This window comes from Lynx canadensis, chromosome A2 (assembly GCF_007474595.2).
Source record: "Lynx canadensis isolate LIC74 chromosome A2, mLynCan4.pri.v2, whole genome shotgun sequence".
In the NCBI taxonomy this organism is placed as follows: Eukaryota; Metazoa; Chordata; class Mammalia; order Carnivora; family Felidae; genus Lynx; species Lynx canadensis.
The window spans coordinates 20723475-20978517 of NC_044304.2; the positions used below are offsets into that span (position 1 = coordinate 20723475).

General features: G+C 53.8%; 10 protein-coding genes across 25 annotated transcripts; 6 read left to right on the top strand and 4 right to left on the bottom strand.

The window, feature by feature from the left end:
- The first annotated feature begins 19233 nt into the window (after window positions 1-19233).
- GLYCTK (glycerate kinase) lies at window positions 19234-25859 on the top strand. The gene is given in 7 exon segments (XM_030306937.1): window positions 19234-20744; window positions 20944-21359; window positions 21583-21734; window positions 22365-22535; window positions 22869-23127; window positions 23129-23451; window positions 23454-25859. Coding segments are annotated over 6 exon segments (1575 nt in total). The 5' UTR covers window positions 19234-20744; window positions 20944-20982; the 3' UTR covers window positions 23747-25859.
- Window positions 25860-50574: 24715 nt separating this feature from the next.
- On the top strand, window positions 50575-123384 carry DNAH1 (dynein axonemal heavy chain 1). Its single transcript, XM_032592222.1, has 77 exons — window positions 50575-50915; window positions 51946-52018; window positions 53191-53365; window positions 54222-54378; window positions 55327-55459; window positions 57812-57973; window positions 58561-58813; window positions 72888-73045; window positions 73809-74020; window positions 74636-74934; window positions 76318-76468; window positions 77256-77449; window positions 77547-77772; window positions 78266-78385; window positions 78935-79017; window positions 80157-80298; window positions 80781-80936; window positions 81320-81518; window positions 81598-81851; window positions 82358-82570; window positions 84077-84241; window positions 84950-85071; window positions 85172-85277; window positions 85751-85930; window positions 86578-86718; window positions 87340-87503; window positions 87693-87806; window positions 88564-88752; window positions 89046-89151; window positions 89863-89976; window positions 90394-90543; window positions 92159-92245; window positions 92355-92541; window positions 94853-94944; window positions 95140-95294; window positions 96422-96599; window positions 97403-97597; window positions 97687-97806; window positions 98076-98234; window positions 98404-98511; window positions 99585-99725; window positions 99869-100029; window positions 100464-100621; window positions 101192-101365; window positions 102171-102209; window positions 104352-104530; window positions 105494-105724; window positions 106396-106592; window positions 107074-107209; window positions 108123-108331; window positions 108422-108593; window positions 109332-109523; window positions 110065-110175; window positions 110971-111156; window positions 111573-111764; window positions 112949-113116; window positions 113209-113400; window positions 113526-113657; window positions 114176-114301; window positions 114936-115055; window positions 115175-115324; window positions 115452-115612; window positions 116425-116650; window positions 116786-116981; window positions 117313-117464; window positions 118134-118330; window positions 118578-118722; window positions 118979-119137; window positions 119218-119349; window positions 119733-119903; window positions 119988-120167; window positions 120244-120420; window positions 121007-121177; window positions 121340-121470; window positions 121826-122177; window positions 122469-122703; window positions 123218-123384. Exons 1-77 carry the CDS (start codon window positions 50580-50582, stop codon window positions 123337-123339), a joined length of 12801 nt encoding a protein of 4266 aa, XP_032448113.1. The 5' UTR covers window positions 50575-50579; the 3' UTR covers window positions 123340-123384.
- Window positions 123385-123890: 506 nt separating this feature from the next.
- Window positions 123891-132729, bottom strand: BAP1 (BRCA1 associated protein 1). 3 transcript variants are annotated; one of them, XM_030306940.1, is made up of 17 exons: window positions 132548-132729; window positions 132419-132448; window positions 132249-132303; window positions 131138-131270; window positions 130642-130761; window positions 130133-130194; window positions 129907-130049; window positions 129572-129650; window positions 128990-129059; window positions 128563-128710; window positions 127876-128060; window positions 127263-127396; window positions 126269-126747; window positions 126000-126160; window positions 125651-125743; window positions 125455-125527; window positions 123891-125268 (listed from the first exon to the last, which is right to left on the bottom strand). In XM_030306940.1, exons 1-17 carry the CDS (start codon window positions 132582-132584, stop codon window positions 125135-125137), a joined length of 2136 nt encoding a protein of 711 aa, XP_030162800.1. In that variant the 5' UTR covers window positions 132585-132729; the 3' UTR covers window positions 123891-125134. The 3 variants fall into 3 exon arrangements, with proteins under 3 accessions (XP_030162800.1, XP_030162799.1, XP_030162801.1); XM_030306939.1 differs by having other exon boundaries at window positions 128990-129113; window positions 132548-132725; XM_030306941.1 differs by lacking the exons at window positions 131138-131270; window positions 132548-132729 and having other exon boundaries at window positions 128990-129113; window positions 132419-132454.
- A 535-nt stretch (window positions 132730-133264) lies between these two features.
- On the top strand, window positions 133265-149333 carry PHF7 (PHD finger protein 7). Of its 5 annotated transcripts, none has more exons than XM_032592232.1 (11): window positions 133265-133682; window positions 134901-135013; window positions 135729-135781; window positions 136156-136247; window positions 141181-141282; window positions 141668-141792; window positions 142256-142415; window positions 142979-143085; window positions 143565-143681; window positions 144099-144223; window positions 147563-149333. In XM_032592232.1, exons 2-11 carry the CDS (start codon window positions 134970-134972, stop codon window positions 147625-147627), a joined length of 990 nt encoding a protein of 329 aa, XP_032448123.1. In that variant the 5' UTR covers window positions 133265-133682; window positions 134901-134969; the 3' UTR covers window positions 147628-149333. The 5 variants fall into 5 exon arrangements, with proteins under 5 accessions (XP_032448123.1, XP_030162804.1, XP_030162807.1 ...); XM_030306944.1 differs by lacking the exon at window positions 147563-149333 and adding an exon at window positions 144433-144958; XM_030306947.1 differs by lacking the exons at window positions 143565-143681; window positions 147563-149333 and adding an exon at window positions 144433-144958.
- A 4045-nt stretch (window positions 149334-153378) lies between these two features.
- Window positions 153379-165067, bottom strand: SEMA3G (semaphorin 3G). 2 transcript variants are annotated; one of them, XM_030306942.1, is made up of 16 exons: window positions 164915-165067; window positions 162973-163133; window positions 162810-162872; window positions 162429-162548; window positions 162063-162153; window positions 161823-161939; window positions 161444-161589; window positions 161129-161243; window positions 160966-161035; window positions 160518-160662; window positions 160012-160243; window positions 159810-159901; window positions 159098-159139; window positions 157864-158092; window positions 157459-157598; window positions 153379-156112 (listed from the first exon to the last, which is right to left on the bottom strand). In XM_030306942.1, exons 1-16 carry the CDS (start codon window positions 165021-165023, stop codon window positions 155672-155674), a joined length of 2313 nt encoding a protein of 770 aa, XP_030162802.1. In that variant the 5' UTR covers window positions 165024-165067; the 3' UTR covers window positions 153379-155671. The 2 variants fall into 2 exon arrangements, with proteins under 2 accessions (XP_030162802.1, XP_030162803.1); XM_030306943.1 differs by lacking the exons at window positions 162063-162153; window positions 164915-165067 and having other exon boundaries at window positions 162973-163064.
- Window positions 165068-170222: 5155 nt separating this feature from the next.
- On the bottom strand, window positions 170223-173247 carry TNNC1 (troponin C1, slow skeletal and cardiac type). The gene is made up of 6 exons (XM_030294358.1): window positions 173189-173247; window positions 171647-171677; window positions 171295-171441; window positions 170904-171018; window positions 170524-170660; window positions 170223-170438 (listed from the first exon to the last, which is right to left on the bottom strand). The coding sequence occupies exons 1-6, from the start codon at window positions 173210-173212 to the stop codon at window positions 170407-170409; spliced, it is 486 nt and encodes a 161-aa protein (XP_030150218.1). The 5' UTR covers window positions 173213-173247; the 3' UTR covers window positions 170223-170406.
- A 1968-nt stretch (window positions 173248-175215) lies between these two features.
- On the top strand, window positions 175216-208156 carry NISCH (nischarin). 3 transcript variants are annotated; one of them, XM_030306954.1, is made up of 21 exons: window positions 175225-175349; window positions 177543-177626; window positions 178220-178402; window positions 186302-186350; window positions 187326-187489; window positions 187855-187950; window positions 189322-189417; window positions 190845-190997; window positions 191646-191714; window positions 192218-192403; window positions 192809-192937; window positions 194058-194171; window positions 194526-194637; window positions 198847-198971; window positions 200087-200136; window positions 201011-202417; window positions 204144-204561; window positions 205080-205236; window positions 205750-205878; window positions 206358-206519; window positions 206935-208156. In XM_030306954.1, exons 1-21 carry the CDS (start codon window positions 175254-175256, stop codon window positions 207543-207545), a joined length of 4590 nt encoding a protein of 1529 aa, XP_030162814.1. In that variant the 5' UTR covers window positions 175225-175253; the 3' UTR covers window positions 207546-208156. The 3 variants fall into 3 exon arrangements, with proteins under 3 accessions (XP_030162816.1, XP_030162814.1, XP_030162815.1); XM_030306955.1 differs by lacking the exon at window positions 206358-206519; XM_030306956.2 differs by lacking the exons at window positions 198847-198971; window positions 200087-200136; window positions 201011-202417; ... (3 more) ...; window positions 206358-206519; window positions 206935-208156 and adding an exon at window positions 195225-197206 and having other exon boundaries at window positions 175216-175349.
- A 2178-nt stretch (window positions 208157-210334) lies between these two features.
- Window positions 210335-237106, top strand: STAB1 (stabilin 1). Of its 6 annotated transcripts, none has more exons than XM_030306948.2 (69): window positions 210340-210482; window positions 214431-214567; window positions 214912-215027; window positions 215255-215340; window positions 215410-215479; window positions 215838-215933; window positions 216285-216395; window positions 216873-217069; window positions 217318-217448; window positions 217629-217756; window positions 218044-218132; window positions 218331-218468; window positions 218608-218751; window positions 218931-218993; window positions 219275-219388; window positions 219473-219526; window positions 219768-219848; window positions 220296-220454; window positions 220821-220883; window positions 221116-221211; window positions 221401-221487; window positions 221977-222088; window positions 222557-222743; window positions 222854-222947; window positions 223046-223204; window positions 224488-224583; window positions 225197-225292; window positions 225446-225493; window positions 225672-225802; window positions 225958-226069; window positions 226465-226542; window positions 226625-226723; window positions 226857-226955; window positions 227101-227232; window positions 227373-227501; window positions 227674-227730; window positions 228096-228179; window positions 228704-228899; window positions 228999-229094; window positions 229184-229229; window positions 229331-229407; window positions 229628-229753; window positions 229936-230009; window positions 230156-230230; window positions 230479-230601; window positions 230904-230951; window positions 231166-231243; window positions 231361-231507; window positions 231860-232000; window positions 232104-232163; window positions 232562-232738; window positions 232822-232908; window positions 233018-233167; window positions 233273-233329; window positions 233406-233607; window positions 233931-234080; window positions 234172-234276; window positions 234450-234557; window positions 234637-234830; window positions 234939-235083; window positions 235163-235296; window positions 235386-235551; window positions 235631-235740; window positions 235832-235951; window positions 236038-236187; window positions 236266-236370; window positions 236456-236602; window positions 236698-236814; window positions 236901-237106. In XM_030306948.2, the coding sequence occupies exons 1-69, from the start codon at window positions 210402-210404 to the stop codon at window positions 236955-236957; spliced, it is 7722 nt and encodes a 2573-aa protein (XP_030162808.1). In that variant the 5' UTR covers window positions 210340-210401; the 3' UTR covers window positions 236958-237106. The 6 variants fall into 6 exon arrangements, with proteins under 6 accessions (XP_030162812.1, XP_030162808.1, XP_030162810.1 ...); XM_030306950.2 differs by having other exon boundaries at window positions 236459-236602; XM_030306949.2 differs by having other exon boundaries at window positions 218611-218751.
- On the bottom strand, window positions 236986-246001 carry NT5DC2 (5'-nucleotidase domain containing 2). 2 transcript variants are annotated; one of them, XM_030306957.1, is made up of 14 exons: window positions 245770-246001; window positions 241476-241660; window positions 241266-241340; window positions 240971-241026; window positions 240760-240853; window positions 240439-240567; window positions 240268-240328; window positions 240086-240188; window positions 239874-239975; window positions 239597-239678; window positions 237781-237867; window positions 237567-237707; window positions 237421-237485; window positions 236986-237342 (listed from the first exon to the last, which is right to left on the bottom strand). In XM_030306957.1, exons 1-14 carry the CDS (start codon window positions 245999-246001, stop codon window positions 237081-237083), a joined length of 1674 nt encoding a protein of 557 aa, XP_030162817.1. In that variant the 3' UTR covers window positions 236986-237080. The 2 variants fall into 2 exon arrangements, with proteins under 2 accessions (XP_030162817.1, XP_030162818.1); XM_030306958.1 differs by lacking the exon at window positions 245770-246001 and adding an exon at window positions 243718-243800.
- A 2496-nt stretch (window positions 246002-248497) lies between these two features.
- On the top strand, window positions 248498-252126 carry SMIM4 (small integral membrane protein 4). The gene is made up of 2 exons (XM_030306959.1): window positions 248498-248757; window positions 252022-252126. The coding sequence occupies exons 1-2, from the start codon at window positions 248607-248609 to the stop codon at window positions 252111-252113; spliced, it is 243 nt and encodes an 80-aa protein (XP_030162819.1). The 5' UTR covers window positions 248498-248606; the 3' UTR covers window positions 252114-252126.
- The last annotated feature ends 2917 nt before the right edge of the window (window positions 252127-255043 follow it).

Here is a 255043-nt window from a genome sequence, read left to right on the forward strand (position 1 = left end):
ATATTAAGAAGATGTGAGGGGCGCCTGGGTGGCTCAGTCGGTTGAGCGTCCGACTTCGGCTCAGGTCATGATCTCACGGTTTGTGAGTTCAAGCCCCGCATCAGGCTCTGTGCTGATGGCTCAGAGTCTGGAGCCTGTTTCAGAAACTGTGTCTCCCTCTCTCTGACCCTCCCCCATTCATGCTCTGTCTCTCTCTGTCTCAAAAATAAATGTTAAAAAAATTAAAAAAAAAAAAAAGAAGATGTGATATCCAGAGATCCAGATATAACCTGGACAATGGTAAAAAGAAAGCAGAAACCCTGGGATTGTTGAATCTTTCTAGAAAGAACTAAGGGACGTCCCTGGGTAAAAGGAAAGCCAGGATCCCTACAGATAAAAAGAAGTTGTTCTTTGAAGGGAGAGGGCAAGATCCTGGCTAAGTCTGAACTGCAATTGCCTTCACACAAAGAGCAGAACTTCTGGCTACAATTTGTTCTGGGATCTGGCAAAAGCCTGTCTGAGTGAAACCTGAATGGATGGCAACTTTCCAAACTGCGAAGCAATAGAAGAAAAGTCCTCTGTGCCCTGGAGCTCTCACTTCCCAGCAATTCCTCCTTTATTTCACAGGCTGGAAAGGCTGATGTAGAGTTTGCTTTGAATGGTTAAATGGCAATAAGGACAGATTTGGTGCCATGTCCTGGAACTTCCAAGAAGTTGAATACACCAAGTGAGATACCATTTGTTTGAATTCTTTTAACCCACGGAAAACAAAAACAACCAGAGATAGAAACAACTGAACGTTGTCAGCTGTAAGAAAGTCTTTTCTAGTTTTGTACTCCCTATACCTTTCCCAGATTTCACTGTTAAGACTGAAGTTTCCTCCCAAGACTTGACTCCCTGAATTATTTTTGGGATGGAAAAGTCATTTTTTCATATTTTAAGAGTGTCCTGAAATGGTTCAGCCTGTTTCACATTCCTCTTCTGGCTTCCTGCCCTGTTAGAGTGGGGCTCTCCTAGCTTCCAGTCCAACAGTGCCTTAAAGGCTGGACATTAAAAGGTGACCCAGAAAGGCTGGCTCCAGTGGGGGATGGGTAGACGGGACTGCTGCAGTCAGAAGTGCATCAAACGTCTTGAAGAGCGTCAGACTTAATTTTTTATTTTTCCTTTTCTTTTAAATCATTATTTCATTTGGGGCACCTGGCTGGGTCAGTCAGTAGAGTGTGTGACTCTCAATCTCAGGGTTGTGAGTTCCAGCCCCACATTGGGCATGGAGCCTACTTTAAAAAAAAGAAATCGGGACACCTGGGTGGCTCAGTCCATTAAGCATCCGACTCTTGACTTCGGCTCAGGTCGTGATCTTGTGGTTTGTGAAGTCAGGCTCTGCGGAACCTGCTTGGGAATCTCCCTCTCTGCCCTCCCCCGCTTGATCTCCTCCCCCTTTCTTTCCCTCTCCCCCTCCCTCAAAATAAAGAAATAAACTTAAGACAAAATCATTATTTTATTTATTTACTTAGTTTTCACACAAGCAAATACATATTCATTGCAGAGACACTAAAAAATACAAATTAGTAACAAGAAAAACAAACCTAGCATCCAGAAGTAACTGCTGTTACATTGGTTTTTGTTAGGGTAAAATATACATGACATAAATTTTACCATTTTGATGTAGAACTTTTCAGATTTTTCCTTGAAATATATTTTTAATGGGCTCATAATTTAATATTTATAACCTACTCTTTTCATCCAATAGTATGAACATCTATCTTCTAGGTCAATGAGTACAGAACATCTTGAGTGGCTACATATGATTCCATCATGTGTTTGTGAAGTAATTTTGCTTCCCAATTTATCTAGGGTCTGGCCAGGGTCTGACTCAATTTTTTTTTTTTTTTTTTTTTTTTTTGAGAGAGAGAGAGAGTGAGCAGGGGAGAGGGCCAGCGAGAAGAGAGAGAGAATCCCAAGCAGGCTCCACACCCATCTCGGAATCTAACAAGGGGCTTGATCCCATGACCCTGAGATCATGACCTGAGCTGAAATCAAGAGTCAGACACTCAACCGACTAGGCCACCCAGCACCCCTGGCTCAATTTGTATTTTTAATTGAATAGATGAATTTAGCCAAAGGATTTCAGATATTTGATTGGCCCATTTACCTTTTTTCCATTTTCTCTCTTTTTCTTCTAACACTTAATTTTTTTTAGAGCAGTTGTAAGTTCACATCAAAAGAGGAAGATACAGAAATGTCGGGTATACTCCCTGTCCCCACACATTCATAGCAGCCCCCATTATCGACAACACCCACTAGAGTGATACATTTGTTACAAAGGATGAACCTACATTGATACATCAAAATCTCCCTAACTATAATTTACATTAGGGCTCACTCTTGGTTTTATACATTGTATGGGTTTGGACAAACGTATAATGACAAGTATCCATCATTATGATATCCTACAGAGTATTTTCACAGCCCTAAAAATCCTCTGTGCTCCACCGATTCATCCCTACCACCCCCACCATAACTCCTGGCAAACCCTGATCATTATAGAGCCTTCATAGTTTTCCTTCTTCCAGAATGTAACATGGTTGGAATCAGTATAAATATATTTTAAAAACCGTAGCCATCCAACACTTGGAAATCAGTCGTAGCTGACAATGTTACATGTGGAGAAAGTAGAGGGTGTGTAGCCATAATAACGATTGCCTTGCATACATATGCAGTTTTATTTATACACGTGATCTCTCACCTAATCCTCACAACTCTATAAGAGATGCAATTATCTACATTTTATAGATGTGAAAATGGAGGCCAAGAGAGGTATTCCAGTAGCAAGTGGCAGAACCTGGATTTGTCTGTAGATACCTATGTATATATGTGAAGCTTGACAATAAATGTGCATAGAGAGGAGTAGGTGGGAGTTGATTAGTAGACATATCTGAACATATGCAGAGACAGATGTGTGGACAAAGAGATGAGGTAAATAGATGAGGATATGCAAACCATTCCCCACAATCATGACCTTTCGTCTAACTTAGGACTCAGGATGTGGCTATGTTTGAACTTGAGCTCAGAATACTGAGTTCTGTCTCAGTAAACTTATTTTATTGTTTAGCAGTAAATCCAAACTCCATGGTCTCTTATTAATCACCTAGTTACCTGGATTCCAGAAAAACCAATCCCAGCCCTAGAAATTAGTGCTACCACTTGGCATCAGTAGCAGATGATGATATGTAAATATTTTGCATTTTGTATAACTGTTCCTACGTGTTGTCTTCAAAATAAAATTGCTTTTTCTGACATCAATAAAGATATTTTAGTGGTCCAATCCAATGGTCACTGTTCAGTGCTTACCTTCCTGTTCCTATCTGTGACATTAATGGTGTTGACCAGTCCCTAATCTCTTCTCCATGGCTCCATTGACATCTTCCTGTTCTGACTCTTTTCACCTGACTGGACACACTCCTTGTCTCTTCCTAGCTGTTCTTTGGCCGCTGTGTGGTTGCCTGCTCAATAGCTTCCTCCTCTTGGCTCTTTTCTTTTTTCTTTTCTTTTTATTTTTTTTCTTTTTATTTTTTTATTTTTGAGACAGGGAGAGACAGCATGAACAGGGGAGGGTCAGAGAGAGGGAGACACAGAATCCGAAACGGGCTCCAGGCTCTGAGCTGTCAGCACAGCTCGAACTCACGGGGCTCCAACTCACGGAGCGCGAGATCATGACCTGAGCAGAAGTCGGCCACTCAACCGACTGAGCCACCCAGGTGCCCCTCTTGGCTCTTTTCTGATGGAATCTTGATTTTGTTCAGGTATTCCTCCCTCCTCTGGATAGCAATGCCTTTTCCAAGAGTTGACCCTAGTCCTCTGAGATAAATCCTCAGTCTAAACCACTGGTTCTCAAAGTGTGGTCTTGGGACCAGTAGCCATCAGCCTTGCCTGAGAACTTGTCAAAAAGTCAAATTCTTGGGGCGCCTGGGTGGCTCAGTTGGTTAAGCGGCCGACTTCGGCTCAGGTCATGATCTCACAGTCCGTGAGTTCGAGCCCTGCGTCGGGCTCTGTGCTGACAGCTCGGAGCCTGGAGCCTGTTTCGGATTCTGTGTCTCCCTCTCTCGGACCCTCCCCTGTTCATGCTCTGTCTCTCCCTGTCTCAAAAATAAATAAAACGTTTAAAAAAATTTAAAAAAAAAAAGTCAAATTCTTGGGGCACCCAGGTGGTTCAGTCGGTAAAGCATCCGACTCTTGATTTCTGCTCAGGTCATGCTGTCACAGTTTGTGAGCTAGAGCCCCACATCAGGCTCTGAGCTAACCTCACGGAGCCTGCTTCAGATTCTCTGTCTCTTCCTCTTTCTGCCCCTCCCCCACTTGCTCTCTCTCACAAGTAAGCATTAAAAAAAATTAAGGGGCACCGGGGTGGCTCAGTGAGTTTAGCGTCCGACTTCAGCTCAGGTCATGATCTCGTGGTTTGTGAGTTCGAGCCCCGCATCGGGCTCTGTGGTGACAGCTCAGAGCCTGGAGCCTGCTTCGGATTCTGTGTCCCTCTCTCACTCAGCCCCTCCCTCGCTTATGCTCTGTCTCTCTCTCTCAAGGATAAATAAAACATTAAAAAAATTTTATTAAATGTTTTATTTAAAAAAAATTTTAACGTTTATCCTTGAGAGAGAAATAAAGGATAAATAAAACATTAAAAATTTTTTTTATTTAAAAAAATTTTTTAACGTTTATTTATTATTGAAAGAGCGAGAGACAGAGCGTGAGCAGGGGAGGGGCAGAGAGAGAGGGAGACACAGAATCCGAAGCAGGCTCCGGGCTCAGAGCTGTCACCACAGAGCCTGACACGGGGCTCGAACTCACAAACCGCGAGACCATGACCTGAGCCGAAGTCGGGTGCTCAACCGACTGAGCCACCCAGGTGCCCCAACATTAAATTTTTAAAAAAATAATAAAAGTTTTTAAAAAGTCAAATTCTCAGATCTTGTGCCACACCTACTGAACTAGAAGCTCTGGGGGTGGAGCCCAGCAATTTGTTTTAACAAGCCCTCTAGGTGATACTGATACATACTGGAATTTGAGAACCCTTCATCCAAACCAATCATGATGGGTGGTCTTGTTTCCCTTCCAGTGATGGGATTAGGCTTGCCAGTGTGATGGTATTTTTGCTAATGAGAAATGAGAGGAAGTCTGCTGGGGAAGGGGTCTTGGAAGATTTCTTTGCCTCTTTTTTTTTTTTAAATGCTTATCTATTTTTTAAATGCTTATTTATTTTGAGAGAGAGAGAGAGTGCACATTTGTGGGATGGGGGGGAGAGGGAGTGGGGCAGAGAGAGAATCTCAAGCAGGCCCCCGAGCCCGATGAGGGGCTTGAACCCACGAACCGTGAGATCCTGACCTAAGCTGAAACCAAGAGTCAAATGTTTAACCGACTGAGTCACCCAGGCACCTCACAGTTTCTTTGCTTCTAAAAGAAATACAAGGAAGAAATGATCCCTCTTCATCCGTTGGACACTGTTGTGCCGGATGTGATGCCTGTAGCCAAGTCTGATCATGAGGAAAGCAGCCTAAAGGCAAGCCAGCAGGATGAGAATGGCAGAGCAGAAAGATGAAAAAGGTCCGTTATGGATTGAATTGTGTCCCCCCCCCCCCAAAAGATATATTGAAGTCCCCACCCCCAGCACCCCAAAATGTGACCAAATTTGGAAACAGGGTTGCAGCAGATGTAATTAGTAAAGATGACGTCATACTGGAGTAGGCTGGGCCCTGAATCCCATATGACTGGTGTCCTTATGAGAAGAGGAGAGGGGCTCCTGCGTGGCTCAGTCAGTTAAGCATCTGACTTCAGCTCGGGTTGTGATCTCACGGTGTGTGAGTTCAAGTCCCACATCAGGCTCTCCGCTGTCAACACAGAGTCTGCTTGGGATCCTCTGTATGCACCCCACTCCTCCCCTGCCTGCACTCTCTGTCTCTCTCAAAATAAACTTAAAAAAGAGAGAAGAGGGGAGAGACAGAAGGTGGCCCTGTGAAGTTGGAAGTAGAGATGGGAGTGTCTCCTATAGGTTTCAGAGAAACATGACCCTGGTGACAAATTGATTTTGGACTACTGGCCTCCAGAACTGAGACAATAAAACCCTATTGTTTTAGGCCACCCACTTTGTGTGAGTGTTAGAGCAGCTCTAGGACACTGACCCAGGGTCTTTGTGACCTGCACACCAACTCTACAGCGTCCTACCTTGAAATCCCTTGTTACATGAAATAACAATTATTCCTTATTGTTTAAGCTAGTTAGAAAGTTGCCCCCCCCAGCTGTATTGAGATATAACTAACATATAACATTAAATAACATGTACAACCTGATGACTTGATACACTTACATTTTGTGAAATTAATACCACAATAGGGTTAAGATTGGCCCGTTTATTAAATTTTATTTTTTTTATTTATTTATTTTTAAAAATTTTTTTTTTCAACATTTATTTATTTTTGAGACAGAGAGAGACAGAGCATGAACGGGGGAGGGGCAGACAGAGAGGGAGACACAGAGTCGGAAACAGGCTTCAGGCTCTGAGCCATCAGCCCAGAGCCCGACGCGGGGCTCGAACTCCCGGACCGCGAGATCGTGACCTGGCTGAAGTCGGACGCTTAACCGACTGCGCCACCCAGGCGCCCCCGTTTATTAAATTTTAAATTTCATGCTATACAGTTTAAAGTGGAACCTCTCCTAAACAATATAGCTTCTAAAACTGAGGGCTCCTTATGAATTCCAATTCTTGGAGATAAATTTCTGAGTTAGAATGACCTATGGAGGGGCGCCTGGGTAGCTGCATCGGTTAAGCCTCTGACTTTTGATTTCAGTTCAGGTCATGAGGTCATGGTAGGTGGGTTCAAGCCCCACATGGAGCCCCATGCCAAGCCCCTTGTCATGCTGTTTATTAGCCTGGAGACTGCTTGGGATTCTCTTTCTCTCTCTCTCAAAAATAAACAAATATACTTAAAAAACGAAGAATTTCAATGAATGGCTCTTAAGTCCTAGAGAAGATGGGGGTAGAAAATTTACAGAGAAAGTATCCATGTTTTCTCTAAGGTGGGTATTTGGAGCATATCAGAGGTGCCATTAAAAGAGCCCTTTTAGCAGCTTGTATTTTAAAAGGTCTACTCCCCACCCTCCTTTTTTCCCTTTATTGTTAGGCAGTTGTGGGCTATGTCATTTCAAGGACAGAAGATTAATAACTTTAAGGGGCAGAGAAAGAGCACAAGTTTGTTTGTTGTTGTTGTTGTTTTTCTAAGTATAGGACAATTTTGTTCCAGTAGCTTGATCTTTTATCCATAAACAGGGGTGCCTGGCTGGCTCAGCTGGCAGAGCATGTGACTCTTGATCTCAGGGTTGTTCAAACCCTATGTTGGGTATAGAACCTACGTAGGGGCGCCTGGGTGGCGCAGTCGGTTAAGCGTCCGACTTCAGCCAGGTCACGATCTTGCGGTCCGTGAGTTCGAGCCCCGCGTCGGGCTCTGGGCTGATGGCTCGGAGCCTGGAGCCTGTTTCCGATTCTGTGTCTCCCTCTCTCTCTGCCCCTCCCCCGTTCATGCTCTGTCTCTCTCTGTCCCAAAAATAAATAAATGTTAAAAAAAAATTAAAAAAAAAAAGTACGATATCCATCAACATTTTAAGAGAAATAGGTGAGGTTTGTAAAGATAGGTCGGCTGTGACTTGTTTCTAGGCTGAATTTCTCATTTTATATATATATTTGTAAAACAGAGGCGTTTTTAATTCCCCAAAGAACTGGATTATAGCCTGAATATTAAGGGATTAGCCCACCTTTTAAACTAAATTTGTTTCTTTATATCACAGAGATTTTTAACTAAAATGAGAATCAAAAGATTTATGCCTTTGTAAAGTTTGCATAAAGCATTTTAACAAAAGCCTTCTTTCTGAGTACTGAGTACACAGTTTAACCTAGGCTTCTATTTGACTCTGAATACTGGCCTTTTGCAGATCATTTATAGGAGGGCCTATGAGAAATGTGGATCACCTGTTTCTTTTGTGGAAGGGGTTTTCTCAGGGGCTAGTCTGGCCTGTCTAATAACCGGTTTAATCTTGGGTCAGAAGAACTCCCCTTAGCAGCCAGTCAAGGTCTCTGTGAGTAGGGTTGTGAATAGCAATTAATCTTTCTAATTCTTCTCTAAATTTGGTAGGATCTTTTGAAAGTGGAGGAAAAAGGGCTTTATAATTCAAAAGATCCGCTGCTGTTCAAGGGATATGAATTCTTTGAAGTGGGGGGCATGGTTTGGGGGGGGTGTCTAGGATACATCTGCGAAGGTTATTGCATAGAAATGCCTGAAGCTGGCAGACCTGATTACAGCAAAGTGAGCCCTACTGCCTGTCCCAGTTGCTTCTGCTAAATTCACTTTTTGGCCTTCAGCATTTACAAGAGTAGCCTGTATACTTTGAACCTAGAGATAAAGCTGGAATGCTCTCTGCAAATCTTGTAGGGGAAGGGAAGTTAAAATAGGCAGATTTGAGATCTGGATTTTAAGAAAGGAAACTTAGTTTAGATGTGGTCATTTGTCTTAAGTCTAATTTTTATCTTGTCAAGGCAGTCCTTAAGCCTAGCTATTATTCCAATAAGACAACTGAGAGTCCTTTATACAGGATTTTTTTTTTCAAATATAGTCAATTTATATTTTTTTTTAATTTTTTTTTCTTTCCACGTTTTCATTTATTTTTGGGACAGAGAGAGACAGAGCATGAACGGGAGAGGGTCAGAGAGAGAGGGAGACACAGAATCGGAAACAGGCTCCAGGCTCTGAGCCATCAGCCCAGAGCCTGACGCGGGGCTCGAACTCACGGACCGCGAGATCGTGACCTGGCTGAAGTCGGACGCTTAACCGACTGCGCCACCCAGGCGCCCCCTATATTTTTTCAAATATAGTCAATGTCTGGCCATTGATGAATAGGATCTATTAATAGGGACTCAAACCAATAAGCCTTTTAATGGTTTAACCAAAGATACAAGGGATGTCCAGAGAGGGCATATATGATATAACCCCCATGATCCAAAAGTTCACTCCCAAAATTAGTCTTAGAACAAAGACCTCTGTTGCACAGGAGATAAGGATGTCTCTGGTCTCTCATGAAATGGTGAGATGCCTCCAGTCACAGACCCTCTAATTTGTGACACTGGGTGGGTGCTACTGGGATGGGATTTTTCTAGCACTGCCAAGCAACAAAGCTTGGACAACAAAGGCCCCTTATGGTCTGGGACCTTTTATGACAAATTCCCCTGCAAGCTGGCCTGGCCAGACAGAGTGCAAATTGTAACTATGCGTCTCTATTTGACAGGCCACCAAAGTGGACCTCAGTAAGTGTACCCTCCTGAAGGCAGAAATCAGAGAAAATGTTCTCATGGGTCACAAAGCCAAACTCTTAGGACACAGAACAAAAGGAAAAACCTCATTCTGTTTTTACATAGAGGATCCACAGCAAAGTTTGTTTAAATGGATGGCCAGTCTCTTTAACTCAACAGTCTCTGAGGTCAGCTTGAGAGTTGCCCAAGGAGCTAGTTCCACAATATTTTCTCCTGCTAATCTAAATTTACAGGAAGAAAAAAAGATTCTCACCACTCTGTCTCCATTGGACTCTGTAGAGCTTCCAGGAGGCTGACATGGTAAGAGATCTTACCTTTTGCCAGTTGGATGTTGGATGTTGGATGTCCAGGATCTCTCAGCTGCTACAGTGTCTGGAGCGAGCGATGTCCAGTGAATTAAAGTATCCTGCCAACTACACCAACTGAAGAGAAGAAAAAATTCTTCTCTACTCTCAACATCTTCCAACTGGACTAGGAATTAAATTGACATGACACAGATTAACGAACAGGAAAAAATACCAGAGTTTCATTACGCGTGTACAGAAGTCCAGTTATGGAATTGAGACTTCAAGAAATGATGAAGGCAGGCAGTTTTCATACTCTTTAGACAAAGAGACAGTAAATCTGTGAGGAATTGACGGAACAAAGAAAACTTAACTTTGGGAGCCTCAATTAGTAAGAAATTCTAAACAGAATTTGGGCTGGGGTCATAAATTAGTAAAAAGTAACAAGAGTTATTTATACAGCCTTCTGGGCTCTGAATTTCCCATCTCTGGTGAGAAGGGTATCTCTTTAGCTCCTGGTACAGGGAGGGTACCTTTCACCTGGGAGATTTATTTTCTGCTTTCAGGGGGACAGAGGAGGGTCTGAGTGTCCTTCTTGCATAGGCTGTTTCTTCAGTAAATTTTACTTAAAATAATCAATATACCAAAGTGGCACGTTTTGGGGGTAGCCTGCCCTTGGCCCCTTCGGGCAGTCAGGCAACTGAGGGGTTTTTTTGTTTTGTTTTTAAGTTTTTATTTATTCATTTAAAGTAATCTCTACACCCAATGTGGGAATCAAACTCACCATCCTGAGATCAAGAGTCATGCTCTTGGGGCACCTGGGTGACTCAGTAGATTAAGTGTCTGACTCTTGATTTCGGCTCAGGTCATCATCACATGAACCGTGAGATCAAGCCCTGAGTCGTGCTTGGTGCTGACAGCGCAGAATCCCTGCTTAGGACTCTCTCTGTCCCTTTCTCTCTGCCCTTCCCCCACTCACATGGGAGCTTGCTAGCTCTCTCTCAAAATAAATAAATAAATATTAAAAAAAAAAAAAAAAGAGTCATATGCTCTTCTGACTGAGCCAGCCAGGTGCCCTGGCAATTGAGGTTTGTATACCATATGCTGAGTCATGGAGAAAAGGGTGGGGGGCTAGGGCTTCAATGGGGAGAAAGACAATTCATAAGAAGATGAGAAGAGCAAATGTTTGGTAAACAAATGTTTGTCATGCGAGGCAGATAAGTTTTGTTTTTTTAAACAGCATTTTTAAAAAGCTTGTTTGTTTGTTTGGAGAGAGAGAATCCCAAGAAGGGTCTGCACAGTCAACGTGAGGCTCAACACGGGGGCTTACCCCCACGAACTGTGAGATCACGACAGCTGGGATCAAGAGTTGGACGGGCAAGGGACTAAGCTACCCAGGCGCCCCACAGATAAGTCTTTCTGATGTAAACAGTTATCTCTGGTAACAGCTCTCTTCCTGTTACAGGCCCTCTATCTGAATTCCTTGGGCGGTTTTCCTGAGTCAGCTTAATTTCCTTCAGTTCAAAACAATCTACATGCCCAAGTGGCACACTCTGGGGTTGTGTTTTCTACTCCCCCTCAACTTCTTAAACAAGCCCTCACAATAACTACAGTTGTGTGACTCTTCTTTGGGAAGGCTGTGTGTGTGTGTGTGTGTGTGTGTGTGTGTGTGTGAACATAATCACCACAGAGAAAAGCAGAATGTTGGAACACAATTGCAACCCACGGTGACTCCGTATAGCACATTTCAGCTGTCACACTCAGTTCACATAGAACACTTCTCACCTGACAAATTGCCTGCTTTTGCTAAATGAATGCTTCATTTCACGTACCACCAATAGGAAATAATGATGGCCATGCATGGAGGTAACTACATTCCTTTTCCAAGGAACCCGGGGCTGATTTCATATAATTCATGTGGCTTGTACCACGCCTGAATTACATGCAGTGTTCAGTTTCCCCCAAGGGATCAGCCTGTGGACGACTCCCAAGTGTGGCCTTCAGCTACTGAGTGAGGGAGGGTTTCTAGGTCTCTTGCCTAAAGAGCTCTCCTGGACCCAGTGGCCAGGACATGCCTGTCATAGCGGGGGAGTTCAGATGTTCTCATTACAGCCTCAGTACTGCCCAGGAACCACAGTGCCACCCCTGCTCCCCCCCCTCCCCCGCCCCGCCCCCAGTTTGGACACTGGTCCTCCTAACATGTGACCACCTACTGGAATTCCTCAGAGAGGTCCTGAGCCCTAGGACCAGGGGGTCTGAAAAGAGGAGGTCTGAAATCGACTACATAATTTTCAGGGCCGAGTACAAAATACAAATATGGGCCCCTCCTCAAAAAATCATTAAGAAATGCTAGACAGCAACGGTAGAATATTTGACAATATTCAATCTTCGAGTGCAGGACCCTTCTGACCTTGGTTCCCTGTGTGACTACACAGGTCCCACACCCACAAAGCTGGCCCAGCCACAACTTTGAGCCTTTCTACATGCACTAGAAACATATTGTTTATTTAATGCTCTTAACCCCATTTTAATGATGAAGACTGAGAGGTTAAATAACTTTCCTAAAGTCACACAGCCAATAAGCCTTGAGTCTGGATTCATACTCTGCTTCTGACTGGAAAGTTCCAGCCCAGTTTCTAGGGCAAAGGGTAGGTAGTCATTCACATTTAACAAAGTCCATTGTTGGTAAACAATGCCTTTTTGTTCTGGAAGGAAGGGATGGGTTCTTCCCAGATAAACCTAGACTGCTCAGATCCAGGAAGAATTGCCTAGAGGCCCAGGGCCTCTGCCTCTAAACATACAGAACTATTTCAAAAGGCTTAAAAATCCTTTCTGACAATTCAACCTGCAGTGCTTTGGCAACCCCGGATCTGTCACAGCAGTGCTGCTTCTGGGAGCGTTATTTATACCCCCCACCCTTCCTTGCAAGAAAAATAGCCTATGGTGTTTCACAGCTTTCACCTAAGAAAGCTCCACTGCTGGGGTGCCTGGGTGGCTCAGTCAGTTAAGCATCGACTCTTGATTTCAGCCCAGGTCATGATCTGAGTTCCTGAGTTTGAACCCCGGGTGGTTCTCCCTCTCTCTCTGCCTCTGCCCGCTCATGCTCTCTCTCTCTCAAAATAAATAAAATTTAAAAACTTAAAGAAAAAGAAAACGCCACTCCTTCCGGCCTCAGGACCCTATCCATCCCCACATCGGAGCTCTGGTGTCTCTGGGGTCTCCCAGAGCACCCACCTTGGGCCTGACCTGGAGAAGGGTCTAGCGCTGCAGAGACAAAAGCAGGGGTGGAGGGTGGAAGAGGAGGCTCCTGAAAACTGACTGTAGAGCTGGCCCTGGAAGCCCCCAAAAGGGATCTCTTTACCCCTTGGTGCCACCTCCATGAGGCATTAGGGGCTGAATGCTAAGGAAGAGGTCCAGGATGCCAAGGATAAGTGGAAGGGAGGCCATGGAAACCAGGAGTGCCTCCCTGAGAAGGCAGCTGCCTCCAGTTTGGAATTGATGATGGAGAGCCTGATTTATCCCAGGTTTTGCATAAATTAAAAAAAAAATCACTGTTTTATTTTCACAGTGGATTTTAAGGTTTCTCTTATGGATGCAGTATAATAATTCACAATAGTTTTTACATTGAATAACCAAGCTGAGTATATCTTATTGGAGAAAAGACGGAACATGTTCATGTTCACTATTTTTATTTTTGGTTCTACATCAATCTTACATTTCTTGCTGGTCCTGAATTCTTGCAATCATTTACCTTTGTCCAGTCACAATTAAAATGCAGTAAAGGAAGAGAACCCCAGAGGCCACATGAACTGATGGAATAAAAATCTGCCCCACCACAGAATCCCAAGACTGATGCAAAGAATTTCTCCTCATGAAAGTTGCTTTCTGCTTTGTGCTCCTGCCTTGTGGTATTGATTAGTGTACAAGACTCTCCTGAATTTGAATATACAGCAAGATGTTCTTGATATCTTGGTGCATCTAGCAAGATGAATGCCAGTGAGAACCAACATTTTCCAGATGATCTGATATCAAAAGTAGATCAAGATTCCAAAATGCAGGTCTTGATTTCTGAAACTAACTTGCAACAGGATAAAGTGTACATATCAACCAGCATAGGCTAGGTTATGGTGCAATAACACAAACTCCCACATCTTAGTAGCTTTTTTAAAATAAAAAAAATTTTTTTAAAATTTTTTAGACACAGAGAGCATGAGTCGGGCTGGAACAGAGAGAGAGGGAGACACAGAATCCAAAGCAGGCTTCACCCTGTCAGCACAGAGCCCGACGCGGGGCTCGAACCCACAAACTGTGAGGTCATGACCTGAGCCAATGTCGGATGGTCAAATGACTGAACCATCCAGGTGCCCCAACATCTTAGTAGCTTTAAACATCAAAGGTTCACTTTCTATTTTCAATACCTGTCCTTTGTGGGTTAGCAGGATGGCTCTTCCCATCTGTCACTCAGGTTTTAGGTTGGCAAAAAAGCCACCATCTTGAAGGTTGTCAGTTGCTAAGCCCAAGGGGAAAATGCTCAGGAAGGTTTCACCTGGGCAGTTAACTGCCCAGAAATGAACCACACCACTTCTACTCGCTATGCCACCGGTTGGCCATAACTAGCTGAATGACTCTTCTCAACCACAAGAGGGCCAGGAAGTGCTAGAAGGGGAGAGAACTGGACTTAGGTGGTAAATAGCACTAGCACACACCACCATGGTTTGAGGTTGGAGGATAACAGGGTGAATGTCGATAGAGGGACAGGGACTTGAGGGGGACGGCTGCTGACTCTGCCGGACTGGCAATGTGCACTAACACTCCAAACCTCCACGGGCATCTGAAACCTCAAACGGCTGCAATCATTTGTGATCAGCTTTCTCAACAAGCAGGGCTTATTTACAGCAAATTTCCAAGGTCAGAAAGCCCAAGACTGAGCACTGATCTCACAAATTTGTACCATTCACTACCCTGATGACCTCTTTGAGCTTGTGTGCGGGGAGCGGGGCGGGGGGTGGTGGTGGTGTGCAGATTTCAGAGTTACAGGGACCAAGTACTTCACCCATGTTGAATTCCTGAGATTCAGCACTGTTAGTGGAGATGGGTACCATTACTGCCATCTTCCCCTGGTCACTGATGACCTAACCTCACCCAGGAACAACCTCTTCCTTTGCTCTAAAAGGGGATGTTTTAGAGCCACCTGGGTGCCTCAGTTGGTTAAGCGTCTGACTTAGGCTCAGGTCATGATCTCACGGTTCGTGAGTTTGAGCCCTGAGTCGGGCACTGTGCTGACAGCCCGGAGCCTAGAGCCTGCTTCAGATTCAGTTTCTCCCCCTCTCTTTCTGCCCTTCCCCCACTCGTGTTCTGTCTCTCTCTCTCTCTCTCTCTCTCTCTCAAAAATAAATAAACATTAAAAAAAAAAAACTTTAAAAGGGAACATTCAAATTAAAGCTTAATCCGGGGCACCTGGGTGGTTCAGTTGGTTAATTATCCGACTCTTGATGTTGGCTCAGGTCATGATCTCACAGTTCTTGAGTTCGAGCCCCACGTTGGGCTCTGTACTGACAGTGGGGAGCCTACCTGGGATTCTCTCTCTCCTCTCTCTCTCAAGACTAATAAACTTAAAAAATTTTTAATTAAAGCTTAATCTGATGAATAAATTCAGTAAATTCTCCCTCAATAGGGTATAAGTAATGTACCCCAGTACATGCCTTCTTTCCTTCAGCTTGCTCTAATAATGCAGAAGGCTTATATATTTGACTTAAATGGTTGTTTTTCTTTTTTTAAAGTAAGCTATATGCCTAATGTGGGGCTTAAACTCACAACCCCGAGATCAAAAGTCACATGCTCTACCGATGGAGCCACCCAATCGGTAAATTATCTTTTCAACAGTTTTTTTTAAACATAGAATAGCATTTCAAAAAGTAACACATATGTAAGCCTTAATAATATTAGAATACCATTTTAAATACCTGTTTAGAAGTACTATAACTTATTTGTATAAATTATCTTCTCAATGGATATTTAGATTGCTCTATACTCACAACAACTCTGGGCTGGATATCTCATGTCCATTTAAAGGGGATCAGAATATGCCATCCCAAAATATGCCACTTTGGCATAAGGATTACTTTGAATTGAAGAAATTTCAGGACAGATGCAGAAAAGGCTCCCTGCCCTCCTCCTTCCTACATAAAAGCAGGATATAAATTTCCAATGAGAAAGAGTCCTCCCTGTACCAGGAGAGGGAGAGCCAATGCCAAAGGTGAATCTGTACAAACAAATCTTACTAACAGCAATCCTTATCTTCTATTAGTTCCATATATATAATATATATATATATTTTATATATATATCTTCCATATATATATAATATATATAATATATATATTATATATACATATACATATATTATATATAATATATATATATACTTTCCCACAATTTATTACCCGCACAAGTCTGAACCCCTTTTGTCTCGTCACATCTTTCAAATTTATTGCTTTTTGTTTAAACTGGTATATATATATATATATATATATATATATATATATGAGCTCTCAGGCCTATTGGCCTCTTTGTGGTTTTTACTTCATTTCTCTGAGCCCCTCATATACATATGAAATAAACTTTTCCCTCTGTTGATCTGTCTTCTGTCAATTTAGTTCCTAGGGCCTCAACCACTGAAACTAAGAGAATAGAGGACAAAGTCTTTTTCCTTCCCTACATCATCTTTGTCTACACAACCAGTTATTTCCTTGTACTGAAGTTGCCTGTCACATTTTTTAATTTAAAAAAATTTTTAATGTATATTTTTGAGAGAGAGAGCGCGCGCGAGCAAGTGGGGGAGGGGCAGAAGGAGAGGAAGACACAGAATCTGAAGCAAGCTCCAGGCTCTGTCTGAGCTGTCAGCACAGAGCCGGATGCAGGGCTCACACGTGACCTGAGCCGAAGCCAGACACTTAACCAACTGAGCCACCCAGGCGCCCCCTCATTTTTGACATCGATACTTACTGTCAAAGTGCACTTAAAAAGACTATAGGCATATTCATGCCTACTATCAAGGTATGTGTATGCATTCTGATGAGCCCAATTGTTTTCTTAGATCTAAATCCCACTGCTTCATGAAGGCTTCTACTTGTTATTACCATTATTTCTTTTCCTTTAAAAAAATTTTTTTTAATGTTTATTATTTTTGAGAGAGAGAGAGAGAGACAGACCGTGAGCGTGGGAGGGGTAGAGAGAGAGGGAGACACAGAACCTGAAGCAGGCTCCAGGCTCTGAGCTGTCAGCACAGAGCCCGACACGGGGCTTGAACTCACGAGCTGTGAGATCATGACCTGAGCCGAAATCAGTCGCCCAACCGACTGAGCCACCCAGGAGCCCCATTTTTTTTTCCTTTTGTGAAATATTTTCTACTTTGGGTCTGCAGCACTTTGTAGCTGAGTACTTACTTCACTGTTCTCTTGTTAATTCGTTAAAAAAATAAGGAAAGGAAGAAAGTGGGGGTGGGAGATAAAAAATATAGAAATTCCAGCTTTTATTAGTGCCTGGTCCTATGCAAGGCAGTAGAGATGCAAATATAAATTAGACCAAGTCACCACCTTCCAAGAACTCAGAGTCCAGTGGGCATTTAAACCTTGCTGTTAAATACATCTTGTGAGTAGTGGGGTGGGAGAAGGATTTAAAACATGGGTATAATTAGTCTTCCTGCTTACAGTCTGACAGAACAGCATTGGCATGGTAAATGGTATTTGTTCATGAGTCTCTGGCACTAAATAATGAGAGAGGTGCTCAAATATACATTCCTTCTAGTAATGGGGGTCTGCAATTACGAAAGCAGAGTAAAATTCTCAACTCAAAGTACCACTTCTTACTCATCCCAGTAGCTGTAGTATTTGACCTACATAGAAAGTCAGGGAATGTCTGCTGAATGCTGGAGGAATGAATAAATGCAAGCTGAACCAAGACTACTTACTATCAGCAAGGAAAAACTGAAATTTTAAGTATTGACAATCTCCCCACATCTAAGGAGGGCAGATTCTCCTGAAGGTGCCTTTGTTTTGATGATGGAGAGGGGAAGTTTGGGAGAGGGTGACAGGGAATAAAAGGTCCTCTGTTATAATTGGAAAGAAAAATCCAGGGAGACAGCTGGGAAGGGGTTAGGAGGAGTTCATGAGAACAGAGCATGGTTTGGAGACCTATGGAGAGATGTGGCAGCTGCAAATGGAAACTGGTGGTGGTGGTGGTGGTGGTGGGGATATGTTTTAAGATTTTTAGAAAGTCTGCTGTGTGATTTGTGATGTAACTCCCTCCCCCCATCTCCCCAGGAGAATATCAGTTTAAAAAAAAAAAACAACCAACAACTCTTTTGTGTCTTTGGAGTCTGGTCAGGACTTGTCTTTTGAATGCGGGAAGGCATCAAGTCAGGCTCAAGGGTGGACACAGGCTGAGAATGGAGAGAGTAAGGGAGACCCAGGGTCATTCATGTTTACAGGCAGCTTGTGTGCTCGAGGTTCATGCAATTGGTTGGCCACGGAGGAGAGGGGTGAACACAAAAGAGTTGTGGGATTACAGAGGTGGAGAGGAGCCGGGATGATTTAATCTGGCTCCAGAAAGGGTGAATTGTGGGGAAATCGTAATTCTCAGTCCCTTTGCTCAGTCTATTGCCGGGCACCTAACAGGAGGAAGGAATGTATTTGCTGACTGATGGGATCCTACGGGATAGAGGGGACGCTTACGGCAATTGGGTGAGTCAGAGATTATTGCCACCGTTGCAGAGATGAAAGCAATACAGCCTGAAGGTGGCTCCACCCAAGCCTCCCAAAAGTCCGAGCGGAGGAAACGCCTTAGTTCCCACTCGCACAAACCTCACATCCCCCTCCCACGGCAGCTTGCGCCCGGCAGCACCCCAACCCCGCCCCCTCTCACCCCACACTTCCTGATTCCGCTCCGCCCTACCCGCGAGTACTTCCGGTCTCCGGCACCGGAAGCCGCGACCCAGAGCGGTGGGGCGGTAAGTCCACGGCGCGAGGGCCCATGGAAGAAGTCCTTGGGCCGGGCAGTGGCGGGTCCAGGTGGTGGCGGGCCATTATTTCTCGGGTCACTACCGGACATCACGCGGCAGCGAAGTTCCCTCGGAAAGGTCTAAGGCGCCGGTAGAGGATGACATTACTTCCGGAGCATGTGCGGGCAGGAAAAGGCCGGAAGTGGCTCCAGCCCCACTTGGTGGCGAGGAGGAGTCAAGGAGGGTCTTCTCGGTGTTTCCGGATTTATCTCTGGAGTACCTGGGAGTTTTAGGGAGAGAGGGTGTGTGAATAAAGAGTAGCAAGTAAAAATACAGGACGTGCAGTTAAAATTTAATTTCAGATAGGTAACATTTTTTTTTAGTGTAGGTGTGCCTCAAATATTGTATGGAACATACTTGTATTTTAAAAATCTCTAATTGAGGGGCACCTGGGTGACTCCGTCAGTTAAGCGTAGGACTCTTGATTTCAGCTCAGGTCATGATCTCAGGATGGTGAGATTGAGCTCCCTGGTCGGGCTCTGCTGATAGGGCAGAGCCTGCTTGGGATTCTCCATCTCTCTGCCCCTCCCCTGCTCTTTCTTTCTCTCTTTTTCTCAAAAAAAAAAAAAAAAAAAAAAGAAAAAAGAAAAGAAAGAAAGAAAGGAAAGAAGAAAAGATCTGATTTATTTGAAATTCAAATACATCTTATATTTTAACTGCAACCTTTGCCTTGAACACCCCTCTCCCCCTCCCTCCCCCGAGCTCTGGTGTACTGTGGCAAGGCCTGTGTCCATCTGGGAAAGAGGTACAAAGTTCATGCAGACTGTCAGGCTATTGCTAGATTCTAAGCCGCTTTTGGTTCCTAGCCTAATGGGCCATCCCCAGGGGCTTCCTGGCAAAAGTTGAGCCCATTTTTCAGAGTCCATATGTCAGCACCCTCTGTGTTCCTTTTAATGCTGGAGTCAGGCAGCATTGGTCTTACGGGAAAGCTGAGAACCATGCTGGCTAAGTGGCTGAGGACTACACATTGTTAGGTTTTTTGAGTGTGGGATAAAGTGGGGCTCAGGTTTTCTGTGTTAACAGTGGGCAGCTTCAGAGAGACCAAGGATGTCAAGTGGAAAGCGTTAATCTTCTCATCCCACCTCTCATTTTGTATGTGAGGTCCAGTGAGAGAAAAGGAATTGTCTCTTTGGTAGAGCGGAAGCCTGATTCCCAGCCTCCTTCCCCTGCTCTGTGCATACTTGTGCAGTCAGCTGGCAGCATTTATGGTGGGCATTGTTAAAGCAGATGCCTTTTTTAGAGATGAGCTCTTTGGGGCTTTATTGTCCCTGAATTCCTTTACAGCCTCCTGACCTTCACCCTGAGGCTACTTTAGCCTTTACCTTGGCCAGTGGGGAAAATGACTGGCCTCAGTTCTGGAAGCCTGGTCTTTCCTGCTCCAGACACTTGGCTCTCACTCCTGTGGGTGGTGTGACCCAAGACTTGTCTTGTTAGGTCAGAGTGAAAGGCATGTTCTTAGCAGAGGTGGGTCTAGCTAGCCAAGTAGGTGGAAGGGTGTCCTTTTTTGTCCTGCAGTGTGGGCCCCAAGGTATATGGCCTTATTGTGGGGTCTAGGGACTTATCTGCGGTTCCATCATGAGCCAGTCTTTGCTGCCATTTCTTGCTTGAACCCAAACCTTTTGCTGGACTGGCCTTGAGCACTGGGATTCCTCAGGGTGTGTGTCCTGAGGATGTGCTCTGGGTCTGCCTGTCAGTGCTCCTGTGAGCCTACAGCCTCCCCACACAGACCTAGGCTTCCCAGACCAGATCCATGAGCTAATGAAATTGAGCAGGCTACAGGTCATCGGGCTCAGGGTCAGTTGGTGGGACAGCCGGCAGCCTCTTGGCAACAGAAGTGGTAAACAGGCAAGGAAGGAGTGCCAGAAAGGGGTGTTGCTCCTGGACGAGGGCTTAGAAGTGAAGGGGGTGGAAAAGGGGTGGGGCGGGAGCCCAATGAGAGGAATTGCTCCCTCTATGAATGATTAACTCTCAGCCGAAGCGGGTGGCCTAGGGGAGGGCTCAGCTAACAGGACCTTTGGACCCGGGGCAGAGTGTCCAGAGGGCCAGAACAGAGCCTACAGAAGAGAAGGACATGGTAGGTGGTGGGCTTGGGCTCCGAGAACTGGAGTTAGATGAGGCAGCTGAGGGCCTCAGAAAGTCTTGGACTGGCAGATGGCCCATTGCAGCAGCCACGTGGGGTCCAGCGGCTCCAAGCCCTCAGAGAGGTAGCTGTGGTGGTGGTGGTGGGGGTGACTCTGGTCTTGCAGCGGCCTTACTGGTGCTTCTTCCCCTAGGCAGCCATGGGTGCCAGGTGGTGCTGAGAACAGTGGGGCATGGCTGCAGTCCTGCAGGTCCTGCCCTGCTTGGCCCGAGCCCCCTTGCGCCCACTCCTCTTGGGTGGCGCAGTGGTCCGGCTGGCCAGTGGCATGGCCCTCGCGGAGCAGGCACGGCAGCTGTTTGAGAGCGCTGTGGGTGCCGTGCTTCCAGGCCCCATGCTGCACCGGGCACTGTCCTTGGATCCTGGTGGTGGGCAGCTGAAGGTGCGGGACCGGAGCTTTCAGCTGCGGCAAAACCTCTACCTGGTGGGCTTTGGCAAGGCTGTGCTGGGCATGGCAGCTGCAGCTGAGGAGCTACTGGGCCAGCATCTCGTGCAGGGTGTGATCAGCGTTCCCAAGGGGATCCGTGCTGCCATGGAGCATGCTGGCAAACAGTAAGGAGCCTTGGGGGGCTGCTGCCCACTGTCCATCGGGCAGGGAAGCTAAGCCAAACTCAAGCCCCATCGGGCCTCCCTTCCTCACCAGCATCCCTTTCCTTCTGGGTCTAGATTGGCTCCAGGATGGGTGCCAATTGGCATCCTTCACCTGTACAGCTGGGAAATCAGGTGGAAGGAGAGGAGCTCACCCCATCTCTTGCTGTCTGTTCTGTCTCTTCAGGGAGATGCTGCTGAAGCCACACAGCTGTGTCCAGGTATTTGAGGGTGCAGAGGACAACCTCCCAGACCGTGATGCACTCCGGGCCGCACTGGCCATCCGGCAGCTGGCTGAAAGCCTCACGGCTGACGATCTACTGCTTGTGCTCATCTCAGGTATGGGTGCCAGATTGGCTCATTCAGGACAGTTTGGGGGATGGTGGTGGTGGTTCCAAATACCAGTCTGTGAGAGATGGTTGGTCTGAGCCCGGGGTCACAAGAGCAAGGGAGGCAGTAAGGAACCTGGATGGCTGACCCCCAGGTGGCCCGGGTATTGTATCTGGCCTCCCTGGAGCTGTGGGGTCCTCCCCTGACTGACCCTGTTGGGTGACCATGAGGGGGGGTAATAGGGAACATCTAACTCAGGGTGTTGCAGGGAAAATGTCCCTGCTGTTGCTGCTCTCTTACCAATGTGATCTGGGGCTAGAACCCAGGTCTCTAGCTCCCACGGAGCCCCTCCTTGGTCTCACTGTCTCCTCCTGGATGAGGGGCAGCCCCTATTCCAAGTCTTACGGAATAGTTCTTTTAGTGCCTGCTGGGACCTAGGCTACCCTAAGGCAGGGCACAGCCTCAGGGGCCCAGGGTGTGGTGACTGTACACATGGTCACTGCATGTCCACACGGGGCACCCTAACCCCACCTTTCCAGCTCCCCTTCCCTAATGTGGGCACTGCCTGCCTGCTTCCCTGAGTGGGGAGGTTCCTTTGCAGTTCTGTCCCATCTGCCAACTTCTTCACTGTCTCTGCAGGTGGGGGCTCAGCCTTGCTGCCAGCCCCTATCCCCACCCGTCACACTGGAGGAAAAGCAGACACTCACCAAACTGCTGGCGGCCCGTGGAGCCAACATCCAGGAGCTGAACACAATCCGGAAGGCCTTGTCCCAGCTCAAGGGTGGGGGCTGGCTCGGGCTGCCTACCCTGCCAGGTACATGGGTTGCTTCTACCCCAGGCAGCCCTGGGCTGGAGGAGCCCACATGCACCAGGGAGATGAAAGCTAGAACAGCAGACAGATTGCAGGGGCCTGGTGTGGGAGTCCACAGGGCTAGCTGAGAGGGGCCTCAGAGAGGAATGGGGGGGGGTCCAAGTGGCCACACGTTCTACAAACCCCCTTGAGAGGGGTTAGAAGTGGGTAAGAAAATGCACTGGGCAGTGTGAGGGTGTGTGAATTACATGGTAGGGGGCGTGTGGTGGTTTATCCTCAGTGGCTGTAGGGTGAGGGCCAGGAGGGACTGAGCCTTGCTTCTGCGACCCCACCCCAGGTGGTGAGCCTGATTCTGTCAGACGTGGTGGGGGACCCTGTGGAGGTGATCGCCAGCGGCCCCACTGTGGCTAGCGTCCACAACGTGCAAGATTGCCTGCACATCCTCAATCGCTACGGCCTTCGTGCTGCCCTGCCACGTTCCGTGAAGACTGTGCTGGCTCGGGCTGACTCTGACCCTCATGGGCCACACACCTGTGGTCACGTACTCAACGTGATCATTGGCTCCAACGCGCTGGCGCTGGCGAGGCCACGCGCAGGCTGAGGCGCTGGGGTACCAGGCTGTGGTGCTGAGCGCAGCCATGCAGGGCGATGTGGAAAGTATAGCCCGGTTCTACGGGTTGCTCGCCCAGGTGGCTGGAACCCGCCTCACTCTGGCTGGGGCTGGAGCCTCTGCGGAGGAGGCTGAACAACTCCATGAGCTGGCAGCTGAGCTCCAGCTCCCAGACCTGCAGCTGAAGGAGGCTCTGGAGGCTGTGGTGAGGGCCAGGGGCCCCGTCTGCTTGCTGGCTGGTGGTGAGCCCACAGTGCAATTGCAGGGCTCAGGAAAGGGTGGCCGGAACCAGGAACTGGCCCTGCGTGTGGAGTAGAGCTGGGACGACGGCCACTGGGGCCTGTAGATGTGCTGTTTTTAAGTGGCGGCACCGATGGGCAGGATGGCCCCACAGAGGCCGCTGGGGCCTGGGTCATGCCTGAGCTGGCCAGCCAGGCTGCCGCTGAGGGCCTGGACGTGGCCACCTTCCTATCTCACAATGACTCACATACCTTCTTCCGTTGTTTCGTTGGTGGGGTGCACCTGCTGCACACATGGCTGACTGGTACCAATGTCATGGACGCCCACATCCTGTTCCTGCGGCACGGTGATGGTATGTAGGTTGTGTTTAGGAGTACAGAGGAGGCCTACAGGAAGCATCCTGGGGCCGACCAGGGTTGGTCACCAAGGCCTCACCAGGCCTTAGGGTTCCTTCTTTCCTTGGCCCAGGCTGCTTGGTTGGCCCCTTATACCTCACACCCATGGCTTCTGCTCTGTGTTCATTCCGCCAACCGGAATGGCACGATGGGGGCTCTCTTCTCCCTACTTCTGCTTGGACAGATAGCAGGATCTCTGAGGACTGGGATGAGCCCCTTAGCAGTTTGTTGTTCCCAGTCTTCTCACCGCCCCACCCCAGGCAGCCCTCTGCTGAGCTCTGAGTGTCCTTTCTGTGGGGTAAAGCAAGGACTGCAAATAAAAAGAACCACACTATGGGTTCTCCATGTGTTTTCCCTCTGAGCGAAGACTCACCCAGAACTGCTGGGAAGGGGAGTGGGATCAGCCTGCAGCCCCAGCGCTAAGACCCTACAGGAGTTCCCCACACCCCGCTCTGCAGGGTATACTCAGCACTTGCTTCACTTAAACAGGAGCCTAGGAAGGTTGAGCCTGGCTTCTGACACATTCAATGGGGACAAGCAGAGAGGGAGGACAGGCCTAAGGACTGCAGACTGTGGGGTCTGAAAGCAACTGGCCACCTATCCAACTGTGACTCCCCTGTGGCCTCCCTGTTGCAATCTCCAGCTTCTGCTTGCTTTGTGCCTTGCTGGGTGAATGCTTACTACTCACTAAGTCTGTCCTTCCCTTCTGTGTTTGGAAAACCCTTAGGCACAGACCACACCTTCTTTGGTTGATCTGCCCTTTGTTTGCCCACGGGCTACTCTCAGCCACATAGGATTCTGGACCTTGTTTTCTTGTGTCAGGCCCGTTTTTCCAGGTGGAACATCCCAGTTCCTTTAGCTGCTCCTCTGGGACACAGTCCAGTTCCCAGTGCCAGCCTTGCAGTGGTGGTCTCCAGCGCTGAGATAGTGGGTCAGAGTACTGATGGGATCAAGCAGCCCACCTGCCCATTCTCCTGTTACAGTTGGCCAGGGAAGAGGTCAGTGGGGGTGGGGGTAGGGAGAGCAACAGAGGAAAGGTTCCCTTGGCTAGGCTAGCAGCTACCTCTCTTTGGGCCCCCTTGCTCAGGATCCGAGCCCTCGCTGGCCGCCCCCGCCGTGCGCCACGGCTCCAATCCCTATATGAGTGAGCAGTAGAATCACATAGGAATAAAAAGCCATAGAGAACAGCGAGGCCTGGGGCTGCTCCTGCTGGCCCCCTCGTCCACCCCAGCTATCCCTTCCTCTCTGAGGGTGTGAGGGGCTCTGGGCCAAGGCTGGCATGCTCTCCCCCTGGGAAGAGCCTCCCTTACCCACTTGGGCTCTGGACAGCCCAGCTTGCAGACTGTTCATGACCTGGGGACAAGGTGAAGTCAACAATGTGAGCCAGGCTCTGGAGGCCAGGGAGGCTTAGGGAAGAGGGGAGTTTGCACCCCTCTGTGATGCAGGGCACCGTTTCCTTTCTTTCTGTATTGGCATGGAGTTCCCACTGACTCGGTGGGGGGGGGGGGGGGGGGTGTCATAGTCTAGGGAATGTTGCCCCCACGTGGCAATGCCTGTGCCTTGTTGCTCCTCTGGTAACCTCTAGATATGCCCTGTCTGTGTCAATCCTTGCCTATGCGGACATGACTGTTGGTGCTGGTGTCAAGTTCCAGGCAAGAGCAGGATAGGAGGGCAGGGCCTTGTCTGCCTTGTCTACGGCATGTGTGTGTGTGTGTGTGTGTGTGTGTGTGTGTGTGTGTGTTGGCATGTGAGCACACAGATGTGGGTGGCCGGGGATAGGGATGTGCTGCTTTGTACACTAGGTCTGTTGCATGCCTGCTGAGGGGTTTGGGTGTGGGTGGGGTCTCACCGGAGGTCTCTCCTGTGCTGCTTTGGCCCTTGCCCTACACCTATGTTTGTGGGGGCTGGGAGGCCAGGGGCTGGATTGGGCCTGGCCCATTAGATTTGCTCATTTGGTATCCCCAAGATGAGAAAAGATGTACTTGGCCTCAATCTAGATGCAAATACGAGATAAACGCTGTATGGTGACTGTTCAATAGGACTTAACTATTTGCTCCATAAATTTCAGTTATGGGTCATAATTGCTCCCATCCTGTGGTTCTTTGCTTCTGTCTGTCCTGGCTCAGGTTCCTCTTGCCCTTGTGCCCACCTCATTTCCATTCCCAGCTGGAGGCACTTGCTATGTAGGGTGCCCCCCTCCCCCACTGCTGCCACCTTTATAGGCCCTTTCATTCCCTGTACTTGGCATGAACTGAAAACAGCTGGGCAGTGTACCTGGACAGCCCTTAGGTATCAGCTAGCCCAAATCCCTTTGTTTTGTAGCTGGAGAAACAGAGAGGGAAGGTGGCTTGTCTGGGGCTGCACAGCAAGTCTGCCACAGAACCAGAAGGAAAGCCTGGTCAGGACCTGCTTGCCCACTCACAGGGGCTCAGAGAGCCTGGGACCCAGAGAGAGCTCAGCCAGAGTCAGGGATCCACTCTTGCTTCCCTGCTGCTTCTCAAGGGCTTGCAGATGGTGACATGACTACCCTTGGGAACCATAAAACAGATTCGTCAGTCCCTTCCTGGTGCAGATTCCACATTCCACTGCGGGTACAATTTGGTAGAAAACCACGTGCAGTTGGGTGATGGGCTTCTACACAGGTGTGCGTGTGCATTCATATGCATATCCATATGGGTGTGTGGGGGGGGACACGTGTGGGCACGTGTGTGTCCAGCTCAACCCACAGCCAGTTCCTGAACGGGCCTCTGAGTCATGCTCTGCTCCACCCTAGGGTGAGGACACAGTTTGGTGTGGTTACCTACTGGAGATCTGGTCAAGCAAGGAGGCCATAAAGGCTGGCAGAGGCCAATTGGCAAAGGGCCTTGTGTGCCTGGCTGGCTGAAAGGTTGGACTTCACATTGACAGTGGTGGCAAGCCTCATGGGGATTTTGGCAAGGAGCGATGCTGGGAGGCTGTTTCATGACAGATGCTGAGGCCTTCCTTACTGCAGGGGTGGGGGATGCCTGGGGATGTGCAGGGAGGTGGAGGAGGTGCCACAGGTGAGGGAGAGGTGCATCCTTTCAGTAAGGCCTTGGTGCTCACTGACTGAGGCCCTCTGGCACTGGGCTGGCACTCACAGGGGCTGGTATTTGAGTTTTAAATGGCTTCTGGGGTGCACAGTGTCCTGAGAGGTCACAGAACCAATGTATGGTGGCGGGGGGTGGGGCGGTCAGCTGAGGCTAGAGTAAGCTGACCCAGCCTGGGAGAGCCCCCTCGTGACTCAGAAAAAAAATGGAGAGGGCAGTCTGATCCCTCTGGATCTGGAGCACATGTGAGGGACATGATGAGGCCCAGATTGCAGTGGGGGAGACCTGGCTTCACTGCAGGCTAGGAGTCCCTAGCTGAGTGAGAGAATTTGGGGTGTGCTAGGGGAGAGCAGGGGGTGTGTAGGGGTGGGGGGATACTGACAGACCACTCAGGGTAAAGCCAGTGGCTTAGGCAGGCCACTGCATGAGAGTGGGGTCACAGAGCTGTGGTCAGCTGAGTCCAGGCCAGGAAGAGTGGCCTTTCTTCCTGAGACAGGGATGACTGCTCTCTGGGTAATCACTGGGACCAGTCCTGGGGCTTTGTTCTCCTACTTCCCCTGGCTTGGGTTGCCCTTGAGACTGTAGAGGCTGGATGGGTTGGGCTATGGAGGACCACCTGGGCCCTTGATACTTGATGGCCATAGTTCTGATTCCACCTCTCTGTACATGTTGGTCCATCTGGGGTTGTTGCCTGCTCAGATGAGAAGGCTCTGGCTAGGGAAGAGGGCAAGGGAGAGTTAGCTCCTGGAAACAAGTACCCCATCTGACCAGTCCTAGGGGCACAAATACCACTGGCAGCTCTGCCTTATGGGTCACTACCCCCCACAATCTTGTCCACTGCTGACTCCTTGAGGGTTCAGGCAGCTGTAGGACCTGGCTCTGCCCTGGCCAGATAGCCAGAGGCTGGACCCCCAGGATGCATCCCACTGCGGAGATCTACCCCCTGGCCCCTGCATACTCCCAGCCTTTCCTGTCTCTCCTCTGGCAGCCAGCAGAGCCACCCTGCTGGCCTCTCTGGAGAAGTGTGAGCAACACACTCTGTCCCCGTGTAGCTCTGCCTTTCCATCCCTAGCTCCAGCTGAGAAGGGGGCGGGGCCCCGGCAGTGGCTTCTGCCCCCTCCATCCACTCCCACCCACCTGCCCAGCTTCAGGGTCTCTGGATCTCCTGGTAGCCCTGGGTCATCTCCAGTAATTGCACTTGTAGTCTCACGAAAGAGCCAGGGCTCTGTCTCCACCTATTCTCTTCCTCCCCCTGCCCCCCACTTTCCTCCCTGTCCAGTTCAGGAAGCTGACCGCAGGAACATCTCTGGGCTCTGGCCTGAATCCCTACTGCTCGCTACGGTGGGTGAAGCCATCCTGGGGTTCCTATTTTGAGGGAGTTGGTCAGAGACCCCTAGCAGAGGGAGAAGTGCCCCTCCCCGCATGTACCTCTGTGGGTCTGGTGGTCAGGAGCATGGGGTGAAAACAGCCAGACTGTGGCAGGGGCCAGATCTCTCCTTCTCTGCCCACACCCCCCACCTGGGCAGTGGGAGCAGCCCAGCACGTCCCTGACCAGCAACCAAAACCCCAGCAGGGACAGACACTTCAAGGGTCACAGCCCTGTGGGCAACCTCACAGCCACAGCCCTGCCAGAGGCAGGGTTCAGAGCCCTGGACTCCAGGACTGGGCATACACTCGAACCTTCAGGAGTGGCTACTCCGGGCAGACCAGCCCCCGCCCACCCAATCAGGCCCCTCTGCGGGTCCCCCTCAGCCCAAGGCCACCAGCAGAAGCCAGACACCAGGTCAGGGAAAGAGCCTGCCAGCTCCCGAGCAGCTTTGCCCCTGGCAGCCAACTGGCTGCCCCTCTGCCCTCGGGTCCTGCTGACCGCCAGGGCATCAGGCACTCCAACTGCTGTGCCTGCTGCCCCTGGCCGGGAGGCGCCACACCGGACTGCCGGCGTCCCCACCTGCCCGCCCCCCAAAGCTCTGGCTGCCGCGCCCGGCGTCCCGGCTCCCCGCTCACCTCGGTGGCGGTGGCGCTGTCTCCGCACCAGAGGCACTGCAGTGTGGGAACTGTCCCGAGGAGCCAGTTCTCCGCTGAAACAAAGAGGTGGGGGAGAGAGAGGGGGGCAGCGGGAGAGGGAGAGGGTGAGTGAGCGGGAAGGAGCGGAGGCTGGAGGGGAAGAGGAGAGAAGGGAGAGGGTGAGGGAGGAGTCGGGAGGGAGGGGAACGCAGGGAGATCGCGCCTGACTCCCGGGACTGTAGGGCCGGCGCGGAGGGGAGAGGAAGTGGGGAGGGGACCCGAAGGGGAGAGATTGTTCGAGGGGCCGCGCAGTGAGGGGCGTGGGCCAGAGAGGGAGCCGGGTGACAGGCAGGACTGCGGGCGGCTGCGGGCTGGGGGCTGGGCCGGGTGGGGTGGGCAGGGGGCCCCACCCGTCCTCTGCCTGCTCTGGCACTTGGGTGGGCAAAGGCCACGAAGAGGAATGGGAGGGAGAGGTGGGCCGACAGGCGAGGGCTAAGGGGCTGGGCTGGTGGGTGGGCTGGCTGGGAGGACCGGGCCTGGGGACAAAGGCGGGAGAAGAACAAAGGTGTCCGAGTGGAGGAATCAGCCCCTGCTGACCTCTGGGTGCCGCAGTCCTGAGCGTCCTGGACAGAGTCTCCTGAATGGAGGGCAGGTCCACTCTGGGGCGGTCCAGGCTCTGAAGTGGCAGCCTGAGGTCAAGGGAAGAGGGGATGGGCTATGAGAGTGGGCAGGGCCCCTTCCTTCTGAGAGAGTTCGGAACACAGCGGCTGCAGGGACTGACCAAATATCAGGATGACCGCGTTGCTGTCTCTTTGCGGGAGGGGATGGTTGGGGTCTGAAGCTTGGCCCGAGAGCTGGGGGGGCAAGTCCCCTTTTAGGGAAAAGCATTTGGGATTTGGGGATGCAGGGGAGGTGGAGGGGTGGTGGGCACCGTGGGGGAAGGGGAGGGATGGAGATGAAGGGTGTGGGGAGCTGGGGACATTTCGGGGATGAGGCCGGGCAGGTCCAGAGCTCTGCCCCTCAACAGGCCCATCAGCAGCAAAGGCCTCCCTCTGCACACCCCACAGTTCTGCCAGGGACGGGAGAGGATAATGAGCCACTTCCCTTCTAAGCACTGCTGTGACAGCCAAGGGCACCAGGGAGGCTAGTATGGGCTGCTCAGGCACAAGTCTGTGATAGTGCTGCAGCGGGGCAGGGAAGGCCGGCTGGCCTTAACCAGAGCCGTCCCATCCCTCTCTGGTCCTGGGTACGGTGCCCTGGGCTGGCCCAGTCTCCTTTCATGCCCAGAGGCACAGAATGCCCTCCTAAGCCTTCTGACCAAAAGAAGTTCCTCTTCTTGTCCCACTGGAGACTCCTTATAGAAATTCCAGAGCACTTTCATTCTCTGGAGAGCAGGAGAAGGGGAGGGAGCCGTGGGCTGGCCTGATGCTATGACTGGAAGAGAGGAAGACACTCAGCACCCCCCCCCATCCCACCCTGCACGGAAAGGGTGAGAGCTACATGCCCCTTAGTCTCTGCATAGCCCTACTCCCTACCACCGCCTCAGGGAAGCCCACCTAGCCCCACCAAGCAGGGCCGCATCAACCCAGCTGCCTCTGGTCTAGCTACACCTTCCAGTAGCCTGGAATCTAGAGAAAGGAAAGAATCTTCCTCCCCCCTTTTCCTCTCTCCCTCCCTTCCTTCCATCCTTTGTTCCCTCCTTCCACTTTTTATTTAGAAATAATTTCAAACTTACAGAAAAGTTGTCAAAATAAGAATAGTCTAAGACGCATATACCCTTTTTGACCATATGCAACTATTGTTAATATTTTGCTTCACTTGCTTTCTGTATGTATTTGCCCTCTCTCTCTCTCTCTCTTTCTCTCTCTCTCTCTCTCTGTGTGTGTGTGTGTGTGTGTGTGTGTGTGTATCTGTGTGTGTATAAGAAAGAGATCATAATTTTTTTCTTGACCATTTGAGAGTAAAGTTACAGGCGTGATGGCTGAAAGGATGGTTTCCTATCTATTTCTGGCTCCTGGAGCCAGTCTGAGGAAGCCCAGACCACATTGTGTGGAGTGAATGAAGGTCTGGAACAGGCAAGGAATGAGCGGACATCACCTACTAGGAGCTCGAGGCCTGGAGAACTGGAGGCCCTTCGCCAAGGCCACCTGAGAGTCTGGCTGGTCCAGGGCTAGGCACCACTCATTTTCTGCTCCTTCGGCCTGAGAAGCAGGAAGCCATTGCCCACCAGAGCAAGCCTGTGGTGTCTGCTGGGTGTGGAGCTGCAGCATATGTCTGTGGAGCTGGCAGGAGGCGGGTGGGGTAAAGCTGGGAGAGCAGGGATGCCCACGCTGTGGCAGCTGGGCACACTCAGGAGATGGGCTTGAGAAGCCCATCCTGGCTCTCAGGGAGCGGAGAAGCCACTCCCTGGCTTGAGAAGCCTCAGCTGCTGGAGGCCCTAGCCCCAGGCCCAGTGCCACGGCTTTGAATTCTTGCCTTTGGACCCTCTCCACAGCCCCATGAGGGACAGGGCAGGGATAGGGGCCCCCACTTGTAGGCTGATCCATGCTAATTGGCTTAGATAGGGCAGAATGGGGGCCCTGGTCATGCGATGGTCTCTGACACAGGGCTGGCATTCCTTCTGTCCCCCAGTGCCCTCACATGAGTTGGAGTTCCATGTGGAGCTGTCCTTCAGATGACTTCTCTCTTATCCCTCCTAACCCCCATCTGAAGGTTATGGTTAAGTGTGGCATTTAAAAATCACATGGTGAGGGGCGCCTGGGTGGCTCAGTCAGTTAAGCATCTGACAGTTGATTTCGGCTCAGGTCATGATCTTAAGGTTTGGTTCATGAGTTCGAGCCCTGCGTCGTGTTCTATACTCATGGAGCCCGCTTGGGATTGGCTCTCTCCCTCCTTCTCTGCCCCTCCTCCACTTGTTCTCTTGTTCTTTCTCTCTTTCTCTCTCTCTCAAAATAAATAAGTAAACTTAAAAAAAAAATCACATGGTGAGGACACCTGGCTGGCCTCAGTTGGTGGAGCATGTGACTCTTGATCTCGGGGTCATGAGTTCAAGCCTCATGTTGGGGTGTAGAGCTTACTTAAAAAAAAAAAAAAACACACAACAACAACTAAAACCTCTTGTATCAAGTACAATAAATGAAATGAAATGAATGTCATAATAATAAACTTATAAATTTTGGTTGGGGGGGAAATCACATGGTGAAAGATGATCTGAGCTCTGAAGCCCTGATTTCCTCTCCCTTATAGGTGAATTCCTCTTCCTCCATGAAGCCCTCCAGACTTCCTTAGATCTTCCCACATCACACGACTTCTGGGGAATGCCAGCCCTGTTTGTTCCTTTACTGGTTCACACTGGTGCTGTATCAGGGCCTAGGGCTTTGCTCTGTCATCAGCCTCTCTCCTTCCTGCTGCCCCAGGCTAGGCATATAACTGATGCCCCATAGATGGATGGCAGTGGCATGGTTAGTCCTGCCAGGATATTGATTCTCTCTGATGCCCCTGTGCCCACCGTCTGAGAGTCCACAGGCTCTGGGCTGGCTGAGGTGGTGGTGGGCTGGGCAAGGGGATCTACCCGAGAGAGGGAAAAGGCTTGTTTAAGGCTAAGCCTGTTAGGGCAACGGCAGGCCTCGGCTTGGGTCTCCGACCACCTATTTCGCACCTTGTGCTTCTTCCCCTGGAGCACGGGCAAGCCTGTCCGGGGTGGAGGCTAAGGGCGCTCCCCAAACCCTTGGGTGATTGCAGGACCTGTAGAACCAAGGGAAGAAATGCATCCCCTACCTCTGTTACCCCCAGCCCACCCATGTGAAAGCCCAGGGTATACCGGCCTCCTCTCCCCCTGCCCATCCCCCAAAGAGATTTTCTGCCAATTAGCACATACACTATTACTTAATTAGGGTAATGACATAATTAGTGTAAGTTGGGCTCCATCACATGGCTTCAACATGCAATTAGGAGCCGTCAGCGGGAGGCGACATTGTGGAAAAAACTCATTCAATTTTGGTTCCAGCATGGAGGCCGGAGCAGCTGCCTCTGCTTGGGAGGCAGGCAGGCAGCAGCCACTGTGTGTGTGGGGTGACTGTAGGCAGCCCACAGACAGCATAGGACAGGAGAGTCAGTGGGGGTGGGGGGGGCAGAATGGCAGTTGCCAGGGCTGAGGGTTTGTCCCTGGCCAACCCTGCCTCTCCCATCGCTTACAGATGCTATCACCCCCCAGAACCCCAGGGCAGGGCAGGGGCTCTGGCTTGGTGGGGTGACTGAGACTGGGAGCCTGAGCACTCCAGGCCCCTCTGCCCCTAAGATGCCACCCCTTAGCAGGATGTGTCTTCTCTCTTCAGGGCTTTGCTGCTCACAGGAGCCACCGTCTCATATCCACTGGCCTGGTGGCTGCTCATGGTTGGCCCTATGAGGCCACAGACTGAAGGACTGGAATGACTACTATTATCCTCATTGGACTAGTAGGGAAACTGAGGCTCAGAGCAAGCGAGGTGGTAGAGCCCATCATGGCAGCGCTGACCCTAAGAGGCAGCCCAGCATGGCTGGAGACTTTCTCAAGCCCAGCAGATCACCCTCAGCCTCAGGGAGGTCTCCTGCTCCATAGGCTCCTTTTTCTGAGAGGGGGCAGAGAATCATAGGGGTCCCCAGACTGCTGCTCCCTCAGCCTCCCCTCCCTTGCACAAGGCTGGGAGGCAGGGAGACCATCCATGGCTTTCCCTTCCCCTTAGTGAGCCTCCCAGCTTCCTGGGCAGTGGGAGCAGGGAAGTGAGGGAAGATGGGAGGCAGTGCCACCATTGTGCCAGTAGGGAAACTGAGGCTCTGGGGGCCACCCAAGAGGACCTAAATCAGGCCTCAGCAATCCTCCTCCCTGCCTGGCTCAGTCACCTGGGCTATCCTCTCCCCCAGGCATCACTTTCCCTGTGTGAAAGGAGAGAGTCTATGACCATGGTCTCACACATCCTGGGACTGTCCAGAACCCCCCGGGAAGGTGGGGCCCACCTTGACATCTGTTTAACCTCCTTCTAAATCATGTCATCATAGCTGTCCCTCCCCTTTATGTCCCACCTGGGCCCTGCCTAGTGGTCGGGGCCCCTGGGGAGACAGCTCTGACTGGCAATTCTGCCTGTTCCAGGCTGGGCTTCCTGCCCTTCTGAACTGGGGAATCCCTGGGCTCTGGGGGCCATCTTAGACTCTCCCAATCAGTGGTGCCCCATCTTATAGGTGATACCCCCAGATGGCTGGATTCTGCTCTTATCTGACCTCCTCCCTAGGTCTACAGCAGTGTGGTCAGAGTGGGGCTGACTTGTTTGCTAATTGCTGACTATGGACCAAACACCTCGGGCCTGGCTACTGGGGCAGGGATGGGAAGGGATGGGCAGACAGAGGTGAGGGTAACTACCTCCAGGGGATTATGACCTCAGAGTTCAGACAGACTCAGGCCTAAGGAGTGTCCTCCAAAGGGTAGGCAAAGATAAGTGCCAGGAAGAGCCAAGACTAAGGGCCACACTGAGTAGAGATCTGACCCTCTCCTTCTGGTCAGGAAGAGCAGCACCTGCCAGTCCTGGGGGAGGCAAGGCTTTCAGTCCACAGAAGATGTACTTCGGGTACCAGTGTGAGTAGAGTCTGGGAGGCCAGAGTAGGTGAGGGGATGCCATCCTCAGGCATGAGGTATTCGGGTAGGCTCTGGGGAGCTGGAGGAAGGGGCTGGGGACTCTGGCTGTTTGTGGGAGGGTCAAGGAATTCTCTTAACATCCATTCAACGAAAAGTCCCCTTCACGTGTTAGGCATATGGTGTTCTAGGCTGGGAATTCAGTAGGGACCAAGACAGATGCAATCCCTGCCCTCTGGAGCCTATACTTCAGTTGTGAGAGACAGGAACAGTATCATGCAAGTGTGATGCAGAAGATCCTACTGCTCAGAGTGTGGTGCTAGGGCTGGGGGACACGTTAGGCTATAGGGCCAGGGAAGGCTACGGTGACATTTAAGCCAAGATCTTAGGGATCCAGAGATTTGGGGAAGAGCATTCTAGGCAGACGAGCAGCAAGTGCAAAGTCCCTGAGGCATTGAAGAATAATTCACATAACTGGGGCAAGGAAAAGAGAAGAAAGGAGGTGGATGAGATCAGGAGGCAGGCAGGCCCCTACAGCTCAGGCTGAGGCCCATGGACTTATTCTGTGCGTGATGGGAAGTCGTTAAAGGGTTTAAACTGGGAACTGATTTTTAAAAATCACCGTGGCAGCAGTGTGAAGGCTGGAAGACAGGGCACGGCTGGTCCAGATGGTAGAGGATGACGGCCGGGACTGGGGTGCTTGCTGGGAGGGGCAGGAAGATGGCACCTGGGATATGGTTTGGAAGCAGGGCCAACAGGACTCCTGATGGTTGGCTGTGGGTGCCAAGGTTTGTCAGGGCAGCTCTTCGGTTCCTGGCTTGAGCACATGAGCCAATGGCGTGGCCATTTTCCGAAGAGGGGAATAGTGGGAAGAACTGGTTAGCGAGAGGTAGATCGAGTGCTGGATAGGGCTGGAGGCACCAAGGAGATAGTTGTCAGGTTTAAGTCTGGAGTTCCAGAGACAAAGGGAGCTGACTCATCTTTAGCAGAGACACAAGAACCAAGGTTCCCATCCAGCCCCAGGAGCCCAGAGATTCAAATGAGCCAACCATCTGGAAGCCCCCAGAAGGACCAAAGCAGGGGCCAGCTGGGAAGGACCCTGCTTTCAATGCCTCCTTCATATCTGCCGGGTGAGCCAAGACCACCTCAGCTCACCCCAAGGCTGCAGAAGTAAGCCGATTCCACAAAGTTGGCTTTTCTGAGCCAAGGTCCAAATGGGCTGGATGGTGTTGCCTTGGAAACCCTGGAGGCCAGCTGTCCAGGTGATCCTCTGCCCTCCCCTACCAGGCCTGGTGTGGGAGGGTCTAGAGCCCACCCTTACAGGACCCCACCATGGCTTAAAATGCTCCTCAGAGTGTCTGGGACTACTCACTTCTATCACCACGAGTTAGCTGTGTGTCCTCAAGTAAGGCCACTGACGTCTCTGGGCATCGGCTCCCCACTGGAGGCAGTTGGAGGAGTAATCCCTTCAGCCTCAGCTGAGGCAGGACAGCCAGAATGATGGGGCTGGGGGAGGGGCACTGTCCCTACACCATGTGGCCCATGGCCCCTGCCTCACTCCCCTGTCAGACTCTCAGTTCCTTGGGGCCCACTCATGGCAGACGGGCATTACTCCTGGGTATCCCTTCTGCAGGGAGAGGAGGTGGCTGCTACCACCAAAGCCGTCCTCCAGGTCCCTCACTCCTCCATGCCAAGCACATTAGGGGATAATTAAGTAAAATAGGCCTTCAGACAGTGTAGCTCATTAAGGCCTAATTAAGTTAATTAGTTCAGGTGTGGATGGCGAGGCCTCAAGTGAGGGCGACGGCTGTTTGCTGTAATTGCATTTTCGCTAGCAGCGGTGGCGGTGGTAACTGTGGTGGGCAAAGGCGGTGGCTTCTCTGCGGCTGGAAGCCCCGCACAGGGAGGTCGGGGAGGGGGCTGGAGCCAAGCAGGCCTGGACCACCCACAGAGAGCTGTATAGCCGAGGTTCCAGGTCAGCAGGGCCCAGGAAACCTGCACTCTCTGCAGGGGTGGTGGGAGGCTGGGGAGCCAGGGGGATGGGGGGAGTACAAGGCCACCAACAGGCATCCTCCCTCGTGGCTGAGAGAGTGGCGGGTGCAGGTGCATCGTGGCTTGTCCTTTGGATTCCCTCACACCCATGGTCTGGTCCCCAGGAACGACTGGCAAATGGCTTTGCTAAAGGGGAATGTGTGACTCCGAGGGCGGTGGTGAGACCTATAGGAATCCACCTAAATCCACCCCCTCCATTTGCCTCGAGTCCTCTAACTCCTGTTCCTTTCTGCTGCAGGTGCGTGGCTCTGAGACCCTCTCTTTGCGATTCAAGGCAGGAGTGGGGCCACACAAGTCTGGGGTCTCTGCAGGGGACCTGCTTGGCCTCATCAGTCTCCTGCCCGAGACGTCTCCCCAAACCCACTTCCCTGCCGCAGCTTCAGGACTCACCTGTGTAGGACAGCCCTCCCAGCCTTGGTGATGAGGGAGCATGGGGCAAGCTGAGGGCAAATACAGGCTGACAGCACGCTGCTCCCCACCCCAGCCCCTCCACCGGGGGGAATATGTGTGATATTCCTCGGACGCTCCTGGCTACCCAAGAACAAAGGAAAGGGGTTTAGGTGTTTGCCATGGTGATGTGGGAAACTAAGGCAAATGAAAAATTAAATTCCCTTATGCCTACAGCCCATTGACAGGTCCTTGAAACCAGCAGAGTGACTCCCTCTAGGAGCTCAGCTGCCTCAAGGATGACACTTGCTGGGGGCAAAAAGAGCATCTTAGCTTAACATTATCCCAACCTCGAGGATCCTGTAAGTCTACTGTATCTCAACTGCCCCAAGATATATGCTGGCAATCATACTCCAAGCTTATGGCCCCCAATATACATCTGAAGGGTCTCATGACTGAGGTTTTATTAAACGGTAATAAATGGTGTTTCCCTAGCAACAGCTAGCCCCTCAAAATCCCGGAAACCTTGCTTCCAAAATTCCTTGGAGACTTACTCTATCCCTGACTGACCCCCTCCCAACCTGAGGGTATAATGATGAGTTACCCATCATGACCCCAGTGCAGCTCTCCCTGTCCTGTCCCCATGCTTTAATAAAATTACCTTTTTGCACCAAGGGCGTTTTCAAGAATTCCAAACCCCACGAATCCCCGATCACCCCAAAACTTCATCATTGGTCACATCCCCTTCACTCATCCGTTTGTCGCTCACTAGGTATCTCCTCTGTGCCAGCCAGCAGAGCCAGGGCTAGAGACACAAGGCTGGGTGGGCTAGATTGGACCCTGCCCCACGGCACCTTTGGTCTCTCTGAGGAGGCAGACATACTAATCGCCCTGGCCACATGGTTTTGTGACGGCTAGTGGAGCACAGGTGTGCTTACTCCCAACCCAGGAGGAAAGATGTCTGAGCTGCAATGAATATGATCCAGGAGAGGCGGGGGTCAGGTACCTGGGGTGTGCCGGAAGCTAAAAGGGCCTCCTTTTGGTGGGAGGGAGTGTAGAGAGTGAGGGGCCAGATCTGGGGGGGCCATGGAAGGGTCTGAGCAGGGCTCCGGGGTAGGAAAGGAACTGGTAACTCTTAGCTGGTGGCTGGGAGGCCAGGGAGGAGTGGCTGGACTTGAGGGATGTTTGGGGATGGAAAGGGTTGGTCGTGGTGCACTGGTTGGCTGTAGGGGTGGGGAAAGAAGAGCCCGGACCCCCTGAGGAGGGGCTTTGGGAGTGGGCTTGGGTTCTGAGACCCCACAGGGTTGGGACTAGGGTGAGGCAAGTGAAGTGCCTAGGATGCAAAATTGGGGGTATTCACTCCCGGCCTTGTGTCCCCATCTGTGCCCCGTCCCTCTGAAATTTCTCACTAAGAATGTGGAAGCCACCTCTAGGGAGGAGCAAGGAGGATAATTCTGGACAGGGTGTCTCCTTTTGTCCTTAATTTTTTTTTTAAAGTATATAAACATTTTTTTAAATGTTTGTTTATTTTTGAGAGGGGGAGAGGCAGAGAGAGAGAGAGAGGGACAGAGGATAAGAAGCAAGTCCTGTGCTGACAGCAGACAGCCTGATGTGGGGCTGGAAACCATGAACCGCAAGAGAGAGATCATGACCTGAGCCTAAGTCGAAGCTTAACCAACTGAGCCACCCAGGCGCCCCTCCCCCCTTTAACCCCTACTTGGGAGATGCTGCCTTCTCTGCACCCTCCAGGGCTGGGGTGGGGCTGGGATTGACCCCTTAAGATATTATATCCTCTGGACAGCTACTCCATTTCCATTCTGATGCAGGATGACAAGTGCCCCATCCGGCTTCTTCCTGCATGCCACTTATGACAGGGAGCTCCCTGCCACCTGGGCACCCAGTCCTCTGGCTCCAGCCATTATAAAAAATGTTTCACCCTGAGCCCCCAAACCTGGAGATTTGCGGTGTCTTCTACCCAGTAGTGGCCTCAGCTCTGCCTCTGACTCTTTCCCACCCCTCTGGTGGGTCTGCTGATCCCCTTTCCCAAGACAGCTTAACATCTCTGAGCTTCAGTATCCCTGTAAAAGGGGAAACAATACTAGTCAGCACCTTCTAGGGCTGGTGTGAGGATTCATGGCCTGATGTGCATAAACCTCACGACACACACCAATTCCTCAATAATGGGTCACTAACTGATAACAACCGTGAATAACTACATGGGTGGACACTGTCCTCCTCCTGGTGTGGGCTGCCCAGCGATGTAGCCTCAGCCTAGGCCCCAGAACTCACCTGTTGGCCTCAGGTAGCAGGCTCTACTGTGTCCCTCTCACATCCAACACAGACACAGGGCTAATCCCAGAGGACGATGTTCATGGGGAAGAGGGAGTAACACTTTCACGAGATGACCAAGTGGTGCTGAGTTATGGGCCTGCCCTGCTGGTGTGAATTGGTTCTCTGCTCAGTGTTCACTCCAGCTGCAGGAGCAGCCTTGGTGCCTCCTCTCCTGCCCCCTTCTCCTCAAGTCTCTCAGGGGGACGGGTGGTGGCTGAGAAGGAGGGACGCAGACCTACCCTGTCCGCCAATAGGCATCTCTGGGACACATCACTAGACCCTGTCGTGTCTTTGGGGCTGTCCTGGTGGAGGGGGTCTCTCCTCAGCCTGAGGCGCCTGCATAGCCCGGGGTCCCACAGAGGGGGCAGTCCCAGCAGAAGCTCATTCCTAATAGGCGCAGTTGTGTGGATCATCACCAGACTCCTGCCATGAGACTGCCGTGTGGGGAGCCTGGGGCAGGAATCCCTGACTCCCCTGAAGAATCAGAAAAGCCAGCCCGGGACAGAAGGACAAGTGGTGCTGTAGCCTAGTCCCTAAAGCCATCCTGTGACCCTCCTTCTGTGCTGTCTCATTCCAGGAGCTGTGTCCACAGCCGGCTCCTGCCCCCAGGCTCTCTGCTTCTGCTCCAGGGTTGGTTCCCGGTTCAAAGTCAGAGCTTGTCAGACCGCAGTGATCGTGCTCACCAGCTCTTGGTGACCCAGGAGCTCTGGATTCCTGTCTGAGGGGCAAGAGCACCACTGAGGAGGATCGAAGGGTGCAAAGGTCCAGAGCAGCGAGGGTGGATGCAGGGATGCCAAGTCCTGGGTAGGCCGGGGGTGATTCTGGGGGAGCAGGGGATGTGGGGTATGTGTGGGGCTGGCGAGGAGCCGGCTTTGTGCTGAGGGGGCCTTGTTCATTTTCACCCCGGCTTCAGGAGGGAGGGTTCGCTGAAGGTTCGTAGACCTCGCTTGTTTTTACAGACTGGGGGCTCAAAGAAAAGAAGGGATGTGCCCAAAGTCACATAGCAGGTGGGACCTGGGCCACCACGGCCTGCTCCCACCCCTGCCAAATCCTGGTGACTAGGTTCCTCTCTATGGGGTATGTCAGAGGAGGGACTGCCTAACCTCTGGGGTTCAATTTTATTTGGTTTAGGGGCCTGCCTTGGGGTCCTGCATCCCCAGGAGGTCTTGCTTATTGTGGCCTGATCTAGGCCAAGGCCCAGGTTTGCTCTGTGCCTTAGTTTCCCAAGTCATACAGGGGAGTTCACAAAGTGAGATTTGGCCTGTACTCTTTGCCTCTTCTCACAGTGCACAGGGGAGACGGGTGGTCCACAGCTCCGGGCAGAGAGGGGACAGGAGTGCCTGGGGCCCAGGTCACCTCCAGGCCTGTAGATCCAGCTCTGAGGGTGTGGTCAGCAGCCAGGAGAGGAGGCTGCAGGGGCTGGTGGCCAGAAAAGTCCAGGGTTTCTGGTATCTGGTGTTCTTTAATCTGCCCTCCAGCCCCCTCTGCCTTGGGTTCACGGCTTCACCCCAGCTGAGTGCATCCTGAGGCAAGGCTCTCCCCACCCCTGCTAATTATGGCTGGTCACAAAAGCTGGACCGTGACCAGACAAAGGGATAGGGATGAAAGTGCTGGTTGTCATGGTAACCTGGAGGGTTGCTGAGACCCAGGGGAGGGGCTTGGCTGTGTGCCTGAGCCCAGGCATCTGGATGACCTCTGAGCATAAGCCAGGGTGGCCCAGGGGCTCATAGGGATTCCCCCTCCTGTTCTGGGCCTACCAGAACTGAACGTACAATGGCAACTTCACCCCCTCCATGGCAACACCTGCTCCCTGGGCCTCTCCCAGTGGCCCCATTATCCTGCACCTGCTGCCCCCCGTCCCACACCTGCTCCCCAGTCCAGGCGCCCTTCCCAAGGTCCCCTCTGCCCATCCCCAGGCCCAGCTGCCTGCTCTGAGGGCCAGCCAAGAGGGGCTGTGGAATCAGGAAGGGTCCCAGGGAGGGCCCTGGGCAAGGGCAGAGGGTCCAGCTGCCAAGCCAGCTCTGCCTGATCAGCAGTGCACGTGCTCATGACAAGACGTCCTTCAGGGCCTCAGTCTTCTCACCCGTAAAATGGGAACAGCCATTCTTGCCCTCAGGGCCTACCGAGAGTAAGTTTATTTCTGCTTGGAAGGAGATCTGAGACCAGGATGTCACCAGAGCTGGGTCAGGGTAGACAGTGAGGTTGGAAAGAGAAGAGAGAAAGGGTCGTCTTGGGTCATATTCTCAGGGCCATCTCTGTTAGACCACTTGGAGACCTGAATGTCTTCCTGTCACAGCTTGGAGGGTCACAGCTTGGAGCCGGAGAGGACATTTTCCAGGGGACCTTCAGGGTAGAGTGGATCTGGGCAGGAACCCCATCAGTACCAGGTTCTTGAGTGGCCTGTCAGGAGTACTAAGGGACACCCCTCCGCATCAGGGAGAGTGCATACTCCCAGAGAATGGCCTGAGGGGTCTCTGGTGATCCAGTAGTTCAATTCAGGTCAGGAAACTGAAATCCTAGGAGCTGTAGTTTCTGGCTGTCTGGTATCCCACCACCAGAGAGTGGAATGGAGGGACAAGAGAGCAGGAGGCGTGGCTCGCCAATGCCCCAACTGCTCCTGGAAAGGGATGGGGATTCCCATGGTGACTGGTTTTTGTCCTGTGGCTCACATTCTAGAGGTTCCCTACACCCTATGGGACAGCCCCAGTTTCTCCTCATACTTGGCTGTAACCTTGGGTGAGGCCCTTCCCTTCTTGCCACCTCGGTTTGCCCACCTGGAGTGTGGGAGCAGATTGTCAAGGAGGCGGTCAGCTCCAGCTGCTGCCCCAGCTGTTTGAAGGCTCCCTAGCCATCCTGGCCACTGATGGCCGCCCCATCTCTCTAGTGAGGAATTTCCTCCCTTGAACAAAGTATCCTTACTGACCTGTCTGGAATTTCTTTCTTTCTTTCTTTCTTTCTTTCTTCTTTCTTTCTTTCTTTCTTTCTTTCTTTCTTTCTTTCTTTCTTTCTTTCTTCTTTCCTTCCTTCCTTCCTTCCTTCCTTCCTTCCTTCCTTCCTTCCTTCCTCTCTCTCTCTCTCCCTCCCTCCCTCCTTCCTGCCTTCCTTTCTCTCTCTCTTCTTTCTTTCTTTCTTTCTTTCTTTCTTTCTTTCTTTCTTATTTACTTATTTTGAGAGAGAGAGCACACGTGCAGGGGAGGGGTAGAGAAAGAGAGAATACAAAGTAGGCTCTGCATGGTCAGTGCAGATCCCGACATGGAGCTTGAACTCTCGAACCATGAGATCAGGAGTCAGATGCTTAACTGCTTAATCAACTAAGCACCAGGCACCCCGACCTGTCTGGGATTTCTTACATATTCCCTCCCAGAGGTGTGGCAGGGACAAAGCTTTTGCCAGGAATGGGGGCATCTGGGGCAGGGCAACAGTCCTGGTGTCCCTCAGACCATTCTGTATAGGTGGTTCTGGTGCAGGCCTCAGCAAGTTTTGTGGACTCCACTGTGCAGATGGAAAAACTGAGGCCTAGCAAGGGAAGAGACTTGCCCAGTGAGTCAGCAGCAGAACCCAGGCCTCCTGCCCTGTTCATAGAACTTTCTAGGGGTGGGTCAGAATGGTTGTCTGGTCCCCAGACTCAATAAACTCAGGCTCCCTGGAGAAGGGAGGTGGGGGCACTTGGTGGGTCATGGAACCATGATGATGAGGCCAACCCCAGTCTGCCAAGAGATCATTCAGTCAGTGTTCAGTGCTCAGTGAGTTCCTTGGGGCCAAGGGGAAATCAGAGGCACTCAGAGCCTAATTATGACAAACAGCTTCCTGTGTAGGGGTCTATCACTGGGACCCCCTCTTGGCCCCTGCTCCTGGAGAGTGGAAACTCAACATCCTGGACCCTGTTCTGGGATGGTCTGGAATTTCAGGTCAGAGGGAGGTAGGCTGGGGAAGAGGGTGTAAAGGTGAGACTGTGTACAGCTGGTCGATGGTCACCATCTCCGGGGTGGTGGCTCTCATGTGTATTATTGTTTCCTAGTTATCTCCCTAAGGGTTCTTCTAGGACTCATTGATCGGCAGGGCTGCTGGGAAAAGCAGCACCCCCACCCCCATCCCCCACCATTCCTGCTGTTCAAGCCCACCCTCCAGTTGGGTGACACAGCAGTGACCAATGTATAGTTGCCTACCAAGGTGTACTGACCATGGTCCTTTGGGCCCCCGAAGAGAGTATAAGCGTGTTCTGTGGGCTGAGGCAATCAGGGAGGGCTTCCTGAGGAGGTGTGGCCTGGGATGGGATGGGAAGTTGTAGAAAAACTGAGAGGGAGGAAATTCTCACTAGGAAGCTCCACGTGAGTACAGGTGGCAATGGGTTTGGGCTGGGGGCTAGGATGAGGCCTCAGCATTCACGGGCCAGGGGTCCTCAATCTTCCAGTCTCCCAGGAACTCCTACTCCTCCCTGAGCGCTGGGCTTTTAAGGTCTTATCTGTCAAGCTGATAAAAGAAAGTTCTGGTCAGAGCTGCTGAAGCCAGCTGGCCAATGACAGAGAAGGGAGAAGGTCAGAGGCAGCCGAGGGAGAGCGGTGAACCCCAGACCTCGCCTAGGTCTCTGACAGCCCCCATGTCTGTGACTCAGTTTCTTTTAGCAGCTCAGAGCCCCTGGCTTAGAAAACCAGAGGGAGATCTTGGGGGCCCAAGAGGCTGGCTGGGGGCTGGTGGGGAGTGGATAGCTCCAGCCATCCTGTCTGGATGCCTGTCGCCCTCTGTTCCGGCTGGCCAGCCACATGAAGGGCTCATTCTGCTGTCTATTCACATGGGACTTTCATCTCCGCCACATTGCTCCCAGCTTCAGCACTGCCAGCAGGAAGGCACAGGGGAGGGGGAGCCTAGGATTGCCATGCCCTCAGACCTGTTGCCCAAAAGGCATGAGCCTAGGTGCCCTAAACAGTCTGCTTGCCCAAGCTCTAAGTTTCCAGGCTACCAGAGATGGGTACAGGACCCCCACTCACAAGCTCTTGCAGGAACCCAGTCTTTCCTATTTCAACAAGAGCAAGGCTGGCTTCCCTTCCAGCCCCCAGAGAACAGAGCAAAAGACTGCCCTCCCACCACAGGGTAGGTGGGATCCCTGGGCAGGGGGGAGTTCATGGCTCAGCCCCTTGTTCCTCCCTCAGGGAACAAGTAAGTATGGTGGCCTCCAGGGCAGGGCAGGAAAAGCAAAGCCTAAACCCATGCTCAACCACTGGAGAAGATGGAGGCATTAGAGGGTGGACACTTGAGACCCAAGAGAGCAGGGACTGACCCCAGTGTCCTGCCAGGGAGGGAGGGAGGCAGTCATACCCACTGCCCACACTTACAGAGGGGCAGAGTCGAGGTGGCAGGACTGCTGGGAGAAGCAGACCCCCTGGCCCCCATGCCCCAGGTAAGGGACACAGCAGTGACTATCTCATGGTGGGGAGTGGGGGATCTGTGGGCTGGACCTTCTGAGAGTAGACCCTTCCTGCAGTGGCCTATCCATCTGTCTGGCAGCCATGGCCCCTGTGACATCATCAACCCACTGCGTTGCTTGGCAACTTTCCAGGATTAGCACTCTGCCCCTGTCATCCCTGACGTCCCACCATGGGCTGATGTTGCCCTGGCAACCCGGATGGGTACTGCAGCTTTTTGGACAGCTGTACCCAGTGTGGGAAGTGCCAGGAAAAATCCAGGAAGCAGGTGCCTCTTTCTAGGTCGAACAGGGTACACAGCCTATCCCCAGACCCACAAAGGAGCCAGGCTGTCCTAAGCAGGGCTTTGAGGGTTTTTGTCTCCTCAAAGAGCTTTGGTCAGCTTTGCCTCCAATCCCCCTTATACCCTTTCCTTCCTCCCACAATGATCACTAAGCACCTACTGTGTGAATGCCAACAAGAAAAGCAAATAACACTACAGTTTGAGCTTAGGGAAAGTTGCACCAACATTGGATCTTGAAGGATGAATAGGAGTTGGCCAGGGGTAGGAGTTGGTGGAGAGAGGTGTTCTGGACAGAGGAAGCAGAAACCTGTACGAAGGCCAAATCACTGTCTCCAGCCACAGCTTACACTCTGCCTCTGGACTCCTCATGGCCTGGCCTCTCTGGCTCTCTCTTTCAACAGACATTTTAAGGCAGAAACCAGTTTAAATCTGAATGCTCAGTGCCCAGCACTGGCTTGACACTAAGCTAGCATAACTAAAATGTCAAATAGAATTGGACATTTGTTTAATGAACCTCGGGTCCTCCTACCTCCCTCTACACCAACCTGCCTCACCAAGCCTCAGTTTCCCCATCTATGAAATGGGGCCAATGTGGAGAAAGCTCTCTGGGTAAGGGTTCTCAGGTTGAGGTGGGATGGTTTTTAAATTTTCTTTTGGTTTGTAACCCACCTCTTACCCTGACCTCTCCCCCCACTCCCCCCCCCCCCCGCCAAATGTTTAAGACTAGTGCAGTGGACATCAGTAAATGTTTATATTTCTCAGTTGTCAGTATTGGACCATTTTTGCTTCATCTCCTAACTATACTTATCTATATATAAATCTAGCCAAACCATTGGAAAGGAAGTCACAGCAGCGGATATCCTGACATTTGTCCTGAAATTCTTCAGCGCACATCAGTTAAGACAGGGACAGTCTCCTATACAACCACAATATCATTTTTCACATCTAAGAAAATTAACAAAAATTCAATATCCAGGACAGACAGGAGGATCAAAGCCTGAACTCATGCCAGGTCCTTGGAGCAGATGGGTGACTGAGGCCAAAGATCGGGGGCAGGAGCACCCACTGCCCACCCTGAGGAGGCTGAGTTGCAGCCTGGTGTGTGTGTGTGTGTGTGTGTGTGTGTGTGTGTGTGTGTGTGTGTGTTTCTGTACAAGCTGAACCTCCAGAGAACAGAAGTGACCCTTTTCGCAGCGATCTGACCATCTGGCCCACAGCTGTGGCTTAGATATGAACTTCCTCAATTATTATCCCCAAATTATTCACATAACTTTACTTGTTATTTTATTTATTTTCCCCAGGATTCAGTCAAAGTCCTTACCCTGCGTTTGGCTGTTTTGTCTCTTTACTCTAGAAGAGTCAGGGAGGGGAGACAGGTAGTGGAGCCTGGGTTTGACAGACTAGAGGGCGGCCACTGTCCCCATCCCGCCGAGGAAAGACGGGAGCACAGGGCGGGAGGAACCAAGTCCCAGCCTGTAGGTGGTGTTGGGCAAGGGGACTTGCAGACCCGGGGAGCGTTCGGGGTCGGAAGTCCCGCCCGCCGCGCGGATGATCCCGCCCCTTAGCAACAGGCCCAGCGTCCCTCCCTAGAGACGGGCCACCAGACCGCACTTTGCTCGTTGGAGCCGGTAAGTCGGTGGCCACCGAGGGGGATGGTGGGGCCAGCAGGGGCAGGGGCACCTCGATAAGGCACAGAAGGCGAGTGGACGGGAAGGAGGACTCCCTTCCGGCCCAGGGTCCACATTCCTGTCTCTGACTGCGCATTCAGTTTCCTGAGCCTCGGCCAGGGGGAAAGGAGTGGGGGGCACTTTTAAATAACCTTCCAGGTAAGCCCTGTACTTACTAGACTGACTTTTTGCCCTCCCCCCGCCCCACACGCGGAGAATGTAGCCACAACTCCCCGCCCTGTGGAAGGCCCCTGCAGGCAAGGAGCCTAAGTCCTTATCAGCCACACAGTCCCTCTCCTGATGCCAACTGCAGCCTTAGTCCTCCATGTCCCCATCTGCAAATCCTCAGAGCATCGCCGTCCCTCTCTCACAGACTCATTACAGACATCAGCTTTCTTTCCTTACTTTTCTCACTCATGAAATCATTTGGCAGACACCTTTGAGGCACCTACTCTGTGCCAAGCCTGTGCCAGTCCTGTGCTAGGTGCTGAGGTTCCAGAGACCAACGTCACCCCCAAATTCCTGCATCTGCAGCTCTCATGATCACCTGGCAGGGAGGATAGATGCGCACATACAATACAGGGAGGTGTTCGCTGGAGGGAAGAGCCTCAGACAGATGTGGGAGCACAGAGGGGCTCACGTTAGGTGAGTACTCCAAAAAGGCGGAGAGAACCCCACGCCTGTCGGGGTTATTGCCATCCACAGTAGTAGTGTTTGCCAGGTAGCCCCCACAAGGGAAGAGACTTCAAAAATTCTTTAAGCCACAGATCTATTAGATGACACCTTACACAGAACCTGGTATGTGAAACAGATACAGGGTCTTTGCTGAATCCAAGGTTGGGTGGCTCTGAATTTCTTCTGCTTTGGCCCTCCTCCCCACAAGCACTCACCAAAGAACCTCAGGGCTCTTTGGTGCACAGTTTGAGAACCACTGTGGTGTTGCTTAGGGACATGGATCTTTGGGTCCGCCAGAAGTGAAGACCTCAGTTTCCCTTCTGGTTCTGTCAGTTCTCGGCTGTGTGTCCTTTGCAAGTTTCTTGACTTCTCTGGACCTTCATTTCCTTGTTTGTGGATTGGTGATGGTAGTAGTATGTGTCGTGAGGATCAAACCCCCTTGTTCACTTGTGTCCATCCAGCCAGTGCCTGGTGGGTGGTTGGGTCACATGGGGTTGAATGTCACTGAATCCAACCTGAAGCTTCTTCTGACTCAAGCAATTAGGACTCCCAGGTGGTCTGACTGGGGAGAAAGAATGCCTCGGTTTAAATTCCACCTGTGCCTCTTGCTGGCTGGCTGAACTTGCACAGGTCCCTTAACCTCTCTGAACCTCATTTGCCCTACCTCTGAGAAATGAGGATAGTCTCAGTTCTCACCTCAGAGGTTTGAACGAGATGTTGCACAAACTACATGTAAGCCCCTAATAGCATTCACCATTCCCACACACTGTGTCTGCTGGGGCCACCCCTGCCATCTTACTGGTCAGTTTCCTCATGTAAGAGGAGAGAGTGCCCAGAGGCTTGTACCATGTACTCACCCTCTTACCAGCCCCACTCATTCCCACATAGAGGCAGCCATCACTGGTGGGGCTGATAGGAGACAGAGGTGGATCTGTCTGTGTATCTGTCACAGGTCCTGTGCACACCAGCAATGCACAGATGCCTAGAGCTGGGGTGGGATGGGAAGGGAGCCGTGGATCTTTGTAAAGGGCTGAGGGATGGAGGAGAGACAGGATTCTGAGTTTGCAGCTTGCTCTCGTGCCTTCCTTCATGGAACGTGTCTGTATGGATCCCCCACTGCCAGACTTCTTGGAGGGAGTTGGCTCATGGGAGAAAAAAAAAAACCCAACACAGGCTCCTTTTGCCTCCAGTAACACTGTGCTTTCCTGGACATTTCTGCATCTGTCATCTTGGCTGAGCCTGATGACGCACCAGCTCAGCAGCACATATTCAAGCACATTCAACATATTCAAGCACATTTGAGAGCTGGGGAAACCAGGGAGTGGGATGCCCTCCTGTGGAGTGGGGACCCCGCCTCTCCAAGAACTGCCTGTTTGGTGATTTTGTTCAAAGATGAGCAGACATCTTTGGGTTTGCAGCCATGATGGAGCTGAGCCCCAGTGGGTCCTCTGTCCGTTAGGGTGCTCTGGGAAGGGCTGGTGACTGTCAGATGGGTAGGCCAAACTCAACATTGTTTTTAGGGCCTGCCCCAGGAGGTGGCTGACTACCAGGGAATGGGTTCAGGGAGCCGAGTTCTAGTAGGACACTGGTTAGAAACTGGTCAGCCTCTGGGCTCAGAGTTTAGGCCTTCCTGCCAGAGCCCTATCTGGCCTTTCATGGGCCCCAAAGTGGTCTTGCCAACTCACCACCTCCTTCTTAGAAACGGACTCAGCACTTCAGGCTGCTTCAGCACTGCTGGGTAGCTTTGATCCAGACAGTCCTGGCTGCCCAGCCCGCCTTTCAGGTCAGTCCAGACAGGATTACCCTGCAGTGATCCAACAGGAAGCCTACACCAGCCAGGCATGCTTAAAATGGAGACAACAGGGCACGAAACATCCAGCCAACAGAGCGGCTTGTACCGTGAACTCCTGGCTGCTTTGTCGCAGTGTGCAGGGGTTGGGAAATGGGATGGGGCCAGAGGAGAGGGTGATGCTTGGGTCAGGGTATTCTTTTGTTAAGATACCCTCTCTTTTTTATTAATTTATTTTTTTAAAGATTTGTTTGTTTGTCTGTTTATTTATTTATTTTTAATATAATTTATCGTCAAGTTGGCTAACATACCGTGTATATGGTGTGCTCTTCGTTTTGAGGGTAGATCCCCATGATTCATTGCTTACATACAACACCCAGTGCTCATCCCAACAGGTGCCCCCCTCAATGCCCATCACCCATTTTCTCCTCTTCCCCACCCCTCCCCTATCAACCCTCAGTTTGTTCTCTGTATTTAAGAGTCTCTTACGGTTTGCCTCCCTCCCTGTCTATTTGTAACAAGATACCCTCTCTTTTTAAATGACATTGTTATTGAGATAATTATAGACTCACTCCCTTTTTATTTTTGTACCTGCATTACATGAAAACCTCTTCATCACCATACCCTTGTCCAAATCTCTTATAACCCTGCCCTGACCAAGGATTTCCCCCAGTGATACGTTTTGAGGTAGCCAAAAGCAACAGTGGCTTGGCAAGGGCTCGCTCAGCCTGTAGTAAAAGTTCTGCAAACCCTTGTCCCTGGGATGGTGGATGTGTATGCAGCCCCATGGTACATGTGCTGTTCCTGCTGGGGAGACGCAAGGGGATGCATTGCATGAGCTGAGCTGACCCTGAGAGCCAGGGCAGCTGAATACCCTTCTGTAACTGGCAGCGGGATCTGTGGGTCACGGGAAGGTCAGGATCCCTCCAGGGAGACCATTTAGTCCTCTGGTTCCTGGGTTATGGTGTGGGGCAGACACAGGTAGGGGAGACAGCGTGTGGCCCAGCACCCCATAGTAGGGAGAGACAGGGCAGTTCAGTTGGGCTGGGGCACCAGGGTTGCCTCCTGCTGAAAGTCATTTTGGGGAAAACCAAACAGGGCCTTTCACTGAGTGAACTCTGGGCCACCCTCCTCGTCTCCTTTGTGAGTAACTAGGCCTTGCTGTCTAACATGGAGGAGAGGGGGTGAGCAGGTGTAGAAGGACGCACTGCAGCGGGGCATCTGCAGAGCTTCCCTGACTCCCCTCACTCTGCCCCTGACTCTGGGGGCTCATTTCTCACATGCCACATCCAGGGAAGGCCCTGCTGTCTCCTGGTGGGACCTGCCTGGCACTGCGTGTCTGTGTCTGTCCAAATTAGGAGACCACTTCCTCCCTCTCCACCCTCTGTGTGGCAAGCTGTGGCCGGTTGCAGGATGCAGATGAGGCATCCCTGTGTCCCGGTGCCCCTGGGGGCTGAACAGAAGCCAGCAAGGGCCCAGTGATGCCAGTATCTTCTCCTAGGAGCGCCTCAAGAAGCAGCATGGAGCAGCCTAACAGAGAAGGCTACAGCCCAGGAAGGACCCCACAGAGCCCAGAGTGCAGCAGTACTCCTGCAGGCCAAGAGTGTAACCTGAAGAGGACCCAGGCAGACCTAGAGTATAACCTGGGGAAGATTCTTCTGGGACCAGATTTTGGCTCCAAGGCTCTAAGCCCTGACGCCAATACCCTGCCTTTACCCCTGCCCCCACCCACGCTCTCAGTCTTGGGGCAGCCCCGGAAGTTGCCCCTGACAGGCACTGATAAGAAGTACCCCCTGATGAAGCAGCGTGGGTTCTACTCTGACATCCTCAGCCCTGGAAGCTTGGATCAAATGGGGGTGAGTGTGGTAGCTGTCCCCTACCAAGCCCAAACCCTCCTTGTGGGTTCCAGTCACCCTTCCTTCCTTGCTTCCTTCCACCCATCCATCTTGCCATCAGTCCATTTGTTCATTTATCCATCTAGCCATCTGTGTCTAATAATTTGTCCATCCATCCATCCACCCACCATCCACCCACCCATCCATCCTTCTGATCATCTGTCCATCTGTCCCTCCATCCATTTGCCCATTCATTCAACAATTCATTACTGAATATCTCTTATGTGACAGGCCCTGGACTGAGCACTGGTGACAGTGAGGACAAGACATCCATGTCCCTATTGTCATGGGACAATGACTTTGGTGGGGGAATTGTCCCCCAGCTCTGATTGGGGAGGGGGTCCTTGGACAAAGTGGCATACTATGTGTTTACTGGGTGGCTGGGAGGGGGTGTGTTCCAGGCATGGGGAACAGAAGGTACAGAGGCTTGGGAACCCTGACAAGCTCCATGGCCTGTGTAGAGAAGGAGGAGAGAATGTGAGAGGACAGATGGAGGCTTGGGGTAGGGGGAGTATAGACAGGTGATGACCAGGGGAGAGTTCAAAGAGCCCCGTAGTCCTGGACAGCCTTAGGAAAGTTCTAACTAGGATAGGCCAAGAGGGTTAAGGCAAAGATCCATGGATCCCCACTATGCTGGGGGTGCCAGAGTCACCCTTGGTGGGGGAGACATGCACAGAGACACCTGCTGGACTTGTGGTCCCTCCATCTAGTGGCTCAGCTCCCAGACACAGCAGAAGTGTTCTTAGAGTGAGGAGGGAGCTGTGCAGGATCTGAAGGGGGTAAGGTCAGGGGTGTCCCAAGTGGCTGGAGCTTGTTGCCCACTATGGCCTCTGAATGAGGAATTGTGGAAACTCACTGTTCTGCCCCATTCCCGTGCCCTTGGGTGTTCCCTGGTGGGCTTGGGGGCGACACTTGGCCTTGTGGTCCCTCCCAGGTCCTGCCTGTCCCCAGGATGTTTATACCCCCTTAGAGCTCTGGGATTTGGTTTTAGGAAGTATGCCGTGGTCCCTGCATGAACCAAGATCTCCTGCGGCAGGCCGACCTTGACAAGTTTACTCCAAAAGGTCAGTGCCTAGAAGGGCAGGGTGGATGAGTGGGTGCCATTTAGAAGCAAGACCTCTGGTCTTAGATTGTTTCTTCTTGGCTCAGGATCTCAGTTTCCTCAGCTATAAAATGGGGGTAACAAGATATAAGGTGCTTTGCAAGGGCCAAGCTAATGGTTAGTGCTCAGTGAACCACACCTTATCTTCCTCTTAGCTGAGCTGTGACAAGGGCACCACAGTGGGTGGGGCTGCTGAGGGCCAGGGCATCAGTTCTCTGCCCAGCTGGGGACACTAGGGTTTTCACATGTATAAATTACCTTTTCTACCTCCCCTGGAACATGAGCGTGGAGAAGGCCAGGGCTGTGTCTGAGTTTTCCCTGCTGGGACCCCAGTGTCTAGAATAGGGCCTGGCATGGGAAAGTGCCCAGAAGATCTCTGCTGAATGAGGACTCTCCTCCCAGGCTCTGCGCTGAGTCCTGTAAGGACTGGGGCAGGACTGCAGAGTGTGGGGCAGTCTCCGGTGGCAGAGGGGAGAATAGGGTGGCTCCAGGAGAAGCAGCAAGGTGGGTGGGGCCCTGAGTGAGGAATCAGGTGGGAGCCCTCCCACCTGGCTGGCAGACAGGATACCCGCTTCGATCAGGCTCAGAGGTCCCAGCTGTCTGCCTCTCCTCCCCAGCCCCAGGAGAGGCCTGGCTCCTTGCTGACACTGCCCACATTAGTCCTCTCAGTGCCCATGGACCTCATGGGGTCTGTGAAGCCCCAGAAGTGGCTCAGGAAATATCACATGTATGTGCATTTGTGTGGTGAGCTGAGGATCCAGTCTATTGGGCTGTACCGTCTCACAGACATCTGTGGCCCAGAAAATGCTTACAGAGTACAGATCTAAGGGTTGTGGGGTGCTCCTACCATCCACAGTGGGGTGGGGTGGGGATGCTCGGCGGCTCTGCATCCCCATCCACATGAGGAAAAGCAAGACCAAAACACACCCTCTGGAGGCCGTTGTCCCTCCAGACTTGCCCTCCCTTGGGTGCCTGGTGCCAAATCTGGCTTCTTGTCTCCACTGCCAGCCACAGGCAAGCTCTGAGCTTCCCTTGCCCCAGGGCGCTCATACCCAGTACCTAGCGCTTTGTCTTGGGGGCGTATTGGGCTCTGGCCTGAGCCCCTGACACTCCTGCCTGTGCCTCTGCCTGCAGTCAGAAGTTTTGAGATTCCTGAAGGCTTCGAGGAACATTTGGAACAGCAGCGCTTCGAGTCCACCACCCGGGTGCTCACCCAGACTGACTTCCCACTGCAGGCCTACGAGCCCAAGGTGCAGGTGCCTTTCCTGGTGCTGCCAGGCCAGTGCCCCCGAAAGATTGAGATTGAGAGGTATGGCCAGGTTGGCAGTGGGAGGGCCCATTCCTTTGGGGGGGTGGCATCCACCCAAGTCAAGGAGCGAGGGACAGCAGGCTACTAGGTGACCGTCTTCATGGCAGAGGTTACTAAAATGGGCCTGTGTTCGGGGCGCCTGGGTGGCACAGTCGGTTAAGCGTCCGACTTCAGCCAGGTCACGATCTCGCGGTCTGTGAGTTCGAGCCCCGCGTCAGGCTCTGGGCTGATGGCTCAGAGCCTGGAGCCTGTTTCCGATTCTGTGTCTCCCTCTCTCTCTGCCCCTCCCCCGTTCGTGCTCTGTCTCTCTCTGTCCCAAAAATAAATAAACGTTGAAAAAAAAAATTTAAAATGGGCCTGTGTGCAAATCTTGTAGCCCTTTGCTTTCTTTTTTGTTTTTGTTTTAAGTTTTATTTATTTATTTTGAGAGACACACAGAGAGACAATCCCAAGCAGACTCCCTGCTGTCGGTGCAGAGGGCTTGAACTCGCAAACCATGAGATCATGACCTGAGCTGAAATCAAGAGTCAGATGCTTAACTGACTGAGCCACCCAGGCGCCTCACCCTTTGGTTTCTTTATAGGAACAAACTGCTTTCCTTGCTGTAGGATTGGGGAGGGTGGTATTTAGGTCAATGTAGTGGAACTACCAGACAGACACAGGGCAGCCGGGGCTCAAGACATCAGCCCCAGCTACCACACTACTTCCTGATGAATTCCAGAGGGGTGGGGGGCCCTGGAGGCATCCCTGGGCCACACTCCTATCCACCACGACCCTGTGGACCCTTGCTGGCATCCATGAAGCCATCTCAGATGAGCCGAGCTGTCATGAGATTCCCTTGTCCCCCCTCGGCCAGGAGGAAGCGGCTGTACCTGAGTCTGGACATCGAGCAGTTACTGGCTCATGAGGGCATCGACTCTGACAAGCTTATGCCCAGGCACCCAGACCCCCACCACCCCCAGACCATTGAGCAGGGCCATGACCCGCTCTTTCCCATCTACCTCCCACTGAAGGTGAGCCTAGTTTCCATAGCAAGCTGATGGTCAGCAATGGGGGGAAGGGTGGGTGGGAGGGGTACAGGACCCCGGCCGAGAGATCAGACCCGAAAGGGGATCTGTGGGAATCATAAGCACTCACTCGTCAAGCATAATTGGACCTTCCCGCCAGGGGTTTTGATCATCCTAGGCTGGGACAGAAGGGGCCCCAGAACCCCTGAGATGCTGACTCTGCTTTTTGCTTGGGAGCCTGGGGAACCTGTGTATGCAATCTCTGTCCCCCCAGCTCCCAACCTTGAGGCACCAGAAGCAGCCCAGTTGGACTGTGGAGTAGTATATGGAGCTCCCTGACCACTGCTCCTGGACTCACTGAGATGGGGGGAACTGAGGTGGAGGAGGGCCTCATTGTAGCTCCTTTGGGATGCCGATGGGGAAACTGGGTCCGAGGAGGAGAAAGAGGGAGCATAGCCTGCTCTAGCTTTCACTAGCCTCCCTGCCCTTCCTCTCCCTGACCCTGAGTGTGTCTTGCTTGGCAGTCCCTGTGGGGAGGCAGAGCTGAATCCACATCACCCTACTAAGGGTGGCCTCCTGACTACCCTGAATCTCCTTCATTTCTGCATGTAGGTGGAATGCTCAGAAAAATCCAAGGTCCACCTCTTCCCTTGGGCCTGAGCTGGATGATCCTTGGGCAGTGGGAGAGAGAGCTCATATCCTGCTCTGAGTCCCCAAATACCCCTCTGCTTGCATCAGGGTTGCCCGGTTGGGTGGGGATCCAGGGTTTCACAGAGCCAGACCCCACAGGCCCCTGTGAATAGTGGGGGAGACACTCAGCCCCATGGCCCTCAGTCTGTAGCTTCTGCATCTGAAGAAGACTTACTTAGGCACCCTCATCTTCTGCCACACCCAACCCATTTGGCCCCTCTAGGGGAGAGCTGCCTCCTCCTGACCTCTGCCCATTTCTTCCAGGTATTTGACAATGAGGAGTTTGATTGCCGGACTCCCAGTGAGTGGATCAACATGGGCTTGGAGCCAGGGTCTCAGGACAGGAAACCTGTCCCTGGAAAAGCCCTCCTGCCCACTGATGACATCCTAGGTCATGGTGAGCAGGGCCGGCATGGGTGGGGGGCAGGATCCTGGTCTGTACCATCCCTGTCTGGCAAGCAGCCCAACCATTGACTTCTGGGCTGCCCTAGGGGCTGGCAGCTGTGGGAGGGGAGGGCTCCCACCTTTTGAGGCCTCCCAGCTGGGATACAGACTAAGGGGCTGGCCATATAGAGTCAAAAAATACAAGGACCAGGGATGACATTGTGGGAGGGTTGGGGAAGGGACTGCTGGATGGTGTCTAGTGTTTAAAAAAATCTTTGATTTATTGGTAATAAAAAATATGCAAGCTTGTTGGAAATGTTCAAATGTGTACAAGGGGCACAATTCAAGCCTTCCTTCCTGCCACCTAGAAATCACCATTGCTCTAGCTTTACCTATGGCCTCTCAACTTGCACCTCTGCATGGACAACACACATTCTCATGCTTACACACCTGCTTGCAAACACATATTCACAAGCACACTTACCATCATACTCACACACCATCCCCCACATCACACACGTTTTCACCACACATACTCACACACCTCCCATCACCCATTCACAGCCACTATCTCTCCCTGCCCCCAACACACATACCTGCACTGATGTCCCACAGATGAGCTGTATCTCTGCTTTGTCTGTGTCTGTCCCTCCTTTGGCCCCACATCTGCCCTGGGGCTGTGTTTGCTGCTGTAGGGAACTGAGCCAGGTTGACCTTCCTTGGCTGCCTCTGAGTGAGCATCTGAGGAAGATCTGGGTTATGAAGTTGGAGGTTGGAGTTGGCTGCCCCTCTGTGCAGGGCTGAGGGCTGCTCTGCTCCCTGCCCCGTGGTGGACATGCCACTTTGGGACGGGGAGTGCCCCCCCCACCCCCCATGGGCTCTGCCCAGGATTGAGAGCCATGCTGGTTGGTTTTAAGACTTCTCAGCCTCCAGGGGGCCCCACAGTAAGTCCATTGAGCAGGCTGTAAGTTTATGTTTCGATTTAAAAACATGTTAATGCTGGAATCAATTTCTCTGAACTAGACAAGAAGCCCAGAATGTTCCCTTTACTTTGGACTTAATTACAAAAATAATTTAACTCAATTGTTCCCAGATCTCCAATTCCTGGCAATAAAACCAGAAGGTGGGGGGGTGCTGCATTAACTTTAAATGTACCAAGTACCAGCCTCCCGGAAGTGCTTCTGTTTGCCCTCCTTCATGTGGGCCCTGGCCTTGGGCAGTGGCACTGGTGGGAGGGGGGCTGGCAGGGAGCATTTCTGCCAGAGACCTCTGGTTTTCTGCTGGTGCCTTCTTGTGACATCATCTTCTCTAAGTTGAGCCAAGACAGGTCAGCATTTTCCAAAGAGCATTTTCCAAAGAGAAGCATATAGCATCCAGCCAGCACGTTAGCAATTCCTTGGAGTTCCAGCTGTTCTTCCTCAACCCAGGCTGTAGAACCCATCAGCTTATTTTAAGGCACTTCTGCCTTAAAAGGTGTGAGGAGGCTGACCAGAACCAGGACTGGATGCATACATAGTATGACTTCAGGCTCTGTGAGGGACACAAATGGGCTAACAAGTCAGAGGGTGCCTGGGGCAAAGGCACTCTTTGAGGCAGAGATGCTTCGTGGAGGGGAAGCCATTTGAGCAAGGAACAAACCATCAATGAGGTGACCTGAGCAAAGACTGTTCCAGTCAGAGAGCATAGCCAATGCAAAGTCCCTGAGGCAGGAGTAAGCTCCGAAGTCACAGTAATAGCCAGACATGCAGTATGGCTGGAGAAAGAAAAGGGTAGGTGGTGGCAGGAGATGAGCTGGAGAAGCAGTGCAAAGGCTTGCAGTGCAGGAAGTGAGTGGAAGGCCCATCCTGACCAACAGGCCCTGAGGCCCATTTTGGGGCCACTGCAGGGCAGCAATCTTTTACCTTGACCTGACCTGTCCTGATATAAGGGGCCTAAGGGTTCAACTGCCACATGCAGCCCATGGGAAGGGGTTCGCTCTGGTCTTGGTCACTTTGAAGGGGTCCAGTTCAGACATGATGAGCTTCACAACTACATCCTCACCAGGTCTCTGTGTGCCTGGGGCTTTCCTGCCTCCCGTTCTAGCTCTGCTGGCCTGTGTCTCTGTCTATCCTGATGGGGTCATGCAGAGCACAGAGACAGAGGGGTCTGGTCCTTCTGGCTCCTCCTGCCACCAGGGGTTCCCCAGAGGCCAGCTCAGCTGGAAGGAAGCAGAATCGCTGCTTTGCTGGAGCTAGAAGGGGTCATCCTGGTGGGAGGGAGGCCAGACCAGTGGCCACTGAGACTCGTTCCCAGCGCCTGCTGCCCACACAGAGTCCCCTACCCACCCTACAGCAGAGAGCACTGGCGGGTTCCCCTCCTGTTTCAGAGGACCCCAAAAGTCGGAAGCTGAAGTATGAATGGTGCGATGTCGGCGTCCTGGACTATGACAAGGAGAAGAAGCTGTACCTGGTACACAAGACAGATGAGAACGGCTTGGTGCGAGATGAGACGGGGAAGCCCATTCTGAATGGAGGGGTCACCGCTGAAGGTACAGGCTCTCTGCCCCACCCCATGCATACCCCCCACTCAGGACCATGACTGAGGCCACCCCCCCACCCATGGCACAGCCACCTCAGGCCTGAATTCTTCCTTGCTCTGTATGTCCTGTGACTGTCTGTCCCCTGGCCAGTGAAAACCAGAGGACCCATCATTCAGAGAGAGACCCCAGGAAGGGCAAATGGCCATTATTGGGTATGCCTGCCCTGAGCAGCTGACGGTACCACTTGAAACATGATGCAGAGAAGGCATCCAAGGCCCATCAGTTAGTGATGTTTACCTTGAGTGTGGCAGCGAGGAGTGGGCACTTCAGCAGCCGCCCCTGTGTGACTGTTTGTCTGTGCACAGATCTTTATGGTTTACAAAGCACTTTCACATCCATCCATGGCCAACTGTGAGGTGGGCAGGGAGAGGAATGTTGTCATACCCATTCTGCAGATGTGACAGGGTGTCAGAAGAGAGAACCCACTTGTGCAGGGCCACCATGCATCAGTAGCAGAGTCAGGCTAGAACCCAGTGTTCCAGCCTAGAGAGTCTGACTGTGTTGTGTGTTCCCTTTTCTCTCCCACCTGGCCCCAGGAAGGCACCCCCTCCTCGCCTGCCAGTACTGGGTGCCTCGGATCCAGCTTCTCTTCTGCGCTGAGGACCCACGCGTGTTCACGCAGCGTGTGGTCCAGGCCAACGCCCTGCGCAAGAACACAGAGGCTCTGCTGCTATACAATCTGTACGTGGACTGCATGCCCTCTGAAGGCCACCAGCTCATCAATGAGCAGAGCCTGAGCAAGATCAAGCAGTGGGCCATGAGCACACCCCGGATGCGCAAAGGGCCCTCGTGAGTCTCCACCAGACCCTTCGTTATGCCCACTTCCTCCAGGAGCCCAGGGGGCAATGCTCCCTCCGTGCTCACCTGTGGGCCACGTTGCCCACTGCACTGTGGACTTCTTGGCCCCAAGTCATGTCTTTTTCATCTCCAGATCTCTCATTATCAGTATCAACTCATGGATTCTTATTCAAAGGGACAGAACCTGTTACTACTATTTTTTTTTTTTAATTTTTTTTTTTCAACGTTTATTTATTTTTGGGACAGAGAGAGACAGAGCATGAATGGGGGAGGGGCAGAGAGAAAGGGAGACACAGAATCGGAAACAGCCTCCAGGCTCTGAGCCATCAGCCCAGAGCCTGACACGGGGCTCGAACTCCCGGACCGCGAGATCGTGACCTGGCTGAAGTTGGACGCTTAACCGACTGCGCCACCCAGGCGCCCTAACTATTTTTTATTTTGGTGCCCAAATTGTCCCAGATTTGGCCAGAGAGAGCCTCCTCAAGCTGATATATTCCTATCGTTCTTTGAGTGTGTCTTTAATTTGGGGCATAGCAAGAAGTGCTGGGCTCATCTTGTACTTCTCCAGACCCAGCCCTGAAATCAGCTATTTCTCCAAGAACCCCTGGTTCCTTTCAGTGGGGGAGTTTAGAAACCAAGATCTGGGTGTTAGATATGCTCATTGCTACTGGGAAATCATTGCTGTGAGGCTCTTAGGCCAGACAAATCTGGGAAATATATATATTATTATACTATGTTATACTATTATTATATTACATTGCATTAAATTGCATTAAATTGCATATTACACCCCCCCCACACACACACCCATGTCTAATTCTTTCTGTCTGTTAAAAACCATGGATTCCTAATGATACCTTCAAATTGACCCCAACACCACATGGCTCACTCTCACTTATACATATTTCTTACTTCTTTCTCCAGAAGAAAACTAGCTCCCATTGTTCATAGTATATTTATTTGCTCAGTCCTAGAATATACAGAAAGTAATTTCAAACTGCTAATTCATACTCTTTGGAAGAAAAACCTTACTAAGTAGACTTTGATACAGTGTTCTTTGTCTCTTTACCCTGGGGCATTTAGTATTAATGTCGCTATATTCAAGTGACTTGGTTTAGTTCTCCACCCCCTTCAGTGGGATATGTTTATTTGATGAAATACAATGTGGTGGTGGTCCATTAGTTTTATGTATATAATGTATATATTCTATGTATCTGTTTCTCTCACTGATATGTAGTATTCATAAAGGTATCCTCGGATCTGTCACTCTCCACCCCCATTCATTCTATCCTAGCCACATCTTCCCCTGTCCACCCTGTCCCCACCATATGCCCATAGGTAACCAGTAGCACTAGCTTCTGGCTTATCCTTTCTGTATTTCTTCTTGTACAAATGAGCATGTATATTTTCTTTTTTTTTTTTAATTTTGTTTTAAATTTTTATTTACTTTTGAGACAGAGAGAGACAGAGCATGAACGGGGGAGGGGCAGAGAGAGAGGGAGACACAGAATCAGAAGCAGGCTCCAGGCTCTGAGCCATCAGTCCAGAGCCCGACGCGGGGCTCGAACTCACAGACCGTGAGATCGTGACCTGAGCCAAAGTCGGACGCTTAACCGACTGAGCCACCCAGGCGCCCCCAAGCATGTATATTTTCTTATACGCCATTCCTTCTTACTTGAAGGGCAGCACACTATAGATATCCTTTTGTCCTTTGCCTTTCTCACTTACATACATCCTGGACATCAATCCCTACTAGTTCACTGAGATTTCCTTCATCCCTTTTTTATGGCTGCATAGTAGTCTATTGTGTGAATGTGCCCTGTACCATCATTCACTCAACCATTCTCTAATATATAGGCATTTAGGTCATTTCTGACCGTTTGCGATTACAAACAGTACTGCAGTGAAAAACCCTGTGCATTTAGATGTTCATATTATCCCAGGGATAGCTTCAGGGTAAATTGCGAGAAGCAGGATCGCTAGGTCAAAAGATAAGAGCAGATGTAGTTTTTCAGCTGTTGCCAAATTTCCCTCCGCAAGCGTTGTGCCATCTCGCTTACCTGCCAGCAGTGTGTGAGCGCCATTCCCCCCACAGCCTTGCCAAGAGTCTGTTGTCATGCTGTGTGATTTTCTGCCAGTCTGGAAGATAAGTAAGGTAAATCAGTCTGAAGTGTTATATGTGAGGCCATACGTGTTTTCCATCTTTTCATGTGATTAAGGGCACCTTTTACATATTTTTGTGACTCGTCTATTCATGTCTTTTGCCCATTTTTTTCTCTCAGGCTTTTGGGCTTTTTCCTCCCTCTGATTTTGAGTTCTTTCTATATTAGGGATATCCTTCATCTGTGATGTATGTTGTAAATATTTTCTCCTGGTTTGTCAGTTGTATTTTGACTTTGCTTGTGGTAATTTTTGTAATATAACTTGTAAAATATTTATCTAATCAATGTTGTTAATCATCTCTTCTATTACATCTGGATTTTGAGTCACAGTTAGATGGCCTTTCCCCACCGTGAGGGTTTCTTCTAGTACTTGCATGGTTTCATATCCTTGTTCCATCCTTATTTTTTAATGTTTATTTATTTATTTTTGAGAGAGAGAGAGAGAGAGTGCATGTGAGCAATAGTGGGGGAGGGGCAGAGAGAGAGAGAGAGAGAGAGAGAGAGAGAGAAAATCCCAAGCAAGCTCCAAGCTTTCAGCCCAGAGCTGCTACAGAGCTCTGTCTCATGAATGTGAGATCATGACCTGAGCCAAAATCAAGAGTTGAACTCTTAGCCAACTGAGCCACCCAGGAGCCCATCCTTATGTATGGTATGTGGTATGGATCCAATTTTATCTTTTTCTAAATGACCAGCATTTATTAAGTGGTTTATTAAACACCCATCAGCATTTATTAAAACCTCCATCTGTGTCCCAGTGATTCAAGATGCTACCTTTTTCATACAGTGATTTTCAGATGCAGTCAGGTCTATTTTTGGACTTTCTGCTCTCTTCCACTGTCCCATTTGTCTATTTGTGCAGTTGGACTGTGGTTTAATTATGGATGTTTTACAGTATTTTTAATGTCTTGTAGGACCAGCCCCTACTTTTGTAGCTTTGCCCTTTCAGTGTTTTCTTGGATATTCTGGCATGTTTTATTTGTTTGTTTTAACTGGTTATTTCTTAAAACTAGGGCAAAATAGACATAATGTAAAAATTACCATTTTAACCATTTTTAAGTGTGCAGATCAGTGGAATTAAGTGCATTCACATTGTTGTGCAACTATCACCACCATCCATCCACAGAACTTTGCGAAACTCTGTACTCGTTAAACAGTAACTCCCCATTCCCCTTGCCCTCCAGTCCCTGGCAACCACCGTTCTACCTTCTGTCTCTGTGAATCGTACAGGATTTGACCTTTTGTGTCTGGCTTATTTCACTGAGCACAGTGTCTTCTCGGTTCATCGCGTTGTAGTGTGCGTCGGAATCTCTTTCCATTCAAAGGAAAAAAATTCCTTTTAATGTTCCATTGTTTGCACGTACTGCATGTTAGGTATCCTTTCATCTGTTGATGGGCACTTGGGCTGCTTCCATCTTTTGGTTCTTGTGCATAATGCGAGTATAGGTGTACAAATCTCTCCTTGTGTCCCTACCTTCAGTTCTTGTGGGTGTATACCCAGAAGTGGACTAGCTATCCATATGATAATTCTATTTGTTGCTGTTGTTTAGTTATTTCATAATCATAATGTTAACTCTGCAATCTAACTAGATTTGAAGGGGGGTAAGGAAAACACGGAACCAAAGAGCTGCAGTGAGAGCACTGATTATAGGCTATTATGAGCATATGGGAGAAGGAACAGTCTTGCAGTTAAGAGAAAGCACACGTCAAATTTATTAGGGTTGTCCACACTTGGCAATGGTGAGCTTCTTGCCGGTCTTGCCATCCCTGGACCCAAAGCACTCCTTGGTTTCCATGGTATTTATGCCCTGTCTCACCTTGCCAAAGGTCACATTCTTGCCACCCAAACATTCAGTCTTGGTAGTGTGAATGAAAAACTGGGAACTGTTTGTGTTGGGTCCAGCAATTGCCGTGGATGAGACACCAGGATCTGTGTGCTTCAGGATGAAATTCTCATCATCAGGTTTCTCCCTCTAGATGGACTCGCTACCAGTGCTGTTATGACATGTGAAGCCACCACCCTGGTGTATAAACCCTGGAATAATTCTGTGAAAGCAGGAACCTTTATAAGCAAATCCATTTTGCGCCAGTCCTCAGAGCACAAAAGTTTTGGGCTATATTTGGAACTTTGCAAATGGCTCAAAGGATACGTGGCCCAAGGGCTCATGGTTGATGGCAAATGTCGAAGACCATCATGGAGTTGACCGTGACGGGGTGGCACAGGGCAGCTCTTGGTGGCGTCAGCAGTATTTGCAAAGCCCTATTTTTAATTTTTGGGACACCATCATCCAGCTGCCTTAGCAGCTGCACTGTTTTATATTCTCACCAGCAGGGCACAAAAGTTCGAATTTCTTCACATCCTCACCCAACGTTTCTTTTCTTGTTGTTTTCTCTGTATAATAGTCATCCAAATGGATGTGAAGTGGTATTCCATTTTGGTTTTATTTTGCATTTCTCTAACAATTAGTGATGTTGGCATCTTTTCATGTGTTTATTGGCCATTTGTAGATCCTTCTTTGGAGAAATGTCTATTAACAATCTTTGCCCATATCTGAATCTAGTTGTTTGGTTTTTGTTGTTGAGTGTTATGAGTTGTCTATATATTCTGGATACCAATCCCTTATCAGATATGTGATACTTTCTCCCATTTCATGGTTTGCCTTTTTATTCTGTCGATCGTGTCCTTTATGTTACCAGGACACAAGGCTTTTCATTTTGATGAATTCTGATTCGTCTTTTTTTCTTTTGTTCCCTTTGTCATAGCCAGGAGATCATTGCCAAGTCCAGTATCATGAAGCTTTTCCCGATGTGTTCTAAGAGTTTTATAGTTTTAGCTCTTACATTAGAGTTTTGATCCATTTTGAGTTAATTTTTGTATATGGTATTACATAAGAGTCCAACTTTCTTCTTTTGCATGTGGATATCCAGTTTTCTCAGCACAATGTGTGGAAAAGACTGTTCTTTTCCCCATTAAATGGTCTTGTCACCCCTGTAAAAAATCATTTGACCCATATATATTCCAGAAGTTATTTCAGAACTATTTATTCTATTCCTTTGGTCTATATGTCTTTAGGCCAGCAGTATACTGTTTTGATTACTGCAGCTTTACGGTAAGTTTTGAAATCAGAAGTGTGAGTCTTCCCACTTTGTTCTTTTTTAAGATCGTTTGGCTATTTGGGTCCCTTGAGATTCCATATGAATTTTAGGATGGATTTTTCTATTTTTGCAAAAAATGTTGTTGGGATTTTGATCAGAATTTGCATGCTTATTTTCCCATGAGCCTTGTATCAAATCCTCTAGGTCCAGTTTAGAAACACTTAGTATTTTTGGTGGGGTTTCATTATATTCTTGAACTGTCCTATCCAAGAACAAAGAATGTTCATTCATTTGTTCAAGACTACTTTTGGGAGCACCTGGGTGGCTCAGTTGGTTGAGTGTCCGACTCTTGATTTCAGCTCAGGTCATGATATCAGCATTGTGGGATCAAGCCCTGTGTTGGGCTCTACGCTGAGTGTGGAGACTGTTTAAGATTCTCTCTCTCCCTCTACCCCTCTCCCACACTCATGTGCGCGCTCTCTCTCAAAAAAAAAAAAAAACAAAGACTACTTTTGTGTCTTTCAGGAATGCTTTACATTTTTCTCATATAGGTTTTGCATATTTCTTATTATTTTGTCTTCTTTGTTGCTATTATAAATGGGATCTTCTCTACTATTGCTCCTACTGATTTTTGTAGGCTAATTTTATATCCTGTTACAAACAATCCTTACTGAATTGTTTGAATGTGTTTTATTATTGATTCTCCAGGGTTTTCTTATATTTTTCTTTTTTTTTAAGTTTGCTTATTTAGATAGAGAGAGCACGAGCAGAGGAGGGACAGAGAGAGAGGGAGACAGAGAATCCCAAGCAAGTTCCGCACTGTCAGTGAAGAGCCCAACATGGGGCTTGAACTCAGGGCCTGAACTCACAAAACTGTGAGATCATGACCTGAACTGAAATCAAGAGTTGGGCACTTAACTGGCTGAGCGTCCCAGGCACCCCTCTCCAGGACTTTCTAAGTATATATTACCTGTAAACAGAGTTTTACTTTTTCTTCTCCAGTTCTTATTCCTCTAATCACTTTCTCTTGTTTAATTGCATTTTCTAATACTTCCAGTACAATATTGAATAGTAGCGGAGATGATAGGCATCCCTACCTGTTCCTAATATTAGTGGAGGTACCTCTAGTAAGTTTCCCCCTTAAGAAAATTCTAACTTTAGGGGTGCCTGGGTGGCTCAGTCGGTTAAGCCTCTGACTTTGGCTCAGGTCATGACCTCTCAGTTTGTGAGTTCAAGACTTGCACTGGGCTTTCTGCTCTCAGTGCAGAGCCTGCTTTGGATCCTCTGTCTCTCTCTATCTTGGTCTCTCTCTGTCTCTGTCCCTGCCCTGCTCTCATTCTCTCTCTCTCTCTCAAAAAATAAACATTAAAAAAAAAGAAAAAAAAGAAAATGCTAGCTTTGGGACTTTATTTAATGTATCCATTGAAACTTCTATTTTCTTAAGTGTTTATCACAGCCTTTAAAAGTACCTATGGAGAGGGATGCCTGGGTGGCTCAGTTGGTTAAGTGTCTGACTTCGGCTCAGGTCATAATCTCATTGTTCATGGGTTTAAGCCCTGCATCGGACTCTGTGCTAACAGCTCGGAGCCTGGAGCCTGCTTCAGATTCTGTGTCTCTCTCTTCCCCTCCCCTGTTCATGCTCTGTCTCTCTCTCTCTCTCAAAAAAAAGTATATATATGTAATAATAATAATAATAATAATAATAAAGTACTTATGGAGATAATCATATAGTTTTTCTCCTTAGATCTATTAACATTGTATATTATATTAATTGATTTCCTAATATTGAAACAATCTTGTATTCCTTTAATAAATCCCATCTGGCCATGGCGTATCATTTTTTTAAAATATGGTATTGTTGGGTTCTATTGGTTAGCATGCTTTCTAGAACTTTTGCATTGATGGAAGGGATGTTGGCCTATAATTTTTTTCATACTGTATCAGGTTTGAAGCAACTAAAAATGGGAGGATAAAGGAATGAGGAAAGTAGATTGAAGTCAAGATTGTTATAAAGGAACATGAAGGGAGTTGAAGGATACCATTAAAACTTGACAAAACAGATATTAACAAGTTAAATTAGAAAGCAGGGGATTTGGGGCTTGCTTCATAAGAAGAATATTGATGTTTTCCTTCATTTTCCATACTCTGGAGCAATTTTTGGTGTATTGAGGCTATCTGGTTATTCCCTCCTGCAATCATTTGGACATAATGTTTTTGGTGGGATAGTTCTCTAGTAGGAATTGGTCTATTTAAGCTTATATTCCCAATTTGGGGGTCAGTTTTGGCATACTTTCTTTCTCTAAAAAAATCATCCATGTTTTCTAGGTTTTAAAATGCATTTGCATAGAATTTTGCAAAGTGGTCTCTTATGATTTAACAATTTTTTTGTTTCAATGTTGACTTCCCCTTATCACCTCCTTTTTTTTTTTCTTTTCAAGTTTTATTTAAATTCTAGTTAGTTAACATGCTGTCACTTCTGATTGTGTAGAGTTATGCTCTCTCCCTTTCTTTGCTTTATTGAGTTACTTAGTGATTTGTTTGGTGTGTTAATTTTTTAAAAATAGGAATTTGATTTATTAACTTGACTGTTTTCTACATCTACCTCATTAATTTCTACTTTTATTATTTCCTTTCTTGTCCCTTTCTTTGGCTTGTATTTTGTATTTTGTTATGTTTATAATGTGTGTGTGTGTGTGTGTGTGTGCACATGCACTAGAAATTTAATTCACTTATTTACATTCTTGCTTATAAATGTGTTTATAAATGTGTCTAATTAACTTTCTTCTGATAAATGCTTAAAAAATAGTCCACAGATTCTGATATGTAGTATTTCATTTTTTTTAATTCCGAAAATTTAGTTTGTATTTCCCATTTCATTACAGAATTGTCTAGGGGCACCTGGGTGGCTCAGTCAGTTAGGCGTCTGACTTTGGCTCGGGTCATGATCTTGCAGTTTGTGGGTTCAAGCCTGGCTCTCTGCTGTCAGCACAGAGTCCACTTCAGATCCTTTGTCCCTCTCTGCCCCTGCCCCACTCCCTCTTCCTCTCTGTCTCTCTCTCAAAAATAAATAAACATTTAAAAAAAAGAATTGTTTAAAATTGTTTAACAGGTTTCACAATTTTCCATGTGGAAAGGACTTGTTAAAATTTGTTAATAATTTTTACTTTAATTGCATTGAGATCAGGGAGTGTTATTTATAATATTTCTACTCTACAGAACTTGCTGGTGTTTTCTCTGTGACCTAATATATAGTCAGTTTTTTGCTGAATGTTCCATTTGCATGTGAGAAGAGGTGTATCCCTCTAGTTAGGGTATAAGAGTTTTTATATATACATATATGCCAGAAAATCTATCTTATTGATTATGTTATTTATGTCTTCTGTATCTTTACTTATTTTTGCCCACAGAGAGTAGTGTGTTACACTATCATTATTAATTGTGGCTTTTAGCATTAAAAAATGTCCTTGAGGACTGTGCCTGGGTGGCTCAGTCAGTTGAGCATCTGACTCTTGGTTTTGGCTCAAGTCATGATCTCACAGTTTGTGAGTTCTAGCTCCGTGTCATCAGGCTCCGTGCTGGCAGTGCAGAGCCTGCTTGAGATTCTCTCCCTGCCCCTCTCCTGCTTGCACACGTGCTCTCTCTCTCTCTCAAAATAAATAAATAAACTTAAAAAAAAGTGGCCTTGATCAGGTAAAATGCTTTTTGATCAGAATTTTACTTTGTTTGATATCAGAATTGTAACCTGATTTTTTGTTATTTCCATTTTTCTGATACATTTTTTCCCAGCTCTCTGTTTTTAGCCTTTCTGAGTTAGTTGTTTTACATAGGTCTCTTGCTATTAGCATATAGTCAGATCTTACTTTGTGAGTGAGATTAAAAATCTTTTTCTTGTAATAAGTGAGTTAGGCACGTTCACATTTATTTATAGAGCTGGTATGTTTGATCTCAGTTCTGTATTTCCTTCTTTGCATGATGTATTTTCTTTGTTCTTTCACTTTTTAAATTTCTTTTGGTATTTGGGAATATTTGTGCCTTATTTTAGTGGTTTCTTTTGTATTAAACCTTTTATAGTGCCTCGAATCCCCTGCTTTCTTATTTAACTAGTTAATATCTGTTTTGTCAGGTTTCAATGGTATCCTTCGACTCCCTTCATGTTCCTTTGTAACAATCTTGACTTTAATCTACTTTCCTCATTCCTTTCTCCTCCCATTTTTAGTTGCTTTTTTCTCCTTATTATTTAATATGATATTCTTCCACTCTCATACTTATCTTTGTTTTGTTTTTATTTTTAAAAATAAAATTGATTGATTGATCGATTGATTGTAGGCTCTTTGCCCAATGGGGGGCTCAAGCTCACAGCTTGCTCTATGGACTGAGACAGCCAGCAGCTCTTATCTCTGTTTTAGTCTTAAATCTACAATTAAGTGGATTAAGTGTATCAACCTTTTCTTCTGAAATTTCTCCCATCATCCAGTAGCGGAGGGTAAGGGGGGTGGGGGGTCAATCCTCTTTTTTATATCCTTCTAGGTTCTTGGCTGGGACTCTGTAATACAAGACAGGTTAGCAAAAGAAGAGCTTGCAAATTTGCATGTTTCCCTTAACATGGGAGCCTTCTTAAAGAAATGAAGACCTGAGGAGGTTAAACCTACACTAGGTTTGATGAAAAGTGGAAAGTTGTGGGGATAGTGGCAAGACAAAAAGATATGAGCTAAGCGTAGTAAACTGAGGAAAACTTAGCAAGGCCTCTTCACTGGGATTCCACTTGGCATCACTCCATCTTGGAGCTAAGGATGTCCTGTGCTCTGGGTATAAGGAGGGCACTTCTTACATGAGGGTCTTATGACCTGCTTCCAGGGAAGGCCATTTCTCAAACTGCTCCAGCTTAAAACATTCAAGATGCCAAGGTACCATATTTTGGTACCATATTTTGGGGTAGTATGTCTTGAACCTCACCAGTCTCTTGGTTGGATGAAGCTACTTTTCTAGTAGATTCCTCATAAAGGGTTCAAGGGTATAGTGTTCCTAGAGTTCTTGCATGTTTAAAACTTGACAAACAACTTGATTGGAATAAAGTTCTTGGTTCACACTTTTATTGCTTCAGTTTTTGGGTTTTGTTTTTAAATACTGCTCTTTTGTTGCCTTGCTTTGAATGTTGATTTTGAGAGACCCAGTGCCAGTCCCGCTCCCTTTCCCTTGAAAGTTGTTTGATTTTTTGGCTTGGAGGCCTTGGTGTTTTTTGTTTGTTTGTTTGTTTGTTTTTGTTTTTTGTTTGTTTTTTCAACAATCTTTAAAGTCTAAGCATTTTACTAGTTTACATCTCAGAGTTGATCATTCTGGGTCAATTTTCCTTAGTACAAAATGGGCCTTTTAAATACATAGATTGAGATATTCTTTATTTCTGGAAATTTCTCTTGGATTATAGTTTTAAATATTAGTTGTGTTCCTTTATCCAGTTTTTCTTTATCAGATTCCATTATATATCTCTATCTATCTATCTTGCTTTGCTTTTTTACCTATTTCTAATTTAACCACTTTCTGTCCCTTCTAGTTCTTTTTTTTTTTTGCCTTATTTTAATTTTCTTGGTTATATTCCTTTCTTCAATGTATTTTATTATTTTTTTTTTACTTTATTAAATTTTTTGACTTTATTCTTCCATAGGCACCTCATAATTTTGCCTTCCTTCCAGAGATAATTTTGTTTCCTCCATCTTCTTGCTGTTTGCCCATTTCTGTGTTTTAGTTGTGAGTTTCAGATTCAAGGTATTTTTCATATGCCCACATACTTGTGTGAAGATATTTGGTTCAGTGTGAAGTGTTATGTTAGTTTTCCTTTGCTTTGTCTTTGTTTTTTCTTTGAGGGATAGGTGAGAATTTTCATCAGGTAAGGTGCTCTCTCTTTCAGTAGCTTTATGTAAATGTGGTTACTTTCACCTATTCAGTTCAGGGATTTGGGGTGATTTACAAGATTCCTAGTTCCAGGGCGCCCTCTTCTGTTAGGATAGCAAACTATTAAAATTTTTTTTTAAGTTTATTTTATTTTGAGAGAGAGAGAGAGAGAGAGAGAGAGAGAGAGAACAAGTGGGGGAGGGGCAGAGAGAGAGGGAGAGAGAGAGAGAGAGAGAGAGAGAGAAAGAGAGAATCCCAAGCAGGCTCTGCACAGTGCAGAGCCTGATGTGGGGCTGGAACCCACGAACTGTGAGATGGTGACCTGAGCCGAAGTTAAAACGCTTAACCGACTGAGTCACCCAGATGCCCCAGTTTGTTTGTTTTTTTAAGTCGATGTGTGTGTGTGTGTGTGTGTGTGTGTGTTGGAGAGAGGGCTTCTCCTCCAAGTTGTTTGTTCTCTCTTATCTTGCAAGACTCTAATTTTTTACTTTTGCTTCCTTTTCTATCACCCTTCAATCTCCAAAGTACTCCTCTTCTTGTCTTTTACCTTCCCCTTTATGTCATGATGCCTTTCAAAGAATGTTATCTTGGGGGCACCTGGGTGGTTTAGTTGGTTAAGCGTCTGACTCTCGATTTTGGCTCAGGTCACAACCTCAGGATTCGTGGGACCGAGCCTCATGTCAGGTTGTGCGCTGTCATTCAGGTTGTGCACTGACAGCGCAGAGACTGCTTGTCTCTGCCCCTCTCCCCGCCTCAAAATAAATAAAGAAACTTTAGAAGAAAAATGTTACCTTGAATGCAAGCACAGAGGCCCCTTCCTTGTCCTAAGCGCTCTGATTCTCCAGAACTCGGTCAGTGTTCTTGCAGTTGGGGTGGACTTTCTGTCTTGCTGGTAGGATCTGAGACCAAGCTTAGGGCTCCCACTGCTCCCCTCTTCTGCCCAGTTTTTTTCAGATAGCCTTCGTTTTCCAGGCAGGCTGGCAGTGGGAGGGTGAGTAGTAGCTCACTGGGAACAGATGATTATTCTTCTAAAGATAATGTGAAGTTTGGGCATTTTCTTTATTCTGCTTATGCTAAAGGTGAGGGTTTAGGGAGCGTTATTTGTCCTTTTCTTTTTTTCCCCCTTCTTTCCTTTTTTTTTTTTTTTTAGAGCATGATGGGAAATTGGAATTGACGTAGCCACCATTACCTTGGTGGTCCAGAATTCCATTTCTTGAGTTTGTATCATTGGCAGTGTGTTTGGCTTTCATAACAAATATGCTGGGCTCAGATTGGCCTAGACAGTAGGAGAATCCACTGTTTTGCCTGTAACTAGGAACTGGGTGCAGGATGTGCCAGCTTAGTGTGCTGGGGCTGTCTCCAGGGTGGGCTGGCTTCATCCCCGGGCGGGATGGCAGCAGCAGTTTCAGAAGCACAAAGTCCAGAGTCCACTGAGTCCTGCCGTAGATTGGATTCCCTTGAAGCAGAGCCGGTTTGAGGGATTCTTATACAATTGATTTCTTGATGAAGTCCTCTCAGGAGACATCTCTAAGGGAGTGAAGGCCACAGGATGTAATGGAGGAAGCAGCTGGGCAGAGATGTGATTTTAGGAGAAGTACTGCCTCTGATCTCACAGGGAACTCTGGAGCATGAACAATACCCCAGAATTTGTCTTGAGGAAGATGGGACAAGGGGGCTTGATTTTACAGCTCGGCGTCAGTTGTTGATTATAACTGAGTCACATTCCCACTCCTAAGCCAATTAGCAGGTTGAGCTCCACCATGACCGGCTTAGACAGGTGAGATAACCCAGAGCTAACCCAGACTTGTCATCTTCCTCGAAGTCAAGTGAGAGAGGAGAGAGTTCTAGAGCAGCAGTCAGGTCCAGGAGGAAGTGGATGTCAGGCAGACAGCCATGTGTGTGGCAAGTGTCTCTCTTGTGCCAGGCACAGGGGCGCAGCAGTGAACGCACCCCATGAAGGGCCTGCCCTCCTGGGCTCTCAGTCTGGCCAGGAAGACACACAATAAGAAAATCAGGTGATTCAGGGTTTTGATAGGTACTGTGGAGACCAGGAAAGACAAGGGAACAGAGATATCATGGAGGGGCTCCTTTACATTAGATGGTCAGAGTAGGCCTCACTGGGGTGGTAACATTTGAGTTGAGTCCTGGAAAAAGTAAGGGGAGAACAGGATGCTGACTGAGGGAACAACAGTGAATGAATGAAAGAAATGCCCTTAGGGGGTCAGGAGCATTAGGACTGGGGAGGCACGTTGGGGGCACAAATGAGGCTGCCCTCATCCAGAGGGGGCAAGGCTTGTCTTAGATAGAAACCCTAAGGGGGGAGCCTGGGCTGGTCAGGCAGAAGTAGGAGTGGGTCAACCAGGGTGTAGCCACCAGAGGAAACAGTGTATGCAAAGGCTATGAGGTGAGAGCTCAGCGCTGCCTGTGGCTGGGGTGGGGTGACCAGAGAGGAGAACAAGGAGGGGCTGGAGCGCCTCTTGGAGCTCAGGAAGAGGTTTGGCTTTATCCTAGGATGTAGGGACCCAGGGACCCAGGGACCCAGGATGGATTTTTAGCAAGAGAAGGAGGTGCTTATACTTGAGTTATGTGGGGAGTGGATTGGAATGGGCAGGGGTGAAAGTGAGGGGACCAGGCAGGGAGGGTGCCTTGTCGGGATGACATTGAGAAGTGAGAAGCAAAACAGGCAGACTTGAACTGATGTGATGGGGAAGAGGGGGTGGCATGAAAGAGGGAGGGGACAAGGGTGATGGAGGTTAGTGGCCGGGGGCCAGGTGGGAGGTGTGCTCATGAATCCAGAAGGGAAACCCCAAACTCATGCTCACAGGTTAACGCTAGAGGAGAGTGGGCCCCAGCCAGTCCACAGCGTGGGGGTGACAGGGTATATGGAGCCCCCTGACGTCCCTGTCCCCCCTCTCCATTGGCAGCGTTCTGGAGCACCTCAGCAATCTCTCCAGAGAAGTGAACCTGGACTATGAGCGCAGCATGAACAAAATCAACTTTGACCAGATTGTCTCCTCCAAGCCTGACATGTTCTCCTACGTGACCCTGCCTAAGAAGGAGGAGGAGAAGGTGCCCAGGCAAGGTGAGGGGCGTTGGACAAAGACCCCACGGCCACCCCGCTGGCCACAGCCCTCCTGCCCTCCCTTCACAGCACCCACTGTGTTTCTTCTCCAGCTGCCTGGAGGGCTAGGGTCGGGGTGGGGGTCAGTGAAGACTCCTTTAAAAACCAGTAGTGTGAGCAGGGCTGAAGGAGCCAGGTAAATGTGTACTAGGACAGCAACTGTTGAGAAATGGATGAAAGGGCTCTGATGGTCTGACTGAGGAACATATTGCCCGCCCTTCCTCCAGTAGCAGGAGCAGATGGCATTGCTACAGCCCCATTTGACTTGTGGCAGACTGAGTCTCAGAGTAGGACACTAGTTCCCCCAAGTCTTCCTTTCTTTGAGTTCCCTGATGCCCGTGAATTTCATTCCTGTGAAATGCCCAGGAAGCTGGGGCAGTGCATGGGCGGTGGGCACTTCAAGGGTCCTGGTGCCCACATCTCCTTCGCTTGGTGCTGGGTTATGTTGCAGCGTGGGTGGGAGTGAAGGGGGAGATGGTCTGTGACTCTCCTGCACTTCAAAGGGGTCAGTGACCCAGAGGGGCCTGGAGAGGATTCATTTACTCGCCCAGAGTGGGCAGCTCACTGCGAAGCTGTAGGGCCACTCTGGAAGGTCTTGGGAAAAGAGGGGTTCTGGGCTCGTGGGTGTCTCTTTGGGAGGAGACGGGAGTTGCATCTCTCCATCAACACCCCTGATGTTGTCCCAGGCCAATCTGACACTGGCCCTCTACCGCCATCCCTGCAGGGCTGGTGAGTGTTCCCAAGTACCCCTTCCGGGAGCAGAAAGAGGATTTTACCTTTGTGTCCCTGCTTACACGGCCGGAGGTTATCACGGCCCTCAGCAAGGTGCGGGCTGAGTGCAACAAGGTGACTGCCATGTCCCTGTTCCACTCAAACCTCTCCAAGTACAGCCGCCTGGAAGAGTTTGAGCAGATTCAGTCACAGACCTTCTCTCAGGTGCGTGGTCATCAAGGGCGTAGAGGGCTGCACACAGGCCAGAGCCTTGGAGCTGACTGGCTAGTGGTGAGGCTGTGGGCTCTTGATCTCTTTAAAACCTAGACCTTGTGGGAGGATGGGGGGTGGTGCTCCCAGGAAGATGGCTCATCCCAGAGAAGAAAGGAAGCCCAAGGTAGTCACTTTCCAGCCAACCCTGGTGGCCTCTGAAGCGGACCCCTTGTGTTGGAAAGGAGAGCAGGAACCCCACATACCCCCTAAGAATTGGGGTGTGAGGGAAGAAGGGTACAGGCTTGTGGGGGATCATCACCAGATGGTCCAGAGAAAAGCTCCCCTTCTCTGTTTCATTCTGTGTCTCTCTTTCTCTGCTCGTTTCCTGTGTCTCAGTCTCTGTCTCTTTCTTAGCTGGAGGAAAAGTCCTGTTTCTGCTGTCCCCTTTCCCCTTCCCCCAGAGCATCCCTGGTCCCCAGGGTCACAGGAGGGTGCTGGTTGGTAGGGGTGGGGGGAAATCCTTCTGTGGTCATCTGGGTCCTGGTACCGCCCCAGCACAGTGGTGCACGTAGCTGTGGGCAGCACGTTCCTGGGGCGGCCGCCTGATGCCACCCATGGCCACTCCAGGTGCAGATGTTCCTAAAGGACAGCTGGATCAGCACGCTCAAGGTGGCCATGCGTAGCAGCTTGCGTGACATGAGCAAGGGCTGGTATAACCTCTACGAAACCAACTGGGAGGTGTACCTCATGTCGAAGTTGCGCAAGCTGATGGAGCTGATCAAGTACATGCTGCAGGACACGCTGCGTTTCCTGGTGCAGGACTCACTGGCCAGCTTCTCGCAGTTCATCAGCGATGCTTGCTGCAGCGTGCTCGACTGCGCTGACGACATGGTCTGGGGCGAGGACTTCATCAACAGCCCCTACAGGTTGGGGGAGGTGCCTGGTGACCCCACTGCCACTCCTTGCTAGGCCCCAGGGGCCAGGCTGGTGCAGGGTGGGGGGAGGAGGGCAGCCAAGATGAGGGTGCCCAGCACTGCCAGGTCTCAGATGGCAAGGAGAGCCTGGCCCCTGCCCTGGTGGCCAGGGAATGTCCCACCAGCTCCAGCTTGCATGTCTCTGGTGACCTTCATTTTCTCAGTCGGCAGTTACTCTTTGAGTACTTGCCATGAACCAGGTGGGGTTCTAGGGGAATAAGAGACGTATGACTCCTACTCTCACGGGGGGCAGACTGCAAACAAATGAATCAGTAGCTGGTCATGGCCGATCTTGGCAGGGGGTGTGACAGACCCTGGGTGGGGCAGGGGAATTTGCCAGGGGTTCAGGGTCATCTGAATGAAGACCTGAGACTGTGAGGAAACTGGCTGCAGAGATGCTAAGGAGGGGCGCCGGTAGAGGGACCAGAGGCTCGGAGGGGGAGGAAGAACTCGGGGCGGTCGAGGAAGGAAAGGCTAGAGCTATAGCTGGAGCAGGGAGGGCCGGTCAGGATGGCGTGGGAGAAGTTGCAGTGGCAGGCCAGATCACAGAGCCTCCTTGGGTCATGGTCCGGGGCTAGATTTATTCTAAGTGTGGTTAGCGGCCACCAGAGGGGAGTTATAATCTGATTAAATGATGCTCTGGATTTGTGGGGACAAGTGAGGCAGAAGACAAATGAGACCAAGTCTCCTACCATTGTCTAGACGAGGGAGATGACAGAGGGGGCTGGGATCTGAGGGCAGCAGATTTGGGGCCATGCATGGGTGGCAGTGCTACAGGCCGGGCTGCAGGAGGATGTGCAGTGGGAGGAGGGGAGGGGAGGAGATGAGCTGACTCCTGGGGTCCGCAGCTAGCACTGAGCCCTGAGCGGAGCTGGCAGGAGTCAGGGGACACAGAATGTTTGAGATGCCCATTAAAGGTCCAGGAGGGTGGTCTAGAGTGCAGCAGGGAAGCCTGGCTGGGATCTAGGCTTGAGGGTTGCTGGTGTGTGGTGGGCATCTGAAGTTAAAGATGGTGGCCTCCCAGGGAGAGCACAGGGGCCACAAGGGCCCATAGTCTGGCCGACCTGCCCTGATGACCTCAGGACCGCATGGGGGGCCCTCCATCTCCCTGGTGCCAGCGGACCTCTGGGCAAGTGGCAGAAATGGAATAGGCTTTGGTAACTAAGTTACCAGTGTTTTTCTGGTAACAGGTTTCTGGGAGGAGGGAGGAGGCACTTCTCATGCATGGAGAAGCTTGAGAGCCATCATGCTGGCAGGAAGGGCAGAGGGCTGGGTCTGCTGCTTGCAGACCTCCTCAGGCCCCTGCCCACCGTCAGCCCAATCATTGTCCCACAGGCCCCGGAAGAATCCCCTATTCATTGTGGACCTGGTGCTGGATAGCTCAGGGGTGCACTATAGCACGTCACTGGAGCAGTTCGAGACATCTCTGCTCAACCTCTTCGACAAGGGCATCCTGGCCACGCACACGGTGCCCCAGCTGGAGAAGGTACAGCTGTAGCTCGAGGCCAGGGCCCCTGCTGCCCTAGCTGCTAGCGGCTACTGAGCTGCAGGCTAACCGTATTACAGTGGTTCAGCTTTCGTACGGGCCTCCCACCTGGCCGGCAGTGTTCTCAGCCCTTTAATTCTTGAATGGCTCACTTACTCCTCACTACAAGCTGCCCTGAGAACCATTAGCATCTCCATTTTGTTGTGAGACTTGGAGAGGTCTAGCATAAGGGCGCAAAGCGCCTAAGTGTCAAACCTACTGTTCAAACCGGGCTCACTCACCCACCCCTGTCACAGCCGTTCTCACCCAGATTCCACCCTCTTTATCCCACCCAGCTCCTGGTCTCTCTCTTCAGCTAAGATATGTGTGCAGACTGACCTCCACAGGCAGGACCCCTTGTCAGAAGTCCCTACTCATCACCACACCTATGTACATCCCACTGCTCCGGGCCCAAGAGCTTCTGGAACTTCAGGCCCCTCTTGTCTCCCCTGCGGGTTAGCCAAAGCCATTGGTGATCTGGTGGCCCTCTCTGCTCCTTTCCTGGGCACTGGACCGAGTCAGGCCCAGGTAGAGGAAGACGCTACCCTTTGGTCGGGCTCATGAGGCTTCCAGCCCTATATTAGTCCACAGCCCGCTCTCAGAGACACCACAGCAAACCCTCTCCCTGACCCCCACCACGCTGTCTGTGATTGGCTGTACTGCTGCCCATTCTGGCTTCGGGTCTCATCTCCAATCCCTCTGCCCACCTGCCTGCCCCATGGCTCACCCCCTGCCTTTGGCTCCACAGCTGGTGATGGAGGACATCTTTATCAGCGGCGACCCCCTGCTGGAGTCTGTGGGGCTCCATGAGCCACTGGTGGAGGAGCTGCGGGCCGTCATCGCCAATGCTGTGCGCAAGGCCATGATCCCACTGCAGGCCTATGCCAGGGAATACCAAAAATATCTGGAGCTGAATAACAATGACATTACCACCTTCCTCAAGTACGTGCATGCATCTGAGGGTGTCTGTGTGTGTCGGTGTGACACCGGGCCACCCACTTACCACCCTCTGCCCCTCGTGTGTGCCCACTGTCCACAGGGCCTACCAGACACAGTGCCCATCAGCCGAGGAGGTACGGGAAGTGGTGCTTACCCACCTGCGGGAGAAAGAGATCCTGGACAGCTCGCTGCCCAGCAGTATCGTCATTGGGCCCTTCTACGTCAACGTTGACAATGTCAAGCAGAGCCTGTCCAAGAAGCGCAAGGCCTTGGCCACTTCCATGTTGGACATCCTGGCCAAGAACCTGCACAAGGAGGTGGACAATGTAAGTGCCCAGCCACCTGGCCCTGGTGACTGCAACAGCACATGCACTCTTGCATACAGGGTGAGCTCCCAGGAACAAGGTGTCCCTAGGCAGGGCCAGGGTGTCTGCAGATGCCCAGGCTGATGGGAGGATCTGGAAGTCACCCTGCCTTGACCCTGTCTGTGGGGAGGCATCCCATATGGAAGGTCTCAGGGAATGGGTACTGTTAGCTCTCTCCATAGACCTGGAAAGACCTGGGAACCCCTCCCAAAGATGGGCCGTTTCAGGGAACTGAGGGCATGCAAGTGCAGGCCTCAGGAGTCCCATGCATGTGTTCACTGGACACAGGAGGCTGGGGGGGGAGAACCTTGGCTCCCCAGCGAGTCAGCTGCAGGGTATGGCGGGGTGGCGGCAGTTACCTGTTGGGAGACACGGGGGTCCAGGAAGGAGGAGCAGGCCCCAGGAATGGCCAGGGAGGGTGCATGGCCTCCCTAGCCACTCCTCTCACCGCCAGGTCTGTGAGGAGTTTCGCAGCATCAGCCGCAAGATCTATGAGAAGCCCAACAGCATCGAGGAGCTAGCTGAGCTTCGCGAGTGGATGAAGGGCATCCCTGAGAAGCTGGTGGGGCTAGAGGTGAGGCGGGTGTAGGAGGGACCAGAGGCTGGTGTCTGGGGGCTCGGAGATCAGGAGCTGGGAGGCCGGAGGTGAGGTAGACCCAGAAGATGGAGGTTTGGAGGGTTATGAGGCTGGATGCATGGTGGACATTCAGAGCCATGCTGTCTGGGAGGCCAGACAGAAGGTATGGGTTGGGGGCTGGGTTGGGGCTCCCCAGCTCCAGGCCTCGCCTCTCTGGAAGAGAGCAGCCTTTCTTTTTTTTTTTTTTTTTTTTTTAATTTTTTTTTTCAACGTTTATTTATTTTTGGGACAGAGAGAGACAGAGCATGAACGGGGGAGGGGCAGAGAGAGAAGGAGACACAGAATCAGAAACAGGCTCCAGGCTCTGAGCCATCAGCCCAGAGCCTGACGCGGGGCTCGAACTCACAGACCGCGAGATCATGACCTGGCTGAAGTCGGACGCTTAACCAACTGCGCCACCCAGGCGCCCCGAGAGCAGCCTTTCTTTAGCACTTGACCACTTTGGGGTCCCACACACGCAGTTCTCATTACCACCTGTCCATGCAGGAGCGGATTGTGAAGGTCATGGACGACTACCAGGTCATGGATGAATTCCTTTACAACCTCAGCACAGAAGACTTCAATGACAAGTGAGTGGGAGCTTGGCTCCCATCCCAGAGGGTAGGGAAAGAGGTGTGGAGACGCATGGCTCTCAAATATCCCTGAGGCCACAGGCTGTGTGGTTATACCAGAAATGCCTGCCAAGTTGTCAGAGACCATGGCTCCACATGGGCCAGGGCCAGGGCCAGGGCCAGGTGGCCAATGGGGCAGAAGGAAATCATTTGAGCCTCTTGGCCTAGGGACCCTGCTGCCCCCTCACCCTGTCTCCATTCTCTATACCATTGTCAGCCTGACACACACATGTTCACATGGGCCTAGGATCCCCTTGTTTGTGGTAGGGACCCTTTGGGATCCTTGGGAACACTGAGTGAAGGCAAAGTCAGACCGGTGGTCAGTCCCTGGGGAGGAGTGCTTGTCTCCCCCCAACTCAAGAGCCTTGTGGGAGATGGCTTTAGGTTGGAGTTTTGCTCCCAGAAACCCCTTGTCTGCCCTGCCTCACAGACTGGGGGTGCCTTCAGAATGTCAGGGCCTGGGAAAGGTTGGCACTATCTCCTGGGAACCCTGCCAAGAGCCCCAAGCATCAACCCTCCAGGGCATCCTGGTGCCCAGGGTGGGCTTCCCGCAAGGTCAGCATTGCTAGGCCAGATTTAGGCAGAATCCTCGAATCCTACAGGGCCCCCACATCAGCCAGGCAAAGGGAATTGGTCTAATATGAAGGAAGTTAGCCTGGTGGCCCTGGTTGGTCACCAAGGAAATAGAGACTAAAGGCTGTTGCTTTGTCTCATGGGAGGTAAGGCCCCTCCAGACCCTAGAATGTAAGAGGGAAACTCAGCATCGCCTTTCTCATTTCCAGCCCCATTCTCCCTCTTGCCCCATCACTGCACTGGGCACCTTGGACCTGCATCTCCCTGGATGCTGAGCATAGCTCCCAGACCACAGTCACAGGGCAGGGACTGCCTCCCCTGCCAGTCAGGCCTGCCCCCAACCCTGATAGTGGCAATGGCTGCCTCCAGCTCACTTCTACTTCCTGGCTGCCTGGCCCTGGCTGGCTCCAGCGGCCGCCTGGATTCCTCCATTCTCCCCTTAACCCTGGGTGTCCCTGTCTGGCCTGGTCACCCTATGATTTCAGCTGTGACCTTCCCCCCATCTCCATCCCTGCACCATCCAGATGGGCTGCCAGCAACTGGCCTTCTAAGATCCTTGGGCAGATAGAGGTGGTGCAGCAGCAGCATATAGAAGATGAGGAGAAGTTCCGCAAAATCCAGATCATGGATCAGAACAACTTCCAGGAGAAGCTGGAAGGGCTGCAGGTGGGGCCAGTTGAGGGGTCTTCTAGGACTCGCTCCCCACCGCACATGTGCTCCGGGCCCAGGCCTGGCTTTATGTATGCAGGAGGGGCTATGGCAATGTTTGGTGGATGAACTGGTGGGTGGATGAAAGAACGGCTGAAAGAATGAACTGAAAGGCTGGATGGGTGCTTAGGCAGCAAGGTCCAGAAAATTCAAGGTTGCAAAGAGCCCCAGCTCTTCTGTTGTGTCCTCTGAGCCCCGGGCGGCAATGGGCACAGTGTTCAGGGTTCTGGGTCTCCCTCTGACCTTGCTGTGTTACCCTGGGGCGGTTAGCCTGCCTGTGATGGGCCAGGAAGCTGTTCACTCCAGGAGAAGAAAGTGCCCCCAGAACTGGGAAGTGTTGACGCCTAGGAACTTCGGACCTCTGTGTGTGTGTGTTGGGGGGGATGCATGCACATGGTTGGGGCCCCGGAGGCCTCTGACCCCAGCTCCTCGGCCCACAGCTGGTGGTAGCTGGCTTCACCACACATGTGGAGATTGCACGAGCACACGAGATTGCCAACGAGGTGCGGCGGGTCAAAAAGCAGCTGAAGGATTGCCAGCAGCTAGCGATGCTGTACAACAACCGCGAGCGCATCTTTGGCTTGCCCATCACCAATGTAGGACTCCTGTGGCACTCCAGCCAGCAGCCCCCAGGGCTCAAGGAAGAGCCCACAGCGTCTGTGGCCGTATCTGAACCCAGCTGGGCCCTGGGTGGCAGGGCCCTGACATTTGGGGGGTGGGGCTGAGCAGGTTGCAGAGAGGGAATAGCTCAGCCCTGGCCCTCAGGGCAAGGGGACAGTTGGAACCAGGCAGGAGGTTTTGCTGAGCCACTCAGAGCCCAGAACCTGTGCGCATCAGGAAGAGGGGAGGCCAGGCCAGGGCTCATGGGGACAGGATCAGGGACAGCAGCTAGGAGTAAGGAGGGGGAGGGGACCTGGCCCAAGTTTGGACAGAGACCGGGAAGCACCCCAAGACAGCCTTGGTTCGTCTGCCCCTGTAGTACGACAAGCTCTCCAGGATGGTGAAGGAGTTCCAGCCCTTCCTGGATCTCTGGACCACAGCCTCTGACTGGCTGCGCTGGTCTGAGAGCTGGATGAATGACCCCCTGTCAGCCATCGACTCTGAGCAGCTGGAGAAGAATGTCATCGAGTCCTTTAAGACCATGCACAAGTGCGTGAAGCAGTTCAAGGACATCCCAGGTAGGCAGCCAAGCCGGCCTGTCCCCTCTTTCCCTGCCTGTGCTGGCTGTTTGTCACACCTGCCTGTTCTGCCTGGAAGCCTGCCAGGAAGTGGCCTTAGACATCAGGGCCCGCATCGAGGAGTTCAAGCCATACATCCCACTGATCCAGGGGCTACGCAACCCTGGCATGCGAAACCGGCACTGGGAGGTGCTGTCCAATGAGATCAACATTAATGTCAGGCCCAAGGCCAACCTGACCTTCGCCCGCTGCCTCGAGATGAACCTGCAGGACCACATCGAGAGCATCAGCAAGGTGGCAGAGGTGGCTGGCAAGGAATACGCCATTGAGCAGGTGGGTGGCCACCAGCAGGCCCTGTCTGAAGGCACAGGAGTTTGACAGTCCTGGGCCCCATCCCTGGGGTCATTCACTAGGCTCAGGGGTTGAGGTGCATTCTATTTGGTGAGCAATCATGTACATAAAGTGCTTGGTGCGTTGTTATTACTCATTTACTCCTCTCGAATACTTCTTGGCCCAGGAAAGAGCTGATAACAGATGGGTAAATTAAGGCTCAGAAAGGTTCAGCACCTGTCCAGGGTGACATAGCCAGTAAGGGCTAGAACTGGGACCAGAACTTCTTAGTTTCCTCCCAATACATGCAGCACGTGTGTGCATACCAGCTGGCCTTAAATTCGGACTAGGGCCCACGGGGGATTTGTTAACCAGACAAGCAGAGAATATTTACCAGAGGGCCACGATCAAGGCTGGACAGAGCCTGCTCTTCCCTGCCCAGTGCTGGTCATGCAGCATGTGGGCCAGCTCCTTCCTGGGACCCAGCTTCCACTCGCCCCCCACCCCAGGCACTGGACAAGATGGAGAAGGAGTGGTCGACCATCCTGTTCAATGTGCTGCCCTACAAGGAGACAGAGACTTACATCCTCAAGAGCCCAGACGAGGCCTCACAGCTGCTTGATGACCACATTGTCATGACCCAGAGCATGTCCTTCTCACCCTACAAGAAGCCCTTCGAGCAGCGCATCAACTCCTGGGAGAACAAGTTGAAGCTGACCCAGGTGGGCTCTCCCTGTCCTCACTCACCCCTCCCAGCCCTCACAGAGGCAGCCCTTTATGGTGTCTGGGTGGGACTCGAAGCGGCAGAGTGCCTTGCCCAGGTTTGCCCTGCTCCTAGAGCTCTGACAGGCTTCTCTCATTCAGAGAAGAACAGCTAGTTTGAGGCTGTCCATCTCTGAGGTTCGGCTGCCAGAGAAGGCAATTCAGGATGTGAGGGTAGGGCTAGTGTTTGGTCTGCTACTATGGCTGGGGAGAGGCTCGGGAGGCATCTGGTCTTGGGGCTAGCACCTTTAGTCTCAAAACTTTCTGGGCTGGATGCCACAAGGCCCTGAGGCTCCTCAGTGCCCTGTCTTCTCTGCCCTGAGCCTCCCATTTCCATTTCATTTGGAGCTGGCTCAGAGGGAGGGGGCACTGGGGACTGCCCCTCTCCGGGGCTCTCAAGGCCAAGGCAAGAGCTGTCTGCAGAGCCTTGGAGGACCGTCCTGGGGCTAGGCCTACTGGTATGATTCTTACAGTCCCTTCCCTGGGACCTTCCTGGGAGCTGTTCAGAAACCTCCAGTGAAGGCCAGGAGCCAAGTGAGGAGGTCTTATCCGTGTGCTCCTTGGATCACTCAGAGATGCCCAAGTTCGTCGGCATTGTCCCTGGGTCTCCCTGGGTCACACTGTCCCCTCCACCTGAAGTTTCATCCCTTCCTGCCGTCCCCTCCAAGGCTCAGCATCCGGCAGCCCTCACTGACTCCCCCACAACCACCTGTTATATGGCCCTTGGTAGCTCTTACAGAGCCCATCACACTTGCTGGGCCCTTGGTGATTCAGAGGCAGAACTAGCTGTTTCATGGACCGTGGACACCTCTAGTGCAGGGACCATATCCTGTCTCCCTCTGTTTCTCACATGGGTGTGGCACAGGCCCAGCACAGAATGGCTGAAACACACACATCTCTTGAGGAAAGGAATGAATGAATGAATGAATGAATGAATGGAGGAATTTGCACTGATAGGAAAAGAGATAAATCCTTAAAGAAGGATTCGGAGGTAGAAGTAGAAAGTGGCTTGTTTTGAAGGTGTCTTACTCTTGGACTCATGTTTCAGAGAGTATTTTATGGATCTCATGCTCAGGTCTCAAGACACCTCAGAGAATCCTGGGGTCATAAATCCAAAAGTCCTTCTGGGAAAGGAGACTGGTCTGACATTCCATGTGTTGGACTCTTCCCTCTGTTACTTCAGGGTTTACTGGTGTGAGTGTGTTTCGTAGGGAAGAGAGAAAGCCCCCCTGTTGGAGGCTTGGGTGTCCTGTGGGGCACTTTGACTTTATCTGGAGGGGAGGGTCTCTGTGCAACCTTTGTTCCCTGAGGTCCCGTGACTGGCAGTGTCATCTAGAGATTCACCTGTGGATGCTGGCTCTGGTGTCCAGTGGTCTGCTGAGCACTCTGGTGGGGTGAAATCTCTAGGTCATGGAGGACAGGACCCAACTGAGACCCCAGGCCCTGACAGTCCATGCCCTGTCCAGGAGGTGCTGGAGGAGTGGCTGAACTGTCAACGGTCCTGGCTCTACTTGGAGCCCATCTTCAACTCTGAGGACATCAATCGGCAGTTGCCTGTGGAGAGCAAGCGCTACCAGACAATGGAGCGGATCTGGAGGAAGATCATGAAGAATGCCTACGAGAACCGGGAGGCGAGCTCACATGGGGATAGGAGGGGGCAGCTGGGACCACTGAGGGCCCTGGTCACATTGTTGGGAGCCTCCTGGTCTCTTCTCTCCCTGAACAAGTAAGACTGAAGGACAAGTCCTAAGTCCTGTGTCTCCCTGATTGGACTCCCCAGTCTCAAGACATACTCCTCAGAAACACAACAGTTGGTTTTCTTCTTGCAGATTTGCAGTCTACATTAGCATTTTAAAGTCTCTGACAAGTCCTGCAACAAATCAAACTCCTTGGCTTTGTTTAACCCTAATGTTTTTGACTATAGACTTTTTTTCTGTGGATTGACAGGGGTGATGAATGTGGGCCCTGGCTCAGGGCCATTTTCCTGCCCTCTTTCCTTTCCAGTTCCTATTGGTGGTCTCTGGCCAGCATGCATGCCCTCTGAGCCCACCTTGCTGTGTCCCAGTTTGACCATGCTAACTTTTTTTTTTTAATTTTTAAACATTTATTCATTTTTGAGAGATAGAGACAGAGTGTGAGCCAGGGAGGGCAGAGAGGAGACATAGAATCCAAAGCAGGCTCCAGGCTCTGAGTTGTCAGCACAGCGCCGGACATGGGGCTCTAACTCACAAACCATGAGACCATGACCTGAGCCGAAGTAGAACGCTTAACCGACTGAGCCACCCAGGTGCCCTCTGACCATGCTCGCTTCTACTTTCTCTCTGGCCCGGGCCATGCAGGTGATCAACGTGTGCTCTGACCAGAGGCTGCTGGACAGTCTGCGGGACTGCAACAAGCTGCTGGATATGGTGCAGAAGGGCCTCAGCGAGTACTTGGAGACCAAGCGGGGCACCTTCCCCAGGTGGGCACCACCTGGCCCGTGTCCACTCAGGCAGTATCTGCCCACGAGGCTGGGGCACAGAGGCTGCCTAACCCGCTCCCTCACCCTGTTCCCCTGGCAGATTCTACTTCCTGTCAGATGACGAATTACTTGAGATTTTGTCCCAGACGAAGGACCCCACAGCCGTGCAGCCCCATCTGCGCAAGTGTTTTGAGAACATTGCCCGGGTGGGTAACCGGGCCTGGGGCTCAGGCCTTGGAGTTCTGGGGCACCTTCCCAAGGAGGACAGCTCTTCTCTGGCCCCAAATCCTTTTAGCAGGAAATGAGGTGACGAGTGCGATTCCTGGCCTTTGGAGACAGCTAGGGCCTGTGGGAGGAAGGGCAGCTGTAGAACCCCCAGCTCAGGGGAGTTCTGTCCCTCTAGTACACTGAGGTGCTGGCTGGGCCAAGAGACCCAGGAAGCCGAGGCTCCTGAATCACCTCATCTCATCTGTGTCTCCAAGGGAGGTCACACAAGCCTGTGCGAAAGGGGTACACACAGCACAGGCTCCGCCTCCTTCCCCAGGTGGGCTGGGCCGCAGCTGGGGACAAGGCAGGCCCATCCCGCACACATGCAGTTGAGGGAGTGGGTGGAGGGGGCAGGGCCAGCCCACCCGGCACCCAGTGGGTAAGGCCTCTCTTGCCCCGCCCCTGCCCACAGCTGCTGTTCCAGGAGGACCTGGAGATCACACACATGTACTCAGCAGAGGGTGAAGAGGTAAAGCTGTCCTTCTCCATCTACCCATCCAGCAACGTGGAGGACTGGCTGCGGGAGGTGGAGCGCAGCATGAAGGCCAGCGTGCGGGACATCATCGAGAGGGCCATCAAGGCCTACCCCACAGTGAGCCGTGCCTCCCATGCCGACACAGCCTCTGTGCCCCCCTGCTCCGTCACGGGGCTGCCTGCCTGCCGGCCGGCCTCATCCTCAAGCTCTGCCTTGACCACTGCTGCTCGCAGGAGCAGGAGCCAGGGGCTCTCTGGGGGCAGGCAGTCCTTGAGGTTACTGGAGGAGGAGTCTGAAAACGCTCCCAAAATGAGACATGCCCCTGATAATAACCAACCACTGTGGTTGTGTTTCAGGCACTCACTGTGAGCCTGGCCTGGCTGGGGCCCTCCCCCATATTATCTCCCTCAGTCCATGGTCGGCAGCTCGCCTAGGTGTTAAGCCTTATCGTATAGAGTCAGTTCAGAGCCGTTCTCTGCCCAAAGGCATGTGATTTGAAAGTGACAGTCAGGATCTGAACCCAGGACTGTGTGTTCCCTGAACCTAGGCTCCCACCCCTCAACTGCAAGGTCTCCTCTGCTGAGGAAATGATGACTCTGCCCAAATGACTCTGCCAGGAGGCCTAGAGCTTAATGGCTTCTCTGCTTCTGAGGCGGAATTAACTACTTGGGCCTAGAAGCACAGATGAAGTTGAAGCGAACAAGAGGATGCAGGGTTGGGGCTGACAGCCGCCTGGGTCAGCCCTGCCTATGTTATCTTTCTAGATGCCCAGGACCCAATGGGTTCTAAACTGGCCTGGCCAGGTGACCATCGCTGGATGCCAGACCTACTGGACCATGGAGGTGGCAGAGGCCCTGGAGGCCGGTAATCTCAGTAACAAGCTGTTCCCCCGGCTTGCTCAGCAGGTGGGAGATCACTATCTGCTCCCCACCCCGTGCACCCCTTACCCTGGGAGAACCCAGTCCCTCGAGGACGTTTTCCTATATTGATCCTGTAAGGGGCCTGGAGTGAGATCTAAAGAGCAATAGGCCAGACACCTCCAGAGATGAGTGTCTCAGAACCAGCCACTGGTGGGAGAGACTGGAGGTCTGAGGAGAGTTCTGAGCCCAAGCAAGTGCCCTTCTCCTGATGGTCAGTGAGAGAGTCACACACCTGGGGCCTTCTTGCACTGTGCCGAGGGCTCTCCTTAGTCTGTACACCGGCTCCTCACCACACCCCTTCCTCAAGCCCCTTGCCAGGCTCCACCAGCTGGCCCTCAGAGGCTCACATGACACTGTATGCTGCAGGGAGGCAGATGCCATGCATGTGCCTCTGCTTTTATCTGCTCTCCTGCCAGACTTCCCAGGTGGCCACTGTCCTGCCTGCCCTCTCCCTGCCTAGTTCTGTGCCCCTTCCCATCCTAGACCATAAGAGGCCCCCAGAATAGAGATTATTCCTGGCAGAAGCCCACCATCTGTGCAAGGGAGGGGAAACCTACCTGCAGTGTGATCATGCCAATATCTGACAGTTTCCCCACGCTCCTGCAGCTCAGTGACCTGGTGGCCCTGGTGCGGGGGAAGCTGTCCCGCATGCAACGAGCTGTGCTATCAGCACTAATTGTCATTGAGGTCCACGCCAAGGATGTGGTGAGCAAGCTGATCCAGGGGAATATAGTCAGTGTGAACGACTTTGAGTGGATCTCACAGCTGAGGTGAGGATGCAGGGGCCCCTGGGCCCGGCCGTATCCAGGGCCAGGGCAGGGTGGAGAGGCAGTCTACATTAGGCCCTGGCACAAGCTGGGCAGGGGGTCTTGATGCCCTCATTCCCCACCTTGCCTTGGCCACATACCCAGTGGCCCATGGTCCCCATGACTCGGGAACCCATCTCCCTGAAATGCCAGGTACTACTGGATGAATAACAACCTGTACATCCGGGCTGTGAATGCCGAGTTCATCTATGGCTACGAGTACCTAGGCAACAGCGGGAGGCTTGTGATCACGCCCCTGACCGATAGGTGAGCATCCCCCTCCCCATGTACCCTTCTACCCTGGGAGCCTCCCTCCAGCTCTGGCTGGCCTAAGAGTTTGGGGACCACAAGGTACTATCAGTCATCAAAACAGTGGAAGGTTAGGAGCAGGGGTTGCAGGTTCAAAACCAGTTCTGCCCATCATAGGCTGAGGGACCTTGAACAGGTGACTCAACCCTACGTGCCCCAGTTTCCTCTGCAGCTTCCTCAGGGTGGTTATGAGAATTTCGCCAGCCAAGGTCTAAAGCTTTTAGCCACACATGTGGCACTCAGTAAGCATCTAACGGATGAGCTTTACTAATTTCATCAGTGAAAGCCTTCTTTCAACGTACCAGAAAAATTGATCTTGAGAGAAACAAGATCCTGTTCCTTTTGTACAGTGAACAATTCTCTTCTAAAATAATCAGTCATTTCCTCTGGCCACTTGTACTTAGCAGCAGTTGAATTTTCAAGTTGGGTTTTGAAGAAGGAAAGTGAAGTGTGGTCAGAGGTCAGCCATCCCAGCAGGTCCCTGAGCAAAGCTCTGCAGGGTCATGGGGCCAAGTGGGGGAAGCACTGGGCAGGTGGCCGAGGGCCCCAGTCCTGACCCCAGCAGCCAAGGCTGGGCACACGTGGGGCCCTGACAGGAGGGAGAAGCAAGAGCCACTATCCACGAGACCCAGCACAGGAAGGCTCTCTCTCCCTATGTCTCTGGGAATCCTGAGGAAGGAGCGTGGCCCATGCCTACCTCCTCTCACTCCTGCAGGTGCTACCTGACTCTGACCGGGGCCCTGCACCTCAAGTTTGGGGGTGCCCCAGCTGGCCCAGCTGGCACAGGGAAAACTGAGACCACTAAAGACCTGGGCAAGGCCTTGGCCATCCAGACAGTGGTGTTCAACTGCTCTGACCAGCTTGACTTCATGGCCATGGGCAAGTTCTTCAAGGGCCTGGCCAGGTGAGGCTGGGCATGAGGTTGGTCCAGGACAGGGCAGGAAGGCTGACCTCTCCCAGGGACACTGCCTGAGACTCCCAGGAGCATCACAGGGTGGAGGAGGGGACAGGATGGAATAATAGCAGTCAAAGACTCAGTCCTTAATGGGCACTGGGCTGAGGTGGTGGGTGTTGGGAATATGTCCAAGCTGGCAGAGATGATCATTGTAAGTTTCCTCTCAGCAGAGTCACAGGGGGCTTTGGAAATGTCAAGTGAGCTCTGAGCTCATATCCCCCCGTTGTTCTTACCTCATTCAGTGCTGGGGCCTGGGCCTGCTTTGATGAGTTCAATCGCATTGATATTGAGGTGCTATCTGTGGTAGCCCAGCAGATCACCACCATCCAGAAGGCTCAGCAACAGCGTGTGAGCATCCGGGGTTCCACCACCACCCCATGCCTCCCTCAAGTTACCACCGCATCACTTCAACTATCCCCAGCATGCCCACGCTGCCATGTGGCTCCTCATACCGGTGGCATCAAAAGCCAGGCACTCAGGCCTGCCCTGAGCCCAGCCTGTCTCATCTCACAGGGGACTGGGCAGTCCCACTCCCCCTTGTGGAACTGTCCCTGAGGGGCTTTTGTAGCCAGTTAGAGAGCCCACGCCCTCGCCCCACTCCAGGTGTAACTTTCAGGCCGGCTGTGGTGGAGGAAGGGGCCCCTTATGGACATCCTGACCCTTATGGAAAGCCCCAGCCATTTGTCCCTTCTCTAGCCTCATTCAGAGTGGCCAGAGTTCTCCTCCTGGAGACAAGAACTGGGAGGCTGGCAGGTGCCCAACCCCACCCCAGTAGGGTGCTGGGTCCTAGTCAGAGCTGAGCTTGCCCAAGTCTAGGAGAACCAGTGTCAGGAACTGGGGGTAGGGTGTGGGTAGCAGGAGATATGTGAAGACCTCAGGGAGCCGGGACCTGGGAGGCTGCTGGTAGCTACCGGGACCAGAGGTCTTAGGTCAGATCCTGAGGAGCCAATCCTCTCTCCTGGGCTGAGCAGCTATAGCTGGGACAGGGCATCCACAGGGAACAAGGGGCCCATCCAGAGAGGAGGCAGGTGAGTCAACCCCTCCCCTCCCCCCACGTAGGTGGAACGCTTCATGTTTGAAGGTGTCGAGATCCCACTCGTTCCATCCTGTGCTGTGTTTATCACCATGAACCCAGGATATGCTGGTCGCACTGAGCTTCCTGATAACCTGAAGGCGAGTTTGGACATAGGGCAGACCTAGTGACTTCTCAGGGTACTGGAAAGCCCTGGAGCTGTGGCCTCAGAGGTGCCATCAGGGATGATGACCCCCGTGGCAACCCTCCTGCCCAGCGTCCTGAGACCCACCCCCCAGCCATGGAGAGGAGACCCCGGGCTCGTCCTCAGGTTTGGGAGAAGTCAGGGGGCAGGTTCAGGTCAATACGAAGGACCGATTTCTGAGTAGAGTGGTCCAGTCACAGGGGAGGATACACCTCAGCTATGGCAGGCAAGATGCAGAGGGGAATCCAAGCATCGGTGAGGCAGGAGGGTAGTGAAGCTGCCTTCTGAGAACCAGGCAGTCCAGAGAGTGAGTTGTGGTCTGGGAGGGGAGGCCTGCTTCTCCGTTCACGTGTGTGTGCACTCCGTGCCCCAGGCGCTCTTCCGGCCTGTGGCCATGATGGTCCCGGATTATGCCATGATCGCGGAGATCTCCCTCTACTCCTTTGGCTTCAACGAGGCCAGTGTGCTGGCCAAGAAGATCACAACCACCTTCAAGCTGTCTTCCGAGCAGCTCAGTTCCCAGGTGAGGAGGCCCTGCCCCGACCAGGTTCCAGGGTGTGAGAGCTGCCATCTGCTCCCGGTGAGCCCCATAGGATGGGAATTACATCCCCACTTCTCAGCTGAGGGCTAGTTCAGATGCAAGGGAAGGCCAAACATTAGGAAACCAAGGGCCACACAACCCAAGGCTGAGGAACAAGTACACTGGGTCTTACGGGAGCCCCGCTTCCCCCCAAGCCCCGCACCATGGGCCATCCATTCGGCATGCTGAGCCCAGCTTCTGGGACAGCTGCAGCGGACACCAGTGCGGACACCAGCACTGGTGGGTAAGCTTTCCCGTTTGGCTCCCTTCTCAGGCAGGCTCCCCCTTTGCAGTGGCAGAGATGAGCCAAGCTCTGGGCTTACATGCTGCCTGCTTAGTTTCTCTTTCTTAAGAGTTGTAGAAAAAGTCCCTGGTGTCATCCTAATGGGCCCCTTTTGGGTGACCTGCTCATGCATGAACACCAGTCACTGTGGCCAGGGGGAAGCCGTACGGCCTTTGGCCAGGGGTGCCCCCCAAAACCCACGTGCTGGAGGAGATGCAGTCTGTTCCCAGGAAAAGCAGCAACTGCCCGCCACAGTGCGGCCCGGGAGCCAGAACCCCTACACACCTTCTTTGTAACCGTCCACTTCCAAAGATGCTGCCCTCCCGTCAGACTCACTGTACCCACGTGGTTCTGGAAAGGCAGTCAACCCTTCTCAAGTGCCAGTGACTCAAAGTGTAGCCCAGTCTCTTCATCCTGCTCCAAGTCTGAGACTTCTGGGAAGTGCGCTGGTCCGTGGGTCAGGTCCAGATGTAGCTCTCATGGTCTGGCCTCATAGACAAAAATGATAAATTTAAGGGGCACCTGGGTGGCTCAGTCGGTTAAGCGTCCGACTTCGGCTTAGGTCATGATCTCGCAGTTCATAGGTTCGAGCCCCGAATCGGGCTCTGTGCTGACAGTTCAGAGCCTCGAGCCTGCTTCAGATTCTGTGTCTTCCTCTCTCTCTGCTTCTCCCCTGCTCATGCTCTCTCATACTCTCAAAAATAAGCATTAAAAAAAAAGATAAATTTAACTATTTCCAACATACCTGCCATATAATGGAGAGAAACAGAACCAGTAAGTAGCAAAGAGAAAAGCCTTGGTCTTCCCGGTGGGTCCTTGTCGTGTGGCTGAAAGGGTACGTCCAGAGAGATTTAAGAGATAATGTTAGAAGGAAGCTCAAAGGCCCTCAGGGCCAACCCTATTGTGGCACTAATGGGAACTCCTTTCACATTTTTTTCCTCTCTGCCCCTGGTGCAGTGCTGGGACTGCAGGACTCTGCCTGGGTCAGAGTCCTCATCCTCAGGGGCCAAGAGTTGAGCAGGGGATGCAGAATAAGTAAACTTGTGAAGGGAGAGGGCTGCTGGGATGGTAAATAGAAGGTGCCAGAGGAGTGCAAACGAGGGCACCTGGCTCAGGCTGGGGCATGTGGGCAACCACAGATAGCTGTCGGGGGAAGTGACATTGTAGCTTCCAGCTGGGTGAGGGCCAGGTACCAGGTGGGAGACAGAGTGTTCCAGGCAGAAGCCCCCAAAGGGACAATGCCCACCCACCCTTCCTCCTGTGTGGTGGTGACAGGATCACTATGACTTTGGGATGAGAGCTGTGAAGACAGTGATCTCGGCTGCTGGCAACCTCAAGCGAGAAAACCCCAGCATGAATGAGGTGAGCTCCATCCAGCAGCACGCCCAGGCGGGCCTCCAGGATGACTCAAGAGGGGCCAGAGGCACAACCGACCTGCGTCCCCTGAAGGCCCCACTGGCCTCTGCTGCAGGAGCTGATATGCCTCCGGGCTATCCGAGATGTGAACGTGCCCAAGTTCCTGCAGGAGGACCTCAAGCTCTTCTCTGGGATCGTATCAGACCTGTTCCCCACCATCAAGGAGGAGGAGACTGACTATGGCATCCTGGACAAGGCCATTCGGCAGGTCTGTGAGAAGAGCAACCTCAAGGATGTGGATGGTGAGCCCCTGGCCCCTGCCCTCACAGTGCTGGGGTGGCCATCCCGGGGTTCCTGGGCAGGGCGCAGAGACAGGGCAATACTGCCTCAGGCCAAGAGTGCCACAGGCTGGGGACTGCCAGCAGTCCCTGCCCCAGCCTTGTCTCCACTAGAAGCTTCAGGTAATAGATGTCTAGGAAAATGTCCTCTGTCCCAATCATGCTTCTGATACCAAATGTGCAAGTTTCCCAATTCTTTAGCACCAGCTGGCTGTCCCACAATTCAATTCAGTTCTTACACTAATCAGAGTCCCAAGTCCCAAGTAGTCACAAGTGGTGAGCCCCCAGGTTACCCACAAATTTTCTCCAGCTTGGCCACAAATCAGAAGTTCCATGACCCCCTCCTTAGGTTTGACCATTCACTAGAACAGCTCACAGAACTCAGGGAAACAAGTTTACTACTTATTATATAATAAAGGATATGAGCAAGGATACAGACAAATAGCCAGATGAAGAGATACATAGGGTGAGGTCTGCCCCCTTGGAGTTGGGGGTGAACCACCCTCCCAGAACATGGATGTGTTCGCCTACTAGAAAGCTCTCTAAACCCCATGCTGTAGGGATTTTTATGGAGTCTTCATCATGTAGGCATGATAAAATTTTAATTATTATCAATTATTCTCCACTTCCAGCCCCTCTCCCTTCTCTGGAGAATAGGGGAGTGAGCCTGAAAGTTCTAGGCATCTAACCATGGTTTGGTCTTTCTGATGACCAGCCCCCTTCCAGGAGCCCACCACCAAGAGGTGCCTCATTAGAACAAAAGACATTTCTAGCACTCAGGAAATGACAAAGGTTTTAGGAGCTCTGTGTCAGGAACCAGGATCAAAGGCTAAGTATTAGAAAAGAAGATTCTCCTAGCATCCTATTTATAATGGTTTGAGGAGCTCTGCCTCAGGACCCCAGGGCAGAGACCAATGTATATTTTGCTGGTTATTTTACATTGGGGAAGCAAATCCTGTTGTCTCCCCCAGACGTCTTGCTGTGGTCCGTCTCTCCACGTGGGGAGTAGTCACAGCACTTGGGCTCCTCTTGGACCCTGTTCCTCCCTGACAGGAGCTCTCCTCTGCTCTGTCTTCACCTGCCTGGGGTGGGAATCACTGGGGAAATGGTGAGCTGTGGCCTGCCCACACCCACCACCCCACTTCACCCCCACCCCAACTCCCCTCTTTTGGAGCAAAGCATGTCACTCCCTTCTTCAGGACTTGCTCATACTCCTCATGGAACACAGCCCTGTTGTTGTTGGGCTAAGGAGCATTTGGGCTTTTCTTGAACTGGATTGTCACAAAAACCACCACACAGTTGGAAGAACTCTGTGGGATGCCCTCATCAGTCTCCCTCTCGCCCCAACCCTCTTTCCCAATAGAAGGTGGGGGTCTCAATGCAGCCGCTGCACAGTCATGCAGCTCGAGCTCTGGTCCCACCATCCCCTAGCCTGGCTGACCTTTCCTCTCCTCCTAGACCCTCCCTGCCTGTCCTTTGTGAAGAAGGGGGGTGCTTCCCCAGGAAGTCACACCTGGCTGTTCTGGCCACCCTGGCTACACGGGGCCCTCTCTGGGGCCTGATGTGCTCATGCTGCAAGGCCTGTCCCCCATGCCTTCCACTGTTCATTCCACATGCAACTCTGATGCCCCTTCCCGCCCACCAGGTCCCAGCAGACTTGTTGAATGAAGCCTCAAAATCTCTTGCTCATGGCTTTGGCTCAGCTTAGCCATCACTGAATGAGTAGACCATGTCTCATTAACAGGGACCCCCAGGCATGTGGTACCATAGCTCCCTGCCACTCCCCAAGCCGCTCTTGGGCCAAAGTGATATGCTCATTCTCTACCTGTGGGTCTGGCCCTCTGCCCACCACTGGCAGCTATCCCTACAGCTCTGGTCTTGGTCAGTCAAAGCTCCTGACTGACTCTCAGGTTTTGTCCCTGGGATTTTGCCACGTATTGGCCACCATTTACTCAGGGCAGTGCTTTCGGCAGGAGCTGATGTTGCTTCTGGGGCCTGTGCCAGCTGGACACCTGACCAATGGATGTTAGGGACTGATGGTCACAGTGGCAATCATGGCTGGCCATTAGCAGAGAGTCCCTACTCTGTGCCAGGCTCTGTGCTCAGGGCTTCACCTGCCCCCTCCTTTGAAGTAGGCACTATTGTCAGCCGCATTTTATAGATGAGGAAACTGAGGCTCAGGGTGACCCACCTGAGGTCACACAGAGAGCTAGTGGCAGGGCCAGGACCCAAGTCCATGCTCTGCCCCCTGGGTTCCATTTGCATGTCCCTCCAGGCTTCCTGACCAAGTGCATCCAGCTCTACGAGACCACGGTGGTACGGCACGGCCTCATGTTGGTCGGGCCCACAGGCTCTGGCAAGAGTAATGTAAGTGGAGCCAAGCCAGGCGATCCAGCACCCAGACAGTGGGCCTGAGGGTGGTGGGGCCTCAGTGGGGTCTTGGCCCCCATTTGTACCTCTGTGGCCTCTAGACTACCCCTCCTGCCCCTGTGATCTGCAACCCACTCCAGCCCTGTTCTCTGGGGAACAAGGAGGCTCACTCTTGGGTGGCTGCCTCCCCAGTGTTACAGAGTCCTGGCAGCCGCCATGACGTTGCTGAAAGGGCAGCCATCCATCAGCGGTGGTGTGTACGAGGCTGTCAATTACTACGTGCTTAACCCCAAGTCCATCACGATGGGCCAGCTGTATGGAGAATTTGACCTGCTCACCCATGAGTGGTGAGTGGTCCCAATCCCTCTGCAGTTATCACCCTGTGCCTAGGCTTCTGGAGGCTGTGAGCCATGCGTCCCCCTCCCCACCCTAGCCCAGTGGGAGGTCAGGAGCTCAGGCTCTGGAGCCCAAGTGTCTGGAACCCTATTCACCACTGCACTTCCTTGCTGAGTGACCTTCCTCACTCCCTGGGTCTTGGTGCTGTCGTCTGCAAAGTAGGGATAATAATGGCACCATGATTGCCATAGAAAATGACCTTGACATAAAGAAGATGTTTGGACAGCATGGCACATACCAAGTTTTCAGTAAATGTTGCCTGGTGTCGTGACCCCAGAGGGTTGGCGATTCCTCTCAGGGCCTCCATGCCCTGGCAGACACATGCATGTCAGGGAAAGTGCCTTGAGCTGGAGAGGGCAACTAAGTGGACACCGTCCAAATGTCAGCATGTGGGAGGCTCTTCTCTGGGGGGATTCTGTTTCTCTCAATAAGTTTCCAGTCTCTGCTGGGGATTTTGCTTGGCTCCAGTGTTCTGGGGCCCAGAGAGGGGCAGTCACCTGTCTTTCTAAATGTGAGTCTGGCCTGCTCCCACATTTCTGGTGAAGGGTCTCAGCTATACCCACTCTAGGCCCCTGCATGGGTAGGTGGGGGGCCTGGGGATCAGACCAAAAACATGTTCCCCTACCCACCAGTTTCCCTGGCATTTGGGGCCTTTGAAACCTGAGCCTTCTTGGGTTCTGTGGCAGGAACTAGATACATCTCGTGACCCATCTCTTGCTTTTTCTGCTAGGTCATTGACCTCTTATCCTTCTCTTTCCATGTCCCAGAACTCTGTGGACCTCCATTTCTGCTGTTGCCTCCTCCCCCGTTTCCTTTCTTTTCCCCAGGATATCACCTTTTTATCCTCTTTTTAATGGAGATTCAGCAGAGAAGGAATATAAGCACACATTTTTATAACCCCATGTTTTACCAAAAAGTCCCATTTCCCCCATTATCGTTTTTCAATGAATGAAGATATTGAAGGGAAAAATACCCCAGCAGAGCAAGGCCAGACTGGCAGCCAGATGTCTCTGGGAGTCAGCTGTGCTTGCTGCCCTGTTTCTGGGCACCTACAGCCCTCTCCTCCTGGTAACTGCAGGACAGATGGGATTTTCTCCTCCCTCATCCGGGCGGGGGCCATCGCCTCTGATACCAACAAGAAGTGGTACATGTTCGATGGGCCGGTGGATGCTGTCTGGATAGAGAACATGAACACTGTGCTGGATGACAACAAGAAGCTGTGCCTTAGCTCTGGGGAGATCATCAAGCTCACAGAGGTATGTCTACCTGTCCATTTCCCCGGCTCTCCTCTGCATCTGGGTGGACCTGACGGCCACAGCATGCTGGCCATCCTCATCGCCCTCCATCTCAGGACCACAGCTGCACCTCAGCCCATCCCCACAACCTTTTGGTGTCCCTCTCCGTCCCAAGCTCCCATACTTGGCCACGTCTTGTGCAGCTGCTCAGAGCTGCCCATCTGCAGACCCACAGTCTGTGATGCTCTGGGCCTAGGTCCAGGATGACCACCCACAAGGCTCTGCCTTGTGCCTCCCAGGCCCCCTTGCAGCCATGTCAGCCCAGTCTGAGTCAGGCATCTTAGCAACAAGACAGTCGTATGGGAGACAGGTGGTCCAGACCTGGCTGTAGGGACACCTGCCTGGTGTGTGAGGTGCAGTTCTCAGAAGAGGAGGTATCACCTGGGCGTAAGAGCAGTTCATGGTATCCACACTGAGATGATCTCTTGAGCCCTTCTGAGAACACCCAGAGATTCTGGAGCATAGCAGGCAGCTCCCATCAGATTTCTCTATGGCTCCAGGGACCCCAATATGCCCCAGTCCACTATACTGGCCAGAGAGTAATCAGGAATCTCCTGACTTTTGTTCTCCTCAAGACTCCAAGGAGGGATATTTTATCAGCTGAAGACCAAGGGGTTTCTGCATCCCTTCCACCCCAGCACTGCTGCTGGTACTCATCCCGCCCCATGGCCTGCCTACAGTTGCAGGATGGGCAACCCCTCCCCATGGCTCTGTGGCCCTAGGAGCTGGTGGCTGGCCCACTCACACAGTTCATGTCCTGCCAGGCAATGACCATGATGTTCGAGGTGCAGGACCTGGCAGTGGCCTCCCCAGCCACAGTGTCCCGCTGTGGTATGGTGTACCTGGAGCCCAGCATCCTGGGGCTCATGCCCTTTGTCGAGTGCTGGCTAAGGAGACTCCCTGACTTAATCAAGCCCTATGAGGAACAGTTCAAGGCCCTCTTTGTTGGCTTCCTGGAGGTAAGCAAGTCCACAGTGTGCCTGGCCCAGGTGGGGCAGCCAGGTGCTGTGGCCGCCAGCCACAAGAGCCGGGTGCTCATCCCCTATAGGGGTCCATAACTTTCATCCGGAACTCGGTAAAGGAGGTGATCGCCTCAACCAACAGCAACCTGATCATGAGTCTCCTCAAGCTGCTGGACTGCTTCTTCAAGCCCTTTCTGCCTAAAGAGGTATGGCTCTGAGCAAGTGGGGCTGGGTGCCTTCTCCTTTCTGCCCCCTGCTCTCCTTGCCCGAGTACCAGAGGGCCCTGAACCCCACGCCCAGCTTCCTGGAAGAGAGATTCAGATCGGCTCACATGGGTCACGGGATCACCCCATCAGGTCTGCTGCAGAGACACCAAACTATGCAGCAGAGGCCAAAGGATGCCGCCAACCTCTGCCTCCTAGGGCTACTCAGTACTATTCTTGCCTTGGCCTGATACTATTCCCACTATCCCCAGGGCCTCAAGAAAATATCCCCAGAAAAGCTGAGTCGCATCCCAGAGCTGATTGAGCCCTGGTTCATCTTCTCCCTGATCTGGAGTGTGGGTGCCACAGGGGACAGTGCCAGCCGCATCAACTTCAGCCACTGGCTCAGGATCAAGATGAAGATAGAAAAAGTGAGAGGCAGCAGTGCCCCCCCCCCCGCCAGGCTGGGCTCCCAAATCCAGGATGTGTGTGCTGAATGCCAGGTGTTCTGGGACCATCCATGGGACTCGGGCCCCCAGGGACAAGTAGCCACACAAATTCCTGGGCCTCACAGCCTGGTTTTCCTCTGGTCCCTCGAAGCTGACCATGCCCTTCCCAGAGGAGGGGCTGGTTTTCGATTATAGGCTGGAGGACGCCGGGATCAGCAGCACTAAGGACGATGAGGATGAAGATGAGGAAGGCAAGAAGGTGAATGCAGGCCTGTGCCGAGGGGACAGGACAGGACGGGAGGCGCCCCACTGGGTGGTGGCTAAACTTCTCGGTGAATCCTGACTACAGAGAGGAGGCCATGTTGATGGCCACAGGTCTCAAGTGGCGGTTATTTGCATTATCTCATGTATCCTCACAGATCCACAGTATACCTATTATCGTGCCCATTTTCCAGACAAGGAAATTGAGGCTCAGAACAGTCATCCCCAGCCAGTGGGTGACAGAGCTGGACTTGAACCTGGGACTGGGAGCTGTTCCTAGAGTTCCTCCCCTACCAACCATATGCATTGACTCCTCCGTGTTGATGCCGAGTCCAGGGATGTTCACCTCAGTTCTACTAAAAAGTCCCATTTTCCTAGGGGCTGGGCACCCTAAGGGCAGGGCAGCAAGCCCTCAAGGCCTACTTTGGTGTCCCATTCATTCTATCGGCCAGCGAGGGCTCTGTGAGCCTACTCTGCTTCTAGGATCAGAATCCTAACCCAGGAGGAAGAGGGGGCAGAGAGGCGTTTGCGGAGATGGCCACTATGCATGGGGCTGGGGATCTCACAGGGCACATTTGAGTCTAACAGGACTGTCCCCAGTGTGACCTGTGCTTGACCATAGTGAGGACCCTCATCGGGGGAGGTCTGCAAGCTGGGTCAAGGAATTCATGCAGGTGGGATGGTGTGGGGAGATGAGGCCAGGTGACCTCAGCACCTGTGGTTCTGGTCCCCCCCCTCCCCCGCCTTGGGTAGTCTGAAATTAAATAGCGAAGGCCTTTGACTTCTGGGCTGTCCACTTGCTGGAACACTTCCTTGATGCAGAGACCCACAGCTTCCCTAGGAAGCTGCCCACAAGGGCAGCCGTGTGCAGAGAGCTCCCCCACTCGCAGTGGTTTGTTCTGGGGTTCCCCATGTTGTGCAGAGAGTAGGGCACAGGCTTCCTATTTCAGTCAGAAACAGCCCCTTACCCGGGTTCTCTTGCCAAGGCCTAGCAGTGCAGCTCCTTGCCCTCCTGGTGCACTTGGCCAGAGTGGGGTTCTGGGCCCAGCCCTGAGCTACCTGTGGTTCCAGGTTGCCTGGGTCAAGTGGATGGACTCCTCGACTCTGTTCACCATGGTGCCAGATACCAACTACTGCAACATCATTGTGCCTACTATGGACACAGTGCAGATGTCCTACCTGCTGGACATGCTGCTCACCAACCACAGGCCCGTGAGTGCCCCTGCCATGCCCTGTCTCACCCAAACTAAGGCCCAAGTCAGGGGGTGGCTGGCCTCCCATATTGACAGGGTGGCAGCTCCTGCTGTGTGCCAGACCCTGGGAGAGTTTTGAATACGTGATCCCTGTTCTCCTAGGTGCTGTGCATCGGGCCAACAGGCACAGGGAAGACCCTCACCATCTCCGACAAGCTCCTCAAGAACCTGCCGCTGGAGTACATCAGCCACTTCCTCACCTTCTCAGCCCGAACCTCGGCCAACCAAACCCAGGACCTCATCGACAGCAAGCTGGACAAGAGGTAGGCACCTCATTCCTTTCTATGTCCCGTGTCCTCCCAGCCTGGCTCAACCAGCTGCTTTCTCAGCTCCTCACCAAATTATGCTCTCGGGTTTGCCGAGACCTTCCTGTAGGGCCCTGGGCTCCTTTGCAGACTGTTCTGGAGCCGTCATCCATCAGAAATGCCTACTAGGCCCAGCCATGGGTGCTTGCCCTGGGCTGGGTACTTGGGTGGGGCTTGTTATGTGTCTGCATGGGAGGCAAGACTCACCTTGAGGGAGCCCAGACTCAGGGCAGCCAAGTGTGATGTCCTAGGATGTTCAGAATGGGACAAGGGGCTGCTCAAGAGATCCAACAATTCAGAGGAGGCTGAAGGTAGTTGCCATCCTGCCACCACTGGGCTCCCAGAGGACCTGGTACCAATGGGTGCTAGGCTCACACAGCCCCTTCCCACAGGCGGAAGGGTGTGTTTGGACCACCCCTGGGGCGCAACTTCATCTTCTTTATCGATGACCTGAACATGCCAGCCTTGGAGACGTATGGTGCCCAGCCACCCATCGAGCTGTTGCGCCAATGGATGGACCACGGTGGCTGGTATGACCGCAAGGTCATTGGTATGTACCCTCTGGCCTAAGCCAGTGGGGTGCGGGCTGGGTGTGCTGGGCAGGGCCAGGGCATCTGTTAGGCAGGGTAGGCACAGTGCCCAGTGCCCACAGTACTTTTAGAGGGTCCACAGAAATGTTTTGATTTAAAAGAAATTTTTAATGTTTATTTGTTTTTGAGAGAGAGAGAGAGAGAGAGAGAGAGAGAGAGGCAGAACATGAGCAGGGGAGGGGCAAAAAGAGAGGGAGACAGAATCCGAAGCAGGCTCCAGGCTCCGAGCTGTCAGCACAAACTGTGAGATCATGACCTGAGCCGAAGTTGGACGCTTAATTGACTGAGCCACCCTGGCGCCTTGTTTTGATTTCTTTTAAAATCACCAGGAAGATGAACTTTCAGGTCAAAGAACATTTTTAATGTATAACATAAATATATTTGTCTTTATTCTAATACTGATATAAATTATAGTTTTTAATATTGTTATGGAGGAGAGGAGACCCTTGAAGGCCAAGTGCCTGGGGCCCACAGAAGTCATAATTCAGCCCTGGGCAGGGCTCCCTCCTGACTTCCTGCCTCCACTCCAGGAGCCTTCAAGAACCTGGTGGACATCAACTTTGTCTGTGCCATGGGCCCCCCAGGTGGAGGCAGGAATGCCATCACCCCACGGCTGATGCGCCACTTCAACTACCTGTCCTTTGCTGAGATGGATGAGGTCAGCAAGAAGCGCATCTTCTCCACCATCCTGGGCAGTTGGATGGGTGAGCCTTGGGCAGAAGTGGGGGAGGCCATGGGCAAAGGCAGAAGCCCAAGCAGATAAACTAGTCCTAGGACAGCCGGGCAGCTGCTGGAAAGGGGGGAGTGGTTGAGGCACTGACCTCAGCCCTGGATTCATCCTTTACTCAGCTATGTCACCACTGGCAAATTGGTGAACCTCTCTGAGCCTCAGTTTCTCCATCTGTATAATGGATGATGATATTAGAGTCCACCACCCCAAGTTGTGAAGGTTAAATAAGACATTGCACGTAGCATCTAGCATGAAGCCTGGCACACGGGGATTACTGAATATATGATTTATACACTTGTATGCTTGTGACTTCACCTGCATATGCACACACATACATGTCAGTACTTACCTAGAAAAGCTGGTGGAAGGATGTTACTTTTATAAATCAGGAAAAGCCACCAAGATAGAATGGACAAAGTGGCCCTGATCTTCCATGGGGTTTGGGGAAAAGTCTGCATCAGGATGCAGTTTCCCTCACCAGCCCACCTCCTTTCTAACATACATTCTGACCTTTGAACTCCCCTTGGCACTGTGCCAGGTGGTGGGGGATGGGAGTCAGGTCTTCCCTCCTGTGGCCTGGCCTGCCCTGCCCCCAGGGGTGATAGGTCAGAACCTGCCTACAGGCCCAGCTTGTGGGGGTGGGGGGGGGCACATTGCTCTGAGGAGGGTGGGTAGCAGGTAGCTGCTCTGGGAGCTGCCCAGCTCAGCCCAGCTGGCCAAGGTGGGCAGCAAGGGACCCACCTAAGTTAGACCCCCATGTCTCTCCCTCAACCCTCTAGATGGACTCCTCGGGGAGAGAAGTTACCGGGAGCCCGTGCGTAAGTGCAGGCCCAGACAGGCCCTGGCTGGGGTGAGGTTCTGGTTCCAGGGGGAGCCCTGGGCTCCAGTTGGGTGGGGCTGAGGCTGGGTCACAGTGGCCACAGTGAACCATCCTCAGGCTCATGTGAGGGCCTTGGGCTATAGCCAATGCCTTTGTAGGCTCATTCAACTATTCGTACAGCAGCCAGTCCTTCGGTGCCTGGGTTATGTCCATCTTGCAGTAGAAGCAAAGTAAATGTGAGTTCAGTGAATGAGCTCCCACCCTGTGTAAAGAAGCAGAGGCTCCAAAGAGGCTGGCCCTCTCCGAGGAGCAGGCATCTCCAGTGTGGCAGCCTCACACAGGACGGATCTGTCAGTCATTGCTGCAGGGCGACTGACTACCTCAGGCCTTCAGACCCACCTCACATCCCACCTCTTCCCCTACCTCAGCTGAAAGAGGCCATCAGAAAACAGCGCCCTCCTTAGGCCTCCATGTCCATTGCTCACCTGCACCCAGGCGCCCATTGGCCCTGTCTTCTCTCTTGTTGCTGGGAACGGACTGCCCTGCTCCCAGACAAGGTCAAAGAGTCCTGTTCTTAAGCCTGAATCCCACCCCCAGATTGTGTGCCGGAGGACGTGGCTCCACCTCCCAAAACACTGCATAAGTACCCACATATGTGTGTGGCCCTTCTCCACTGGGCCATTCCATCAGCAAGCAGACATGTCCCCCATCGTAACACAAAACCCCAAACAGTCACTCTCGGACCCTTCCCATCCTGGCCATCACTCTATTTCTCTGCTCACGTTGACAGCACAGCTCAAGAGCATTGTCTCTTCATGCTGGCACCAGCCGCCCCTCCCACTTTCCCTCATGCCCCACCACTCCCCAGAGAGTGCCCTTGTCACCAGCGGCCTTGTGTGGCCAGACCAAAGGTCAGCTCTCAGTCCTCACATTCCCGGGCTGTCACTGTCAGTGGAGGGTGGCCGCTCCTTCTCTCAGGTCACCACCCTCCACCCCCATTTCCCCACCCCACCCCAACCTCCCACCTGTCCATCTATCCATCTCCATCTGCAGCCAGAGGGACCCATTCAAATGTTCATTCGGAGCACACTCCTCCGCTGCCCAATTGCAGACAAGAGCCCAAGTCCCAACAGTGGCGGATGGGGCCATCCCTGCCCCTTGTCACCTCCCTGCTCTCACATGCTCCTCACTGTCCTGGGCCTGCTTATGCCTCCCTTCCTCAGCTGTCTGCTTCAGTGCCCTTCCTCACGAGGCCTCTCCCAGCATCGTGCCGAATGCCCCTAGCCCTGGCCACCCCCCCCCCCCCGCCCCTAACACCTCTCTCCTGCAGCAGGCCTCTCCATAGCACTTTACTGTCTGCTCTGCTGCACATCTGTTCGTTCCCTGCCTCCCCACAAGAATGGCACTTCAGGGTGATGAGTGCGTCTGTTGGGGCTGCCCTCTGTGCCCAGGACCTAGAACAGTGCAGTGCCTGTGTTAATAGATGAGCCCCTCTGTGGGGCTGATGAGTCCTCCTGCCCCTTCTTTACTTTTTTCCACTTCAGGGGATTGATTCCCTCTGCCCCAAGTTCCCACTGACAGCATTTTGGTTCCCAGCAAAGAATTGAGTAGATTTTAAAGAACAATAAAACAGATTATGTTAGTAATGAAAATGCAGGCTGGTGGGTTGCAGCAGCTCCAGGGGGCTGGTAAGCCCTGCAGGTCACGGCTGACTCCAGGCCCTGCACATCCCCCGTGATGCCCTCCTGAAGCTTATGTGGACCATGTGACCCTCCCCTGCTTGGCTCAGAGCCGGCATGTTTCAGGTGTGGGGGACAGCCCCACTGGCACTGACTCCCCTTGTTCCGTGTGTGTGTCCCAGTGCCCCAGTGCACAATGGCCTGTGTCAGTAATGAGGATGTACAAGTGAGGAGCTCAGAGCAGGAGATTCCTCACCCCAAGCTAGGGGACATCAAGAAGAACTTGTGGAGGAGGTGGCATCGAAGAGGATCTAAAGGGTGGGTGCAAGTGAGGCCTGCAGGCTGGGGAAAGGGCATCTGGGGGAGAATATGGCATTGGCAAGGGCAGGGGGTTAGGATCCACAGAGGCCGCACTGGAGCCCCCACCTGTGTGACCCAGGTCCACCCTCCTGTTCCCACAGCTGGGGCCCCCACCATCGCTCAGTTTGCGGACCCCCTCGTGGAAGCCACCATCATGGTATACTCCACCATCACCTCCCAGCTGCTGCCCACCCCAGCCAAGTCCCACTATACCTTCAACCTGAGGGACCTTTCCAAGGTCTTCCAGGGAATACTCATGGCCGACCCGGCTAAGGTCGAGGTGAGGATCTGGTAGGATCCCTTCCCAGTGTCCAGCAGAGGAGTACCCACCATGACTTCACAGTCCTCCCCCGCCCCTCAGTTTTAGGCCTTACTGCTCAAACACTGCCCAGCCTTGATCTGGCCAGGCCCTGAGTGGGGCTGGAGGCATGGTGGGCTCCAGACCCCCTGCCTTCCTATAGCTGAGTCCAGATCCATGCTTAGAATGGCAGTGGTGTTGGGGCTCACACAAAAGAGGGAGCTAGGGCAAAGAAAGGGAGAGAAAGGTTCCTGTTGGAGGCCCTGTGTGGGAGAAGATTTGGGAGGAAGAATGAGTGGGATGCACTCCAGGAAACAAATGCTCCAGTGGAAGGAGCAGGACTGTAGCAGGGAGTGGGCTGTCTGGTGTGCTGGGTAGGCTGGGGCAGACTGTGAGCTGTGGGGGCCGCAGGATCCTGAAGGTGATGGGAACCATGGGTTTGGGTGGGAGACAGATTTGCACTTGGAATGGGGGTGGGTTTGGTCAGTGCGTGCAGAGCCTGATCTGCACAGGGAGACTCAGTGAACAGGACAGATGCCAGACTTGGCCTTGCCAAGCTATAGCCAAAGAGGTAGAGAGAAGGGCCTGGGAGCTTCCTGAAGGTCAGCTACTCACCCAGGGAGAGGCAGGAAAGCTGGGATGGAGGTGGCAGCAGACATAGAAATGGGACCAGAATCCGAGGGGCTTGCTGAGTGGCTAGATGTGGGGCGTTAGGAAGGAGAATTGGGCATTCCTCCCCAGCTTGGGGTTTGAGGAATCGTGGGGGTCCTAGTGGAGCTGGGTCCCAGTAGGCACTTGGCCTTCTGAGCCTGGATCTGGGGGTGGAGAGGCACAGGCGTGAGGCACAGCCCCATGCAGGACGTGGTCCTTGGCCGGCTGCCCTGTGTGCAGCCCTGCCCGGGACTCCAGGGGAAGAGGCAGGTGCTGATGCCAGGATGGCTGCAGGACAAGGTACAGCTGCTACGACTGTGGTACCATGAGAGCTGCCGCGTGTTCCGCGACCGCCTGGTGAACGAGGAGGACCGTGGCTGGTTCGACAAACTACTGGAGAGCCACATGGAGTACTGGGACGTGGCCTTTGTTGAGGTCTGTCCCTTCCAGCCCATCCTTTATGGGGACTTCATGTCACCAGGCTCTGATGTCAAGTCCTATGAGCTCATCACCAGCGAGAAGAAGGTGAGGGGCCCGGCTGAGGCCTACTCCTCCTGGGGCCCTTCATGCTGCCCCCCGGGACCCAGGCCCTCTGCAGCACTGCTAACAGACCTGCGTGCTGTGGCTGGAGGGTCAGGACACTGACTTCGAAGGCCAGCACTTGGCTCTCTGGGTCTCATTTCCTTTGTCAAAAGGGTGTAGCAGGCCCTCGTTGGCCCACCTCTGAGGATGAGCCTGTGGTTCATTTGAGACGGGCTCTGTAAACAGGGACATGCTGTACCTGTTGGAGGGGCTATCATCCTGCCCTCAGAGGGGCAGCAGGGCCCCTGGGGTCATAAGTCTGAGTCATGACCCCAGGGAGATATGGAAGAGACCCCGTCAGGGGTCTCAGAGCTGCGTGGCTGGCGTAGCCTTCCTGATGGTTTCCCTCCACACACATCCCCTCCTTGTTCCTAGGAGCTCCCACCAGAGTCATGGGTCAGTACACTTGTTAAAACCCAGAGGAAACAGACAGGGCTCTGACCCCACGCCTCAGGCCTTGGTGTATCCAACAGGTCGGGCCTTATGTAGGTGGAACTGGCTTCTGAAGGCACAGCGCCCTTCCAAGCACAGAGGAAGGGGTGTGCTTTCTGTTGGGGGCCCTGGTTCACAGAGACCGAGAGAGGACCCAGATCTCCCCATCCTCCCTGCCCCAGATGATGCAGGTGATTGAGGAGTACATGGAGGACTACAACCAGATCAACACAGCCAAGCTGAAGCTGGTCCTCTTCATGGATGCCATGAGCCACATCTGCCGCATCAGCCGCACCCTGCGCCAGGCGCTGGGCAACGCACTCCTGCTGGGTGTGGGTGGCAGTGGCCGCAGCTCCCTCACTCGGCTGGCCTCGCACATGTGAGGGCCCCCAGACATGGTGGGCAGTGGGTGGCTGGCGGCAGGCAGGCTATTGGTTCCATTTATGTTCTTCCACAGATGGGGGAGCCTCGGGCCGCCCTGGGCCAGGACCCCCAGCCATGGGCTTCTGAACACACTGGGAACAGGAACTAGGCCCCAAGGAGAGGCAACAGCAGTGCCCTGTGGTGCTGTGGGGAGGGAAATGTGGCTGCAGACATCCAAGAGGGATTCCTAGATGAGACGGCCATAGGCTTTCTCTCAGAGTCAGAGCTGGGAGGATGGAAGGAAAGGGCATTCCAGGCCATGGGAACAGCTTAAGCCAAGGTCTGAAGGCAAGAGAGCATGTTCAGGGCCTGGAGAGTCTGCAGATCTGCCCAGGAAGGGGGCCAGACTCCAGATGGCTGGGGTGGGGTGTGGGCACCCACCACTCAGCACTTGGCCTCAAGCTCTGGTAGGCCTCCATCCAAACTCCTGTCTCTAGGGCTGAGTACGAGTGCTTCCAGATTGAGCTATCCAAGAACTACGGCATGACCGAGTGGCGTGAAGATGTCAAGAAGGTCTTGCTCAAGGCTGGCCTGTACAGCCTGCCCATCACCTTCCTGTTCTCCGACACCCAGGTGCCACTGCCATAGGCAATGGGCAGGGTCCAGGGTGGGGTGGCTATAACCCCATCCCAGTGTGGTATCCTATAAGGTGGTCAGTCCTTCAATCCCAGGTCACTGTCATTTGGGGTGGCTGTTTTGAGGGACAGCTGGGACTAGGGGTGAGGGAGCCCATAGTTGGGTGGGTCAGGTGCGTGGGGCCAAACCCAGCCTATCAGGGCTAGGGAGATATAGATCGCTACTAAACCCTAAGGGTAAAGAAGGCCCCTGGCACCATGACTGACACAAATGGCACCACACTCACGGGCCAAAGGCTTCCCACCTTAAGGACCACAGGACTTGTGCCCAAAGTGCTGTGCCCGTGGTGCTCTATTTGGGGGGTGCTCCCTCTAGAGCTCCCTAGGCATGAGTACTGTTACTAGGTCTCTTAAGAGAAGGTGAGGTTGTGGCTTTGGGGTCTCAAGACAAATACAGCAGCACTTAAACCTGGCTAGGGGTCAGAACTGGGCCAAGGCTGAAGTCCTGAAATATATCCCACCCTGTGCAGAGTCCTCTCTGTTCCCAGCCCTGCTTCTACCCCAGGGTCCCCTCATGTCATCTGGTAAGGACCTATTTCTGCCCATGGCCTGGTTTTCTCCTGTAAACAGGAGGACTAAACAGGCATGGAGAGGCCTGAAAAGTGAGGAGTAAGGTGCCACATCTCCTACCCAGGACCCAAGGCTCTTTCACAGCCCAGTGGTGATGTTCAGAGTCTCTGCTATAGGGCAGACCCGGATATGAGTCCTAGACCATGACTTATGGGGTCACTTGTATGATCCTGGGCTTCTCTGCCCAGGTTTGTAAAATGGGGCTGCTGTGAAGGTCCAGGGAGACCAACGCCCAGGGGCCATCATCAAGGCTTAGCTTTTGCACTCTCATCTCTCCCCAGATCAAGAATGAGTCTTTCCTGGAGGACATCAACAACGTCCTGAACTCGGGTGACATTCCCAACCTCTACACCTCAGAAGAGCAGGACCAGATTGTCAACACCATGCGGCCATATGTCCAGGAGCAGGGCCTGCAGCCCACCAAGGCCAACCTCATGGCCGCCTACACTGGGCGTGTGCGCAGCAACATCCATGTGGTGCTGTGCATGAGGTACAAGCAGTCATCGCAGCCTGCTGTGGGGAGGGTTCTGGGCTCCTGGGGGTGGAAGTCAGCATCTCATTTGGACTCCTGGCCCCCCAGCCCCATAGGAGAGGTCTTCCGAGCCCGCCTGAGGCAATTCCCCTCACTGGTCAACTGCTGTACCATTGACTGGTTTAACGAATGGCCAGCTGAGGCCCTGGAGTCTGTGGCCACCATGTCCCTGAACGAGATCCCAGAACTGGAAGCTACCTCTGAAGTAATTGGAGGACTGGTAGGTGTCTTGGTGAGGAGCAAGCTGTCATGGGGGAACTGTTTAGGCTTGGGACTCTCACCCAGGCTCAACACTGATGGGCGTTTGGGCAGGTGAGTTACCTGTGCTGAGCCTGTTTCCTCATCTGTATAATGGGGGTGCCACAAGACTGTCTCAGTGACATAGGTGGTTGGACACACACTTCACAGTCACTGTTTGTTTTGTTCCCTGAGATCTTTGTGGCAGCTTTCTTCACAGAGCCCCCTGACACAACCAAAGACCATGGATGGGGAACTAGATCTGTCTGGTCCAAACTGAGAGAGTGGTGGTCACCTGAGGGCCAAGAGCTAGAGTGAGTCCACTTCCGTGTCCAGCTATGCTGAGGCCTTGGGCCCTCTGTTTCCCCTGGCCCAGCCTCCAAGGAAGGGGGGTCCCACCTTAGGATTCTCAGGGAGAGGCAGGTCTTGGGAGCTGTGACCAGGGAAAGATCTGGGAGAGACTTGAGTCCATTTAAAGGCAGCTCTGCCCTTGACAGTTGTGTGAACTTAAACAAGCCCCTTGACTTCTCTGGGTTGTGGGATTTTCTGCAGAATAGGTGACCTTGACCCTGGAGGCTATGAGGATCATAGGAGACAGTGAGTGTGAGAGGCATTGAGGTTCTTACATGTAGCCCCCTCCTTGGGACTAGGCTGCAGTGGCTTTGAGGGCACCCCGGTGCCCTTTCTTTGCTGCTGGCATCAGTGGTTTCCCACCCCACAGATTCAGGTTTGCGTATATATCCACCAGTCGGTGGCCAAGAAGTGTGTCGAGTACCTGGCTGAGCTGGCCCGCCACAACTATGTGACCCCCAAGAGCTACCTGGAGCTGCTTAATATTTTCTCCATCCTAATTGGGCAGAAGAAACAGGAGCTGAAAACTGCTAAGAACCGCATGAAGAGTGGCCTTGACAAGGTGGGTCACGGTGGGGCTTTGTGGGCAATGGCTGACAGCCCATGATTCTGCCTGCTCTGTCTTAGCCCAGACCCAGGGAGGCCCAGCCCACCCTCTCATCAGCAGCCTGCAGTGTTGAAATGGGTGGCTTCCTCCCTTACCAAACAAACAAATGAACAGAAGCTGTTGGACAAGGGCAAGGCCAAAGCAGGTTACCCCACAGATATTCAGGGGATGGCTCCCTTCCTCCAGGGTTCACTGGACAACCAGCCACAGCCTCTCACTCATGCATGAGGGCCTGTGGCCCTGCAGGAACCTCTCCCCAGGCCCCTCCAGGCCCAACTCTCTCTTTCTTTTGTCTTTTTTTTTTTTTTTTTTCAAGTAGGCCTCATGCCTAGCATGGAGCCCAACAGGGGGCTTGAACTCAAGACCCCGGGATCAAGACCAGAACTGAGATCAAGAGTCAGATCCTCAACCAACTGAGCCACACAGGCACATACCCCGGCTCTCTTTCTGGTACCCTGTCACACCTAATTTCCTCTCTGCATCCCCCATCTCCTAGCTGCTGCGAACTTCAGAAGACGTGGCCAAGATGCAGGAGGAGCTGGAGATGATGCGCCCTCTGCTGGAAGAGGCTGCCAAGGACACCATGCTCACCATGGAGCAGATCAAGGTCAGGGGTGCTCCTTGGCTCTCTTCCCTGATGTCTGACCGTGTCTGAGGATGTTCGGTGTCCCCATGCAACCACAAGATCGCCAGCTGCCTGACCCTGCAGGTTGCTTAGCCTCTCAGTGCCTGTCTTCCTCAGCCAGTAGTCATTGGTTTATTCAACAAGTGTTTGCTTGGAACCTATTCTATGCTGGGCACTGCCCCGGGGTAGGGGATGTGGTGAAAGCAAGAGAGGCAGCCCAAGCCGTGGTAGTCATGACACAGACTGAGTGGCAGGCCACCACAGGCAGCTGTGCGGACTCTGCCCGAGTCTCCCTCTGAGTCTTCGTGAGATTCCCCAAATTCGAGGGCCGTGTCCTCCCAGCTGACATCTCAGATTCGTATGTTCATTATGACAGCTTTCTGGTAGAAGCAGTCACATTCTGCTCTGCAATGTCAGTGTTTTGAAAATGTTTGCCAGCAGATGGAAAGAACATGATGGGGGTAGGGGGAGCACCTTTCTCTGTCTTGCATGGCGGTACCCTAAGGACTTAGGGGGTCCTTCCCTGGTGGGCAGTTGTGCTCAAGCACATAAAGCCCAGAGCCCCAATCCAGGCCCACTGTGAATACTTGGAATGGGCTTCTTACATTCCCAGAGCTCCATGGCCTGTCACAGCCAAGAGGGCCCTTGGAGAATGGGGTATCCCAGCCCTCATTTCCCTCTGCCTAGGGAAACTGAGGTGTGTAGGAAAGAGAAAGGGGTGGGGACACGTGTCCCTGGCATGCCACCAGCTGGGTCCTCCCTGCCTTTGGTCTCCAGGTGGACACAGCCATTGCCCAGGAGACCCGAAATTCAGTGCAAGCAGAGGAGATCAAGGCCAATGAGAAGGCCAGGAAGGCACAAGCTATAGCTGATGACGCCCAGAAGGACCTGGATGAGGCCCTGCCTGCCCTGGATGCGGCTCTGGCCAGCCTGCGCAACCTCAACAAGAATGATGTGACTGAGGTGGGTGGCCAGGCAGCCCTGGAATCCCCCCTGGTGTCCAGCCTAGCACCCCTGGCCTCCAGGCCCCCTCTCTCCACACCCCTTGGGGGTCATGTGCTGGGAGGTGTGAGCAGAAATAGGGCTCAAACCCAGCTGCCTGCCCTTACCTCCTTGCACCAGCCCCTAGGCCCTGAGCCAGCACATGGGGAGGGCTTTCGGTCCTAAGAAATCAGCCTCTAGCCTCATGGTCAAGCCTGGGTATATGGGGGAGCAGCAGGAGCCACAGGCCGAGGCAGACCTCAGGGAACATCTCAGAGCACATTTTGTCAACGATGGTAGGAACTGGGTAGGTGAGGTCCACCTTATCTGACAGCTGTCCCTGCCCTGGGGGAATCCAGGCATTGATGGGTCTCCCCCACTCTTGGCCTGACCTGTAGGTGCGGGCCATGCAGCGGCCACCCCCAGGCGTGAAGCTGGTCATAGAGGCTGTGTGCATCATGAAGGGCATCAAGCCCAAGAAGGTGCCTGGAGAGAAGCCTGGCTCCAAGCTGGACGACTACTGGGAGCCCGGCAAGGGGCTGCTGCAGGATCCTGGCCGCTTCCTTGATAGCCTCTTCAAGTTTGACAAGGTGAGCATGCCAGGTGCAGCCTGGACAGCGGGTAAGGCAGGGAAGCAAGGAGAGGAGCCAACACCCCCACAGTGTAGGATTCTCTGTCCTATCTCCCTCTGCTTGTAACACACACAGCCTTGTGGCCACAGGGGCGACAGGCAGGCTCCTGTCCCCATAAGATGTCACCCATAGTCACTCCAAAGCTCTGTAGCCTGGAGATCCCCTCTTGTGCCTTTTCCTCCCTGAGACCCCCATGGCCTTGGCCTAGACCTTCACTGTCTGTGCAACCATCGCCTTTCCCTCAGCCTCAGCTGAGGCTCAGCTTCTCCTGTCTGTCTCTGGGTTTCTCTGTCTGCTGTCTATCTGGGGCTCTTAGTGTCCATGCCCGTTTTCTCTCTCAGGAGGTGGCTTCATGGTTAGATCAGCCTGGAGCCCACTACTCTCTTGGGGGACCCTCTTCAGCCTAGCAGTTGGATAGGGGACAACTGCCTGTGCACACGGGCCACCCCCCACCACCATGTGTCATTATCAGGCCCCGGACACTCCAGGCTGTACTGGGAGGGTGGAGACAATGGCCCATAGGCAGCTAGACTCCCTATAGACTTCCCCATCCTTCCTCCTCCTCTTCCATCAGTCTAGAAACCAGAGTCCCCACAGGCCTAATTAGACCCAAATCAGGAGCACTCACAGCCAGTGCTCAGGCTCCCCTGCCTGGTCCCAGGCTCTGAACCCTGGGAGCTCATGAACCATGCAGATTCCTGGGCTCATCCTAAACTACAGGGTTGGACTCTTCCACGGTGGGACAGGAACGTTGGGGGTGTGGTGAGCTCTCAGGATGAGGATTAATACCCTGAACATGACCCTGGTTGAGCATCAGAGTCACTCACTCATGTCCACACCTGTCAGGAAATAGCTCTTGTTGCTAAATGAATTTTAAATGGGGCTTGCATATCATCAGACCTCAAGCCTGCGTGGTTTCTCGAGGACAAAGTCTCTGATTGTATTATCTGAAATCCTGGAACACAGAAGTTCCCCTTCCGACCAGCCTTTCTGGGCCATGATTATTCCCAAAGGAAGACACATGTGCTGAAGCCTACATGGGACATGGGACTCAGAGCAGGAGCAAGGTGTTCCTTAGCAGGGCCCACCATCACTTCCTCCCTGCAAAGCACCCCCTGATGCCCACAGTTCCCCTCCCCTAGGACAACATTGGGGAGGCGGTGATCAAAGCCATCCAGCCTTACATTGACAACGAGGAGTTCCAGCCAGCCGCCATCGCCAAGGTGTCCAAGGCCTGCACCTCCATCTGCCAGTGGGTGCGCGCCATGCATAAGTACCACTTTGTGGCCAAGGCAGTGGAGCCCAAGCGGGTGAGGGCTGGGTACGGCTGGGGGGCAGAGGAGGAAGAGCCCCCAGGGGGAGAGCCCCTGCCACAAGTTAGCCCTGGACCCTCTGCTGGCAGCAAGCCCTGCGGGAGGCCCAGGACGACCTGGAGGTGACACAGAGGATCCTGGAGGAGGCCAAGCAACGCCTGCGCGAAGTGGAGGATGGCATCGCCACGATGCAGACCAAGTACCGGGAATGCATCACCAAGAAGGAGGAACTGGAGCTGAAGTGCGAGCAGTGTGAGCAGCGGCTGGGCCGCGCAGACAAGGTGCGCACATCCCCGTAGGGAGGGCCTCTGGGCTGGGGGGGCCTGGGTCGGGGGAAGGCCCTGCGCACCCTCCCCAGCCCCCGGCCCAGCCAACCACAGCCCACCCCACGGGGCTGCCCCTGCAGCTCATCAACGGGCTGTCCGACGAGAAGGTACGCTGGCAGGAGACAGTGGAGAACCTGGAGCATACGCTTGATAACATCTCTGGTGACGTGCTGCTGGCTGCTGGCTTCGTGGCCTACCTGGGCCCCTTCACAGTAAGGAACCCTCTGACCCTGCCTGGGGCAGCCTCACCTCCCCAAACAGGCCCCACCTTGAGGCTTCACTCCACAAGGGGCAGCCTGGAGGGCCACTCCTTCTGCACTTACTCATTCAACGAGCACTCCTCAGGTGCCCCGTCTGAGCCAGGTGCTGTTCCAGGCACAGGGGATAAGGCAGTGCATGAAACAGCCAGAACCCCTCCCTGGCAGGGCTGGTTTTCTAGTGGGAGATAGGAGCTCGCACTTCCATGCTTGCTGGGTGCATCTTTTTCAACCCTCACAGTCTCCCTGACAGGTAGGCGTTCTTGTCATTGCCCTATTTCACAGAAAAGGGGCCAAGGAAGTCACCCAGAGTGGGACCCAAGTGCGGGTGTCTCACTTCACATCTGAGCTCTGCCTCTGTGTACAATGGCTGAGCACTGGCGGGGGGGGGTGTGTGTGTGTGTGTGCAAAGGGAGGTGGGAGGGCATCACACGGGTCATGGTGGGATGGTCCTGAGTCTGGCATCTCCCCAGGGCCAGTATCGCACAGTGCTCTACGACAACTGGGTCAAGCAGCTCACAAGACACAAGGTCCCACACACTTCTGAGCCCACGCTAATCGGGACACTGGGAAACCCCGTGAAGATCCGCTCATGGCAGGTACCCACCCAGGGGGCTGGCGTGACTGGGCTGGGCCAGGGGCCTCCTGCTTCCCTCCCACCCTCTTTCCTGGGACTGCTCAGAGATGCCTCCCCTGAACCTGCCTGGGCTCAGCGAAAGGGTGTGTGTAGGAGAGGAGAGAGCTGAACGCAGTGCGGCACAGATCTAGCTAACTGTGGGCAGAGAATTCAAGGGGTGCTTGTAAGAGTGGGCTGGGGTAGGGGAGCAGCATCCAGAGTGAGGTTAAGGAAGTCTGCAGATCTGAGCTAGAAGGACAGGTAAAGTCGGCCCAGGGAGAAAACCAGGAGGCTATGGGCAGAGGCCAAGGGTGAGCATAGGCCAGGACATCGATGGCATGTGGGCTCTGGGGAGATGGTCTGACTGAGTGAGGACTCCGTAGGCATGAAGGCAGAGAGGCCCAGAGAAAGGAGGGTGTTGGGAGCCAGCCTAGAAGCAGGAGAGAGTATGGGGTCCTGTGGGCTGATGGCTGTGCACACTATCTCCTGTCCCCACCTCGAAGGGGACATAATAAGAAGGACGAGATCACCAAGCACAAAGCTGGGAGTAGCTGATGCCCCAGCTGACCTTGCTTATGTGAGAGCCCTGACCCAGTCTGGCCCCTGGTGCCCCACAGATCGCTGGCCTCCCCAACGACACACTGTCAGTGGAGAATGGGGTCATCAACCAGTATTCCCAGCGCTGGACTCACTTCATTGACCCTCAGAGCCAGGCCAACAAATGGATCAAGAACATGGTGAGCCCATGCATGGTGCCGCTGCCCCACACAGCCGGGCTTAGCAAGTGCAGGGTCAATAGCGGGGGTCAGCCTGGCTCTCAGCCCCCACAGCCCCCACTAGCCCCCTGTGCCTACAGGAGAAGGACAGTGGACTGGATGTATTCAAGCTGAGTGACCGAGACTTCCTGCGCAGCATGGAGAATGCCATCCGCTTCGGCAAGCCCTGCCTTCTGGAGAACGTGGGCGAGGAGCTGGACCCGGCCCTGGAGCCTGTGCTGCTCAAGCAGGTGGGCCTGCAGCGGCAAGGGAGTGGGGGCAGACTGTCGGTCTGGACAGGGGAGGGAGCAGCCCCTTCCCTGCCTCACTGGTGAAACCCTGGCCATGGTGCTTGCCCATCCCACCCACTGTATGTAGACATACAAGCAGCAGGGGAACACAGTGCTGAAGCTGGGGGACACGGTGATCCCCTACCATGAGGACTTCAGGATGTATATTACCACCAAGCTGCCCAACCCACACTACACGCCTGAGATCTCCACTAAACTCACTCTCATCAACTTCACTCTGTCGCCCAGGTAAGCCCCCAGACCCCGGACACCGAGCATCAGCTCTGCCTGGCTGCCTCGCTCCCACCCGCAGGCTGAGACTCAACGGGTCCCTCCCAGAGGCTCCACTGGCTTTTTCCAAGGCACTCTGGCATTCCAGGCCTTCCTGGCACCTCCACCAGCTCCCCTTAATCGCCACCACTCCCAGCTAAGAACCCCCACCCCCAAGATTAAGAGCCCTTGATCCTTGGTCGGGACCCCTCAGCCTCCCTGGTCAGTGCTAGCCCCATCTTGTCCAGGTACCCTTCCCCTGTGGCTCAGCCCTTGCCAGCCCCTTGTGCACTCACCCTCAGAGCTGTCCTGGAGTCCTGACTCAGGCACACTCTGGCTCCCTGCACCCAAGCCCTGCTTCCTGCTTTGCTGCCATGAGCCCAGGCACTGCGGTTTTTGCTGGCCACCTACACAGAGCCCACAGGCCTGCTCCATGCTCAGGCCTCCATGTCAGTGGTTACTACGAACCTCTCCACAGACATGGTTGTGAAAACGCCCGTAAGGCAGATCCCTACCGGTCATCCAGCCCCCTCCTGCCCAGGAAGTTTTTCAAAGACCCCTGCTGGGATTCCAGGTTGCCACCCAGGTCTCACTGAGAACTGGTCACTTTGCAGACAGGCTCTGCATTAGCCCTGCAGCCTGAGACAGAGGATAGGCCTCCCGGGCTGACACTGGCAGGGATGCTGGGCTCTTGGAGCCCTGGGGCCACAGGTAGATAGGTGAGCAGGCTCAAGGCTGGCCCTCTGGGGTCTACCAGGTGTTGCTGACATGGTGTCCCCTGCCCCTGGCAGTGGTCTAGAGGACCAGCTTCTGGGCCAAGTAGTGGCTGAGGAGAGGCCGGACCTGGAGGAAGCTAAAAACCAGCTGATTGTCAGTAATGCCAAGATGCGCCAGGAGCTGAAGGACATTGAAGACCAGATCCTATACAGGCTCAGCTCCTCTGAAGGCAACCCTGTGGATGACATGGAGCTCATCAAAGTTCTGGAGGCTTCCAAGATGAAGGCTGCTGAGATTCAGGTCAGCAACTGCCTGCCCCGGCCTACCGACTCCTGCCTCTAGCCCTAGGCCCGACCCCTGTCCCCACCCACCTCTGCCTGCCGCTCTTTGCCAGTCTAGCTGGGCCTGACCACCACTCCCCTGCTGTACCTCCAGGCCAAAGTCAGGATCGCAGAGCAGACGGAGAAGGACATTGACCTCACGCGAATGGAGTACATACCCGTGGCCGTCCGCACCCAGATCCTTTTCTTCTGTGTGTCTGACCTGGCCAACGTGGACCCCATGTACCAGTACTCCCTGGAGTGGTTTCTCAACATCTTCCTCTCGGGCATCGCCAACTCAGAGAGGGCAGGTAGTCCTGGCATATGTGCACACGGTGACACAAATGCGAGGCTCCCACCCTGAAACAGATGTGATACACGTGGCCACATCTCCACAGTGGGCACATACATGTAAAATCATGTCCACGTTCACTTGCACACACTCTCATATCAAACATAACAACACGCACACCCCTCCCGACCCTCCTCAGAGCCCCTCTACGAGGAATTCCACAGGCCCCAAGGGGATGCCCACACCATCCCTCTGGCTGCAGGGCAGACTGGCTGGGCTAGGCTGAACCCCGGGGATCTTGCTTCCCTCACCTCCCCCCATGCACTTGCCATCCCCTCCCTGCCCTGCAGACAACCTGAAGAAGCGCATTGCCAACATCAACCGCCACCTGACCTACAACCTCTACAGCAACGTCTGCCGTAGCCTCTTTGAGAAGCACAAGCTGATGTTTGCCTTCCTGCTGTGTGCCCGCATCATGATGAATGAGGCCAAGATAGATCAGGTACATGAGCAGAGAGGGAACTGGGTGGGCCAGTGACTCGGGACAGATGGCCTGAGGAGGGAGCCTGTGGCAGGGCCTGGGAGAACAGGGTGAAAGGAAAGGGAAGGCTGGGCCTCAGGGCACAGCAAGAGCAAGGGGGCAGAGACCTCAGGAAACAGCTCCTTGCTCCCAACAGCCAGGAGACCTTAGGTTCATTGTGGCTCAAGCTGCTCTGTGAGCACAGCCTTCTCAGAGCCATGGGTGTGCTGGCGAGCAGGGACCATCCCGAGCCTCCCCACTCACGCTCTCATGAGCCCCACAGCGTGTCGGAAATCACATCCAAGAGTGTGAGTGTTACAGCCACTCCAGCTTGAGCCCTCACTGTGTGCCAGGTGCCAGGCTAACGGGTACACTCTCAAACCCCCACAAACCCTTTGTGGAGCAGCTAGAATTCTAATTCTTCCTACTTCCCAAAGTGAGGAAACTGAAGCTCAGAGGTCACATCTTTTGCCTAAGGACACCCAGACAGGAAAATGTGGAGTGAGGACATTAATCCAGACCTGTCCGACTGCCTCCCCCAGGGAGAACCCCATTTCTCTGGCTGAGGGGTGGCAGGGGAGGCATTGCTGGGTGGGGTGCCAGAGGCTGGTCACAAGGCCCGGGCACTAGTCTCCCCCTGTCCCCTGCCAGAGTGAGTGGCGCTACCTCCTGTCTGGAGGTTCTATCCAGGTCATGACTGAAAACCCAGCACCTGACTGGCTGTCAGACCGGGCCTGGCGAGATATCCTGGCACTCTCAAACCTGCCAGCCTTCTCAGACTTCGCCCATGACTTCACAGAGCACCTCTCAGAATTCCAGGCCATCTTTGACAGCCCCGAGCCTCACCGGTGAGCTGCGCCCCAGCGCCTGGCAGGGTGGGCACAAGGAGGGATGAGACCCCAGGAACAGACCTGCAAGGAGCTTTCTCTGAGGAGCCACCCAGGGCTGCCCTGCAGCTGTGGCCACATCTTTTCTGTGCTCCCAGCCATGTACCCTCCAGGCACTCCACTCTCCCTGGCCATCCAGCCGGCAGAGTCCCTGGGGCCAGTGCCCCCTCACAGGTCAGCTCTCAGGGAGACATGGGCGCTGTTGCAGGGAGCCCTTGCCTGGCATCTGGGATGAGTACCTGGACCAGTTCCAGAAGCTGCTGGTTCTCCGCTGCCTGCGTGGGGACAAGGTTACCAATGCCATGCAGGATTTCGTGGCCACCAACCTGGAACCACGCTTCATTGAGCCCCAGGCAAGTGCCACCAGCCAGTGCCCTGGACCTATCCCCACCTATGGGTCCCAGGGGACTGGCTACACCTTCACAGACCATTTTGCAGCCATGGTCAGGATGGAACTCATAGTCATGCCCTCCAAAGACTCTGGGAGGCTCCAGGCCCCACCAGGAAGCTTCTCTGAGAGCTCTCTAGAAGCCCCAGGACCCCCTGCCTTGCCCTGGTCCCTGCCCTTCCTCAGCCCCAGGTGACTCAGCGTCTCTCCCTGACTTGCAGACAGCTAACCTGTCAGTGGTGTTCAAAGACTCCAGCTCCACCACACCCCTCATCTTTGTGCTGTCGCCTGGCACTGACCCCGCTGCTGACCTCTACAAGTTTGCTGAAGAGATGAAGTTCTCCAAGAAGCTCTCTGCCATTTCTCTGGGCCAGGGCCAGGTAAGGACAGGGTGGGCAGGGGTGGGGCCCTGGGGGTTGGGCCAGTTGGCGCCTCACCGCTCAGCACTTCTGCCCCACAGGGCCCTCGGGCAGAAGCCATGATGCGCAGCTCCATAGAGAGGGGCAAGTGGGTCTTCTTCCAGAACTGCCACCTGGCACCCAGCTGGATGCCAGCCCTGGAGCGCCTCATTGAGCACATTAATCCTGATAAGGTGCACTGCCCTGCCTGCCACAGGTCCAAAGACCTCCTTTGCTGAAGGGACTACTAACACATCCATCCAGGACTGACGAGGCTTAATGAGATTGTCCCACAGAGCACTCAGCCCAGCTGGGCACACAGTGAGCACTCAGGAAGTGACATATGAAACAGGCCTCAGCTAGATTCATCTTCTAAGTGGCTCCCCTAATTACCGTTACCACTGGTGAAGTGACATGCCCAAGTTCACCCACGACTGATGATCCTGGGACTTGCCAAAGCCCATATTCTTAATCAGTGGTCTGAGCAGCCGGGTCAGACTACAGGTGTCCCAGGTTCCTGGTGGGAGGGAACCTGGTGTGGGGCAGTCTCGGTGCTCACATGGAGCATGGCCGCCAGGTGCACCGGGACTTCCGCCTGTGGCTCACCAGCCTGCCCAGCAACAAGTTCCCAGTGTCCATCCTGCAAAACGGCTCCAAGATGACCATTGAGCCACCACGCGGTGTCAAGGCCAACCTGCTCAAGTCCTACAGCAGCCTCAGCGATGACTTCCTCAACTCCTGCCGCAAGGTGAAGGGCGCTGGGTGCGTGCCCACCCCACGTGCTCCAGACCCAGCCCGCCCCTCACTCCCCTGCCCCCACTGCCTCTCGCAGGTGATGGAGTTCAAGTCCCTGCTGCTGTCCCTGTGCCTGTTCCATGGGAATGCGCTGGAGCGCCGCAAGTTTGGGCCCCTGGGCTTCAACATCCCCTATGAGTTCACAGATGGGGACCTGCGCATCTGTATCAGCCAACTCAAGATGTTCCTGGACGAGTATGATGACATCCCATACAAGGTGGGCCGAGGACAGGCTGGGGCCAGGGAGGGTGGCGCTGGGTGCTTGTGGGGGCCCTCACCCACCCACCCTGTAGGTCCTCAAGTACACGGCCGGGGAGATCAACTACGGAGGCCGCGTCACCGACGACTGGGACCGTCGCTGCGTCATGAACATCCTGGAAGACTACTACAGCCCGTCTGTGCTCTTCCACGAGCACAGCTACAGCGCCTCGGGCATCTACCACCAGATCCAGCCTACCTACGACCTCAACGTGAGCATACCCCAAGGGCCGGCAGCTTGCCAGGCTGGGCTTCTGGGGTGCCATGAACACCTGGGCAGCAAGCTCCTTTTCATGGATTACTCCACCCCACAAAGACAGCACGGTGAGGGGGGTGGACCCAGTCCCTGCCCCCTGGAGCTTGGGCTGTGTGGGGAGAGGTGAACTCTGGCCTCTCAGCCACTGCCTGAGTGTAATTACCCAGTGGAGGCAGGGGCAGCTTCTCCAAGGTCATAGGCTGGCCCAGGTTCTGCAGGCAGGGAGGGCTCCCAGAGGAAATGGTGCTTCAGCTAAGAGGTGTGAGGAGCCGGCCTGGGCTGGGCTGGGTGTTCAGAGTACAGGTCATCATATAAGGAGGGAGGCAGGACTGATTTGAGCAGCCGAATGAAGGAGCAGGGAGCAGACGGCTGCAAGAAGAGGGCTGGGAGGGAAGCAAAGGCCACCCACACAGTGCCTCAGAAGCCACGGGGCTCTAAGGAGAGGGAAATGCGTAAGGATTACAACAAGGGGAGACAGGTGGGAGCTGTGATCCACTGGAGCGCCCTCCACCGGCTGCAGCGGCGGCTCTCCCACCCTCCAGGGTTACGTCTCCTACATCAAGGGCCTCCCTCTCAATGACATGCCTGAGATCTTTGGCCTGCATGACAATGCCAACATCACCTTCGCCCAGAATGAGACCTATGCCCTGCTCAGTGCCATCATCCAGCTGCAGCCCAAATCGTCCTCCATGGGTGGCCAGGGCCGGGAGGAGGTAGGTGGCAGCAGGGGAAAGGAGCCACGGGTTGGGCAGGGCCAGTCTCCCACTCGTTATCCTGACTGCTCCCCTGTCAGCAAGGAAGGGACTCCTTGCATATAGAATCCTGCAAGAATTAAGGGGCTGGCCCTGACTTCCTGTGTCCCTTTGCCCCCACAGATAGTGGAGGATGTGGCCAACAATATTCTGCTCCAGACTCCTGAGCCCATCAACTTGCAGTTGGTGATAGCCAAGTACCCGGTGCTGTATGAGGAGTCAATGAACACAGTGCTAGTACAGGAGGTCATTCGGTAATCCCCCTGCCACCCCCAGTCCTGGGTTATGATGCCACTGGGCTGTAGAAAAATGACAGCACAGCTACTACGGGCCAGGTGCCATGCCAAGTGCTAGAAGCCCTCTAACCCTCTAACTCAGCCACATTGTATCGTTCCCACTTTACAGATGAGTAAACCAAGGCCCAAAAGCATTAGACATTTGCTAAGAACCAGAGCTGAGGTCGGTACCCAGGCTGCCCGACCCAGCTCTATGCTCTTAGCCCCCATGTTCTGCCATTGTTTTTCAGTCGATGGCTTACAACTGGGGAAATTTCAGATACTGCCACATGGCCCCAGACCACTGTCTGCTTCCTTGCCACTGGTCTTATAGGTATAACCGGCTGCTGCAGGTGATCACACAGACGCTGCGAGACCTGCTCAAGGCACTCAAAGGGCTGGTGGTGATGTCCTCACAGCTGGAGCTGATGGCTACCAGCCTGTACAACAACACTGTGCCTGAGCTCTGGAAAGCTAAGGCCTACCCCTCGCTCAAGCCACTGTCCTCATGGGTCATGGACCTGATGCAACGCTTGGACTTCCTGCAGACCTGGATCCAAGGGGGCATCCCAGCCGTCTTCTGGATCAGTGGCTTCTTCTTCCCCCAGGCCTTTCTGACAGGAACACTGCAGAACTTTGCCCGCAAGTCTGTTATCTCCATCGACACCATCTCGTTTGACTTCAAGGTTTGCACACAGCCAGGGTCAGGCCAGGGTATGGCCCAGGCAGGAAGGGTGCCAAGGCCACAGCTGGCTGCCAGTCGGGAGCCCCAAGTAGGGTTTGGGGAGCAGGGGCAGCCAAGCCAGAAGAGGCCATGAGCCCCACGAAAATTCCTAGGGGTAGGACACCAGCTAAAGTGGTGGGTGATGGGTGGGCAGGCAAGGCTCTCAGGAGGGAGTTCGTGCCTCCTGACCCAAATCCTAACCCAGATTCCAAGTGTTCATGCATGTGGGGGCCTGCCTGTGTGCCCACCACAGGTAATGCGCCAGTCGGTGTCAGAGCTCAAGAAAAGGCCCAAAGAGGGGTGCTACATCCATGGACTGTTCCTGGAAGGGGCCCGCTGGGACCCTGAGGCCTTCCAGCTGGCCGAATCTCGGCCCAAGGAGCTATACACAGAAATGGCTGTCATCTGGCTCCTGCCTACACCCAACCGCAAGATCCAGGACCAGGACTTCTACCTGTGCCCCATCTACAAGACGCTGACCCGAGCCGGTACGGGCCCGGTGGGGGGGGGGGGAAGCATACACCACAGGTGGGGGCCCAGATTTGGGCCACAGAGGCCAGTCAGCACTCCTGACAGTGACCGGGCCAGGACAGAGCTGGACCACCAGCAGGCAGAGGGATACCCAGGGCTTGGGCTCAGTCTGTGGGAAGTGGCCCCTGAGCACACCATCCTCTTGCCTCCCTCAGCAGACCCACCCGGGTCCTGGGAGCCCCAGCCTGCCAATGAAGTTTTAGGGGGGTAACTAAGGCTTGGGGGAGAGGCGGAGCCAGGGCTGGGTCCAAGAAGGAAAGAGCAGTGCCATCAACTCTCCCACTGCTGTCCTCACTTGGCACAATAACCCTGGGCAGACCTAAGCCTTAGCCAGACCCATTCACCAGGCAGATTTTTCTCTTGGGTCAGGACCCCTGCTTGTCCCCAGCTCAGTCTGCTGAGTCCATTGCCTTTTCCGTTTCTGCTCTTGTGGCAGACAACTTAACCCTCCCCACTTCTTGCCTGCTCTAGGAACACTATCAACCACAGGCCATTCCACCAACTACATCATTGCTGTGGAGATCCCCTCCGACCAGCCCCAGCGACACTGGATAAAGCGTGGGGTGGCCCTCATCTGTGCCCTGGACTACTAGACTCAAGACAAAAGAGTTTGAGCCATTAAAGTTGTTTTCTAAGCAGTCCACCTGAGCCTTAGCTGCTTAGATCAGTGCCCCTCCGCAGGACTGACTGCCAGGGAAACGGTGAGGGTCAGGGGCTGAGGCGGCCTCAAGAGTGAATGTGCTTAGCAGTGGGAAAGTGGCAGAGGTAGCAGCTTTGACCTGCTGGACCTGTCCAAATGCAACAAGCATAGAGCAGAGCCCTCCAAGGGGGTCCCTCCAGGGACTTGCCTCCTCAACCCAGGGCCCCAGCATCTGTTCAGGTTGCAAGGCCATCAGAACTGGGTGAAAACCATGGCTCTCTCCTCCTGTAGTGTACCTTGCACACGACTCCTCAGGTTCCGCAGCCCCTACAGAGCCCCTCCTCAACTCAGGTCCTAAATCCTAGGTCTAGGGTCCCAAGAATCTAGGCCCGGAGAATGCATCCTTCTCACTTCTCTGGTCTCAGGGCCTTGGGCCCAGGTTTGGTTGGGTCCTTACTCCTACCAGTCTAGCCTATAAATCTTAGGTCAGCAACCACAAGAGACTTCATTTCTTAGGAGAGTTTTATTCATTCATTGATCCAATATTTACAGGGGCCAGAGAAGTCAGGCTGTGCTCAGCACAGAGAGGCAGCTGCTATACTGGCCAGCCATCCCCTGCCCCAGTCACTATGTACAGATAAGGGGCCTGCTTAGATCACCTTCAAAGCCATCTGGCAAAGACCATGGGGCTATGTTTGGGGCCCAGCTCGAGACAGTGCTGGGCCCATTGCCCCTTGGCACTGGGCTCTCTGGAAACACTAGGCTCTGACTGGTTGTCTCAGTCCTGTTGTCCCCCACCCTGAGTGCCTTGCAGAGGCTGAGGAAGCTGGCGTGGCAGGGACAGACGAGTGGGGTCAGCTTCCTAGAAGCAGCCCAGTCTCTGCTATCCCTAAGAGGAGGGAGACATGGTAATACTGAGGGGCTGGGCAGAGACTCCTCTGAACCCCAGGCTCCAGGGACAGAGCCCATTGCCAGGGCTACAACACTGAAGGCAAAGCGGCCCAGAGCCCTGCTGCAGAAAGCAGTCTTGACAAGCCCGGCTGAAGCCAGGAAGGGAGTTTAGAGGTCAACAAACAGCTCAAACACCTCTCTCTGCTCAGGCCATGGGACCCCAGCAGGCCTCTCGCCCACCCCAGCTAGGACACCCCACTCCCAATCCAGCCCAGCAGCCGGGTTCCTGAGTTTGGAGCTCTCCCAGGGGGAAGGAAGAGTAGACCTGGCTTCCCCGCAACGACTGGGGGCTGGGGCTAGAGCAGCAGGACCCAATGCCCCCCTACCCCAGGCCTCTGGCTGTGACCCTGCAGGCATGACCCCGGCATGAAGCAGGGACCTGGGCCCACCAGGATGACAACTGTTGGAAAGAACACAGTCAGGAAGCTGGCTATGTCAACACAGTGGTGGCAAGATGGGTTAGAGCCCAGAAAAATAGACGTCTCTGTAGGTAAAATATATACTCTGCTGCCGAGGCAGAAAGGCCAGGTCCTGCCACTCCACAGCCGGCTGTGGAGGAAGCTGCAGCAGCGCACTGTGCCCCAGCTCCAGCTCCTGCTTCCGGAGCACTGTGGGGCTGCCCTGCCCTGCCAGGCCCTGGGACACATTGCGGGGAATCCACCCTACCCATTCCCAGGGTGTGAGCTCTCCGGCTGAAACTATTCAGTAATACTGGGAAGAGGGGGAGTGGGGCAGGAAAGGGGCCCTTGTGAGGGCCATGCGGCAAGAGCGGGCTGCAGAGTACAGGCCGGCAGTCCTCACTGGCGCTTGGCCTTGTAAGGGCGCGAGCGTTTCCGCCGGTCAGGTTTCCGCTGCTTGTGGAGCCGGCCGATGCTGACCCCTTGGCGCCGCCGCACCGAGATGTTCTGTTCCACCAGGTTGGCCAGCATGCCTACAAAGAGGCAGAGGCCCTTAAACAGATGGCCGGATGCCCAGCAGCCACCTTCTTAATGGGCCACGGCCTCAGGGCAAGAGCTGAGGCTCTTCGCTGTGCATCCTGAGCCCCACAGTCTGCTCAAGCCCCAAAAGAGGCCTGAGGGACATGGCCCTAAGCAGGGCATGCAGTGAGTCCCCTCACCTTCCTGGGCCAGCATGGAGATGAAGGTACAGATGAACTCATCGTAGTTGTGGGTCCTTCTCTGGTCGTCAATCTGTGGGAGAGAAGGATGAAAACACTGCAGCCCATCTCCCCAGAGCAGCCTGCAGTTGACCCGGGGAAGTCACAGCTCTGGGAAGACCCCGGCAGAGGTCCAGCAGCTGGAGAGATGACCCACCTTGAACTTCTTCCTCTTCTCCACTTCCTCCTTGAGGCAGGCCTCATAGTTTGCGATCTCTGCTTCCACACACTTCAACAGTGCCAGCAGCTCCTGTCAAAACCCCGCAGTGTACTCCTGAGGGGGTGCTGGCCAGCATCAAAGCCCCCCCAACCAGGAGGCAAGGATGAGCAGCCAGAGTCCACAGAGCCTACCAAGGCCCCTGCCGCTTCCCAACCCAAATAGGCTTCCCGGCGCCTGGCTTCAACCTTCACACCAGAACTCCAACCAAGGCCCCAGCACCTGGGCGGCAGTGCCGCAGACCCTTCCCGCTGACAAGATTAGATGAGAAAGCCGCAGAGGGACTCACCTTGGGTGAGTACTTCTCCCCGCTCAAGGGCTCACCGGGCCTGGCCAACCCAGGCTTCTCTCTGCCGTCTGCAGATTCCACCACCTCCTTCTCTTCTGGGCTGCTGGAGCCCTGGCTGCCTTGGCTTGGTCTGCTGCAGGGCGAAGAACCCTTCCCACACTCTGGGAACAGAAGGCACGAGAAGACTCATGAAAGTGTAGGACGCTTAGCGGTCACCTGGCCACCTCCCTCCTCTGGCCAAATAGTCAGTGAGCCAGTCCCAGGCCCACCTGTCAGTGCCAGAGGACTCAGCACACCATCCTCAGCGAGATGCAGCAGGCCTGTGCTGATGACAGGACCCAGGTCTCGTACAGCACGATTGTAGCGGATGCAGTCAACACGCAGCAAGCTGTCATCCTCTCCAAAAAGCACCTTGGAGATGTGGGAGGTGACAGGGCTGGAGGGCCGCGTCGGGTTAGCTGAGCGAATGGGCGACCGCAGAGGCGAGTTGAAAGCACTGCCGATCTCGGAGGCTGTGTCCGTGCTCTCGTTGCTGGGGGTGGGCGAGGGCTGCGGGTGTGTAGGAACCGCCACGGCTGGGCTTGCGGCCCCGCTGCTGGTCTTGATGGACAGAGGAATTGAGAGGTCTTTCTGGGACTCTTTGAGCTTTTCGGCCAAGACATTGATGGTGTTGGGCTGCAGCACTGACAGCTGCCCGTCCCCAGAGCCGCTCAGTGGTCCTGGCTTCCCTGGCCCCTTTCGCTTGTACCTAGGGGGCCCCAAGGAGAGGTGAGCCAAGGGAAGGGACCAGATGACCCCACCCAGCAGTGCCCAGAATGGCCCTGAACACATCCTGGCCTCCAGGGACTGGCACTGCAGCTCCTCACACTCCACAGCCATAGCCACGTGTCCTCAAAGGACACCTCTATTCCAGCTGCCTGTGGCCTTTTGCCAGTGCCGTGTCTTCTGACAGAGCTGCTCCCCACCCCATCTCCTCCATCCCTGCTCCATCCAATCCCTTGAGGCCTAGCCGAAAGACCACCTCCCAACAGGACATGCCTTGTTGTCTGGTTAAATGTCTTCAGCACTTCCCCAAGCCCTCCTGGAGTCTTGGGGACCTGGGACCTGGAGTCAGGCCCTGCATGCCAGCCTCCCACAGGACCCTGCACTCAGTAGGGTGCTCAGTGCTGTCTGCTAAAGGGCAACCTCAGCTGTGGGCTGGAACGTTCAAGAATAGGATCTGCAGCACTAAGAGTTTGAAGCCTTAACAGAGCTGAGGCTGACCTGATGGCAGAGTTGGTGTTCTGCACATCGTCGTCCTCATCATCCTCGTAGTCGTCCTCATCATCCGAGTACTGCTGGGGCGGGCGGACTGGAGCTCGGCTGCGGCCCACACCTGCTGCCAGGTCTTCCTCCTCCTGGGGCAGAGAGCCAGGGCAGCCATAAGCAGGGGCCAGTTAGCCCAGCCTGGGCACAGCACTCACAGCCAGAAAGAAAGCCAACACGGTTCTCCAGGTCAAGTCCACTGAACCCCAGGTGTTCCACAGCCCACCCAATTCCTGAGGAGGCCGCTGCCCACCTACACAACCTGCCTATGCAAGGCCTCTAAGACAAACAGAGCTCTCTGAAACACATACCTTTATTTTGCCAACCTAACTCATTGAGTAGTACCCAGGAACATGCCCTAAACATTCTGCCTCACTGCTGTATGGGTGGATTGAGAGTCGGAGTTCTCTCTGCTTCTCTAAGCCCCTATGGAGGCTTCTGGGTAGCAGAGGAATTTGGCCACCTAGGCCTAGGTATAGGGTGAACACCAAGGAACCATGTGAAGAAACTGCCTATTGCAGCCTCTCAAGAGAATCCTGGAGGGGCTCCTGCAAGGGTGCTCCCAGCTCACCTGCATGGGGGACTTGGCATAGTTGTGATTGTCCAGAAAGGCCGGCAGCCGCTGAACAATGGGAGTGGGGTTGGGAGGAACCCCGTTGAGGCTGCTCCCTGGAGGCTTCACCACCAGCTTAGGTTTGCTGGGAGGGCTGTGGCTTGGGGCCTGGGGGCATGAACCAGCCACGTCCTCCACACCATCTAAGGGGGCAAGGAGCACAGGCAGGACCTTCAGCCAGATCCTCAAGAAAACCTGTCCCCAGCCCACCGTCTCCCCAGTGTTGTGACACAGCACTGCTTCCTCCTCCCTTGCTGGAGGAGAGAGGAGCTAGTTGGTGAGATGAGAGCCCGCAAGCTCTAGGTCATGGGCCCACAGCAACACGAGAAGGACGAGATGGGAAAAGGGAGGCAGAAAGAAAAACGCCTCTTCAGAAAACCAAAAAAGGGAGTATCTATTATAGAGAAGGCTCAGGGGTTGTGGTGATGTCAGCCCTTTCAGGTGCCTTTCTTTAGGGAAGGACTGCTCTCCCTCCGTGTTCCAAAGAGAGAGGGCTGTAGGCACCGAGCTTCATGCCTCCCATAGGAGCATCTGAACCACTGCCCAAGTGCCTCCACACAAAAGACTTGCTCTGCTTGGGTCTCCCAGCTCAAGCTATGATGGGGTTGCTCTGAGGTCAAAAGGAGGCCCCAAGATCGCTGGTACCTGTGTGAGTGCCCTCAGAGGCTGCTGGGGCCCTGCCTGCCTCCAGCGCCAGAGGGGACTTGCTGCTGGCTGGTTTGGACTCCTCAGGCAGCTGTGGCTCTTGAGACTTGTGGGTCTGAATCAGCTCTGGCTGCGTCACCCTAATCAGCTAAGAACAGAACCCAAGCTCAGAGGAGTGAAGGCAGACCCCAGCCACTCCCTTGGACAGCAAAAGGCATGGCTCTACCTGTTCGCTCACAAGGAAATACAACAGACAAACACAAATCTCCTTTTAGAACTTATTCTCCCTTCTCACCCCAAGTCCCAGCTTTTCCACAAGGAAAGCAAAGGTCACTTGAAGCTCAACAGACCCACAATAGCGAGTGATCTGGGAACTAGAGACACATGCCCCAGTGCGGGGAAGAGGGATGGCATGAGGGGTACCCACCTGCTGCAGGGCCTCCAGTACTGTCTGACGGTTCACCTTTAGCACATGCAGCCTGGCCTCATACTTGATCCTGCGGTCGGGCACCACCGCCATCAGGTTGAAGCGGATGTCATGGTAGGGCTCCCTGCAGTCACAGCCGCAGCCGTGAGAGCAGCTCCCAACCCAGCTCCGCCATCAGGTGGAGGCAAACAATCTGGCAGGGCTCCCTGAAGTCACAACTACAGCCAGAGGTGCAGGTCCCACCCCAACAGGCGGGCAGGAGCTAGCAATGCACACCAGGCACCTGAGCACCTGGTGCCTTCCAAGGAGCTGTGTGAGGGGCCTGTCAGGAAGTGAGCCAGGACACTGGACCACATAGGGCTCCACAAGGCCTGCCCCTCCCCAGCCTGTCCCAAAGCAGGCCATAGGCAGCCTGGGTGAGAAATTGGGCAAGGAGGTGGAAGCCCAAGATCTAAGCTTGACCTGGCCGGACTCATCATGTGGCCTTGCATGAGTCATTTGGCCTCTCTTTGCCTTCCCTTTTCTGTGGCCCTCCCGATGGGGGCACGGCTCCAGAGGGTAGGGCAAGCACAGAGCCCTTACCCTGCGGTGGCGAGGCCGATACGCTCCATGATGACCCGCCGGGCCTTGTCTGTCCACTCCTCATCCTCCCCCCAGGGCCCTAGGGAAGACCAAGATGAGGAATCAGCAGGTGGTGAGCCCTGAGTCTGGGCTGGCCAGGAGCAGGAAGGAAGATGGAGAGCAGCTGAGCCAGGGAGTCTGGGGTAGTCAGGCAGTGCAGTGCAGGGTGCCATCCAGCCAGAGACAGATGTCCTCAACACCCAGCCCCCTGCCACTGGGTCCCAACACCTGAGGACCCTAAGGCCTAGCTCCCTAGAAGGTAAGCAGAAAATGGGCCCCGAGCCCAGAGTGCCTACCATGGTCAATGGGGTAGACCTTCAGCCCATCCAGCTCAAAAAGCCGGCCTGTGATAGGCACATAGCTGACAAAGTGGAATGCCTCCATGGTCCGCACTGCACTAAGGCCATTCTGCTTCTCAGGGAGGTGGCGTGGCTCAGGCCTAGGGAAGAACACACTCAGGGCCCAGGATGAGACAACCGCTCCTCACCCCCACTCCCATCAGCTCCCACAGCTCCCACACACCTGGCATGGCTATTATGTGCTTTGGCCAACTCTGGGGCATTGCCAATCGCATATCCTTTGCTCTAGAGAGAAGAAAATAAGATGACATCAAAACAATTTCTCAGGTGGGCGGGCCTCTGCGTGGGAAGCAAAGCTCAAAAGAACAGGCCTGGAGGCATTTTTAGGAGCCTGAAGAAGCATAGATGGGATCCTGAAAGGTTAGTGTGGACAGGAAAGAACTCTGGAGCCCCAGAAAGATGGGGTTAGTCTTACATGGTAATGAGCGGACACTGGAGAATAACATGGCCTGATAAAGACCTGACAAAGAAAGTCCCAACATAGTGTCACTTAAGGAATGTTCCTTTCTTCCTTCAGTCTTTCCTGGCAATTGGGCCTAAAATTTAAGGGTCAAATGTAATGTATGTCACTCGAAAAGGAAATGGCCTCATAGTGTCAAATGCAATGTGGTAGCTCTGGGAGTCAGATCTGCCCAGCAAGCTATGAGCCAGGATTGAGGCACTGCAGCTTACCTCAGGGCTGAAGCCTTTGGTGAAATCCTTCATGCGACTCAGGGTGGGACCCAGGTCCACATTGCTGCAGTTCAGGAGCACGCTCAGCAGGGCATGAGTGGCACAAGAGTTGGGGATCAGCTGTGAAACCAAGAACAGTCACTCATACAGAGTCATTCACCCCAAGCCATACTCATTACGAATGGGGACCCAGAGAGGGACAGTCATATCTGGATAACAAGACTCATCAACTTCCCTCATCTCCATCCAACATTTGTTCATTCAACTAAATACCCACCAGGTGTCTGAGGACATACAGAGTGGACTCAGACACCACGCTGCTCTAAAGATACTCCCTTTTTTAATGAATAAGAGCTCAGTACCTTCTGCCAGGGGACTTCTATAACCACCACTCCTGGTATCTGCCTATCTCCTTCTGCTTTCCCCCACTCCCATGTCCCAGGCAAAGACAATAGCAGCATCCCACCCTCCAGTTGGAACACAGAGCCGAGCAGACCTGATGGGCAAAGAACATGTTATTCACAATATCATCATCAATCACAGACGTATCATCCACCAAGGTAGAGACCTTGCGACGGGATCGGCGCTCTTCGATCCATTTGAACAGGAAGATGAATCCATACACTGGGCTGGGGAAAAGTAAGGGGCAGAGCTAGACCAGCCAAGTGGGGGAAAGCAATCAGCATTCTCTTTCTTTTCCCTCCTATTCCCATGCACCGTGTTACCACTCAGGTGCCCTTCCCGTGATCCCACCTCTACCCTGGCTTGTTCCCAACACTGACTAAAGTGGCCCTGAGCCCTCACACCCCATGAGCCTGCTGCAGGCAGAGTCAAGCCTCAGCTTCTGGCTGTGATGCTCCAGAGGTACATCCTGTGTCCTCATGAAGTCTGTGGTTCTGGGATAAGAGATGAAAAGCTGGAGCCCATGGCCCAGGACAGGGTAGGACAGAAAGTGAGACAAGAAGACAAATTCTGATGGAGGAATTTAAACACTAATTCTCATTGTGAACCCCAAGGCCTGGGCCCCAGTGTAGTCAAGAAAGCAAAGGAACACCCATCAGTCCCTTCTTTTCAGGGAGATAAAAACAGACCTCTCCGTTCATGCATGGTAGTCCCTCCATACCTCTATTCTGTAGGACCACCAGGACAAAGGCCCTGAGTGAGGCTGGTCACCCAGGAGGGGCCTCCTCAGATGCCACACACCAACCAATCAAAACCTTTGTGAAGGGATTAAAGCCACCCGCACACGGGCACGTGAAAGCAGCAATTAATAAATTACAGCAGGCACTGCGTGACCTGAATCAAGAAAAAGGGCTGCCTTCCTGCTCTAAGACCAGAAAAGGCAGCTGAACTGTACTCCAAAGGATGGTTAGATTTGTACTGGGGGGGGGGGGGGAGGGGACTACTACATACAGGGAAGTGCTGAAGACTGGGATAAAGCAAAAATATCCACTTGTTCAGGAGAGAACCCAAAACCGAGGGGTGCTTCCATGTATGAGATTTTATAACTTGTGATTCCTATACTACCTCCCTTGAGGGTAACTCATCGCCCGGCCCTTCCCTTGCCCTCAGGATGTACGGGAAGGCCCTGGCACCAAGCCACTCACCCCTGGCATTTGCTCTGAAGGTCATAGATCTCTTCCACCTGCACCCCTTTGACACCTGCGATCAGGGAAGGAAAGAAGTCGGGAAAGGCAGCCCCCGGCTGTGGTGCGAGGGCACAGAAGTGGGCCCCCCCCCGCCAAAGCCGGATCCGACGGGTAGGAGAGGCTCTTACCGAAATCTTCCACCAGGAGGGTGAAGAGGCCTGGGTGGGGCGACAAGAGGAGCGGGTTGGTGGTCAGGCAGGCGCGTTTCGGGCCCACCCGGCCTCCCCAGCCCCCGGCCCGCCCGGCACCCTCCTCACCAGGGTCGCTCTCCAGCTCCAGCCAGCCCTTATTCATCTTCCCGCGGGGCGGCCCCTCAGCGCCATGTCCAGGCCCTCCCGACACCCCGCCGCCCGCGCCGGGAGCCCCCGCCGCCCCGGGGCCCCTAGCCCCACACACAGACAACGGGCCCCGTTAGCGTCACCCGTCCGCGCCGGCGACATACGTCACCACGGCGCGACGCTCTCCGCCCCGCCTCTGGGATTGTCTGCCGCGGGATCGATTCCTGAGGTCCTGGCGCTCGCACGGAAGGGCGGGGCGAGGGGGAAAGGGCGGGGCGAGAGCCGTGCTGGGCGCGGGCAGCGCGAGAGGAAAAGGCGGGGCGAGGTGAGGGGGTGGAGCGAGAGCGGGGTCGGGCGCAGAATGCGCGAGAGGAAGGGGCGGGGCGGGCGCGCGGCCGTTAGCGCGCGGCCGTTAGCGGTCCTGCTCCGGCAACGGTTGGTGTTCCGGTAGTCCCCGCGGCCGCAGTCTCCCTAGGTCGCAGTGCGCGTGACCCGGCCCCCGTTTGCGCGCTCGCCCCCTTCGCTGGCGCAGTCACCGCGCGGGGCGGCCGCCCGTGAGGTAGCTCCCACGGCTTGTGACAACGAATAAAGCTCCGGACAGCAGAGCCCTCGGCGACAGCTGGGCGGGCGGCTCCGGCCGGGAGGGGCGGCCTGTGCGCTATCGGGAGGAGCGAGCGGCGGAGGCGACCTCCGGCCCGGGCCCGCACCAGCCGCCCGGCAGGCGCGACATGAACCTGGTCTGGCATTCGCGGGATGCTCCTTGAGCCCCTTCTCTGGCTGTTACCTCCGGGGGACGGTTGTGGCCACACCGACACGTATTTTCCAAATCATTCTTTATTCTTGCGGCGGCGGGGCCGAACACGCTAATTTATTTTTAATTTTCTCAACAAGCCTTTACCCAGCATTCATCCAGTGAAACAGCTTGATAACCGTTTCAAGGGAGCATCCGCTCGGTTAGGAAGTCTCGGACTGAGCAGCTCGTGGAAGCCGGCATTTGCAAAGTCCCTCCTCAAATGCTCTGAAGATTGTTGAGTCTTCCCGTAACTATCAGTGTGCCCAGAATCCCATTCAAGGAACGTCTTGGTCCAGCGATGCAAAGCACTGACGTTTCAAGGTTTTATTTCTATTGTGAGATGGCCGGGATTTCCCCCCAACAACCCGGAGCCGCTCAGTAGCCACTAAAGTGGATCCCCTAGTGCACGCCCTCCTCCCCTCTCTTCCAGCCCGTCCAAGTGCTTTTGTTGAATAAGAAGCCCTCAGATGTCATTACTTCTGCAAGTGCAACCCATGGGTCAGAGGAGGAGATGGAACAAACACAAAGAGAGGAAGAGCAGTCTAGTCTTAGTTTTCTGAACAGCTAGTTGCCTTAGTAGTTGTATCCATGGGGAACAGTTTACAGTCCCTGCAGATGTTCACGCTCCCCCGCTGTGATCTGAGGACATGGGTGCTGGAGTGTCTGTCCCTGGAGTGACCTGATTCACTCAGCTCTCTTGGGAAGAAATGCTGCCGTCCTCTCCCTTCCTTCATGGGAGTGGATTTTATGTCTTTTTTATTTGTCTCTCTTTCAGGGATTTCCCTTTCAGGGATTTCCCCTTTAACCAATGAAAACTAAATTTTCAGTCTGCTGACATTTGTTGGGGGAGGAGTGGCAGGATGTCCTCTCCACTCTGGGACATCTTACTCTTGGCTCAGATCTAGACAAAGATTGGGAACAGACCAAACGTCAATGGCCTGCTGAGCTGGGTGAAAAGGGATGTGATTTGTCAGTGTTCTCTCTTGTCTCCCAGTAGGGGGGGTTCTTGCTTCAGGCAGTCAAAATCCCAGGGGCTTTTTTTTTTTTTTTTACTAGGAAAGAGCTACCTTCTCTAAGCTTTTACTGGGTGGAATTAAGGCACCTATACTTGGAGGCAAAAAGAACCTTTTTTTTTTTTTTTTTCTCCCTGAGCACTCCCTCATGTATTTAGTAGGCACAAAGGAAAAAAAGACCCACTTAGGTCAAGCAATAATTCCAATTCTTACTCTGCTGAGTGATAGCAGTAACTCTGATCTTGGGGAAGTGCCTCTCTGTGACCTCTCTGTGCCTCAGTCTCATCTTGAAAATAGGGATAATGGTGGTACCTCCTGCATGAGAGTCTTTGTGAGTTAACACATGTAAAATGCCTAGAACAGTTCTTAACACAATTTAATATTTATTGGCTAATGCTAGCCTTGATACTGGGTGGGTCCCTTTTATTATGTCACATGAGTTGGGAGGTGAAGTACACTATTACTTTGACCCTGTGGAATCAAGTGTAGAATTAAATTGCTGACCAAGCCCTGTTTGTATTTATAGCTGGAAGAGCCGGTATTGTCCTCATAATAGTATAGAAGAATTCAAGTTAGGAGAGAGAGGCAGCAGCGAATGAAGACTATTAAAGAAAAGAAGAAGGAACGTCAAAGACTGAGGTAGAGTAGGTGATGTAAGGGAGTTTGGGAGAAATTGTCCAAAGGCCTGTGGCATATGCTACACTTGTGTGGCCTTGAGGGCTGAGGTTGGGTAGTATGGAAGCACACACCAGTGGTCCCCCAGAAGCTGCCCAGCAACCTGTGCTCCTGGGGCTGTCCCTAATAACAAAGTGCTGGCACTGGATCCCTAGATTCATATCCTGGCTCTAACACTTGCTAACACTAGGTGACCTGGGACAGGTTACTTCATTTCATTATGCCTCCGTTTCCTCATCTGGAAAATGTGCATACGAGCAAGGCCCATTTTTAGAACCGTCTGTAGATTCTTGCTTACTGGCAATAGTGCTTCGCAATAGGAAATTCACACAATTTTAGTATCATTTTTTGATGCTTTATGAGCATGGTACCACCAGAGATTCAGAGTATGTGGCAGAAGAAACAGTAAAAGAGTAAAAGGGGATTTGCTCTTGCATTCATTCAGTCTACACGGGCAGCACAGCCAACGGGAACAGAAAAGCACAATCTTACATAATTCAGATAACTTGGTACGGTTTGTGCTTTCAAAAAATATTCAATCAAAAAAGAAACTGATGCCTTAGCCTTTTGATATTTTGGCCCTTCCTCAGACCCACGGAGGCATTTTGAGGGAAATGTCACATTGGTAGTCGACAGGATCCTCAAAGACCACCTTGTACTTCTTCCTTCTCTTGTATAGAAAATCTGCCAAGACAAGGAGGGTAACCCAAAGGAAGCCGTCTTCAGGGCCTGGTAAGAAAGACTGGAGGTTCTGTTCAACCGCATTCCGACCGCAGCAAAGGCCACCTGTGTAGGGCAACAAACTTGCTTCTCTGTCCTACTTCCCAGATTCTCTAAGATCCTGAAGAACTCAGGGTCCTTGATTTTTTAAGTGTTCCAAAGTTCAAGAAACAAGTTAATTAAAGCCACTTGAGACAAAAGTATATGAAGTGTGCAGTTGTAGCCAATTCCCTAAAAAGTGGCCAAAATGTATAACTGATACCATGTAACACTTCATCCCAACCTCCATCCTTGTCAAAATGTCCTCTTCCCAATACTGGACTGCTCCTTGTATTTAGAGAGATGGTTATACTCCCAAACTGAATTCTTAACATTCTCTCTTCCAGTTTGCCGGCTATGCCTTCGAGAACCTGGGGATCCCGAAAAACTGGGGGAATTTCTTCAGAAAGACAATCTCAGCGTGCATTATTTTTGTCTTGTGAGTATAAGGTTCCTTTTCAATGTTTCATGGCATTTGCTATATAGTCTGTTCTCTGTTTTTTATCCAGCCTCAGATTTATAGCCCTGTTTGTTTTTCTTAATAGCTTTTTTCTTTTTTTTTTTAACATTTATTATTTATTTTTGAGAGAGAGAGAGAGAGAGAGAGAGAGAGAGAGAGAGAGAGAGGGGGGGGGAAGGTTAGAGAGAGAAGGAGGCACAGAATCCAAAGCAGGCACCAGGCTCCATCCAAGCTGTCAGCACAGAGCCTGATGCAGGGCTCGAACCCACAAACCATGAGATCATGACCTGAGCTGAAGTCTGATGCTTAACCAACGGAGCCACCCAAGTGCCCCAATAGCTTTTTTCTTTTTAAAACAGTTTTTAGGGGCTCCTGGGTGACCCAGTTGGTTAAACTTCTGACTTCAGCTCAGGTCATGATCTTGTGGTTCTTGAGTTCAAGCCCTGCGTGGAGCTCTTGTGCTGACAGGTCAGAGCCTGGAGGCTCCTTTGGATTCTGTGTCTCCCTCTCTCTCTGCCCCTCCCCCACTTGTTCTCCTCTCTCTCTCTCTCTCTCTCTCAAAACTAAATATTAAAAAAAATTTTTTTAAACCTAGTTTTTGAAAAGTAATACCAGAGGTACCTGCTATAAAATCCTGGCAGTATAAAGTATGTACAATTAAACAGTACATTCTCAAACAGTATTCCCAATACTTCTCAAAACAGCATTCCCAATCTTTCCCCCTCTCCCCAGAAGCACATGCTATCAACTGTCCTTCAAGCTGTTGTTTGCACTATGCTGTTTCTTAATTAGCTATAATTTGCGTACTATAGAATGTACCCATTTTAAGTGTACAATTTGATGAATTTTTATAAGCTCTTATATCATGGGGATATAATGTATATCCTCATGTAAACACTGCCCCAATCAAAGTAAATATTTCCATCATTGGAAAGTTCCCTCCTGCACTCTTCTAGTCAGTCCCCTCAGAGATCATCACGTTCTGATCCATAGATTACTTTTGCCTTTTATTATACTTCATATAAATGGAATCATACAGTATTTGCACTCTTGTTTCTGGCTTCTTTTGCTCAATACAGCATTTTGGAGATTAACCCATGTCATTGCATGTACAGGTAGCTTGTACCTTTTTGTCCCCTAGTAGTATTCTGTTCTATGAATATTTTATAATTGGCTTATTTATCCATCTGCTGATGGACATTTGAATTGTTTCCATTTGAGGCCTATTATGAATAAAGTGGCAATGACTATTCCTGTGCAAGTGTTTTTGTGAACACGCATTTTCACTTCTCTTGGACAAATGCCTAGGAGTGGAATTACTGGTTGTATGCTAACTGCGTGTTTAACTTTATGTGAAGTTGCCAAATCACTTTTCAAAGAGATTGTACCAGTTTACACTCCCACTAGCAATTTCTGAGAATTCTGGTTGCACAATATTCTTGCAGTTCTTGCAGAACTTGATATGGTCGATCTTTTTCATGTTAGCCATTCTATTAGGTGTGTACTGGGATTTCATTGTAGTTTTAATTTGCATTTCTCTGTTGACTTAAGATGTTGAGCTTCTTTTGTGTGCTTACTGGCCATTCACTTATGTTCTTTTGTGAAGTGTCTGAACAAATATTTTTCCTTTGTGAAAGTAGAGCTATTTTGTCTTATCAAGTTATAAGAGTTTTTAAATATATTCTGGATATAAATCCTTTTTCAGGCATGTGTATGCTTTGTCACTATTTTCTCCAAGTCTGTGGCTTGCCTTTTCATTTTCTTAATGGTGTCTTTCGAAGAACAAATGTTTTTAATTTTGATGAAGTTCAGCTTATCAGTTTTTTTTTCTTTTATGGTTAGTGCTTTTTGTGTGTGTCCCAAGAAATCTTTGCCTACTCATTGAATTACCTTGGTGCGTTTGTCGAAGCCAATTAACCATGTATCTTTGGATCTGGGTGATTTATTTTATGTCATTGATCTGTGCATCATCCTTACAACAGTACTGCATTGTCTTGATTATTGTGGCTTTATAGTGTCTTGAACTCAAGATTTATAAGTTCTACAGTCTTTTTAAGATTGTTTTGGCTATCAGGTTCTTTTCCATGAAAATCTATATTTAGCTTGTGAGTTTTTCCTTAAAAAATAAAAAAAGCCTGTTGGGATTGAGATTGGGGTTGCAGTGAATTTATAGGTCAATTTGGGAAGAAATGACAAATAAGATTGAATCTTCCAATCCATGGATGTCATATATTTCCCCATTTATTTGGGCCTTTTAAATTTTGTCTCAGCAATGTTTTTTTTAATTTATTTGTTATTTATTTTTTTATTCAGCAATGTTTTTTAGTGAAGTCTTGCACATCTTTTATTAAATGAGTGCCTAAATATTTTGTGACTTTCATGCTATTATAAATAGTATTTTAAAATTTCAGTTTCAAGTTTGTTGCTGGCATATATAAATGCAGCTTATTTTGTATGTTGATTTTGTATCCTGAAATCTTGTTAAATTCATTTATTTAGTAGTTTTTTTATTTTTAAATTTTTTGGTAAATGCCTTAGGATTTCCTGTGTACACAATCATGTAGTGTGAATAAAGACAGTTCTACTTCTTCATTTCCAACCTTTAAATTTATTTATTTATTTTATTTTTTATTTTTTTTTAATTTACATTCAAGTTAGTTATCATATAGTACAACAGCGATCTCAGGAGTAGATTCCTTAGTGCCCCTTACCCATTTAGCCCATTCCCCCTCCCACACACCCTCCAGTAACCCTCTGTTTGTTCTCCATATTTAAGAGTCTCTTATGTTTTGTCCTCCTTCCTGTTTTTATATTATTTTTGCTTCCCTTCTCTTATGTCATGTTTTGTATCTTAAAGTCCTCATATGAGTGAAGTCATGTGATATTTGTCTTTCTCTGACTAATTTCGCTTAGCATAATACCCGCTAGTTCCATCCTGATAGTTGCAAATGGCAAGATTTCATTCTTTTTGATTGCTGAGTAATACTCTAGTGTGTGTGTGTGTGTGTGTACACACATACATATGCACCACATCTTCTTTTCCAATCTTTAAATTGTTTTCATTCTCCTTGCCCTATTATACTAGTTAGGACTTTCAATCTAGTGTTGAATAGGAATTACATGAGTACATATCCTTGTGTTATTCCCAGCATCAGAAGACAGCATCCTATTTTTCAACATTAAAATATGATGTTAACTGTAGGCTTTTAATCAGATTGAAGAAGTTTCCTTTTATTTCTAGTTTGCTGAGGATATCATGAATGTGTGTTGAATTTTCTCAAATGCTTTTTTATTTTTACATCTACTGAGATGATCATTTTTCTTCTTTCTTTTGTTAATGTGGTTTGTTACATCAATTGAATTTTTTAATGCATTTGTGGTATAAACCCTGCTTGATCATGATGTATTATCCTCTTTATATGGTACTGGATTCAATTTGCTAATATTTTGTTTCATTTTTACATCTATACTTGTGAGAAAGATTGGTCTGTGATTTTCCTCTCTTGTAAGTCCTGTGTGGTTTGGGTACCAGGTCTTGGCTAATCTCAATGCCTTTACAAGCATATACATTTTCAACATAAAAATAAACATACTATACACAGTGTTTTGTATTTTGCTTGTTTTTTTTTTTTTTTATCTCTTAATACTTATGAAGATCTTTCCCCATGGAACATATTGGTCTGGTTTTTTTCTTTTAATAGCTAATTGGTATTCCATGGTATGGGGGATTAAAGTATTAAACTGCTCTTAAATGACATTTAGATTATTTCTGATCTTCCATTGTTGATTTTTCTGTTTATAGAAATAATAGGTGTTCATTGTAGAAAACATTAATAATAGGAGTATAAAAACAAATCACTCATATAGTCCTAAAGACCTGAGATAATCAGTGTTAAATAGATATGTTTAAGCCTAATTGGGAACATAAATCTGTAATTCAAGCATCCTCAAGTCGTCTAGCCTTGTAGGGTCACCCTTCTATAATGTCAGAATAAAATAACCTGAGCCCCCATTATATATTACATGTAATCACTGCAGCCAGTCCAGTGCCCTCCCCAGTATTTTTGGAAGATTCTTGGGGTGGGGCTGGGGTGCTGGCATTTTTCCAGTGTACATACACATACATAACGGTTTATGGGTACATGAACAGTTTATCTTCTTTTTTCTTGATTTCCCACTCTAGAATTGGCTGTGGGGGCTTTTCAGAAACAAAAAGGCTTTTAAAGTGTGTTTTTAAAGAAAAGTTCAATTCCTTCCCCTCCCCAATAGGGCAGAATGACTACAGTCAGATTTTAAAGCCCTGTTTCCCTTCCTGTAGAGAGTACACTCTGAGAAGAGCATATTCTGTACCAAGGGTCAGTACAGTGGGTGGGCTAAGAGTGTGGGTTCTGTGGGCCTGGATGTGAATGTCAGCTCTGCTGCCTCCTTGCTGTGTGGCTCCAGCCGTTTCAGTTACCATCCTGTACCTCGATGGGCTCCTCTGAAAGAGGAGGACCACAATAGCATCTGTATCACAGGGTTATAGTGAACATAAAATGAGTCAGTACACAGCATTTGTTTCCCCAAAGGGCTCAGCACACAAAAGCAATCCTCAGTAAATGAGAGGCAGTGTAGCACAAAGGTATGTAAGGGCCCAGGTTCTGGAGTCCTGTAACCTATAAAATGGGATGATGACAGTACCTACCTCTTGAAGTTGTTATGAGGATTAAATGAGTTAATATTTGAAAAACACCTAGAGCACCCAACACATTACACAGTTAATTCTGTGTAAGCCCTTTGTCAAGTAAATTACCTGTAAATGCATATACGCTGTATATCCTGCCCAGCTCTATATACCCTGTCTTCTTCCTCACCCCATTGCACTGTTTCATTGATCATCAATGTTGACAGCCTGCTTCTACTGCTCCCCCAGATCCTATCTAGCAAGCTGCCTCAGAGAGGCCAGTCCAACAGAGGTTTCCATGGATTCTTGCCGGAAGACATCAAAAAGGAGGCAGCCCGGGCTTCTAGGAAGGTTAGAATCCCCCAGTACAGGGGCCTGGGCCTTGGGATAGGCCTCTTCTCATACCTCTCTGATCGTCCCTGTTTCTGTTCTTTTCTCTACCTGTTAGTTTAGAAGTCAAAGGACTCCTGGATTTCCCAATTGGTCCTCCTCTTAAGTTGCGTGCTTCTCTGGGGTGTAGTACCCTAAGTGAGGAGAGGGAGCAACATCCTGGGAAAACAAATAATCTAGTGCCACTTGAAACGCAGCTTCAGGGTGCCCCCCAGAGCTTTCAGGTCAACCAAGGAAAGGGAATGGCTTTTGCTTCATAGAATTTCCCTTCCATAGAGTGACGTGCCACAGAATGTCTGTTTGTCTTTCTTGGGGCCCTGAGCGCTGCCTGGGATATCATTTGCAGATCTGCTTTGTGTGCAAGAAAAAGGGAGCTGCCATCAACTGCCAGAAGGATCAATGCGTCAGAAACTTCCATCTTCCTTGTGGCCAAGAAAGGGGTTGCCTTTCACAATTTTTTGGAGAGTACAAGTGAGTGACGAAGGGGAAATGTCGGGCTGCCCTTTCGCAAGTTGCTCTGAATTGGCCACTAAGGAAATCAGAGTCCAGTTCTCACGGGCCTGTTTTGATTCACTGGTGAATCTGTCCCACCATTCAATAATGAGAAACAGTGTCTTGGCTTGGTGATTTCACAGGGGTTACTTCTTGCTTCCCATCCCCTTCTTAAATTACAAACAGCTGGGGTTCTTAGACAGCTGCTCAGAGCTAAGCGGGGCTTTCAGGAACAGGAGGCTGTGGAGATAGTCCCCGGAGTTTTGTTCAGTTGGGGAACAGCTGTGAGGAGGCATGTGGGCTGTTCCTCCCCCTGCTCCCCTCCTCCCCCACGAGCGAAGAGGTTCACTGCGCAACGGCCTGGGTGGTTGCCCTTCCTAGGCCGGGCAGCTGGAAGACAGCATCAACGATGAGCCAAGTAAGTCTGTTTACTCTGCTACAGATCATTTTGTGGAAAACATCGCCCAACACAGGACATCCAGCAGGGGAAGGCAGGGGAGGAAAGCTGTGTCTTATGTTGTGAAGACTTATCCCAAGCAAGTGTTGAAAACATCCAGAGTCCATGTTGTAGTCAAACTGTCTACCACCGCAAGTGCATACAGGTGGGCCTTTCTCTGCCCTGGGGACCTCCCACATTTTCTCTAGTTCACAGCACCTTAGGAATGCTCAGGCAGTCTCGGCTTCCGTGCTCCATCCTGGAGGCCTGTATGCAGGGGTGGTTCCAGGCAGTCAGAGGAAAAGTCAGCCCAGTCTCTCGTCACTCGTGACTTGTAAGACCTCCTTCATGATAACATTTAGACTGAACAAAATCCTTAGGATGGCTAGAGCAAATGAGTTTAACCTAGAATGAGTCAAGCAGCCTCAAAATCAGGCTTATTTCCTGAAATAGAAGGAAAAGGACCCCGAACGGGTCAGCACTGCCAAGCCCCACAGCCAGAGATGACAGCTGAGGCACTCCTGGGAAGTTTCTTGAATTGAGCTTGGTCTCTGGTCTGATACCTGGTTTTGCACCCCTCACACTAGCTTACCCATAGCTCTTCAATGGAAATCTCCAGTCAAGCTCTCTTAGCAACATCCTCTTTGTGAAATGAGGGTTGGGGTGGAGAGGAGGTGATCAAAGATGGTGTTTTTATAAACACAACGCTCTTCCATGTTTCTCTTACAGAAATATGCCCACACATCAGCAAAGCATTTCTTCAAATGTCCACAGTGTAACAATCGAGAAGAGTTTCCTCAAGAAATGCTAAGAATGGGAATTCATATTCCAGACAGGTAGTGGAAACTCTAAGGCAGGGATTGAGCCAGGGAGTGGGTTGCTAGATTTCTAGAGAGGAGGTGAGTGTGAGGGTAGTTCAGAAAATGAAGAAGCAGCCCATGCCTTTGTATATGGGAAAGAGGGAAGGCGTGGAGGGAGGGCTTTTCAGTTATAAAAAGAAAAATTGGGAGGGAATCATGGGGGTTGGGGTAGACATGTTCCTGAAAAGGGTACTTGGGTATCAGAATTCCCTGGTGGGTTGGTTCTTGAATTCCAGTGGGGAACTAAGTAACACAACCCCCCCCCCCCAACCCCGCCCCATGTTCCACTCATCCTGCCTCAACCCTCTTCCACTGTCAGGCCGCTCAGCCCATCTTGTTTAAAATAGGCAGGCTGTTGCACTCTTTTCCTGTGCTAGCTCTAGTTCTTTCTACTTCCTCCCAGGTTTCACCACCGATTACATGCCCCTTACTCAGTATTTCTTCTCCCACTGTAGAGATGCTGCCTGGGAACTCGAGCCAGGGGCTTTCTCGGAGTTGTATCAGCGCTACCAACATTGTGATGCCCCCATCTGTCTGTATGAACAAGGCAGAGACAGCTTTGAGGACGAAGGGTAGGGAAAGGCTCCTGGCTAGAAAGATCTCTCATTGGTGCCATCATAGAGTTAGACCTTGGCACAGTTATTAGGGGCAAGAAACTTGCTCTTGTGTGCAGACCTCAGGGTGAACTCAGGTCCCATTCTCACCAGTCCAGGATTCACTCCTGCACAAGTGGACAGGTCCCTGCAGGGCCTGCTCCTCCTTGTGCCCAGGGCAGAAACCCTCAGATCCAATTCTTTCCCAAATCCACCTTTTGAGTGTCCGTGCCTGACTGCGGGGTCCGGGACTTGGCACTCAGCCACATGTGGGTCACAGGTAAAACGTATGGTGAAAAATGCCTGGGAAACCCTCAGCAAAGGCCTGGCCTGTAGCTAGCCTCCCGAGAGTGATAGTGTAATATTTGTCTCCACGACCCTTGGCTCTTCCTGCAGGAGATGGCGCCTCATTCTGTGTGCTACGTGCGGATCCCACGGAACTCATAGGGACTGCTCTTCTCTTAGAGCCAACAGTAAGAAATGGGAGTGTGAAGAGTGTGCACCTTCTGCTGAAGCCACAGGTGGGACCAGAGGGATGGTCTGGTCTAAGAACTGGGGTGGAGGTGGGGGGACTTGTGGTGCCTGGGAAAGGGGGAGGGCTTGCCGCCAGATGGGGACTCGTGGTTGGTGCCTTTAGTTTGGGAAGGAAAGCGGCTAGGTAGGGGCTTAAGGACCTGAGCCTGAGAGGCAGAGGGTTGAGTCTTCCTCTCCCACCTTTCTTTCACCACAGACCACACACTTGAAAACTCAGGTGCCGTCCCTTGCTGCAGCAGCACCTTCCACTCCGGGGGGCATTTCTGCAGAGACACCAGCCTGGAACAGAACCCAGGCCCTTCTTGTACTGATTGGCCAGGACCTTACTTACTAGAAAAACCAGAGTCCTCTGGTGGCAGGAGGGGCCACTCCTGGCAGTCCAAGGGTGTCAGAATCACTAAGAGCAGCAAAAAATCCAAGTAACAGCTTCTGAGTAGTAGCTGCTGAGCACATTTGGGTATGAAGCTGTGCTCCTCCATCGGGTTTGGGAGAGGGGGCCCTCTGGGACTGTGAGACAAGGAAAGGGGGCCAGCAGTGAGAGTAAGAACCTAGGAAAGAGAAGTCCCAGGGGAGATGCCAACCTCGGAACGTGTTAGTGGTTACGAGAGCATCTCAGCTCTTTCTGCCTCGTCCCCAGAGAGCCCTCTTCTCTTCTCCCACCCTAGTCTGGTTCTCATATGCCTCTTCTTACTTCACCCACGTTTGTTATTATGCAAATAAAGGTTTTCTCTCCATTGGTGTCTCCTCATAAATTCACTCTGGAATTTATCTAGCATTCGGAGGAATCCAGAGGGCAGAGTGAGGAAATAGAAAACTCATGCTTCTACTCTATAAAATACGGTGGATAAATGTAGAATTCTCAGCTTAGAACATAGACATGTTGCTTTGGAGGGAAGCAGTTTGCAGGGAAATCAACTTTACAGGTGGGGGCAGAGATTTCATCGTTGCACAAATAAACACAGGCTCCCATCAGGGAGGTGAGCCCACAAAGGAGTTTACACTGGACTGAGAATGGGCCACTATTGCAAGGCTTGGGGCCCTGGGCCCCAACCAGGGCAGGGACTGCCATGCTCACACTGGGTGGAAGGACTCTGTTCACTCAGGCGGTGCGGTCGGCAGCGTACCTCCACTGAAAACCTTGCTGCCTGGTGACTCGGGCATTTCTTTCTGTCTCGGGTAAGGGAGCCGTGCCAGGACAGCCACATTAGACAAGGCAGCTAGGAATTTGGCAGAAGGTCTTGGGAGAAATTGAATGGAACCTATCTCACATTTGTTTGTTTTTAATGATTTTGTGGGATTTAGATTAGTGGGGGAAACTCAGGACCTTTGCCAGATACTCAGTTCTCAGGGTCTCACTGAGTCATTGTCACCGATGACGAAGGATAGCGTTCTCCATTCAAATGTTGCTGACCCGTGGGGACTTAACATCCTTGGTGCTTACAGTGATCACTTTCAGATTTGACCAGATTCACTTGGAATCACATGGGGTGTGGGGTGAGGTACTTGTCTTTTTACTATTATTAAAGTATATAGTAAAGTAATGCAGAATTTTAAAAGCCTTAAATTGAGAAGTACTAAAAGGAGAGTATAATGAAAATAGTCTTTTGAATTACCCTTCCCTACCCTCGTCCCATTCCCTAAAGCCAACCACCTTCCATTTTTTTTTAGCTATTTCTTGATTTATTAATCTTATATATTACTGACTTCCTATTTTGTTACATAAGGATCTAGCTAGCACCTTTAAAGCCTTTCATTCTCTCCATCTTTTATCATTGCATCACAATCTTTGTTACATTAACCTTCAGTATTTACGTTAGTAACCTTCAGTTTACCTATTATGACTATGTAAATGTTGTGTACTTCTGAGCCAGGCAGTACACTAGGATTATTTTTCCTCTCTTGGACATTGGTTCTTTCCTGAAATGAATTCCTATCTCTTTGTTAATTGCTCAATTTGCTATGTACCTGTGGCTAATTCTCAAGTGTTCCACATGACAATTACCTCAAAATACAGTTTCCCTCATAAGCCAGACATCAGGTCACTATCAGCTGCCCTTCTTTTCTGGAAGACCTGCCTCCTCCTAGAGCTCACTGCTCACTGGGCCTACTGCACAGCTAACACCCCAGGGCTACCCACGACTGAGCCTTTTTTCTTCCTTTTCTCTCTGGTGATTTTGATGACTCAGTGTTGTGCTTCCTAGCCTGGCTTCCAAGGACACCTTGTCAGAGCTCTGCAAGAGACAGAAGAGTTTTTAAATTGTGGATTTTCATTTCAAAAATCCATTTTTTACCTATCCTAAAGACTCAATTCTTATAATTCACAACTGAAAGACACTTCCAAGATTAAGACTTTAGTTCTTAATCTAGAATTTCTGTAACTTGGGTCACCAGGCATATTCTCAAGACATCTGGGGTAGTAACTTTGAATCTACTTGTGGGGCACCTGGTTGGCTCAGTCAGTTAAGTGTCTGAATCTTGATTTTGGCTCAGGTCATGATCTCACGGTCGTGAGATCGAGCCCCATGTTGGGTTCCGCACTGGGCATGGGAGCCTGCTTAAGACCCTCTTTCTTCCTCTCCCTCTTCCTCTGGCCCTCCCCAGATCTCACTCCCTCAAAAAGTAAAAATTTTTTTAAAAATCCACTTGTATACTACTCAAGTGTGAGAGGCGCCATCTTAACTGAAAGTAGCGGGCCTCTAATAGCGCTTTCTGGGCTCCAGCTGCAGTGAACGGGAGGTAGAGCTTGTGGTGGGGGTGGGGGGTGGGGGTGCCTTTGTCACCCAGACATTCAACTCCCTGAGCATCTTATGAGTACCTAGCATGTTCTTATGGGAACAGCACATGTGCGCATGCACACACTCCCACCCATTAACTTTTTCTTCATCTCTATACTTTTACTCTCCATTTATATTAATAGCCAATACCATTCTTGTAGATTGGAAAGTCCCCAACTTTGAAATGTTCTCTTCTTCATCTGGGCCTAATCAGTCATTCTCCACTAAATAACAGGGCTTTCTTTCTTTCTTTTTCTTTCTTTCTTTCTTTCTTTCTTTCTTTCTTTCTTTCTTTCTTTCTTTCTTTCTTAACAGGGCTTTTTTTCTTAAACAAACTCTTAGTTTAGGATAGTTTTAGATTTACAAAAAAAAAAAAAAAAGTGTGAAGATAGTACAGGGAGTCCCCAAATATCCCAAACCCGGTTTTCCCCGTTATTACCGTCTTAATATGGTACATTGTTACAATTAATGAACAATATATTATTAACAACTAAAACCCAAAGTTTATTTAGATTTCCTTAGTTTTTACCTAATGTCTCTTTTCTGTTCCAGGATCCCATCCAGGATACCACATTGCATTGAGTCGTCATGTCTCCCTAGGTTCCTCTTGGCTGTAACAGTTTGTCAGATTTTCCTTGTTTTTGATGACCTTGGCAGTTTTGAGGAGTACTGGTCAGGTATTTTGAGAGCCCTCAGTTTGAATTTGCCTGATGTTTTTCTCATGATTAGACCAGGATTATGGGCCTGGGAGAGGGAGAGCACACAGGTAAAGTGCTGTTGTCATCACATCATATCCAAATTACATTCTGTCAACAAGTCTTCTGCTGATGGTGACCTTGATCACCTGGTCAAGGAGTGTTTGTCAGGTTTCTCCAGTGTAAAGTTACTTCTTTTCCCCCCTTTCCAGACTGTGCGTTTTAGAAGAAAGTTACTCTGTGTAGCTCACAATTAATGAGCGGGGATTTATGCCCCCTCCCTCCTTGAGGACAGAATATCTAATTATTTGGAATTCTTCTGCATGGGAGATTTACCTATTCTCTCCCATTTATTTATTCAGTCGTTTGTTTATATCAGTCTAGACTTAGGGATATGTATAGTATACTCTGAGTTATAATCCAGTACTACTTGATTTATTTTGTTGCTCAAATTATTCTAGCTTTGGCCACTGGGAGTTCCTGTGTCCTTTTCACACACCACTATTATTGTGTGGGTTTTTTTTTTTTCTGTTGTTTTTCTGAGCACTTCTTTACTTTTTGGAGCTACAAGATGCCCCAGGCTCATCTTGTATGTTTTAAATACGTGTTTTCACAAATGATGTGTCTATTAGAAATAATTAGTGTTTTATAACTTAGGTCCTAAAACGAATAGTTCACTTGAGGAGGGTAGAAATAGATGTTACATAAAAATTCCCAAAGCACCTTCTCTACTTTCTCTAATTCTTACCTTTGTAGGAAGCATAAACTAAGGCCAGAATCCCAGAACTTCCTCCTATTTCCCTTTATCCTCAACCACCCTCTTTCTTATCAATTTAAGTGTTTTACAGACGTTTGCATTCCTCACTATCCCAATTGCCAGGGCTCAGCTCTAGACCCCTGTGCCTCAGAGGACTGCAGGAAAAGCCTTCTGTCTTCATGGGTTCCTATGTCCACTTGCTTTGCTGACACATCCACTCTTTTCCCTTATGCTAATTGCCATAAAACATCTGCTAGCTCTTTACTTAGAATGGCTCTGCTGAGATTGGCATCCAAGCAAGGCCTTCCACAAATACGGCCCTACTCTTCTGCATCTTCCTGGATACCCCACCCACAGGCACTCTGCCCTGGCTACCCTGGAACCCTGGCCCTGAGCATGAAGTCTGCACTCTGGAGAGCCATACATAACCTTTATCCTCAGCCTGTTGAATCTAGCCTAAGGGCCATTTCTTCACCCTTAGGCACTGCCACTGGTCTCTGTTTATACTCCTATTAGGGCTAGCATCATTCTCCACCTGATCCTACAGTTGTGGATCTATCTCTCCCACTAGATTGGAAGCCCCCTAAAGGCAAGGACCTGTCTGTCTTATTAACGTTTCTCCACTCATGTTGTCTGACTCTGGACCCCACATTCAGAGACAGTTTGTTGTCTACTGCATTGATGGAAGTGCTTATACCTTGTATGCATAAGCCTGTTGTTTTACTGCCAAACACCAGAGGGCACTGTCAGCATATTGAGGAAGAAGGTTATAACCCTTAAGAGCTGGAAGTTTGAAAAGTTTGCTTCTATTCTGGGATTGTATAGGACTTAATTCTCTTCACTTGTTCTAAATACATCCATTTGCGTTTATTCATGAGATATGCTCCTATTGGATTTTGAAATTAGTATAAAAGTTATTAATGACACTTTCATCCCAGGTCAAAGACTCAGACAGGTCTGCCTTCATGATCTATCCAGACCCAAAGTGATTGTCCTAATTGCAGCTGCCCTCCTCCTACCTCCAAAAAATGACTGCCAGTCGCAAAGGACATGGGTGAAACAGTTCTGTTCTTTTGCCCCACCCTCCTTATATACCACACACACACACACACACACACACACACACACACACTAAGGCCTCCCTCTAGTTAGTGACATCAATGGCTCTAACCTAAGGACCAGGCAGGAGGTTGCTATGAGAAATAGCAAATCCATTGGCCCTGCCCCCAGGGACCCTGTGTTAGCTCCTGTGTGCTCCCAGGCTGGAGGTGAGTTGCAGCATCTTTGGGGTCCCCGGGCATGAGAAGTCTCCCTACTAACTAAGCCAGGACACCCCATTCCAGAGCGTCTGAGATTTGGCAGGATCTCATGCCTTGTACATTTTTTTTTCCAGAAAGCAATGTGGCAATTGGAGGCCATAAACCAAAAAGGTGATATTTTTCAGAAAACAAAAACCCAAAACCTCGTTCTAGCTTCTCTGTGGCAAACCACCTCTAGTATGTGCAACAGCATGAGACCCATATGGAAGGAGAGAGGCCCAGGGCTCCTCCCCCTTGTCTTTGGTATAAACTTGTTCCTTGACCCTGCCCTGCGAGCACCTCTGATAAACAGGAAGGCATCTGCGCCATCAGTGTCCATCCCCCTCAGAGCATCTGAGACCTGTCTGGGCCATCAAAGCCATCCCCAGCCCCCAGGAGCATTGTGGAGGGGACTCCAGCCTCACCAAAAACAATTCTCCATTGTGTTCCCCCCTTGGAAATCAGGGATTTGTAAACAGGCCCTACATTTAGACTGGTCCTGCCCTGTCTTTGTGCTGGTGTGTTGTTTTTTCTTCCCTAAACAATGTCCTTTCCCGCAGGCCTAGCAGTTCACACCATTGTCTGAGACCCTTGGACTACAGGAAACAGCACCAGATTCTTATCGGCTGGGGGTGGGGGGCAGCATGAACAGATGAGGTCATGTCCATAAACCAAGCTGCTGGTCTGCCACATCATTCTTCTGTATCTTTATCTGTGAGAGCAGAGCCCCCCTTGTCCTCCTAACAGGCCAATCTGGGCTTTGAGTGTTCCAACTACTATAGTTCCCTCCATTTGATGACAGACAGGCCTCTATTGATTCATTTTGGAATCCTTGCCAGACCACAACTGTCCCCTTGTCCTGGTCTTCCCTCTCTGTCCAAGGGGATGCTTATGGAAGTGAAACACACCCTGTTGGGATGGATTAAGGTACACTCCAGTCATCTTCCTCCCTGGGGGAAAGAGGTCAAGACTGGTCACCTGAGTCCCCCTCAGCTGAGTCCTTGAGTGCAAGCTACTAGCTGACTGCTAAGGCCTGGTGTGAGGTTAGGGGCTGGCATCCCTTATAAGGCCTCCCTGAAGTCTGTGCAGCATTTCCCATCCTCGGTGAAGAATGATCTTTTTTTTTTTTTTTTAAATTAACTTCTTTCTTATTGTCCTCCACATGGGGAGAATGATCTTTTAAAAGGCTGCATTGAGGAACCAAGAGTTTCCTTAATAAAAATCCAGTGGGGAAAGTGAAAGGCTTCATTAGGACAGGGAATCCAGGGAACGGGCCCACCAGTGGTACCCATGGCAAAAGTGGGCAGGGGCCGGGCAGTGGGAAGTGGGCAGGGGGCCACAGCTGCTGTTGCCTCATCTCCTGTTCATCAGGGGGGGTGGGTGAATCTGGAAGAGAAGCCAGGGCAGGGGCCCAACAATCCTTGAGATCCTAGTCAGGAATTGTATGGAAACCTAGCCCCACCCACTCGCTCTCTCCCTACACCAGGGCCAAGTTTGTAGACTCAGAAAACCCTGGAGATTTGATCTTAGTGTGTGCTGAAACTTCTCTTTGGGGAGCCCCTGAGAACCAGCACTTGGGGAAGGCTGGGGTGGATCCTTAATTAGGATGGAAATCAGGCTGTTTCTGAGCAACTGTCTCCTAGCTCTAAGAAGGAGATGTGGCTGGCTAGAGAGGCCTGAGTGTGCTGGACTGGCAGAGGGATGTGAGTGAGTTCCCTGCTCACCCCACTTTACCCATCTCCCTCTAGCTGCATCTGGGGCCCCTACCAGCCCATGGAGAGGATAGCCTGGATCCTGATGGCTGCTGCCTGACTCCTCCTCCAACTGGAGGATTCAAGGGGGTGTCTAGAAGCTGACCTGGGCTTGGCTGAGTGCAAGGAAGCCATCTGAGAAAGTGAAAAGAGCTGTTTTCCTCCCCTATTCTGCTCCCTCCCTTAGAAGTGAGTGTATTAGACTGCTGGACAGCCACAGGCTTGGGGTGAACCCTAGCCATCAATAGAGGACCTTGCCAGGAAGTGGGCTGCTGAGGCATACTGAGTGTGGGAGGGTGGGCAGAGGCCAAGCCCAAGGGCCAGCAGACTGGTGGCTTGGCTGCCCTGGCCCTAGGGTGGTGGGTCCTGCTCCAGTGCCTCCCATAGGAAGCCAAGATGTGGCTATTCGACTTGGGGGGGTTGGGGCAGGGCCTTCAGCATTTACAGGCTTAGAAAACAGAGATTAATAAACTAATTTCACATGGCCAAGGAAGGAATGAATTAATCAAATCAGCATTTTCCCAAAGTATGCTTCAAAACATTAGAAACACGAAGTGGTGATGACCTGATGGGAAAAAGGGGATAGAGGACCCAGGTTTAGGAGAATCATGTAGCTCATGACAGACATGCAAATTAACGAGAGATCACTGTGGCTTCTTGGAGATTTCACAGGGCAAACAGGCAGCACACAGCAATTCCGCGGGGGCTAAAGGGACAGAAATCCCCGTATTTATTTGACCCTTGTCACAGAGGATCTCATGTTCCATAGGACACCATTTTGGAAAATGCTTGTCCTGTGTCTTTCTCCAAGCCCCTTTCCAGCACTAAACCTGTTTGGGAAATCATGACACAGACCCAAAGACTAGGGGAGGTATGAGACTTTGAGGAAAAAGCTGCCAGAAGGAGTGAGAGGGAAGCCCTTGAGGAAGGAAATAGGACTCAAGATGAGAGGCTGAGAGGGAAAAGTCCAGACTCTAGGGGTGGGAAGGTAGGAACACAGCTTCTGTGGCCTGGGGGGAGAAGGGACTGTGGAGGTCAAGTTCTCACATCCTTCCCAACCCCATGCTCAGCACCAAATGGGTGCCCATGATGCTTCTCAGGTGGCTTGGGGCAGGACATACCGGTTCAATTCTGTCAGGCCCAGGGGACAAAAGGAGGGGCCCTGCTCCAGCGCTGCGAGAGGGGTCTGGTGACTGACTTGTTAAGCCTCTCTACTCTATAGTATGGATTGAGGGGCCCAGGCAAACAAGGGGTTCGTCTCCCTGGCAAAGTGAGGTGATGTCCCTCCCATCTTCAAACCTTCCCTGCCTTTTTCCATCTCCCTCCAGCACCAGCGGGCTCTGTTCTTCGTGCAGGGGCATGGCATCGCTGGGGGAGTGAGAGCTGTGGTCAGTGGCGGCCTCGGAGGCAGCTCAACCAGACCTCCCGTCCTCCTCAGAAGCTGCAGCCCCCACAGCACAGCCTAGCACCCCAGGCAAGAGCACAGGGGCCTTAATATATGTTGGTATGTGACTTGCGAGGAAGACAGGCACCAGGCCAAGTATTGCTGTCACGAATGTCAAGTGTTACTGTGGAAAAGGAGCAGGGCTGCCTACGTGCCCAGCTGCCCTTTGCCAGCACTTTTTTCTGACTCAAGGTCTTCCTGAAGCCCAAGAAGGTCAGTCTCAGAAGCCTGAGGGGCAGGAGTTTCCTAACTTAATAAGCAATCTCAGTTTCCTAGACAAAGCCCTTTGACTCCTTCCTTCCCCTCATGCCCATCTCCCTCCCTCCTAGAACATATCTCCGAGGGTGGCCATCCTGGAGTGGATGGAAAGGCTCTTCATTTCCAGCTCACACAGATGGCATCCATCAATTTAGAACAGAAAAATACAGAGATACAATAATGATATAATTATGTGATGTAAATATTAACTCCATCGCTTTCCTTATAGGTCTGTGCGGTAGACTACCTCATATCCTCATCAAAGCACAGAGGCAGTCATGACAATAAAAGTAACAATAGTAATTACAAGAAGTGTGCTCTGAAGACAAAACCACAAGGCTGATCTCAACATACCAATATAAAAATAGAATTCACACATAGAAGCATTTCCAGGAGTCAATAACACACAGTACCATGGGGGTGGGAGGTGTGGGGAGTTGGCAGAAACTGTCCATAATTTTCTAAGTGCAGATGTTCGTTGTTCAGGATTTTGAGCTCCTCCTCCATTATCTAGAGTAACTTCCCCAGAGAACCCTGCCTGGAGCCAGCCATGCCTGGGTCCAACCTAGAGGCCACTGAGAGCCTGGCTGGTCATTTCTTCCTGACTTTGCTGGGATAGAGGGGCTGCAGCTCTACACACCCATTCTCAGGGCTCTGTGCTCTTTCCTCTCCCTCTTCCATGGCCTCTACCTCCCCCTCCATGCCCTTCTCCAGCCCCCTACCCCCACAGTCCTCTCCTTTGCTTTTACCTGCTGACTTCCCAGCCACACCAACCCCAAACCTGAGGCTTCCCAAGGTTAATCTCCATGCCTCTGGTTAACTTACTGTGAAGTCAAAGAGGAAAGGGGGCCTATTTTGGATCCCAGTTCTCTGGACGTGGTGGGGTGACTCAGGTAAAATCCAAGGTAGATGTACAGTCTGGGTTTGAGTTCAGTGGAGCAGGAAACCCTGTCCTGCTTTTTTACCTGTTTTTCCCCCTCCTTTCTTCATCTTAGTTTTTCTCATGGAGGGAATCTCAAACCTGATGCTCTTGTCCCCTCCTATCAGTTTTGTGCGTCATTAACTTGCTCATATGCAGTCTGGGAATGACTTTTCATTTAGTCCTCCTTCTCCTCCCCCTCTGTGCTCCCCAGCCCAAGAAACACATCCCTGCTGTTGGCAAAAACACCTCCCTACACACCCAGACAAAATGCATCCTGGCCACCTGAGCCTCACCTCCAAGAACAAGCAGGATTTAGCAGCTTTTTTTCTTTCTATTTTCTTCCCTTAAGAGAGAAAATCTTCATAAATGAAACCATTTATAACCAACCATTATTTAACAGAAACCAACGATCCCAGAGGGGAAACATCTGGTTTCCCCTGTGGCTCCTGAGCTAATTGATGCTATCCTGGGTTCTTGAGAATGCCTGCCTGGGGTCCCATAGCCCATCCTGGGGGGTCTCAACCCTCTGTGGCCCTGGCAAAGCCCTGGGCCTGTGCCTGCCCACCAGCTGTAGCTTACTCGGGGAGCTGCCACATTCCCTCCCTCCCCAGCTGTGAGCATTCTTGTACCACCCAGTGAGAGACAGCCCCCCCTCCTGCCCCATACTTCCCCCGCTCCCCTCTCCCCGTCTCTAGTCCACAGAACCTAGAATCCTCCTAGAACCTACCCTCTCCATCAGCTTGCAGCCCCTGATGGTGGAGAGGGGGACTCCCATCAGAGGTCTGGGCATCCCAGGAAATCTGGCCTGGCAGCTTGGGGTCTGGGGAAGAGAAGTCAGGCTGTAGAGACACTGCTTGGTTTATGAAGTAGTGCCTGAGACTCAGACCAGGGGCCCAGGGAGCTCTGGCTGTCAATGCTTCTATGACTCTGTCATGGAGAAGAAGTGGTGGGCAGTGGCAGGGAGCCACCCCAAGTGGGGGGAGGGGCTTGCTGTTCCACCTTCTCTGCCCCTCCCCTTCCCTGCCCCAACTCACAGTAGGTCCTCTTAATGGGTGCTAGCATAGAGGCAACTTCCATCCTCCTCTGGCTGCCTAAGGGCCCCTTGCCCAGACACCTCCTCAGACGCACCCAAACGCCCACTCCAAGGGTCATTCAGGATGGCCATTGTTCTGCTGGCTGGGAAAGAACCACCCAGGCCTCTCACCTCCGGGCACAGCCGGAAATGTGCTCTGGGGACCACGTCTGAAAACAAACAGCAGGCCCACTGGGGTTGGCAGCAGACAGAGGGTGCTGGCTCCAGCCTAGGACTGAGAGCACAGAGGGGCAGGAACAGGCCTTGGACACAGGGCCCTCCATCAAGCCCCAGCTTTTCCTGTGGGCAGCCTGGTAGAAGTATGGGGGGCAGAGACTCCCGCCTCTAAGAGGCAGTCAGGCATGCTGCCCCCCTCCCCTTAGCCCTAGCTGGGTGGGTGGGTGGGAGACTCAGGGTTGCTGGGCCACCTGGTCCATCCCGACCACCCTCTCCTCCACCCTCTTCTATGTGGCCTCCACCTCCCGGGGCGTCCGATTGCGCTCGGTCTGCCCCCGGCTCTTCACCTTCTTGCCCAGCTCCAGCCCTGCCCAGCTCTTGCCCTTGGCCTGTTTGCCCCGGCTCCTGGAAGGGCACCACAGGCGCTCACAGTACTCGTCCACCCGGGGCAGGTTGGCGAAGCCGATGAGCTGCAGGATGTCCTTATACCAGGCCTTGGAGGGGGTGGAGGCCAGGCCTCCCCAGCCTGGGGTCTCCTCTGGCCTTGGATCCCGAGGAAACAGGCCGTTGAGCTGTGTGGCCACAATCACCTCCAGAGCCAGGCGGACCACAGTCTGGGAGAAGCCGTGCTCCAGTGTCTTGCAGGTGTAGATGCCCGCATCCAGGTGGCTGAGTCTGCGGAACAGCAGCCCCTGCTCTGTTTGCAGGACTCTCTCATCTGTCTTTACCTGTGGGGGGTGGGGGAGGGGATGAGGGGGACATGGAGTAGGGCGCACACAACATCAGTTACTCTCCCTGCTTTTCCAACTTCGCATTTCAGGACCTGGTGCTTAAGCATTTCCCCTCCCCATCCCTCCTTCCCAGGCTGGCTCAGGCAATTGTGAGCCTATTGCAGGCAGGGTCTCACCTTCCTATAACCCAGGACAGGGCCTGCAAAGGAGGCTTTTCAAAGATTTCACTGACTGGTTTCTCCCCTAGTCAGAGCTCTGTGGCACCTACCTTGGCCTTAGGGAGCCCTGCCACGTGGTCCCTGGGGATAGAGTGGGCAGAGGGGTACTTATGGGTTTTTATTCAGGGAGGGCTATACCCATAGCCCTAGGACTAGAAGTCCCCTCCACTTTCCTTTCTCTCTCTCTCTCTGTCTCTCTCTCTCTCTCTCTCCCCTGTCCTTGTCTGCACTGTTCAGTCCCCCAACCAGGGGTGGGCTGAGTGCCCATCACAGTGCGGGAGGCAGGAGCGCTGCTCTGCTCCCACCTGGATGTCTGCACATCTGTACGTTGAGGCGGGACTGCTTGGGTGGTAAGTATTGTGTAACCATCTTGTTGTTCCCTGTGCCTGGCCCCCTGGGGGTGTGCTCCTCGTGCCTAGCCCAACAGCTGGCCCAAAGCTGGCCTCCCCCAGTTTCCAAGCTGGAAGGAGAGCCCCTCCTGTAATCAAGGCACTCCCTCCCTTTCTCTGCCCCTGAGAGAGGCTGGAGAATGGTTCCTCACCCTGCCCTACCCATGCCCTCATCAGGCCCCAGACTAAAGCCATTTCTGGGGTTGACAGACTTTTCCGGATGGGGGAGGAGAGGGCCTGGGCAGACAGCTGGACTCCAGGGAGGAAGTGTGGGGCTAGGCAGTGGGTATGTGTGTAGGGGTGTGTGTGTGTGTGTGTGTGTGTGTGTGTGTGCAAGTGTCAGTGGTTTAGGCACCACCCTGGGGCAGAGGAGAACCAAGAACCCATGGGAAAGAGAGGCCTGCAAAGATGAGCCATATGTGTGAGCCTGGGGGGCTTCTTGACTAGACCAGACTCTCTTCCATCTCTACTACCCACCTCCCAGAGCTCAGTTCAGTGCCTGGGAGTTAGTGGGCTCTCTGTCACAGGAAGGGTTGCAGCCACATCTGGCCTGGGCATTCCTGGAGGCAGGAAGAGGGGTACCTCCTTCCAGGCACTGCAGGCCCTTAATGCACACTTTTCTTCGGTTGACCTTGGCAGGTTCCCCCTAGAGCCCCTTCCTAGAGATCAGGACTTGGGGTCAGGGAGGGATGTGAGATCAGGACATGTGCAGGTTGGAGGCAAGGTCTTTGCTCACCTGGTCGGGTCCCTGACCCCCTGGCCTCTGCAAGAACCAGTGCACAGCAGCCTGGGAAGACTTGGGCAGGCACTCCAGGAAGGTGCTGTTGTGCTCCGTGCCGTAGACTGTGGTGGCCGCCACGGGGCCTGTAGCCTCGTCTGGAGGGAGGTGGAGGGGGGCTCAGCTCAGTACTGTGGGCCCCCAGGGCCCCCACCAGTGTGACAAGGACCTAAGTGTCCATCAATCCCCAAGCCATTCATTCTGTCCAAAGACCCTTCCTTCCCCAGTATACTGACAGGAGCTGCACATGTAGGAAAACTGAGGGCTGGGTGTTAAAACAGGACCAGCCTGAGACCACACTTTGCAGGGGTTGAGCCCGGGCCAGAGGGGTGAGGAGGGGCCCCCATGCCTGCCACCACTCACCTTCCTGGCTCTCCCCCAGGCACTGCAGGGCAGGGTTGCCATGCCGGATGTCCTGCCTGCGGAACCGGCGCTTGCTGGTGCCAGGCCGGTAGCGGGTACAGGAGGCACCGTCCCAGGCACAGTATGGGTCCCGGGCCAGGCAGCACTCAGCACAGGCACTGCCGTAGGTTTCACAGTGGTGCAGCTGCAGCCGAGCCACGCCCAGCCTCGAGCCCACGTACAGCATTTGCTGGGGGGGACACAAGCAGAGCCAAGGTGAGCCTGGGCCCCACCTAGAAGCAACTAGGCTCTTGCCCCTTTTGGGCTTCCTGAGGCCCCCACCATTTTCAGGCAGTCTTCCAGAACCTCTTGGATGTATCCCCAGAAACCAAAAATGTTGATCACCCACCTGATATGCACCAGATCCTGTTCTAGGACACGGAAGGAAGGCACGGGGCAGACCTGGGGGGCTCTTCTCTAAGGGGTTTCTCCAGGCCCTTCCTGCTGCTGACTTTTGCCCTCAACCTCAATAACCTTTATCCTGACTTGCCTCTGACCTTAGAGGTACACTCTGCCTCAAGCAATCCTAATACAAAAGTTGGGATTTACCCAAAGATAAACTGGGGCAGAATAACTTGAGGAGATTTTGCCACTTGCAAAAGGACATAGCAGGCCTCTAAAAAGTGGCTCTCCCCTATTTGATTTAAATTATGGGGGTGCCTGGGTGGCTCAGTAGGTTGAGTGGCCAACTTCGGCTCAGGTCATGATCTCAAGGTCTGTGTATTCGAGCCCCGCATCAGGCTCTGTGCTGACAGCCTGGAGCTGCTTTGGATTCGGTGTCTCCTTCTCTCTCTGCCTCTCCCTGACCCATGCTCAGTCTCTCTCTCTCTCTCTCTCTCTCTCTCTCTCTCTCTCTCTCTCAAAAAGAAAAAAAAAAAAAAGAATAAACATTAAAAAATTTTTTTTCCATAAAAAAATTCCGGATTTTGTTTCCAAGCATGTTTCTGTCTCCCCAGAGGGACTGGCCTTTGTGGCTCTCCCCTTATCTGAACACAGTCTCACTTACTCAGGATTCCCACTGCCCACTGGTTTCATGCGTGGGATCTCAGCTCCCCGCCGGACCCTCAAGCCTCATTGCAAGGCCTAATCAGGCATCCCCAGGGCCTGTTGCAGCACCTTCCGGAAAGCGGCCTTGCTCAGAGCTTCAGGTGAGGGGTTAGAGGGAGAAGGAGGGAGGGATGGCAGCTGCTCTTACCCTTTTGACCGAGATCTCCATCTCAGTGATGGGTGTCGGCACCTGGGGAAGGAGCAGGATCTCAGGGATGGGTGGGTTGGGGCCAGACTTCCCCTGCATCCCTGCTTTCGGCCTCGTCCAGCCCCTGCATGGGAGCCACCTATCTCCCAGCCTGGGTCAGTGCGCTCCCTGGCAACTAAGGCCAGACGGTCTTTCCCAGACTTCGGGTTATTAGAAACGTCCCCTCACCCTGGCTGGCCTCCAAGGAGCACAAAGCTCCAGTGTCCCCTCCCACAGCCCTGCTCTCCAGCAATGAGGCAGCTGTCCCACATCACCCATCCCATATTGGGAGCACAGCAGTCCCCCAGATGCACGTGATGCCCTGCCTCGCTCTGTAGTTGGGGGGCCAACAGAACCCCGTGGGGACTTGGGGTCTCAGCCACCCCCTCACTGTTGCTTGAGCCTGGCAGGGCTTTGTCAAGGGGTGATCACCTTGGACGCCCCTCCCTGGGCCCTCCGACTTTTCTCTGGGCCCCACAGCCAGATAAACGCATGAGCAAGGCCCTGCGGCAGCCAGTGTCTCACTTGCACTTCCCACTGGCTGCAGGTTCAGTAAAGACAGGCCTATCTCCTTGTATTTTGCTCCTCTGTCCCCGTGGCCAGGCCTAGACCCAGCAGTGGAGCTGGAGGGGACCCCTCCCATCAGTTCCCCCTTTCCCAAGGCCCCACTCACCTTAAACACCTGGAGTTCCTCCAAAACCACCTCCTCGGACTCAGTGGAGGCCCCACCCTGGAGGGCGATGACCTTGAGCACGGAGCCCGAGTCTGGGGCAGGGCAGGAGGGAGGGATCAGTGGGAGAAGAAGGAGTGGCCTGCCCCACCCCCCAACCAGAGGCACACCTCCCCAGCCCGCCCACCCCACTCAGCCCACCCACCAGTCCCCAGGAAGATGACATCGTAGGTCCCGTCCTCTGCCTCCACGCGGTCCACCACGATCTGGCGCAACTGCTGGGCCAGGTGCGTTTTGACAAGGACAGGGCGGCCCTGCTGTGGCCGCACGGGCCAGAACATAAGTGGGTGGGCTCGGGCAAACTGCAGCACCTCATCTGGGTAGTTCTTGGTGCTGCCAAAGGGTCGTCCTGGCTGCGCTGTCATCTTGCTGGGGCACTGTGAGCGGCAGCAAAGGGAGCACCTGAAACATTCTGGGGCCGCACATCCCTCACCCCAGCCTGTTTCCAGGCCCCACTGCTGGGCATGCCCACCTTGGGGGGACTGCTCTTGCTATAGCAGAGACTCCTTAATGTGGCAGGGCTCTGCTCCCCTCCTTACCCCACCTGGCTCCCCTGGAGTCCCAGCTCAACCACAAGGTCATCCCAAGGTACGGTCCCTCTGGTATCGGCTCAGCCCTCTTCCCTGGCCTGGCTTCCAGGCAGATACTCACCACTCCAGGGCGAGGGAAGGGCACCTTGCCCCCATAGGGTCCCCACTGGTGCTGGGGACCATCTTGGTGGGCAAAGGGTCCCCTGAAGACCTCCCAGATATCCTCCATGTGGTACACACAGACGGCAAAGCCCTGGAACACAGCACTGCCAAGGGCGGACAGGGACAGTCAGGCCAGGGTGGCTGTCACAGGTGGGGAGGGGGCAACCTATCCATGGACAGGACAGAGGATGATGGTGCCTGAAGTCAACAGAGACTGAAAAATGAGGACACCCAGGCAGAGACAAAGAGAGGGAGATAGACACAGAGCCTCAGAGTTATTGAGTCGGAGACAGAGACAGGGACCCATGGTAAAGTTGGGACACGCAAGCAGAGGCTCAGCAGAGGACGCTAGGAGTGCAGAGACTGGAACCAGGGGTGGGGGTGTGAGGGGAGGCCCATGCGCCCACCTGACTGTGCTGAACAGGGCGTACACCTCAAGGGTCTTCCCTGCGCTGGGCCACAGCAGGAACACATCCTCTGGGAGACAGAGGGCCACAGTCAATGCCCCCCGCTCACTGACTCTGAGCCCTCCGCACCCACACCCAGGCCTGCCTCCGGCCATGCCCTCACCCAGCTGGTCAAAGTGGGTCTCGGCACCACCAGGGCCAGGCACTGAGCACACCAGCCTGGCCTTGAGAAAGGTGCTCCATTTGTTCACCAGCACTCGCTGGCCACCGGCGTCATTCTGGGGGTAGAAGGCCAGAATCAGCCCTGAGCCCCAGGGGGTGGGGCCCCCTCCTGTTCCTCCACCCTCACCCTTGCAGGCAGAGGCTTGGATGTTGGCTTCACACCCTTGCCTCAGTTTCCCTCTGCCGCTGGTGGGGATGGGTGTAGGAAGGGGGTGCGGTGAGGATCTGAACCTCACCGCCTCTTCACAGCTCTCACCACGCAGACACGGCCCACGCGGCTGACCGTGACACGGCCTGGGCCACCATCGGGCGAGGGCACAGTTTCCGAGAAGAAGAAGTACACCTTGTCATCATCCTGGTCAGAGTTGTCGGCAATCCGGGCGGCCATCACAAACCGGGGGTCTGGGAGGTAACAGGGTGCAGCTGGTTGGGGGGGGGCGCCTTACGAGGGAGGATGGGGACGTTGCTGAACCCAGCATGGAGGGCAAGAGGCACAGGGACCCCACGGGAGGCTGGGGTCCCAGGGAGTAGAGTAGGGTTGGGCCATCCCCACTCCAGTGCCAGCTCTCCTACCTCCCTGCTGGTGCCAGGGGCAGATCCCAGCCAGCCCTGCCCTGGGCAGACCCTGGGCTCACCGTGAAGGAGGTTCTGGTCAGAGTCAGAACGTAAAGCTGGTCGGGGACCCCCAGTCCGGAAGATCATGGCCTCGCGCCCCAGAAAGTCAGCCGTGAGGCCCGTGTACAGCTCCCCACCTGGGTGAGGGTGGGGCAGAATCAAGGGAGGAGGGCCAGGCCCCATAGCTGGCCCCATTGCTTCCCAAGGACATCGGCAGGCTCCCCCCTCCTTGTGCCCGCCCGGGCCTGGGCATCACCCACCTACAAAGGTGCTGGCGAAGGGACTGCTGGGCTCATGTGGACACCGCCCCCGCCCACTTTGCACACTGCTGGGCTCCAGGTGGAGCACGTGCTGCCCGAGAGGGAGGAAGGGAGGGAAGGGTGTCACCTAGGAAAGCAGCACCAGCCCCCCCGCCCGGGTAGTGGCCATCGCGTGCAGCGATGAGAGTGGGGGTGGGCAGAAGGCGCCTTCATTCAGGGCCTCGCCAAAGGGGTCAGCCTGGCACAAAGATGCCTTTCAGGCCCCTGACCCCTCTGCCCCAAGCCAGGCTCAATGAGGAGCGTTCAGACAGCAGGGAGGAAATGTCACTGCTTCCCAGTCCCTTGTGGGGCCTGCCCCAGGCTCACCTCCCCACGATGCCCAACCGTGATGAGGGCACAGGTGGGCTGGAAGGCCCCAGTGCCACATGCCAGCAGGTGGGTCCGGTTGTGGGGCTGTAGGACCCGCACAAAATTGGCGCACTCCACCTAGCAGGGAGAAGGGGTGGGGTGGAGGGGATGAGGGGGTGTTTACCATCTCCTTGGGCCCCAAGGCTCAGCCCTGCCTGGCTGATCAGCTCTGGAGATCTAGGGTGGGGATGACATTCTTCACAGACCTTCAAGAGCCCTCAGGATCTGCTCCAAATGCCCCTAGTGTAAACACCTGGGGGAGTGGCTACAGGCTATCCTGGGGGTCAAGACCTGGGTGTTGGTCAGGGCTGGGGGTCAGTCACTTCTGACAGCACTCACCAAAGGATCTCTTCCCTTGCGAACACACTCCTCCTTCTGTCCTGGCTGTGGTGGCCACAGGACCTGAAACACAGCCTAATTGACTCCTGACCTCATAGCCTCAGTTTCACCATCTGGCCTCCTAGCTCTCAGACAAACCCTCCCCTCTGTCAGTCCAGCTCACCTCCCGGGGATCCGGCCATGACTGATCCAGCCGCAGAGAGTAGATGGCATCACGGCCCCCCAGAAAAAGGCGGTCCCGGTACTCATCCAGGTACATGGCCCGAAGGTCCAGGGAGCCCCGGGGACCCAGAAAGACAGCAGAACGGTTGGCAGACAGGAGATCTAGGAGGGAGCAAGGGTAGTCAGTGTCTACTGCTCAGCCCACTTCTCCAGCTAAGGTGTGGAGGTAGAGGGTCCCAGCTGTGCATTCACTGCCCCTCACCACCGCCTCCCCCACTCACATCTGGAAAATGTTTCCATCCATAGGCCCACTGGAGGGCTTCTGAGAATTGCCTCCTGGGGGTGGGTGGGACAGGGGGGCCCTGAGCCCTGCTTCCTACCACTCCATTCCTTGGTCCCTTAATCCTTCAGTTAACATATCCTTCCCACAGGCCCATCTGTGCCCTACCCAGTCCCCAAGGAAGATGACCCTGCTGGCCCTGCTGTCAGAACCTACGGTAGCAAGCTGAGCAAAGTGCTGGAAGAGCCTGGAGGAAGGGTGGGTTAGTCTGAGCAGTGTGCAAGGCTGACTCAGTGGGACAAGCGGACAGACAGGGAGAGCATTCCCAGCAGAGAGAACACCTGGCAAAGGCCTGGGTATGGGAAAGGTCAGGTATGGCCAGGCAGAGCTCAAGGCTCTGATCCAGGGATGTGATGAAGGAAGACTTTCTCCTCCATAGACACTGCCTTCCCAGATGCAGGGGGTTGGGGGTGGCTGGCTGGGGATGCTGGTCCCAGGAGCCAAGGATCATGAAATAGGTCCTTGGGGGTTGGCTAGGGAGGTGGAGGTAACAGGTGGTCAAGCGGGCAGGCAGAAGGATATGGTGGGAATGAGCACTGGCTACCCTTGGGAAGGCCGGCTATCCTGTGCCTGCTCAGAGGATACCCATCCAAGGTGGCAAGCCCAGCACCCACTCCACCCCCAAACTCATCAACAGCCTCTTCCAGGAAGCCTTCCATGACTGACAGTACTTTAGAGGGGATTTGCCCTATTTGGGCTTTATTTTTTTTACTTTCCCCCCCAAACCATAGCTCCCAGGGCAAGACCACCTTCTGCCCCCAGACCCAGCTACACTCTCCAGAGTGGAGCCACGTCTCCCCTCTCTGTCCCCGGAGCAGGCCTGGGTCTCTCCACTTGGATTGGGGTGCCCAGGGGAAGGTGGTCACCCCTCTGGTTTCCCCAAGAAGAAGAATCATGGAGAGTCTATGTCTCAGGGACCTTTCCTGGGGACCCTCTCCACAGACTGTGCCAGCTACAGCACAGCATATCAGGTTAGATCTGCTGAGGACCGCCCCCCGCTCCCCACCGGGCCAGGATGGGCAGAGAGAGGAGGCTGAAATCACTGCTGGGCTGTGAAGAGCCTCTGGGACAGAGAGGGAAGAACAAAGGCCAGCACTGTGAAGTGGGCTGCAAGAGGCAGAGGGGGCAAGGCTGTGGAGATAGGGTGAGGGCCCCCACCACAGGCTGCTGCCCTGCTTCTCACTGCCCACCCCGGGCAAGGAGCCCAGGCTGAGTGCACACCTCAGGATCTTGCAGACCTGTCCTCCCCATCCCTCCCCATCTCTCCCTGCCCATCTCTAAGGAGGCCTCTCAGGGTCTCCATGCCCCTCTCCTTTTCTCAGAAGCCCCCTCAGGTTGTCCCCTGTGTCTCTGTCTCTCCCACCTCCACCCTCCTGGGACCTGCCCCTGCCCCTGGTCCTCCTCCCCAGTTCCTGCCTCTGGTGGCAACTCAGCTGGAGAACCATCTCCGTGAAGTCCTTCCCACAGTCTGTGCTGTGTGGAAGTGACCTCCGGCTGGCAGAAGAGATTGCCCAGGGCTAGCTGGGGCCCCCCCAGCTGGGGATGTCACAGAGTCCCAGGGTCCCACAAACGCGCACATGAACAGGGCGCGCACTGCCCCTACCTCGGTAGGAGAGCCGCAGGCGAGGCACGCTGGGGCCAGGGCTGGGGCTGCCCCCGAGGAGCAAGAGTCCCCCCAGCATGCAGCAGATGGCCCAGGCCGAGGGGGCCATGCTGGGGAACCAAGGGCACCACGCTGCCCAGCAGAGCCGCCCTCAGTCCGCGGCTGGTTGTAGTTTGCTCCGTTGCCGCCAGGCCTGACACTTATAAGGCAGCGGCTCCACCCCCTGTAGGGCCAGGGAGGCGGGAGGAGGAGGGAAGGAGATGGGGGAGGGGCCCCTGCCATCCACCTGCTGCTTCTCTCTCCACCCAGGCTGGCCTGGTTAATGCCTCTGTGTCAGATTGGCAGGCTCCCCATTGGGGACTCTTTCCCAGCTGGGGTGTGGGCGGCTTACACAAAATGTTCACAAACCCAAGTCTCTAGCGATAGCCTGGAAGGGAGGTCAGGGGTCAGAGATCAGAGGTTGGTGGGCTGGCTAGAGTTCTAGCTGGGCTCTTCTTTGTTCCCTGTCCTTCCATTGCCCGTGACAGTCTCCATGACAAAGACAAACTGACTCTGGGCCCAGATCCCTGACACCAGGAAGGTCCAGCCCCCTGTAGCACTGGCCTGGCTCCCCAGCTCCCTTGGCAGGGCCCAAGTTGCCTGGGAGGGTCATTCCAGTCCAAGGGACTCCATGCTTTGGGTGGGGGCTGGAAGTCTGGCTACACTTCATAGATCTGAGGTTGGCAAAAGATGAGCCCAGCCTCCTCCACCCAGGCCTGTCCCTGTCTGGTCTCCAGGCCCCATCCCAGCTCACTGGGGCAGAGGACAGGATCCACTTCATGCTAGGGAACTCTTCCATTGCTGTGTCCCTCAGCCCTCCAGGCCCACCAGAGCTCCAGGGCCCAGAATGTCACCAGGTGAGTGGTGGGTTCTTCCCAGAGTTCCCCTCTGCACTCAGACCCTACACACACACGATCCCTTTGGGGTGAAGGTGGAGGTAGCGTGCTCACACCCTTACTCCCTCTAGCCTGAGCACCAATTCAGGGCAGGAGAGCCACAGAAGCCGGACAAGGGAGACACAAGGCTGAGGGGTTGAGTAGGGGTAAGTAAGGGGACCTCCCTACGCCCCCCATCCCACAGCAGCTCCTGTCTCTGCACCCCCTCACCCACAGTACTCCACCCCAGAGCCCTTTACTCAGATCTGAGGCTCTAGGCACTAAGATTTCAAACTTCAGCTGGAGTTGGAGCTCCAAGGATTCTAGAAACTCCTGCAAATTAGGTCTCCCAGGTGGACAAGCCTGAGCCCTTAGATAGTGGTCAGGAAACTTGGGGGCATTAGAGAGGGAAGGACCTGGCTCAGGCCACACAGCAGGCTGAGAACAGACTCCGCTCAGCCCTGGGCCTTCCTGTGACTCTCTTTATCTTCTGGGGCTCCTGGAGTACTGGGGTCCTGTCTCCCCCACCCCCATCTCATCCCTGCAAGGGAAACAGGTTGGCTCCTAGAGTCAGCATGAGAATGACCCAGGGACCTGGAACCCTGTCTCCCTGTCTCCATCTCCCCGTAATACATATATGCCTCTTCCCAGGGCATATGCAATGCCTCCTGGCATTGGGCAAGCGATTTCTCAGGGAGGCCAGGGACTAGTGTCAGCCCACCCAGCCTCTGGCTCCTTGGAGAAACTTGGCTAAAGCCTTTCCCTCTTTGGGCCTCAGTCTCCTTCCGTGGGCAGGGAGCAGCCACCTTGGGTGTAACAGGCTCTATACGAGTGAGGTGTGCTTGTTCAGGGCCTGCCATGGTGGTGATTATGTCATGAGCCCTCAGAAGGCTGGAGCCCCTCTGCCTCTATCTCCCTGGGGAGATGTTTCAGCCTGAAAACCGGGCTGGGGGCCAACGTCTGGCTGAAGATTGGGTTGGACATAGCCTCTCATCTAGCATGTGGCCACCAGCTGTGGGCAGGAGGCCCACATCTCCTCAGTCAGCCAGCTCACCCTGGGGGTCTCAGTTTAGCTAGGCACCCAGCTGCAGCTGCAGGGAGACCCGGGTCTATCGGAGCAGGATGCACAGGGCAGGCCACTCCACACTGCAGAAAAACAGCCTGTGGCGGGGGCTGGGAGCCCCAGGTCTACTGTTAACTTGTTGTATGGGCAGGTAACCTCGGGCAGGTCTTCTCCCTCTTTGGGCCTCATTTTCCCAGTCAGGGAAGGGGGTAAGGATCTTCTGTGAAGGCCAATGCTTGCTGGCTGTAAGTTGGAAAACAGACTCCGAGGGTACCCTTGATACCTCAGATCAATGGGCCCAGCCACGAGCATCTTGTGCCACCTACTGGACAAAGAGGGAACTGCAGGAGGTCCTAAAGCTGCCCACTGTGTCAAGCCCTGTGCGTTGGCAGTGGGGCCACTCAGCAGAAACCAAAGACCCTGGAGCAGCAGGCAGCAACCAGACAATCATAATATGAAAAGGTAGGGGCAGTAGGAGACTCCGGTAATTGATTCTGATCAAGAAATCAAGGGAGGCTTCATGGAGGAAGCACTATCTAGGCAAAAGATGACACACAGTGCAGAAAAAAGGGAGAGGACTGGATACAGCAAAACAGTCAAATTAGGTGATGCATGTAGGGAGCTTAGTGCCATGTGCTGATGGGAACTTGTGAGCCCGTGGCCATATACATGTGTGATGTGCGTGCTCACACATCAGGCGCCACCAGGTAGGTATGTGGAGGGCCATAGCCTGGCCTCTCCCAGCTAGAATTCTGGGGTGAGCATGCCTGGAAGGAATGGATGCCTCTGGTTCCTCCCCAACCAACCTCATTCTAGAAGAGACATTGGGACAATCGCACAGGCTCCCCCTGACTCTGGACCTCTCTTTAAGGCACAGCCAGCCACCCCCCTACCCACATGTAACCTCTTGATAGCTGGTCCAGCCATCCTCCTGTTTTGTTCACAGAAAGCTTAACTCTTGGAGTTTCTCTCTTCTTTCCCAATCCCAACATCCTCCGGGTGCCCCCCTCTCCCCCCGGTTCTCCTCGCAGACAACCACCTCCCCCTGCCCCCACATCAGCCACCCATCCTCCAGCTCACCACCAATAGGGAGGTAACCTTCGGCATCTCCGTTCAGAACATGTCTTCCCCTGGGCACCCCCTCCTGCACTCAGTAACCCCACTGCCACGGTTCTTTCTTCGTTGCCTCCATTCCAGCCCCTGTCTCCTTGTCCAGCTTGGATCCAGGGGGCCCAGCACTTAGAAGCAGACCCTTAAAACACTCCCCAGAGACACGTTGCCACCCACCTTCTATAGGCTTGCCTCTGTGTCTTGCATTACCCTTTGCCAGCTTCACTGGGTTTTTCCCAATCATTCCCTGCCCCACCTCCTTCAATGAGCGTCCCTGGACTCCACATCTCCCTGCAGCGTCGGTGCATTTCCTGTAAGACTTCACCAGTACTGTCCATGCTCACCATTCTCCCCTTTGCCTTGCCTCACTCCTTTGATCCTCTCCAGTTGGGCTCCCATCCCATTGTTCCAATGAAACCCTCATGTTCAGGTGGCCAAGGCCTTAGGAGCCTCTAGTTCCCTAACCTCAGGGTCACCAGCCACTTTCAATGCCCCCATCCCTCCCCCCCTGAGCCCCTCACTCACCCAGGGTCTCTCCCATGCCCCTGGCCGCATCTCCTCTCTTGGACAACCTATGCGGGATGTCCAGTGTCCAGTTGTGGGCCACCTCTCTCTATACTCTCTCCCCGGGGCCCTCATCCAGGACCAGGGCATCTCTGTTACTTTCTTACTCCGATGACACCTGAGTTTATAGTCCTCTTTCTGCCCTCTCACTTAGCTCCAGTCCCACTTTGACATTCCCACCATCCTGTCCCAGAGGTATCTCAACTTTGACATGGACAAAGGACTCTTCATCTCTTCTGTGATTGTCCCACCAGAAATGCACTTCCTCCAGGAAGCCTTCCTGGACCACTGGTCATCACATCTCTACAATCCCCATTCCAGCATACACTGCTCTCCTCACTGCACTCATTGCTCTCTTTCGTCTTCCCAAGTTGATGGTAAATTTCATGAAATTAGGGACGAGGCTTCCCTCTGGAGGGTTGCATACAGCCCACGCCAGGCATAAAGTAGGTATGTGCTTAAACTGTGGAATGGCGCACTGGCAGGTGGGCCCACTGTGGCCCCACCTGCTCTCCTGGGATGTTGTCATTCCTAGGTGTACGTGTAGGTCCTTGAGTTCTCCTGCTCCCAAGGGTGGGCCTGAAGGGACCCCTCAGATCTCCCCTCAGGCCTCCCCAGGGACCAGGCAGCTCCTGTGGCTCTGGTCTCCACTGGAGGCATCCCCAGAATTCCAGACCATCTCCGGAATGCTGGGCCTGTCTGGGGAGTGCTAAGGCTGGGGCACAGGTGGAGAGGCCTCGGAGCGGTGGGGCGGAGCAAGGACAGCTGCTGGCATTCTGGATGGAGCCTACACACCGTGGCAGCTGTCGCTCCTGCAACCATCATGCTGATACCTCCATGTCCTTGTGGCCCCCGCTCCAAGGCCAGTGCCACTTGAAGCCACTCAATGTTCTGGCTGCAGCTCTGGCCCCCATTAAGCTGAGAGCCACCAAGTCTCACACTTCCATTCTGTCAGGGAGGGAAAGTGGGTCGCTGGAGCCTCTGAGGCTCAGGAGAACTGGAAATTATACCCGTCTGGACCTGGTTCATCAGACAGAGCCCTGGCCTGGGAGCCAGGCTCTCTGCTCTCTGCCAGGCTCGCTGGATGACCTTGACAGGTCCCTGTGCCTCTCTGGGTGCTGGGGTCCTCACCTGGCAAATGGGTGAGTGGAAAGAGAATAGACGGTGTGTCCCTCAGTGCTAGGGAATCAGTGTTGCCAGCACGAAATGCAAGCGAGCGGGCACATGGACTGGTACTACAGCCTACTGAGCCCATGTGGCATCCTGCTTCTCCACAACCAGAGCCGAGAAGGAGCTGGGCTGCTGTGCCGAGTGGCCTCCAGGGCCTAGAAGGGTGCCCTGTTCTCTCCAAGCACAGGACCTCTCAGCCAACTGGCTGACCAGAGCCACAGCCGCCAGGAGCCTGTTAAATGTGGATTCCCAGGCCACCACCAATTCCAGATGCTGAATCATCTGGACATCAACAGTCATAGAAAGGAGTCAGCGGGCCATGGAACATGGAAATCTCTAATCTAATCTAACCCCTCTGGCAGAAGCCTATGTACAGGGATGGGCAGAACACAGGCTCTGGGATAAAGCAGGAAGTGGTCATCAGAGCATCAGTGGACCCTGGTGGAGCATCCACAGCCCCCCGGGAATGAAAGCCAGACACCAGGCCTCCAGGGAGCAGGGCTTTATTTGAGTTCCCTAGGATAGGGCTGGGGGAGGCAGTCAGTGAGGGCCCACGGTCGGCCAAGGACACACCCAAGCTCACATGCTGGGGACCCTGGTCCCTTACCCCCACCCCAGGGTCCGGCTGGAGTCGCCAGGTAGCACAGGCAGCTCTGGGAGAGGGTTGGTGTCTACTCCACCCCCTTCATGAACTCCAGGAACTCTGTGGAGAGAGAGACAGGTCTCGGTCAGAGAAGGGGGCTAGGCAGGGTGTGGGCAACGGGGACCCAGCACACCCCGCCCCTCACCGTCATAGTCAATGCGGCCATCGTTGTTCTTGTCACCATCCTTCATGAGCTCCTCAATGTCATCTTCTGTGATGGTCTCACCTGTAGCTTGAAGCATCACCTTCAGCTCATCCAGGTCGATGTAGCCATCAGCATTTCTGGGGGGTGGGGAGTGGGGTGGAGAGGGTGAAGGGGACCTCGAGAGCTCATGGTGGGGGCTAGATGAAGGGAAGAAGCAGCCCCACCCATGACCCCAAGAGGCAAGGCAGGGCCACTGGGAGGTGGGGCATCCCATTCCCCCATTGCACAGAATGGGAGACTGAGACCTTGACATCACAAACCGTCCCCCTTTCCCCAGCTCTGTTAGGTTCAGGGTCAGAGGTCCAGCATCATGCACTCACTTGTCAAACATGCGGAAGAGGTCTGACAGCTCCTCCTCAGACTTTCCTTTGCTGTCATCCTTCATGCACCGAACCATCATGACCAGGAACTCATCAAAGTCCACGGTGCCACTGCCTACAAGGTTAGCAGCACAGCCATTAGTGAGGGACGGTTACAATGGTCTCAACATTAGACCCCAGTATTTTTGCTGCATCCTTTTAGCAACCCTGTGAGACGAGTGCGGTCGTTATCCCCATTTCATAGATGAGATTACTGAGGCTCAGAGAGGCAAAATAGTTCCTTCAAGGGCACAGAATAATAAGTGGCGGAGTCAGGACTCAGGTCCTCAGCAACCAGAGGGTGATATGGGTCTGGAGCCTGGGGCGGGGCGGGGGGGACAGAGGGGCTCACCGTCCTCATCCACCTCGTCAATCATCTCCTGCAGCTCCTCAGGTGTGGGGTTCTGTCCCAGCATCCTCATCACCTTGCCCAGCTCCTTGGTGCTGATGCAGCCATCCTCAGCGCCCAGCACGAAGATGTCAAAGGCTGCCTTGAACTCTGTGTCCAAGGTAGGGGGGAAGTGCAGAGTGGCCAGGGCTCAGAAGCAAAGACCCCAGAAGGCCAGACCCCTGGGGCCACCTGCCAACTTGCCCATTTCCCCCCAAGACCTCAGTGGGTCACACTGAGAGGGACCCAGCCTCTGGGGTCCTCATGCTCTCCCAGCCCAGCCCTGCTGTCCCCACACATATGTTTGGGCACTCACCATTTTTCTGCTCTTCTGTCAGCTGTTCTACCTAGAGAGGAAAAGAGGTCTCAGGACTCAGACTCAGGCCTTAGTTGCTTTTAAGGAAACCAACCCATTCCACAGATAGGAAGAGTGAAGCCAGGAATAGACAGGCCATTCCCAGGTCACAGTCCTCAGGCCTCCCTCCCTGTCCCTGAAGCCCTGAGGTGACCCAGCTGGCCTCACTAAGACTGGGCTTAGGGCCAGGGTGACAGGTGGGTGCCCCCTCCAGGGCCAAGGTGACCCTGAGTAACAATAGTCAGTGACCACTCACTCAATGCCCTTTTGGCCCCCCTTCTGAAACCCAAGCTGAGAGGCCTGAGGGACAGCTGTCCCTCAGGTTGGGACAATAAAACCAGTGTGGGGATGGGCAAAGCCACCCACAGTAATCTGACCGGGATAGCCACTGGGCTATTTTTAACAGGGGACAAAGTTAAACCTGGTGATTGTTCTGGGGACTCTGGCATGCAGGGGGTGGGGCAGCGTTATCTGGCCCCCTGGCCTGATGGTGCCTCAGGAGCCAAAATTAGTCCCCAGCCCCGCCAGGCCTTGTATGGGCACGGGGTGGAGGGCTACCCGCCCCAGATCCATGGACTCCTGCGGGATAGGCAGGGCCGCCCCCAGAGCCAGCTGTAGATCTTCCCTGCCCAGGAGGGGGCTGCACTACCAGGGTGGAGGGAAGCGTTCCCCTGGGGACAGCTGTCTGTGCCGAATGTCCTTGTCTCTGGGGCAGGGGGAGGTCAGCAACACCCCCCTCCTGGGAGGGACTAGCATCTAAAACCCCTCTGTGACCCCAGGATGCTGCAGGGACTTGGGGTGACCACTCTCCAGCCCTCACCCCTGGCTAAACCACCGAGACTTGTGCCTGCCAGGCCTGATGTGGGCTGGGGCCCCAGTTCTCTATTCCCTTTTCCCTGTCTCTCCCCTGTGGCCAGTGCTTCCCTGTCTACCTCAAACTTCAAAGCCCCTTCTCCAGCTTAGGATTCCAGCTCTCCAGCCCCCTCCTCAAACTCTTGTCCCACCCTCCACAGCATCTTCAGCCATCCAAGGAACTGGAGGTAGGTGGGGGATCGTGAGTGTGAGAAGCAGAATGTAAGGGGCAGGAAGGGGTCGGGGGGACAGGGAGACAGCAGCAGAGACTCGGAGGGACAGCTTGGAAGGAACAAAGAGATGGAAAAAGACTAAAAAAGGCAAAGGTCCAGAGACCACAGACACAAGTGAAGGGAGATGTGGCCGGAAGACAGTGACACAGACTACAGACACTTGGAGATGGGGACAGACATGATGCTAAAAGCTGTGATCTCCTCCACCCACCTGACAGCTTCTCTCCAGACCCTGAACCCCTCACTCCTTCCACACCCTAGAACTGGAATGCCAGATCCACCGTCCCCTTGAGGGCTTGGGCTGAAAGTGCAGGGCCCTTTCCTGGGTCTCAACCACCTTTGTGCCCACCCCCATCCTGAGTTGAGTGAGCCCCCAGTGGGCCCACCCACCCCAGCCCTGCCCAGCCCAGTCCCTCACCGCAGCTTTGTAGATGTCATCCATGCTGGCGGCTCACAGGGCAGGCTGCTGGCGTTGCCAGCCAGTCCTGGGCTTAAATAGCCCTGCCCCACCACATTCCTGCTGGCCCAGCCCACCCCTGTTTGCAGTATCCTCCACCCCCTCCCCCAGCCCTGGTGATCTCAGGCTGGCTTGAGTTCCTGTGTCCTCTGCCCAGTGCAGGGAGCAGAGGAAGGGCTGCAAGGACCACATCTTTCCCTCTCTGTCCCCCATGCCCCCCAAGGGACCCTCTGGAAAGGTTTCTTGAATGAATGAAAACATGAGCCGAAGACAGGACAGATGCTGCAAAGTAGTGGACCCCAATCTAGGCTCCTATACGCAGTTACTCAACTCCTATCTGATTAGAGAGGTGGGCAATATTATTCCCACTTTTCAGATGAGGAAACTGAGGCTCCTGGAGGAACTAGTGACTTGCTCAAGGTATGACCGACTTGGTAGTCCCTGGCTTAAGTTAAACCTGCTGGGGGGGGGTGGGGGTGGGGGGGTGGGGGTGCTGGCCAGCAGTAAGCAAGGAGAGGCTGTGCCAAGAGAAGCTTTGAAAGCCAAGCTCAGAGTATGGTGCTGTGTAACTGTTGGAGAAGGAAGTTATTATTTTTTTTTAGTTTTTTAAAAAGTTTATTTGGGGCGCCTGGGTGGCACAGTCGGTTAAGCGTCCGACTTCAGCCAGGTCACGATCTCACGGTCCGGGAGTTCGAGCCCCGCGTCGGGCTCTGGGCTGATGGCTCAGAGCCTGGAGCCTGTTTCCGATTCTGTGTCTCCCTCTCTCTCTGCCCCTCCCCCGTTCATGCTCTGTCTCTCTCTGTCCCAAAAATAAATAAACGTTGAAAAAAAAAATTTAAAAAAAAAAAAATAAATAAATAAGTTTATTTATTTACTTTGGGGGGGGGCATGCACACAGGTGGGGGAAGGGCAAAGAGAGAGAGGTGAGACACAGAATCCAAAGCAGGCTCCAGGCTGTTAGCACAGAGTCTGACAAGGGGCTAGAACCCACAAACCATGAGATCATGACCTGAGCTGAAGTCAGAGGCTTAACCGACTGAGCTACCCAGATACCACTGGAGAAGGAAGTTATTGACCCACCTTAGTACAGAGTGGTCCGGACCCCTTCAGCCAGGAGTGTCAGAGGATCCATGCCCAAGACCTCTCATCTCCCCAAGGAGTGCTCTGGGCTTAAGTAAGCTTCACTTAGTCATTCAATAAACACAGATGCTCTATCTGTGCTACTATCCCCTCCAGCTGGGTTACCATCTCCCTCTTCTGGGTCTGGGGGCTTCCCCAGTTAGGATTCTCTGTACCTGTGCTTCTCCCATTCCAGCACTGTAGTTTCTGTGTCCAGGGCCAGTCTGCCATCCCCTCCTTCTGAGCTCTGGTAGGGCACCATCTGGGGGTCTTGCACTCGATGGCCAGCACATATCCCTCCCACCTACATGCAGAACCCCCACTTGATAACCACACAAGCTCCAGGCCTTGAGTGCTGGGCACTGCATTGATTAACCTCTTATAAAACAGCTCTCCAAGTCTTGGAGAGGTTAAGAACCTCTGTCCAGCTCGGGCTCTAAGCACAGCTCATATGTCTCCTTCAACCCTCTCGTGTCCTACAGGGAATGAGCCTGAAAGCCAGGTTTGGCCTGCCCCTTTTCAGGACTGGGAAACTGAGGCCAGGTGGTGCAATGACTTGCTTTGGGTTGCCCGGGAGGTGCGGGATCTTCTGTCTTCCCTTCCAGGGCACCGAGTGGCAATGTACAGGACTGTCCCCGGCCCAGTGTATGTCTTCTCCCAGGCTGCAGGGAGCACCGCAAGACACAGACCATTAATCATACAAACTCTCAGGCCTCTACGGCTTGCGCACGCGCGCCTTTGGCGGCTGCTGTCAATTACACGCGAGGGGCGGGGCGAGGGCGCGAGGAGGAGGCGGGGCCAAGATGGCGGCACGGCGTGCGATGGGGGCGGGTGGGACGCCGACCCCGCCCCTTGCTCCTGCCAGTCTGCGACCGGCGGCAGCGGCTGCAGGAACGGATCCCGGAATATGGCGGCGGCGGCGCGCTGCTTCGGGCCCGAGCGAGAGGCCGAGCCAGTCAAGGAGGCGCGCGTCGTGGGCTCTGAGCTCGTGGACACGTATACGGTGTGCAGGGGGCGCGAGCGCCATAACTAGGGGTAGCGACTGGAACCCGAAGTCCGAGTCGAGAGGATTGGGGGGTATCTGGGCACCGCCACCGGTGAGGAGGGGGTAGCGGGGGCCCCGATTTCGAGGAGAGGAATTTGGGGAAGGGGGTTCGGTTCCGCATGTCCGGAAACAGGGTCCCGGGTTGGGTCCAGGGAGGGAGCTTGGGGAATGGGTACATTTTCAGAAAAGGTTAGGGTTGGGGAGGATCTGGCGATAAAGGGGGTCTGCGGAAGAACGGGAGTCTAGATGAGGCGGAGGCCCTTGTAGATCCTCTAGGCCTGGAAGGGCGCGGGCCTGGGAGGACGTGACAGGGGCTCCAGGAGGGGAGGGGTCTCAGATGGATGTAATCAGGGGAAAGGTTCGGGGGTCCCTGCAGGCCCTGAAGAAGAGGGAGCGGGGTCTTGATCTTGGGGGGGGGGTTGGAGTCGCAATTGAGATTTGCTTTAAAAATGACGGGGGGATCTGGAGCTCCGAGGCCCTAGGGGGTCAGGCATTGACCAGAATGGGGGAGGAGTGGAGCCGTGACGCGGGGGAATTGAGATGGTCACTCTGGACAGAAACTGTTAAGACCCAGGAACCTCAGGGGTCTTCATGGTTTGCGGGGGGGGGGGGGGGGGGCGGGGAGAGGGGGGCGGTGGCTGTCGGGGCAGCAAGCCGCCCACACACTTCAATCAAGGCTGGGGAGGTGGAGAACAGAAAAGGGGGATAGAGTTCCAGACTGTGATGGAGTTGGGAGGCTTTTCTGGGTCTGGATGGGGTTGATCACCAGGTTGCTGGACCTGGTAGGCTGCCTAGCAGGGACTGGTCTTGGGGTAGGGGCGTGTTGAGCATCTCCCAGCCTCTGGTTCTTTGTTCCCTGAGGGTGGGAAGTGGTGGGGGTTGGGGGCTTTGGCCCTGCCTTCACCCCACCACTTTGGGCCTCATCCTAACCCTCCTCCTAAGGGTCATTTCCCTGGCTCTTTTTCCTTTCCTGGGCAGCAGGAGGGAGAGGGAAGCTGCCAGGCTGGAAAGAGGGGCTGGGGGAGGATCCTGGAGCAACAGGCCGGTCCTAGAGAAATGGCTGCTCTTCCTTGGAGGCTTCAGCTGAGTTTATTATTTCTCCTCCCCCTTCCCTGCATGCTGCAGAGAGGGGCAGGACACTGGGACCAGAGGGCCTCTCCAGGTGAGGGTTAAGATCTCTGAGTGGATGGCTGGCTGTCCATCACCCCTAAGCAGCATTCAGCTGGGATGTCAGTTCCAAAAAAGCTCTCATTCGGAGGGGTTGAGGCCTTCCTCTGCATGGGTACCAGGGAAGTGGTGATCCAGGCTGACCCTACGGCTTGTCTCTGGCTGTGCTGAGTTGAATATTATTAACACACCTACGTTTGTTGAACATTTGCTACATGTCACGCCTTGTGCGAAGCATTTTACGTGAATTACTTTATTCGATTGTTAAGCCTATCAGATTTTAAGGTGGAAAAACTGAGTCTCAGAGAGAATTTAGGCTCCCAGTCACTTACATAAGCCACAGCCGGGGAATGGCAGAACCTGAGTTTTGAACTCAGGTCTTTCTTGACTCCAGGGCCCATTCCCTTAACCGCTAAGCTATATTGTCTTCTGCTAGGATTTGATTGTTCATCACTGCTCTTCCCCCGCCCTCCCATCAACTTCTTAGTACTTTGACTCCTGGCTCAGCAACAGAAATCATAGCCATGAACCAGCTGAAAGCTTTGGGAAGGGACTTGCTTCTAGGATATAGTCGGGGCACCTGGAAAAATATACAGCAGAGAAGCTAGTCCCTCCAGACCCCACCCTGTTATGCCTCCCCTGGAAGGGTGGCCTTGCCTGCAGCTCAGGTTGGAGGCTGGAAGTAAAAAAAAAAAAAAAAAAAAACTAAAGAGATGGCTTGATAGGATGGTCACCTTTTTTGTTCCTCACTGTTGGACAGAGCCACAGATCGATTCCATGTGCCTGCCAGCCAGTGCTAGGACTGTGGAGGAGGTTGAGAGGGGGTCCTGCTGCTTAGGGTCAGATGCGGAGGCTAACAGGCAAGGGCAGCCTAGCTTTGGCCTGGGTGCTGGGACCGTCTGGGTGGCCTGCAGCTATTGCTGAGGGGAGAACTAGGCTTTCCTTGTTGCTGGCTGGGCAAGGACTATTGGTTTTCCCTTGTAGGTTTACATCATCCAGGTCACTGTTGGCAGCCATGAATGGACAGTCAAGCACCGCTACAGCGATTTCTATGATCTGCACGAAAAGGTAACTTTTGAGAACTGGGGATCTGTGTCTCAGGGCTTGGGGGGGGGGTGCTTTTAGGCCAAATTCCCATTGTGCCACACATTAAATTTAGGACAAAACCGGCTCCGTGCCTATAATGTTTAGTTTCCTGGGGAGGAAACAGGTTTGAACTTGTTTCACCTGACTGTAGCTATTCCAGAGCCTATACTTTAATATCCAGCTGTGATTCCATTTCTTTCTTTGTTTTTGGGTAGAGCTGCCTTTCTCTGGGTCATTTGCAACATGAGTGTTTTAAAGACAGAGTACCGCCCTGATTCTTTTCCATTCTGGTTTGGAAAAGATGATGGTTTTTAGAGGCCTGGAGGTATTTTCTGAATGTCTCCACAGTCTCCAGATGGAGCTCCTTGTCTGGGATTGTAGTGGTATTTCTAATCCTAGTTGACTCTGATGAGGCCAAGTTCCAGATGCACTAGTTTGGTCACTAATTCTGACACTGCTGCCAAGACGGGTTGTGGAAGTTGTGACAGGCTCCTGTCCTCAGGCTGCTTGCCTTGGTCCTGCACCATTGCAGAACCTCTTGGTCTGTGGTTGACCATGCTTCTGTTTTCTTACAGCTGGTTGCAGAAAGGAAAATTGATAAAAACCTACTTCCGCCCAAAAAGATAATTGGGAAAAACTCGAGAAGCTTGGTGGAAAAGAGAGAGAAGGATCTGGAGATCTACCTGCAGACGCTCCTGGCCACCTTCCCCGGTGTGGCCCCCAGTGTGCTGGCCCACTTCTTACATTTTCATTTCTATGTAAGTTCCTCCTAGTAAGTCCCCTTGCAAGCCTGCAGCCACCACAGCTCAAGGCATAAACCAGTGTTCAGTCTCAGCTTTCAGGAGAGGTGGGCTGGGGTTTGACCCCGAGGTTAGAAAGATGTAGGAACATCACCGGGGTGGGGACGGGATATGGGCAGGAGCATGTTTGTTGACAGATTTGCTCTAAATTAGCCTGTAGCCACAGACAGGTTTTCCTTTACCACATGGCATTTTGTTGAGCAAAAACAGCCTGTGGGTGTTGAAGCTAGTTTTCCGTCCAAATGGATGCGGGTAGATTAGAAACAGCTGACACCTGGCACAGACTATCATTTCGTTGTTGGTTTACAGCTCAGGACTAAGGAGTCAGGCTGTGTCAGCAGAATATTGCTATCTGAGGGCATCTTCAGGGTCCAGGGTGCCGAGTGTCCGTAGATAGATAGACTGCAGTATATGCCCTGGAGCAGCTCTGTACTCCCTTTGGATAGAGGAACAACTTTCATGGGCTGCTGGTGACAGGACGAGCTGTCACACTTCACACAGGGAAGTTCAGCTGTGTGAAACTCAAACATTGAAAACAGCTAACAATTCCATTTCTTCGAATTTATTCTAGTGGGGGAAAGTCAGGCCACTGTGAAAAGGATATAGGTATGGGTGGCTCAGTCGGTGGCTAAGTAGGTTGAGAATCTGACTCTAGATTTCGGCTCAGGTCACGATCTCACTGTTTGTGGATTCACACTCCGCATTGGGCTCTGTGGTGGCAGTGTGGAGCCTGTTTGGGATTCTCCCTCTCCCTCCCCCTCCCTCCCTCCCCCCCTCCCCCTCCCTCCCCCTCCCTCTCCCTCCCTCCCCCTCCCCTCCCCCTCCCCCTCCCCCTCCCTCTCCCTCTCCCTCTCCTTCTCTCACTGCCCCTCCCCAGCTCGCTCATGCCTGCCCCCCTTCTCTCTCAAAGTAAATTAAAAAAAAAAAAGGAAAAGAAAAGAAAAGGATATAGGTACATTCCAGGATAGTAGCAAAATACTGAAGACTATCAAAAGTCCAGTGGAGGCGGTTTTTTAAAAAATCACAGGATTTTTGATCATGTAATTGGATATTCTGCTAGAAAATGATGGTGTAGCTGTGGATTCATTGACAAAGGAAAATAAGTATATTACTATATGAAATGAGAAGGCTATAAAATGGTCCTGTTTTTTTGAAAATAGGTTTATGTGGGAATATTTGTCCAGGAAAATTCTGAAAGATCATATACCACAATACTAAGAGTCATCTCTGGGTGATAGGTTTTTGGATAATTGACATTTAATTGTTTTCTCTCTACGTGATGAAGATATGAAAGAACCCATTCCATTTTCAGGCTTACCTTTTAGGAAGGGACCTGTAGGTTGTGGCCTTAAAGGCTCCAATAATGTTTAAAACACAACTTTCTTGAAGTGCTTTCAGAGTAGGACAGTTGAACCTTTCTTGGAGTGCTAGACAGAGCCTGGAAATTTGGTGATAACGCTAGTATTGGGTCACTAAGCTTGGAGGGGCTGTGAGGAAAAAGGGTGACATTTACAGATGGCATGTATCTATATAAATGCTTTGGATTTTATTCAGCATATACCAGTAGTGTATGTGGCTAGCAGTTTCCTGTTGTAGGTATTTTTTTTTTACATTTTCTTTCTGTATGTGAGGAAAAATTTCCATTCCTTATGGGAGTTTTTCAGAGAAACTATCGGTTAGTATTTTAGGAAATGCTGTTCTTTAAGAAAGCTTTGATTAGTCATTAAAGGCTAAAACTTGATAAGCAGCCCTTTGAAAGTATAATTCATTAGTTAAGACCTAGGCCTTTGAGGAACAAATCTCCTGGCTACCTCAGGTTTGCCCAGCTCTGAGCATGGAAAGGCCTGGGCTGCTCTTCTGAGATAGGTTTGCCTGAGGTAGGCCTGGGCTGGCCCACATCTGAGGTTCTGGTTTGGAACATATCGGACATACTGAAATTACTGTTATCACAAGGGCCCATGGGAGTGCCTGGGTGGCTCAGTTGGTTAAGTGTCCAACTTCAGCTCAGGTCATGTTCTCACAGTTTGTGAGTTCGAGCCCCTCATCGGGCTCTGTGCTGACAGCTCAGAGTCTGGAGCATGCTTCGGATTCTGTGTCTCCCCCTGTCTGTCTCTCAAAAAATAAAAAATAATAAAAAATAAAAATAAATAAAAAAAAAGAAGAAGGGCCCTGGGTTGTATACATGCAAGGATTTTAAAAAAGTAATTGACCCATCATTACCTTAAATCCTGGTTTCTCAGCCGTGGCACTGTTGACCTTTGGGGCTGGATGATTGTCATGAGGATTGTCCTGTGCACTGCTGAGCGGCATCTCTGTACTCTGCCCCCTGGACGCCAGTAGCTGCCCCAGGTTGTGACAACCAAAATGGCCTCACGCATTGACAAATATTCCCCTGAGGGACAAAATTGCATCTGGTTGAGAACCACTAGATCTTCAAATGAGTTTGAACAAACAGGACCTGAAAGATTTGTCAGCCTTTTCTGTAGGCTGGATGCTCTAAAGGGAATGTTTCTGCCGACCTTTGTCCCATCAGCATCCTCACTGAAATTGTTCCCAACATGTTCCACTTCTTGTGGGGCTGACGTTGGACAGGTCTGGCTCAGGGAACCCTACTTGTCCTGAGCCTGGTTGTTTGTTTTTTTGTGTGTGTGTGTTTTTTTTTTTTTTCTTTAAAATAGAATTCACATACCATAGAATTCACTCTTGTAAGGCATACAGTTCCTTGGTTTTAGTATATTCACATAGTTGTGTGGATATCACCACTGTCTAATTCCAGAACATTCATCATTCTGAAAAGGAACTGTGTACCCATCAGTAATCACTGATGTTCTTTCTGTACCCCATGGATTTGTCTATTCTGGACATTTCATATAAATGGAATCATACAAATGTGGCCTTTGTGATGGGCTTCTTTTGCTTAGCATGATGCTTGCAAGGTCCATTTGTATTGTACTCTGGTCCTTTTTTGGCTGAGTAATACTCTGCTGTTTAGATGTACGACATTATCTTTCAGTCGACGGACATTTGGGTTTCCACGTTTTGGCTATTATGCATAATGCTGCTGTGAACATTCACATATAAGTTTTTATATGGACCATATATTTTCCTTTCTGTTGGGGATATATAAAGAGTGGCATTGCTGGGTCCTGTGGGGAGCTGCCAGAATTTTTCCATTTGACATTCCTATCAGTAATATACAGGCTCTCTTCCCCCCACATCCTTGTCGAACTTGGTACTGTCCACTTTTTTTGATAGCCATCCTAGTGGGTGTGAAGTGGTGTCTCCTTGTTTTGATTTGCATTTCCCTAATGAGGCTGCCTCTTTTCGTATGCTTATTTGTCATTTGTACACTGTCAGTGGAGAAATGTATTCAGATATCCTTGGCATTTTATTTTTTCATTTTTAATTAAAAAAAAATGTTTTTAATGTTTGTTTATTTTTGAGAGGGGAGAAAGGGCGGGGCAGAGAGAGGGGGAGAACAATACGAAGCAGACTGCAGGCTCTGAGCTGTCAGCACAGAACCCCATGTGGGGCTCAAATCATGACCTGAACCGAAGTCAGACACCCAAACTAACTGAGCCATCCAGGCGCCCCTCCTTGGCACTTTAAAAAATTAGGTTACTTGTGTTTTTGTGGTTGAGTTTTAGGAATTTTTTAAATATATTCTGGGTATTAGACCCTTATCAGAAATGTGATATGTAAATATTTTTCCCATTGTGCAAATTGTCTTTTCATTTTCTTGGTACTGTCCTTTGAAACACGAAAGTTTTAGATTTTGATGAAGTTCATTTCATCCATTTTTTTTCCTTTGGTCACTTATGTTCTTGACGTCCTTAGAAAGCATGGTCTAATCCAAGATTACAGAACTTTAGAGCTTTGTTTTCTTCTTCTAAGACTTTTATGGTTTTAACTCTTATATTTAGGTCTTTCATCCACGTAGAGTTAGTTTTTGTTTATCGTGTGAGGTAAGGGTCCAACTTCATTCCTTTGCAGTGTGGATTTTGATGGCAAGGCAAGAAAGCAGTTCATCTGTCTGTAGCCAGCTCTGAGCCGGAGAATCCAGGGGCTGGGGCAGCCCAGCCGCCTGTGTTGCAGTGAGTGGGTGGGTACACCTCGGCACTGGGCCTGTTGCTGTGCTGTTTCCCTCCAGATAGCTGTGGCTCAGTACTCCTGGAACTCTCAGTGACAAACCTCATCCCAACACCCCCCAAGCAGAGGTTTTCAAATTCAGTGAAATGGAATCCCAGAGAGAATTTTAGCACACCATTTTGAGGCAGGATGTCAACCAGTGGACTTAGGAGGCAAGCCGCTTCCTGACTGTTTCTTCTAAGTCAGTCATTTGACCTCTCTGTCTCAGTCCTTCCTTTGTAAGCTTGGGGGTGATGTCCCCCAAGCTTGAGAATTGGTGGAGACTGTGCAGTGAAGGTAAAGAGCCTGGAAGAGCAGTGGGCCCATGGGGGCTCACCAAATGCCATCCAGTGCTGGCTGCCCTGGTAAGGAAAGGCATCCAATTTTTGTCAAAGGTGGCATTTCTGTCATTTTCTTATTTTAAAGCCAGTTGTCTAGGACGAAGGTGCTTTATGAAATTTGAAATCAGGAGCTGTGATAGGACTGTTACCACCTTAACATCAGCCTTAGTATCCGCATCCATTCTTTGTCTCAGTGGCAAGGTACTGAGGCTGTGAGTGGTAGCAGATTTCTCTGCAGCATCCTTATGGTCTTGGAGCTCTCCCCAGTAAATATTTAGCCTTGAATGTCTCAGTGGGGAATTTTTACTTAAAGCCAAATTGCACATAACATACACGTCTCCTGCTAGAATGCCTCATCACAGTCATGAAATAAGAGCTATATAGGGCCCGCCAACCCTTAGCATGTGTGTGAGTGAACCACGTAGTGACATGTGATGGCGTCCCTTGTTTGTGCCCTGCTAACAAGTACTCTGTGCTCTGCCCAAGCAGAAGCGTCGGACTGGTCTGGGGTTATGTCTTGAGCACAGGCACGTGTGCTGTGGGGTGCACTGGGTCGCAGGGTGCCACATGCACAGACGTAGCTTTTGATCTACAGCCTGACTAGTTTGTGGTGCATTTGTGTGCAGCTCACACTGCTGCCTGAGGGCGTACACCAACACGTGGTCCTGGTAGGCGGCTGATTGACTGGTCTAGCACCCATTTAGGGATGGTTGTTAATGGTTTTTAAACATACCTAATTTTACTGAAAAATGTTTTGAGGTATAAAGAATGTCTTTTTTTAAAACTGCATTTTGGGGTGCCTGAGTGGCTTAGTCAAGTGTCGCGGCTCTTGATCTCGGCTCAGGTCATAATCTCCCATTTTGTGAGTTCAAGCCCTGTGTCAGACCTTACACTGACAGCACAGAGTCTGCTTCGGATTCTGTCTCTCCCTCTCCCCCACTCACACTCTCTTTCTGTCTCTCTCTCTCAAAATAAAGAACTGTAAAAAAAAAAAAAAAACAAAAAACCATCTCAATTCAGACATTTGTGGCACCCCAAAGCACTTTAGGTCCCCTCCACCCAGATTGGGTGAGGTGTGTGGGAGTCACCTTTCCCTTCAGGTGACCTAACAGAATCTGCAGTGGCTTAGATGGGGGGGGGGCACTGAACCCCATCCCCACCCTCCCACACCAGGAGAAGGCCTGATTCTGCTCACCTTTGCTCTGCACACAAGGCTACAGCTTAACCAGAATACTCTGAGGATGCCAGCAAAATGCTTCTGTTAGGAGACTTGAACTCTCAATTCAGGGGCCAAGATGTTCCTTTTTTCCTGTCCCATGAAGTCTCCCCAGATGAAGATGAGCCTGGGAGACAAAGTGTTGCAGCAGTGTGCACTTCCTGTGCCCCAAAGAGTGGGAAAGAAATTGTCACATAGTTTGCTGCTTAGATTGCCCCGAAGTAAAACCTCTGCTCTCTGCTTAGCATGAGCCCTTGGCCCTCACTATCTCTCTCAGCTTTCTGTGTTTTCTGGAAATGCCAGCCTTGTCCTATTGGCAGGGTTGGCATTGAAGCCAGCTGCCCAAAGAAATGCAACATTATTAGGTCAGATGGAGGGCAGGGAGCCCTTTCTTGCAGGAGACCTTTGGGATCCCCAGGGTCACTACTAGCACGGGTCAGAGAGTTGCTGCTCAGAAACCTGCCTCTTTCAGGACTCACCAGGTGATGCTCAGGCAGCGGACTTAACTTAGAGACGGGCTGTGGCTCTCAAAACTATTGGCAGAGAAACGAGCCTTTGGACCATTCCAAGCTCTTTCTAATCTTCAGTTCTTCATAGCAGTCAAGGAAACTATAATGGAGTTTAAGTTGTTGCAAGAGACTGAAGTTGAACTTCACCATGAATGGAGAGCCTCTCTCCTCCCTAGCTGGAACCCTGTCCTGCTCAGAGCCTGTGTTGTCCTGGTGGCCCCTTTTCATCTGACCTTTCGTCTGCTGGGGCCACATTTGCTCATTTTTCTCCCTTGGGCTTTTTGTCCATTTGTGATGCCAAAGGGGCTTATTCTCGTAGAATATGTAAACTGAATTTTAAGCAGCTTAAAGAAATAAACACATTTTAAAAAGCTAGTATAAGGTACTGAAAGAAAAATTAGAGGAATATTTATATAATCCTGGGGTTGGGGAAGAGCCCTGAAGTCACGAAGAAAAAGAAGCACAGATTAAACAACTTTTATAAAATGGAAAAATCTCTGTGTCAGGAAAACTGCCACAAACAAAGGTAAAAGGCATGCACAACAGGAAGAAGATACAGCATATAAACAACTTTAACATGTCCATCATGTATGAAAGGTAAGGGCACAGACAAACTACAGAGAAAAACAAGAAAAGGACATTCTGTCTCCAATCTGGTGCCTATTGAGTCCCATAAATATGTGAGTCGCATGTCCCGGTGGCAGAGCTGTTCCCATGAGTTACGAAGGCAACTGTGTGGCCTCCATCTGGGCCTGTTTACCAGAAGGCTGCCATCTGTCAATTTGTTAAAATTCTTACCTGCAGGATTTGCAGCTGGGGGGCCCTACTGTCCCCACAATTATACGCAAAAGCACTGAGGCAGTTGGTGACGTACAGAGAGAGCCTTCAAGGCCAAATGACTGTGCTGCTTTTTGGCCAATTTCTATAAAATTGGAGAATACGGCACCTCTCCACCTCAATTTTCTCATCTGTGAAACAGAGTTCAAAATGCCATCTTCCTCACATGGGGCATTGGGGAACCTGAGTGTGCCAGTATGCAGTAACTGCTCAGGGGGTTCAGACCCCAGCATACCAGCTGTTATATGACTGTGGGCTTAGCCTGTCAGGCCTCATTAAAGAAGTCCTTTCCTGCCTCTTCTGTATGAATTTGGGGCCAAGTGGACTGGTGCAGGGCTTGCTGGATAAGCACAGAAAGAGAGCAAGTGCTCACTTGGAATGTGAAAGAAAGTAGAAACGGTCCCTCGTAGAAGAAATGGGACTTTCTCTCTGTCACACCGTCTCCTAGGATCTTCTGGGGCCAGTTTTGGGAGCTGCTGGCTTCCCAGCTGGGTCTCTGCATAACCAGGCTTTGCTGGCCTCCTGGGCCTCGTGTGTGAGCCAGGGCCTGTGTGCTGAGAGTCACCACAATAGTCTGCTTTCCATTCTGCCTTTGAGGTGACATTCCAAATATCCACAGAACTGGAAATATTCACTTTCCTTTCCTGGGCACTTTGACTTCTAGTTTACTTTCTCTTTTGTTGTATATCATAATCTCTTTTTGTTACATTAACTTTCTAGAGAGCTGGCGTTGCAGCAACAGAGGTGGGTAGATAGCAGGGGATGTGTGCGTCCCAGTGACTGGGGCAGGGGGACTTCCTAACTGTGGGTTCTGTTTTCTCTGTAGGAGATAAATGGCATCACCGCAGCACTGGCTGAAGAGCTCTTTGAAAAAGGTATGTGGCCAGGAGTCCCTGAAATACTGTGTAACTCGCCCAGCCCTGTTAGGCAGCTGGGGACCCAGGGTGGCGCAGAACTCCGCCTACATCTGTTGTGCTGGGCTGATGAGTCCCAGCCAGGGCCCACCTCCCTGGGGTTTTGCCCAAATCCCTGGATCTGGTCCACAGCTGAGCCTGCCTGTCTACTTGCCCTGCGGGCAGCCAGGTCCGAGAAGCTATGGACCTTACCTTAGTACTCTTTTGAGTCTCTGTGTTGGGGGCTAACCCCAGGCTCAGGATCTAGTCCGAAGCCCTGAGGTGGAGTTCTGGAAGGTAGGTGGCAATGCTGCCCTCTTACACCTGGTTTGTCCTTACCTGAAAGAGGTTAGACGTCAAACAGAAGCCAACCCGGGGTCGTGGCCCTGCCAGAGAGCATAGTAACAGTAGCTGACGTGTAATGAGTGTTTCCCGTAGTTTAGCCCTGTGTTGGGCATCTCACTGCCTTCCTTCCGGGATGTGCAGATGAGGACACTGAGAATGAGAAGCCCGGGAACCTGCTTCAGGGTACATGGCTGGGAGGAGCAGAGCAAGGACCAAGTGCCAGTCTGTCTGGTTGAGAACCCTGCCTCCTCACAGGTGCTGCACTGGGCTAGCGCCTTAGGCCTCACCTGATCACAGAGTGTTTGCACAGTAGAGGTTGTAGTGTGAGTCCGCTGCCCGAATGCCGCCTCGCATCAGCTTTATCCCAGCTCAGTGCCTCAGATTTTGACTCGGCCTCGCCTCCTGGAGGCTCCCCAGCCGCACATTCTCATGTCCCTTCCTTTGTAACCACGTGTCCTGGGTCTGCCCTGTGCCCACGTGAGCTCAGGACCATAGCTTCGTCCTGAGGGTGCTTGCCAAGTGCTTGTTAACTGTTGGCCAGGTGGGCAGGTGCCCTGGCTGCACAGTGGGGCTGGTGCTGGATGCTCACCCTGTGGGGCGTGGCTGTTGCAGGAGAACAGCTCCTGGGGGCCGGAGAGGTCTTTGCCATCGGGCCCCTACAGCTCTATGCGGTCACCGAGCAGCTACAGCAGGGAAAGCCCACGTGTGCCAGTGGGGACGCCAAGACTGACCTGGGGCACATCCTGGACTTCACCTGTCGCCTTAAGTACCTTAAGGTAAAGCTGTGGCAGCTTGGTAATGGAGAGCCACTCCGTTGTGGGCACGTAGCCCGTGTGAGGCATAACAGCTCATTGGCTGGCAGCATGTGTGAAGGTGGCTGAATGGGCCCTGGGAGAAGGAAGGCCATCTTGGGTGTTCTTGACACTGTGCTTCTGGCTGTGAGCACCAGGGGGCGTTGTGACCCAGTGCCCCCTCGCTCAGAACCTCGGCTTTAGCCTGCTTTGTTGACCATGCATGTGGTGAGTGGAGGTGCGTGCCTGCTGTGAGTCATGTTCGGCAGCTGCTGCAGCACCGCCTCGTGAATGTGGCTGGGGAGCAGTTGCAGCAGCATCCCTAATTCAAGCCCTCTCTCTGGCCACAGGTTTCTGGCACAGAAGGACCTTTTGGGACTAGCAACATTCAAGAGCAGCTCCTGCCTTTTGATCTGTCAATATTCAAGTCTCTTCATCAGGTGGAGGTAAGGCCCAGGAGCCCTGGAGTTTAGGCAGGGCTGAGCCCATGTGGGTGTGGTCTTGCATCTGATCATCTATAGCTGGAGAGTGTCTGGATTTACCCATAAGGCACTGTTTTCGCATTTGTCAGTATGTGGCAGACTCTGTCTGGGGGGATGTCTGGCCTACCTGAAGGTAGAGAGAGAGGGGCCTCCACTGCCCTTGGCTGGTCTGTGTGTCTGCACTCCGGGCACAGGCAGCATTTGGACAGGACAGAGTACCAGTGCTTTGGCTCCCTCCTTCCATTGCTGGAGCTCAAGTGCTGGGGGTGCACCCTGAGGGTCTGGCAGAGGGCCTCTGCCTCCCAAGTCTGTGCCTCCCAGGGCAGGTTGGCAGAGGGCTTGGAGGGCTCTCTGCTCTCTGGTGTGCTCACACCTGATGCTTTGTATCACTCCCTACTAAACTCCTGGGCTCACGATGCCATTTTGTTAACGTTTTTTTAATGCAAGGGGACCCAGTAACAAATTTAAAAAAAGCTTCAAAGCATCTGCTTCTCGAGCATGGGTTTTGCGTTCAGCCCTGTGCCCTTATGTACACTTCTTGATGGAAGCTTCCCAACGGCCCTGTGAAGTGGGTACTTTTATTCCCATTTTACAGTTGAGGAAACAGGGTTAGGGAAGTAAGGAGGTTTGTCCAGGACCACGAAGTTAATGAAGCTGGGATCTGAATCCAGCCAAGTCTAACTCCAGAGCCTCTGCTACCCGTTGGACTATGCTTCCTGCACATTCCGGGCTAGTCTCAGAGAACTGGAGGCCCACATCCCTTGATGGGAACCTGTGGTGCATACCTCGACCAGTGCTGGCTGAGGAAGGGCTGGGAAGTGAGAGGAGGGCCCACCCCAACCTTAGCCCGCACAGGCTGAGGCCCCAGAGTCGGAGTCTCTGTATGGGTAGCACTCACGCACGTGCTCTGGCCTCTGGCCCACCCTCCCTTGCTGCAGGACCGCCGAGGCCAGTGAAGTAGGGCTGGGTGAGCAAGAGGGCCCATCACCAAAGAGCAGAAGCAGAAGGGGCAGAGAGAAACCCCTTGCTCGCAAGCCCTGCTTTCCAGAGCCTGCACTTCCCATCCACCTGCCAAGCCCCAGCCAGCCCTTACAGAGAAAACGGAACATCGAGCTCGTGGTTTACTGTGCATATCGCTAGATTCTTCGGAGAATGTTTAGTTAGCACTGAAAATTGGGAAAAAGAGAGATTTAGGGTAGAGTTGCCTCCTGCCTCTTAGGATTTGGGTTTATTGATTGTTGTGCTTCTGTTGTGTGTGGGTGGTAGACACCCTTTTCCAAGACTTCTGATGGAGCAATGATGCCATTTCTGAGACGTAGTTGTTCTCTGTTCCAGATAAGTCACTGTGGTGCCAGGCACATACGGGGGCTAGTTGCATCGAAGCCCACCTTAGCCACAATGAGTGTCCGCTACTCCGCAACCTCTATGAAGGTAAGCTCCACCCATTTCCTGCCTGGGGTGCTGGCTGAGAGACAAGGTCCTCCACAACGGTCCCCTCTGCACTGAGGATGGGTGTGAGCATCACTGCTGCCTGTCAGAGACACCAGATGCTGGACCGTCCCCTGGGCAACGGCACACTCGTGCAGGTCCTTGTGGTGCTTGACAGTTCCTGGGATGCTTTAGTCTGTGTCTTCATCAAAAATCAATGCTGTTAGGGGTGCCTGGGTGGCTCAGTCAGTTAAGCATCTGACTTCGGCTCAGGTCATGATCTTGTGGTCCGTGGGTTGGGGCCCCGCGTCGGGCTCTGTGCTGATACCTCAGAGCCTGGATCCTGCTTCAGATTCTGTGCCTCCCTCTCTCTCTGCCCCTCCCCCATTCGAACACTTGTGATCTCTCTCTCTCTCTCTCTCAAAATAAATAAACATTAAAAAAAAAAAAGATCAACGCTGTGAAACAAGGCAGTTGAAAGAACTAGGTCTCCCCTACCCCCCAAAAGTCACTGGTTTTGGATGTGAACACATTGCTGGGCAGTGGCAAGTGGCAGAACGTTTATTAGATTGATAAAAATGTTTCTCCAAGGTTAAAAAGCCCTGGCTTAGCACTTGTTCGTATCTTGTTCGGAGTGGACTTTAAGTAGATAGGTTGTGGAAATGCTGGTCCCTGTCATTTGTGTGTGAGCAATAGAAATGCTCAAATTGAGAATGTCAGGGTTTTTTTTCTATTTGCCATTTTATGGATTGCATCTTAGTAGTGTTAAAGTCCATCTCAGGGTATAGAACAAACATAGTGGCTACTTCTGTGACTTACAGTGTATGATCCAGATTTGGGTTTGAAGACTCGAGGCCACTGGCTGAAATAGGAGGCTTATGTAATGAGCAAGGGTGTGGGGCAATTCGGCCTCTGTCCAAGGCACTCCCTGCTGCCTGGCTCAAAGGGCCCAAATTGATTCACTGAGGGAGGAGAGGTCTTCTGGGAAAACAAGGCAGACCTGCCTTCCTGCCCTTTGATGGTGCCGCTGCGTCCATGCTGCTACCCTGCAAAGTAATGGCTAAAAGGGCCTACTATCCTCAGTGGGGACCATAGTGCCAGTCTGGAAAGCACAGTTGCCTGGAAACACCATGAATTCTGAGCTTCAGCTCCTGAGGTTTAAGCCAGAAAAGGCATCACCACGAAGCATAAGGCTCTTCTGGGTTTGAAAAGCATTTGCTAACGAAGCAGGGTCAGAGCATATCCCAAGTGGCTGTTATGTTGCTAAGCTTTTCAGTTATTTCACAATCATTTAAAGCTGTATGAACTGAAGCCCGTTTTAATGCAAGTTCACTTCCACATACTAAATATGCTGAAGCCCTTCCTGAAATTTTGCAATGATTGTGTTGCGTGAGGGCCAAGTGTGGTGCTCAACAGATGTTCTTACATAGGAAGTCCTTGTTCCCGAAGCCTCGGAATTTGATGAGTGGGAGCCAGAAGGCACGGCCCTGGAAGGCCCTGTGACTGCTGTCATCCCCACGTGGCAAGCACTGACTACTCTAGACCTGAGCCACAACAGCATCTCCAACATCGACGAGTCTGTGGTATGCTCTCAGTAGCAGGCACCAGGGGCTTCTCTGGCCTGATCAAATCCTGAGGTTGAGTATTTGACTTGGCCTCTTCTAGAAGGACCATGGAAAACCTGTATCCAGTGCTCTGTGCGTTGCTTGCAGTTTTTAAAGTTAATTTCAAAGTGGGGTTAATTAAAATAGGTGAGGTAGTGGATAGAGCCAAATGAATCCTACTGATTACATGCACATTTGATATAGAAACACAGTACGTGAAGGAATTTATACCCAGGGGGTAGAGTGGAAAAATCCATGTGCCTGTATAAGAGTGACATCCAGATGATATTTGGGCATTAGGAGAGTAATTCCTGTATTTGTGCCTTTTGGTGGGGTTGGGCAGGGTTGTAGAAGAGGGATGGGCTTCCTTCCCTGTCTGGGACCTTGCATTTGTCATTTTTATAAGCCAAGTGTCCTATAAAAACAGTGGGTCATATTCAACACTGGAGGCCCGGTGTACTCCTGGAATGTGCTGCTGGGTGGGCACTGGAAGGGGTCACATCAGCAGCCCTGCAGAAGTGTCCAGCTGAGGGATCCGTGGTCAAGAGGAAGCATCCCACCAGATGCAAGGGCCACCTAGGATCCCGCCTCCCAGAGTAACCTCGAGTATCTCTTTTGTTTCACAAGAAACTGATTCCAAAGATTGAGTTCCTGGACCTGAGTCACAATGGAGTGCTGGTCGTGGACAACCTGCAGGTAATTCATGTCTTTTAAGGACCACCACCTGTGGGCTTTTCAAGGTCCCATTCTCCTGAGAGTTCAGGAGGCTGATGCAGCCTTGGGAGTTTGGCCATATCCTGGGGTTTTCTCTCATAGGCACCCCAAAGATGTCTGGGTGCACTAGAGGTTTACAGAGCCAGGGGCTGCTAGTGTTTCTTTAGGGTCTCAGTGATGCACTCGGCGATTGTTGCTCTAGTTTCAAAGAATGGGAGAAGGTATGGAAATATAACTCAAGCATGGTGAAGATGATATGCCTCCATCACAGCGATGGACAGCGCCTGCCCTGTGGGCCGTGATGCCTCTTTGGGGGTGCCACTGGGCCATGGTGCGTGCATGGGGGCAGGGGGATTCCCTTGCCAATAACTGTCCAAGGGAAGTGGGCGTTTGAGGGTGGAAGGCCTGCTGCACCTTTAGTGGCAGCCTGCTTTCTTGGGAGCCTCGACTTGAACCAGTGTACCCTGTTTTCTATGCTGCTGCAGCACCTGTACAACCTCGTGCACCTGGACCTATCCTACAACAAGCTCTCCTCCTTGGAAGGGGTTCACACCAAACTGGGGAACATCAAGACCCTGAACCTGGCGGGCAATCTCCTGGAGAGTCTGAGTGGCCTGCATAAGCTCTATTCCCTGGTCAACCTGGATCTCCGTGACAACAGGATCGAGCAGGTGAGCCACAGCCCAGAAGGATCTCAGGGTTCTGGGATGGCTGTGCCTTGGTATTTGTCACTTTAAAGAAGAGTGGAGGCCGGGCACACCTGGGTGGCTCAGTCGGTTAAGCAACCGACATCGCCTCAGGTCACGATCTCGTGGTTCATGGATTCGAGCCCCGCATTGGGCTCTGTGCTGACAGCTCAAAGCCTGGAGCCTGCTTCAGATTCTGTGACTCCCTCTCTCTGCCCCTTCCCTGCTCGTTCTCTCTCTCTCTTTTGCAAAAATAAATAAATATTTAACAAATAAATGAAGAAAGAAGAGCGGGAAGCTGCCTTTCACTGCCAAGAGGCCATCAGATGTGTTGCCCTGTTGGTGAAGCATTCAAAACAGGGATGATGGCAGGGAACTCGTATCTTACAGATGGAGGAGGTCAAGAGCATTGGCAGCCTCCCGTGTCTGGAGCATGTGGCTCTACTGAACAACCCTCTGAGCATCATCCCTGACTACCGGACGAAGGTGCTAGCTCAGTTTGGAGAGAGGGCCTCCGAGGTAAGCTGCTGGGGTAGGTCGGCTCTGTCAGAGAGACAGTCTGGATGGAGTCTGGCTTTTCACAGGCAGCACTGGAGGTGATGTCCACCGTTTTATGCCTGCTTGCTTCGGAATGACATCTGGCCCTTAAGGGTCTTTTAGTTCTGGGAATTCTGCTGCCTCCTCAGGAAGAGGCTTTCTTCTTCTATGGGGACGTCAACTGCCGTGGTTCCCACTAGCTTCCCTCATGTCCTCTCTGTCAGAGCTTCAGGCCAGGAAGACTCCCCGTGAACCAACAAGCACAGAGTGAGGGTGGAAGGACTGTCTTCAACTTGTTAAAAAGTCAGACTGTTTTTTGTGGGCTACAAACATAAAGGGTTTGCCCGCCTTTGCCAGTATAGTCTAGCACAGTGTCTGCTGCCTGCTGAGTGTAATCTGGCCACCTGCCACCATGCCAACTGGACAGATCCTTAGCCAGATTCACCCGTCTTTCCGGCCTCAAGCAGGCCCCGCCCCCTTCTCTCCAAATCCTGGGCCAGAAGATACCTGGGTGTCTTCATCCTTCCCCCACCACCCTCCTCATCTCTTTTCAGCCCCGGTGCCCCTTTCTTTGCACCGTCACCGAGACCATGTTCACAGGATGTCCTCCTCCTACCCTCCCAGGCTGCATGGTGTGGCGTCAGCTCTTCCCGCAGGTCCTTGGGACCATCCTTCATTCGAGCACACTGCCACCCCTCACTGTTTGCCAGCCACAGTGTCTTCCTCTATTGGCGGATGGGGGTCCTTGCTCTTCTGCCTGTTCCCCCGCCCAGCAGCCCCCCCCCCACTTGCTCTTCACTGATCTGAGTTTTGCCATAACTGGGGGCTTGGTTCAGGTCGCTGCCCCCACGCACAACCACCCAAGAGGTCTTCACAGTGGATCCTGTACCCTCCCCTTCTCAGACAGGGACTCCAAAAAATGGACCAGGTGGTGTGGGAGCTCCCAGGTCATTTCCATGGGTGGCGAAGGGCTCACCTGCCAGGGGGCAGGGCCTCCCTTGGCCTCCTGTGTCCTGTTGGGACCTGGCCCACACCTCAGCAGGGCCCCTGCCACTCTGCCCCCCTCAGCCCCTATGCTGACTCCATTCTCTGACCTCTGTAGGTCTGTCTGGACAACACGGCAACCACAGAGAAGGAGCTGGACACCGTGGAAGTGCTAAAAGCAATTCAGAAAGCCAAGGAGGTCAAGTCAAAGTTGAACAACCCAGAGAAGAAGGTGGGTCTTTATGTGGGAGGTGACAGGAGTGATGGTGAAGAGCCAGCTGAGGAAGGAGCTGGCTCACTGTGGAACCAGGCTGTAGAGTGCTCAGGTCCACTGCATCTCAGCTGTGCCTCTCCATGTCCTAGCTGCTTAACCTTGGGCAAGCCACACCCCCTCTCCTCACCTGTGCAAGGAGGGTGGTGGCAGCACCTGCCACATCGGGTTGCTGCGGACTAGGCCGGACCGCCTGCACCATCACCACGCTTGTGAGAGCTGGGAGTTCCTCTCTCCTCCCCACTGACTATGCCGGGTTCTGTGCTTTCTGATCTTTCTCTCCTCTCCCGGGCTGACTTGAGCACTCCTCCTCAGATCGGTGAGGATTCCCGGCTCTCAGCTGCCTCCTGTGTCCGGCCCAGTGGCTCCCCTCCCAGCGTGGCTCCCACCTCTGCCTCTCTGCCCCAGCCCATCCTCTCCAATCAAGGTAATTGTGTATGTGTCTTTCCACCTGGCAGAGTCACACAGGTCCTGCTTGGGCCTCCTGGCTGGGGTTGGGGCTGATGCCAGCACCTGCTCCCTGCAGGGTTCAGACACAGGGAGGGCATGGTGCTATCTATAGGCTAGCGCCTCTTGGGGTGGCACAGGGGGGGGGGGTGCCAGCCTGAGTTCAGTTGTTTGCTTAGCTAGTACCCCCCGGTTGGTCTGAACGCCCACATCGCAGTTCCTGTAGAATCCCATGGGTTTCTGATGGGGCCGGGGGGCTGCCCTTTGAACAGGCTCGGGGCTGCTGTTCATAAGGACCCTAATCCCTGATAGGCATTGCGGGCAGATTGGTTCCTTGTTAACGGGAAGCCGGGCCCAGTGACTTTCTGGAATCGGGCACCCCGGCCCCTGTGTAGGGAACTTTCTTTTATTGTTTTCCTCACCTTTGTGGTTCTCACGGTGTGATTCAACCCCCAAACACTGCGTGTGTGGGGCCAACATGGGCTGTCCGTGGACCCATGGAAGACCAGTTCCCTTCACCCGCCCACTGTCTTAGCGTTTTCAAAGGGCTTTCACCTCTGAACCCAGGCATCCTCGGAGATGAGTGAGTGAAGCAGGTCCCATGGGAGTGTCTGCTGGCCCGGCCCCCACGGAAGAGGGGAGGGTGTGCCGTCCCGAGTGGAGCCAAGGCTCGGGACACGCAGGAAAGAACGCCGCCCGCCCGGGCTCCTGGAGACGCAGAACTTGGTGTGAGGTCTTGGGAAAACAGTTTGACCCTATGTTTCAAGAGCCAGAAAAACGTTCCCACCCCTTGACCTGGTAACCCCGCTGGTGGGGATTTTATCTTAGTGGGTTAAGTTAATGGGGAAGGGGGAGGCGAAATGCTCACTGCAGCGTTATTTACGCCAGCAAAACATGGGATGTGACAAGCGTCAGAGGATGCAAGGGAGATTGAGCTGTGGTACAAAATGCTCTGCCACCATGACATCAGAGAGAGGGGACCTGGGTCGGAAGAAAGGGGAAGTGCTCGAGTTAAATCGGAAAGCCCATGGCAGGGCAGCACACCAAGGTCATGACCGTGAGATTAGGGGAGAGAGTTCAGGAGAATGGAGTGGTGATGTTAGGGGCCAGAGTGATTGTCAATCTGCTTTTGTAACACCCTTGACTGAGAAATTTTGGTTTTATTTTTTTACCTGAAAGGGAAGGGGGGTTTGTATCCCAGTGAAGAAGCTTTCCTGCCTCCTTCCCTGCCACTGGGCCAGGGCCCTCTTGGGGACTGCTGCCTCAAGCTGCCGTGTCACAGCACCGGCTGGCCTGCTGGCCTGCAGAGGATCCGAGCCGTGTGACTAGGCTTTTTGGGGGCAGGGAGACGCAACTGGTCCTTGAGGCTGGGAACCAGCCGGTTCTCAGTCAGTATGTTAAATCGACGAACGAGTGAGTGTGTGAATGAACAAGTGAGCAGAGAACCAGATAGTAAAGTGCAGACTGTGGGCAGGGGGATGTGAGGTGTCTGCCCCCAGAGCCGCAGCTGCAGGCAACCCTTCCCCCACTGCCCCACCCTGGGGACATGCCACAGGGTGGCTCGCTGTAGTCTGCTCCCCCTTTTCCAGCTACCGGACATTTAGATGTTGTCTCCAGATTTGCACCTCTTATAAATAAAACTGCAGTGGATGTCTTTGTGTGCACATCTCTTTCCTTTTTGTGAGAAACCACAGAATTCGGGCCCCATCTAGGCAATCTGATGCCGCTCGTCTCATCCTCTGAGTGACCCTTCCTGACCACTTGTTTGTACAGTCTATGGTCCAGGAAGGAAGCAGAAAGACTGTCCCTGTCCACATTTCCTCAGTTCCAAACAGGGTGTGGGTGGGTAGTGGCAAGAAAACGTTTTTTCTCACTAAGGTGGAGAAATGTTTGTGTTCAGCTATGCACTGCCCGTCTAGGGTCTTGCCTGGACGGGTCGGGGTTTTCCCCTAAGGGAGCAGTTATGCTCCCAGCCTTCTGCCACATGTAGAGGTGAATATACTTGTGAATAAACTGGGTGCTCTCCAGTTAACACCAGGCCTCTGGTTATCTCAGGAGCTGTTAGCCAGCTTGTTGGAGCCATGGAGGATTGGGACCAGTAGGGGCTGACGTGTGAAATGCCAGAGTTGATTCTTCAGCCAGGTCTGTAGAGAAGTGGTTAGGAGCAGGCACCTGGGAGGCAGTCGGCTCAGTTTGCATCCCGGCTTCCCTGGCCGTGTTCCTTCAAGCAACTTGCATCCTCTCTGAAGTTCTGTTTTCTCAACTGTAAAGTGGATACACCCTACTTCATCGATTCTAAGATGCACCCGTTTCCACCTTGTGACTTGTCTGAAATTGAGATGCGTCTTTCAATCAGTGGCGTCTCATAGTCGCTGTCAGCCAGCTGGTATTCGTGATGGAGTCGTGTGAAAGCCTTCCGTGGACACCTGCTAAGACCAAGATGGCGCCCCACCCACGCATCTTAGATTTGATGAACTGTGGTAAATAACGAGAGGTGTGCATGAGCTAATGCTGGGGGAGCGCTTAACACTGCTCCTGGCTCACCAGAAATGGTCAGTAAGGGCTTCCCTTCCCTGCATCCTTATCAGAGGTTTCCAGATGACCAGGACAGTGCCCCTGAGGAACGTGGAGTCTCTTGGGGAGGTGAGCTTGTGTACCCAAGGGAGAACAGGGCAGAATGATGTGGGGGCACTTGTAGAAGGGAGAGCCATGTCTAGAGCAGAGGGCTTTGCAGTGGAGGTTAGTATGTGAGGTGAACCTCAGAGGATGGCAGAATCTGAGCGAGTGAGGGAGGGGAGGGGAGGACTCCAGGAGAGAACAGTGTGCTTCATGCATGGCTGTGTGCTGCTGCCTTCCTGCCTGCATAGCGCCTGCTGCTTTGCTTTTGGGGGTGTCTGGGTTTGGGCTGCTGGCCTGGCTAGCTCATGGGCAACGACCTGGGCTGCATGAGTTGTCCTGTCCCTGGGGGGCAGCTGAGCTGGACGAGGGTCCGTGACCTCTGGAGCTCAGTCATTTCATCGAACCATGGTGACTAGTGGCAAAGCCAGGCTGTGGAGGCAAGCCCTAAGCTCCTCCAAACCTCTGCAAAACTGGGGTCGGTGCTCAGTATTGTCCTCACCAGCTGCATTTAGGAAAATGTTTTAAAGAGTCTTTATCCTCCTCCAATGTAGAAGACGTTCAGAGTGAAGGAACAGGCCTGGACATGCTGTGTTCATAAAACAGCCTCAGCAGGGTTTAAGAGCACTGTGTGTTTCTGGGGTGCATGAGTCAGTTTGCTGTCCATGAGGAGGTAGCCTAAGGGAGGGTCATTGGGGGGTGTCCTGTGGAAAACAGGCCATGGGTGCCAAGCACGGATTGTCCTTGCCAGCCACGGAAGAAAACAGCCTGGAAGAAGGCCTGGCCGAATGAGGGGATCTGAGCCCTTGTGTGTCTGTGAAGCTCAGCGGAGATGTCATGTTACTGGGGGGATGGGGCCAACTTCAGTCATTTCCCTAGAAAGAGGCTCTAGGAGTGAACACGTTTCAGGCTCTTGACGGACATACTGCCAAACTGCTCTCCCAGCGGGCAGGCCAGCTCATGCCCCACTGCCCACCTCTGCCCAGTTAGGCCAAATCCAGGCCATGCAGTCAGTTAGACTCTTGCCAACGTGAGGCGAAACAGAGGTCGTGTTCCAACTTGCCCTTCTGTGGTTCCCTGTGAGAGGGTGCATCGCTTCCTGCGTTCTTTCTGGCGGCCATTCCTTTGTGGGATGTCTCTTCATCCTGTGGTCTCCTAACAGGGTTTCCAGCTTTCCCCTCCCATTTTTGATCTGGAAGAGCCTTTTATAGATTAAAGACACACACCTTTATCAAGTATTGCAAGTACTTTTTTCTCATTTCATTTCACTTTGTTGTATCTTAGTTTTCTTGCAGAAGTTTGGTTGTTACATAGTCACACACATATCAATTTTTTCCTTTGGGTTTAGGTTTAGAAAGTCTGTCCCTGCCCTGAGGTTAGATAAACAGTCATTTGTTCTTTCTTAGAGTTTTTTTAAGATTTCCATTTTTAATGTTTTCTTCTGTGATCCATGCGGCTGGGGTAGGGGGTCTGAAAAGGCCCCAGTCAATGCCGATAGCCTGAGGGCCCAGCCCTGTGTGTTGAATGGCTACTTTCCCTGCCTGCCCTGCCCGCCTGCCCCTGGTCTCTCCAGGAATCATGTTCGTGCAAGAGGAGGCCCTGGCCAGCAGCCTCTCATCCACCGACAGTCTGACTCCTGAAGACCGGCCCATTGCCCGGGGATGCTCTGATTCCTTAGAGTCCATCCCTGCAGGACAGGTAACACCCTCCTCCTGCTGCCAGGGCTTGGTTATCTCTGTGGATCACCTCTTCTGCCTGGGGCTGTCCGGAAGTAGGATGTGCCTTGGCTGGAAGTAGGAGGTGGTCTGGCTGGAGTTGGGGCAGATGCTGTCTCTGCTTGGTCCACTGTGCTTTATGATGAACGGTTTATATTCCCTGTCTGTCGTCTGTCTGTCCGTCTGTCTCTCAGGGCTAATAGGAACGGGCAGTTCTCTCTCACTAGGTCCTGGGGGACAAAGCCAGATGGTCCTTAGCCCCTGTGAGTGGACTCTCCTGCGAAAGGCAGTTCAGAAGGCCCTAAGTGGGGATTGTTTGGGTCCTACACCCATCAGGAAGAGCTTCCCTCTCCCCTGTTGCCTGGTGTCCTGGGCTATTCTGCCTGCTCCTGCCTGTTATCCTAGCAGTCTGGGACACACTGTGACTCCAGCACCTCCTCTGTGGCTATAGCTGAGGGTTCTGGAACTTCTCCCTGAGTCCTGGGAAGAGAGGAGGACGGCAAGTGTGATGTGATAGTCCCGTGTGTGGGGAGTGTGCTTGGTACCTGGGCCTCCATCCAACCCCAGCTGTGTTCAGTCCAGAGTCATGGCCCTGTGACCCTGGGCAGTCTGTGGGGTCCTCGCTCTGTCCCCACACTCCTTGGCACTCTTCCCTTCGCTCTCCCCAGGGTCACACAATAGGAGGTCCTGGGCCCTCGGTCCTCCACACTGCCCAGAGACCATTGGGAGTGCTGTGCCAGGTGCTGCCTAGCCTCTTTTCATCAAGTCCTCTCCTGGCCAGTTGCCAGATTGGTAGACTGACCATGTGGAGCCTCTCGGGTGGCATGAGGAGCACTTAGATGCCAGACCTAGAGGCGCATGTCGAGTTGTGGTATGGGGGCGTGGGCTGGGGTCAGACACATGGGCGGGGATCTCAGCCCTGCTGTACACTGGTGGGGTAACTGGATGAGTCTCTGCCTTTCTGGGCCCCAGAATCCATCCCCGAGGGAAGCGGGATGGTGAGGGGCAGGGGGTGCCTGGCTCAGGGTCAGGCACCCAGTAAATGCCAGGGAATGGCTGTGGCAAGTAGGGGGCTCACTTCATGTCCTTCTCTGTCAGGCACCTTCTGATGATTTACGGGACGTGCCAGGAGCTGTTGGTGGTGTGAGGTAAGGAAGAGGTTGAGAAGGCATTCTAGGCCTCCTGCACGTGCCCAGCTATGGGCTAGTGGGAACCAGTTGGATTTTGTTAAGGATCTGTTCATAGGAGTCCTTCAAAACTGTTTCTTCCTTTAAATAAGCACCAATGAGGTGGGCAGTGGTCTGTTTCCAAATGCTAATCCCTGAAGTTTGCTTGACACGTTATCCCATACTAGGGGTCAGCAGATTAAGGACGATCTGGTCCACAGCCTGTTTTATTTTTTACAGCCTGTGTGAGCTAAGAATGATTGTTCTATTCTTAAGCCACTGTTAAAAAAAGAATATGTAGGTGGGGTGGCCCCCAAAACCTGAAGTGTTTACTTTCTGACCTTTTATAGAAGTTTCCCAATGCGATTCTCTATATGCTTTTGCATAAGGGGACCAGTGGCCAAGAGGAGCTAGAATTTAAATGTGGAAAGTCCGAAGACCCACCTAGCTTACTGCCTGACTCCCATCCCAGAGGCTCCTGGGTGCCCCTGAAGGGAACTGTTGTCAACCAGTGACTTCATGCCCTTTAGCTCTCGTCTTTGGGGCTCACGGCCAGCGTCTGAATGACTGAGAAGTCTTTATGGTGCTTCTGTTGGGGGATCCTGCGTGGTGTGGGTAGGACAGTGTTGGTGCCTGTGGGCCAAGCCCTGGGAGTATGGGCTGTCACTGAACTGGCAGTCCCAGCCTTCCAGCACCTTGGCTCCCCACTGGGACGCTTATTGTGGGCTCAGGACAGGTTCAGCTGTTTAGAAGGCTTGGGAGACCCTTGAGGCCAGGGTGCAGCAGAAGGTTGTGTGTGTGGGTGGTAGGGATGGCCCAGCACAACATACCGTTTACCTGGCCTCTCCCCACACAGCCTGGAGCATGCGGAGCCGGAGGTCCAGGTGGTGCCTGGGTCCGGCCAGATCATCTTCCTGCCCTTCACCTGTATTGGCTACACGGCCACCAACCAGGACTTCATCCAGCGCCTGAGCACACTCATCCGGCAGGCCATTGAGCGACAGCTGCCTGCCTGGATTGAGGCTGCCAACCAGCGGGAGGAGGGCCAGGGCGAGCAGGGCGAGGATGAGGACGATGAGGAGGATGTTGCTGAGAACCGCTACTTTGAAATGGGGCCCCCGGATGTGGAGGAAGAGGAAGAAGGTGGCCAGGGGGAGGAAGAGGAGGAGGAGGAGGAGGAGGAGGAGGAGGAGGAGGGTGAGGAGGAGCGCCTGGCTCTGGAGTGGGCCCTGGGTGCAGATGAGGACTTTCTGCTGGAGCACATCCGCATCCTCAAGGTGCTCTGGTGCTTCCTGATCCACGTGCAGGGCAGCATCCGCCAGTTCGCCGCCTGCCTTGTGCTCACCGATTTTGGCATCGCCGTCTTCGAGATCCCACACCAGGAGTCGCGGGGCAGCAGCCAGCATATCCTCTCGTCCCTGCGCTTCGTCTTCTGCTTCCCCCACGGTGATCTCACAGAGTTCGGCTTCCTCATGCCGGAGCTCTGCCTGGTGCTCAAGGTGCGGCACAGCGAGAACACGCTGTTCATCATCTCGGATGCCACCAACCTGCACGAGTTCCATGCTGACCTGCGCTCGTGCTTCGCCCCACAGCACATGGCCATGCTGTGCAGCCCCGTGCTCTATGGCAGCCACACCAGCCTGCAGGAGTTCCTCCGCCAGCTGCTCACCTTCTACAAGGTGGCGGGCGGCGGCCAGGAGCACAGCCAGGGCTGCTTCCCCGTCTACCTGGTCTACAGCGACAAGCGCATGGTACAGACGGCCGCCGGGGACTACTCGGGCAACATCGAGTGGGCCAGCTGCACGCTCTGCTCAGCTGTGCGGCGCTCCTGCTGTGCACCCTCCGAGGCCGTCAAATCGGCTGCCATCCCCTACTGGCTGCTGCTCACGCCCCAGCACCTCAACGTCATCAAGGCCGACTTCAACCCCATGCCCAACCGGGGCACCCACAACTGTCGCAACCGCAACAGCTTCAAGCTCAGCCGCGTGCCACTATCCACGGTGCTGCTGGACCCCACACGCAGCTGCACCCAGCCGCGGGGTGCCTTCGCAGATGGCCATGTGCTTGAGTTGCTCGTGGGCTACCGCTTTGTCACCGCCATCTTTGTGCTGCCTCATGAGAAGTTCCACTTCCTGCGTATCTACAACCAGCTGCGGGCCTCGCTGCAGGACCTAAAGACCGTGGTCATCGCCAAGAGCCCCGCGACCGGGGCCCCGTCCCAGAGGCCCCTCGTGGATGGCCAGCCTGCCGAGGGCAGGGCCAGGTGAGACTGAGCACGGGCTCTTGGGGGAAAGTTGTGGGGGGGGACCGTTTCTGAGACCGTTCGCCCCAAATCACATCTCTGAGCATCTGCGTGAGTGGGCCCAGGGTGGGCCCGGCTCCTCTGCTCCTCTTTGACTTCTGACCAGCCTCAGAACTGCTCTTGGCTGCCTCTGACACCCAGTACCAAGCCTTACCCTGGTGGTAAGCCATATACCCCTCTCCGGGAGAACTGGTCTGCTGAGGGGCTCTTTCTCTGTGTACCATTCTGTAAATTCCTTCCAGAGGAACTTGTTGGCTAAGAGTGGCAAAGTGCGAAGGTCTGAGTTTGTGACCTGGGCGGTCCCCTTGTTGAAAGCTCCTTTCCTTCTTGCGGCAGGGGAGACAGGGAAGTAGTGGCAGCTTTGTCCTGTTCTTCCTCACTTTGCTTCTGTCCCCAAGCCTGACTTCCCCCCATCTCCCTCCCTGGGTTTCCCTCAGGGCCATCTGGGGCTGAGGCTAGAGGGAAGCCTGTGGGCAGCCGTAATCATATCCTCAGTTCACCCCAACCCAAGCCTCCAGAGGGACCTTGTGCCCTGGAGGGCACACCTGCCCCCCCCCCCCCGGCTTCATACAGGCTGGGGCTTCCCCAGCCTGGGCAAGAAAACCCTTCATCTGTTGGTCCTCCTATTCTCTGGGATACAGCCTACCCTCATTTTCTCTTCCATCTCTATGAGCAGTGGAGACCCTGTTCTCACCCCAGCAGCTCATACAGCCTGCTTCCAGTCCCAGTCCCCCAACCGGTGTTCCCAAAGGGCTTCCCTCCTCTCTCTGGATGAATCAGGTACCCTTCTTGGGCCCAGCTCAAGTCCTGTGGCCTCCAGAGAGACACTCAATGTCTCCACACACTTCAGGGTCTTCCCCTCCCTGCCCCTGTGCTGCGGCTTCTAGTGGTGACACCTTGTCTCCATTTCCCTGCTGTCCCCAAGCCTGGCTGAAACCTGCCCATAGTAGGGACCGCGTGCAGAAAACAGGTGCCCTGCTTTTTTCCCCAGCAGATGTATCTCTGTTGCAGGACAACAAGGAGACAGCCCAGGGATTTCTGCAAGATCAGGGTCCCAGGGATTTCTCTCAACAGATGGACTGTCCCAACAGAGAGGATGATGTCCAAAAGACCCCATCAGCCTGGGGCATGTAGGCCAGTTGCAGGGTCCTCCCAACCTCAGGGGTCCGTTCCTAACCTGAGCTTTAAGGGTTCTGAGCATTGTTTGGTCTTGTACTTAGAACAGACCAGCAAAAACCCAGTGTGGCCACGTGTATATGGCTAGATGGGATGAGAGCCTGGGCTACTTCAGGAGGACCCAGAGGCAAACTGAGGAACAGTTTGGTTTTGGTTGTTAACATCTGTTTGCACTCAGGTCCCAGGCCGTAGAATTCTACGGATTCTAGAGTGGCATTTCTGACACCTCTACCACCTTCTGAAAATGCATTTTTAGTCCTTGGGCCACGTATATCTGGCCATCCCAGCCCTAGGGTACCAGATGGTCTGTCTTTCCCCTGTCTACCCATCTCGCTTCTAAGAGAAAGGGCCTGGCACTTTCCCTTTGTTCTGTCTTCCTGTAGGGAACCCAGACATCTCCAGGTGACTTCAGATGTGGCACTTGGTGGACATGAGGTTTTGTGTGTGATGTGACCCTCCGCCTGGGGTCCCTATGTTAACACAGTGTTTCTTGGGGACTGGGGGGATGCAGCAATGACCAGCGTTCCCAGGAGGTCCCGGTGGAGGCTCCAGCCCCGGACCCGGTGGAGGCGCCAGCTTTGGCCCTAGCCTCGGTGGAGGTCCCAGCTCCGTCCCCGGCAGAGGCCTCAGACCCTGCGAAGACCCCAGGTCCAGTGGAGGCCTCGCTTCCAGCTGCGGTCCCAGCAGAGGCCTCAGGCTCAGAGGAGTCCCCAGTGGAGACCCCAGCCCCGACCCCAGCTGCCCCGGCCCCAGCAGAGCCTCTGGTGCCAGCGGAGGCCCCTGCTCAGTACCCAAGCGAGCAGCTGATCCGGTCCACTTCCGAGGAGAATCAGATCCCGTCCCACCTGCCCGCCTGCCCATCGCTCCGTCACATCGCTAGCCTGCAGGGGAGCGCCATCATCGAGCTCTTTCACAGCAGCATTGCCGAGGTAGTGGCCCCAGAGCCGGGCTCGCTGACTGGTGCTCGTGTGGAGAAAGGTGGTATAGTTGGTCCTGGGAGCTGTGGCAGGGCTTGGCTTGGGGTCAGCTGCAGGCTCTTGGACTTCTGTGCTGGCTTTCCTCCCTAGCTTTAGCTAGTCACAGCTTTGAGGACCTGGGGAGGGAGGTCCTGGGCTGCTCTCCCTGGTCAGTTGTTTTTCCTGTCACCACCTCACCCTGTGGCCACCCCTAGCCTTGGGCCCCAGGCACACCCCGCCCCACATCCATCTCCCACCCTTGAATTCTTCTCTGCTTCCAAGTTTATAAATGCATTGACAAGATGCGATGAGGGTCTTGCGTCTCCCCATCTGGGATTGTGGGCATGTCACCGGTATGTGCAGGTCACCAGAGCAGTGGGGCTGATGGGGGGTTGCCCTGCCCAGAGCTGTTTTCAGGTACAGCCTAGAAGAGAGTTGTGTGCCCCGGCCCTGCTCTGCTGCAGGCCCAGACCCGGCCTTTCTGTATCCAGGTTGAAAACGAGGAGCTGAGGCACCTCATGTGGTGCTCAGTGGTGTTCTACCAGACCCCGGGGCTGGAGGTGACCGCCTGCGTGCTGCTCTCCACCAAGGCTGTGTACTTCGTGCTGCACGATGGCCTCCGCCGCTACTTCTCAGAGCCACTACAGGGTAGGCACCAGGGCCTGCTGGCACCCAGGAGCTCAGAGCAGTGCCTGAGAAGACAGGCTGGGCACTGTCTCTGTAGCTAGCTGTGTGGCTTCAGGCAGCAGCGATTCAGCAGGGCTGGGCAGAGCGTCCCTTGTCTGAGGAAGGGGGTTGATAACCACGCTCTTTCCTGGAGCTGTCACAAGAGACCAGAGGCCAGGGCTTGAGTCCAGGCCCAGTGAGTACCCAGGAACTGGCAGTGACGAGGAGGGCTTGGGCAGCCTCTGTCCTGTGGGGCCTCGGTGGGAGCCTTAGCTAGTGGCCTATTACAGGGCTCCTCGTGACTCTGCTGAGCCAGGCAAGACGTTGCCCGTGAGGCGTCGTGTGCCTAAGAGGTAGCAGTGGCTCCTTGCCAGGCCTCAGCAGACCGGGCTGGCCAGGGGCACCCCTTCCTGCTGGGCACAGCTGTACACCTGGGACCCTTGGGCTCCCCTGGCACAGCCAGCACCACGCTTGGTTCCTGTATTTCCATCATAGATTTCTGGCATCAGAAGAACACGGACTACAACAACAGTCCCTTCCACATCTCCCAGTGCTTTGTTTTAAAGCTTAGCGACTTGCAGGCAGTCAACGTTGGACTTTTCGACCAGTATTTCCGGCTGACGGGTGAGTGACTGCTATGCTTTTTCCTATTTTGGGTGAAGGCCAGCGTCACCAGTGGGCTTCCACCTTCCACATGTGGGTGCGTTATCGCAGGCTGGGTTATCTCTGCTCCCAAGTCCGTTCACCGGAGTGGGAGGAAGCGGCTTCAGGAACTGCTGAGTGTGCAGAACCCCCCAGGGCTCAAGCGCGAGGCGGGGACCAAGGCAACCAAGTGGCTGACGGGCAGGGAGAGTGGGCCCAGGGCTCACGGGCAGGATGTTTCTGACTCACACTTCCTGAAGAGAGAAAGCTAAGCTTTTTCCCTAATGCCTCTGCATCCCCTTCCAGAAAAATGTCACAGCCCTTCCGGCCTGAGAAATAGCTATCTCTCCAGGCCTCGTGATGCTTTCCCATGTGGGCCCTCATGGCTCTGTGGTCTCGGGGGGCAGGGACAGAGCCCAGGGGTGGCGGCTTGCAACCGTGACCGGCCCCTTCTCCTGCAGGCTCCTCTCCGGTGCAGGTGGTTACATGCTTGACACGGGACAGCTACCTGACACACTGCTTCCTCCAGCACCTCATGGCCGTGCTCTCCTCCCTAGAGCGCACACCCTCCCCTGAACCTGTCGATAAGGACTTCTACTCTGAGTTTGGGAACAAGACCACAGGTACCCCCACTTGGCTCAGGCTGCAGACAGGCCACCTGGGCCGATGTCACCGACCTCCTCCCTGACCCCAAGGGCTGCAACAGACCCCAGAGCACCTGTCTGTGCCCAGAACCCCTTCTGCCTTCTCACTTTTTGTCTTTCCTGCTTAGCCAGCTAGGGTTTCACATGAGCTTTTTCACTGCAGAGCCTCTATCCCAGCAAACCCTCAGCCACTCGGCACATGCATCTCAAGCGTCTGCTCCGCTTTGAGCTGCTGGCCCGTGGGTGTCCTTCCCAAGCGTGGGAGCCTGGAGCACTCCCCCGCTTCTGACAGCCCCTTATGCCGCCATTCTGTGTAGCGTGGGTTTGCTGGTACTCCGGGCCCCACAGCAGGCAAGTTCCAGGCTCTAGCCCCGGTGGCCATCTCTCTCTGCAGGGAAGATGGAAAACTACGAGCTGATCCACTCGAGCCGCGTCAAATTCACCTACCCCAGTGAGGAGGAGATTGGGGACCTGACTTTCACTGTGGCCCAGAAGATGGCTGACCCAGAGAAGGCGCCAGCCCTCAGCATCCTGCTGTATGTGCAGGCGTTCCAGGTGGGCACGCCGCCCCCTGGGCGCTGCAGGGGCATGCTGCGCCCCAAAACGCTCCTGCTCACCAGTGCTGAGATCTTTCTCCTGGACGAGGACTTTGTCCACTACCCATTGCCTGAGTTCGCCAAAGAGCCGCCACAGAGAGACCGGTACCGGCTGGATGACGGCCGCCGTGTCCGAGACCTGGACCGCGTGCTCATGGGCTACCAGACCTACCCACAGGCCCTCACCCTCATCTTTGACGATGTTCAGGGCCGTGACCTCATGGGCAGCGTCACCCCGGACCACTTCGGGGAAGTAGCAGACGGCCCTGCCAGCAGCAGCCAGGGCCGTGAGGTCCAGTGGCAGGTGTTTGTCCCCAGCGCTGAAAGCCGCGAGAAGCTCATCTCGCTGCTGGCTCGCCAGTGGGAGGCCCTGTGTGGCCGTGAGCTGCCCGTCGAGCTCACTGGCTAGCCCGGACCACAGCTGGCCCCTGCTGCCTGCCATGCCCACCCTGGCGTCCACTCAGGGCAGGAAGCAGGCTCTCTTTGTCATTTTTAAAGCGTTTTCTCCTCCCTTTTGGGTACCTTCATTTGACTGTCCTCAGAGAATGTGAACATAGGTGTTCAGTTACTTCTTTCCAGTACTGGGAGTGAAAGTGCCGGCACCCTCCAGGACCTCCATGTGCCGCCAGCCTCCTGTGGTCTGTTGCCTGCCCTGGTGCAGTGTGGCCAGCATTCTAGTGTCGTGTCTTCTGTCGTGGGACTGTTATTAACATGTGGCACCATGGGTCCGATTTATTCTTCTTTGTGTCCTTTCCTGAAATGTCCAGTCACGTGCTGTCATTGTGCTGTTTGCTGCTAATCGTGAAGCTGGTAGCAAAATACATGTCGGAAGCTCCCGCCCCGTGCAGTTTTCCAAAGTGGAGGCCTCTGCTGGTCCAGACAAGTGGGAAAGCCCCATGGGGGCAGGAGTCCCCAGGCCTTGGGCTGAGAGGGATGGGGACAGGGGACCTAGAGCTACCAGCACCGAGTGTGATTCCTGTTGCCTGTTTTCTCTACTCCAATAAAGCAGAGTTTGACACAGTCTGGGTCTTTTATTTCAAGGGGCACTGGGGTCCCAGCAGGGCACTGGACCAGGGCAGGGCTGGCATGAGGAAGAGGGTACTCTAGAGAAGCAGGAAGGTGAGCTACTGGGGGCAAGGGAAAAGCGGGGGAGGGAGAAGGGCTCGGAGGGCAAAGGAGCTGCTCTTCCAGGGTGGTGCTGGCAGGGGAGTGCCGGCACAGGGGAGGTGTCAGGGGACCCTTGGGATCGGGCCGTGCTGAGCTGGGGTTAGACCCTGAGCCTCAGGGCACGCCTGGTACATGGGCTCACTGGCTTTCTGCTTCCTGCAGGTCTGGGATGTCACACCTGGCCCGGCCACAGCTGAAGCTGCAGTCTGTTGTGAGGGTAAGGCCTGGAGTCTGGGATTGTGTAGGCTGGGGCCTGGGGGGTCTCACCGGGAGCGCTGGCAGGAAGATGGCTTGTGGGAGGTGGCGCCAGGTGGTGGATAGGATGTTCCTGTTCTCAGAGAAGTGGGGGTTGCCTCAGGGAGCCCTGCCAGACAAGGACCTGGGATGTCTTTGGGAGCCAGTCCCATGTCTCACCCTTTCTCACCCCATTCCTACCCCCAGAGTGGGGCCCTGGAGCCCCACTTGTCTCTTCCATCCTGGTCCAGTGAGGAGTCTCAGTTCCCAAGGCCCTGGGGCCATTTGGGTCAGGCAGGACTGGAGAAGAGGTGAGTGGAGGGTGGCCAGCCCAGCTTCCAGCCTACAACTCCTGTTCTTCAGGAGGGTCTGCAGCACTCGTCACCCTCAGGAAGGCTGCCCGGGGCGGGGTGGGGGTGGGGGGGAGGAGCCACATTTGGGAAGGTCTCTCCACTCACAACCTCCCCAGCCAGATTTCAAAAGCTAGCCCAGTCGATGGCTCCTCCAGCCAGTGAGGGGAGAGAGGCCTGCTTAGGAGGAGGAGGAGGAGGAGGAGGAGGAGTCGTCAGGTGACAAGGCTTCTCTCCCTACCAGGCTTTTATTGAAGACATTTACGTGGCTACCAGCCTCTATCTGTTGTGTGTAAACAGGGATGGTGCCAACCAGAGGCAGGGTCCACCATGCCCAGGCCTGGCATACACAGGCCTCACCACCTGGGCTACTGTTCCCAGGCCCCATGGACCAGCATGATAGTCGGCCCTTGCCTGAGTCCGTGAGGACAGAATCTACTGGCAAGAGGCTGCGCTGTGTAGTGCACGGGGCCCTGCAGGCAACAGACCTTAAGCGTTGAGAATGGGACCTTAATACTGATTAGCCAAGCAACCTTAGACAAGTGCCCCAGCACTGAGTCTAGTTTCCCCACCAGTAACAGGGATGATAAAGGTACCTGCCTGCCTGCCTTCATTCACTCCACAAATCTGTCCTAAGCATCAACCGTGAGAAACAGCCAGACACCATCCGTGCTTTCCCATAGCTGACATTCCATCAGAGGACAGAATAAATGAAATAAAGTGTCAGCTGGTGGCAAGTGCTAGGAGGTGATGGTAGCTGGTGACCCTTGCTTGACCTGAGGCTGACCTTGGGGTGAGTCCCTGTGAAAGGATCTGGGGGAACAGCAGCAGGTTAGGAAGTGGAGAGGCTCATGGCAGAGCAGGCAAGCTCAGGGGCTGGTAGAGGGGTTTGGGGTGCAGTGGGAAGCCAGGAGGCTCCTTGGGAAGAGGAGGAGGGTGCAAGAACAAGGTGGAGGGTGTGGCTGGGGCAGGTGAGCCAAAGAAGGGTCTGATGCGCTGTCTGCTTAGCACGGGCCCCGCACCTGCTCTCAGCAGTTGGCAAGGTCAAGACAGGCAGACCTGATTCAGGGGCTGCCCTACCTACAACCGCCAGAGCCCCCCACCCCCAGAGCCTATGAATGATACAGGCTGGGCTTGCAGACAGGGGCTGGACGGTTGTTTACATCGGAATTTGCTTCACACCCTCTGATAAGCCCCAGGCTTGTGGCTGCTGGTGGGCTTGGGGGCAGTGATACCAAGAGGAGGGTCCCAGGCCAGGAAGCCCCAAACAGGGCCCAGGCTGACCATGCAGGGGTCAGCGGCCAGCACCTTCCCTTCCGCCTGCAGGCTGCTGATAGCAGAAGGAAATCCTGGCGGGTTCCTGTGGGGGTGAACTGGCGGGGCCTCCAGGCTGCTTTTAAAGCAACTGCCCGCCCCGTCCCACCCGCCTGTCCTGTGCCTGCCTCCTAAAGCTCGTTCCCCACACTGGCTGCCCTGACTGTCCTGGACGGCGTGCCCGCCAGCCGCCACCAGCCATGGCAGGGCCCCGGGGCCTCCTCCTGCTCTGCCTCCTGGCCTTCTGCCTAGCAGGCTCCAGCTTCACCAGGGGGCAGAAGGTGAGTAGGAGCCAGTGTGGGGGACATGGTATCCAGGCCCGCTGGCCAGTGGTGGGAGCAGGGAGGGAAGTGTGCACAGATCGGGCACAGGTCTGGGGGGACACATGGGGCAGCCAATACTTGTCTGACTCCGAGCAAGACCAGAGGGCTGGGCTGTTGTGCCCAGCTCCACAGGCTGAGAGGTCTGTGTCTAGCTGCCTTGGGTGGCAGGGGTGTGTTGGCCTGCCCTCCTGTAACTGCATCCAGCCTTCCAACCATGTGGTGTGGGCAGCCATCCCAGGGCTCCCCAGCCTGAAGTTGGGGGGTACAGAGCCAGGCCCATCCTCCTGCCCTCCCTGTCCAGACTGGGGCCTGGTCTCTCTGTGACCCTGGGGATCTGGCCTGGGGACTGGAGATAAAATCACCCCCAACCCTGGAGGGTTGTGGAACACACATGTATGTGTGCCTGTATTTGGCCCCAGGGGTAGAATGAGGTCTACTCAACCCTACTCCCTCTGGGTAAGCAGCAGCCAACAGGAATACTCTCAAACCTAAGAGCTGCCCTTTATCAGGTGCACAGCCCTGGGTGCACCTGGCCATTATCCTCTGGAATCTTCATGACCCCTGGACAGTGGGTCCTGTTCTCTGCCTGAGGGAGCTTAAGTTCAAGGATGATGGAGACCGGTCTGTCCAACTCTGGAGCCATACTCCCAATCACTGCCTGTGAGTCCCCAGAGAAGGGGTCCCAGTGTGTGGCTGTCAGGTCCCACATGTGTCAGCTGCCTCCCGGCTGCCGGGCTGCAGGTCTGCTTGAGCCCCGGAGCAGGGACATTGTCCCCACTGGAGCTTCCGGAAGAGCCTCCCACCCTGAATGTGGAGATAGAGTTGCCTGGCTGGGGCCTGCCTACAGTTGAGGGTTCCCTCCACCATGAGGCCAAGTACATTTGATTCTTGGGACAGCTGCTGCTGTCCCCATTATTATTAGTGGGCAGGCTGGGTTCCAGAGAGGAAGGACTTGTCCAGGATTCCACTGCCAGGCAGGGCCAGATCGGAGCTGGGGATGGGCAGGTTGGAGGCTGCAGGGGTGACCGATGGTTGGAAGAGCCCAGGATTCTAGGCTGCACTGAGCCCTGCAGGTGGGTTCCCGTTCCCTCCCTCCTCCATTTTTCCCACAAGTGAAATACAAGGGCATTTCATAGGCCTTGCCACCTCCCCATGTTCTGGGGACAGGGGTCGATGAGGGGCCTCACGCTGGGAATTTTTCCCTGTCAAAGACCTATGCTCTGACCACCTCTGAGTCGGTATCCTGGGGCTGGGGCTTAGCCAGCCTGGGCCAGGTCTGATGGTCCCCGGGGCTCCTATGAACAGGGAGGTGGCAATACCAGCCTTCTCTTGCATCCTCAGTCACCCGACCCTCCTGGCAATCCCTATAGTGTGAGGCCCTCTCTAAATATTAGGAAACTGAGGCTCCAGGGGGTAAGGATGACCTGTGGGTCACACAGCCAGTGAGAGGCAGAAGCAGGACTCAAACACAGGCAGGTTCAGGCAGTAGAGGCAAAGAAGGCTTCCTGGAAGAGGGGGAGTGTTAGCTCTTGTCCATTCAAAACGCCTTTTCCTTAGTGTCTCCTCTGTGCTGGTGCTGGCGGAGCCTGTAGTCTCAAGCTGGGGGTTGGAGGGAGAAGAGCCCTGATCTAGGGCAGAGAAAGCGGTTGGGGGTTTGGAGGGGGCTGCCCCTCTGAGGCAGTTTGGGTTCTGGGCCCCAGGCCCCATCTTGGGGGAATTTCTCCCACTGGCAACAGGCTTTACACCTCATGTCTCCTCAACTTCCCCAGCAACATCTGTCTCTGTGGGAAGCAGATGTTGCAAAATCAGTTCTGGATCGGAGCAGGGAGGGGGCAGCACCCAGGGCCTGGCTCAGGCAGTTCTGAGGTGCCCGGGAAAGAAGAGAATCTGATTCAGCACTGGGCTGTGACCCAGAGGGACCAGCGGTGACGCTGTGCACTGGGGAGGCTGGTGCCCCTTCCAGGCTGTAGGGCAGAGGGGCCCGGTGCCCACATCTGGTACACTCCCCACGGGAAGTATGATTCAGCCACTGACTTATCCACCCTTCACCATTTCACACACATTTCCCAATGCAACAGCCTGAGAGTGAGTGTGTCCCCCTTGGGACACCTTCCTCCTGTGCTCACCTCCACACTCCACACCCTACCGTCCTGCCAAGAGCCAAGAAAGCGTGCTGTCTCCCTCCCCTAAACCCTTCCATTCCTCTGAGAGCCAGTCCCTGGGCCAGTGGTGGCCACAATGGCAACTGGGCCCGGCTGGCCAGGTGGCCCTCAGGGGTGCCTTTGCCCTGAGCCAGCAGCTGCCCAGGCTTGGAGTTACCCAACTTCCTAGACATTCCCTGGCTCAGCAAAGGCTGAGCCCCAGGGTGGGGAATGAGACCACAACACTCAGCCCCACGGCTGGGCCTAAGGCCACTCTCAGCAACTTCCTTCTTTGCAGACCGCAGAGGCATGAGCGGAAAGGGCCAAATCACAGCAGCAGAAAGCGGCCCTCGGATCCTCTCAGAAGTGTCATGCTGCTGTTTCTTCTCTCCTCTTGCCTTGAGAGGCCTCACACGTGTAACCTTCTAGGACAGAGATGTTCTGGGCTCACTCCCTTTGCACCGCAGCATGTTCAGCATTTTTTAGATTAGAATATTTTAGATTCTTTAGTCTGGGCCCTGGAACCCCAAATCCTCTCTTCCATCAACACACACTCTCCTATGGCCCTTTCTCCCATTTACAATGTAGACTTAAACTTCCATCCCTCCAGGGTATAGCACTGTTCTTGGGACTTTGTTGCCATGACGGTGGCCCCAGGGATAGTGGACTGGCAGGGGCTGTGGCAGGCCAGTGAGTGGGACCACAGGGCTGGGCTTTCTCAGCATCCGGCACCCTCAGGGGATGGTCTCTTCTCTTCCCCCCACCCCCTCCCCCACCTTGGCCAGAGGTCCATTTAAAACAAACCAGTTGGCCTGGCCACTGGCCTCTCTCCTTGGCCGCTCTCTGCCTTGTCACACTTTGTCACCTGCTCCTTTCCACTTCCTGGCTTTTGCCTCTCCTGTCCCCTCTACCAGGGGCACTACCCTGGCCAACTCTTATCCATCTTTCAGCCCCAACTCAATTGAGTCACCACCCCTGGGAAGCCGCCTGGGTCCTCACAGCTCCCTCACGCCAGCATTGCCCACCCGATGATAAGTTGTGGACCTCTGGGTCCGCGTTCTTGTGTGGGGCCAGGGGCCAGGCGCCAGGCCTGGGGTCAGGACTTAGGGAACCCATGCAGACTCCCTGTGCACGTCTGCTCACACAGGCCTACCTCTTGGGTCTGGGGCTGGCTGTTGGGTCTCTGCCCCTGGGGCAGCTGAGCAGGCCCTTGGGCTTGCTGAGAGGGTCATTTAGCAGCACAGTGGAGACATGCTCAGGGCAAAGTGATGACCAAAGGGGTTCTGCCTGGGCCTGGGAATTGAATCGCTGTGCTCTCCCAAGCAGTGTCTGCTGTGGCATTTAGTGTTTACTCTTAAGTGAGAGGTGATAATGGACACTAGGTTGAGAATTCAGGTTCTGGTCCCTGACAGACCCAGTCTCTGGGTGGTTTGGGGCCCAGGGTTCAGTTTTGTCATCTGAATGAACTAAGGTCTAACAAAATGGCTGGGTTCTCATCACGTCAGGAGGTGTAGACTCTGAGGCTTCTGGGCATATGTTTGTGGCCGTGGGCAGAAGTCCGTGGCTGTGGTATAGGAACATACCGTGGCAGGGAGGACCTGTGACAGGCAGGTTTCCCCATCTCTCACAGCTTCCCCTGTCCTCACTGGAACAGGTGGGAAACCAAGGCCTGGAGAGAAGTGCTAGGCCTTGCCTCAGTCAGAGCAGAACCAGGACTGGGTACAGGGTCCAGGCTGCCTCGCCCCAAATTCCACTTGTTGCCCAGGTGCGGTCCAGACGCTGCGATGTGAAGACCAAGTTTGTCATGCGCATACCCTGCACCATGTGCCCTGCCATTAAGAGGCGGATGTGCCCCCCAGGCTGGCTTCGGGAGTTACCAGAGAAGATCTCGCAGGACTGCCGGTGTGGATCCCCACCTCCATCCTTGTCCACTTCCAGGAGCATCCTGTAGGGTGGGGGAGGGCTGGGGGGACGAGGGAGAGCCTGGCAGGCTTGGGTGGTGAGGGCAGGGACTCACTTATTCACATGTCTGTTGCCCTTCCAGTGGGGCAGAGATAGGGAGTAGGGAGGAGGTGGGGCACCTGGTATTTATTGAGCACCTACTACTTGCCAGCCCTGTGCTCAGCTCCGGACCAGGCAGACAGAGAGGAGGCAGAGCCAGAGCACTGGAACCCAGTGTGGGGAGGCCAGGCTGGGGGCTGCAGAGTGGGAGTCCCTCCTGTCACCCTGCCCACCTTTGTGCCCAGCTACGAGGTGCAGCTGGGGGACTCCTTGATGTCTATGAGCGGCTGCAGCATGGAGTGCTGGAAGGACGTGGTGGAGAAGGCCTGCTGCCCCGGCTACTGGGGATCCCAGTGTTATGGTATTGGTGGGGGCCCAGCCCTGCTCCTCATACTCCAGCCCTGGGTGCCCCCATCTGTAGCTTCTGCCTGCATCACCTTCCACTCGTTCAGTAAATGGACACTGAGTGAGCACCAGCATAGCTTGGCTGCCTGGGGGAGGGGCCGGGGCTGCCCGGAGCTGCTGGGGTCAGGGGTGAATTGTGAGTTCCTAGGGGCACAGCTGAGTTCCGGGGGGGGTGGTTCACAGAGTGTCCTGGAGGTGCTGAGACTCCGTGTAATGGCCGTGGGACCTGCCTGGATGGCATAGACGGGAACGGGACCTGTGTGTGCCAGGTAAGGGCCTGGTAGGGCTGGGGTGGGGGCAGTGGAGGGCTGCACTGACTTGTTGCAAATCTCTGCCAGGAAAACTTCAGTGGCTCCTCCTGCCAGGAGTGCCAAGACCCCAGCCGATTTGGGCCCAACTGCCAGTCAGGTGAGTGCTGGCGGGGCAGGGGCAGGGCCACTGCCCACCTGGGGAACTGTGGAGACCTAGTCCATGTACCCGCCCCCCAGCAGGCTCCCTCCCAGTCCCTCAGCCTGACACTTCACCTCCAAGGACATGAGCTTTGCCAGCTCATACCTCCAGCCCTGTACTGTTCCCAGAGGCCTTCACCAGGAAGCCACACCCTGGGCCCCTAGGCTAGGCCAGGAGCCTCCCTTGGGCTCCCATCTCCCCTGTGGTCCTACATTACAGCCCTGTATTCTTGGGCTTGTGCCAGCTGAAACTGAGTTCTAGAAATGAAGAGGGTAGGGACTCAATGTCCCCGTGTGTCCCTGTGTGTCCCTCCCAGTGTGCAGCTGCGTGCATGGCGTGTGCAGCCATGGGCCACTTGGAGATGGAAGCTGCCTGTGTTTTGCTGGATACACCGGAGCCCGCTGTGACCAAGGTGGGCAGGGATGCTGGGATAGGATGGAATGGCAGCCTCCTGCTCACTGAGCAAGTGCTGAGCCCTTGCTCAGTGACCAGAGCAAGAGAGGCCAGTAGGTGAGGGATGGGGCCTGAGCCTCAGCAGGACTTCTGCCCAAAGCCTAATTTCTTTCAAAGTAGGAATAAGAAAGAGACACAGTGGTCTGGGGGAGGGAACGCCATCTGAGACCTATACTGCCCAGAGGCCAAGAGAGGGTAAGGCCCTGGCCAGAGTTACACAGCAAACTGGGCAGAACATCTTCGTTCCTATCTTCCTTCCTCCCCAATCTGGAGCTCTGAGTCACCACAATACTCCCCCCTCTTCACTCAGAGCTGCCAGTCTGCCAGGCCCTGAATTGTCCCCAGAACTCCCAGTGCTCTGCAGAGGCCCCTGCCTGCAGCTGCCTCCCGGGCCACACCCAGCAGGGCAGAGAATGTAGAGGTAAGTCAGCGACCTAGATGCTAGAGGCCCAAGTTCAGAATGACCAGGGGCTGGGAAGACATCCTTTAAACAAAAAAAAATTTTAAGCTTATTTATTTATTTGGAAAGAAAGAGAGAGAGAGCAAGTGCACACAAGCCGGGGAGGGGCAGAGAGAGAGGGGGAGAGAGAGAATCCCAAGCAGGTTCTGCACAGGCAGCACAGAGCTGGACTGAGGGCTCAATCTCACAGCTGTGAGATCATGACCTGAGCCAAAATCAAGAGTTGGACACTTAACCGACTGAGCCACCCAGGTGCCCCCTTTTAAACCAGCAAGTACAATCTGGCCATTTACAGCAAGTACAGCCTGCCACCGAGAGAGGCCCTGTCTCCAAGTTCTAGATCAACTTGCTCACCTCATCTTTGGGCCATTCCTGCAGACGTGATGAGGCTCCTGGGTGCTCAGCTCACTTGGGCTCTCTCTCTCTCTGCCCTGGCAGCCCCTAATCCCTGCCAGCCATCGCCCTGTTCCCCACTGGCCCAGTGCTCAGTGAGCCCCACGGGGCAGGCACAGTGTCGCTGCCCCAAGGACTACCACGGTGACGGGACTGTGTGTCTGCCCCATGATCCGTGCACCATCAACCATGGTGGCTGCCCCATCAACTCCACCGTGTGTCTGTACCTGAGATCAGGCAAGGTGAGCCGGGCCCTGGCTCGGGCCTGTCCCGTGGTCCACCCACCCCTATTGGCTACTGGACCCTAGGCCTCTTGGCCCTCACGGGCCTCTTGGGAGCCTCAGTTGCCCCCTTTGTAAAATGGGAAGAAGATGACAGCCCTCTTCTCAGCTGGTGGGTGCACGGGCCGAGCATAGCTTTGTGGGTGCAGCAGATGCCAGTGGTTCTCACAGATGTGATGTCACCCTCCTTCCCCTGCCTGGTGGCCCAGGCCTCCTGCCAGTGTAAGCCAGGCTTGGTCAGCATCAATCACAATGCCTCTGCGGGCTGCTTTGCCTACTGTTTCCCTCATTCCTGCGACCGGTCAGCCACCTGTCAGGTGACCTCCGATGGGAAGACCAGGTAGGCATGAGGGCTTCGGGGTGGGCACCGGGGGCAGAGCAGAGAGGGTGGGCTGGGCAGGGGCAAGTGTGCACACATGCGCACCCTCAGTTCAAAGGCCCTGAGGGGACAGTTGCATGAGGGCCAGGAGGTAGGGACTGGCCATACCCCTGCCCTGACCCATTCTACCCATGTCCCTAGCTGTGTGTGCAAGGAGGGCGAGGTAGGGGATGGGCGTGCCTGCTATGGACACCTGCTCCATGAGATACAGAAGGCCAGCCAACTGGGTGTGGTATTCCTGCGGCTGAGAGTCACCCTGGCCATGTTGGGTGTGTGACCCCTACCGCCTGCCTGTGACCTTGTCCCTCATACTCACATTCTTAGGAGGGAGGGAGGGGCGGACTCTGCAAGGATGCCCTGTCTCTCTGCCCAAGAGCTATGGAAGTAGAGTGGGCCGGGGTGGGGTGTGTGATTGGAGGTGGGAGCTAGTCCCCCAAATCCTGATGCCTCTCATCTACCCTAGACCTAGGCCCAGTGCCCCCCACCCAACTCTCCAAAACATAGGACTGATGCCTGAGGTTTTCCCAGATCTAATACATCCTCTCCCGGCTCCCAGACCAGGGCTGCCGCGAGATCCTCACCACATCGGGCCCATTTACCGTGCTGGTACCGTCCCTCTCGTCTGTCTTCTCCAGGACCATGAACGTGAGCCCTTCCCCTTGAGGAGCTGGTTGCCAGCCCTTGCCTCCTCCCTGGACCTGCCCCAGGCTTGAGGGCCCCAAGAGAGGCCACACTCTGGGGATCTGAGGCCTGGGACGCCCCTTGTCCTCTCCATTGCTTGGGCAGCGTGGCATGACAACCGCCACGGGCCCATTCGGCACCCTCGTCCCCCTTTGCCTACAGGCGTCCGTTGCCCGGCAGCTCTGCAAACAGCACATCATAGCGGGACAGCACATCCTGGAGGAATTGGGGACCCAGCAGACACGCAGGTGGTGGACACTGGATGGGCAGGAGCTCACCGTCACTTTCAACCACTTCATGGTAAGGAGGGCAACCCCAGCCTGGGGACCAGAGGTGTCACAGTTGGGGGACGCTGCCTGAACAATGGTGTGGAGGTGGAACGGAGCCTTGGGACAGGAGGCTGGCCTGTGCCGTATGAGCCAGAGGTCTCACGTCTCAGCAGAAGTACACATACAAGTACAAAGAGCACCCCCAGCAAACATTCACCATCCAAAAGGCCAACTACCCGGCAGCCAATGGTGTCTTCCACTTGGTCACTGCTCTGCAGTGGCAGCCTCCACCAGAGCTCCCTGAGGACCCCAAGGTAAGCCAGTGCCCTCCCCTTTCTCCATCTCGTGCCACTGGGTGACCTCTGACTCCCACAGAGTTCAGAGAGTGGGCAGGGGCAGTTCTGGGCAGGAGTGGAACAGAACTCCTTCCCCTCTGAGGCTGACGCAGCCTCACCCTTTTCTCTGGGGCTCTCATGCTTGTCCCTTGCTACAGAGAACCATCGGCCAGATCCTTGCCTCTACTGAGGCCTTCAGCCGGTTTGAAACCATCCTGGAGGTGAGTTTGGGGGAATGGTCCTAGCCCATCTGATCTTTTGGCTCGGGACCCCTCATTACCCCAGAGAGATCTGGGGATCTGGAGTAGTATGGGTCTTTGCCCATGCCCCCACCCTGTAACCTGCCCATCACCATCCTGAGGTCCTGTGTTAGCATGGACCCAATGCCATTGTCTCCCACTTACTCCTCATGGGCGTTCCCTGCAGGCTGAGGGTTGTGGGGCCCAGGCAGGCCTCAGAGGTAGAGGCCGAGCCTCGCTGAGCCTCCTTCTCGCTGTCACAGAACTGTGGGCTACCCTCCATCCTGGATGGGCCTGGGCCATTCACAGTGTTTGTCCCAAGCAACGAGGCTGTGGACATGTTGCGTGATGGCCGTCTGATCTACCTCTTCACAGCAGTAAGCTTGGTGGGGAGAAGGGGCTGGGGAGACAGGGTACCTGGGCCTCTACCCTCCCCTACCAAGCCCTCTCTCCCTTGCCAGGGTCTGTCCAAACTACAGGAGCTGGTGAAGTACCACATCTACAGCCATGGGCAGGTGAGAGGCTCTTCTCTGGAAGGGTGACCAGCTTGTACCTGCTGCTGGGCTTTTGGATGCTTGTCTGTAGGTCTTGGCCTCCCTGGGAGTCCCTTTTCCTCTCCCCATCTGTTTGGACTCTATAAGCACAGAAGAGAGTCTGGGGACCAAGGTGGTGGCTGTGAGTCACCTGGGCAGGACTGTTTGGGGCTTTACAGTGTGGCTAATGCCCAGCCTAAGGCCACACTCTCCTCCGCCTCAGCTGACCATTGAGAAGCTCATCTCCAAGGGTCGGGTCCTCACCATGGCAAACCAGGTCCTGGCTGTGAATATCTCTGAGGAGGTGAGCTCCACAAACAAAATCTGGAACAAATGGACTGATGGAGGAGCTGGTGATGACTGGCTGGTTATGTGGTCTCTTTTGGACCTGCCTTTATGCTCTGAGCCCCATGGAGTGCAGGCCCTGGTGGGACTATGTGGGAGGCAGGCACAGATCAAATCCCTCTCCTGGGGCCCAACAGACCGGGGGGGCTCCAAAGACGTGGAGGGTGGGCACAAGGGGGGGGGGCGGTATTCCGTGTGACTTGGGACACAGAGGCTGGAAACCACATGAGCAGGCACTACAGGGCTCAGGACACAGAGGCTGGAGCAGCTTTGCCAGAGCAGGAGGCTCTGGAGAGCCAGGGAGAGGGGAGAGGAGAGGGCCGGCAGGCTGGGCTGTGGGGATGAAGGAGGCATGGGCCCAGGGGTCTGCCAGGCCAGACAGGCTGCACACTGGGCTCCACCACAGGGGCGCATCCTGCTGGGACCCGAGGGGGTGCCACTACGGAGAGTGGACGTGCTGGCTGCCAATGGCGTGATCCACATGCTGGAGGGTGTCCTGCTGCCCCCGACCATCCTGCCCATCCTGCCTAAGCACTGCAACGAGGAGCAGTACAAGATCGTGGCGGTGAGCACGTGCCGCACGGTCCCAGCCTTCCTGGGGTCCCTGTTCTCCTCCAGTGGCTTTAGGGCTGGGGCCTGGGCACACACCCCACAGAGGTGCCTGCCTCCCCCACCGCCAGGTCTCAGCAGTGCTGTTGATGGTTCCTTCAAGATCACTCCTGCATCTTCTGGCCCTTTGTCCCAGCCCTCTGCCACAGTTCTCACACTCCCACGCTAAGCTCTTCCTTCTGCCCTGGCCCTCCGGCAGTTGACTCTCTCATACCTCGGGGCTTGGCTCCGTGACGCTTACTTAGGGTCTTCTGTATAAATAAACCATGATTAACAACTCTGCCCGCCACCCCCCTCCTCCTGTCGGCCCTTCCCTGCACAGGGCTCCTGTGTGGACTGCCAAGCCCTGAACACCAGCATGTGCCCCCCCAACAGCATGAAGCTGGTGAGTGTCCCTTGGCTGGGCCCTTAGGGCTGCCCAGTGAGACTTCCGTCATGGGTCAGGGTGGGGAGAAGGCCCTGTGAGGCTGGACCTGGAGGCTCAGTCCCTCTCGGCCCCACTGAGGGTGGGAATTCTGGACCCAGAGTGCTGAGTGGTCCCTGGATCAGAGCTGCCTGGCAAAAGGGGCCGGCTCAGGCCCCATACCTGCTGATCAGCTTTGCACGGCCCACCCCAGGACATCTTCCCCAAGGAGTGTGTCTACACCCATGACCCTACTGGGCTCAACGTCCTGAAGAAAGGCTGCGCTCACTACTGCAACCAGACTATCCTGGTGAGCCTGGGTGTGGGGTGCTCACTGCTGGTGAGCTGGAGCCTCCCCTCCGGGGCAGAGCAGGCTGCCTTCCTCAGAGAGCTGTGTTGCATCCCAGAGGGGCTTCATGCACCCCCTTGTTCTAGAGATGGGACCAGAGAGCAGCAGTGGCCCCAGATGGACCCTCAGTCACGCTTTTGTCTCTTACAGAAACCTGGCTGCTGCAAAGGGTTTTTTGGGCCTGACTGTATACAGTGTCCTGGAGGCTTCTCCAACCCCTGCTATGGCAAAGGCACCGTGAGTCCCCCCACTGCCCTGGGGTGAGGGGTGGGAGTTGGCCAGTGACACCCTGTGTGTCTGAGTCAAGCCTGCCGCTCTGTGGTCTCAGGTTTCCAACATTTAGGCAGAGGGAGTTGGACCATATTGTTTTTAGTATTTTAATTAGAAATAATTAAGTAGATGGACTTGGGCACCTGTTTTCATGAAACCTATTTGTCAGTGCTTTTCTTGTGTGTTCTGTTTTGCCACTTGGTAGCATCGAGGGCAGGGAAGACACCCTAGGGGTTGTGTGTTTCTAGGTTGCGCAGAGGTCCCCCCTGAAGCCTCCAGGGCCGGGTGTCTTTTAGGGCCCCAGTTCTTTGGCAGCATCGGTGGCTTGGTCTCTTCCAGGGTGAGGTCTTCCGCGGGGAGCAGAAGCTCAGAGCCACCCCATGGAGGAAGAGGGTGTGGGGGAGGGCAAGGACAGCCCCCACCCCATGACTGGTCCCTCTTCCTGTCCACCCCCAGTGCAGCGACGGGGTCCGGGGCAACGGGGCCTGCCTCTGCTTCCCAGACTACAAAGGCATCGCCTGCCACATCTGCTCTAACCCAAACAAGCATGGAGACCAGTGCCAGGAAGGTGGGTGGTCCTGGCCCAGGCTGCCTGCCAGGGAAAAAAGGCTCTGCTTGGAAAGAGGGTTGGGGACTCTCAAGAAGGGGAATAGAGCCCCAGGAGGAAGAGTGAAGGCCAGAGGGAGGAGGGGAGGATTTGGGGACAAAAATAGATGTCTCCTTCACCCACGCCAGGATGACAGCTGTGGTTCAATCTAAAGCATGTGAGATTTAAGTCAGACACACAAAAGAACTTTCTGATGGTGCTGTTGGGGGCAGGGAAGCTAGAATGGGGTGACTGAAAGCAATGAATGGCCCTGCTTGCATTTCTTCTGCCTGTCCACTGAGTCTGGGATGGCCTCTGATATTGTGACCCTGAAGTCAAATCTATGCCAGCTGCCCCATTCCCTGTCCCCAGTGCTCCCGTGGCTTCATCCTGGCTCCCGGCCAGCTCTGCCCCTGTCTTAGCTTTCCTGATCCCATCTCCTCCCTGCAGACTGTGGCTGCGTCCACGGTCTCTGTGACAACCGTCCAGGCAGTGGGGGTGTGTGCCAGCGTGGCACGTGTGCCCCAGGCTTCAGCGGCCACTTCTGCAATGAGTCCTCTGTGAACTGTGGGCCCACAGAACGGGCCCAGAGCTGCCACCTGCACGCCCGCTGTGTTAGCCAGGGAGGCGTTACCAGGTGAGGACTCACGTTTCCCCTCTGCCTTGTCCATTACCATGCATGTCAGTTCATTCGGCCTCTGAGCTCTTCCAGAGGCTCACTGGAGGCCTCTTGTTCGCTGGCTGCAGGTGTGTCTGTCTCGATGGCTTCGAGGGTGATGGCTTCTCCTGTACACCCAGCAACCCCTGCTCCCACCCAGACCGTGGTGGCTGCTCAGAAAATGTCAGTCTCACTGTCTCTCTCCTGAAGCCCTGACCCAGGGGTGGGAGGGTCAGCCCACCATCCTGCAGAGCTGAGTCATTTCATCGTGGCTCTCACAGGCTGAGTGTGTCCCTGGGGCCCTGGGCAACCACCACTGCACATGCCACAAAGGCTGGAGCGGGGACGGCCGTGTCTGTGTGGCCATCGACGAGTGTGAGCTGGATGTGAGAGGTGGTTGTCACGCCGACGCCCTCTGCAGCTACGTGGGACCTGGGCAGGTGAGGCACAGCAAGCCTAGAGGCAGCAGAGTGGGGCAAGGGGTCTTCATTCTGGGGGTCTCTCACCCCACCCCATCTGGCTCCATGGGCATCCACTCCCAAGAACTCCAGCTGAGGGTCTCAAATCTCAGACACGAGTGAGAATGCAGGTCTGGAATGTTGAGTTGTGTAGTCTAGAAGCAGCAGACGTGTCCTGGAGACAACATGAAGGCCATGACAGTTTTAAAGGAAGGCGCATTCTAGCACCAGTCCAAGGCTGCCTATTCCCCAAATCAGAAGGCCGCGGCTCCCATCCCTCGGGGATGAGGACTCTCGTAACTGAGTCCACGAGTCCTCTGCTCTTTCTGGCCTCAGGGCCACTGTCTTCTGACCATGAGTTCACTCATTCACTCACTGGTTTCCCACATGGCACCAGGAGTGTGTTACATGCTAGTCCCTATTCTAGACTTAGGAATTCAAAGCTGAGCAAAGCAGGGGGAGACTCCTGCCCAAGGAAAGTGGCATCCCCAAATGTTTAGACTCCTGGAAATCCAGCTGTGGAGCTTTGCAGCCTCAGACCCCAGCCACAGGGTCTGAGCATCTGGAGCTTTCCTTGTGAGGCACATCAGACCCGTGAACCTGAGGACTAGGTGGCACTCAAGTGTCTAGTATGCCGATCGGGAGACCAGGCCTGGCTGGCTCTGGGTCAGTGTGTGCAGGGACCTTTCTCATGATGGTTGGGGCCACCCGCCTGTGGGGTGTCCATGGCGAGCACCCAGCTGGCTATGAGGGCTGGCACTCTCCACTCCACAAGAAGCTACACAATGTTAAAGTCCTGAACCGAGGACCAGAATAAGCAGGTTGAGATTCCCCCAACTTGCAGAGGAGGGCAACTGAGATCTGGGGGGTGTCACCACTCAGCTGCAGTGGGGACAAGCCCAAGACACAGGCATTCAGTGGGAAGGATCAGAGCAGGGTGGCAGGGTCAGAGGTGGGTCTGTGCCGCCAGCCCTGGGGCCAGCCTTGCCAGCACCTGCCTGCTCACCACACGTTGCTGACCTCTCCCAGGCCTGAGGGCAGAGGGGTACCAAGTCCCCATGGATGCTTCCCTGCCGATGCCATCACTTCTGTTGGCTCATCTGGAGAGCCAGCCTCCCCTCAGGGCCTCAGAATCCTGATCTGGAGAAGCTCCATGTGTCTGAACAAGGCTCCCCAGGACATAAGGCCCATGGACAGCTGGGGAGTGGAGGAGGAGAGGGGCGTGCCCCTGGTGAGATAAGACCCTCTGCTTCTAACCTCTCCAGAGCCGGTGCACCTGCAAGCTGGGATTCGCAGGGGATGGCTATGTGTGCAGTCCTATTGACCCCTGCCGGGCAGGCAACGGTGGCTGCCATGACCTGGTGAGGGGGCGAGAGGGCTCGGAGCCTGGGGGAGGCTCTCTGGTTGTCCCTGTCTATGGCCAGGATTGGAATCCAAGCCACAAATCCAAACCATGTCACCCCTTTGTCCACAGTATAGAGCTTTCACTTGTTCTTAAGGCCCCAACCCCTGCCCTGCCTCCCGTCTCCTCCCTTGCCCCCTACCCTCTTCTATGCTCTTGTGGCCTTTTTGAGCCCATTGCTGTCTGTCCCGACTTCATTCTGCTCTAACACCACTGCACCTCTGCCCACGTATTCTGGAAGGCCTCCCAGCTAGCTCCTCCTGCTCTCAGTTCAGGCGTCTCCTCCTGGGTGCTCCCTCAACCCTGGGCTTTCCCAACTCATCTGTCATGATGAAGTGGGGTAACTCATGTCAAGTGCTCAGTGACCTTGGAGACCTAGGGCCAGGCATACCAAAGGAGCAACATGAATGCAGATTGGCTGGATGGACAGACAGATGGTGGGGCTGGGTAGCAAGACAGGCAGGCAGCAGGAAGATAGATGATAAGGGTGAACAGAGAGATGGGGTGCTGTCCAGCTTGCCATCTGAGTACTGAACGGAGGGCCCTGTCTCTTTGCCCCACCTGCAATTCAGGCCACCTGCCAAGCAGTGGGGGGAGGTCAGCGGGTCTGCACATGCCCCTCTGGCTATGGGGGTGATGGCTTCAACTGCTACGGAGACATCTTCCGGGTGAGTGGGTCCCTGTGTTTGGCAGGGCGGCGGTGGGGGGGGGGGGTCCTTTCACACACCTCAGGTGGGAAGAGGCAGTGCTCAGGGTCCTGGTGAGGAGGGGGCTTGGGTTTGTCCCTAGACTGATGACTTCAGCTTTTTCCCTTCCCTTAGGAGCTGGAGGCAAATTCCCACTTCTCTGTCTTCTACCAGTGGATCAAGGTAGGACAGGGCAGAATACTGGGGTTGGGGCTCAAATCCAGGAGGCCTCCCTGGATGCAGAGGTGCCACATAATATCTCCAAGAGCTGGAGGTGGGGGCAGGCCTGCAGGCTGGGAGCAAGCAATCTCAGGTGGCTGCCTTCATTACTCCCCCTGCCCCCCTGTCACCACGCGCACAGAGTGCTGGCATCACTCTTCCTACCGACAGCCGAGTCACAGCCCTGGTGCCCTCTGAGTCTGCCATCCGTAGGCTGAGCCCCGAGGACCAGGCCTTCTGGCTGCAGCCAAGGATGCTACCGCACCTGGTCAGGTGGGCAGCCAGGGCAGGGAGCTGGGTTGGGAAAGGGACTTCTGTGTGAGATCCCGCCCCTCCCCAGAGGTTCTCATTCTGACGACCTATGTCCCCCTGTTGGGGTGGAGCCTAGTCCCAGGGTAGGTTACACTAACCTGGTTCCGTGCCCACAGGGCCCATTTTCTCCAGGGTGCCCTCTCTGAGGAGGAGCTGGCCCGGCTGGCTGGGCAGGATGTGGCCACCCTGAGCCCCACCACACGCTGGGAGATTCACAACATCAGTGGGGTACGTGGTGAACTCTGGGCAGGAGAGGGGGTCGTGCAGAACATGGTGGGGGACTTCCCAGAAGGGGGTCCCCGGTGATGAGATTGAGGTCCCCTCGACCTCCACAGGGCCGGCAGAGGGCATACTCAGGACAGTGTCTTGGGACCAGCAGTGACTGCCCTGCCAGGGGCTGTCTGTTTGTCTTTCTCTGCATGTGCATACCTGTCCCTTTTGTGCATGGGTCCTGGTGTGGGTCTGTGTACCCATCTGGTAGGTTCTCTGGGTGTCTGGGCCAGGCTGGCTGGGGGCCACCGGTAGCTGCCTGTGTGCCCAGCAGAGTCTCTGTTGGTGCTGTACCCGCTCTTAAGTGTCTACCTGTGACTCCCTGTGGCTGAGCCCTGCTTGCTGTTTTCCAGAGGGTCTGGGTGCAGAATGCCAGTGTGGATGTGGCTGACCTCCTTGCCACCAATGGTGTCCTACATGTCCTCAGCCAGGTATGGCCAGAGGGGTGTGCACAGGGACCATCCTAAGCTGAGGGGCATTGACATACTGACCAGCCCCTATGCTCCACGTCAGGTCTTACTGCCTCCGAGAGGGGACGCACTGCACGGGCAGGGGTTGCTGCAGCAGCTAGACTCGGTGCCTGCCTTCCACCTCTTCCGGGAGCTGCTGCAGGTAAGGAACAGAGGAGAGAGGGGGAGTGCCTGGTCGGGGCGCCCTCCCCTGGGCCTGGAGGGAGGTGGTTGGCCCCGGGGTTGGGACTGAGGGGGATTATGCCCATTGGTGACCCTGGCCCCCCTGCCTCCAGCACCACAGCCTGGTGCCCCAGATCGAGGCAGCCACGGCCTACACCATCTTCGTGCCCACAAACCGTTCTCTGGAGGCCCAGGGAAACAGCAGCATCCTGGTGAGGTCACTGGGATAGGGCCACTGAAGGGGAGGGTGAAAACCTGGGGGAGCTTCCCATCCTATGACAAAGGGACAGGGCAGGTGGAACATACTGTCCTGGGCACTTGGTGGTCCCCGGAGTCCCTGAGCTTCTTCTCTGCCAGGATGCAGACACAGTGCGACATCACGTAATCCTGGGGGAAGCCCTCTCCACAGAATCCCTGCAGAAAGGGGGACACCGCAACTCTCTCCTGGGCCCTGCCCACTGGCTCGTCTTCTACAACCATAGCGGCCAGGTCTGTGGGGGTCGGGGGCTGGGAGTCTGCAAGCTCTGCTCCAGAGACCACCCGTCCTGGAGACCGCCCCCGCCCCCGTAGCCCCAAGGTGAGGGTGGTAAGTGTGGGGGGTGGACTCAGCCTCCTACTGTCCTCCTCAGCCTGAGGTGAACCACATGCCGCTGGAAGGCCCTGTGCTGGAGGCCCCTGGCCGCTCGTTGTTTGGCCTGTCGGGGGTCCTGACTGTGGGCTCAAGCCGCTGCCTGCATAGCCACGCCGAGTCCCTGCGGGTGAGAGGCCGAGGCCGGTGGGGAGGATAGCTGGGGGTTCAGAACTGGGACGTGCTGGCTGGCCTGGCTGGCAGGGCAGGGCAGTTGGTCAGGGGTGGGACAGGAAGGAAGGTGAGTTGGGGGGGCCCCCCGCCCCAGGACCACCTGAAAGCTCTGCCCTCCCTCCCCGCAGGAGAAATGCATAAACTGCACCCGGAAATTCCGCTGCACTCAGGGCTTCCAGCTGGAGGTAAGGATGGGCCCAGCACAGCTCTGAGCTTCGCCTGCTCTCTGCTCCCAAGGTGTCTGAGCCCGCAGGGCCCAGTAGGCTCACCCAAGCCTGGGGAATGGAACAGCAAGGGCTGCTTGACCTCCCTGGTAGAGGCCAGGAGGCCCAGGCCCAGGTCTGCCAGGAGGAGGCCTCACTCACTTGCAGCCCGAGGCCTGGGTCCCGCCTGCCATCTCCTCATCAGGTCTACCTGTCTTGATCCCTCCGTAATTTTCTGCTGTCCTGCTCATCTGATATCTGTCTGTCCTGATTGTCTGTCTCCCCATTCACTGTCTGCCCCTACTCAAGCGAAGGGCTGAGCCCTCCTTGCCTGCCCCTGTTTCCAGAACACTCCCAGGAAGAGCTGTGTCTACCGATCTGGCTACTCATTCTCCCGGGGCTGTTCTTACACTTGTGCCAAGAAGATCCAGGTTTGCCTTGCGGCACCCCCACCCCCAAGTCTAACCAGAAAGGGGGAAGTGGGAGTGCAGGCCCAGGGGAGAAACCTGGCCTAGATTTCAAAGGCAGAGGCTGCGCTTGGACTAGGGTTGAGGCCAGAGGGGCAAGGGCCCAGAGGGAGGGTAAGGGGGAGAGGTCTGAGGTCAGTGGGGCCAGTGTTGGTCCCCATGGCCACACCCCAGGAAGTAGGGATGGGGAGAGGGGAAAGGGGCTCAGCCCAGACACTGTCAACCAGGCCCCAGGGGCAGCTGCTGGGCCCAGCTCTGTCTCTCACTGTGAGACCCGGCACAGCTGTCGCCTGCCTGAGGCTCCGTTCCCTTGCCCCTGCCACGGGGAGGGTGGTAGAAGGCAGCCGCCATCTCACCTGGTTCCAACTTGCTTCATTTTATGGCTTTGTGGCCTGTCCCCGCCCCACCCCTCCAACATTGCCCCGCCCCCCACTTCCCTCCCCCTACATCTGGCCTGTGCCGGGCCTCTCCCTGCCCCCTCCCTGCAGGTGCCTGACTGCTGCCCTGGCTTCTTCGGCACGCTGTGTGAGCCATGCCCCGGGGGACTGGGTGGTGTGTGCTCGGGCCACGGGCAGTGCCAGGACCGGCTCCTGGGCAGCGGAGAGTGCCACTGCCACGAGGGCTTCCATGGAACAGCCTGTGAGATGTGCGAGCTGGGCCGCTATGGGCCCACCTGTGCCGGAGGTGACTGGAGAGGGTGGAGGACGGTAGGCACGGGGATGGACCAGCAGGGTCAGGACGGGAGCACTGGGTAACTCCTGTCCCCCCTTGTTCTGCTCCCAGTCTGCGACTGTGCCCATGGGCTGTGCCAGGAGGGGCTCCAAGGGGATGGAAGCTGTGTCTGTCATGCGGGCTGGCAGGGCCCCCGCTGTGACCAGAGTGAGTGGCCTCAAGGGGGAGAGGTGGGTGACTCCTGGGGAGGCGGTTCCTGGGTCCAAATGACCAGAACCATCTTCTCACCCCTCCAGAGATCAGCGGCCCTCAATGCCCAAAGAAGTGCGATCCCAATGCCAAGTGAGTGAGCTCAGCCTGGGGCAGGTGGGCAAGTGGGTAGGGGTGCTGGGGGCAGGGAAGGGCCAGGCAGGCATAGGCTGAGCTCTTGCCACCCCTCCCAGCTGCGTACAGGACTCGGCTACAGCCCCGGCCTGTGTCTGTGCTGCGGGCTACTCAGGCGACGGCGTCCACTGTTCAGGTCCAGTCACACACGGATGCTCCGGGCCCCCACCCTGAAATTTGCAGTGGCTTTCCCTGCAGAGCCCTCTCCAGTCCCTCTGAATCTAGTTTCGATCCCGGTCCCATCTCGGGGCCTGCCCTTCCCTCTGACCTCTTCCTTTCTCCCACGTCCTCTTCCCTTGTCCCCACTCTGTCCCTGTGCCAGCTCCTCACAACTCTCTGGGATCATCTGCCCCTAGAGGTGGACCCTTGTGCCCGTGACCACGGGGGCTGTTCCCCTCACGCCAACTGTACCAAGGTGGCGCCTGGGCAGCGGACGTGCACCTGCCAGGATGGCTACACAGGAGATGGGGAGCTGTGCCAGGGTGAGGCTGGGGTCCCTACCCTGGGCGTACGTGGGGCCAGGGGTCTGGCTTCAGTGTCGTGAGTCACACTAGGAGAGGCTGAGGGGCCCACGGGGGGCCCTGAGAGCATGGGGGTGAGTACCTGATGGCATAGATGAAGGGCCGCCTAGGGCCTCCTCTCATCCCCGCGTCTCTTCCCCCAGAAGTTAACAGCTGTCTCATCCACCACGGGGGCTGCCACATGCATGCTGAATGTATCCCTACAGGCCCCCAGCAGGTCAGCAAAACAGAGGTGGACACTGGGACTGTGCCATTCCCTCGAAGGGTGGGGCCCCCCCTCAGACCAGGCGGGGGGCTCCTTCTGTCAAGGGTGCTGGCCTGCTCTTGGGGCCCAGCAGCCGCACTGATTAGGGTTTGGGACAGGTCTCCTGCAGCTGCCGTGAGGGTTACAGTGGGGATGGCATCCGGACCTGTGAACTCCTGGACCCTTGCTCCCAGGTCAGGGCCCAGCCCCACCTCATTTCATAGGGGAAGGGGACTGAGGCAGGAACCAGCCTTCCTTGCCCCCATCAGGGTCCCAAGGGCCTCCGAAGGGTAAGCCGCCCTCCCACAAGCTCCAGTCTGACTGATCAGTAGCAAACCGAGCTTTGGGGGTTGGACGGGGGTCTTCGTGGCCCCTTACCCAGGGATGGGGCAGAGGAGTCCGAGAGCCACTGATGCCTCTCCCTCTCCTATCCCTGCCTCAGAGTAATGGAGGCTGCAGCCCCTATGCTGTGTGTAAAAGCACAGGGGATGGCCAGAGGACGTGTACCTGTGACGCAGCCCACACCGTGGGTGATGGCTTCACCTGCCGTGCCCGAGTTGGCCTGGTAATGATGCCCAAGTTAGACCCCTGACCCAACCTTGGCTATGCCTCCCCATGGGCCTCACCCATGATATTAAGACCCCAGGTTTGATCCTGATCCTGGCCTTAACCGTGACCCTGACCCCTGACTCTACCTGGGCCTGACCCAGCTATGATCCATGAAACTAATCCTAACCCTAGCTCAGACCCCCGGCTTTCCTTTCCTCATCTCTGCCTTGGCCAGACCTTGGGCTGCAGGTGCTGGGACAGGCACCAGGCCCTGAATGGGGGCCACCCAAAATCTGAGCTGATCCTCGCCCCCCCCAGGAGCTCCTTCGGGACAGGCATGCCTCATTCTTCAGCCTCCACCTCCTGGTGAGTGACCAACTGGCTTCCAATTCCTCAGTCTGGCCTGGGTCTCTCTGATCTGCCAGTCCCACCGGTCTCTGGGCCTTCAGGTTCTCATTTGGTCAGGGGGTTGGCTGTTCTGGTCTCTCAGAGTCCAAGTCTTTCCAGGAGGATCCATGGAAGCCCTGAGTTGGTCGAAAGTTACCCCTCCTGCACTCAAGCTGTTTCCCCCTCCCCGCAGGAATACAAGGAGCTCAAGGGCGATGGGCCTTTCACAGTCTTTGTGCCTCGCGCAGATCTAATGAGCAACCTGTCGCAGGTAATGCAGCCCTCCCCAACCCGCAGCGAGGCTGGGAAGGAAGGGGTGGGTATTCTGGGGCGTGGGCAGAGGCAGCAATCAGGGGCCTCCCTCTACCCTCCCGGACCCCCACTCCAGGATGAGCTGGCCCCCATTCGGGCCCACCGCCAGCTTGTGTTCCGCTACCACGTGGTCGGCTGCCGGCAGCTGAGGAGCCAGGAGCTGCTGGACGAGGGCTACGTCACCACGCTCTCAGGGCACACGCTGCGCATCCACGAGAGGGAGGTGGGTCCGGGCCCCGCCCCCACCCTAAACGACCCAGAGACCCTGCCCCTGACCCCTGTGCTCTGACCCCACGCAATTAAGACCTCACCTCCCTGGGCCTGGGCGGGCCTTAGTGACGGGGAGACCAGCTCCAGACCGTGCCCACTACCAAAGGCCTGTCCCCCAGGCCCGGGCCTTCCGAGCCTGGCTCCACCCCCACTCCCACCGGCCACACCTGGCTGCCTGCTGCCTTGACCGTGCCCACCTTCTGCCCCAAGACCCACCCAACGCAGGTTCCGCCCCACCTCAGGCCCCACCCACAGCATGAGTACCCCACCAATCGGCTTCATTCAGTCCTGGGCCCCACCCCCAGGGCAGCATCTATCTCAATGACTTCGCCCGTGTGGTGAGCAGTGACCACGAGGCTGTGAATGGCGTGCTGCACTTCATCGACCGAGTCCTGCTGCCGCCGGACGTGTTATACTGGAAGCCTGACGTTGCCCCTATCCTGCGGGTATGACCTGGGCACAGGCCTGGGGGCTTACCGAGCAGGTTGCTGGGGGCCTCAGATGCTCCCTCCCTGCCTGACCTCAAGGCTCACAGGTGCCTTTCCACAGAGAAACGTCACCGCCGCTGCTGAGAGCTTTGGTTACAAGATCTTCAGCGGCCTCGTGAAGGTACTGCTCCCGTGGGTAGGCCTGTCAGTGTGTGCATTTGTGCCTGTGTGTGTGTGTGTGTGTGTGTGTGTGTATGACAAATGTGTAAGTGTATATTCACCTGTCTGCACCCTTACATGTGTAAGCCTGTCCTTTGTGTGCGTACAGGCCGTCTGTGTATGTGAGCCTCCCAGTGTGAGCACAAGGGTATGCTTATGTGTGTCCACGTACCCGAAAGTAGTCCAGGTGTGTGCAAGCTTATCCCTGCACATACGTCCATGTGTATCTGGCTACAGCCAAGAATGTGGCTGACGGGAAGGCCCCCTGGGTCCCTGGAGCCCCTTCCTGGCCTCTGTGGTCCAGCCCCCTACCTCCACCCACCCGTCTCTGACTGTCACACCTCTGCTTCTCCTTGCCAGGTGGCTGGCCTCCTGCCCCTGCTTCAGGATGCGGCCCACAGGCCCCTCACAATGCTGTGGCCCACAGACTCTGCCCTGCAAGCCCTGCCACCTGATCGCCAGGCCTGGCTGTACCATGAAGACCACCGTGACAAGCTGGCAGCCATTCTGCGGGGCCATGTGATTCGCAACATTGAGGTGGGTATACCCCCAGTCCTTGGTCCCCACTGCCTGCCACCCAGCCTACCTGCCTGGCTCCAACCGTAGCCCCTTCTGCTCAGGCCTTGGCATCTGACCTGCCCAACCTGGGCCCACTCCGCACCATGCATGGGACCCCCATCTCCTTCTCCTGCAGCCGTGTCCGGCCGGTGAGTGTGAGGAGAGGACTCAGATGAGGGAAGCAGGAGGCAGGGGCTCTGGCATTGGGGGGCCACAGTGCACCTGTGACCCCGTGTACTCTCCCTCCTCCGCCTGCAGGGTGAGCTCACCGTGGGTGAGGAGGATGCCCGCATCATGCAGCGGCACCTTCCCTTTGAGGGTGGCCTGGCCTATGGCATCGACCAGCTGCTGGAGCCACCTGGCCTTGGTGCCCGCTGTGACCGCTTTGAGACTCGACCTCTGCGGCTGGTGAGGGAGGCCATAGGTCAGAGGAGGAGGGGCAAGGGATCCTAGCCAAGGGACCCGTCTCATCCATCCATCTGACCTTGCCGTGTTGGCCTCTGTTCTTTACAGAAGATCTGTAGCATTTGCGGGCTAGAACCGCCTTGTCCTGAGGGCTCACGGGAGCAGGTAAGGGCCTGGAAGCTGGGTGGGGGTTCAGGCAGGGCCCAAGGACTCCAGGGCTGTTTGACTCCTCTTGGCCCAGGGCAGTCCTGAGACCTGCTGGCGGTACTACTCAAAGTTCTGGATGTCCCCTCCACTGCACTCCTTGGCACTGCGCAGCATTTGGGCCCGGTCTAGCCTCTGGGGTCAGCCCCAAGGCCTGGGCAGGGGCTGCCACCGCAACTGTGTCACCACCACCTGGAAGCCCAGCTGCTGCCCTGGTCACTATGGCAGCGAGTGCCGAGGTGAGTGTCCCAAGGTCGTGAGTGTCGCTGGCTGGCTCTTCTGGCACAGCTCCAGCCACTGCTCCGGATAAAACATGTTGGGGTGGTGGGGCCGGGGCAGGTCTGGGTGGTGAATGGATTTGGCCAGGAGAGAGTGCTCTGAGAGGCTGGGTGGGCATCTGTGGGATTCTCACCTGTGAGGTGACTTGGGTGGATTGTGGCTTCCGGAGGAGGCTCGACCGCCCCGGGTACAGGACGGACGGTGTGGCTGGGCTGGGGCTGCCTGTGGTGGGGGTCCCAGTGAGAGCCCTGGCCCCACCTCACTTCTCTCACCTCTCCACTAGCTTGCCCTGGTGGCGCCAGCAGCCCCTGTGGTGGCCACGGCGTGTGCATGGACGGCATGAGTGGCAGCGGGCAGTGCCAGTGCCATTCGGGGTTTACAGGGACAGCGTGTGAACTCTGTGCCTCGGGTGCCTTTGGGCCCCAGTGCCAAGGTGGGCTCCCTGCCCCACCCTGTCCGACCCTGCCCTCTGAGCCCCACGGCCCACACGCCAACCCCATCAGCCTGCTGATCTCTCTCCCCAGCCTGCCGCTGCACCTCCCATGGCCGCTGTGACGAGGGCCTTGGGGGCTCTGGCTCCTGCTTCTGTGACGAGGGCTGGACCGGGCCAAGCTGTGAGGTGCAGCTGAGTGAGTGCTGTCTGTGTTTGTGTCCACCTGAGTGCTTTTATATGCTCGCGTGTAGTGGCATGTGCCCCGACCACACACTCAGGTGGAGCCACTGAGGGTGGGTGGGAGGGGGTCCAGGGGCACCCAGGAGGGCAGCTCCTAACCTGGATATGCGGGGGATGCCTGGGGGACAGAGCTGCAGCCTGTGTGTGCCCCGCCCTGTGCGCCCGAGGCCGTGTGCCGCGCGGGCAACAGCTGTGAGTGCGGCCTGGGCTATGAAGGGGATGGCCGCTCGTGCACAGGTGAGTGGTGGGCAGGTGTGAGGTGGGAGGCCCCCTCCCCCCCTGCCACCGGGGCCTGCCACTCTCTCCCTGCCCGCAGTGGCGGACCTGTGCCAGGATGGGCATGGCGGCTGCAGCGAGCACGCCACCTGCAGCCAAGCAGGCACAGTGGTCACCTGCACCTGCTTGCCCGCCTACGAGGGCGACGGCTGGAGCTGCCGGGCCCGCGACCCCTGTGCGGACGGCCACCGTGGGGGCTGCAGCGAGCACGCCGACTGCTTGAACACAGGCCCGGTGAGCAGCCGGGGAGTTGAGCGGCAGGGTGGGGAGGCTCCACAGAGCAGCCCCCCCCCCCCCCCCCCCCCGGTTCCTGAAGAGCACCCGCCCGCTCTCCCGCCCCAGAACACGAGGCGCTGTGTGTGCCATGCTGGCTACGTGGGTGACGGACTGCAGTGTCTGGAGGAGCCTGAGCCGCCCATGGACCGCTGCCTGGGCCAGCCACCACCCTGTCACGTGGATGCTGTGTGCACTGACCTCCACTTCCAGGGTGTGCTTCCCTGCCCGCTCCCGGTGCCCCTGCTTTACCTCGGTGCTGCTGGGCTGATCACGCCTCCCTCCCTCTGCAGAGAAACAGGCTGGTGTCTTCCACCTCCAGGCCCCCAGCGGCCCTTACGGCCTGAACTTCTCAGAGGCCGAGGCAGCGTGTGGGGCCCAGGGAGCTGTTCTTGCTTCTCTCCCTCAGCTCTCTGCTGCCCAGAAGGTGTGTGGGGCTTAGGAATCTGGAGCCAAGCCCGTGGGGGCCCCCTCGAGCTGGGCCTTTGGTCTCAGCATCCCCTTCTGCCCCTACAGCTCGGCTTCCACCTGTGCCGTGTGGGCTGGCTGGCCAACGGCTCAGCTGCCCACCCGGTCGTCTTCCCTGCGGCAGACTGTGGTGGTGGGCAGGTGGGCGTCATCAGCCTGGGCCTCCGGAAGAACCACTCAGAGCGCTGGGACACCTACTGCTACCGCGAGCAAGGTACAGCCTCCCCTACCCCCCCAACACATGCCCTGGCTCGGCCCCTTCCCACTGACCCACCCAACTGCTTATCCCGCAGATGTGGCCTGCCGGTGCCGCCAAGGCTTTGTGGGTGATGGGACAAGCGTCTGCAATGGGAAGCTGCTCGACGTACTGGCTGCCACGGCCAACTTCTCCACCTTCTATGGGGTGTGCAGGGGCCCAGCCTCAGGGCTGAGGGTGTGGGTAGCTGGGTCCCTGGGGAGGGAGCCTGCCCACAGTCCTATTTTCCCTCTTCCAGATGCTGCTTGGCTATGCCAATGCCACCCCTCGGGGTCTGGACTTCCTGGACTTCCTGGATGATGAGCTCACCTATAAGACACTCTTTGTCCCTGTTAATGAAGGCTTCGTGGACAACATGGTAACCAGTGGGGGTCGTGGGCAGAGCCAGGCCCAATGCTGATGCCTCCAGCTGGCCTGGGCTAACAGGCCTTGCTTTGCCTACAGACGCTGAGCGGCCCAGACCTGGAGCTTCATGCCTCCAACACCACCTTCCTGAGCACCAATGCCAGCCAGGATACTGTGCTCCCCGCCCACTCGGGCCTCAGCCTCTTCTTCAGTGCTGTGGGCCCTGACAACAGTTCCTGGGCCCCTGTGGTGAGTTTTGCTACTGCACTTCCCCTGCTGGCTCTGGCCCTCACACACTCACCAGGCCTGACTCTGGTCTCCCTACAGGCCCCAGGGGCGGTCGTGGTTAGCCACGTCGTCGTGTGGGACATCATGGCATTCAACGGCATCATCCATGCTCTGGCCAGGCCCCTCCTGGCTCCCCTACAACCTGTGAGTTGGTGAGGGGTGGGGAGGACGACAGGCAGAACAGCAAGGGGTGAGGAGACGGTCCTGGCCTTGACGCTCTCGTTTGCAGCAGGCAGCGGTGGCGCCTGAGGGTCCACCCGTGGTGGCAGGTGTGGGGGCTGTAGTGGCTGCTGGAGCACTGCTTGGCCTAGTGGCTGGGGCCTTCTACCTCCGTGCCCGAGGCCAGGCCACGGGCTTTGGCTTCTCCACCTTCCAGGTAGAGCTGTGTTGGGGGGCAGGGGGGAGGGATGTTGGGGGTGTCTGGGTCCATGGATCTTGCTCGAGGCCCCTCACCACATACCTCTCTTCCAGGCGGAAGATGATGCTGAGGATGACTTCTCCCCATGGCAGGAAGGAACCAGCCCAACCCTGGTCTCTGTTCCCAACCCCGTCTTCGGCAGCCCTGATGCCTTTTGTGAGCCCTTCGATGTGAGTATGAGGGGTGAGCGATGACAGAAGGGGACCCCAGGGCCTGGTTATCAGCCCAGCCACAAGCGGTCCTCCCCCCTACCCAGGACTCACTCCTGGAGGAGGACTTCCCGGACACCCAGCGGATCCTCACGGTCAAGTGATGCATCTAGGACCGAACAGCGGCACGAGCAGGAGGGAGACCACTTTTATTGCCCGCCCTGGAACGACGCCCAGCATAGGCGGGGCAGGAGGGGTTAGGACCTATCTGGACAATAAAGGTGCCCTCAGCGGATGTGGGCCATGTCGCCAAGGAAGGGTGTCTTCATGCAGCCAGTGCAGAGCTGGTCCATCCAGAGCGGCGCCTCATGCTGCAGGGGTGTGCGGCGTGGGTAGAAGGTGAAGTCTACCCGGTAGTTGAGTAGACAGCTGAGGGAGGCCATGTAGAGGTCAGAGAAGCGCACGAGGCGTCGTGAGAAGTACGTGGGGTTGTGGAAGGTGCGGAAGATGCTCCCAAACTGAGCGTTGAACAGGGCCTTGGTGATGCACCTGAGGAAGAGACATGGGGCACTAGAGCAGGCACAGCAGGAATGAGGCTGGGAGCCCTTCCTGCCCCACCCTGCCCACCTCAGCTCCTGCCGCTCCTTCATCCAGGCAGCCAGCACCTGCTGCGACTCGGCGTCCTGGTACGTCTGGGGGAGACGGGGTGGGTGCTGGGTGTGTGCCTGGGCGGCAGCCCTGCCCTCCCCCCAGGCCGCCCCGCGCCCCCACACCTGCATGCGCTCCAGCAGCCCCGTGAGCGCCTGCTGCCACGTCAGCGAGTGCATGTACTGCTCCGTGTTGATGATGCGGATCTCGCGCTCTAGCTCGGGGATGATGGCACCGGTTCGCCAGCCGTGCCGTAGCATGAGGTCCTGGGGGGTGGAGGACAGGGATCAGCATCAGCCAGCAGGCTCCCTCCCTCCCACCCAGCCTTGCGCCCCTCACCGCCAGATCACTGTACAGATGGTCTCCGAAGTAGAGCACACGGGGTCCACGCCACTCCGTCAGGCGGAGGAAGTCATACAGGTTTCCCTGGGGAGAGGTGGGGGGGCACCGCTGAGCACAGCGTACCACGGGACTACCAGAGCCACGCCATGTTCTCCACCTTCCTCCCAAATCCCCAGGGGCAGCACGGCCCCTCCAGCTGGATGCCGGGCTGCCCTTTCCCGTGGCCTCAGTGTCCCCGGGCTCTGGCCCTGTCTCCTCCCCCTTCACAGTCAGGAAGGGGGTCTGCCTGCCACAGGAAGGTCAGCCTGGCATGATGCCCTGGGCCTCCCCTCCCTGTGGCCTCACACCCACCCCAGGGATCCCACTCTGTGGGAAACAAACCACAGCAGCGAGCCTGTGGCCCTAAAGCCCTTCCTGTCCTCCCCAGCCTGGGCCCAGAGGGACCCAGCAGACCTCACTGCAAAGCCATCTGCCCCTCCTGCTCCAAAGCCAGAGAAAAGATGAAAGCAGTCAAGCTCAAACACAACAGAGGAAGCTCACGGGAGAGCAGAAAAATGGGGCAGGGGGCCCAGAGCAGGAAGTGCAGCAGCCAGTGAGGCAGGAGCCCACACCCTAGAAATGAACAGAATTCACACTCAGCGCAAAGGAGCTACTACAGTAGCCTGTGCATGCTAGTGGCAGGGGGAGAAAGCAAGGCGTGGCAGACACAGGGCCGTGAAAGGATTGTTGAAATAAGCTCAAGTGGGGAGGCTGTAGAGTCAAATACGAGTGGGCGGAGCGCTGAGGATGTGCCCTGAACCAAGAGAAAATTTTGAGGTACAGGTGCTGAGTCAGGCAAGATGGAACCTGGGTTCCAGCCTCCCCAGCAAGGAGAGACAGGAAGGGAGCATAAAGAAAGATGAGAACCAAGCAGGATCGGGCACACACACAAAATGAAACTTCAGATCATCAGGCATAAAGAAAAGGCTAAAAGCTGCCAAAGGAGAAAAACTCCCCTTGTTCCCCACGAAGGTACATGACCCTCCTCAGGCTTATTAGCCAAGATGCCAAGACAAAGGAGAGCGTTGCCCTCAGAGCTGAGGGTAAGAGCCTGCGCTTAAGGGGGCCATGGAGAGTTGGGTGCCACCCAGGTAGGAGTACTGTCTACAGGCCGGGCCGCTGCCCTGGATACCCCAGGCTGCTCCCGACCCAACTACTGACTTCCTCCCTCCCCCCAACCCCTGGAACCCCCACCCTCAAGAAGCCCAGCTCAGCCAGGATTTCCGCATTCCATCCAGGGCCAAATGCCTTAATCACCTCCTGCTCCTTAATCACCACACAACCCCCAGCACTGGGCCCCCTTCTCATTTTCCTAGCCACCAGCCAGGAAAGGGGGTCTTCCCCAAGGGCCCATGAGCTGCTCCGGCCAGCTTGACTGGCTGTAGCAGAGTGGTCAGCCCCAAGTAATGACATTGCTGTTTAGTGGGTATTCAGTAAATGCCTGGCCCATCTAAAGGCTTGTACACCACAATTCAAGTAGAACATACTTTTTTTTTTTTTTACATTATACTTCTTTTATAGATGAGAAAAAGCAAAGCAGAGAGGCCAAGTGACTTGGCCAGACTCCTTCTGCTATCGAGCAGTAAACTTGGAATTCAAATGAAGGCAAATTGACCAGGCCTGTGTCCTGAGAGCCATTCCCTGGTGCCCCCGGAAATGGTGCAAGGGGGCAGAGCCACGGCAGATGTGTGGTGGCTGGGCAGGGCCCAGGAGGCTGTGCTACTGACCCCTCCACAGCCTGGGGCTATGGTTAGGCCACCCAGATAGCACTCACCTGCCGATAGATTTTGCCCTTCTCCAGGCGGGTGATGCGGTCCCAGTGCAGGGAGCCCTTCTCATCAAGTTTTCTGAAAGGCCTGGAGGCAGAGGGGTAAAGGGCTTGGATTCCAGTCTAGGGCAGGACCAGAGGCAGGCACCTCCTCAGTCTGCAAAGGCCACCTGCTCACATGGGCTGGATGCTGACAAGGGGGTGTCCCCACCCCAAGCACACAGGGTGGTGAGCAAAGGCCAGTGCCCGCTCCCCACCCTCATCACCCCTGCTAGGCCCATACTTGCGCCGGTCAGTAAAGAAGCTGGGTTTGTCTGCCTGGACGATGACCACATCAAAGAGCTGGCGCCAGTCAGGACCCACCATGTGCCGCATCCCCTTGTCCCTGGGCAGAAGTGGAACAGGCAGCAGGTGGGCTGAGGCAGGCCCCTCCTTGGGCCCTACCCTATTCCCCCCAGGACCCCCCCCCCCACCTCCCCACCGCAGGCAGCTCACACGAAGCTGAAAGGACTGTTGGTGATGAGGAAGAGCTGCTTCCCATGGGCCACCAGGCGGCTCAAGACGGCGAAGGTCTCGTCCCCTCTCAGGATGTACTTCTCTAACAGGGAGATGGGTCTGTGAGGGCCAGCCCGGCCCCCTGCCCAGAAAGCCGCAGCAGGGCTACTGTCTACCCTTACCCATATCCTGTTCGATCCACTGGTACATGAGGCCCTTCACGTGCACATCTCGAATGGCATCCTGGGGGTAGGAGAAGGACTGTGAGGGTGCAGTGGGGCCAAGAAGGCCTGCCCCGCTGTGGCTGACTTGATCTTCCCTGCCACCCCGAGAGGCAGGCCCAATGTCCTCACTGTCACATCCTTGTAGAGGTGTGCCTGGTCAAACTCCAGGCCGTGACTCAGGAAGTGGTCTACCACGCAAGACAGCAGTGCCATTTCCGGCAGTGAGAAGATGTCCATGAACTGCTTGATGGAGGGACCCTGTGGAGGGAGCAGCCACCTCAGCAGCCCCTCTATCCCTACTGCCCCTCGCCCTGGAGACCAGTGTCCCTTGGGACACTGGTAGAGGGAAACTACCTGCTGGGTGAGCCAGCCCACCAGGGTGAGGGCACCCACAGCGAGATCACTGAGCTGCCTGCCCCGGCCAGTGGCAGTGTTAGACGGAGCAAGTACCTTGCCGTAGAAGCCACTCATCTGGTACAGTGGGATGTGCTGGGTGCCCCCATATAGGTCTATCACCTCCTCATCAGGCACAGGCTGGAGGCCCCTGGGTGGATGCACAGACATCATGAGTCTGAAGTGGTCCTGAGCTGAGGCCACGGTGTAAGATGCAGGTTGAGGGGGTGGGGGGACAGCAGGGTCAGGCAGGGCAGTCTGCACTGACCTGTAGGCCGTCCCCAGCTGCACATAATGGAAGGCATCAATCTTCATCAGAAGGCTCTGGGAGCACCAGGGGAATGGGATGGGTGGTAAGAAAGGGGCTTGCATTCATCCAAGCCAGCCTCTTCCAGTCCCTGTGCTGAAGCCCCAGCTGGAAGGTACCAAGGGGATTAAGTGCCCGTGAAGCTACAGCTGTGAGGCCAGGGGTAGCCCCTTATAGAGGATGGGGGCTAAGGAAGTAGTGCTGATGCACATCCAGTTAGGAGGGGCCCTGCGGAGAACATGGCCTAGCCACTCACCTTCTGAATGTCATAGTGGAGGCCTCGGATGGCAAAGCTGGGGTCGTAGTCATATTTCCGGATCCCCTCTGGGTACTGTCGGGGGGGAAGTGCGCCACGCCTGAGCCAGTGGCAATGCCAGACCTCTGGCTGGGCAGCTACCTCAGGGGACCTCCGTGACTCAGCCTGAGGTTCCCCCGGGGCCTGGGCCGTCTGCCCGGCCAGCCTCACCTTGTAGTGCTCAATCAGGATGTCGCGGGCGGCACTGAAGATCTCAGGGTGCAGCGCATCTGCGTACTGGGCCAGTGTGTAGTCGTAGTCGAAGCCATAGACTTCGACATCACGCAGGCTGATCTCGTTGTTGGCATAGATGGCTGCTGGGTTCAGGAGACTGCAGACCTCGGGGGGCAGGAGGTCTGGAGGGAGGAGATGCAGGTATGATGAGATGAACACAGAAGCAGCAAATGGTCACCGAGCACTTTCCAGGTGCCCAGCTCTGGGAGCCTCATGAAACCACCCAAGATGGGCAATCTTAGCCCGAGGCTGCATATGGTCAAACTGAGGCTTAGAAATGCCACTTGCCCAGGGTCACGTGGTTGGGGTAAGGCAGAGCTCGCAATGGGACAAGACCACGGCTGGATCTCCCACCTCTGGGTCTTGGGTTACACCCCTGCCTGCAGCCCACCAGGTGAACTGAGCCCACGTCCTCTCCAGGCTCTCATAAGCCCCACTGGACCCATGGCTATGCTTGGGCCCTTTCCACCCTGCCTGAAGCTCAGGCTGGGACTGAGGAACATTATAGGAGTTGGGGGAGGGGGGAGTATGGGGTAGCTCTTCTGTCGCTCATTTTCCCGGGTCTGAGCACCTGCCACGGCCTGTGGAGCGAGGCCCCTCTAATCGGATTTCAGCGGCCCGCCAGTCCACGTAATGACATTTGCTGCTTCTGGCCAGGGAACATTGCTAATTACGACAGGCAGGACGTGTGATGTTGGGCTGCGGGGCAGTACCCAGGTTGCTCCCTTCTGGGGGTGTGGTTATGGCCACCCCAAGGCCCTGGCTGCTATGGTCAGGTTGAGTGGGACACCGTGCAGAGTAGGCTCTAGGGTCCTAGGGAGGCAGAGGAGGATGAGGGGGTCCCAGGCTTATCTGCCTCAGTTTCCCCATCTGTACAGTAGGGGAGTTGAATGGGGAAAGGGCCTAGGCTTTGAGGTCAGAGAGACCAAGCCAAATACCCCCTCTTACAACTGGCACCTCAGAAAAGTTACCTCACATTTTGTACCTCAGATTCCCTATTTCTCAAGGCGGAATCAAAATCATGCCAACCTACAGAACTATGGAGAGGTCATGTTGAATGTGCTCTGTGCAGCATTCCTGCTCTGCACCCGGCAAACGTAGGATTAAATGAACCACGGGCCAACGTAGGATTAAATGAACCACGGGCCTCTGAAGCCTGTCACCTCCCTGTCCCGGATCTCCCTGCATCACTCAAGGAGTAGGGGCTGCGGGAGAGGGGACCAGGTGGGATTAGGTGCACAGGACACCGCCCTGCAGGGGCTCCAGGTGGCCCCATTCCTGAGACCACTAGCTTGTGGCTAAGGCCCGCACCCACAGCCCAAGCCTCCACAGAATTCCTGTCTCAGCCACAACAAGGCACAATCCTGAAGCAGAAACCCTCGGCCACACAGCTGCCTGTGCACAGAGGCAAACACCGATGAGCTCCCACGCTCTGAGCATTTGCCTTGGAGGCCCCTTTGGAACACGGGTTCCACCCTACCCCCTTTCCTTTGGAGCAAAGTGCAGGGTATGGGTGGGGGAACAAGTGTAGCTGGTTCCTCTAGGGGCCCCAGGCCAACGTAAACCTGGCACAGAGCAGCTGTTTCGCAGACTTGTGGGTGCAGACAGAACACTCCTCACTTGGGTGCACGTGAGACTCAGCTGCCTTCAGCTCTCTAGGGAACTGCTTGTGAGATGCCCCTCTGATGTCACTAGGCCTCTGATGTCACTGGGCCTTGCTCTCCCCACGGTCCTGAGTTCCTGGGCACCAAGTCCAGTAGCCCCCCAGGGCTACTGGGGGGAGGGGAGGGATCTGCTTGGCAGCGTAGCCCCTTGTTGCCGGCAGAGTTCTAGCCAAGACCAGGCTTCCGCCTCTGTCCTTGAAAATGTTCCCAGGATGGACAATCCTCTGAGGAACAAAGCAGGATGGGGAAGCAGCCCACGGGGTCTGCCCTCCTGACGTGATTTCTGGACGGAGGAAAGCACAGCTCTGGGGGCCACAAGGTCCACTCCTTTCCACGGGAGTATGGTGGCGCACAGGGCCAGGTGAGGAGGATGTACTCCTCACCTGCACTGGCCTCCCAAGTTCACTGGGCTCACTGTGCAGACCTCACCCTCCTTTCCTCTTCTCAGTTCCCAGTTCCCACCCCTGCCCCAGGCACCAGGGCCAACTCTTCCCCATGGCAGCTGTAAGACTCACTGTGGGTGCCTTCCTCCCAGCTGTTGCTGGGTGCACTTGCTGGGTGCCTTAGAGGCTCATCCTGTTCAAGCCTTACTCCAATCCTGTGAGGTGGTCCTACTTATCCATCCATCATCCAGAGGAAGAAATGGGCTCAGGAAGGTGAAGTCACTTGCTCTAAACCATCCAGCGGTAGGCAATGCAGTTGAGATTAAAATTCGGGTCACTCTACTTGCCTTAACCACTCTGCCCCTAGGCCTAGCCTTTCAGTGTCCCCATGCTGGCAGGGAGGCACTGGGCTGGGGCCTGGCTCCTGGGCAAAGTTTTGCCCACAGGCATTAGCCCAAGGCAAACCTCAATGCCCAGAATGTCCCCCAGAAAACCCAGTCAAGAGGGATGAGTTAGGACTCAGGGGTGCCAGTCTGGCTCATCCTAGCATCTTGGAAATGATGCTTTCACATCAAGAGGAGCTTGGGTGGCTCTGTGACTATCTTAAGATCCAGGTGAGCCAGGTGTGACAAAGCCCAGCAGGCCTTCCTGTGTTCTCTCCCACACCTACAAGGCAGGCTCCTCAGGTTGCTCTACAGAAGGTCTTCTCCAGACCCAGAGCAAACACAAATCCTTAACAGCATCCCAGGCCTGTCCTGTCCACTGTAGGGGGGCGGTGGGGGGGTGGAGGTGGGAGGGGCGGGGTCCTGACAGAGGTCCAAGGGCTTCAGAACCACAATTCCTCACTATTCTGCCTTGGACTTCTCAGGTGAGTCCTGTCCAGCTCTCCACACAGCTAGAGTGGAGGCTCTAATCATCTGGAATCTTCCAGACAGGGCCACTTTGTCTTACCAATGAAAGCCGCATCACCCTTGGGGGCTCCTCTAGAAGCTCCCCTGCCCTTTCCAGGCCTGGTTCCTTCTGTGTCTCCACCACAGCCCTGTGTTGTGGGTTTGTGTTTTACACTGTAGACTCTGAGGGTCCAAGAGGGTTGAGGCCTGCTGAACGCCACCCTGCTGGTCAGTGATAGAGGTCAAGCCCAAACCACATATGCCTGCCGCAGAAGAGAGAAGAGCCCCAGGGCGGGTGTGGGGCAGGGGGTGGGGACCAATATCAGGCACTCTCAGATCTCTGGCCTCATCAGGGCATCCCAGCCTCTCATCCCATCCCTGTCTGGAAGATTCCAGATGATTAGAGCCTCCACTCTAGCTGTGTGGAGAGCTGGACAGGACTCACCTGAGAAGCCCAAGGCAGAATAGTGGTTCTGAAGGCCTTGGACCTCTGTCAGGACCCCGCACCGCCCCCCCCCCCCTTCAGTGGACAGGACAGGCCTGGGATGCTGTTAAGGATTTGTGTTTGCTCTGGGTCTGGAGAAGACCTTCTGTAGGGCAACCTGAGGAGCCTGCCTTGTAGGTGTGGGAGAGAACACAGGAAGCCTAGCCTCTCTAGGGGGAGGCCGCAGGTTCATCAGCCCATTTTGCAGTGTCCCGGCCAAGGATGAAGCCACCCTTGTGGACTCCAGGGCCCTGGGGTGGCTTGGTCTCGTTTCTCCAACCAACACCTTCCCCTCCTGGGCTGAGAGTGCCCCGGACCTCGGTGGCAATCCAGAGGTGTCTGCAAAGTCTAGTCCGCGTCCGCTTAGGTTGGGCAGCGCCGCCGGCCGGCTTTGTCCCTGGAGCTCCCGCCCCAACTAAGGGCCGCTAAGAGAACAAGGGGTAGGGGCATTTCCGCCGCAGCATCCCGGCAGACGGGGTCGCCAGGAAAGACGGTGGGGGCTCCGCATTCCGGAGGCCGCTTCGGGAACCCCGAGATCCTGCAGACGGAGCCAGGGAACAAAACTCCCGTCGGCCGTCTGCCTCCGGACGTCGGGGCGTCCCTAGAGGGCCCCGGGACGACCAGTGGGAGCCTCTCCCGAAAAGCTGCTCGGCCTTCAGGCTCCGGGGCCCCGGCGAGCCTCACCAGGGTGCTTTCCCCGAAGAGCGGCGCCCGGGCCGGCTCGGGACCGCTGGTCTGTCCGTCGCCTGGGCGCGCGCCGGCCGCCGCGCGGATACACCCCCGGCGCCCATCCCACTCCGGCTCACCCACCGTGCACCAATCTCCGCATGTCCTGGTAACGAGCCCACAGGTGCGCGCTGAGCTCGGCGCCGCCGGCGGGCGCCGGGGCGGGCGCAGGGCGCGGGGCACCGGGGCAGTGGGCGCCGGGACCCGGGGGGCCGCAGCCAGGGCAGGAGGGCGAGGACGACGCGGCTCGCGGCCCGCCGTGGCCCCTGCACGGCAGCCAGCGCCGAGCGGCCGCCCGCAGCCCCGCACCCGCCATGCCCGCCGCGCGGCCCGCGCAGCCCTCGGCCCGTCGGCCAGTCCGCCGCCCTCCGACTGCGCGCCCGCCACGGTGGCCGCGTGCTCCTCACGGCGGCCGGCCAATGGGCGCGGCGCGCGGAGCCCGGCCGGCCAATGGGCGCGCCCCTCGGCCTGGGGGGCGGGAGGTCCCGGGGCGGGGCGGGACGGGTTCTCTAGCCCCCTCCCCCGTCTCCTCGAGGCTGAGGAGGACTCTGCGCCCCCCTTCGGTGGCCACCGCAGCGATGGCCGCTCTTTGGGCTCCCTTCCCGGGAGGTCGGAGGACCCAAGAACGGTCATCTCCTTGAGGCTGCAGACGGCCGGGACACGGAGAGGGAAGGGTCGGAGCGCGGCGGGCCCACCTCGACCCCCGGTTCTCTGTCTCCCCCTCCGTTCCCGGGTCCTCTAGCCCGCCGCCCCCCGCGCCCGCCCCTGTCCTTCACGACCTCAGCTCCGCCACCGCTCCCAGCCAGTGATGCGGCGAGGGTCCTGTTCCCTGCAGATCAGAGGCCGGCCAGTTTCACTCTAGCGAATAAAGAGCCTTCCCCACGCCGGGTGAGACCTCGGGACCCACAGCGCCGCTGAAGCAGCCTCTCCTCGCTCCCGCCCTCTACCGCACACAGATGACCCCTTTTAACCTAGGGCAGGACCCCTGAGCGGTGCGCTGCAGAGTTGTGGGCCCGGGGCCCAGAACTGCGCCTGCCTGGTTCTGACCTCAGCAAACAGTCGCACCGACCTCACTCTACGCTTCCCCGCGCGGGGCCCCCATTGAGATGCCGCGGTCTCTTCCAGCAATGTTTCCAGACTTTCCATCGAAATTCGGCATTCCTTCTTGGAACCACTCTCCACCTGTGTTTCTTCTACTCAGATCTGTTTCCTGAGCCCGCATGCGTACCAGGTGGTGCACTGCACCGGTGGGCCCTGTCGGTGGGGACCTGGCCGGCTAGACACTCTGTTTCCTTGGGGTGCTCCTCCCGGTTTAAGGGCGTGTGCCTATTTGAATACACATTGCATCTTGGCTGAGCACTTACATATGGTGGGCCAGATCCTGGGCCAGGTGATGGGGCAGGATGGAGGCGGAAGGGTAGGCACGTGTGAGCCCCAGGAAGCTACGAGGGCGTTGAACACCTGTCCACAAGTCTCCTCAGGCGGGAGATGGGTGCCCCGCAGTGACAGGCTTCCAGAGCCACCAAAAGAAACTGGAGTTGGGGCGCCTGGGTGGCGCAGTCGGTTAAGCGTCCGACTTCGGCCAGGTCACGATCTCGCGATCCGTGAGTTCGAGCCCCGCGTCAGGCTCTGGGCTGATGGCTCAGAGCCTGGAGCCTGTTTCCGATTCTGTGTCTCCCTCTCTCTGCCCCTCCCCCGTTCATGCTCTGTATACTTTGTGTTCACGTCACCAGACTTTTTCACTAAGTTTTCATTTGATTTTTTTTAGTTTGTGTAATAGTTCTCTCCCTTCCCAAAGATAAGGACCCAGTTGTTTTTTTAGCCTTAGGTAATAAAGTGACAGCTGTTTACAACAAAGCATGGAGACTTAGTGACTTAGCAAGAGTGAAGGCTCTGGAGTCTGAGCTCTGCTACTACCTGGCTCAAGCTTTTAACTTCTCAGTTTCCCATCTATAAAAGGAGAAGATGCAAATAGGGGCGAGTTTCCCTAGGATTTAGAGTGCATGTAAAGAACTGGCACTCAATAAATCGTTATCGCCATCATCATCATCCTGTTTTAACTAATGATAATCGATCAGCTACTATGCTCCAGGCATTGTGGTAAGTGCTTTGTTTGTTTTACCTCTAAATCCACCCAGTTTCAGAGAAAGGGTCCCATTTTGTGGAACAAGGGATGTGGTTTGACAAAGCCCATGCTCCTGAGCCACTCTGCTTTTCTGTGATTATTGTGAATAAGGAGTTGATGCATAAAAAGCACCTACACGTCCCTGTATAACGGTAAGTGCCCCGGATACAGGATGGCTTTGATTAATTTCAGGGTTGTTTGTCACAAGGTGATTACTTGGACTTTTGTTGTGATAAAGTTCAGCTTTCAACAATGCATATCAAATTCTGTTATTTTTAGAATTGTTGTCACCAGTCGCAACCCCGAAATAAATGCAAAGAATTGCATAATTGCACTCTATAGTACAATGCGGTATACGTTTAGCCCATCAGAGAGGGTCGTCACTTTTATCAGGACTTTAAGAAAAAAGATGGCGGTGGCAAAGCAGCGGGTGCCGCCGCCAACTCCGAGCACTAGCTTGCACTGGGGAGGCTGGGGCGGAGCCGGGTGGACGCCACGTGGGAGGCCCCGCCCCCTTGGGCCACCCCGCCTCCAGAGCCCAGGCGCCTGCGCCAGCTCCCTCAGGCTGGGCTCCACCTTAAGGAGCACGCGCACTCTGCCGCAATCGGATTGGCGGGTCCTCGCGCCCCACCGCACTCTGATTGGTGGAGCCGCCCAGTCTCTGGGTCCGGGTGTCCGAGCTCAGCTCCTTCAGCTCCGCGCCTGCCTGGAGGTGGCGCAGGCCAGCCGCGGGGCTCGTCTTCAGCAGGGAGCTCCAGTTCAGGAGCTGAACCCCTGTCCACGACCTGGGTCGGGCATGTTTTCCAGGGCCCAGGTGAAGCGGATCCTACAGCGGGTGCCCGGGAAGCAGCGACTCGGCGTTTACAGGTTCCTGCCCTTCTTTTTTGTCCTGGGAGGAACGATGGAGTGGATCATGATTAAACTGCGCGTGGGCCAGGAGACCTTCTGTAAGTGGGGGTGCAGCAGCGTCCGTTTCATTTCAGGAAGGCAGGAGGCGGCAAGGGACCCGTTTCCCTGGGGGACAGTCAGGTTGCAGACTGCTCATTCCACTCTGAGCGCTGAGCTGCCTTTACCGTGGTCAGAAGGGCAAGTACGGTTACATTCGCGGCCCCGGGCTCTCTTGTAAGCGGGGCGACAGAAGCACTTTGGTGTCCCACCTTGAGACCTTCCCTGCACTTTGAGGGGAGAGCACGTGACTCCACGCGGAGCACCCTCCTCTCAAGCCAGCCCCTTCGTCCCTGCCCGCCGGTGACATTTGGTCCTAAGGAACACACTTGCTCACAGCACTGTAGAAGCGAGTGCGACCCTGAAGATTCATGGAAACACCTGCTAATTGGTCAGCCCTCTCTGGATTCTTCAGTCCAAACCCTGGAGGGAGCTGGTCCGCCTTGGCCTAGAGGATTGCCACAGTCTTTGCGGGGCAGAGTCACTGACACCAGGGCCCAGCAAAGAATGTCTGTGAAAAGAATGCCTGGCATTGCTTTGCCAAGCCTTAGCGCTAGTTACCCTTCTGGAAAAACTTTCCCACCCCCTTGGCCATTTCTGCTTTATTCCTCTCCAGAAACACGTTATCACTTGCGAATTACCAACCCTCATTTAAAAACAATTTTTTTTGTGTTTGTTTATTTTTGAGAGAGAGCAGGTGCCAGAGTGAGGGAGGGGCAGAGAGAGAGAGGGAGACAGAGCATCTTAAGGGGGCTCTGCCCTGAGAACAGAGAGCCCGATGTGGGGCACAAACCCACCGAACGGGAGATTGTGACCTGAGCCAAAGTCAGATGCTTAACCGATTGAACCACCCAGGCGCCCCTATTTAAAAAAAAAAAAAAAAAAAAATTAAAGATTTTTAAGCAATCTCTAGCCCCAACGTGGGTCTCCGCGAACCTGCAACCCTGAGATCAAGAGTTGCATGTTCCACCTACCCAGCCATCCAGGTGCTGGGCCAACCCTTATTTTAAAAACACTGTTAAATTAGCGCTTCCTAAAGATACTTACCTTTTGTTCATCTATTCATCAGTATTTAATACCCACCCATGAGAGTATGTAAGGAACAAGGCAATGTCCCCTCCTTCAGAAGAGCTCTAATGGCAGAGACCCATCATAAAGACTGTTACTATTAAGTGTGGTCAATACTGAGGGGACAGTGGCAGGGGGCAATGACAGTCTTGGGGGAGTGTGGAGACCTCAGCTGGATCACATGGTGCAGGGAAGGCTTCCAGGAGTTACCATGCCAGGTGGGACCTGAAGATTGACTGAGTAGGTCAGCCAGATGAGGGGAACGTTTGTGGAGGTGAAAGTCTGATGCTAGTGCCATGGTGTGAAAGATTACTGTTTGAGGGCCTGAAGGTGAGTGGAGTGAGGGATGAAGTGGTTAGAAATGTGCCTGGGCGGATGTGTCCAGAAGCACTGGAGAACCAAGAACGTACCCAAAGGATTGCAGGTTTTAAGCTGCGGAGGATTAACAAGAGAGTGGGTTCTTGTGGAGAGGAGGCAAGAACACAGGCTGTTGGTTGTTCAGGCCTGAGATGATAGCCTGGTCGGGTGGGTGTAGATGGGGCCCAAGAATGGAGTTGAGAGACACTCAGGAGATGGTGCTGACAGGGCCTTGTGACTGAGTGGACTCAGGAGATGAGTGGTGGAGGCTTCTGGTAGGACAGCCGCGGCAGGGGTGGGGTTAGGGAGGGGACACTGGCGGGGCAGTCCAGACTCCGTTTTTGGGTTTTTGGACGTGCCAAGGTGGAGATAGTTCTATAGATCTGAAGCTCAGCAGGCAGATCTGTCTCATGGGTCTGGGTTTATGGGTCATTTGAAACCAGATTGGAATGAAAGTCAGAGGCAAATCCAACATTTTAAGGATGACTAGAAGTAGCCAGAGAGGCAAGGAGGAAACCCAGAGGCTCAGGAATCTGACTCTGTGAATGGGTGGGGTGGGGTGTGTGTGTGGGGGTCATCCTCCCCTCCCCCACCAGGAGAGACCTGAAGATACGGAGATTCGGGTCAGGAAAGGGGGGTGGAGACAGGCTACACATACCTGGCTCTTGAGAAGGTGGGAGAGCTTGGGATCAGACCAGAGGCATGAGAGCAGCCCTTGGAAGTTAGCTGGAAGAATTCTTTACTGATGACTTAGCTGTGTGAAGAAGAGTCCATGGCCTTCTGGGGGTAAGTGAAGAAGGGTCAGGGTCATGACTGAGGAAACAGGATTGTCAGGCATCACAAGTGGACCCAGTTAAATGCATAAGTTGGCCCTACACCACAAAGCAGAGTGAGGCATGCAGGAGGAAGGCAATTGGATTAGTCTATAGTTGGGTTTTGAAGATGGGTCAAGAAGTTATTAAGAGGGGACTGCAGCTGGTTTGGGCAGGAAGAGAGAACAAGATGGGGCTGAGGAGGTATTCAGGGGCCAAGGGCCTGGGGAAGAAGTTGATAGAGGTTCAAGGACGGAATGGCTAGAAAGGTGGTAGAGGTTGTGGTCAGAGCAGGATGAATACTTCAGAGAACACCGCAAGTAGATGGCAGAAGGTGGCCAGAGAAGCCAGGGAGGTGAAGGGGCTAGTGCTTCATCCCCATGGCAGGTGGTGTTGCCTGGAAGATCACACAGGGAGGTCAAGGAGCCTGAGCTAGATGCCAGCATTTTCAGTGACTGAAGGGGAGTGGTGGAGCCAGGTGCCCATGAGAGAGCCAGGTGCCCATTGTGGCAAATGGCGTAAGCCCCAAAGGAAGAGGGTGAAGAATCTGCAGTGTCGAAGGGCAGCTGCTGAGAACAAGGGAACTCACCTCACCTCCCCACCCTGAGTTCCTGGTGTAGGTGAGGGAGTAGCAGAGAGCTGCAGGGCAAGACGTGCCTTTGAGGCACTTCAGTTAAGGATGATTTCAGAGAAAGACATTTTTGTGGGGGGGGGGGGGGGGGGGGGGGGGGGGGGGGGGGGGGCAGGGGAGGAAGTGAGGAAAGTCTTAAAAACATTGCTAAGAGGTATGCCAGGACAGGATCCTGTCTTTGAAGACACTCTTACCATGCTATTGAAGTCCAGAACTGCATTAACATAGTCCTCATCTAACTCAAGTTTTGTTTTAAATGAGGTTTATTTTGGAATTGAGTTAAACAGTGAGATTCAGAAAGAGCTTGAGAGCTCTAGACCACTGGTTAAATTAGTCAGATCTGAGTACTTTTAATTCCTGTTTCTTAAAAATCTAAGTGAAATTTTTATTTGACACAGATGATGTCTACCGTAGAAAAGCCTCAGAACGACAGTATCAGAGAAGGCTGGAAAATGCATCGGAGACTGAACTTCAGCCGTCAATAAAGTGAACATGAAATTTTACTACTGGTTTCAATTCCTTTGAAAATGTACTTTTCAGATCTCTTGTTCTTCCCAGAACTGCCTTTACAAAGAATTTTTATAGTTTTCCTGTCTCTGCTTGAATACTTCCCAAGTCACTGTTGGATGGCACTTATGGAAAATACTTTCCTCCTGAAACACTCTTGCCCATTAAATCCATTCGATGAAAATACTAAAAAAAAAAAAAAAAAAATTAATGTTTATGAGAGAGAGAGAGAGAGAGAGAGAGAGAGAGAGAGAGAGAGAGAGAGAGAATGCCCAAGAATGGCGGAGGGGCAGAGAGAGGAAGACACAGAATCTGAAGGAAGTTCCAGGCTCTGAGCTGTCAGCACAGAGCCCAACGAGGGGCTTGAACCCACCAACTGTGAGATCATGACCAGAGCCGAAGTCAGAAGCTTAACTGAGTCACCCAGGCGTCCCTCCATGAAAATATTTCTTAAACAATTCAAGGATCAAAAACAAAACAAAATTCAAGGATGCTTTTTAGTGCAGTCTCAGTCTGAATTATTTGTGAAGTCTTGTTTTAGGCCACAAATAATTACTTGTTTGCAGAATTTAGATTTAAACATAGAGATAAAAGATCTCTATTGCAAGATTATTTAAACCAAGATAATTTTGCAGATTACATTCCTGCCAGCTACCAATCTGTCAACATTTGCTAGGGTGGTGGGAATTCCTGACCACACATTACTCATGTCAGGTGCTCTTATGAGCAGAAATAACCCCTCCCCTTGCCTGTCCCCACTAATATACAAGGGCTGGACCTCCATAAGGACTCCAGAGGGGACAGGCTTCCCACCCCTCTGTGATGAAGATGTGCTTCCATCCAGCTGCTAAAGATAAAGACACTACTTCTTCCCTGAGAAAGTGAACCTTCACACTGCAAAGCAACCATAAAGTAACCACAGACTTCATCTGAATCGGAGGCTCAGAGGAGAGATTTTGTAATTTGACCCAGAGTAAGTTTGGGTCAGCTGGTAAGAAAAGCAGAAGCTGTATCCATTTTTTCCCTTTTAATCCCTGCTTGCTAACTACATCCAACATCTATTCAAACAAGAACATATCTGTATTAAAGAAGACTAAGTTTCAAAATAGTTTCTAATGACTGCTCATGAATATATAGAAGCAGATGCTTAAGGCCATAGTGTATTCTCAATAATCTCTGTCACAAACATCTCTTCCCGTTTTTCTAATTTAAATTAGTCCATTTATGTTAGAACCAATTCAGTATAAAGACCCACTGACTACTCCGATCTCCTTAAAGCACTATCCACACCAGCTGCAGCTCAGGGTCACTGCTCAGAGATGGCTTAAGCGTAAAGACCAGTGATGACCCCACAGCACTGGGGAGAGGAAGGAGGTTCTTCTGTGCAGTGTCACCTAGAGAGTTCCTGGTGAACCTGACCTTATAGGCATTTTAGTGATTAGACTGCAGTATGAGGAATTAAATTGTAGTAGGATTCTCTCAATTTTATGGCCTTATTCCATACCCCACCCCAGTTCTAGAAGTTTAGTATTGGTAATCTAGAGAGAATCTGTAACTTACACACCTTTTACAACTGCCCATAAAACTGTCAGCTAACTTCTGTGTCTGCTGTGGGCTCCTTCCCTGGCCCGCCCCCCTGCCTGCACCCCAGAAAGAATCACAGCTGCAAATTCATGTTAACCTTCCTTAGCATTTTCTTTGTTCTTCTTTTTAAAATATATATCAGAGTTCTGATTTACTGATGGACAACAGAACTTTGAAGATGATAAGAAATGTCTCATTTCCAGGCAAGGAGACTAGCTAAGCATCTGTTGGATTAAATTGAAGATACTCTCAGAGTATGTTGTTTGGATGCTACAAAGTAAGAACTAATCTTTGATAACCTAAGTGAAAGCTTTTAAGCTTCACCTCAAAAAAATTTTAAGCCTCCTACTATACAATATGACTCTACCCTACTTCTCACACACTGGAACCGCTAAGGGAGCTTAAATAATGTGAAGAGCAATGCTCTTATATGCTGATTACAGAACTGCTGTGCCCCCTAGTGTGAAGTACAAGGCAAAAAATTTAATAACTCAAATTTTAAAAACCGTAATACTTCTAGAATGACAAAAATGGAACTAGCATTTGTTGCTTGAAATCTACGTCCGGTGTGGTGTTGGGTAAAGAACGTGGCTTTGGAGCTTCACTTATTCATCTGAACTGATAGGGACAGTACTTAAGTTAGGCACATAGTAAATCATAAAGGGGAGCTATCTTTGTCTAAAGGGTTTTATTCTGGAAGTCTTGCCTAAATCTAAGATGTTATAACTTAAGCACATTAATCTCTCTTCCTTTCTTTTTGTAAGTCTGATTTTTTCACCCCAAGTTACTTCTCTTAAAAAACAACAACAACAACAAAACACATTTGGACCATGGTGTTTTCCAAAGCAATTCCTCTCCTAGACAAAGCCATACAGGGGTGCCTGGGTGGCTCTCGCAGTTAAGCATCTGACCTCGGTTCAGGTCATGATCTCACAGTTCGTGAGTTTGAGCCCTGCATCGGGCTCTGTGCTGACAGCTCGGAGCCTGGAGCCTGCTTCAGATTCTGTGACTCCCTCTCTCTCTGCCCCTCCCCTGCTTGTACTCTGTCTCTCTCTCAAAATAAAACGTTAAAAAAAAAAAAGTACAGTGTCAGCTCTCAGTCTTTACACATGTGCATTAAATTTAGAATTTCTTGCCACATTTATGTGCAACCCACAAGAAGTGAATACTATGTCTATTGTGGGGATAGAAATAGTCTATTAATTTGCTCAGTTCTGAATATTCATTCAGCTGACCTAGCACACTTCCAAGCTAAAAAGGAACACAGTAACAGTACTTGTTTGCTCATGGTGTTCAGCAGGAAATGTCTGACTACGTATCAATGATCAT

Coding starts and splice junctions, on each gene's coding strand:
- NT5DC2 (XM_030306957.1), bottom strand. CDS start 246,001: ATGGCGGGTGCGGGGCTGCGGGCGGCCGCTCGGCGCTGGCTGCCGTGC. Junction 240,854..240,970: donor CAGCTGGGGACGGCCTACAG/GTCAGTGCAGAC, acceptor GCATCCACCCAG/GGGCCTCCAGCCTGTGCCTG. Junction 239,976..240,085: donor AACAGTCCTTTCAGCTTCGT/GTGAGCTGCCTG, acceptor ACTTCTGCCCAG/GGACAAGGGGATGCGGCACA.
- TNNC1 (XM_030294358.1), bottom strand. CDS start 173,212: ATGGATGACATCTACAAAGCTGCG. Junction 171,019..171,294: donor TGACGAGGTGGATGAGGACG/GTGAGCCCCTCT, acceptor CTAACCTTGTAG/GCAGTGGCACCGTGGACTTT. Junction 170,439..170,523: donor TGGCCGCATTGACTATGACG/GTGAGGGGCGGG, acceptor CTCTCTCCACAG/AGTTCCTGGAGTTCATGAAG.
- BAP1 (XM_030306939.1), bottom strand. CDS start 132,584: ATGAATAAGGGCTGGCTGGAGCTGGAGAGCGACCCTG. Junction 132,449..132,547: donor GGAGCTGGAGAGCGACCCTG/GTGAGGAGGGTG, acceptor CGCCCCACCCAG/GCCTCTTCACCCTCCTGGTG. Junction 126,748..127,262: donor AACACCAACTCTGCCATCAG/GTCAGCCTCAGC, acceptor GGGGCCCCCTAG/GTACAAGCGAAAGGGGCCAG.
- SEMA3G (XM_030306942.1), bottom strand. CDS start 165,023: ATGGCCCCCTCGGCCTGGGCCATCTGCTGCATGCTGGGGGGACTCTTG. Junction 160,244..160,517: donor CCTTCCCTCGCCCTGGAGTG/GTGAGTATCTGC, acceptor TGCCGCTCACAG/TGCCCCAGCAAGATGACAGC. Junction 158,093..159,097: donor TGGAGATCTCGGTCAAAAGG/GTAAGAGCAGCT, acceptor TGTCCCCCCCAG/CAAATGCTGTACGTGGGCTC.
- SMIM4 (XM_030306959.1), top strand. CDS start 248,607: ATGTTTTCCAGGGCCCAGGTGAAGCGGATCCTACAGCGGGTGCCCGGG. Junction 248,758..252,021: donor CGTGGGCCAGGAGACCTTCT/GTAAGTGGGGGT, acceptor TATTTGACACAG/ATGATGTCTACCGTAGAAAA.
- NISCH (XM_030306954.1), top strand. CDS start 175,254: ATGGCGGCGGCGGCGCGCTGCTTCGGGCCCGAGCGAGAGGCCGAGCCA. Junction 202,418..204,143: donor CCTGCCGAGGGCAGGGCCAG/GTGAGACTGAGC, acceptor GGGGGGATGCAG/CAATGACCAGCGTTCCCAGG. Junction 205,879..206,357: donor CCAGTATTTCCGGCTGACGG/GTGAGTGACTGC, acceptor CTTCTCCTGCAG/GCTCCTCTCCGGTGCAGGTG.
- PHF7 (XM_030306944.1), top strand. CDS start 134,970: ATGAAGACTATTAAAGAAAAGAAGAAGGAACGTCAAAGACTGAG. Junction 142,416..142,978: donor ACCACCGCAAGTGCATACAG/GTGGGCCTTTCT, acceptor TTTCTCTTACAG/AAATATGCCCACACATCAGC. Junction 143,086..143,564: donor GGAATTCATATTCCAGACAG/GTAGTGGAAACT, acceptor CTCCCACTGTAG/AGATGCTGCCTGGGAACTCG.
- STAB1 (XM_030306948.2), top strand. CDS start 210,402: ATGGCAGGGCCCCGGGGCCTCCTCCTGCTCTGCCTCCTGGCCTTCTGC. Junction 217,757..218,043: donor AGTCACCCTGGCCATGTTGG/GTGTGTGACCCC, acceptor CCCGGCTCCCAG/ACCAGGGCTGCCGCGAGATC. Junction 231,508..231,859: donor TGCGCATCCACGAGAGGGAG/GTGGGTCCGGGC, acceptor CCCCACCCCCAG/GGCAGCATCTATCTCAATGA.
- DNAH1 (XM_032592222.1), top strand. CDS start 50,580: ATGGAGCAGCCTAACAGAGAAGGCTACAGCCCAGGAAGGACCCCACAG. Junction 53,366..54,221: donor CGAAAGATTGAGATTGAGAG/GTATGGCCAGGT, acceptor CCCCTCGGCCAG/GAGGAAGCGGCTGTACCTGA. Junction 87,504..87,692: donor GAGTGGATCTCACAGCTGAG/GTGAGGATGCAG, acceptor CTGAAATGCCAG/GTACTACTGGATGAATAACA.